The following is a 288,358-nucleotide window of genomic DNA, read 5'->3' as shown; positions in this document are numbered from 1 at the left end:
TCATGGCTGTACTAGCTCAAAAGGGTGCTTCTACTCAATACTGAGCAAAGGGTCTGAATACTTATGACTATTAGTGTTGAGCATTCCGATACTGTAATATCGGGTATCGGCCGATATTCGCGGTATCGGAATTCCGATACTTAATTCCGATACTTTTACAATATCGGATACCGGAATCGGAAGTTCCCATAATGCCTGCGCTCTGCAGTGTCTGTGAAGGATGACAAGTTGGATGGCAGCGCGATCCAGCCTGTCATCAGAATGCCATCCCAGCGGGGGAGAATTCTCCTGATTGTTTAAAAGCCGGCGGGCGGTATAAAGCCGCCGGCTTTTAAACAATCACACAGCCCCATACTGCTTCCCCGCAGCCTCCCACCCCGATCCTCCGCTCCCCTCGCCACCTCCCATCCCGATCGTAAGTTAGGACCGGGCGGGGAGCGCAGCTCCAAGGAGCGGGGAGTGAAGGACCCGGGCGGGGAAGCCGGCAGTGAAAAGACTTCACCGCCGGCTTTCCCGTTCTGTGCTGCGCTTTCCCGCCGGTTATTTCAAATGAACAGCTGAGGTATCAGCTGATGCCGATCAGCTGTTCATTTGAATTAGCCGCGGTGCCCTCAGAGGGTTCATGTGAGTTCATGCTTGACTGCATGAACTCACATGAACTTTCCCACGGCCGCACAGGTCAGCCTCACCTCCCAGACGATCAGACCGTCATGATTAGTGTGTGTGCGGGGTGTGTGCGCGATGTTTGTGCGGGTGTGCGCGGTGTCTGTGCGATGTGTGCGGGTGTGTGCGGTGTCTGTGCGATGTGTGCGGGTGTGTGCGGTGTGTGTGCGGGTGTGTGCGTGCAGGCAGACATAGGCCGATGTGACACTACTACTCCCATCGGCCTATGTCTGTCCCCCGTCCACTCCTGCCAGCAGGATCAGCTCGATGGGAGCAGTAGTTCCCATCAGACTGATCCTGCTATTTAAATTGCCCTACTGTGTCCCCAATAAATGTTAAATACATGTCATTGGTGGCCAGTGGTTACCTAAAAGAAATTAGTTCATACATTACCTGTCCCCGCCGATCGCCACCTAAAATAAAGTAAAAAATAAAAAACTACACCTATACTCACCTAGACACCTAATTCCCCGAAGCCATCGATCTCCTGTAATAAAATATAAAATAATAAACCACAACCTTATCCTTACCCCTCCGTAGCAGTCCACGAGTGTCCCACGAAGATCTCCAGTTCAGAGCAGCCACATAGAATGTGACCGCTCTGAACCGCTGCCGCCGCTAGAATGACGGGGCCGTAAGGGTTCACCGGAGTTCAGGCAGCGCTGCTCCGGTTAGCTCCTTTACGGCCCTGCTGTATCGTGAGAAATTCCCACGGTACAGCAGTGCCGTAAAGCAGGTCTCCGGAGCTGCGCTGCCTGAATGCACTCCGGTGACCTCAGTCAGTGGCTCCCGCTGCCGGGAGCGGACGTGTTCCCGGCAGCGTGAGCTTACAGCAGCCATGCACAGCTGTCACCATCTCCAGATGTGACAGCTGTGCATGGGAGATCAGCGCAGGAACGTGGACAGGTAACTATTATTTTTAGTAAACTAAGAATTAAATAAAATTGTGTGTTTTATTTCAAATAAATTATTTTTTTCTGGGTGTAGTGTGTTTTTTCTTTTTAACACTTTGTAGGTTAGTAATGGGGGTGTCTTATAGACGCCCATCATTACTAACCTGGGCTTCATGGCAGCTGGGACCCCACGTTATTTTTTTGGGGGGGTTCCCCCATTTTAATAGCTAGTAAAGGCTAGGTATTCAGCTGGGGGCTGATATTAGTAGCCTGGGAATCTCCGTGGGTTTTACCCCCTTCCCAGGCTTCAAACATCTGCCCCAGCCGTCTGCTTAACCTCCGCTAGAGACTAAAATTATGGGGGATCCCACGCCATTTTTTTTTTAAATAAATCCATTATTTTAACACTAAATGACATTTGAGGAGTTAATAAAGATGCAGTCTCTAAATTATTATTTATTTTTTAATTAATTTTTCCCAAAACTTTTGACGTGGGCTTCGCCATATTTTTGTATGCCAGCCAGGTACAGCATCCAGCTTCTATGAACGCGCCATTTTCCGGGGCGGCTGCGGACTGCAATTTTCAGCGGGGGGCAGAAAGCTTGGGCCTCCCTGCGCTGCAGATTCCATCCCCCAGCTGCCTAGTTGTACCTGGCTGGACACAAAAATAGGGAGAAGCTCCACGTTTTTTTTTTTTTAATTATTTCATGAAATTCATGGAATAATTAAGAAAAAAAGGGCTTCCCTATATTGTTGTGTCCAACCAGGTACAAATAGGCAGCTGGTGGTTGGGGGCAGCCCGTTCCTGCCTGCTGTACCTGGCTGGACCCAAATATAGTGCAAAGCCCCACGTCAATTTTTTTTAAATTATTTCAGGAAATTCATGAAATAATTAAAAAAAAATTATGTGGGGCTTCGCCCTATATTTGTGTCCAGTCAGGTACAGCAGGCAGGAACGGGCTGCCCCAACCACCAGCTGCCTATTTGTACCTAGCCGGACACAACAATATAGGGAAGCCCTTTTTTTCTTAATTATTCCATGAATTTCATGAAATAATTAAAAAAAAAAATACGTGGGGCTTCGCCCTATTTTTGTGTCCAGCCAGGTACAACAAGGCAGCTGGGGGCTGGAATCCGCAGCGCAGGGAGGCCCAAGCTTTCTGGGCCCCACCCGCTGCAAATTGCAGTCCGCAGCCGCCCCGGAAAATGGCGCGTTCATAGAAGCGCCATCTTCTGGCGCTGTACCCAACTCATCCAGGGCCCTGGTGCGGTGGCTCACTGGGTAATAAAGGGGTTAAGGCCAGCTTGGCATTATCAGCTGGCCCTAAGCCCGAAATTCATGGGGTCACGCCAATATTAGACATGACCACCATGAATTTCTAGTAAAGTATTTAAAAAAAACACAAACACCCAGAAAAAAGTCCTTTAATTGAAATAAAGACACAATTCTTTATTGTTCTAAATTAAACCATACTTACAGTCACGCCCATTCCAGCTGAAGCCAACGATCTCCTGCAATAAAAGTAAAATAATAAAGCAACCTCATCCTTACCTTTCCATGGTTCCCAGGACAGCTTCAGCTCTGCTACATCGAGATGACAGGCTGGACCGCAGCAGAACGCTTCAAACATTTGCCCCAGCTGTCTGCGTAACCTCCGCTAGAGCCTAAAATTAAGGGGAACCCCACGCCAATTTTTTTTTAAATAAATCCTTTATTTTAACACTAAATGACAAGTACAGTAATCAACACTGTCACTGTACTTCATATATATGTGACTGACATGTTTCTATCTATCTAATCTATGTGTGATTCTCTATTCTTTCTATTCTAAATTGTCGGGTACCGCTGCTGAATTGCCGGCCGGCTTTCTTAAAGAGACGGTGCATGAAAACACTATTATTTTTTTAAATAAATCCTTTACACTAAATGACAAGTACAGTAAGCAACACTGTCACTGTACTTCTTATATATGTGGCTGACATGTTTCTATCTATCTAATCTATGTGTGAAGCTCTATTCTGTCTGTTATAAATTGTCGGGTACCGCTGCTGAATTGCCGGCTGGCTTTTTTAAAGAGACGGTGCACGAAAACACTAATATTTTTTTTAATAAATCCTTTACACTAAATGACAAGTACAGTAAGCAACACTGTCACTGTACTTCATATATATGTGACTGACATGTTTCTATCTATCTAATCTATGTGTGAAGCTCTATTCTTTCTGTTGTAAATTGTCGGGTACCGGTGTATGCCGCTGATGAATTGCCGGCTTTTCATGTCATTCTACATTATTCTTAGTAGTTTTCCTTCATGTAGAATTAACCTACAAGGAAAGAAAGGGTTTATTTTCATTCCGATATTTGTGTCCCATTGACTTGCATTGGTTTCCGGTATCGGAATCGGCGATATCCGATACTTTTTGGGTATCGGCCCGATCCAATCCGATACGATATTTCCTGATATCGGAAGGTATCGCTCAACACTACTTATGACCATGTGATATTTCAGTTTTTCTTTTTTAATAAATTTGCAAAAATGTCTACATTTCTGTTTTTTTTCAGTCAAGATGGGGTGCAGAGTGTACTTTAATGAGAAAAAAATGAACTTTTTAGAATTTACCAAATGGCTGCAATGAAACAAGGAGTGAAAAATGTAAAGGGGTCTGAATACTTTATGTACCCACTGTAAGTACTTGATAGCATCATAATGAATTTGGGGGTGAGAGAATACATTACCAGGTAATTAACATCCTCCACCTCCTCTCAATTCATTACAAGTCCCTGATAGTGTCTTCTCCCATCTTTCATTATAAAGTGTCCAATGCACCTTACTCCCTCCTCTTCCACTCCCCAATAAATTTTGAGTCCCTGATAATGTCATAATGAATTGTGAGATGGGGGCGGTCGCTATCAGCGACTTAGCACCCTCTCCACCACCCAATTAATTTTACATCCATATCTAACGGATACCCATACAGTGCTGAGATTACAGTGCCAAACAGTGGATAATACCCATACAATGTTGAAATTACAGTGCTGAGATTACAGTGCATGATACTCACACAGTGCTGAGAGTACTGTGCTATACAGTGCATAATACCCATACCATGCTGAAATTACAGTCATACAGTTCATAATACCCATTGCATGCTGAAATTAGTGTCATGATACCCACACAGTGCTGAAAGTTCGATGCCATATAGTGCATCTGTGGCACCCCAGGGGTCTGGTTGCCACAGTAATAGAAATATTATGTCTGAGAGCAAGTGGGAGGTTTCTCTGGTCAGGAGCCCTAAGCATGCAACACTGCCAGCCCAGACCTGGGAGGGGAGGAATCTGCCCTTATAAACTGGGTCTGGGGCGGGATTAGGTGAGTCAGAGCTTGGAGAGGGAAAGATACAGCAGGAGCTCTGTAGTAACAGTAGCTGAAGACCAGGGGCTGGAGCTGAGCAGAGCTAGCCCTGGCTGAGGACACTACAACCGGACACGGAGTCCGAGGCTGTGGGGACTGATATACACCCAGCAGCAGAAACCAGTCGGCAGGGGATTCCAGGTCCTCTGGCCATAGAAGCCCGGAGGCTCAGTCACAAGAAAGGGACCAGCGCCGCCATCCAGGAGCGGAGGCTAACAGAAGGCCCCAAGTCACCAGCCATACGGGTGAGCACCACACGGTATACTCAGGGACGTGGGCTACTTGTAACCGCTTACAGCAAGGTAGCCAGGAAAGAGTGCAGATAGACGGGGAGGCCTACAACTCCGCCTGGCCAGGGGAGATCCTGCTTGCTCACAGACTGACCAGGCCTCTACTGCTAACCACTACTCCCGGGAGGGTCTGCTTTATACCATCAGTAAAGACCCTGAACTGCACCACACGTCTCTGTGTTTCATCGCTGCACCAGCACCATTAGTACTGGGACGCTCACACCATCACTCCCATCATCCACACTAGCTGCCCTGAGGCAATACTTCTCCCGTGGGGAGTTATCCCATACTTGGCTGCGCTTACAACATCAGCCTCAGCGGTCTGCAGCGCAGCGGCGGTCCCCACTGACCGCAATCCATGGGTGGCGTAGTCGGACATTTGTTATTACACTAAGACCGCCACTGGTTTGACCACCCTGAGCCACGAACCGGGTCGCCTCCACACTGAGACTACCACCCCCAGCATCCCACCAGAGGCCCGGTTCCGGGTTCCCCACGCGGCCCAGGGGGCGAGTCAACTTTGGCGTAGTCAGGATTTCGTGCCCGTAACCACCGGGTACTGCGTGAAAAAGACTTTTGTACTTACCTGTGGCGAAGTTTCCCGCCGTCCGGAGTCGTTTCCCGCCATCGGACGCCATCTTGGGTCGTTTCCCGCCATCTTCTGCCGTCTTCCCGCCATCCGCAGCCGCTTCCCGCCATCGGACGCCATCTTCGGGACGCCGCACGGGAAGAAGAGGGGCGTAGACGCCGAAAGCGCGCGAGATCCGAAGCTTCGCCCCACGCACTGACGCTGCGCAAGGTCCTGGAAGGGAGGAAGAGCGACACTGACGTCATCGGAGCGCGATGCCAGGTCCTCTACCCCGACGATTGACTGCGGAGCCGTGGCCTACGGAAGAAGAGCATCGCAAGGTAGGCCACGGTCCACTAGGGGGGTAGAAGGATGTCAGATACCGAGGGGAGCTCCACCGCCACACCGGCCGCCAGTGCAACCGCTGCTGCGGTCATGCCATTCACCATGCCCTATATCCCAGGGGCAACCTGGCTACCCCAGTACTCAGGGGAGTCACATACCCTAAGTGACTTTAGGGAAAGATTTGATAGCCTCTTCCAGGTATACCCCCTCACGGAAGAGCAAAAAGTAAGCATCCTGGTGGCCCAGTTAATCGGGGGCAGCCCAAAGGGAGGTAAAGTCCTGGTCACCTGGGAAGAAGAGGACTGTCAGAGAAATACTAGCCCGGCTGAAAGACACATTTGATACCCGAACCTCAGCCGAAATAAAGCTCAGATTTTAAGGGTGCAAACAACGGGCACATGAAAGTATAAGAGACTATGCTCTAAACCTACAAGAGGCCCTAAGAGCCATTAAGCAGGCAGACCCTGACAGCGTGGGAAATGAAGACAAGCTGTTGACCGAACAATTTATTGAGGGTCTACTGTGCAATGCCCACCGAACCCAGTTGCGGGCCATGGCCTTACAGGACCCTGACCTGGACTTTGCACAGTTCAAGGACAGAGCCATCCGGGTGCTCCGAGAACCGGCACCAGGTGGCGCTGTGACCCACAGGCGCCCTGCTATCACTTATCACCAGGACGCGGCGCCCTTGTCTGCAGGGCCTGTGGGAGCTGATGCGCAGGCTTTGAACAATAACCCGGCTACAGACCTGCACCATCAGGTCCAAGAGCTGACTAAGAGCGTTGCCGCGCTAACCAGAACTGTGCAGTCTTTACAGGTCTCTTCTCCAGGAAAGATCCAGCTGGCATCCGGACCGGAGGACGTCCCGTGGCGCCGACTGAGGAGGACCCCACCGGCCAGAGGGAGACCCAGCGACAAGTACAACGAGGACGGATGACCCATCTGCCGCCGCTGCAATCAACCCGGACATATGGCAAGGTACTGTCATTTAAACGGGCACAACCTGGGGTAGAGGGCCAACCCCCAGGCATAAGATCATCAGGCCCATCGAACTGGCGTGACAAGTACGTAGGGGGACGTCCGGTCTTGCCTGTGGTACTGGACGGCATTCCTATGAGTGCCCTACTGGACACCGGGTCACAGGTCACCACCATCCCGTACGTGCTCTTCAAGCGGTACTGGAATGACTCAGACATAACCCGCTACCCAGATGACGACCTGAGCATTATCGCCAGCAATGGTCAGCCCATGCCACAGATAGGATTTAAAGAAGTGACCATCAAGGTCGGTAAAGTTGAACTGCCGGCACAAGGACTGATCATTGTGGACATTGACCGTCGCGAGAGTCACCCAAAAATAACCCTAGGTACTAACGTAATTGAAAACTGTCTTGCAGAGGTGATTCTTATTTTGCAACAGGTTGCCAAGAACGCCAGTTCCAGCCAGCAGCGTGTCCTCCAAAAAGAGATCCGGGCACTGATGAAGCGGCAACAAGTGGAACTATCTGGTGGTTAGATAGGTAGCGTGAGAATGTGTGACCCGTTCCCTATTGCCATGCCCCCAAAAAGTGAGATGATGATTTGTTGCCGGGCAGCTATTGGTCTAAGTGGTAGAGACTACCAAGCAATGGTAGAACCCGTCTACTCAGACAGTAGGCCCACCATTTTGACAGCACGGGGGGTGGTCGATGTACATCATGGGAGGGTGCCCGTCCGCATCATAAATATCGGGGAGAGAGAAGTATACCTGCCCCGGTATGCCACGCTAGCCAAGTTGTTCACCATAAACCAGAACTCTGTACAGGCCGTGGAACCCTTGCCTCCATCTCAACCAGAGGAAGGTAACGGCTCTAAGAAACCAATGGAGGACTGGTGTCAGCAACTGCATTTGGGTACTGACTCCACTCCCTCACACCAAAAACAGGGAGTCTATCGGGTGGTTCAAGAGTACGAGAGAGTGTTTAGTAAACACCCGCTGGACTTCGGGCGAGTAAAGGGGGTAGAACATCACATCCCCACGGGAGACCATCCTCCCATAAAGGAGAGATACCGACCCGTACCCCCTGCACACTATCAACACGCCAAGGGGATGCTAAAAGACATGAAGGAGGCAGGGGTAATTAGGGACAGCTGTAGCCCCTGGGCAGCTCCACTAGTCTTAGTGAAAAAGAAAGACAACACCATGAGAATGTGTGTAGACTACAGGAAGGTCAACCGTATCACACACAAAGATGCGTACCCGTTACCAAGGATAGAAGAGTCCTTAGCTGCATTAAAATCTGCTAACTTCTTCTCTACTTTGGACCTCACTAGCGGGTACTGGCAGGTTCCTGTAGCAGAGGCGGACCGGGAGAAGACCGCATTCACCACCCCGATGGGTCTCAGCGAATTTAACTGTATGCCGTTCGGGCTCTGCAACGCACCAGGAACCTTCCAACGGTTGATGGAATGCTGTCTGGGACACCGGAATTTCGAGACGGTCCTGTTATACCTGGACGATGTCATCGTTTATTCCAAGACTTACGAGGACCACCTGAAACACCTGGCAGAAGTGTTTGATGCCCTGGCAAGCTACGGCCTAAAGGTGAAACCCTCCAAGTGTCACCTCCTGAAACCAAAGGTGCAATACCTGGGACACGTGGTGAGTGCTGACGGAGTGGCTCCCGACCCCGATAAGATCACCGTGATTAAAGACTGGCCAAGACCCTCCAGCATAAAGGAAGTGCGGCAGTTCCTCGGGTTGGTAGGCTACTACCGAAGATTCATTCCCGGTTTCACCAAAATGGCAGCCCCTATGCAGGACCTCCTGATAGGTCAATCTCGGAAAGCTAAAAACCAGAAGCCGCCCTTCAGGTGGGAAAAGCTGGAAGAGGAGTCCTTCTGCCAGTTGAAGATGGCCCTCACGGGGGATGAAATCCTGGCGTACCCTGATTACAGCCAGCCCTTTATCCTCCACACGAACGCAAGCAACATCGGGCTAGGAGCCGTACTGTCCCAGATCCAGCAGGGGAAATAATGGGTAATCGCTTACGCCAGCCGAAAGCTACGGCCCACGGAGAGGAACCCTGAGAATTATAGCTCATTCAAGCTGGAGTTCCTGGCAGTGGTGTGGGCAGTGACCGAACGTTTCAAGCATTACCTTGCCTCTTCCAAGTTCACCGTGTACATGGATAACAACCAGTTGACACACCTGGACACTGCAAGGCTCGGTGCCCTGGAGCAGAGATGGATGGCCCGCCTGTCCAACTATGAATTTACCATCAAATACCGGGCGGGACGCTCAAATGCCAACACGGATGCCCTGCCTAGAATGCCAAACTTACCGGACGTAGGGGAAGATCCAGAAGATCTGGAAGAAGTCGAGCTCCCTGCGTTCCACCATCATGGGATTACCCTGTATTCCCACCGTGTGAAGGACAGGCGCTCTGTGACGTTCAATCCCTTGCCCCACTACAGCTGGGCGGAAACGCAAGACAGTGATCCCGCAGTCCGTCTGGTGAAGGAAATGCTGACACAGGCCGATGCCCGTCTTGACCCAGACGCTCCGGAGGAGACCAAGCAATTGTGGAAGGAGAAAAGTAAGCTGTTCCTCTACAGGGAGAAGCTGTGCCGGAGAATGGTTAACTCTCGAACACATGAGTTGACCTGGCAGGTAGTGGTCCCAAGACGAGACGCGGCTATGGTTCTGGAGGCATACCACAATGGAGCAGGACATTTTGGATGGAAGAAGCTGGAGTACTTGTTGCGTGAACGGTTCTACTGGGTAGGCATGAGAGGAGCCATCGAGAGGTGATGCAGAGACTGTGGCCCATGCAACCTAAGAAGAAAGGACCGTGCCAGCCAGAAGACTCCCCTGCAGCCCATCATCACCAGACAGCCACTGGAACTGGTAGCCCTGGACCATGTGAAACTGGCTCCGAGCAGATCTGGGTATGTCTATGCCCTCACAATCGTAGATCACTACTCCCGGTTCCTGGTGGTGGTTCCCGTCAAGGACTTAACGGCTCAACAGCAGCTAGAGCCTTCCAGCAGCGCTTCTGCCATCCACACGGGTACCCAGAGCAAGTGTTGACAGACCAAGGACCAGCCTTCGAAGCAGAGGTCTTCCAGGAGTTCTGCAACCTGTATGGCTGCAAGAAGATAAGTACAAAGCCCTATCACCCACAGACCAACGGACTCTGCGAAAAGATGAACCAGGTGGTGATAGATCTGCTAAAAACATTGCCCCTGGAAGAACGCAGCCTGTGGCCTGAGAAACTGCCCGATCTGGTGGACCTGTACAACCACATCCCAGTAGGTTCCACCAACTGTACCCCGGCTTACCTAATGAGAGCAAGACCTGGTAAGCTGCCTGTTGACCTGGATATGGGAGTCCTGACACCCGAGGACACCTCGCCAGAGGCAGACTGGGATACAGAACGGCAGTAGCAGTACTGGAAAGTACAGGAGAGCGTCGAGCGAAGTCTCTGTCAATCAAGAGAAAGGCAGGTGAGGACTTATAACCAACATGCTCCCGCTGTTCCCCTGGTACCTGGAGAGCAGGTCTTGAAAAGAAAAAGGCGGCTCCATAAGTTGGACGACCAGTGGGAAAAGGACCCGTACACCGTACTGCCCTCAAGCCACAATAATCCAAAGGTGTACGTCATCAGCAAGGATGGAGGAGAGACCACAGCCACTGTCTCCAGAGACCACCTGAAAAAGTACCCCGAGAAGTTGCAAAGCACGGATGAAGATCAGGAAGACCCTCAACCCGTAGAGGAAAAGGAGGAAATGATCAGCACCGTACTCGGAGACTTTCCCCGGTCCTGGACACAAGTAAACAACGCTATCGTGGTGCCCGTCCTCACATTTCTCCAGACAGCCCCTCAAGTGCCTACAGAAGATCAGGTAGAGCTGGAAGAGCAGCCGGCCCAGGAGGCAGAAGAGTCTACACCAGCAGCGCAGTAGGATCAACCCTCTGCTAGTAGTGAGCCTGTCGTCCCCCTAGTGAGCCAAAGAGTGCGCAGACAGCTGCCCAGCTTACCCATAACACCTCCTACACCCTGTAGTGCAGAACCAGTTTGTGAGCTCCGTAGGTCCACTAGAGTCACTAGAGGTCAGATGCCCGCTCGCTGGAAAATATAAAGTAATGCACTGTAAATTTACCTGTTTATTGAGAAATGTTGATGGTTTTTGTTGTTGCCTGTTATTAATTATGTTTCTCATTTACCCTGCAGATTTATTTGGACTAACAGGTTATGGACGCTGGATAACCGGAACAATCTTGTAGATAGTTGCACATTGTGCCTCTTGTGAAGATGGCCGCAGAAGAGAAAACCTGTCTGGCGTGGCCTCCTTGCGTCCCAAAATAGCTAGCTTCAGCCTTGCAGCCACGCCCAAGGCCAACGCAAGGGGTTTGCTTTGGACAGGTCCCCTACTTCGCTTAAAGCTTCACCTTGGGTGACATGGACACCCTCTTGTTTCACAAACTTCACCCGGTTGCGGACACGCCGTGACCTTTAAAGAACTAAAGCTTCTTGTAAATATGTTATTGTATTATCGTTCATACCCTTGTATTTATGTTTCTTTAAAAATGTGTTTAGTCCCGGAGTACTAAAATTTACTAGGGGGGAATGTGGCACCCCAGGGGTCTGGTTGCCACAGTAATAGAAATATTATATCTGAGAGCAAGTGGGAGGTTTCTCTGGTCAGGAGCCCTAAGCATGCAACACTGCCCGCCCAGACCTGGGAGGGGAGGAATCTGCCCTTATAAACTGGGTCTGGGGCGGGATTAGGTGAGTCAGAGCTTGGAGAGGGAAAGATACAGCAGGAGCTCTGTAGGAACAGTAGCTGAAGACCAGGGGCTGGAGCTGAGCAGAGCTCGCCCTGGCTGAGGACACTACAACCGGACACGGAGTCCGAGGCTGTGGGGACTGATATACACCCAGCAGCAGAAACCAGTCGGCAGGGGATTCCAGGTCCTCTGGCCATAGAAGCCCGGAGGCTCAGTCACAAGAAAGGGACCAGCGCCGCCATCCAGGAGCGGAGGCTAACAGAAGGCCCCAAGTCACCAGCCATACAGGTGAGCACCACACGGTATACTCGGGGACGTGGGCTACTTGTAACCGCTTACAGCAAGGTAGCCAGGAAAGAGTGCAGATAGACGGGGAGGCCTACAACTCCGCCTGGCCAGGGGAGATCCTGCTTGCTCACAGACTGACCAGGCCTCTACTGCTAACCACTACTCCCGGGAGGGTCTGCTTTATACCATCAGTAAAGACCCTGAACTGCACCACACGTCTCTGTGTTTCATCGCCGCACCAGCACCATTAGTACTGGGACGCTCACACCATCACTCCCATCATCCACACTAGCTGCCCTGAGGCAATACTTCTCCCGTGGGGAGTTATCCCATACTTGGCTGCGCTTACAATATCAGCCTCAGCGGTCTGCAGCGCAGCGGCGGTCCCCACTGACCGCAATCCACGGGTGGCGTAGTCGGACATTTGTTATTACACTAAGACTGCCACTGGTTTGACCACCCTGAGCCACGGACCGGGTCGCCGCCACACTGAGACTACCACCCCCAGCATCCCACCAGAGGCCCGGTTCCGGGTTCCCCACGCGGCCCAGGGGGCAAGTCACATCATGCCCATACAGTTCTGAAATTACAGTGTCATTCAGTGCATAATACCCATACAGTGCTGAGAGTACTGTGCCTCACACAGTCTACAGTGATATGCTTAATACCCATAGTGTTCAAATCTTCACAGCTGAGGTGGAGGCTTCCTAAAAAGTTTTCCTGACATGAGAAATGGTGTGAGGCTATGTGCCCACGTTGCATTTATGAAGCAGAAAATTTCTGCTGCATAAATGCAAGTCCTCTCCCGGAAAAACTCATGCGGAATTCCGCACGCGTTTATCGCGCATTTTTCGCGCGTTTATCACGCGTTTTCCACATGCGGAATTGCCTTGCGTTTTTTATGCATTGGACAAAGGCAATTCCGCTTGCGGAAACGCAAAATTAAATGACATGCTGCGGATTTTTGAACGCGGCATAAACGCTGCGGAAAAATCCGCAGCATGTGCATAGAACTTGCGGAATCCCATTGGGGACCATGGGGTGCGGATATACATGCGTTTTTCAAGCGTTTACGCTGCGGAAATTCCGCAGCATATACGCTTGAAAAATGCTACGTGGGCACACAGCCTGAATGAATGATCACTGCACCATGGATTTTGTTTACAAGGCAGACTTCAACATAGCTCAATACTTGCCAACTGTACATTGTATCATCATATAACACAATTTATGCAAACACATTGCAGAAAATACTGTACATCATATACATATACTGTACATATACGGAACTGTGCAAAAGTTTTAGGCAGATGTGGAAAAAATGCTGCAAAGTAAGAATGTTTTCAAAAATAGAAATGTTGTTAACAGTTTATTTCTATCCATTAACAGAATGCAAAGTCAATGATCAAAAGAGAAATCTAAATTAAATCACTATTTGATGTGGCGACACTTTGTCTTCAAAACAGCATCAAAGCATCAATTCTTCTAGATACACTTGTACACAGTTTTTGAAAGAACTCAGCAGAGAGGGTGTTCCAAACATCTTGGAAATGCCAATAATAAAGTGCAGGACAGGAAATAATCAAAATAAATACGTTTTATTGCAAAAAAACGTTTACGGCTATGTGCCCACGAGGCAGAAATGCTCCGGATTTTTTCCTGAGCGTTTCTACATCTCCCTGGCAGAAAAAACACATGCGGATTGTACATGCGGGTTGTACATGCGTTTTTCCTGCCAGGGACAAGCGGATGTGAAGCGTTCTTCACATGCATTTCTGCATGCGGGTTGTCAAGCGCTTTCCAAGCGATTTTAGCATCACTTGGAAAGTGCTTGACAACTTGGTCACACTGTATAAATCCATGCAACCGGCATGGATTTATATAGTGTGACCGAAAGAATGTTAAAAAAATAAAAATAAATATATACTTACCTTCTGATGGCCCCCGGTGTCTTTATTCGATGCGTCTCGGCTTGCCGGCTGCTCGCGGTACACTAAAGGACCTGCCGACATCAGCGGTCGTGTGACCCATCACATGACTAAATGACGTCATGGCAGGTTCCTGAGTCCACCGCGATCTGCCGGCAAGCTAAGACAAAGACACCGGGGGCCATCAGAAGGTAAGTATAATGTTTATTTTTTATTTTATTCTTTTTTTTACAGGTTCTATGGTACCCGGGTCCGGAGGAGAGTCTCCTCTTCTCCAGACCTGGGTACCATCCGCACATTGAAACGCATGGAATGCGCATGTACAGATGCAGTGATGCGGATTTCATGCGTTCCAATGCAAGTCAATGGCGGCGAAAACGCAGCGATTCCGCAAAATAATTGGTAGTGCTGCGGATTTTTCCGCAATGATAATTCGCAGCGGAAATTTCCGCAGCATGTGCACAGCACATGCGGATTATCATTGGGGAACATGGCAGGCCTTCTACCAAGCGTTTTTTAAGCGTTTCTGCAGCGGAATTTCCACTGCGGAAACGCTTAAAAAACACATCGTGGGCACACAGCCTAAAAAACGAAAAAGTTCATAATAATTGTCCCAACACAGAGGACACAGTTGACATGTGTTGGTGGGTGAACCAAAGGGAAAGAAAAAAGTTAAAACGTAATAGACTCATAAAGACTCATGCACTATGGAAGTAATAATGGCCTGCCAAGTGGAAATGGTTTTGAAGTAAAAATCAATCAAGGTAAGGATATAATCGTATACATCTGGCAGCCAAGATGAAATGGGCTAACCCACCAAACACACCCAATTGTATTCAATGGGTGTGCGCACATGTCAGGTTTTTCACACGGACCGTGTGTCCATGTGAAAAACCCACAGACACTTCAGTTTTTTTTGCGCAGCATGCACGAAATGCATGCTGCACATGTGCACACTGATGACACGCAGATGATATCCGGGCAGTTCACTGCGAACTGGGATGATGAACTGCGGTGAACTCAAGAACTCAATGAGATCACCAATACAGTACAAGGCTGACATGAACCTCAACTATAATACAATACAAGGCTGCCAATACCAAGGCTGACATGAACCCCAGCTCTATTACCAAACTTGCCACCGCACTAGGGTAAGTGGGATGAGCCGAGGCTAAGTGCCATATTTGGCACATCTTAGTGATGCGCCATTTCTGGAGCTGCTGAGGGCTGATGTTATTAGCCTCAAAGGGGGCCGGGATCCATGGCCCCTTCCCTGGCTATTAATATCAGCCCGCAGTTGTTTATTTAGACTTTGCCGGCTAGATTTTATAGGGGGACCCTACGTCAGTTTTTTTCTGGGGTCCAACTGTAATCTAGCCAGTAAACGCTAATCAAATAGTTGTGAGCTGTTATTAATAGCCAGGGAACATGTTAGCCTGGCTAGTAATATCAGCCCCCAGCGGTCGGCTTTCCCTCCGCTGGTTATGAAAATGACGTGGGAGTCCATGCCATTTTTTTTATTTAATTTGTTTTACACTGGATGTACTCAGCATGGGCTGAATACAACTCCCAGCATTGACTCCTGCTCCTGCTGCTGTTAGCAGGAGCAGAGGACAATGATGAGAGCTGCCTTCAGCAGCCGGAGCTTGGGATCAGCAGGAACTGTAATGCTTTTCCGGTACATGTCACACGGACGGCATACGAATGTGACACACAGATGTCACAAGTATGCACACGGATGTTACATACGGATGGCATATGGACACAGACCACAGTTCTCATCAGTACTGTTTTTTCTTGTACAGGAATCACAATAACGTGTGAAGGAGGCCTTATGGTGGAGTCATGAACACTGACCTTAACTGAGGCAAGTGAGGCATGAAGTTCTTAGGATGTTGTTGTGGGGTCTTTTGTGACCTCTTGGATAAGTCATTACTGCGCTCTTGGGGTAATTTTGGGCAGCCGGCCACTCCTGAGAAGGTTCATCACTGTTCCATGTTTTCGCAATTTGTGGATAATGGCTCTCACTGTGGTTCGCTGGTGTCCCAGATCTTTAGAAATGGCTTTATAACCTTTTGCAGACTGATAGATCTCAATTACTTTGTTTATTATTATTATTATTATTATTTATTATTATAGCGCCATTTATTCCATGGCGCTTTACATGTGATAGGGATATACATAACAAAAGCATTTACATAATCTTAACAAAACGAGTCAGCGACTGGTACAGGAGGAGCGAGGACCCTGCCCGCGAGGGCTCACAGTCTACAAGGGATGGGTGAGGATACAGTAGGTGAGGGTAGAGCTGGTCGTGCAGTGGTGTTTACTGCAGGTTGTAGGCTTGTCGGAAGAGGTGGGTCTTCAGGTTCCTTTTGAAGGTTTCCACGGTCGGCGAGAGTCTGATATGTTGGGGTAGAGAGTTCCAGAGTAGGGGGGAAGCACGGGAGAAATCTTGTATACGATTGTGGGAGGAGGAGATAAGAGGGGAGTAGAGCAGGAGATCTTGTGAGGATCGGAGGTTGCGTGCAGGTAAGTACCGGGAGACTAGGTCACAGATGTATGGGGGAGACAGGTTGTGGATGGCTTTGTATGCCATGGTTAGAGTTTTGAACTGAATTCTCTGGGCAATGGGGAGCCAGTGAAGGGATTGACAGAGAGGAGAGGCCGGGGAATAGCGGGGGGACAGGTGGATTAGTCAAGCAGCAGAGTTTAGGATAGATTGGAGAGGTGCAAGAGTGTTGGAAGGGATGCCACGGAGCAGGAGGTTGCAGTAGTCGAGGCGGGATATGATGAGGGCATGTACTAGTGTTTTTGCAGAGTCTTTGCTGAGGAATGCACGGATCCGGGAGATGTTTTTGAGTTGGAGTCGACAGGAGGTGGAAAGGGCTTGAATATGTGGCTTGAAGGAGAGATCAGAGTCCAGGGTTACTCCAAGGCAGCGAGCTTGTGGGACTGGGGAGAGTGAACAGCCATTGACGTTGATGGATAGGTCGGATGGGGGATGTGAATGAGAGGGTGGAAAGATGATGAACTCTGTTTTATCCATGTTGAGTTTTAGAAACCTGTCGGAGAAGAAGGATGAGATGGCGGACAGACATTGTGGGATTCTGGTTAGTAGGGAGGAGATATCGGGTCCAGAGAGGTAGATCTGTGTGTCATCAGCATAGAGGTGATACTGAAAGCCGTGAGACTCTATGAGCTGTCCCAGGCCGAAGGTGTAGATGGAGAAGAGCAGAGGTCCTAGAACTGAACCTTGGGGGACACCGACAGATAGGGGGCGAGATGAGGAGGTGGTGCGTGAGTGGGAGACGCTGAATGTCCTGTCTGTTAAGTATGAGGAGATCCAAGATAGAGCCAAGTCCGTGATGCCAAGAGATGAGAGAATCTGGAGTAAGAGGGAATGGTCCACTGTGTCAAAGGCAGATGACAGGTCCAGAAGGAGGAGGATGGAGTAGTGTCGCTTGGATTTGGCATTTAGTAGGTCGTTGGTGACTTTGGTCAGGGCAGTTTCAGTCGAGTGATGCGGTCGGAAGCCAGATTGTAGACGGTCGAAGAGGGAGCAGGAGGAGAGGTGGGAGGACAGTTCAAGGTGGACATGTTGTTCTAGAAGTTTTGAGGCCAAGTGGAGGAGTGATATGGGGTGGTAGCTGGTCAGAGAGGAAGGGTCAAGGGAGGGCTTTTTGAGGATGGGTGTGATTGCGGCATGTTTGAAACATGAGGGGAAGACTCCAGTTGTTAGTGATAGATTGAAGAGGTGGGTTAGGGTTGGGATGAAGACTGAGGTGAGGTTAGTGATGAGGTGGGATGGGATTGGGTCAAGTTCGCAGGTGGTGAGGTGTGATTTGGAGAGTAAAGAGGAGACTTGACCTTCTGTAATGGTGGAGAAGTGGGGTTTGGAGGAGGAGGGTTGAGTAGATATGAGGAGGGGTTGTGTGGACTTTAGGCCAAAGTTTTGTCTGATAGTGTCAATCTTCTGTTTGAAGAATGAGGCAAAGTCGTCAGCTGAGATGAGAGAAGAGGGAGGAGGTGCTGGGGGACGAAGGAGAGAGTTGAAAGTGTTAAATAGCTGTTTAGGGTTGTGAGATAGGGAGGATATGAGAGATGAGAAGTAGGTTTGTTTTGCTGTAGTGAGTGCGGACTTGAAATTAGTGAGGGATTGCTTGAATGCGATGAAGTGCTCGATGGAGTGAGACCTTTTCCATCTCCGCTCCGCAACCCTGGAGGCCCGGCGCAGTTCTTTGGTAAGTTTAGTGTGCCAGGGTTGCCTGTTGAATGTGCGAGGTGTGATGTGTGTGAGAGGGGCGATCGAGTCTAGAGCTGCAGCTATTGTGGTGTTATATGAAGCAGCAGCAACGTCTGCATCGTGCAAGGAATTTATGTCTGTGAGAGGAAGGAGGGATTCAGAGAGAGAGTGTAGGTCAAGGTGTTTGAGATTTCTGCGAGGGTGTGTGAGTTTGTGGAGTGGGGATTGTGCACCCAGAGAGGAGAGGGTAGAGAATGTGAGGAGGTTATGGTCAGAGAGAGGGAGTGGTGAGTTAGAGAGGTTAGATAGGGAACAGAGGCGGGTGAAGATGAGGTCCAGTGTGTGGCCATCTTTGTGGGTGGGTGTGGAAGACCATTGAGTGAGTCCAAAGGAGGAAGTGAGGGATAGGAGCTTAGAGACAGACGAGTGGAGTGTCAATGGGGATGTTGAGGTCACCCATTATGATAGTGGGGATGTCAGTGGAAAGGAAGTGAAGCAACCAGGTAGTGAAATGGTCTAAGAAGGTGGTGGCTTGCCCTGGGGGTCGGTAAACGACCGGCCAGTTGGAGGTTGGAGGGGGAATAGATGCGCACACAGTGCACCTCAAAAGAGGGGAGTGTAACGGAGGGTGGCAGTGGGATTTTGGTGAAAGCGCAGAGTTCTGATAGGAGGAAACCTACGCCTCCACCATGTTTGCCATTGGGGCGGGGGGTGTGGGAAAGGTGGAATCCGCCATATGAAAGGGCAGCTGGGGAGGCTGTGTCAGAGGGGGTGAGCCAGGTTTCGGTGATGGCGAGGAAGGAGAGTTTGTTTGTAATGAAAAGATCGTGGATGAAGGAAAGTTTGTTGCAGACAGAGCGAGCGTTCCATAGAGCTCCTGTTAGTATAGCTGAGGAGGTGGGTATTAGTTGGATGGGTATGAGGTTAGAAGGGTTGCGACAGTTTGAGGAAGGTCGTGGATAGGAGGTAGAAGTAACTGTGGGGATATGGCGAGGAGGACCAGGATTTGGAGAGATATCTCCAGCAGTGAGGAGGAGCAGAGAAAGTGTTAGCAGGTGGGAGCAAGAGAGAGCATGAGGTGGCTGTCTGTGTTTGGAGATCCAGGATTGAATGTTGAGGAATAATTTGGAGGAGGAGGTGAGATGAATGGGGAGGATAGAGGGAGAGATGATGAGTTTCTTACTTGGTGTAGGGATTTGAGGGGTTATTAGAAAGTGGAGGACTATAGAGGAAAAGGTGAGAGCTAACAGAAACATAGTTAAAAGAGAGTAAGTGGTCAAAGTGTTGGCTACCTGACTCCTGCCCTGACTAACTGCCTCTGAAATAACTGCCACTTCTCTCCGAAGCCACTTTGCACAAGAAGACGCGTGCACACCCCAGCACGCGTGCACCCCTTACAGAGAGTCTAAATATATAGGCCACATTAAACTATATCAGGTGTAGGGCATTGTGGGAACGGCTTGTGGATAAATTAACAGCTGGTCATTTCAACAGGAGATGGCTGGGTGATCAAAGACAGAGCCAGGACGCAAGTCTCTGCAGTTTAGCACCTCTAAAAATCAGATAAGGTATATAGTGGGGAAAGAACAAACATATGTGAATATTGATTGGAGTGGGACAGATGAAGCAGGGGAATTATGCAGAGCATGTACCAGAGAGATGGGTCAGCAGAGCATTAGAAGACAGCATACATAGGAGCAGGGGAATTATGCAGAGCATGTACCAGAGAGATGGGTCAGCAGAGCATTAGAAGACAGCATACATAGGAGCAGGGGAATTATGCAGAGCATGTACCAGAGAGATGGGTTAGCAGAGCATTAGAAGACAGCATACATAGGAGCAGGGGAATTATGCAGAGCATGTACCAGAGAGATGGGTCAGCAGAGCATTAGAAGACAGCATACATAGGAGCAGGGGAATTATGCAGAGCATGTACCAGAGAGATGGGTCAGCAGAGCATTAGAAGACAGCATACATAGGAGCAGGGGAATTATGCAGAGCATGTACCAGAGAGATGGGTCAGCAGAGCATTAGAAGACAGCATACATAGGAGCAGGGGAATTATGCAGAGCATGTACCAGAGAGATGGGTCAGCAGAGCATTAGAAGACAGCATACATAGGAGCAGGGGAATTATGCAGAGCATGTACCAGAGAGATGGGTCAGCAGAGCATTAGAATACAGCATACATAGGAGCAGGGGAATTATGCAGAGCATGTACCTGTGGAAAGAGAAGAAGAAGACGAATGTTAGTCCATGGCCTCTGAAATAACTGCCACTTCTCTCCGAAGCCACTTTGCACAAGAAGACGCGTGCACACCCTCATTTGTTCCTGAATTTCATTGGATCGTAGCATGATGTCTAGCTTTTGAGGATCTTTTGGTCTACTTCACTTTGTCAGGCAGGTCCTATTAAATTGATTTGTTGATTGAGAACAGGTGTGGCAGTAATAAGGCCTGTGCATGGCTAGGGAAATTGAACCCAGCTTCCCAAAGATGTGATAAACCACAGTTATTTTATGTTTTAAGGAGGGGGGGAGTGGCAATCACTTTTTCACACAGGGCCCTGTAGGTTTGGATTTCTCTTTCCCATAATAATAAATACCTTCATTTAAAAACTGCATTTTGTGTTTACTTGTGTTATTTGTGTCTAATATTTAAATTTGTTTTGTAATCTGAAACATTTAAGTGTGACAAACATGCAAAAGAATAAGAAATCAGGAAGGGGGCAAACACTTTTTCACACCACTGTATATGTGGACACATAATATTAATATATACATAGGGACTATTGTTTTATCTGTAATGTTGTCAGGTTTGTTTATTACCTAAGGAACAGATGGAACTAGGTTGGAAAGAAAGCAAGTTGCTGGAAACGGTGTAGGCTGGCAGTGCACTGATGGCAAACTTAGGGTCCTGGCATTTACATAACATCTATGAAAACATAATACGTCCTGCTACCCTAAAAACATTGTTCAGGAATGCTTGACGAATATGACAAGTGTTCAAGGTGCAATGTCTTGGGCAAACAATTCTGACATACGGAAGTCTCATCTCACAATTTACAGAAAAGTGCAACTGTCATTTCAAACATAACCAATAAGCAGAAGGGGTCAGCAAGGTGCTGTGCCCCTTTTGTTTTGGTCCAGACTTTCCTTGAGCCCATACATTGCAGTCTATGAGCCATGAAAGCAAAGGGGCACAGTGCTCAGCGGAACGCTTCGTCCCCTTCATTTTGGTTATTGCTAGGAGTCTCAACAATTTGTGCCAAATAACACAGGACGCCCTTAGAGGTCTTGAGGAGTCAATGCCTCAATCGGTGAAAGCTGTTCTGGCAGCATGAAGGAATAATAACGATTTCTTGAAATCTCATCCACAATGCTGCCACTGTAATCTTGGAATATCCAGACAGAAAATCTGTTGCCTGTATGCCTCATGGGAACATAACCTTACATTTGTTTAACCCCCTCCTATTTATCCTGGTTTGTGCTTCGGCAGCACAAAATAACCATTTGGGCCTCTCTGCATATGTAGAGGAAGAAACATGTAGCACAGAAGGAGCCAAATATCAGAAACTGTCACCTAGCTGCTTCCTTACAGTTCCACATGTGATGATGAATCACACAATATAAAAGCTAAATATAAGTGTTTTTTACATGGTGTGGTGCACAAGGAAAGCAGAGCTGTATAGCAATTACATTTCCGTCAAGGAAAAAGTGTAGAAAAAAAGGTAAAAGCGTAATTTGTTAGTGGTTTAGGGAAAGAGAGTTTATTACCATCTGATATAGGGCAGAAAAGGGTTTAGGTAGCCAATAATCTGGTGGTCTATGTTAGCGAAATGATGTTACCACCTGCTTTCCTGGTGATATAGAGTAGAGAAGTTGTTAGTGGCTGTTTCATCGGTGTTCTAGGAAATTGGAGGAGTAATACAACCCCTGGCAAAAATTATGGAATCACCGGGCTCGGTGGATGTTCATTCAGTTGTTTAATGTTGTTGAAAAAAAGCAGATCACAAACATGGCACAAAACTAAAGTCATTTCAAATGGCAACTTTAGGGCTTTAAGAAACACTAAAAGAAATCAAGATTAAAAATGTGGTACTCAGTAAGGGTAATTTTTTTCAGACCAAGCAGGGGGAAAAAATTATGGAATGACTCAATTCTGAGGAAAAAATTATGGAATCATGAAAAACAAACACACAAAAGAACACTCCAATACATCACTAGTATTTTGTTGCACCACCTCGGGCTTTAATAACAGCTTGCAGTCTCTGAGGCATGGACTTAATGAGTGACAAACAGTACTCTTCATCAATCTGGCTCCAACTTTCTCTGATTGCTGTTGCCAGATCAGCTTTGCAGGTTGGAGCCTTGTCATGGACCATTTTCTTCAACTTCCACCTAAGATTTTCAATTGGATTAAGATCCGGACTATTTGCAGGCCATGACATTGACCTTATGTGTCTTCTTTCAAGGAATGTTTTCACAGTTTTTGCTCTATGGCAGGATGCATTATCATCTTGAAAAATGATGTCATCATCCCCAAACATCCTTTCAATTGATGGGATAAGAAAGCTGTCCAAAATATCAATGTAAACTTGGGAATTTATTGAAGATGTAATGACAGCAATCTCCCCAGTGCCTTTACCTGACATGCAGCCCCATATCATCAATGACTGTGGAAATTTGCATGTTCTCTTCATGCAGTCATCTTTATAAATCTCATTGGAACAGCACCAAACAAAAGTTCCAGCATCATCACCTTGCCCAATGCAGATTCGCGATTCATCACTGAATATGACTTTCATCCAGTCATCCACAGTCCACGATTGCTTTTCCTTAGCCCATTGTAACATTGCTTTTTTCTGTTTAGGTGTTAATGATGGCTTATGTTTAGCTTTTCTGTATGTAAATCCCATTTCCTTTAGGCAGTTTCTTACAGTTCGGTCACAGACATTGACTCCAGTTTCCTCCTATTCATTCCTCATTTGTTTTGTTGTGCATTTCCTGTTTTGGAGACATTGCTTTAAGTTTCCGGTCTTGACGCTTTGATGTCTTCCTTGGTCTACCAGTATGTTTGCCTTTAACAACCTTCCTGTGTTGTTTGTATTTGGTCCAGATTTTAGACACAGCTGACTGTGAACAACCAACATCTGTTGCAACATTGCGTAATGATTTACCTTCTTTTAAGAGTTTGATAATCCTCTCCTTTGTTTCAATTGACATCTCTTGTGTTGGAACCATGATTCATGTCAGTCCACTTGGTGCAACAGCTCTCCAAGGTGTGATCACTCCTTTTTAGATGCAGACTAACGAGCAGATCTAATTTGATGCTGGTGTTAGATTCGGAAATGAAAATTTACAAGGTGATTCCGTAAATTTTTCCTCAGAATTGAGTGATTTCATTATTTTTTCCCTCTGCTTGTACTGAAAAAAATTACCCTTACTGAGTACCACATTTTTAACCTTGATTTATTTTAGTGTTTCTTAAAGCCCTAAAGTTGCCATTTGAAATGACTTTAGTTTTGTGCCATGTCTGTGATCTGCTTTTTTCAACAACATTAAACAACTGAATGAACATCCTCCAAGCCTGATGATTCCATAATTTTTGCCAGGGGTTGTAGCTAAATTCCTTGCAATGTAGAGTGGTGAAAAGGTTAAAGGTGTTTTCCACTGCTTTCAAAGTTATTGTTAATGGGCTTATGGTTGGATAATGAAAAAAAAATCATATTCTGACCTCCCACACTGACACCGCTCCTCTGCACTCGATACTGTATAACCCACTGTCTCAGGCATCAACATCCAAAAGGAACATCACATGATCATTGTTGCTAATAAACGGCTGCTGATTGGCTGCAGCCTTCACATTCCATATGGGTGGAAGAAGTCGGATTTGACAGAATGTGTGTAGCATCGGCGTCCCTGCCCTCTGCTAGGCAGGGACGCCGTCCCTCTCACCTCCGCGCTCCTCACGTGGGTCCCTCCAGCGCTCCTGTCTCTGTCGGCGCAGCGGCGTCTCTGCCCCATGTCAGACAGGGACACCGTCTCTCTCGCCCCCGGCTCCTGGCGCGGCTTCTCCCTGCGCTCCGTTCCCTGCTGTGGCCGGCGCGCGTTCCTCCTCCAGCAGAGTGGTTAGGGCGCGCGCACTCCCCCCCTCTTAAAGGGACGGCGCGCGTCTTCCTAAAAAGTCCTCGGCCAATGGCCAGAGGACTTCCCACATTTAAGGCACCTCCTCCAAAATGGAGGTGCCCGAGTAACAGTTGTCGCACTGTGTCTTCACCTCTGCTTCAGCCCTCAGGTCCCTCTGCTAGCCTGACTAGTTCAGCCTGATTCCTGCCTGTCACCTGTCTGCTACCTGGAAGCACCTGCCAGCACACGCTGAGTCTATCTTCCTGCTTACCTGGAAGCACCTGCCAGCTCCCGCTGAGTTTATCTACCTACTTATCCGGAAGCGCCCACCAGCACCTGCCGCGGCTATCTACCTGCTTATCCGGAAGCGCCCGCCAGCACCTGCCGCGGCTATCCACCTGCTCACCCGGAAGCCCCTGCCAGTACCAGCCGTGTCTATCTGCCCGCTGGGTTGAAGGTACCTGCCGTCTACCCAGAGACTGTCTGTAACATACCTGGCGGCGTCCTTGCATAGTGGTCCATCTCCCACTGTGCAAGAGCGCGCACTTGATCTCCAGTCCAGTCGGCTAGCCTGGCTACCCTCCATGCTGTCTGCTTGCCTCTGTTTCTGCTGCTTAAGGGCGGCGCCCGATCACTTCCTGCTTCTTGTAGCTGCTGCAGGCACACCCCATGTGCGTCCTCAGCCTATTGCTGTCTGTCACCTGGTATTTAACCCAGCTCCTCCCTAGAATCCATGCCTGAGCATTGTGTTCTGTCAGTTGGCTTCCAGTCACTGATGTGCCAGGTCCTGTCTATGTTTCCTGCCTTGCGGTATCAGTTCCTGTGTCTGAACTGTGTCCTGTCTGAACTCGCTCCTAGCCTGTTCTTTCCGCCTTCTAGGGGCCGCATACCTAGACCCGTTCCTGTATCTTGCCTGTTCCTGTCTGAACACGCTCCTAGCCTTTTCGTTCCGCCTTCTAGGGGCCGCATACCTAGACCAGCTCTTGTATCTTGCTGCTGTGTCTGTTCTTGTCTGAATACTCTCCTAGCCTGTTACCTGTTTTACTCTATGTCCGTACCTTCCCTTTTCCTGCAGACTCTGATCCCGTACCTAACTCCTACTCGTTGTCCCTGTACTCCCATTTGTGAGTTTAGAGTCCACTCGCTACTTCATTGCAAGTATCCTGTGTGTACCTGGTTCTGCCTTTTCCTTCCAGTCTGTTCCGTGTGAACAGAGCCCTGTCCCCTCTGCTCTACCTTGCTCACTGCTCCGGCAGTCTCGCTCTGCTCTGACCCTTTGCTCGCTGCTCCGGCAGTCTCGCTCTGCTCTGACCCTTTGCTCGCTGCTCCGGCAGTCTCGCTCTGCTCTGACCCTTTGCTCGCTGCTCCGGCAGTCTCGCTCTGCTCTGACCCTTTGCTCGCTGCTCCGGCAGTCTCGTCCTGCTCCTCTCTCGCTCACCGCTCCAGGCGGCCTTGTCCTGCTCTTCTCTCGCTCACCGCTCCAGGTGGTCTCGTCTTGTTCTGCTCTTGCTCGCCACTCTGGGCGGCCTCACTCTGCTGTTTGTCCACCGCATCTGCGGTTCTGTTCCTGAGTCCCAGTCTGTACTGGGTCCTATCCACTCGGTGCTCCAACCTGTCGTACCTGCCAGTACCTCCCTGCCTGCATACCAGTCGTGCTTACCAGCATCCGCCAGTCTGCATACCAGCCGTGTCTGCCTATACCCAGCAGTCTGTGTGCCAGCCTAACCTGCCTGTTCCTGTATTCCCTTGTGTGGGTCAACAGCCGTTTCCGGGGTCTGTCCTGGAGTAGCACCTGGTCCCTCTGCTCAGTTCCTCCTTGGTGCACTGGCGTTGTATGCCGTCGTGCGACCCTGGTCGGATCGGGTGGATACTTAGTTACGCCCCTCCAGGCATTCACTCTCCGGCACGGTCCAGGGGAATCACTACATATACACGCACACGCCACTCAGCCCGGGCGTGTGCATTACAGCATGCTCAGGCCATGGTTCCCGTTGAGCCCCACGGCCTTCGCTCTCTGAGACCTTTTCCAGCGAATACGTGCATCTAGAAGAAATTTTTTTTTTTTTTTTTTGCTACTAGCTGAGTTCCAGGCGAATTTCGCACCCGTCCAGATGGAGCTTTCTGCACCCGTTCCTGCGGATCCGCCACGGTACTATGGGGATCCAAGACAGAGTCGTGCATTTGTGGAGCAATGCATGCTACACTTCAAGTTCTACCCTCTTTGTTTTCCCACCGATCGAGCTAAGGTGGGATTCATGATGTCTTACCTAGCGGGTGATGCCTTGAAATGGATCACCCCCCTATGGGACGCACAGGATCCTATCGTCCTGGACATAATGGCCTTCCTGGTGGCCTTTCTAATGGTCTTCGATGACCCTAATCCGGAGGCTCCTGCTGAAGCTTCACTTCCCAATAACCCGAAGCAGCCCCGTTGGGTAATGTGTGTGGGTAGCGCACTAGTCCTCCTGCCCGAAGAGACTACTGCCCACCCAGAATCCACACCGGATGACTACGCTCTCCGGAATACTTCTCACAACCTCAAGAGGCAGTCCAGACGTGCTAGGCGTAGAGGCAAGCCATCACGCCAGGGTCTGTCCTCCCAAAGACCTCCTGACCCCAACCTTGAAGTCCCTGCTGAAGCTTCGCTTCCCTGTATCCCGGAGCAGCCCCGACGGGTAATGTGCGTGGGTAGCGCACCAGTTCTCCTGCCCGAAGAGACTTCTGCCCACCTAGAATCCACACAGGAGGTGTGATGAACCCGTAGCTGCCATCTTGGTAATGATAAATCATATCCAGGGATGGCCACACTTCAGCAGCCCCCACCCTTGGGACCTTCTGTTAAAACGTCAACTAGATAGTTTCCCCCATCCAGGCTCCTGTGAGATAAGAAGCCCCAGGGCCTACTTAACACTTGAATGCTAGGAGCTTCAAAGACTTCGAGAGGAAACACAGCCAGCAGGGGGGGGTGCTTCGTCCATCTGTAACTGACCATTTGTCCCATAGGACTAGTTTCTTTGTCTGTCACAAGCATGGAGGCATAAGATATAGAAACATGAATAGTACACGCATGTTGCGTGGGATGGGCCAATAAAAAAATATCACGGCGTCCCGGAGCCATTGCGCACACAAGCCTCCGCGGTAGACGTTTGTACGTGCTCTGGAAGCCAAGATATAGCGCTGAGCCATTCCTGAGGACCGTATGGTATCATAATTGATATCAAAAGGTCGGCTACGGCGGCCCGAATCCATGGGAACCCCTGGGGGTATCATGAGACAATCCCAGAAGAAGTTATTGGATTCCGTAGAATTTGGGCTTCTGATCGAAGTTAGACCTGAGGGTGGAGACTGAGCCAGCTGACCTCACCAGCAGTGGGCGGGACGGGGCAGGTAAGATAGCAGGACAGACAAGAGACAAGTCAGTCTTGACCCAAGAGTGGTGTGCTGAACATCTGAGCACCAGCTGAGGCCACCAAGGGGAGGAGCAGTTTGACCATGCGGTGGTAGGCCTCAGCCTGTAACAAAGAACCGTGCCTGCGACCGCAGAATCCTCTCCCTGCGTCACAAGAGAATCTAGAAACCGGTAACTGATATGCTGTGGTGATTCTGTGTGTTGTATTCCATTGTTGTATAGTTTAGCCTGACCTTATACCTGTGTATATTTAGTTGTATATCGTGTATCTAGTGTATTATTATAATCAATTACCTCAAGTAATTGTGGGCCTGCCTTTTATTCTGCATAACGAACGCACGTCCGTGTGAGCTCGGCTCAAGCCAAAAACGCTACCCAGGGTTGGTTCCTGACCCGATATAGGCCCATTCATGGACTGGGCGTATATCTAAAATAGGGACTGGTGGCAGCATACCAACTGGGGATTGGGGAAGGCTGATAGTGACGGTCGGAGGTTCAGATATATATATTCCTGGCGCGGCCAAGGAAGATATATATACCGCCCTCACTACAGAGGGCCCCGATACCCAGTAGGTTACAGGACAGTCTCTCTGGCGACCGCTTATCCTAGGTGCAGTTCCTTGACTGACCTGAGGCTAAGAGGGCGCTAGCGAGTTGTGCTGTGTAGTGACGTTACAGTTTAGTGACGTTGAAGGGATAACACTCTACCGTGTTCCCTGCGCTGGTTGCAGCTACCTGGCACTACTTTCTCTAGGTGCAGTACCTTGACTGACCTGAGAGGTAAGGGGGCGCCAGAGAGCTGCACCCACCGGCCGGCTTTCATCACATTGGTGGCAGAGCGGTGGGATTGCAGAATAATAGTGTTGTGGGACCCCTACTCCCAGGCACTAAAGACTGCCAGTGGTAACTTCCACTGCTGGAGTCTTAAGGTCAGCCCAACGTTAGACAGTCAGGCTAAAAGTATAACAAGGTGTGTGCAAACTCAGGGTTGCAGCGGTGTCGGTTACCAAGATGGCAGACGGCACCAGGAGCAAGACCCTGCAGGAGGCTAATGCTACGGTCCGTGTGGCAGGAGGGGAGGACATTGTTACTCATGGCGAGGAGGAGTCCAGCCCGGGCACCTCAGGGAGCCAGTCCCCAGTATACGGTCCCGCAGTGGGCTGCCCACCACCTACCCAGCCCAGCCTGTCCAGATCACAAGCCCTTTTACAATCGGCTATGGCAAGTCTCCAGTCTCATGGCGATGCCGTCTACAAAACCCTCCTGGCAGCATCAGAGAAGGCAGCGGAGGAGGAGCGTGCAGAGCGGGCTGGGGAGCGGGCTGCGGAGCGGGCTGCGGAGCGTGAAGCTGCAGAGCGCCGGGAGGCTGCGGAGCGTGAAGCTGCAGAGCGCCGGGAGGCTGCGGAGCGTGAAGCTGCAGAGCGCCGGGAGGCTGCGGAGCGTGCAGAGCGAGCTGCGGAGCGCCAGCACCAACTGGACCTGGCCCAGCGGGGGCTTCCGCTAGAGCAACCAACCCATCAGGAGACCAAGTCGTCCAAAGTCCGAGCTGAGGACTTCCCTCTACTGTAGAAGGATGGGGACCTGGACTCCTTTCTGGTGGCATTTGAACGGACCTGTCTTCAGCACCATCTGGCCCGGGATCAGTGGGCCAGATACCTGACCCCCCGTTTGAGGGGTAAGTCCCTGGATGCCTTGGGGGACTTACCTGCCGGGGAGGTACAGAACTACGACTGCATCAAGCGGGCCCTGATCCGGCAGTACAACCTCACTCCCGAGTCGTACCGCCAGAAGTTCCGGAGCCTGCTGCGTGGCCCCAAGGACACCTGGACCGATCATATGCGGGCGCTGTTGAGAGCCGCAGAGCACTGGACCTCGGGTCTAGCGCTTACTACCCGCCAGGAGGTCCAGGAACTGTTCGTCACGGAGCAGTTCTTGTGGAACTGCCCAGAGGACCTCCGACAGTTCCTCCGTGACCGAAAACCAACAGGGGCTTCTGCTACAGCAGCCCTGGCAGACGAGTATGCCAATAACAGGGCGCCTGAGCTGAAGAAGTCTGCCAGCAGCACCTGGAGAGGGGGTAAGCCCAGTCATGCCCCTGTTTCCCCGGCCCCTAGAACACAAGGGGTGTATCCCCCTGTTGCCCTCTCCAGGCAAGGACCAGACGTAAGACGTTGTCATCTATGCAACAAACCAGGACACTTTAGGGCTGAGTGTCCCCAGCGCCAAAAGACCCCATCCCAGTCCCAGAGAGCGCCCAATGTTTTGTGTGTGGGAGGGGGTGGTGGTAGGTCCCTGGACAACATCCAACCCGTCACCATAGGCCGTTCTGCGGTCATGGGACTGCGGGACACTGGCGCTGAACGAACACTGGTACGGCCTGAGGTGGTGTCCCCCCAGGACTTGGTACCAGGAAAGACTCTTTCCGTCTCCGGGGTTGGAGGCGTGGAGCCGGCACTTCCCGTTGCCATGGTGTATTTGGACTGGGGTGCCGGGAGGGGGATGCGGGAGGTGGGAGTAACGCCAAATATTCCCGCAAATGTTTTATTAGGGACCGACTTGGGGCGTCTAGTATCGCAGTATGTACCCTCTGAACCCCCAAGTTCGGCCCCCCAAGAGTGTATTGATTTGTCTGCTGCTAATGCCAACCATGTTGTATGTAGTGTGCGTCCTGCTGAGGAGGAGGGAGTGAAACCTGAGGGTAACACCTGCACAGACACAACACAAACAGGGTTAGTGAGAGCAGGTGGGGAGTGTGGGGATGCCCGCAGAGGTGCTCAGCCGGCGTGCCGTGACCTCTTGTCCTCCGGTGAGGGAGGGGGCGGGCAGGATTCTGTAGAGGGAAGCTCAGGGATGGAGAGGGGGGCAGCTACCGGCAGTGTAGGGCTCCCAGGGGTATCCAGGCTGCTGAGTATAGGCCCACTGCAGGGGGAGGAACAGGCCATGGGGGGTGGGGGTGTCCCAAGAGAGGAGCCGCCAGGTAAGACCCCAGGGCAGGAGTTCCCCACATCCGAGATGTCCAAAGGCCTAGGAAGCCTGCCTGATCGGGCGGCTTGGTCAGAAACAGGGGGGAAGCGGGCACTACCCACGGTCACAGCGGTCATAGCCGCTGTCACCAGGAGTGGGAGCGCCGGAGCCCAAGGAGCCTTGCAGAGGTCCGACGGCTTCCCCACTTCTGACCAAGTGTCTGCCGGGTCAGACAGCGGCCAGGTGACATGCCCGGAGGGGCTGACGGAGGATGTGGCAGTTTCGTCGATTCTGGCCACATCAAGTCAGGAGTTTCAGGCTGCATTGGAAGCAGACGACAGCCTGAAAGCTCTCAAGGAACAGGCGGCACAGCCTCCCATGGAGTCAGACTGCGAGCGTGTGGTCTGGGACCAGGGACGGCTGTACCAGGTAACGGTCCAGCAGGGTTCACCGGAGGCGTGGCCCAGGGACCGACAGTTAGTGGTACCCTATCCGTTCAGGGCGGAATTGTTGCGGATCGCACACGAGATTCCGATGGCCGGACACCTAGGGATCGCTAAAACCAAGGCCAGGATAGCTCAGCATTTCTACTGGCCTGGGATGGGAGCCGCGGTGGGTGCCTACTGCCGTTCGTGTGACACCTGTCAGAGGGTGGGGAAGGCGGGGCCGCTCCCCAAAGCCCCACTGGTAACTCTGCCAATCATCGAAGAGCCTTTCTCGAGGGTCGCTGTGGATCTTATTGGACCTCTGTCCACTCCCAGCCACTCCGGGAAATGCTTCATACTCACGGTAGTGGACTATGCCACCCGGTACCCGGAAGCGGTAGCTTTGTCGTCCATTCGGGCCGACAAGGTGGCTACCGCCTTACTGGAGATCTTCTCCAGAGTGGGTTTCCCCCAGGAAATGCTCATCGACCGAGGGACCCAGTTCATGTCGCGGCTGATGGAGTCCCTCTGTAAGCAAATGCAGGTGCAACATCTGGTGGCCAGCCCGTATCACCCACAGACTAATGGCCTGTGTGAGCGGTTCAATGGCACCTTAAAGCAGATGCTTAAGATGTTGGTCGACTCCCACGGGAGAGACTGGGAGCGTTACCTCCCACACCTCCTATTTGCTTACCGGGAGGTTCCGCAGGCCTCAACGGGGTTCTCCCCATTTGAGCTCCTGTACGGGCGACGGGTACGGGGCCCCCTGGCTCTGGTGAAGGAAGCATGGGAAGGGGATTTGGCCACCCCCGAGGTGTCGGTCATCGAGTATGTCGTGCGCCACCGGGACAGGATGATGGCCTTGGCAAAGCTGGTGCAGGACAATATGGCCCAGGCCCAGGCCGACCAGAAGCGGTGGTACGACCAGAATGCTTGTGAGAGGACCTACCAGGTGGGTCAAAAGGTGTGGGTACTGGTCCCCGTACCACAGAACAAGCTTCAGGCAGCCTGGGAAGGTCCCTACTTCGTGCACCAGAAACTCAACGCCGTCACCTATCTGGTCACCCTGGATCACGCCCGTGGAAGGAGGAAGGCCTTCCACGTGAACATGATGAAGGCTCATCATGAGCGGGAAGCGACTGCCCACCCAGTGTGCAACCTTCCCGAGGAAGGAGAGGTAGAAACCCTCCTGGATCTGCTCACCCAAGCCAATGCGGGTGGGTCCATCGAGGATGTGGGGGTTGGCCACCAGCTCACGGAGGACCAACGGTCCCAGCTCGGGACCACCCTGCACCCCTTCCGGGGGCTGTTCAGCAGCCTGCCCGGAAGGACTGAGATGGCTGTCCACGACGTGGACACTGGCGATCACCCGCCGATCCGGCGTTCAGCATATCGGGTCTCTTTCGAGGTGCAGGGAAACATGCGCCAAGAGATAGACGAGATGCTGAAGCTGGGGGTGATCCAGGCATCCAGCAGCGCGTGGGCCTCGCCTGTAGTCCTCGTTCCAAAGAAGGACCGAACTACACGGTTCTGCGTGGACTACCGGGGGCTCAACGCTGTAACGGCCACCGATGCGTTCCCCATACCACGCATCGATGACCTGCTCGATCGGATGGCCGGGGCTAAGTACCTGACCATCATGGATCTGAGCCGGGGGTACTGGCAGATTCCTCTGACCCCCGCGGCAAGGGAACGCTCTGCCTTTATCACCCCTTTTGGACTGTACGAGTCCACAGTGATGCCATTCGGCATGAAGAATGCCCCTGCCACTTTTCAGCGGATGGTCAATACGCTGCTTGAGGGACTTGAAGGGTACGCGGCTGCGTACTTGGACGATATTGCAGTCTTCAGTCCCACTTGGGAGGATCACCTAGAGCACCTGCGGCAGGTGCTCGGTCAGATCCACCGGGCAGGCTTGACCATCAAGCCGGAAAAGTGCCAGCTGGGCATGAGTGAGGTCCTCTACCTGGGTCACCGGGTAGGCGGGGGGGTTCTGAAGCCAGAACCTGGGAAAGTGGATGCCATCGCATCCTGGCCCACTCCTAGGACCAAAAAGCAGGTGATGTCCTTCTTGGGGACCGCCGGGTACTATAGGAGATTCGTCCCACACGATAGCACCCTGGCCAAGCCCCTGACGGACCTCACCAAGAAGAAGCTGCCCGTCGCAGTCGACTGGACAGTCGCCTGCGAGACAGCTTTCGGGGCACTCAAGGCCGCCCTAAGTAGCTCCCCTGTACTGCAAGCTGCCGACTTCGACCGGGCGTTTGTGGTACAGACCGACGCCAGTGACTTTGGCCTCGGTGCTGTGCTAAGTCAGGTCAACACGACAGGCCAGGAACATCCTGTCTTGTACCTGAGCAGGAAGCTACTGCCCCGGGAGGTGGCTTACTCCACGGTGGAAAAAGAATGCCTGGCAATTGTATGGGCCCTGCAGCGTCTGCAGTCCTACTTGTACGGGAGCCATTTCACCGTGGAGACGGACCACAACCCCCTCAGCTGGTTACACACGGTCTCTGGGTCGAATGGCAGGTTGCTACGCTGGAGCCTCGCTCTCCAGCAGTACCACTTCTCCATTCGCCACAGAAGAGGCCGTGACCACGGTAACGCTGACGGGTTATCCCGGCAAGGGGAGGGTGCAGAAGGACGCACGGGGGAACACAGGAATGTGCTACCCCCTCGCGCCCTCGTATAGGGGGAGGTGTGATGAACCCGTAGCCGCCATCTTGGTAATGATAAATCATATCCAGGGATGGCCACACTTCAGCAGCCCCCACCCTTGGGACCTTCTGTTAAAACGTCAACTAGATAGTTTCCCCCATCCAGGCTCCTGTGAGATAAGAAGCCCCAGGGCCTACTTAACACTTGAATGCTAGGAGCTTCAAAGACTTCGAGAGGAAACACAGCCAGCAGGGGGGGAGTGCTTCGTCCATCTGTAACTGACCATTTGTCCCATAGGACTAGTTTCTTTGTCTGTCACAAGCATGGAGGCATAAGATATAGAAACATGAATAGTACACGCATGTTGCGTGGGATGGGCCAATAAAAAAATATCACGGCGTCCCGGAGCCATTGCGCACACAAACCTCCGCGGTAGACGTTTGTACGTGCTCTGGAAGCCAAGATATAGCGCTGAGCCATTCCTGAGGACCGTATGGTATCATAATTGATATCAAAAGGTCGGTTACGGCGGCCCGAATCCATGGGAACCCCTGGGGGTATCATGAGACCATCCCAGAAGAAGTTATTGGGTTCCGTAGAATTTGGGCTTCTGATCGAAGTTAGACCTGAGGGTGGAGACTGAGCCAGCTGACCTCACCAGCAGTGGGCGGGACGGGGCAGGTAAGATAGCAGGACAGACAAGAGACAAGTCAGTCTTGACCCAAGAGTGGTGTGCTGAACATCTGAGCACCAGCTGAGGCCACCAAGGGGAGGAGCAGTTTGACCATGCGGTGGTAGGCCTCAGCCTGTAACAAAGAACCGTGCCTGCGACCGCAGAATCCTCTCCCTGCGTCACAAGAGAATCAAGAAACCGGTAACTGATATGCTGTGGTGATTCTGTGTGTTGTATTCCATTGTTGTATAGTTTAGCCTGACCTTATACCTGTGTATATTTAGTTGTATATCGTGTATCTAGTGTATTATTATAATCAATTACCTCAAGTAATTGTGGGCCTGCCTTTTATTCTGCATAACGAACGCACGTCCGTGTGAGCTCGGCTCAAGCCAAAAACGCTACCCAGGGTTGGTTCCTGACCCGATATAGGCCCATTCACGGACTGGGCGTATATCTAAAATAGGGACTGGTGGCAGCATACCAACTGGGGATTGGGGAAGGCTGGTAGTGACGGTCGGAGGTTCAGATATATATATTCCTGGCGCGGCCAAGGAAGATATATATACCGCCCTCACTACAGAGGGCCCCGATACCCAGTAGGTTACAGGACAGTCTCTCTGGCGACCGCTTATCCTAGGTGCAGTTCCTTGACTGACCTGAGGCTAAGAGGGCGCTAGCGAGTTGTGCTGTGTAGTGACGTTACGGTTTAGTGACGTTGAAGGGATAACACTCTACCGTGTTCCCTGCGCTGGTTGCAGCTACCTGGCACTACTTTCTCTAGGTGCAGTACCTTGACTGACCTGAGAGGTAAGGGGGCGCCAGAGAGCTGCACCCACCGGCCGGCTTTCATCACAGGAGGACTTCCTGCACCCGGTATCTGATGCTTCACCCACTTTAACCGGTGAGCCTGTCCAAGGGTACTCCGAAGCAGTGATTACCTCCGAGTCTGTGCATCTCTACTACCTGGCGGAGGACCCCCTGTTGCCTCCTGAATCCTCTGGGATACCACTTGATGACAAATGGAGAGAGACTTCCCTACACCCGGTACCCGATACTTCATCCGTTCCGTCCTGTGAGCCTGACAATGGGTACCTCAAAGCGGTAGTTAACCCCGAGTCTCTACACCCCTCCGACCAGGCGGATCACCTCCAGTTGTCTCCAGAACCCTTCGAGGTGCTACCTGGTAACGAATGGACAGAGTCTTCCCTATACTCTGTACCTGATACCTCGCCCGCTTCGTCCAGTGAGTCCGACCTAGTGTACTCCGAAGCAGAGGTTATCCCCGAGTCTCTACACCCCTCCGACCAGGCGGAGGACCTCCAGTTGTCTCCTGAACCCTTCAGGGTGTTACCTGATAGCGAATGGACAGGGACTCTCCTATACTCGGTACCTGATACCTCGCCCGCTTCTTCCAGCGAGTCCGACCTAGTGTACTCCGAAGCAGAGGTTACCCCCGAGTCTCTGCACTCTTCCGACCCGGCGGAGGACCCCCTGTTGTTTCCTGAATCCTCCGGGGTACCACCAGATAACAAAGAGACAGTGACTTTTCTACACCTTGTACCTGATACCTCGCCCATTTCATCCTGTGAGCTTGACTAGATGTACCCCGAAGCAGAGGTTACCCCCGAGTCTCTGCACCCCTCCAACCTGGCGGAGGACTTCCAGTTGTCTCCTGAACCCTCTGGGGTGCTACCTGATAATAAGTGGAGAGAGACTTCCTTGTGTGCTGTTCCTGGTACTCCACCCGTTTCGTCTGTTGCTGAGGATGGCTGGATAGGAGGTAGCATCCTAGCTACTCAGATGAGACCAGTTTTTCCTGTGGACAGTGGAAGTGATCTCCTTGAAGTGAAGGATTGGCCCTCGAATTCCCTGCGGAACATTCTGGCAGGCCTGAAGAAGAGGGGGCGTAAGGGGGGGGGTACTGTAACATATCTGGCGGCGTCCTTGCATAGTGGTCCATCTCCCACTGTGCAAGAGCGCGCACTTGATCTCCAGTCCAGTCTGCTAGTCTGGCTTCCCTCCATGCTGTCTGCTTGCCTCTGTTTCTGCTGCTTAAGGGCGGCGCCCGATCACTTCCTGCTTCTTGTAGCTGCTGCAGGCACACCCCTTGTGCGTCCTCAGCCTATTGCTGTCTGTCACCTGGTATTTAACCCAGCTCCTCCCTGGAATCCATGCCTGAGCATTGTGTTCTGTCAGTTGGCTTCCAGTCACTGATGTGCCAGGTCCTGTCTATGTTTCCTGCCTTTGCGGTATCAGTTCCCGTGTCTGAACTGTGTCCTGTCTGAACTCGCTCCTAGCCTGTTCTTTCCGCCTTCTAGGGGCCGCATACCTAGACCCGTTCCTGTATCTTGCCTGTTCCTGTCTGAACACGCTCCTAGCCTTTTCGTTCTGCCTTCTAGGGGCCGCATACCTAGACCCGCTCCTGTATCTTGCTGCTGTGTCTGTTCTTGTCTGAATACTCTCCTAGCCTGTTACCTGTTTTTCTCTATGTCCGTACCTTCCCTTTTCCAGCAGAATCTGATCCCGTACCTAACTCCTACTCGTTGTCCCTGTACTCCCGTTTGTGAGTTTAGAGTCCACTCGCTACTTCATTGCAAGTATCCTGTGTGTACCTGGTTCTGCCTTTTCCTTCCAGTCTGTTCCGTGTGAACAGATCCCTGTCCCCTCTGCTCTACCTTGCTCACTGCTCCAGCAGTCTCGCTCTGCTCTGACCCTTTGCTCGCTGCTCCGGCAGTCTCGCTCTGCTCTGACCCTTTGCTCACTGCTCCGGCAGTCTCGCTCTGCTCTGACCCTTTGCTCGCTGCTCCGGCAGTCTCACTCTGCTCTGACCCTTTGCTCGCTGCTCCGGCAGTCTCGCTCTGCTCTGACCCTTTGCTCGCTGCTCCGGCAGTCTCGCTCTGCTCTGACCCTTTGCTCGCTGCTCCGGCAGTCTCGCTCTGCTCTGACCCTTTGCTCGCTGCTCCGGCAGTCTCGCTCTTCTCTGACCCTTTGCTCGCTGCTCCGGAAGTCTCGCTCTGCTCTGACCCTTTGCTCGCTGCTCCGGCAGTCTCGCTCTGCTCTGACCCTTTGCTCGCTGCTCCGGCAGTCTCGCTCTGCTCTGACCCTTTGCTCGCTGCTCCGGCAGTCTCGTCCTGCTCCTCTCTCGCTTACCGCTCCAGGCGGCCTTGTCCTGCTCTTCTTTCGCTCACCGCTCCAGGCGGTTTCGTCTTGTTCTGCTCTTGCTCGCCGCTCTGGGCGGCCTCACTCTGCTGTGTGTTCACCGCATCTGCGGTTCTGTTCCTGAGTCCCAGTCTGTACTGGGTCCTATCCACTCGGTGCTCCAACCTGTCGTACCTGCCAGTACCTCCCTGCCTGCATACCAGTCGTGCTTACCAGCATCCGCCAGTCTGCATACCAGCCGTGTCTGCCTATACCCAGCAGTCTGTGTGCCAGCCTAACCTGCCTGTTCCTGTATTCCCCTGTGTGGGTCAACAGCCGTGTCCGGGGTCTGTCCTGGAGTAGCACCTGTTCCCTCTGCTCAGTTCCTCCTTGGTGCACTGGCGTCGTATGCCGTCGTGCGACCTTGGTCGGATCGGGTGGATACTTAGTTACGCCCCTCCAGGCATTCACTCTCCGGCACGGTCCAGTGGAATCACTACATATACACGCACACGCCACTCAGCCCGGACGTGTGCATTACACTGTCCCCGTCACTTGCCGTGACCACCTGCCTGGCTACCCAGAGACTGTCCCCGTCACTTGCCGTGACCACCTGTCTGCTTACCCAGAGACTGTCCCCGTCACTTGCCGTGACCGCCTGCCTGCTTACCCAGAGCCTGTCCCCGTCACTTGCCGTGACCACCTGCCTGTCAACCCAGAGACTGTCCCCGTCACTTGCCGTGACCACCTGCCTGCTTACCCAGAGACTGTCCCCGTCACTTGCTGTGACTACCTGCTTGCCTTCCCTGGGAGTCACCCGCTTCCTTACAAGGACTTCCCCTTTGTATTGCAGCTCAGAGGTTCCACCTTCCGGACCCGTTACAATGTGAAGGCTACAGCCGATCAACGGTCACATAACAACCCCTCCAGATGTGGATGCTCCAAGACCTTCTAGGGACAAAGTATTGAGTGTAAAGGAGCAGTGTCAAATCGGTAGGTGAGTATGGAATTTTTTGCATTACCCCACCCTAGGCCCATTAACAATAACTTATAATGTAGTAGGTAACCCATGCAATGTTGATTATAATATAATTATTTGAGGTTACTAACAGAAATGGTATTATAACATATTGTCTATATGACATGAATAGAACTTTAGTAAAATTTAGTACTCATATCTTCATTGTTAAATATATATTTTATATACAAGGTGGTCCAAAAGTAGGTGGCCAGAAAATAATAATATTTATTTTGATTTATATATAAAATTATATTTACTAACACAAGCATAACATTGACAATTAAATTTTATTCTGAACAATAATACAAAAGCCCTTACATTTTATCAACGCAGGTGCTCACAAAGTTTTCCATTACAATTTGCACAGCTTTGAAGTCGCCTCTTACGCTTCGACAAACTTTTTTGCACAAGTCTCTTTGGGTATTAATTTCTTGAAATGCATCTCTTATGTAATTTTTCAAATCACTGACACTTTTTGGTTTTCGACTATAAACTTTGTCCTTGAGTACTCCCCAAAAGAAAAAATCCATTGGGGTCAAGTCTGGTGAACGTTCCGGCCAATCAAGTGGGCCTCTTCAGCCAATCCATTTATTAGGAAATGTTTCATCAAGATACTCGCGGACCACTCTTGAATAATGAGGAGGGGCCCCATCTTGTTGGAAATAAAGGTCATTTGAATTAGGCTGTTGCTGTAACTGGGGAACAACTTGATTCATTAGAATTTCGAGATACTTATCTCCTGTGACTATTCCATCAAAAAATATTGGTCCTAAAACACCAAAACTTGAAATACCACCCCAAACATTGACACCAGGCTCATTTAGTTGTTGCTCTAATGTTAAATGCATGTTCTCATTATACCAGTAAATACAATTATGTCTGTTAATATGGCCGGATAATTTGAAAGAAGCTTCATCACTCCACATAATGTTATCTAAAATTACTGGATTTTGTTTGATAAATCTCTCCCTTCATAACCTTATTACACTTTCTGTCCACCTAATTTTGGACCACCCTGTATATATATATATATATATATATATATATATATATATATATATATATATATATCTACTGCCCAAAAAAATAAAGGGAACACCCAAATAACACATCCTAGATCTGAATGAATGAAATATTCTCATTGAATACTTTGTTCTGTACAAAGTTGAATGTGCTGACAACAAAATCACACAAACATCATCAATGGAAATCAAATTTATTAACCAATGGAGGCCTGGATTTGGAGTCACCCCCAAAATTAAAGTGGAAAAACACACTACAGGCTGATCCAACTTTGATGTAATGTCCTTAAAACAAGTCAAAATGAGGCTCAGTATTGTGTGTGGCCTCCACGTGCCTGTATGACCTCCCTACAACGCCTGGGCATGCTCCTGATGAGGTTGTGGATGGTCTCCTGTGGGATCTCCTCCCAGACCTGGACTAAAGCATCTGCCAACTCCTGGACAGTCTGTGGTGCAACGTCACGTTGGTGGATGGAGTGAGACATGATGTACCAGATGTGCTCAATCAGATTCAGGTCTGGGGAACGGGCGGGCCAGTCCATAGCTTAAATGCCTTCATCTTGCAGGAACTGCTGACATACTCCAGCCACATGAGGTCTGCCATTGTCCTGCATTAGAGGGAACCCAGGGCCAACAGCACCAGCATATGGTCTCACAAGGGGTCTGAGGATCTCATCTCGGTACCTAATGGCAGTCAGGCTACCTCTGGCGAGCACATGGAGGGCTGTGCGGCCCTCCAAAGAAATGCCACCCCACACCATTACTGACCCACTGCCAAACCGGTCATGCTGAAGGATGTTGCAGGCAGCAGATCGCTCTCCACTGCGTCTCCAGACTCTGTCACGTCTGTCACATGTGCTCAGTGTGAACCTGCTTTAATCTGTGAAGAGCACAGGGCGCCAGTGGCGACTTTGCCAATCTTGGTGTTCTGTGGCAAATGCCAAGCATCCTGCACGGTGTTGGGCTGTGAGCACAACCCCCATCTGTGGACGTCGGGCCCACATACCACCCTCATGGAGTCGGTTTCTAACCGTTTGTGCAGACACATGCACATTTGTGGCCTGCAGGAGGTCATTTTGCAGGGCTCTGGCAGTGCTCCTCCTGTTCCTCCTTGCACAAAGGAGGAGGTAACGGTCCTGCTGCTGGGTTGTTGCCCTCCTATGGCCCCCTCCACGTCTCCTGGTGTACTGGCCTGTCTCCTGGTAGCGCCTCAAGCTTCTGGACACTACGCTGACAGACACAGCAAACCTTCTTGCCATAACTCGCATTGATGTGCCATCCTGGATGAGCGGCACTACCTGAGCAACTTCTGTGGGTTGTAGAGTCCGTCTCATGCTACCACAAGTGTGAAAGCACAACCAACATTCAAAAGTGACCAAACATCAGCCAGAAAGCATTGCTACTGAGATGTGGTCTGTGGTCCCCACCTGCAGAACCACTCCTTTATTGAGGGTGTCTTGATAATTGCCAATAATTTCCATTTATTGTCTATTCCATATGCACAACAGCATGTGAAATTGATTGTCAATCAGTGTTGCTTCCTAAGTGGACAGTTTGATTTCACAGAAGTTTGATTTACTTGGAGTTATATTCTGTTGTTTAAGTGTTCCCTTTATTTTTTTGAGCAGTGTATACACATAGATATATGTGTGTATATATATACAGTATAATACATTTTACAATAATGTTATAAGTACTAAATTTTACTAAAACTCCTATTCACGTTAGATACTGTATATGCACTGAAGGAAAAGTTCTGGAATTATGGAAATCACATGATCAATGTTTCAAAACATCTTGATTTATTCAGTATCGAGTATCAGTGCCACATCCAGAAATGCATACACTTACACTCCTTTGTATGTTATCAATAGGGTTATTAATGATTGTGTGAGGAATGTTCTGGGGCACTGAATGCACTTGGACATGCAATTATCAAGATCCGCTGCTGGCTGCAACCTTTACAGGTGCCAACCCATGACGTCTCAGAAGTGCTCGATGGGAGACAAGTCTGGAGATGCTGAAGGCTTAGGACACGCAGAAGGCTCACAGTAGCACGAGCAACATGCGGATTGGTGTTGAAAAACTTCTCCTGGGACACCCTAGTGAAATTGCCTATACTACTGTTTTTTTCTTACCAAAACAATGGAATGCCAAACTGCTAGTTTAGCTGTAATCAAGACTAGAGGGGTCTGGCTGCTGTACCGTATACTACCTCACACCATTATCTCAGGAGTATGACTGGTGTGATGTTCCTCCGTGAAGGCGTATGGCATTGCACACTTGATCTCCAGACAAATCTCCTGCTATCATTGTGACCTAGACAAAAACGGGATTTATCACTGAAGAGGATAAACTCCCACTCCAACTTCCATTGCTTTATTCCAGCGTCTCATCTCCATCTGGAGATAACATGGGCAATGTCATGAAAATGAGGGGACGTCACATTGTTCCTATTTCCAAGACTATGATAAGTGAGGTATGCATATATGATATGCGGTTGCATACTTTATGGTATCCAAACTCCTTTTGTATTCATTCCAGGTACATTAACAGCCCAGCATCACATTGATTTGGTCATAGACCCAATCGTACGGCTATTTTTCTAAATTGTCCCAGAAGCCGTTTGTCAATACATCAGGCTGCATGTTGCTCATGCTATTGTGCTGTGAGCAGCATGCGTGGTCTTAACATGCTACCAAACCCCTGCAGTGTCTCCAGACTTGTCTCCCATTGAGCACATCTGGGACGACGTTGGGAGCAACCATCAGTGAACCTTGATGATTTATGTGAAGAGCTGGCTACAGACTTTTTCCAGCATGGGTACGTTGATCTTATTGTTGTGTTTATTAGAGATTTGCTTGCTCGTCAGTTTAAGGTGCACAAATCTTTCCTGGAACGTGTTCAGCTTCAGGTATCAATGTTTCCATTCAGTGACAGTAAGCAGAGGAAGACGTGCTGGATGGATGTTATGTCTATGTAAGGTCAGACAGGAGATTGCTAAAGGTAAATGTAAAGCAATCATTCCATTAATCTCGTTAGTGTCTCAGGGGCCTCAAGCCATTGTTCTCCTAGCCACTAGTCCCATTGTGTGGATGGGGATAGCAGACCCAGAACAGCCGTCACCACAGGGGGTCTCACATGCAGTCCCAGGTGATGGGTTTCCACCTGACAAAAATATCTCCACAAATTCACAGTTAGCTTTGGGGGAAGGGTGTGCACGCTTTCAGGGGGCTGATCCCAGGGAGGGGGGAAAATAAGCCACATTTATAGTGAGCAGTGTGGAATGACATCGAAGGGAGAGGATCTAGGCTGAGGTCTTGGAGTCCATGGATGGATAGCCTTTGGTGTGAAGATCAGTTGCTCACTGGGCTGGATAAACGTGCTATGGTTGTGGGATCTGTCCTCTGGATCTAATGAACTTTCTTAAAGACTGTTGCTGCTGGATACCTGTGCTTCTATCGTTTTTTCTGTCGTCCGGAGGAGCGTGGACTGGGACTACAGACTATACTGGCGGGAGATACGAAATCTGTGAGCCAAGCAAAAGTTGGGAGACAGAGAGTATCGCCTGGTACAAAGGCAGTGAATCTACTGCCCTACGGGAGGGGATCTTGGGGACTGGGGGCAATGTATTTTGGCCATCTACCCGGAGTTGTTGTAAAACCATGGATGTAAGGAATAAAAAATAATTGCATCGTTAACCTGCCTAGGTAATTATTACAACCCACAACCTCAGATCTTCACAATTTATATTCCGAAGTACTTTCAGCATGGCAGAACATTCCTCAGACAACTATTTATAACCTCCTTGATAGCATGCCAGGGCGTGTATGTGCGTGTATTTCTGCATGTTTTAAAAATGTTCTATTTTTTCATCATTTGCATATCATTAACAATTAACATGGCCATGAGTTTCAATGTTGAGGAGTGTATGATCACTGTATTCAGTCTCAGTGTGTTAGTAATTTTTCTTACAGCATAGTGATAATTTTGATATTTTTTTTTTAAAGGAGCTGCTCTGTAGCAGCCTATGCAGGGTAATACAGAACAGCTAATATTCTCTTGATCTTGAATAGGAGCTGTTCTGCAGTACTTTACAGCGGTTGATATACATTGAATGTAGTAGCGCCCTGCAGCTTGATTAAATGATTTCACACCGACTGCCAGTGGGTGGAGCATATAAAATCTGATCAATGGAAGTGCTGGGTGTCTGATCCCCACCAATCTAAGACTGATGACCTATCCTGTGCATTAAAGTTAACATTCTAATTTCCTTCTCAACCAAGCGGGCATTACCAGAAATTAATCAAGGCATCAAGCAGGTGGAATAAATTAACAGGCCCGCCCCCAAGAAGGTCAGACCTGGCTTACTCTGTGTAATACTGAAAGGCATGCAATGGCACACAGACGTTATCTTCTCACTGATCTTAATTCCAGCATCTACCATGATTACTAGCTTGGGAGGGGAATAGAGCAAAGCTGTGTGTCATTACAGCAGCAATTATCTCATAGCACTGTTAATGAGTGTGGGAGTGTGTGTCATTACAAACACCTCTTGCAGCTCTCCTTTCATAGCAGTCAGTGAGTCTGCTCTACTACTTTCCCCCCACATTGACGTCACAGTGAGAGTTGTTTGTAATGAAACTCAACTCTGCCCCAATTTCTTCACCTTCTTGTAATCATAGCAGAAGCTGGTAGTGAAATCAGTGAGGAGAGCAGGAATGTGTAATATTACTTATCTCTCAGGAGAAAGCCTGTTTTAAGCTTCTCTGTGGGTGTGTTCATAGACCATAGAAAGGGGGTCATCTGGTCCAACCCCCTGCTCAATGCATGATTCACTAAATCATCTCAGACAGATGTCTGTCCAGCCTATGTTTGAAGACTTCCATTGAAGGAGAACTCACCACCTCTCGCTGCAGCCTGTTCTACTCGTTATTCATCCTCACTGTCAAAAAGTTTTTTCTAATATCTAATCTGTATCTCCTCCCATTCAGTTTCATTCCATTGCTTTCTAGTCTTTCTTATGTTTTTTTTCCCTGCATGGCACTTCCTGCTTATGATTGGACAGTGTCATGCAGAGGAAACAACCCTCAGAGACGAATACCTGCAAATGTCCTCTTGCCTGAAGGTTAAATTAATATCTAAACTTCATGGGCTAATATCTCCACAACAGAGATGAGAAATTTAAAAGATAAAAAAAGATGTTTTGTTCACATTTGCAGCTATTATTCCATTGTGTGGGCAGTTTTACATGCTAAAACTGGTGAAAGGTCCTTAAATTATAGGCAGCATATGGGCACTGTAGCCTTCCAATGATGGGGTCCTGGGTTCAAATAACACCAATATCAGCAAGGACTTTGTATGTTCTCGCCAATAGTTTTATCCAGGTACTCTGGTTTCCTCCCACAATGCAAACACATACGGATACGTTTTTAGGTTGTAAGCCCCAATGATGATGTCTGTAAAGCATTGTGGAAATTAATGCCACTATATAAGTGAGTAAAATAAATAAATAAGAACAATTCACTAAAAAGGACTTAAAATGAAAAAAAAAAATCACAGAAAAAAGACAGCCGTATTTACCAGCACCAAGTCACAGTACTATTGTTACTGTTAGTGATAAAACAACCACACAGACACCTACGATACATGGAGGGGGTGGTTGCCAATGTCTGAATTACAGCATATTAGTCGCGCCCATCCTATTAGATCAGGCGGGAGGCTCAGCACTATGTAAGTGCCTCCTACATGGACAGGCACCCCAATTTGCTCCTGCCAACACCAAAGGGCCCAGCTTGATCCTGCAAAAGAAGAAAAAAATGTAACAAATACAGAGGTACTGGTAGAAATTTTGGCCAAAATACACAAGCTCACAACCCACGTCAAGGGTCCTCATTGTTTTACGAGTCCCTACAATAAAATTATCACAAAAGAAAAGGCAGCCATAATTACTAACACCAGGCCACAATACTAATGTACTGCAGGATGAAGCAGGCTCCCATGTGATGTTTTTTAATTATTGGCTGGGGGAACTTGGGGTGCTTGTCCCTATGAGGGGAACTTACATGGTAACATGGGTGTGAGCAATAGGCTGTAAGCCAGATACTGTAAATTAAATGTATGTGTGCGATTGGCGCCCTATACAAACCTTAGCCAAGTGCATTAATAATACTAGGCAACCACTCACTCAATAAATTCTAGGTGTGTGAGTGGTTGTTCCATCGGTATTTTGCACCTGTGTTGCCTCTGCCTTAATGATGGGGCCTGCTGTATCCTGTAGGGCATTAGTATTGTGATCTAATGCAGGGTGCAGCCAGGCCCTTTAGTGTTGGCTGAGGAAAGTTGGGGTGCCTGTCCCTGTGGATTGCACTTACATAGTGTTTGGCAGCCCAACTGATGTAATAGTATGGGTGTGACCAATAGGCTGGAAGCCAGACACTGTGCACTACATGTATCTGTGTGACTGGCGACATATACAAGCCAGTGTATTTATAACAGTAGGTAACCACCCCACCGTGAATGGTAGGTATTTGAGTGATAGTTTCATCAGTATTTTGCCCCTGTGCTACCTAATAATAATAATAATAATAAGTTTTTATTTATATAGCGCCAACATATTCCGCAGCACTTTACAATTAAGCGGGGACATGTACAGACAATAAATTCAATACAAGGTTAGACAGTTTAAACAGTTACATCAGGAGTGAGGTCCCTGAACGCAAGAATACAATCTACAAGGAAATGGCGAGACACAATAGGTGGACACAATAGGTGAAAAGTGCTTGTTATTTCAGGTCTGGCAATTATAATAAATAAGGATTTTCATATAAAGCTGTATGATCCGGTCATCAGCCAGTATGTTTAAGTGCAATACTCAAGTACCGAGTGCAGTTATCTTGTGCATGGAGGGTGTGGAGACAGATGAAGAGTAGGGAGTAGATTCTGAATAATATTTAGAAGGAGGGAACAGGGGAAAGTTAATTTACGGAGTAGTTAAGGTGGTAGGCTTGTTTAAAGAGATGGGTTTTTAAAGCGCGCTTGAAGACATGAGGGCTAGGCATCAGTCGGATTGCCTGTGGTAGTGCATTCCAGAGAACTGGCGCAGCATGAGAGAAGTCTTGGAGACCGAGGTGCGAGGTTCGGATTATGGGGGATGTTAGTCTTAGGTCATTTGTAGAATGGAGGGCACGTGTAGGGCGATAGGCAGAGATGAGAGAGGAGATATAAGGCGGTGCAGAACTATGGAGAGCTTTGTGGATGATAGCGATGAGTTTATATTGGACCCTGTAGCGGATGGGCAACCAGTGTAAAGACTGGCACAAGATGGAGGCATCGGTGAAGCGGCTGGACAGAAATATGACCCTGGCTGCCGCATTCAGGATGGATTGGAGAGGAGAAAGTTTTGTAAGAGGGAGACTGATCAGAAGAGAGTTGCAGTAGTCCAGACGAGAGTGAATAAGAGCGACAGTCAGAGTTTCAAAGGTGAGAAAAGGTCAGATTCTGGAGATGTTTTTAAGATGCAGGTGACAAGAGCGAGTGAGTGATCGGATATGGGGAGTAAAGGAAAGGTTAGCGTTGAATATGAATATGACCCCAAGGCAGCGGGCGTGCTGCTTGTGAGTTATGGTTGAACCCCCCCCAAAGTAATTTCGATGTTAAGTAGAGTTGGGTTAGTAGAGGGGAGAAACACAAGAAGTTCAGTTTTAGAGAGATTCAGTTTAAGATAGAGGGAGGACAATCCCCTGCTCAATGCTTGTGTTTATTGCTTATTATATGACATGGTTTTCCCCTGCGTTCCATTGTAGTTCACACAGCCTTGTGTTGTGCGTTCCAGCGTAGCACACAGAGTTTCCTGCCCTCTTTACATAAGGGCTTGCGGTGCCCCGGGTATACCTGTGTCACTTCCGATGATGCAGCTTACCGTGACACGCATGCATTTACGTAATTTCCGTCAGTGCGGCCCACCGTGACATGCACTCCGCTGATGCACCATTGCATTTGGGATTTCCCTGATCTTGGCATTGTGTCTACGCCTCTCTTTTGGGTAATTATTGTCTAATGATATACATTTGGGATACTTCCTATTTATATCAACTCTGCACAATGCACCAGCACTTTACTCCTGAATAAGCCACTGCTGTGAAGTAACGCGCGGGGTCCATGACTCTCTCCTTCCCCCAATTCCAAATTGTGGGTTGCACATCTGGTGGCTTGTATGGATGTCTTATTCTTTGACTGAGTCATTTATGTTTTAATCTGTTTCCTAACATTCCACTCTTTGTACATATGTTTACATAGGCACTTTGGTGTATATTGCCTGTACTATGTTACTACGGATGTTGTGGCATAATATTCGACTTATAAGAACTGGTCATCAGTGCTGTGGGCAACCCTTATTCATTATCACATTATTGCATATATTTATTGCTATTGTGGGAGTCAGTCTTTTTTTTCTAGCCTTGTTTAGTAAGACATGGCAAATGTGCCCTGCTGCAAAAGGATACTTCTCTACTTCTTGCTTGTTTTAATTGCTTTTATATGTATATTTGTGTATGTTCTTGGTTTCAGTAAAGTATCTTTTTTCACTTTTGATACAGTTTAGCATTTATTGTATTATTTTTGGATATTTGGTACCTGCTATACACCCTTTTCTCCTTTTCATATAGTATATATGCCGTTTCCAGCTGTCATCACATGACCACTCATTTGTGATTTTCATACTTACGGTCATATGCCAACTCGCTTCCTACTTCTCTCAATGAAGCAGGGGCTGTAGTTTTTCACCGAACATTGAGAGAATTAGAAACAGCAGCTGGTCGGCACGTGACTAAGTTTACAAATCACATATAAGCGGTCACATGACTACTCTAACCACTTAAGCTATGTGTAGAAGGGGGTGTCAAACTGTATTCTTGCCCCAGAAAACCTAGATCCGCCTCTGGAAACTGACAGACTCCATAGATGAAAGGCTTATGACTGTTATAGAAAAGAAGGGAGACTATATTGGTCACTGATATATTTTTTCAAATGTCAAAATGTATTTTTGTACATTTTGGGTTATTTGGTTATTATTTTCATATTAACAGGTGAAAATAAACAATTGAGATGGGAAATGTATGTTTTTCATTTAGTTGCAGAATAATTCTGCACGTCAATAGTTGCCCAATAATACAAACATAGATATTCTTCTAAGGAAGACAAAACCTCAGTTTTACTTTCTTAAATTTTCAGGTTTATTAACCTTTTGGATTGACCGACAGCACTGTAGTTATTCAATAATAAAATGAATCATCAAAAATCCAAATTGCCTAATAATTGTGCACACAGTGTAGCATCGTGACCCGGTAATAATAAATAACAACACTGAAAAGTGGTGACTGACGTCCTGTATTAGTATATGATATAGGTGCCTTTATTTACTAAGATAGTAATTTATAGGCTGATTATTTTGTCTAATGCACATGCATTCATTTAGTCACATATTGGTCCATCCATTTACAAATGACTATTTTCTAAATATAACCACTAGATGGCGATATAACACTTCTACAATGTAGTGTGTAGTAGGAATAACGTTTGAGCAACTAACAAAGAAAAAAATATTTATAAAAAAAAATATATACAGGTGCATCTCACTAAATTAGAATATCATCAAAAAGTTAATTTATTTCAGTTCTACTATGCAAAAAGTGAAACTCATATATTATATAGAGTCATTACAGACAGAGTGATCTATTTCAAGTGTTTATTTCTATTTATGTTGATGATTATGGCTTACAGCTAGTGTTGAGCATTCCGATACTGAAATATCGGGTATCGGCCGATATTCGCGGTATCGGAATTCCGATACTTAATTCCGATACTTTTACAATATCGAATACCAGAATCAGAAGTTCCCATAATGTCTGCGCTCTGCAGGGTCTCTGAAGGATGACAAGCTGGATGGCAGCGCTCAGCTGCGATCCAGCCTGTCATCAGAATGCCATCCCAGCGTGAGAGAATTCTCCTGATTGTTTAAAAGCCGGCGCGTGGTAAAAAGCCGCCGGCTTTTAAACAATCACACAGCCCCATACTGCTTCCCCGCAGCCTCCCACCCCGATCCGCCGCTCCCCTCGCCACCTCCCATCCCGATCGTAAGTTAGGACCGGGCGGGGAGCGCAGCACCAAGGAGCGGGGAGCGAAGGACCCGGGCGGGGAAGCCAGCAGTGAAAAGACTTCACCGCTGGCTTTCCCGTTCTGTGCTGCGCTTTCCCGCCGGTTATTTCAAATGAACAGCTGAGGTATCAGGTGATGCTGATCAGCTGTTCATTTGAAGTAGCCGCAGTGCCCTCGGAGGGTTCATGTGAGTTCATGCTTGACTGCATTGCATGAACTCATATGAACTTTCCCACAGCCGCACAGGTCAGCCACACCTCGCAGACCATCAGCCCGTCATGATTGGTGTGTGTGGGTGTCTGTGCGATGTGTGCGGGTGTGCACGGTGTCTGTGCGATGTCTGCGGCTGTGTGCGGTGACTGTGCGGGTGTGCGCGGTGTCTGTGCGATGTCTGCAGGTGTGTGCGCGGTGTCTGTGCGGGTGTGCGCGGTGTCTGTGCGATGTCTGCGGGTGTGTGCATGCAGGCAAACATAGGCCGATGTGACACTACTACTCCCATCGGCCTATGTCTGTCCCTCGTCCACTCGTGCCAGCAGGATCAGCTCGATGGGAGCAGTAGTTCCCATCAGCCTGATCCTGCTATTTAAATTGCCCTACTGTGTCCCCAATAAATTTTAAATACATGTCATTGGTGGCCAGTGGTTAAATACAATAAATTAGTTTACACATTACCTGTCCCCGCCGATCGCCACCTAAAATAAAGTAAAAAATAAAAAACTACACCTATACTCACCTAGACACCTAATTCCCCGAAGCCATCAATCTCCTGTAATAAAATATAAAATAATAAACCACAACCTTATCCTTACCCCTCCGTAGTAGTCCACGAGTGTCCCACGATGATCTCCAGTTTAGAGCAGCCTCATAGAATGTGACCGCTCTGAACCGCTGCCGCCGCTAGAATGATGGGGCCGTAAAGCAGCCCCGTCATTGCATAAGCGGGATCGCCGGAGTTCAGGCAGCGCTGCTCCGGTTAGCTGCTTTACGGCCCCGCTGTACCGTGAGAAATTCTCACGGTACAGCAGTGCCGTAAAGGAGGTCTCCGGAGCTGCGCTGACTGAATGCACTCCGGTGACCTCAGTCAGGGGCTCCCGCTGCCGGGAGCGGACGTGTTCCCGGCAGTGTGAGCTTACAGCAGCCATGCACAGCTGTCACCATCTCCAGATGTGACAGCTGTGCATGGGAGATCAGCGCAGGAACGTGGACAGGTAACTATTTTTTTTTTAGTAAACTAAGAATTAAATAAAATGGTGTGTTTTATTTCAAATAAATTATTTTTTTCTGGGTGTAGTGTGTTTTTTATTTTTAACACTTTGTAGGTTAGTAATGGGGGTGTCTTATAGACGCCCATCATTACTAACCTGGGCTTCATGGCAGCTGGCGCTGACATGAACCCCAACACTATTACCCCCTGCCACCGCACCAGGGCAGCGTGGAAGAGCGAGGCTAAGTGCCAGAATTGGCGCATCCTATGGATGCGCCATTTCTGGGGCGGCTGACGGCTGGTGTTTCTAGCCTGGGAGGGGGCCAATATTCATGGCACCCTTCCTGGGCTATTAATATCAGCCCCCAGCTGTCTGCCTAGCCTTTGCTAGCTATTAAAATAGGGGGGACCCCACGTCATTTTTTTGGGGGGTCTCCCATTTTAATAGCTAGTAAAGGTTAGGTATTCAGCTGGGGGCTGATATTAGTAGCCTGGGAAGCTCAGTGGGTATTACCCCCTTCCCAGGCTTCAAACATCTGCCCCAGCTGTCTGCTTAACCTCCGCTAGAGACTAAAATTATGGGGGATCCCACGCCAATTTTATTTTTAATAAATTCTTTATTTTAACACTAAATGACACTTGAGGAGTTAATAAAGATGCAGTCCCTAAATTATTATTTATTTTTTAATTAATTTTTCCCAAAAATTTTGACGTGGGCTTTGCCATATTTTTGTATGCCAGCCAGGTACAGCAGACAGGAACGGGCTGCCCCCAACTCCCAGCTGCCTAATTGTACCTGGCCGGACACAACAATATAGGGAACCCCTTTTTTTTTTATTATTTCATGAAATAATAAAAAAAAAAATTGAAGTGCCTATATTTGTGTCCAGCCAGGTACAGCAGGCAGGAACGGGCTGCCCCCAACCACTAGCTGCCTATTTGTACCTGGCCGGACACAACAATATAGGGAAGCCCTTTTTTTTTTTTAATTATTTCATGAAATAATTAAAAAAAAATTGACGTGGGGCTTCGCCCTATTTTTGTGTCCAGCCAGGTACAACTAGGCAGCTGGGGGCTGGAATCCGCAGCGCTGGGAGGCCCAAGCTTTCTGGGCCCCCCCCCCGCTGCAAATTGCGGTCTGCAGCCACCCCGGAAAATGGCGCGTTCATAGAAGCGCCATCTTCTGGCGCTGTACCCAACTCATCCAGGGCCCTGGTGCGGTGGCTCACTGGGTAATAAAGGGGTTAGGGCCAGCTTGGCATTATCAGCTGGCCCTAAGCCCGAAATTCATGGGGTCACGCCAATATTAGACATGACCACCATGAATTTCTAGTAAAGTATTTAAAAAAAACACAAACACCCAGAATAAAGTCCTTTAATTGAAATAAACACACAATTCTTTATTGTTCTAAATTAAACCATACTTACCATCACGCCCATTCCAGCTGAAGCCAACGATCTCCTGCAATAAAAGAAAAATAATAAAGCAACATCATCCTTACCTTTCCATGGTTTCCACGACAGCTTCAGCTCTGCTACATCGAGATGACAGGCTGGACCGCAGCAGAACGCTGCCATCCAGCCTGTCATCCCGCAGAAACTGAGAAGCGCAGGCATGCTTGCGCTCCTCAGTGTCTGGCTGTGACGGCATAAAGATGAGCCGAGGTCATGTCCAATGAACTCCGCTCACCTCATGCACGTCACTGACAGCGTGGGAAAATTCTCCTGCACTCAGCGCTTCAGCGTGAGAATTCTCCCACGCTGTCAGTGACGTGCATGAGGTGAGCTGAGTTCATTGTCGGCTCATCTGGATGCCGTCACAGAGAGACACTGAGGAGCGCAAGCATGCCTGCGCTTCTCAGTGTCTGCGGGATGACAGGCTGGATGGCAGCATTCTGCTGCGGTCCAGCCTGTCATCTCGATGTAGCAGAGCTGAAGCTGTCGTGGGAACCATGGAAAGGTAAGGATGGTGTTGCTTTATTATTTTTCTTTTATTGCAGGAGATCGTTGGCTTCAGCTGGAATGGGTGTGATGGTAAGTATGGTTTAATTTAGAACAATAAAGAATTGTGTGTTTATTTTAATTAAAGGACTTTATTCTGGGTGTTTGTGTTTTTTTTAACTTTGACTATGGGGTTAGTAATGGGGGTGTCTTATAGACGCCTCTCCATTACTAACCTGGGCTTGATGTCAGCTGGCATTATAAGCTGACATCAACCCCAGCCCTATTACCCCACTGCCACCGCTACAGGGCAGTGGGAAGAGCGAGGCTAAGTGCCAGAATTGGCGCATCCTATGGATGCGCCATTTCTGGGGCGGCTGACGGCTGGTGTTTCTAGCCTGGGAGGGGGCCAATATTCATGGCACCCTTCCTGGGCTATTAATGTCAGCCCCCAGCTGTCTGCCTAGCCTTTGCTAGCTATTAAATTAGGGGGGACCCCACGTCATTTTTTGGGGGGGTCCCCCATTTTAATAGCTAGTAAAGGCTAGGTATTCAGCTGGGGGCTGATATTAGTAGCCTGGGAAGCTCCGTGGGTATTACCCCCTTCCCAGGCTTCAAACATCTGCCCCAGCCGTCTGCTTAACCTCCGCTAGAGACTAAAATTAAGGGGAACCCTACGCCAATTTTTTTTTTAATAAATCCTTTATTTTAACACTAAATGACAAGTACAGTAATCAACACTGTCTTGTACTTCATATATATGTGACTGACATGTTTCTATCTATCTAATCTATGTGTGATACTCTATTCTTTCTGTTGTAAATTGTCGGGTACCGCTGCTGAATTGCCGGCCGGCTTTTTTAAAGAGACGGTGCATGAAAACACTATTATTTTTTTTAATAAATCCTTTACACTAAATGACAAGTACAGTAATCAACACTGTCACTGTACTTCATATATATGTGACTGACATGTTTCTATCCATCTAATCTATGTGTGAAGCTCTATTCTTTCTGTTCTAAATTGTCAGGTACCGGTGTATGCCACTTATGAATTGCCGGCTTTTCGTGTAATACATTCTACATTATTCTTAGTTGTTTTACTTCATCTAGAATTAACCTACAAGGAAAGAAAGGGTTTATTTTCATTCCGATATTTGTGTCCCATTGATTTGCATTGGTTTCCGGTATCGGAATCGGCGATATCCGATACTTTTTGGGTATCGGTCCGATCCAATCCGATACGATATTTCCTGATATCGGAAGGTATCGCTCAACACTACTTACAGCCAATGAAAACACAAAAGTCATTATCTCAGTAAATTAGAATACTTTATAACAACAGATTGAAAAATTATTTTAAAATCCGAAATGTTGGCCTACTGAAATGTATGTTCAGTAAATGCACTCAATACTTGGTCGGGGCTCCTTTTGCATCAATTGCTGCATCAATGCGGCATGGCATGGAGGCGATCAGACTGTGGCACTGCTGAGGTGTTATGGATGCCCTGGTTGCTTTGATAGCAGCCTTCAGCTCGTCTGCATTGTTAGGTCTGGTGTCTCTCATCTTCCTCTTGACAATACCCCATAGATTTTCTATGGGGTTAAGGTGAGGCGAGTTTGCTGGCCAATCAAGCACAGTGATACTGTTGTTTTTAAACCAGGTATTGGTACTTTGGGCAGTGTGGACAGGTGCCAAGTCCTGCTGGAGAATGAAATTTCCATCTCCAAAAAGCTTGTCGGCAGAGGGAAGCATGAAGTGCTCTAAAATTTCCTGGTAGACAGCTGCGCTGACTTTGGTCTTGATTAAACATAGTGGACCTACACCAACAAGATGACATGGCTCCCCAAACCATCACTGATTGTGGAAACTTCACACTAGACCTCAAGCAGCTTGGATTGTGTGCCTCTCTACTCTTCCTCCAGACTCTGGGACCTTGATTTCCAAATGAAACTTGGAACTCTGGGACCTTGTGGAGTGTGTCAATGACTGCCTTCTGGACATCTGTCAAGTCAGCAGTCTTCCTCATGATTGTGGAGCCTACTGAAACAGATTAAGGGACCTTTTTAAACGCTTAGGAAGCCTTTGCAGGTGTTTTTTGTTAATTATTTTAATTTACTGAGATAATGACTTTTGTGTTTTCATTGGCTGTAAGCCATAATCATCAACATTAACAGAAACAAACACTTGAAATAGATCACTCTGTTTGTAATGACTCTATATAATATATGAGTTTCACTTTTTGGATTGAAGAACTGAAATAAATTAACTTTTTGATGATATTCTAATTTTGTGAGATGCACCTGTAAATACAGTAAAACCGAGTAAAAATAAATCACTACTTCTTAAGCTATTCAGTACTACGAGTGGTCATTTTTTCTCTATGCACCCATGCTTGTTAGAGAATAAGGCTAGGGCTACAAGACGACATGTATGTCACCATATTGAGATCGCTGTATCGTTTTGTGCAATGGCACCCAATGACTCACAAATGTTTCTAAACTTTGTTCATTTTTCTGTCGCTGCTTGCAAGGTGCACGCTACTCACTTTCTATAGACTTCATTGGAAGTCACATTACTATAATTGTGGTTGCGACTTGTTTTTGATTTGATATTTTCTTTTTTACACTCAATCCATTACTTTAAAATAGTTTTGATATGTAAAGATTTCCTTTAGTATGTGAGAAGAAAAAAGGCAGAGTTTTTAAAACCACTATAAGAGAAGCTGCAACCAGGTACAAGAAGAAATAAATATTTATTAGGTATATGAGAGAGTGTTGATGTACGTTTTACATCAAGGGTTTATTCAGTCCCATCACAAGTACATTATGATTCAAATATTGATAATATATTAAGTAAATTTCAAATTAGCATAATTTTGCACCCATGATGTGAATGCAAATCCTGGGCCTGACTGTGGATCTCATATAATCTGAACTAACAGCATTCTAATGATTTTCCCTAAAAGTAATGCCACCAGATTTTTGCTATCTAATCTGACAGTAGCAAAGACCCCGATTCCAGTGATGTATCACTTACTAGGCTGTCACTGTTTTATCTGCTGCAGATCTTCCGAACAGCTGATTGAACTCTGGATCTGGTTGCTGGTGTGACTGCTCTAGAAGTGACCCAGATCTTCGTGGGACACTCTGGATTATGTCAACTTGTCAGACAGGTGAGGGATATGGTTGTTTTTTATAGGTGACAATGGCTTCAGCGGATTAGGCGTTAGGTGAATATTTTTTGTTTTTTTTACAGGGGACAATAGCTTCAGTGGATTAGGTGTTAGGTGAGTATACTGTGTTTTTTATTTTTAAATAAATGATTAAAACTGCGTGGACTTATTTCAAATAAAGGATTTTTTGTTCAGGCCGTGTGTTTATTTCAAAACTTTACTATGGGGTTAGTAATGGGGGTTACTTATAGACGCCCTCCATTACTAACCTGGGCTTCATGTCACTTGCCAATACAAGGCTTACATGAACCCCAACCCTATTACCCCACTTGTCACCGCATCAGGGCAAGTGGAAGAGTGAGGCAAAGAGCCAGATTTGGCGCATCTTATGGATGCACCATTTCTTGGGCCGCTGAGGGCTAATATTATTATAGCCTCAGAGGGAGTCAGTATCCATGACCCCTTCCCTGGCTATTAATATCAGCTCACAGCTGTCTGTTTAGTCACTGACTCCCCGACGCCTGCGCAATAGAACCCTGCGGCGCAGTGCACAGGCAGATGGGGCTGGGAGGGATCAAAGCGTGCTCTATGTGAGCGGCGCTTTGCGAATGCCCGGGAAGTGAGGGAGACCAGTGTACGTCACAGGGCCCTGTGACGTGTAGGGGGGGGGGGGAATATAACTAAGCACATAGGCGGGGATTAATAAACAGGCAGGGATTTCTTGACGTTGCCCGGATGCCAAGCCTGTGCAAAAAGGAGTTGATAAGAACAGATTTCTCTGCAAACTTCTACTATGGGCCATACAGGTATGTATATATTTACTTTTCTATAACCTGTATGCCCATTGTATGCCCAAACATAACATTCCAGCACGCCGCAAATACTCGGCGAGCACCCGAGCATGATCGCCGAAAGGGTTAACAGAACATGCTCGCTCATCATTAGTAAAGACCTATACTCTCTTCTTGGATTTATTTCTGTAGATCAATGGCTGCCCAATTCACATTCCTCTAGAGTTACTTGCATATGGATGGGGCAATTCTTTAGTGGGATCACTGCATTTAAAACTGTCAAATTATTTTTTACTGTTTAACACTCCACACGTATGAGGCTACAACGTATTTATAGTGGACATAAATGCTACAAAACCTAAGATAAAAACAAAATGAGCAAATACCCTGCAGTAAGTAAATAAATAGCAATAGTGCATGAAAATAATATAGGGTACTTAGATAACATTATTTTGATCAATAAAGCGCAAAACCCAGCCCACTACGTCACGTTGACCATAGTCGGGACAGTCCTAACCTCTAGTATTAAAACCTTACCATATGTCAAAATGATGTAAATGTGAATAAGAGCCCAACTAATAGACACCCAACAATGGGGAGTATTATAAACGTAATGTCTGGCTCAAAGAAAAAGGGAGGCCAAGCCCTTACCTGCACTGAGTGCAAAAACCATTAATGAACATCGATGCTGAAAGACTTATGATCTGCAGACATGGTATCTTCACCACAGCCTTTACAAGACTTTTCACACAATTACAACACATTTTAGCAACTTTAGTACATCAGGTGTATTAATATCAGGTGGATGTGCCTGACCAAGAGGTGAGACAACAGTATGCATTCCTCTCGATCCTATTGTTCTCATTTCACAACCCAATATTGTTCAGATTTGAAAATGCCATGTCTAATATATACTATACTGTTTTGATCATGCCACTGTAATATAAAGAACCATACATTCTTTCCAAAACAAGTTCAGAATAACCAAGAACATGTCCCATACTGCTATGAAAAGAATGGTGTTTTTATAAAGTAATATGGGTCTCAATGTAAGGAGCAGCCACAGTCTGATCGCTTAAAGGGGTTGTCCAGGTTTGGGATGTAGGTCTGCATTCTATGTAACTGCACACTTGTGAACCCTTGGTTTGTGCACTGCATGCTGCCAGGATTCTCTGGTCTCGATGGCAAGAACGGGCGATTTGCATACTTCCAGCCACATTATAAATAGACGTCTGTGTCTTCCCTGAATGTAAGTGAATTGAGTTGTCTAGTTAGCAATTACTGTGTATATGCACATCACATACTTGCAGTCATGTGTCTGCCCGCACCGGAGAATCCTGAAAGTGCGCGGTACAGGCGCTGTGAGAATTCAAGTCTTCAGTCACTTTACGTCCAAACCTGGACAACCCCTTTAAACATCTCCACTATTCACGTGTATAAATGGTTTCTTACATTAGGTGAGCTTGCCTGGCTTTAATATTACTCCAACACTCATCTTTATTAGCCTGATGTAATTTTGCGTTTCTGAATGGCTGCATTGTAGAGATATCTTGTGCAGTTTATTATTTTTTAGCATTCTTCTAGAATGCTCATTATGATTCAGTATGTCTTCGTACTCCATTTCTCCTTCTCTTCTGTGTCAGAAGGTGATAGCGCCAGGGGTGTATAGTTCTTTTCTGTACGAGTATTGTAATGCAATATTGTGATGGCTCTTTCGGCATAGACTGTGCACAAAACCAAGGATGTTGGTATAGCAACAACTACTCGCCTTGCTTTTTATTACCATGCTGATTGCATTGCGGGAACATAATGTACATATAAATCCTAATCAGAATCATTCAGAGCGGAAGCCTACTGCTTCCATTATTACCCCTGGAGTGCTGTTAATAATGCAGGGAGCTCAGTGAGCAGTTACACATAACAGCCATGAACAACTAAGCGTGCAGGTGCTGAAGATCACACAGACAATACCAGCTGCAACTTTATGAGCTTGGCATCTCACGTACTGATGTCCAGGCTTTGTTTTCATTATTGCTCCATGTCTCCATAATATACTAATTTCATACATATGTTATTCATAACCCCGGCCTCCGTATTGTGATACAGTGAACGGATTCATCAGAATGGAGAATCAAAAGTCATTTACCGCTCACACTTAAAGTGTAACCTTCATTTTAATTTTTACATCATAAATCATTGGTACACGTTAAAATATGCAACTTTGTACTATTCTAGATAAAATCTGCTTCTTTCCCTTACTGGATTGATCTTCTTTAACTGTCAATTCATAAGTAAAATCTGCTAAATCTGTATTCAGTGAAGACAGATTTTCCCATTACTGAAAGAGATGACAGTTGGTGCTTCAGGAGCAGCTAGAGGTAGACACAGACATTCTGCTGCAAGTTCTCCTGAAAGAACAGTTATACTTCTCCATAGAACTGTATGAGCACCAACTGCCATTTATCTCAGTAATAGGATAATCTTTTTTCATTGAAGACATATTTTACACATGAATTAAAGAGGTTGTCCGGGACTTTTATAATCGATGGCCTAGCCTTAGAATATGTCATCAGTATTTGACCGTGAGGGTGCGACACATGACACCCCACCGATCAGCTGTTCCAAGTACCAACAGCGGCCATATGAGCTCAGTTACAGAGCTGCACAGCTCCTTCAACAGGGTGTGGATGTGTAGTACCCGGCCACGGCCATTATACAGATGGCGGAGCTGTGCTGTGTAGTTCTCCAACTGACCACATCCAACAGCTGATCGGCGGGGGTTGTGGCTGTCAAACCCCCACCGATCAGACACTGATGACTTCTTCCAAGAATAGGTCAACAATGTTAAGGTCCCAGACAGCCCTTTTAAGAATTATGAAAATGAATGACCAGTCCAGGAGGAGAAAGAAATTAAAACTATGGTTACTCATGGTTATGGTTTTACATATTGAACAATGTTGTAGAAGTTTTACAGATTTACATTATTTAAATTATTGACCCACACTGTCCATACGGCTATACATACAGTCTATGTTCACACCAGTGTGTTTATATTCAGGAGACCTAGTGCCAGCAAAATCAAAAGGACAATGACTGATCTCTTTAAAAAAATAATATATACAGCATCCATGTACCAAGCTGGTCTTTGGAGAAAAGTGCATTGCTAATGGCCCATTTAGTCGATTGGCGCTTGTTTACTGGCCTGTTTACACAGGCTTTCAAAAATCGATGGGAACAGAATCATCATTCTGTCCATATGAAACATCATGTTATCTGCAGCACCTCCATAGTTTACACCGGGCAATGTTCTACCTAACATACCTGGAGCGTTTTTTGGTCTGTAGTCAAGAACGGATCAAACTTAATCCATGTGGTATTTCATATGAGCGTTTTTACACACAGATTGATAGCTTATTAGATAAATATCCTAGCAGGAGCTGGTCTCATCTTTGTTAAATATCAATGGGAACGCAAAAAAATGTGCTATACAGACACTGTCAGTATGGCATCTGCTTTTAATGAATCAATTGCAAAGATTACATAGGAGATTATATTGGGCCCTTTATTATTGTTTTGTTTTTTTATTGTGGATGTAAAAAAAATGGACATACAGACGACACATGAACTATATAGATAGTATGGACGAAATATGGGCAGGTTTTCATACATTCGGCTAAACTTGGCATAAAAGGATATGTGGCAAGACACATGCAGTCCTTTAACCATTAGAGTGCTAGTCCTGGGAATCGCAACTGAATGACTTTTAAATGAGATAAATGGAACGTTTAAGAATAATGAACAAGAAAGATACACCTGCACGGGTTGGATATGCTGCAGATTTTCTACAGCAGAAAATACAGAGTGGCAAAATTTGCATCCAATTTTTGCCAATTTCATTGCACAAAGGCTACAGTTGGTCGGAAATGACCACAGCGTCATTCAATCTACGCTACATTGTGACATTTTCTAGAATCCACCAAGCTTGTAATGTAATACACAGCAGAACTTCTTTCCTGGGCTGCTGATGGAAAAGTCAGTGAGTATGGACATATATTAAAGCTTCAGCAAATGACCCGTTAAATCAGCTTTCGTAAATTTTGACACCTTCATAAAAAACAGCAGTGAAGAACGGTTCCAGGAGGTAAATCACTCAAAATGAACAGCAAACATTCACATTTAAAGCTTTTATTTTGAAAAATAAAATACAAAAAAGGTCAATAAAATTGTAAATGTACATTTTCTTCTCAAACCCTATTCCCCAACCCAACTTCTTTGGAAGTTTTTTTTCAATAAGTGTAAAGAAATCTGAACCTATGCATACACAGTAGGCTCTTGTGGCTGAGCTGGGTACGTTTTGGTGTTTGGAGCAACCACTTCAGATATATCCCCACACAATACATTATGGTCTTGAGTTCAGGTTGTAAACTGTAGAAACAATTGCATGAAATACACTTTTAGGACGGATGCTCCCATCATTGCTAGAGAATACTGCACAGCAGTGGCAGGAATGTTTTGGATCTTTCTCCATGAGTGAATTTAAAATAAGGTTTTGCCCCTAATTTTAAATAATTGTATTTTTTTCCTTTTTTTTCAAGTGATGCAAGCGGCTAATCTCTGACATACTCAGCAAACAAGATGACGACTACCGATAAGAAACCAGTCCATGCTGAATACAATCCCATTGTCAATCAGATCCAAGCAATTACAAGTTGGTCATTGCCAGGCACCATTAACCATTTAAATTATTCCAAACAGTTAGGATTTTCCATACAAAAATAATTTGTCTCCCGAGACATAATTGCTTGATTTGCCCCTCGTGAACTTGTCGTGACCCATAATAAAGTACATACTATGTAACTAACATTTATCTCTAATGACTTTGGGACAATCATTCTAGACGACAAACTTAGATCAATATCGTTAATCATTGTAAAAGCATTCAGATCCATAAGGATAATATTTGTTAGCCTTGTTAAAGGAGTTTTCTGTGAATAAAGCTTCATTGTATAGTGAAAGATTCTGCAACCCTCTGTTTATTCTCATGTGACAATTTTTTTGGAGAGGGGTTCTTACATAAATCACTCTGTTTTTTGTAATTACACCAATTTTTGCTGTTATAGCATGTGCACACGATGCCTCTATCAGTGCCAGAGCCGTTGAGTTTTTTGGGTAATCACCAGTCTTTTTCTTTTTAAACCGCTTGACAGTTTCTGAACCTTGAACCAGTTAAAAGAAGCGACAAAAGACTGAACATTTGAGGAGCGATGTCGTTTTTACATTGCTGTGCACCATGTTTATTTTTTATGGCAGTATTGTGGCACTTTTTCCTGGCAGATTGCAGGTGGAATCCACCTGAAAAAGATGTCATGTGTGCGTACCCAAATAGTATCAGAAAAAAAAAAGAACAGCCACAAAACCACTGCATGTGAGTACAATCTAACACGGTGTGTTTCCATACCCTCCAGCTGTAGTACATTGGTTTGCAGTCAGTAAATACAAAAATTCATTTTATATCATTCAAGACTGAAAACCTACCCCGATACACTCCACTTTCTGCAGGTAATCCACTACAGCTGCTAACAACAGAGTATAGGAGATCTCGCTGAGGCCAGGTTCGGATGAGGGTATGAAAAATTGTCCCATTTTCATCCAGAAAACGTAGTCGATTCTCATCCATACTGTTATCCGTGTGTCCGTTTTTTTATATTCATGTAACATCCGCGTGGTGTCCGTATTATAGATCAACAATTTATAATGTACATGATCAAAATCAGTTTCCTGTTAATAATGGCAATGTATCACAAAAAATTGGATGAAATACGGATGAACCATATGGGATCCAATTTGATTTGCACTCCCATAGGCTTGACTAGGTGAGTAATACGGAAATACGAAAGAACAGAGCATGTGGACTGAGTGTTCATGTGAAAAAAATTATCGTCTGAACATCCCGATTGAATATTGGTCAGTGTGCTAGGATTCTAACTCTGACAGCACAGATTTGTATAATACGCTCGTCTAAACTAGCCCTTAGGCTACGTTCACTACTTGCAGCCACACCGCATACATTCTTGTCGCATTTTTGTATTACGCAGCGAAATATTCCGTTCTTGCAGCATTAGATGCAAAAAAAAAAAACTGAAAAATGGACAGGTTTTCAACTTGGGGTAAAATAATGAGATTAAATCAATATATGCACTAAGTCTTTTACAATTATAAAAACATAATTTCCTAGTAAATATAATGAAACTTCCAAATATAAAAAGTGAATAGTTTCCTATGGATGCATTAAACATTAATTTTCCTTCGTCTTATTGAAAGACTACTTGCCAGTTGGTTTATATAAATGGGGATTTATTCTGTTTATCCGAATCCCATATACCAAAATACCAAAGATGAAAAAAATAACATTATACATATTTGTGTGTTTTTTGTATTTTAATACCATTCTACAGTGATCGGATTCACTAAATTTCCAGTTTGATAGTACAATACTATTAAATTTGTCATGCTTGCAGTGAAATGTATCCCATAAAAAACCCACCAGGCTTAGAACATAGAGCTTTGATTCTTGTAATCGAACATGTATACAATACACATAATTACACTGCTGGTGACAAACAACTGCATGTGTCCAAGCATCAGAGTATATACATCGAATATATACTTTCAAACAATGTGTCGAACCCTATGTTACATAAAAAAAAATAAAACTCACGGCATTGCAATGTTGATAGGCCACACAGTGATAAGAGTAATCAGGTTGTGATTTTGAAGGTTTTTCTTTTTTTAATTTTTCTTACTTAAAAACTTAATACAGCTGGTAAATACAGTACTACACCACTGCCAGAGTGAGGATCCAGCTATAAGAAAGTGCCATTAATGGTAAAAGATGAATCTGTGCCATTGTGGAGACACACACGGAGACTGGGAATGGCGCAGCCAACATACAGATATCAGAATTTGCTTGAAGTGAGATGATCATTGGTCCGTCGGTTTGTCAGATGACAGCGCCTGTGTGGACATTACACAAAATATAACAATTTAGACCAGGGGTCTCAAACTCGGCTGGGTATATGGGCCGCACATGGAAAAAATTTGAATTTGGGGGGCCGCATTCTTTGTTCAATGTGACATTTTTAGTGATACCATTTTTTTTTGTATACACCTTTTGAACATTTTTGCCGTGTTTATTTTTTATGGCTTGGGTCGTTATGGATGTGGCGATAATAAACGTGCACTTTTTTGTGTTTACTTTAGTTTACATATAAAACAGCATTTTTAGTGCCCAATATTTTTTCATGCTTTATTTTATTTTTTATTTTTTTTACAATTTTATTTCCCCCAATTGGCCACATACAGTAATATTATCTTACAATTAGCATCATATAGTAATAATGGAAAACATCTTGTAGTAATGTTCCCCATCCAAGTCCCCCTCTTGTACTAATGTGCCCCATCCAGGTCCCCATCCTGTGGCTATGTGCCCCATCCAGGTCCCCATCCTGTGGCTATGTGCCCCATCCAGGTCCCCATCCTGTGGCTATGTACCCCATCCAGGTCCCCATCCTGTGGCTATGTGTCCCATCCAGGTCCCCATCTTGTGGCTATGTGCCCCATCCAGGTCCCCTCTTGTGGCTATGTGCCCCATCCAGGTCCCCATCCTGTGGCTATGTGCCCCATCCAGGTCCCCATCCTGTGGCTATGTGTCCCATCCAGGTCCCCATCCTGTGGCTATGTGTCCCATCCAGGTCCCCATCTTGTGGCTATGTGCCCCATCCAGGTCCCCTCTTGTGGCTATGTGCCCCATCCAGGTCCCCTCTTGTGGCTATGTGCCCCATCCAGGTCCCCTCTTGTGGCTATGTGCCCCATCCAGGTCCCCTCTTGTGGCTATGTGCCCCATCCAGGTCCCCTCTTGTGGCTATGTGCCCCATCCAGGTCCCCATCCTGTGGCTATGTGTCCCATCCAGGTCCCCATCTTGTGGCTATGTGCCCCATCCAGGTCCCCATCTTGTGGCTATGTGCCCCATCCAGGTCCCCATCTTGTGGCTATGTGCCCCATCCAGGTCCCCATCTTGTGGCTATGTGCCCCATCCAGGTCCCCATCTTGTGGCTATGTGCCCCATCCAGGTCCCCTCTTGTGGCTATGTGCCCCATCCAGGTCCCCTCTTGTGGCTATGTGCCCCATCCAGGTCCCCTCTTGTGGCTATGTGCCCCATCCAGGTCCCCTCTTGTGGCTATGTGCCCCATCCAGGTCCCCTCTTGTGGCTATGTGCCCCATCCAGGTCCCCTCTTGTGGCTATGTGCCCCATCCAGGTCCCCTCTTGTGGCTATGTGCCCCATCCAGGTCCCCTCTTGTGGCTATGTGCCCCATCCAGGTCCCCTCTTGTGGCTATGTGCCCCATCCAGGTCCCCTCTTGTGGCTATGTGCCCCATCCAGGTCCCCTCTTGTGGCTATGTGCCCCATCCAGGTCCCCTCTTGTGGATATGTGCCCCATCCAGGTCCCCATCCTGTGGCTATGTGCCCCATCCAGGTCCCCTCTTGTGGCTATGTGCCCCATCCAGGTCCCCGTCCTGTGGCTATGTGCCCCATCCAGGTCCCCATCCTGTGGCTATGTGCCCCATCCAGGTCCCCATCCTGTGGCTATGTGCCCCATTCAGGTCCCCATCCTGTGGCTATGTGCCCCATCCAGGTCCCCATCCTGTGGCTATGTGCCCCATCCAGGTCCCCATCCTGTGGCTATGTGCCCAATCCAGGTCCCCATCCTGTGGCTATGTGCCCCATCCAGGTCCCCATCCTGTGGCTATGTGCCCCATCCAGGTCCCCTCTTGTGGTTATGTGCCCCATCCAGGTGCCAATCTTGTGGCTATGTGCCCCATCCAGGTCCCCATCCTGTGGCTATGTGCCCAATCCAGGTCCCCATCCTGTGGCTATGTGCCCCATCCAGGTCCCCATCCTGTGGCTATGTGCCCCATCCAGGTCCCCATCTTGTGGCTATGTGCCCCATCCAGGTCCCCTCTTGTGGCTATGTGCCCCATCCAGGTCCCCATCTTGTGGCTATGTGCCCCATCCAGGTCCCCTCTTGTGGCTATGTGCCCCCTGTGCTGTTCTTCACACACATAAAATAGAAGAAAAAGATGATTCTCACCTGTCCTCCGTTCCCTCGGCGGCCTTCCTGCAGATGTGGCCCGCAGGCACCACAGAGTCCGACCCCTTGACGATCCCGACCTGGTCCAGGAGGAGCCGCCGACAGCAGCGCTGCATTGCCGCACAGAGACTGTCTCCCAGCACAGCATTTTCAATGTCAGCCGCCGGCCAATCAGAGGCCAGCAGCTGACATCTGCATATGGCAATGACGTCATACTCGCTGCGCCGACACGCAGATATCAGCTGCTGGCCTCTGATTGGCCGGCGGCTGACATTGGAAATGCAGTGCTGGGAGACAGTCTCTGTGCGGCAATGCAGCGCTGCTGTCGGCGGCTCCTCCTGGACCAGGTCGGGATCGTCAAGGGGTCTGTGCCTGCGGGCCGCGTGTTTTAGACCCCTGATTTAGACTATACCGCATTTTGGTTCTGCCTGTGCTCTTAGCAATACTATCAATCATAGCTATTCTTTTCTAATGTTCCCAGCTGACTCAGCAGAAGGAAAAAAAACTGTATTTTATTAGGAGATGGTAGAAGCCACAGGAATGGTAATAAATAGTTTTCTGTTACAGAGTGGAAGGGAAAGAAAGTCCCAAGTAAGTCAGAAAACATTTCTTCCTGTTAGCAGAATCTTCCCATTGATGTGTAAAACTTCTTTCCCTTATACATAAATTATATTCGTCTTTTGCTCTCAGACCTATATATTAGAGATGTCCAAAAAGATTCAAACTATCCTGATCCAGTATCAAATTCGATCTTCTGTGGCATGCGGATCCCACGGTAGTGTTTTCACTTCTGCATCAGAAATCCTCTAGCTGGTATACTGGGTGCATATGCCGCTTATTATTCTATGTGATGATGATGATGATATGCATCATGCAGCAACATGACATCATGTGATGCCTAGTAGGTAGGAACACCTATGCTTCCGGGGAGAGGATTGCCGGCACAGAAGTGAACAGAATCCTGGTCTGGTTGCTAATGAAAAAGTTATCTTTAGTAATTGATGCTCTTAAAATGAAAAAAAATTGACCATACTCACCTTCCAGAAGCCCCTTACATCCAGCGCAGGCCACTCCAAGGATCTGCCCCGGCTTAGGAACTGATGTCTACTCTATTCGAAAGTCGCCTGGCCGCTGAAGCCTGTGACTGGCTGCAGTAGTCAAGTGACTAGGAAAGCGTGTCAGCAGACATAAATGGCTGCAGTGGTCAGGTGACTAGAAGATTGCATCCCGACCAGGGTAGTTTAATTCTTTTTGCTCATTCCTAATATATAATTTATTTATTTATATATTTTATGCAGCTATTCTATATATACACATAATATAGAAATACTTAGTGGGGTTGAAAATCTGGAATTCTTCAACTAAGGGTCTACAAGTGTTATGAAGTTAGAACTTAATTACGGATAGAGCATTGGAGAAGCTTTATGCTGCAGCAAGCTGCCACCTAGCTGGCAACATTCAGCTGATCACTGGCAGAAAAAGCTAAACCATTAAAGCACATTATGATCACTTTCTACATGGCCAGGTTTTTTGGAGGTAGGAGATCATCTTTTCTCCAAACGATGTATCTAAACAAATTTTTGCTTAATAGACAGTCTAAAGTGAGTATGTGATAAACCTCTTTTTGGCATTTGTCTTTTCTAGGCCTTTATCAGTCTGTAATAAGAAGTACACTATAGTAATGTCCTGGTAATGCCCTAACTGTAAGAATAAGTCTCCCCTGATGCTAAACCATGCACACTACAGTTATTGATCCCAGTCTGCAAGGACTGTGTTTTATGGGACTACTCATCAAAGCAAAGGGTTTTTTTAGCAGAGCTCTTACCTTGACAGAGTAAGGCTCAGCTACTTTACGGCTTCAGTCTGTAAAACATAAAGGGAATCGTGTTTACACACATGTTTCTGGTGAGCATTTGAGATTAGTTAACATTAAAAAAAAAGCATGCACAGTGAAGCATTAGCAGCCCCAAGCCGATAGTAAACACATTACTGCTGCTGTAGCACAGGACTATTGGATATTCTTCTGTTCTTTTTGTAATAAACCAGTAACAATCACACAAATAAAGACTCCTCTGGTATTGCGCTATCCTAGGGATCCAGATATTGAGGGGTAAGAGTAATAGTATTAACACCAAAAATGTTCCCCATGGGAAGGAGAAAATAGTTAAATATTGTCATTACATTAATTGTACACTGCACAGGATATTATATATGATAAACATGAGTTGAAGGTGAGTTGTAAAATGTTAAAGGGATTGTCCACTACTTAAATACTGATGACCTATGCTTAGGATCAGTCAGATCAGTGTGGCTCTTACACTCAGCATCAGTTCTTTGCAGCTTTCATGTCAGCCATAGTACACAGTGTATGGGCCGCAGCAGCACACCTCCATGTACTGTTCTCTGGTTCTGCTGCTCAGCTCCTGGTCACTTCAAATAGCTAATCAATGGGGTCGGACATGTGGCACCTCCACCAATCTGATATTTATGACCCATTCAAAGGTCATCAATATTTAAGTCCAGCACAACCTCTTTTCTGGTCTTAAATTTATGTTTGTGTGTACATGAGACCAGATAGTGAAATAAAAGCTAAAGAATCATATCTTCTGCTTTTCTAATTACAGAAATTTTCAATATCGTACAAGTGTTCAATAAAATAACAGTATGCCAACAAATATGTATGAAAAGCAGAAAAGTTTGAGAACATTTCTGGCCAGCCAAGAACTTTACAACCATTCAGAATTTAGGACCCTTTACTGGAAGGGTTTTATTGCATCGTTTACATAGAATGGCCGTGATCAACTACAAAATGTCTATTAATAATTAATGTAAATCTTCTTTAGTGCCCTGTCTGCTTCAGGACAGTGGCTAGTCATAAGCATCACAATGATAAACCAATATAGTTTTACAGGGTGCAAACCAGAACACAGGATTATTTTACCCGCTCTGTCAGATAAAGTTATGTCTGAAAGTGTTGGCACCTGTAACATACCTGGCGGCGTCCTTGCATGGTGGTCCATCTCCCACTGTGCAAGAGCGCGCACTTGATCTCCAGTCCAGAATGTCTCTCTGGCTTCCCTCCATGCTGTCTGTTTGTGTCTGTTTCTGCTGCTTAAGGGCGGCGCCCGATCACTTCCTGCTTTTTGTACCTGCTGTGGGTCACACCCCTTGTGCGTCCTCAGCCTATTGCTGTCTGTCACCTGGTATATAGCTCAGCTGCTCCCATCTATTCCTGCCTGAGCATAGTGTTTCATTCAGTGTGTGCTTTCACTCTGAAGGTGCCAGGTCCCGTTCTGTGTTCTCTTGTCTGCCTATCCTGGAGGCTGTATTTCCAGGCCTGTCTGAACACGCTCCTAGCCTGTTCCTCCTGCCTTCTAGGGGCCGATTACCTAGACCCGTTCCTGTATCTTGTCTGACCTGTCTGAACACGCTCCTAGCCTGTTCCTCCCGCCTTCTAGGGGCTGATTACCTAGACCCGCTCTTGTATCTTGTCTGTCCTGTCTGAACACGCTCCTTGCCTGTTCGTCCTGCCTCTCTGGGGGCCGTATTCCCAGACCCACTCCTGTATTCTGCTGCAGTGTCGGTCTCCTCCGTACACTCAGTTCCAGTCTGAACTCTCTCCTATCCTTTACCTGTTTTGCCTCTATGTCCGTTCCCTTCCTTTTTCTGCAGAGTCTGAACTCGTACCTAACTCCTGCTTGTTGTCTCTGTACTCCCGTTTGTGAGTTTGTGGTCCACTCGCTACTTCTCTGCTAGTACCCTGTGGGTGTCTGGCTCTGCCTTTCCCTTCCTGTCTGTTCCGTGTGAACAGAGCCCTGTCCCCCCCCTACTCAGCCTAGCCTGCTCTGACTCCTTTGCTCACCGCTCCGGCGGTTCTAGCCTGCTCTGACTCCTTTTGCTCACCGCTCCGGCGGTTCTAGCCTGCTCTGACTCCTTTGCTCACCGCTCCGGCGGTTCTAGTCTGCTCTGACTCCTTTGCTTACCGCTCCGGCGGTTCTAGCCTGCTCTGACTCCTTGCTCACTGCTCCGCAGCCTTGCTCCGCTCTGACCCTTTTGCTCACTGCTCCGGCAGCCTTGCTCCGCTCTGACCCTTTTGCCCACTGCTCCGGCAGTCCTGTCCTGCCCTGCTTCTGCCCGCTGCTCCGGCAGTCCTGTCCTGCCCTGCTTCTGCCCGCTGCTCCGGCAGTCCTGTCCTGCCCTGCTTCTGCCCGCTGCTCCGGCAGTCCTGTCCTGCCCTGCTTCTGCCCGCTGCTCCGGCAGTCCTGTCCTGCCCTGCTTCTGCCCGCTGCTCCGGCAGTCCTGTCCTGCCCTGCTTCTGCCCGCTGCTCCGGCAGTCCTGTCCTGCCCTGCTTCTGCCCGCTGCTCCGGCAGTCCTGTCCTGCCCTGCTTCTGCCCGCTGCTCCGGCAGTCCTGTCCTGCCCTGCTTGTGCTCGCTGCTCCTGCAGCCCCGTACTGCTCTGTTCTTGCCCACCGCTTCGGGCGTTCCCTCTCTGCTGTGGTTGTCTACCGCATCTGCGGTTCTGTGACCGAGTCTGTACTGGGTCTTAACCTTTCTGTGCTCCAGCCCGTCCTTTCGGCCAGTACCTCCCTGCCTGCATACTCGCCTGTATCCACCCATCTGCATACCTGCCGTGTTTGCTTACATCCACCAGTCTGTGCCAGCCTAACCTGCCTGTTCCTGAGTCCCAGTGTGTACTGGGTCCTATCCCGCCTGTGTTCCTACCTGCTAATGCCTCCCTGTCTGCACTCTAGCTGTGCTTGCCTGTACCCCTCTGCCTGTATTGTTCCTGAGTCCCAGTGTGTACTGGGTCCTATCCCGCCTGTGTTCCTACCTGCTAGTGCCTCCCTGTCTGCACTCTAGCTGCGCTTGCCTTTACCCGCCTGCCTGCATACCAGTCGTGCCTGCCTATACCCTCCAGTCTGTGCGCCAGCCTAACCAGCCTGTTCCAGTAATCCCTGTGTGGGTCAACCCCCGTGTCCGGAGTTTGACCTGGAGTAGCACCTGGTCCCTCTGCCCGGTTTCTCCCTGGTGCACTGGCGTCGTATGCCGTCGTGCCATCTTGGTCGGATCGGCCAGATACTTAGTCACGCCCCTCCAGGCACTCTCCGGTTCATGGTCCAGTGGAACCACAACACCCGCACACGCCAGTCAGTCCGGGCGTGTGCATAACAGCACCCTTGTATTTCTCCCAGAAAATTATTGCAATTACATGTGTTTTGTTATACACGTTTATTTCCTTTGTGTGTAATTGGGGTAGAAGGTTGTCTTTATTTAATCTAAATTACTATGTTGCTATGCATAGGAACAGCACAAAATAACAAATAAAAAAAATAGGCAAATTGGACATAATTTCACACAAACCTCCAAAACGAGCCAGACAAAATTGTTGGCACCTTTCCAAAATTGTGGGTAAACAACTTTGATTCAAGCATGTGATGTTAGTTCAAACTCCCCTGTGGCAAGTAACCGTTGTGGGCAAATGTAAATCACACCTGAAACCAGATGAAAAGGGGAGAAGTTGATTCAATCTTTACATTTTGTGTCTGTGTATGCCACACTAAGCATGGAGAACAGAAAAAGGAGAAGAGAACTGTGAGGACTTGTAATCTTGAGATTGTTGATATTTTTCAACAATTTTGCAGGCTGCCAAAATGTACGTAAGCCAAAATCCTTCTGGGAAAGTGTCTTGTGGACAGATGAGACCAAGATAGAGCTCTTTAGTAAAGCAAATCATCCTACTGTTTACCAAAAACGGAATGAGGCCTACAAAGAAAAACAGCACCTACAGTCAAATATGGTGGAGGTTCAAAGATGTTTTGGGGTTGTTTTGCAGCCTCTGACACTGGGGGCCTTGCCTGTGTGCAAGGCATCATGAAATCTGAAAATTACAAAAGGATTTTGTGTAGTCCCCAATGTCAGAAAGCTGGGTTTGCATTCTAGGTCATGGGTCTTTCAGAAGGACAATGACCCCAAACATACAGCAAGAAACACCCAAAAATGGAAGAAAACAAAGTGCTGTAGAGTACTGAAGTGGCCAGCAATGAGTCCGGATCTAAATCCCATTGAACACCTTTGGAGAGATCTTAAAATTGCTGTTGGGAGAAGGAACCCTTCAAATATAAGAAACCTGGAGAAGTTTGCAAAAGAAGTGTGGTCTAAAATTCCACTTGAGAGGTGTAAGAAACTTGTTGATGGTTATGGGAAGTGATTGATTGAGGTTATTTATTCCAAAGGGTGTGCACCCAAATATTAAGTTCAAGGTGGCAACATTTTGTCTGACACATTTTTGGGGTTTTGTGTGAAATTACCGTATTTTTCAGACTATAAGATACGCTTCCATCACCCCCCTAAATTTGGGAGGAAAATGGGGGGGGGGGATGTCTTATAGTCCGAATGTAGCTAACCAGGGAGGGGTGGTTTCAGCGGTGGAATAGGGGTCACAGGAGGCAGGGTGGCTGCTGCAGGAAGCCGGTGGCGGCAGGAGTGGGGCAATAATGCGGGCCACGGGCTGAGAGGAGGAGTTGTCCTGGTGGTGTGAGGCTATGGGCCCTGGGCAAGATGTTGGCGGTGAGGCAGGAGCGGTGTCCCCGCTCTTCCCATTGATTTGCCGGTGGTGGGCTTCAGGAAAACCGCCGCCGGAGGCAGCACATGTGCAGATTGAGATCTCGGCTCGTGAAGCCCAGAGCATGAAGCCTCGCACCGCCAGGACAACCTCTCCTCCCAGCCGGGGCCTGGAGCATCGCCCCACTCCTGCAGTCGCCGACTTCCTGCTGCAGCGACCCTGCCTCCTGTGACCCCGCTCCACCGCAGTCGCCCCCGCTCCCACCCTGTAAGCTACCGTAAATTCAGACTATAAGACGGAACTCCATTTTATTAAAAAATTATTTTTCCTATTTTCGTCGCCAGAATTTGGGGTGCGTCTTATGGTCCAGTCTGCAAAATATGGCATGTCCAAATCGCCTTGTTATCCTCTGTTTTTTTGTATTGTTCCAATACACACAAAGGAAATAAACATATGTATAACAAAACATGTGTAATTGCAATAATTATGGGGGAGAAATACTTAATTTTCTGAAACAATTTCAAGGGGGCCAACACTTTCAACCACGACTGTAGTCATTATTACATACCAGTATTTATAGATTGATGACCAGACATACTGGTCTAGGTTTTACAGTCAAAACCCCCAAAATTAAATGTTTTGCAGGAAATATTCAGACAGTGTTAGTGTTCTAAGCTGCTAGATCTGAAGAATAGCCAATGTGTCAGAGCCATGAATAGTGAGCAAGAGCAAAACCAAATTAAACAGCCGACCATTTTCATGGCCTTTAGTATTTTTCAAATCTCAAATGACACACAGTGATGCAGAACAGAGAAAATAGAAGTAGCACAAAGCATAAATTGGTGCTTCTCAAACCTTGAGGCCCGCTTCTTGGTGAGGCAGAGGGGCTAGTTTTGACAGAAGTGACCATGTGCAGTGCAGGCCTTACTCGGGCTACGCCAACCTCTGGTTTAGTAACATAACTGCCCCTTTTGGGCCAGTTAGAATACTATACTAGGTTCAGGGGACAAATTAATAATATAAAATAAAATAATTTCTCTGCGGTGGCGCTAGTAGGTTAAGGCAATAGATCTGCAGCGAATTAAGACAATAACCACACAGTGTCAATAGACGTATAAATTAGAAGATAATGAGAGAGAGAGATAGAGATTATAGAGAGATAGAGATAGAGATTAGAGAGATAGAGAGATAGAGAGAGAGTTGGGTATTAGAAAATACAATAAAAAATAATAAAATTAGCACTGATGTAATTGAAGCGATAGAGAGTGGAGTAGTAAGGCATATACGCATGTAGACATTTTTAATTGTATCTTTTATCTAAAAATAAAACTTTATTATTTTACTAATCCACTCTCTATGCTCTTCAGTTACATCAGTGCAAATTTTATTATTTTTTATTGTATTTTCTAATACCCCGCTCTCCATATGTATATATAAAAAAAAATATATATATATATATATTTTTTTTTTTTAATTATATCAGCGCAAATTTATTATGTTCTACTATATTTTTAATTGTTGGCATGATTTGTGAGGAACAGGTGTCAAAACGTTCTGTTTAATGCAATCTGCATATAAAAAGTTTGAGAAGCCCTGACAGATAATTTTCTATTTGGACAAACGGGATGTGTTTTTTCCCTATCTAATCAATTTATTGAATTAAAAAAGGAAGGTGGGTGGAATAATGACATGCAGAAATTGCCGCCTTGTAGGCCAAAATAGGAGTACAACATGAGCTGCCCAGAAGTAAGAGTGCTACAGCCCAAAAGTGAGTGAAATGCAATAGTCCAAGAAAATATGATCTTGCCTCAAGAATTTCCTTCCCGAGTCTTCTTTGGCTAAAAACACAAAAAAACCACATAGTTTCTTTCTACAATCCCAATTCAAAATAAATTGGGAAGCAGTGAATAAGGTAATGAAAACAAGAATGCAATGATTTGCAAATCTCTTATAGCCATATTTTAGTCATAACACAACATAGAACACATATCAGAAGTTGAAAGTTAGATATTTTTCTATTTTATTTGAAAAATATTAATTCATTTAGAAATTGATGGCAGCAACACATCTCAAAATAGTTGGGATAGGGCCATGTCCACTATTGTGTGGCATCCCTCTTCTTTTAAGAATAGTCTGTAAACGTCTAGGAAGTGAGGAGACCAACTGATGGATATTGGAAGAGGAATGTTGTTCCATTCTTGATAGATGTAGGATTCTAGCTGCTCAATAGTTCTGGGTCTTCTTTGTCATTTAGATTTTTTGTGATTGAAGTAGTATGTGATTTAGAATCATCATGCTGAAAAATGCAAGAACTTCCCTGAAATAGACGTTGTCTGGGTGAGAGCATATGTTGTTCTATTACCTCTATGTAATATTCAGCATTAACCCCTTTACCCCCGAGGGTGGTTTGCACGTTAATGACCAGGCCAATTTTTAAAATTCTGACCACTGTCACTTTATGAGGTAATTACTCTGGAACGCTTCAACGGATCCCCCTGATTCTGAGACTGTTTTTTCGTGACATATTGTACTTCATGGTAGTGGCAAAATTTCTTCGATATCACTTGCGTTTATTTGTGAAAAAAATGGAAATTTGGCGAAAATTTTGAAAATTTTGCAATTTTCAAAATTTGAATTTTTATGCCCTTAAATCCGAGAGATATGTCACACAAAAGAGTTAATAAATAACATTTCCCACATGTCTACTTTACATCAGCACAATTTTGGAACCAAAATTTTTTTTTGTTAGGGAGCTATAAGGGTTAAAAGTTGACCAGCGATTTCTCATTTTTCCAACAAAATTTACAAAACCATTTTTTTAGGGACCACATCACATTTGAAGTCACTTTGAGAGGTCTTTATGACAGAAAATACCCAAAAGTGACACCATTCTAAAAACTTCACCCCTCAAGGTGCTCAAAACCACATTCAACAACTTTATTAACCCTTCAGGTGCTTCACAGGAATTTTTGGAATGTGGAAGAAAAAAATGAACATTTAATTTTTTCACAAAAATGTTACTTTAGACTCAATTTTTTTTATTTTCACAGGGGTAACAAGAAAAAATGGACCCCAAAATGTATTGTACAATTTCCCCTGGGCACGCAGATACCCCATATGTGGGGAAAAAACACTGTTTGGGTGCACGGCAGGGCTCGTAAGGGAAGGAGCGCCATTTGACTTTTTGATTGTAAAATTTGCTTGAATAATTAGCGGACGCCATGTTGCGTTTGGAGAGCCCCTGTGTGCCCAAACATTAGAGCTCCCCCACAAGTGACCCCATTTTGGAAACTAGACCCCCCAAGGCACCTATCTAGATGCATAGTGAGCACTTGGAACCCCCAGGTGCTTCACAAATTGATTCATAAAAATGAAAAAGTGTTTTTTTTTTTACTTTTTCATTTTTACGAATCAATTTGTGAAGCACCTAGTGGTTCCAAGTGCTCACTATGCATCTAGATAGGTGCCTTGGGGGGTCTAGCTTCCAAAATGGGGTCACTTGTGGGGGAGCTCCAATGTTTGGGCACACAGGGACTCTCCAAATGCAACATGGTATCCGCTAACAAATTGAATGGAAAATCGGGTCAAATTGTTAGAGGACATAATGTTGCGTTTGGAGAGCCCCTGTGTGCCCAAACATTGGAGCTCCCCCACAATTGACCCCATTTTGGAAACTAGACCCCCCAAGGCACCTATCTAGATGCATAGTGAGCACTTGGAGCCCCCAGGTGCTTCACAAATTGATTCATAAAAATGAAAAAGTGGGTTTTTTTTTTCACTTTTTCGAATCAATTTGTGAAGCACCTGGGGGTTCCAAGTGCTCACTATGCATCTAGATATGTGCCTTGGGGGGTCTAGTTTTCAAAATGGGGTCACTTGTGGGGGAGCTCCAATGTTTAGGCACGCAGGGGCTCTCCAAACGCAACATGGCGTCCGCTAACAATTTGAGCCGATTTTCCATTCAATTTGTTAGCGGATACCATGTTGCATTTGGAGAGTCCCTGTGTGCCCAAACATTGGAGCTCCCCCACAAGTGACCCCATTTTGGAAACTATACCCCTCAAGGATTTTATTAAGGTGTATAGTTAACATTTTGAACCCAGAGGTACGACACAGAATTTGATAACATTAGGTCATCATATTGAATAAGTTGTCATTAGTCTTGAGCGCAAGTGCTCGCTACTTGAGTTTGCATCGGGTACTCAGGTATGCACCATGTACAGCGTGTGCTCGAGTGACATGCTCGAGTCCCTGCTCCGCATGTTTCACGGTTATTAGACACCCAAAAAAAAAACATGCGGGGATCGCTCGTGCATGGCAGGCAATCCCCGCAAAGTTATTTTGGCCGCAAAGCATATGGGGCGGAGACTCGAGCATGTCACTCAAATACCCACGATACTCAATGCATACCAGAGCACCCAATGCAAACTCGAGTAGCGAGCCCTTGCGCTCAACACTAGTCGCCATATCGTCATCTTTTTTCTTACTTTTGAAAAAAATCCCAACCCCATCCCAACCCTAACCCCAAACCCAGCCCTAACCCTAGCCCAACCCTAACCTGAGAGTTTATTTTTTACGCCGTTCCTCATGCGGTATAAGTGATTAGATGACTTTATTCTTCGGGTCAGTGTGATTATAGCAATACCAGAATCATATGGGGTTTTTATGACTGACAGCTGTCACACACTAAAAGACGCATTTTTTGTAAAATCTAGTTTTTGCATCGCCATATTTTGAGAGCTATAATTTTTCCAGATTTTGGCACAGTCATTTGATGGCTCGTTTTTTGCGGGATGAGTTGACATTGTTATTGGTGCCATTTTCAGGCACGTGACACTTTTTGATCGCTTTCTATTCCGATTTTTGGGAGGCAGAATAAACAAAAACCAACAATTCAGGAATTGTTTTTTTTTATTCTGTTCCGCGTGTGGTAAAATTGATAAGGGAGCTTTATTCTTTGGGTCAGTACGTTTACAGCGGTACCACATTTATATTGTTTTTCTATGTTTTGCACTTTTACATAATAAAAGCAATTTTATAGAAAAAAATATTTTTTAGCATAGCTTTATTCTGAGAGCTATAAGTTTTTTATTTTTCGGCTGATGGAGCAGTATGGCGGCTTGTTTTTTGCGGGACGAGATGACGTTTTCAGCGGTAACATTTTTATTTATATTTGTCTTTTTGATCGCGTGTTATTCCATTTTTTGTTTGGCGGTATGGTGATAAAGCATTGTTTTTTGCTTCGTTTTTTTTTTTTTTTTTTTTTACAGTGTTCACTGAAGGGGTTAACTAGTGGGACAGTTTTATAGGTCAGGTTGTTCCGGACGCGGCGATACCAAATATGTGTACTTTTATTGTTTGTTTTTTTTTTGTCATTTTTTTTATAATAATATTTATTGATGGGTACGTTACATTTTTATTTTTGGTGGATTATATATATTTTTTTTTTTTTATATTTTTGCATTTTTTTTTTTATTTTTTTTTTCACTTTCTGATAGTTTTTATACTTTATTACTTTGTCCCACTATGGGACTTTCACTTTTTTTTCTCTGATCACCTGCATGGCACAGGAATGCAACACCATCCCTGTGCCATGCAGGCTGTCAGCGCTGGACAGGGAGAAGATAGTTTGGAGATGCACTGCGCATGTCCAAAAAATCTTCCTGCTGTCTGGTGACCCGGATGTTGTCGACATCGGGTCATCATGGCAACATCCTGGAAGCCGCGGCAGACATCGCTGGAGGCCGGAAGAGGAGGTATCGGCGATCACCTCCCCTTGCCACAGCAATGCTGCGATCGACTTCGATCGCAGCATTGCGGGGGTTAATGTGCTGGGAGCGGTGCGGGACCGCTCCCTGCACATAGCCCTGGGTGTCAGCTGTGACAATCAGCTGACACCTGGCGGCGATCGCGCCCGCACAGCCTGTGTGCGGGCGAAATCGCCAGGGCGTACTAATACGTATCAGGTCCATAAGGCCCAGGGCACAGATACGTACTAATACGCCCTTGGTCGTAAAGGGGTTAATAGTGCCTTTCAACATATGTAGCATGCCTATGTCATACGCACTAGAGCGCACACCCATACCATCAGAGATGTCGGCTTTTGAACTTTGTGATGATCAGAAGTGTTATGGTCCTCCTACTCTCAAGTCTGGAATATACAGTGTCTGTGGTTTCCATAAAGAATTTTCAATTTTGATTCATCTGACCACAGAACAGTTTTCCGTTTTGCCTCAGTCCATTTTAAATGAGCTTTGGCCCAGAGAAGACGGCATTGTTCCTGGATTATGTGGATATAGGTTCTATCTTTGCATGATAAATCTTTCACTTGCATTTGTGAATTGTATAGTGAACTGTGTTCTTAGACAATGATTTCTGGAAGTATTCCTTAGCCTATGCAGTGACTGGCAAGCCGGAGTAATGCCTTTTTTTAAAAAAAAAGCAGTGCCACCTGAGCGCTCATAGATCACAAGCATCCAATATTGACTGTTGGCCTTGTGCATATGGATTTCTCCAGAATCTATGAATCTTTTGATGAGATTATGTATGTTATGTACTGTAGATGGTGGGATATGCAAAGATTTTCAGATGAAGTAGTTCAAAGGTTGAAGAATCTCTGACCATCTTTGCTTCTGAGAGACTCTGCCTCTCTAAAATGCTTTTTTACCTACCGTCATATTGAAAACTGACCCTGCAATTATTTTTCACTCATACCGCTTACTTTTCCAGCCTTTTGTTATTCCTGTCCCAACTTTTTTGAGATTTGCTGCTGCCATTAATTTCTAAATGAGGTATTTTGTTTCAAATAAAATTGAAAAATCTAACTTTCAACTTCTGATATGCATTCTATGTTCTGTTGTCAATAAAAATATGGCTATATGAGATTTCCAAATAATTACATTTTACACAGTGTCCCAATGTTTTTGGGGAGGAAATTGGGGTTGTATTTTATTCAGTGAAAAGTTCCAATAAGAGACAAATACCCTAAAAATGTTTTCTTCTAGAATAGAAATGTATTGGAGGATATACCATAATATAACAAATCTGTATAGCTGCTGCACCGCACTCTGCTCCATAGTTATCAGGAACGGCATACCTTATGAATTTTTACATGAACCCTGCACTTGTATTAAATGACTTCCTCTTATGAATACAATATTTTTATCTTCTTCTGGCAGAAGTAGAACATTGTATTGCCAAGATACAATAAATTATCACACACAGTGTAATTTATTTAAATACTGGAACCTTTTGTGTGAAAGATTGGTAATGAAAGGACAATGTACCATCATTCTTGCTACGAACCCTTACAGTGAAATTCACTTCAGCCCTTAAAACTTGCAACTAAAGATAAAGAACAAAACATATTTTCTTTTTTTTCTTTTTTTTTTTTTAAAAAAGCACAAAAATTAAATGTAAAAAAAAGTGGTGTATAAGGACTAAAAAACCTAAAATCATAAATAAGGTGTTTTAATTGCTTTTTATTGCATTTTTGATAAACTGGACTTTTAAAGATGTGGCGATTTTTTTTTAATACATTTTTTATCAACCTTTTGATCCTTTTTTTTTTTTTTTAAGTTTACTTTTTAATCTTGCACGTGGGATTGCTTGAACTCTTATACTATATGTAGCGTCGGCGTCCCTGCCTCCTGCTAGGCAGGGACGCTGTTCCCCTCACCTCTCCACTCCGTGCCCGGCGTCCTCCTCCCGCTCTGCTGGCAGCGCGCACTGCTTCCCGGCCACTGTGCTTAGGGCGCGCGCGCTCCCCCCCTCTCTTAAAGGGGCCGCGCGCGCCGTCCTAAGGAGTCCCCGGCCAATGGCCGGAGGACCTCACCATATATAAGGCACCTCCTCCAAAATAGAGGTGCCCGAGCAATGTTGTTGCAAAGCCTTCACTCTGCTTCAGCCCTCAGGTCCCGTTACCAGTTACCTGCCAGTCACCTGTCAGATTCCTGCTTGATACCTGCCTGATATCCGTTTACCTGCTTGCAAGCCTGCGGTCCGACGGTCTGCCTTCCGACACCTGTCAGTCTGTCTATGGACCAGCCTGCCCGCTCACCTGGGAGCGCTCATCTGCTACCTGCCTGCTAGCCTACCTGGAGGCTCCGCCGTCACTTGCCGTGACCACCTGCCTGTCCAGAGACTCTCGCCTGCTGACCTGGGAGCACTCACCTGCTACCTGCCTGCTAGCCTACCTGGAGGCTCTGCCGTCACTTGCCGTGACCACCTGCCCGTCCAGAGACTCTCGCCCGCTCACCTGGGAGCGCTCACCAGCCACCTGCCTGCTGTCCTTCTACCCAGAGACTGTCCCTGTCACTTGCCGTGAGTACCCGTCCTTCTACCCAGAGACTGTCCCTGTCACTTGCCGTGACTACCTGCCCTTCTACCCAGAGACTGTCCCTGTCACTTGCCGCGACTACCTGCCCTTCTACCCAGAGACTGTCCCTGTCACTTGCCGTGACTACCTGCCCGTCTCCCCTGGGAGCCACCCGCTTCCTTACAAGGACTGCCCCCTTGTATAGTTGCTCAGAGGTTCCGCCTCCCAGACCCGTTACACTATACACTGTAATACAGCAGTATTGCAGTGTAGAGTTAAAATCATGGTCTCTTATGTCTTATGCGAAGACTCAGGCTAAGGTCACACAAGTGTAGATTCTCTCTTCTGAGAAAATCAGATCGATTATATTAATGACACTTTGATCTAACTCTTATCAGAGTTTGAGCAGAGTATCAGCTTAGATTTCTCCATCTTCTTCATTGTGCGAGTCCGCGAAAATCGGATGTCATCCGAATGCAGTTCAATGTTTTCCACACACCGATACACTTGAACGAGTGAGAGGCATCCAATTTGTGCTGCAATTTGCAGCACGCTGAGATTTTTTTTATCATGAAAAAATAAAAAAAACACTGATCAGCACTGCCCCATTGAATAACATTGGTCCGATAAAACATTGCATAGCACTCATCCAATGTATACGTTCGTGTGAGTGATCCCCGAGGGGGAGCTTCAATAGGAGTGCCCCGATGGCAGCAACAGGGGCCTTCAGCAGGCCGGCTGGCATGTTAACGCATCAGAGCTCTGTGATCGCATTGCAGAAGGAGGAGCGTGAGCACTAGCAATTACACCATTTAAAGGCCGCTGTCAGTGATTGGCAGAGACAACTAAATGGTTAACAGTAGTGATCAGAGCTCAGTTCTGACAGCTGCTGTTAGACACAGAAGCCTGCGATATAGTCATCATCTACTGCGTGTGGAGCTCAGCTCCTGAGCCCTCGCCTCACACGGGCACCCTGCAATTACATACACATACAAGACTTTGCAATAAGGGGATAATGGTGATTTCACACATACTGGGTTCTGTTTTGGATTTGTCACATTTATGCTATGATATTTTCAAAACTGGTAAAAAATAAAGCAAGAAAGCTGTTTTTATATGTGTGACTGCATGTTATATAATTCCTGGTAGCTCTATAGTGACTACATCTTAGTACTTTTTAAAGAACTGCTCCATGATTCTGTTAAAACCTTAGTTAAACTTTTCTTATGATTAGAAAACTGATCTGTCCTATATCCTGTAGTAGAAGCCATGACTGGTTGGATTTGGAATAAAGACTGTTCCAGTTGCATGTAAAACTATTTTTAGCCTTTACTAATTTAACAAAATTCACATTCCATTATTCCCAGTGCTAAGACAGTGGGGTTTTGGACTTTGTTTAGTTTGTCTTTTGGAATTTGAAGAAAATACTGCTGCCAAAATTAAAAGTGATTCATTACTGTAACTTTAAATAGGAACAAGGGCCAGCTCATGGTTTACAGAAAGTGCTCAGTGAGGTTTAAGGCAGAAGTTATTTGTTTCCATCTGTACGGAGGATGTGAGCAATCTAGATTAGACGTCTGTATGGTAAAAACATAGCAGAAGGTTATGCCCCTAGGTTGCAGTAATCGTATTGCTACATATTCATTATATAGAAATATACTAGGGACTACTGAACAGAAGGACTTGGACATACTGGATACAAGTAAGCTAAGAATCAGTACTCAATGTCAGGAAGCAGCTGCAAAAGCAAACAAGATTTTAGGGTGTCTAAAATGAGAAATAAAATCCTGTGATTCTAATGTACTGTTACTAGTGTTGAGCGAGTATGTTCTGTTCCAAGTATGCTCGGGCCGAGCTCAGAGTATTTACAGCTGCTCGGTGATATGTTTGAATCGCTCCCGTGTGCATGATTTGCAACTGTTTGACAGCTTTATTATATGTGAGGAATGTGTAAGAAATAGACATTCCTCACATGTAATAAAACTGTAAAACAGTCGCAAATCATGCACAAGGGAGCAATTCAACCATATCACCGAGCAGCTGTAAATACTCGGAGCTCGGCCCGAGCATACTCGGCGAAAGGGTTAATAGAACATACTCGCTCAACACTAACTGTTACCCCTTTATAAATTGCTTGTAAAGCCACATGGGATTGGGATATGGGATCCAATTTTGGATCCACATTTTAAAAAGGATATTTAGAAGTACACACATGGTCAAAATTGTTGGTACCCCTAGTTTAATGAAAGAAAAACCCACAATGGTCACAGCAATAACTTGAATCTGACAAAAGTAATAATAAATTAAAAATCTATGGAAATGAACAAATGAAAGTCAGACATTGCTTTTCAACCCTGCTTCCACAGAATTAAAAAAAAAAAAATGTAACTCATGAAATACATAGGCTTGGACAGAACTGATGGTACTCTTAACTTAATATTTTGTTGAACAACCTTTTGAGGCAATCACTGCAATCAAACGATTCCTGGAACTGTCAATGAGACTTCTGCATCTCTCGACAGGTATTTTGGCCCACTCCTCATGAGCAAACTGCTCCAGTTGTCTCGTGTTTGAAGGTTGCTTTTTCCAGATGGCATGTTTCAGATCTTACCAAAGATGATCAATAGGATTTAGGTCAGGGCTCATAGAAGGTCACTTCAGAATAGTCCAATGTTTTCCTCTTAGCCATTCTTGGGTGTTTTTTGCTGTGTGTTTTGGGTTATTATACTGTTGCAAGACCCATGACCTGCGACTGAGACCAAACTTTCTGACACTGGGCAGCACATTGCTCTGTAGAATCCCTTGATAGTCTTGAGATTTCGTTGTACCCTGCACAGATTCAAGACACCCTCTGCCAGATGCAGCAAAGCAGCCCCAGAACATAACAGAGCCTCCTCCATGTTTCACAGTAGGGACAGTGTTCTTTTCTTGATATGCTTCATTTTTCCGTCTGTGAACATAGAGCTGATGTGCCTTGCCAAAACTTCCATTTTTGTCACATCTGTCCATAGGACATTCTCCCAGAAGCTTTGTGGCTTGTCAACATGTAGTTTGGCAAATTCCAGTCTGGCTTTTTTATGATTTTTTTTCAACAATGGTGTTCTCCTTGGTCATCTCCCATGAAGTCCACTTTGGATCAAACAACGATGGATGGTGCGATCTGACATTGATGTTCCTTGAGCTTGAGGTTCATCTTTAATCTATTTAGAAGTTATCCTGGGCTCTTTTGTTACCATTCGTATTATCTGTCTCTTTGATTTGTCATCAATTTTCCTCCTGCGGCCACAGTCCCATGGATTTTACATTTCTGAATAATATCTGCAACTGTAGTCACAGGAACATCAAGCTGCTTGGAGATGGTCTTATAACCTTTACCTTTAACATACTTGTCAATAATTTTCTTTCTAATCTCCTGAGACAACTCTTTCTTTGCTTCCTCTGGTCCATGTTGAGTGTGGTACACACCATGCCACCAAACAGCACAGTGAGTATCTGTAGCCCTATACACAGGCCCACTGACTGATTACAAGATTGTAGACACCTGTGATGATAATTAGTGGACACAACTTGATTTAACATGTCCCTTTTGTCACATTATTTTCAGGGGTACCATAATTTCTGTCCAGGCCTATTTCATGAGTTTTACCCCTTTCTGACGTATGACCTAATAGTACGTCTTGGTGACCTGAGCCGATTGGACCAATGACGTACTATTAGGTCATATGGCAATCGCGCCCGCACACCGGCGGTGCGGGGTGATCGCCGCCGGGTGTCAGCTGATTGTCACAGCTGACACCTGGTACTATGTGCCGGGAGCGGTCCCGCACCGCTCCCGGCACATTAACACCCTCAATGCTGCGATCGAAGTCGATCGCAGCATTGCGGTGGCAAGGGGAGGTGATCGCACTACTCACCTCCTCTTCCGGCCTCCAGCGCTGTCTGCCGCGGCTTCCTGGATGTTGCCATGACGACCCGATGTCGTCATGACAACATCCAGGTCACCAGACAGCAGGAAGATTCTTTGGTCATGCGCAGTGCATGACCAAAGAATCTTCTCCCTGTGCAGCACTGACAGCCTGTATAGCACAGGGATGGTGCTGCATTCCTGTGCTATACAGGCTATCAGAATAAAAAAAGTGAAAGTCCCAGAGTGGGACACAAAATAAAAGTCCAAAATGTGTTAAAAAATGAAAAAAAATAAATAAATAAATAATCCACCAAAAATAAAAATATACTGTACCCATCAATAAATATTATTATGAAAAAAAAAAAAAACAATTAAAGTACACATATTTGGTATCGCCACGTCCGGAACGACCTGACCTATAAAACTGTCCCACTAGTTAACCCCTTTAGTGAACACGGTAAAAAAATAAAATAAAAAATGAAGCCAAAAAACAATGCTTTATCATCATACCGCCAAACAAAAAATGAAATAACACGCGATCAAAAAGACTAATATAAATAAAAATGGGACCGCTGAAAACGTCATCTTGTCCCGCAAAAAACAAGCCGCCATACAGCTCCATCAGCCGAAAAATAAAAAAGTTATAGCTCTCAGAATAAAGCGATGCAAAAAAATATTTTTTTCTATAAAATAGCTTTTATTGTGTAAAAGCGCCAAAACATAGAAAAACTATATAAATGTGGTACCATTGTAAATGTACTGACCCGAAGAATAACCGTGCCTTATCAATTTTACCACATGCGGAACAGCATAGAAAAAAAGAAAGAAAATTCTGGAATTGCTGGTTTTTGTTTATTCGGCCTCCCAAAAATCGGAATACAAAGCAATCAAAAAATGTCAAGTGCCTGAAAATGGCACCAATAAAAACGTCAAGTCATCCCGCAAAAACACAAGCCATCATATGACTCTGTCGGTCAAAATATGGAAAAATTATAGCTCTCAAAATATGGTGATGCAAAAACTAGATTTGCAAACTAGATTTTGCAAAAAAAATGTGTCTTTTAGTGTGTGACAGTGTGTATCAATCATAAAAACCCGACATGATTCTGGTATCGCTGTAATCGCACCGACCCGAAGAATAAAGTCATCTAATCACTTATACCGCACCAGGAACAGAGTAAAAAATAAACTCTAGGTTTAGGGTTGTGCTAGGGTTAGGGTTGTGTTAGGGTTAGGGTTGTGTTAGGGTTAGGGTAGGGCTAGGGATTTTTTTTCAAAAGTAAAAAAAAAAAAAGATGACGATATGGCGACTAGTGTTGCGCGCAAGTGCTCGCTACTTGAGTTTGCATCGGGTGCTCAGGAATGCACGGAGCATCGTGGGTGCTCGAGTGACATGCTCGAGTCTCTGCCCCATATGCTTCGTGGCCAAAAAAACCTCGCGGGGATTGCCTGCCATGCACGAGACATCCCTGCATGTTTTTTTTGGGTGTCTAATAACCATGAAACATGCGAGCGGGGACTCGAGCACACGCGATACATGCTGCATACCAGAGTACCCGATGCAAACTGAAGTAGTGAGCACTTGCGCTCAAGACTAATGACAACTTATTCAATATGATGACCTAATGTTATCAAATTCTGTGTCGTACCTCTGGATTCAAAATGTTCACTATACCCCTTGATAAAATCCTTGACAGGTGTAGTTTCCAAAATGGGGTCACTTGTGGGGGGGGGGGGGGTGTTCCACTGTTTAGGCACATCAGGGGCTCTCCAAACGCGACATGGCGTCTGCTCTCAATTCCAGACAATTTTGCGCTCAAAAAGTCACGCAATGCTCCTTCCCTTCTGAACTCTGCTGTGCGCCCAAACATTGTATTTTCCCCACATATGGGGTATTGGCGTACTCAAGAGAAATTGCCCAACAGTTTTTGGGGTCCATTTTCTCCTACTACCCTTGTGAAAATAAAAAAATTGGGGCTAAAACATTATTTTTGTGGAAAAAGTTTGATTTTTTAATTTTCACGGGCTCCATGTTATAAACTTCTGCAAAGCTCTTGGGGGTTCAGGGTGCTCACCACACATCTAGATAAGTTCCCTGAGGGTCTAGTTTCCAAAATGGTGTCACTTGTGGGGTTTTTCCACTGTTTAGGCAGATCAGGGGCACATCCGCTAAGTATTCAAGTAAATTTTACATTCAATAAGTCAAATGGCGCTCCTTCCCTTCCGAACCCTGCCGTGCGCACAAACAGTGGTTTTCCCCAACATATGGGGTATCTGCTTGCTCAGGAGAAATTGCACAACAAACTGCATGGTGCAATTTCTCCTGTTACCCTCATGAAAATGCAAAATTGGAGGCTGAAAAAACATTTTTGTTGCAAAAATGTGAAAATTTTATTTTTACGGCTCAATGTTCTAAACTTCTGTGAAGCACCTGGGGGTTCAAGGTGCTCACCACACATCTAGATAAGTTCCCTGAGGGGTCTAGTTTCCAAAATGGTGTCACTTGTGGGGGGTTTCCACTCTTTAGGCACATCACGAGCTCTCCAAACGCAACATGGCGTCCGCTAATTATTCAAGCAAATTTTACAAGTCAAATGGCGCTCCTTCTTTTCCGAGCTCTTCCGTGCGCCCTAACCGTGTTTTTTCCCCACGTATGGGGTATCTGCGTGCTTAGGGGAAATTGCACAACAAATTTTGGGGTCCATTTTTCCCTGTTACCCCTGCGAAAATAAAAAAAATTGGGTCTAAAGTAACATTTTTGTGAAATGTGACAACCTCTTGAAGCTCATCAAGAGAATGCCAAGAGTGTGCAAAGCAGTCATCAAAGCAAAAGGTGGCTACTTTGAAGAACCTAGAATATAAGACATATTTTCAGTTGTTTCACACTTTTTTGTTAAGTATATAATTCCACATTTGTTAATTCATAGTTTTGATGCCTTCAGTGTGAATGTACAATTTTCATAGTCATGAAAATACAGAAAAATCTTTAAATGAGAAGGTGTGTCCAAACTTTTGGTCCGTACTGTATCTCTCTGATTTAAGGGCATAATAATTTAAATTTTGAAAATTGCTACCAAATTTTCAAAATTGTTACCAAATTTCCGTTTTTTTCACAAATAAACGCAAGTGATATCGAAGAAATTTTACCACTATCATGAAGTACAATATGTCACGAAAAAACAATCTCAGAATCAGGGGGACAAGCTGAAGCAATCCAGAGTAATTACCTCATAAAGTGACAGTGGTCAGAATTGTAAAAATTGGCCCGGTTATTAACGTGCAAACCACCCTCGGGGGTAAAAGGGTTAATTTTTAAAAAAATTCTGTGGAAGCAGGGTTGAAAAGCAATGTCTGACTTTCATTTGTTCATTCCCATAGACTTTTAATTTACTATTACTTTTGTCAGATTCAAGTTATTTCTGTGACCATTGTGGGCTTTTCTTTCATTAAACTAGGGGTAGCAACAATTTTGACCACGTGTGTATATGTATAAATACATGTGTGGTCAGTACAAAGGACTAGCACATGACTTATTGCTTCCAAAGACCTTACAAAGGACCTGGGAGGTGCTTATTACGTGTGGAGTAAAAGCAATTCTGGAAGCTAGATAGGAAGGGGTTCTTTACAGTTAGACTGTGATATTCCCTTCTGCAATAGGTGTCAATGGCAGACACTATAACAGCATTTAAAAAAAGAGATGGATGCCTTTCTTGCACCAAATGGCATTATGGGTTCTAAAGAATCTAGCAATAAAGAATGCATAACGGCTAAAGAAAGGTTGAAGTTAATGGACCCCTGTCTTTTTTTTTCCAACCTATGTAACTACATAACTGTATACAGGTGCATCTCACTAAATTAGAATATCATCAAAAAGTAAATTTATTTCAGTTCTTCAATACAAAAAGTGAAACTCATATTATATAGAGCCATTACAAACAGAGTGATCTATTTCAAGTGTTTATTTCTGATAATGTTGATGATTATGGCTTACAGCCAATGAAAACACAAAAGTCATTATCTCAGTAAATTAAAATAATTAACAAAAAACACCTGCAAAGGCTTCCTAAGCATTTAAAAAGGTCCCTTAGTCTGTTTCAGTAGGCTCCACAATCATGGGGAAGACTGTTGACTTGACAGATTTCCAGAAGGCAGTCATTGACACACTCCACAAGGTCCCAGAGTTCCAATTTTCATTTGGAAATCAAGGTCCCAGAGTCTGGAGGAAGAGTGGAGAGGCCACAATCCAAGCTGCTTGAGGTCTAGTGTGAAGTTTCCACAATCAGTGATGGTTTGGGGAGCCATGTCATCTGCTGGTGTAGGTCCACTGCATTTATCAAGACCAAAGTCAGCGCAGCCATCTACCAGGAAATTTTAGAGCACTTATTTTTTAAGGTTGAAGGAAGACTAAGTTCATCTAATTCAACCCATAGCCTAACATGTTGATCCAGAGGAAGGCAAAAAACCACGTGGCAAACAGTAAGCTCCACATTAGGGAAAAAAATTCCTTCCTGACTCCATACGACAATCAGTCTGGTTCCCTGGATCAATGCCCTATCAAGGAATCTAGTATATATAACCTGTAATATTATACTTTTCAAGAAAGGCATCCAGGCCCTTCTTACATTTTAGTAGTGAATCACTCATTACAACATCATGCGGCAGAGAGTTCCATAGTCTCACTGCTCTTACAGTAAAGAATCCGCGTCTGTGAATATGATTAAATCTTCTTTCCTCCAGACGTAGAAGATGCCCCCTTGTCCCCGTCTCAGGCCTAAAGTAAAAAGATCAGTAGAAAGGTCTTTGCACTGTCCCCTCATATACTTGTACATAGTAATAAGATCACCCCTAAGCCTTTGTTTTTCCAAACTAAATAACCCCAAGTGTAATAACTTGTCTTAGTATTGCAGACCCCCCAGTCCTCTAATAACCTTAGTCGCTCTTCTCTGCACCCGCTCTAGTTCAGCTATGTCTTTCTTATGCTTCCCTCTGCCGACAAGCTTTTTGGAGATAGAAATTTCATTCTCCAGCAGGACTTGGCACCTGTCCACACTGCCAAAAGTACCAATACCTGGTTTATAAACAACAGTATCACTGTGCTTGATTGACCAGCAAACGCGCCTGACCTTAACCCCATAGAGAATCTATGGGGTATTGTCAAGAGGAAGATGAGCGACACCAGACCCAACAATGCAGACGAGCTGAAGGCTGCTATCAAAGCAACCTGGGCTTCCATAACACCTCAGCAGTGCCACAGGCTGATCGCCTCCATGCCACGCCGCATTGATGCAGTAATTGATGCAAAAGGAGCCCCGACCAAGTATTGAGTGCATTTACTGAACATACATTTCAGTAGGCCAACATTTCGGATTTTAAAAACATTTTTCAAGCTGTTGTTATAAAGTATTCTAATTTACTGAGATAATGACCTTTGTGTTTTCATTGGCTGTAAGCCATAATCATCAACATTAACAGAAATAAACACTTGAAATACATCACTCTGTTTGTAATGACTCTATATAATATATGAGTTTCACTTTTTGTATTGAAGAACTGAAATAAATTAACTCTTTGATGATATTCTATTTCAGTGAGACGCACCTGTACGTTTCCAGATTTTTTAAATATACAGCATTCAATTTACAAATTAAAGGGAACAAGTCAACTGGATTATGGACTAAAAAAACATCACATTACAGGCCTGTTTACTAGATCTACAAGCAGCATTCTTTTAGTTAGGGCTTGTGCAGACAGCCATAGATTCTCTCATCCTAGAGAATTGGGCCGATTATGCAAATGACACTCTGATCAGAGTTTGATCAGTGTCAGCATAGTGCATCCAATGCTCTTGGATGAGAGAACCAGAGCATACTGTGAGGAGAAGATGGAGAACAAAATTTCCAGTCTTCTCCACTGTGTCAGTGCGCAGAACTCGGACTGCACTCCGATATCATCCGAGTGCAGTCTGATGATTTCCACGCACTCATTGACTTGCATGGCCAAATGTGATCCGAAGTACTCGGACCGATAATATGGCTGTCTGCACCTGCCCTTATGCTATCTAATAATGAATAGTGCATAAAATTGACTTTTAAGGGATCGTTTACCGCAGATAATCTTTTCAAAGATGAATGATGTGTTCATAACTCATGACTAGGAAACAATGTCAGACAAATGTTTATATAGAACAAGAATGGTGAATGAAATGGTTGAATAGCGATCGCTACATCGTAACATCAAATATCGTGCTCTGTGTTCACACGGACAGTAACCTTATTTAGGACTTGAATTTCCACTCTTCCTTTTTGTTGGTCAAATGGCTGAAAAAACAAATGAACAATCTCCATTTACATAACACAATTTTTGAAAGTTGAACGAGAATTTTTGTCACTGGCCTAAACGATTTCATGCGCGATGAACAAGTATTTTTATATACATCGTTAAGTCGCTCAACCCGTTCACATTACACAAATATTGTGAACGATCAGATGGTATTGTCAGAATCTGTTGTTAGAGTCTGACGGATTATCGGCCAGCGTGAATGCACCTTAAGTCAGCCAAAACTCCCAATTTCATCTGGACCAGTTGGCTATGTTATGTGTATTACTACTGCCTTCTGACTCTTCTCCAACAGATCAGGTTGGGTGAAATTTAACATACTCAATCCTTGGGAATATACCCAAACACTTACTAAGGCGTTACAAACGGTCACAGCACAATTAAAGGGGATGGCTAGTACTGTTTTATTGAGGGCTTATCTTTAGCATAGGTCATCAATTTCTGATTGGTGGGTGTGCGACACTCGGCACCCCCACCGATCAGCTGTTACCGGCACCCCCGCCGATCAGCTGTTACCGGCACCAGCCAAAAGTTCTCACATGCTGCCGGAACACAGCAGCTCCGTCATTTGAAGAGCAATAAAGTCTGAGATCATATCTAGTGGATGAATCTGGGTTTCTAAGACGCCAGGCCAAAATTTTCTGATAAAATGTTAATAGCCAAATGAAAGCTTCTTAAAGGAGAAATTACAACCTGGAGGTGTACAGTCAATGGAGTTGTAATGTTTTGTAAAAGCAAATTCGATTTATATGAAACTCAAATAGTGTAAAATACTATTACAGCTGCAGTATGGAGAACAGTCTGAAAATGTGGCCGCAAGATCGAAAACATGGCTCACTTTTGTGCTATAATAAGTAAAAGTGAAACTATTTATAGAATTCATAATTAATTTTATTCCAGATTTTCCTGCATAATCTCTACCAGAGACAAGAATTGCCGTGACGTGGTGGGATGGCTTTTACATTATTTTGATCAAAATTATGTTAACTAAATACCCTTTATTATTTATCATTATTTTTAAGCACTGTGTGATTTATGCATTTACTTCCAGTTATTTGGGTATTTTGCTTGTTTTTGGTTTTTCTCTGTCTAGTGGCCTTATGTGAACATGCACATGTTATGCAAATACATGCACATCAATTTACGTTTCAGTTCAGACTCCCAGTTTTTTTCATTGCAGTTTTGTGAGCTTTAGTGCATTTAAGGGTGTGGCCGCCCTTTGTATGCTTCTACTAGGGGTTCAGTCTCTCTGCCCTTATCCATATGTATGTCACTTGACAAATGGTAAGGTTTTAATATTAGAGTAAGGACTGTCCCATAAGGGTGGCTGTGACGTGGTGGGATGGCTTTTACATTATTTTGATCAAAATTATGTTAACTAAATACCCTTTATTATTTATCATTTTTTTGCACTGTGCGATTTATCCATTTACTTCCAGTTATTTGGGTATTTTGCTTGTCTTTGGTTTTTCTCTGTCTAGTGGCCTTATGTGAACATGCATTTACATTTTGCATGCACATCAATTTAAGTTTCAGTTCAGACTCCCAGGTTTTTTCATAATCTCTACCAGATATTAGGAAAAAATGTCCAGTTCATAGGATCGGGAGATGTGAGATCACAACCTGTCTTTCCCGCACTGAATTGTATCCACATACTTTGCTCCATTTCTTTGAATGTGATGCAGCTATTGATGTTCAGGACCAGTTACCTCGCTAACACAAAGCTTTCATACAACTAACCATGCAGCCGAAGACAGAAGGTGTAAAAGTAAATGGTACCTGGGGCATCTCTTTAAGGAAGTCTGGAAGTTGGAATTCACCTTTGTAGACCTTAAAGACAAAGCAAATTATGACCATATGTATCACCATTAAATAAACTTCATTCAAGTTTCAGGCCACATTGCAAAAATAACTGCATTCCACGTTTTCTGTGGGTATCTGCACTAAAATTGACAGTACTCATGTGCACTATTTATTGATTTTTTGGATTCAGTTTCCAGGGTTTTTTTTAAGTGTTTTTTGGTGCATTGCATTTTTTAAAGCCGAAATGCCGCAATTACACACTTAAAAATGCAACTGAGATTTTACATGCACTTTTAGGGCTCCCCAACAAAGTTTATGGGGGAAAAGCTAAAAAAAAACCTGAATTCCAGTGTCTTAACACACAGAGGGCATGAGCATTCAGGATTTCACATGCGCTTTGCTTCAACTGTAGGAAGTCAAGAGGGCAATGAAAAACAAAAAAAGGGCTTTCGGTAAACTTAAACAAGAAGGCAGAGAGGAAGCGCTAATATCTTATAGGGAAAAAAACAAAATCTGTAAGAAACAAATAAGAATAGCAAAAGAGGAGACAGAGAGACTAATTGCCAAGGAAAGTAAATCGAATCCCAAACTGTTCTTTAACTATATAAATAGTAAAAGGATTAAAACTGATGGAGTTGGCCGATTGAAAAATAACCTGGGTAAAATCATAGAGGGCGATGAGGGTAAAGCAAACCTACTCAATAGCTTCTTCTCCACTGTTTTCACAAAAGAAAACAATTTATCGGAGGAAATGCAGAGTGATAAAGTAAACCCTCCGCTAAATATCACCCACCTAACCCAGGAGGAAGTTCAGAAACGCCTAAATAATATCAAAATAGACAAGTCACCCGGCCCAGATGACATACACCCCCGGGTACTAAAAGAATTAAGTAATGTGATAGACAGACCGCTGTATCTTATATTCAAGCACTCTTTATGGACAGGGACTGTCCCACTAGACTGGCACCAAGCAAATGTGGTACCAATATTCAAAAAGGGGTCTAAAAGTGACCCTGGGAACTATAGACCAGTCAGCTTAACGTCTGTTGTGGGTAAATTGTTTGAAGGATTTCTTAGAGATGCTATTGTAGAATATCTTAATGATAATAACTGTCTAACTCCATATCAACATGGATTCATGAGGGATCGCTCCTGCCAAACAAACCTGATCGCCTTCTACGAGGAGGTGAGCTCACAGCTGGACCGGGGAGAGTCAGTGGATGTTGTATACCTTGACTTCTCCAAAGCGTTTGATACCGTGCCACACAAAAGGTTGGTATATAAAATGAGAATGCTTGGTCTGGGGGATAATGTGTGCAAGTGGGTAAATAGCTGGCTGAGTGATAGAAAGCAGAGGGTGGTTATCAATGGAGTAAGCTCAGGGGGTGTCAGGGTTACTAGCGGGGTGCCTCAAGGGTCTGTCTTGGGCCCTATATTATTTAATATATTTATTAATGATCTAGTGGAAGGGTTGCATAGTAAAATAGCAATATTTGCAGATGATACTAAACTTTGTAAAGTAGTTAATACAGATGAGGATAGGGCACAGCTACAGGAGAATTTAGATAAATTGGGGAGTTGGGCCAAAAAATGGCAAATGGGGTTCAATGCCGATAAATGTAAGGTCATGCACATGGGAAAGAAAAACAGCAGTCACCCATACATATTAAATGGGAAACCGTTGGGGAAATCTGACATGGAGAAGGACCTGGGCGTCTTGGTTAACAGCAAATTAAATTGGAGTGCCCAGTGTCAGGCAGCAGCTGCAAAGGCAAATAGAGTCATGGCATGCATCAGAAGAGGAATAGGGGCATATGATGAGAACATTGTTCTTCATCTGTATAAAGCGCTGGTAAGGCCGCACTTAGAATATTGTGCACAGTTCTGGGCTCCGATGCTCAGGAAAGACATATTGGAGCTAGAGATGGTACAAAGGAGGGAGACTAAGGTAATAAAGGGAATGGAGGGACTAGAATACCCAGAGAGGTTGTCAAAATTAGGCCTATTTACGCTGGAAAAGAGAAGGCTTAGGGGAGACCTCATAAACATGTATAAATACATCAGGGGGCAGTACAGAGATCTCTCCCATGACCTGTTTATACCAAGGATGGTGACAAAGACGAGGGGGCACACTATGCGTCTGGAGGAAAGGAGGTTCCTGCACCAGCATAGAAGGGGATTCCTTACGGTCAGAGCCGTGAGACTCTGGAACTCTCTGGGAGAGGAAGTGGTGATGTCCAACTCACTTAATGAGTTCAAGAGAGGCTTGGACGCCTTTCTTGAGAACAATAAAATTACATCTTATGCTTAGTGATAGTTAATTAATCCAGGGATTTAATCTGACGGCCAGATTGGAGTCGGGAACTGAATTTTTCCTCAATGATGTAAATTGGCCTATACCGCATGGTTTTTTTTTGCCTTCCCCTGTATCAACGCTGCGGAATAGCTGCAGTGCACAAGAAATAGGCTGAACTGGATGGACGCTTGTCTTTTTTCGGCCTTATAAACTATGTAACTATGTAAAACGAGATAATTTGAAGCGGCCGTGGTATGCTTTAAATAGTACAAAAAGTGACCAAAATGTAAATAGTGAAACACAGTAAGAAGCCGTTGGCTTTTAGTATACATAGTAATCCCTGTGCAAACATCCGTCACCAGAACCTGAGTAGGTGCCCTCAACATGGAGAACGCTGCTCCATCTGTATTCCATCACAAACGGTGTGAGATGCCATCAGAGAGAAAACATCTGTATATACAATAGGTGCAGTGATCACGCAGATGGTACCGGATAGGAATATCCGCAGAAGGAACACAACATTTACTGCTCAACCGCCTTATAAATTTTAATCAGCTGACTAATATCTTCTGACAATTGAAATGTGAGCTTTAGATGAGCAAACATGACATTGCCCAGTCACAGGTTGGCACTACCCTCTAGAGTTTGCTCAGTCACCTATTATTTGCACTTTTAAGCAGGCCTTTAAACAAACATTTACCAATGCAAATGAGCTTTGAAAAGCTAGCTAAATTTAAACAGCCTGTAACCCAGGGAAAAAAGCAAATATACAGAATATCAGGAAGGTTTAGTCACAACTGAATGCATTTACTAATGGCAGCTCAGAGTGTGTTGTATTCCTGGTGGAAAACCTTATCAAAGGGGTTTTGAACCTCTTCCTCAGACAAAGACATAAGGAAAAAACATTGCTGTTATTTGTATTTGAGGGGTAACCTTACTCCTTGTAGAAATTGACATGTTAGACCTGGGATGCCAGTGTGAGGAGACTTATAAGCCATGCAATGCTCCTCTCGGAAATTAATTATGCAAATTTCCTCTTCAGAGAGGAAGAGGACAAGAATCTTAGCTCCACCTATTGGAAGTGGCAATCCTAAAAGTCAATATTGATCCTTCAATAAGCCTTGCCATATGACTTAGGATAAAAGCCAAACCAGAATCTCAATTTGCAGATATGGTGTTTTGGGGTGTTGCCCCTCGTAAGTATGAGATCTGATTTGGCTGTAGGAGAGGCAATGCTCCAAAAAACCGTGTCTGCAAATCCGATACACCGTGTCTGCAAATCCGAAACACCGTGTCTGCATGCAAATCCGAAACACCGTGTCTGCATGCAAATCCGAAACACCGTGTCTGCATGCAAATCCGAAACACCGTGTCTGCATGCAAATCCGAAACACCGTGTCTGCATGCAAATCCGAAACACCGTGTCTGCATGCAAATCCGAAACACCGTGTCTGCATGCAAATCCGAAACACCGTGTCTGCATGCAAATCCGAAACACCGTGTCTGCAAATTGAGATTCTGGTCTTGGCTTTTATCCTCTCATATGGCAAGGCTCGTTGAAGGGTCGATATTGACTTTTAGAATTGCTAATTCCAATAGGTGGCACTAGAGTTCTAATCCTCTTCCTCTCTGAAGAGGCAATTTGTATATTTAATTTCCCAGAGGAGCATAGCATGGCTTATAAGTCTCCTCACACTGGTATGCCACAAGGAGAAACGTTACCCATTAGACCTGTCATACAGCTAAATCAGATCTCATACTTTGCACTGACGAAGGGCCGTACCCCGAAACACCATGACTGCAAACTGAGATTCTGGTTTGGCTTCTATACTAAGTCTTATGGCAAGGCTCGATGGAGAGTCGATATTGACTTTTGTGATTGCTACTTCCTATAGGTGGCACTAGAGTTCTAGTTCTCTTCCTCTCTGAAGAGACAATTTGCTCGTTAGTTGTATGGATTATCTGATGCGGTCACGTGTGCAGGTACATTTCGTACTAACATTCTGTTTTATAACATTTCACAAGGATTCATCATTTCCACATATATCGTTGTAGTGATCAAAATTTTATAAACATGTTTTGATGGCTTTCTGCATTTTTTTTACATGGATCCTGATGTTACAGACAGAAAATGTTCACAAATGTTATCCTGTGGGGCTGGCAGGTGGCTTACTTTGGGAACGGAAAGCAAACAGAACACTGGCATGGAGGAGCAAATATGGATCATGACACAGGTAAATCACAATTATAGAATGATCACCAAAGACAAGTGGCCAGGAGAACAGCAGTAAGGCTATGTGCCCACGATGCAGAAATGCTCCGGATTTTTCCTGAGCGTTTCTGCATCTCCCTGGCAGAAAAAACGCATGCGGATTGTACATGTGTTTTTCCTGCCAGGGACATGCGGATGTGAAGCGTTCTTCACATGCATTTCTGCATGCGGGTTATCAAGCGCTTTCCAAGAGATTTTAGCATCAGTTGGAAAGTGCTTGACAACTTGGTCACACTATATAAATCCATGCAACCGGCAAGGATTTATATAGTGTGACCTTAAAGAATGGTAAAAAATAAATATATACTTACCTTCTGATGGCCCCCGGTGTCCTGGTCTCTGCTTGCCGTCAGCTCGCGGTAGATTTAAGGACCTGCCGACATCAGCGATCGCGTGACCCGTCACATGACTAAATGACGTCATGGCAGGTCCTTTAGTCCAACGCGAGCTGCCGGCAAGCCAAGACAATGACGCCGGGGGCCATCAGAAGGCAAGTATAATATTTATTTTTTATTTTATTCTTTTTTTTTCAGGTTCTATGGTACCCAGGTCTGGAGGAGAGTCTCCTCTTCTCCAGACCCGGGTACCATCCGCACATTGAAACGCATGGATTCCGCATGTACAGATCCAGTGATGCGGATTCCATGCGTTCTAATGCAAGTCAATGGCGGTGAAAACGCAGCGCTTCCACAAAATAATTGGTAGTGCTGCGTATTTTTCCGCAATGATAATCCGCAGCGTAAATTTCCGCAGCATGTGCACAGCGGATTATCATTGGGGAACATGGCAGGCCTTCTACCAAGCATTTTTTAAGCGTTTCTGCAGCAGAATTGCCGCTGCGGAAACGCTTAAAAAACGCATAGTGGGCACACAGCCTAAATCAATTTGCGCTATTGGTGTACATACATGACAGCACTAGTAAAAACGGCATACCCTAAGCAGTACCTGCTTTACAGAAGACAGAAGAGAAGTCCTACTGCATGTAGAAAACTAGAGGGTCTTAGGAATTTTGCGGCATCCCATTGGTAAAGCACATTTGCAGACATATGAGGAAAACTAAGTCATAAAAAATCTGCAGATGGCACAAAATGATACCCTGATAATAAACCAGTTATCCATCAGTGACACTAGTGCAGTCAAAGAAAATGTACCATATTAATGTTACGTCTATTAATTCTAGAAGACTTTTAGATAGGTCAGATCTAGCGTACACTGTAGAAGGAATGAAATGGCACTCGCTGTCATTGTAAGAGGCGACATTTCACTTCTGTGACAGGTAAGTACATGAGGTGTAACAACTCTGACAGGTAGAAAATGTTTAGGAGACATTCACACCTCTCATAATAATTGGAAAATGTATTTTAACGCTTTCGATCTTGCTGCTGGCCTTTACTGCAGTGCTTTATGTAAGTTTATTCCTAAATACAGCCAAAAAGTGTCAAATAAAGATATCTGTGTATATGAAGAGCATTATAAAATCTGTACCATATTCGCAGATTAAAGACAGTCGGTGAATAACACTTTTCCTAAGGCCTTGTGCTGTATTGCATGTCACATGCAGCTTTAAGGGAGTCTGTCACCAGGTTTTTGTCACCTAATTGACAGCAGCATTATGTAGAAACAGAGAGCCTGATTCCAGCGATATGACTCTTACTGGGCTGCTTCATGTAGTTTTGATAAAGTAACTATTTTATCAGCAGGAGAATTATCACTAGATGACTAGTAACCCTGCTGCCAGATAGTCCTCTATATTCATGAGCTCTGTATAATCCCACCACTGATTGTCAGATTTCTATGTACTCTGCATAGTACTCTGCATAGGCAGAAAGCGGCCAATCAATTGTGTGGGCGGGGTTATACAGAGAACTGAGAGATCTGCTGCAGATAAATCAGGGATTTTATCAAAACTGCAGCAAACAGACCAGTAAGTGATACATCACTGGAATCAAGGTCTCTGCCCCTATATCATGCTGCTCTCATATGAGGTAGCAAAAAACTGGTGCACAGCCTTTAATGACAACCATAATGAAGTTACAAGCCTAAAGCGATATACACATCTCTTTAATGTACTTATACAGTATACCACCCTCTGTTGGAAGGATAGTTCTGGGCGCTGTGACCTCACTTATAGCGCACACACCACACGCTCTGCTTGTGACTGGGCCAGCAATACATTGGCAAAGTCTTTACAAACAGATGAAAAATAACTAATTAAACTACCCTAAAACACTATTAAACTCCCTAATTAAAAATAACAGCTTTATTATACAATCTTACACCCCATATTGCCTCAGCAAATAAATCAAATAATTGAAATTTACATACAGAGAGATGGCGACCAACCATGCGGTATAAAGCTTATCAAAAATATGCCGTGATCACAGGAGAAAATCTCAGCAGGCATCAAATGCATGTTATGTATTGCTATATACATCCTTGTATATCAATCAGTGGGTCATAAAAGAATAGGGCCCAAAGAATAGCAGGTTCAAATAGTAACAAGCTGTAGGTTTCCAGGAATAACTACAAATGCTGCCCCTATCAGGCTGCAGATGTTGGCATTTGAGAATACAGAATGGTGCCCTCACTTCTCATCAACTAAACCCAAGACATCTCTAAAGTAAAATAATATCTCTGACACCCTATATCAAGTCCCACAATCTAGTTATTGTACATCTACTACTCACTGTGCTGATAAAAAAAGAACAGCCACAGAATACTTCTACTGAGTCCTTATGAGCCATGTCTGGAGTGCCTGTATCAATGAATCAATGGGGCTGCACCTACTGCTCCAGGCATGAACGTGCAAGACTTCAAAGACAATGCAAGTGATGTAGTGTTGGTCCAGAGCATCAATCTGAAACATTGCTCTGCTTTTGTATTATACTCTTTTTCTACAGAATCTTCCTCGGGGTGATCTCAAACATTGGTGAAAGAAACCCCTTTAATCTTCTTAACTAGTGAGGGGAATATCTGGACATTTCTCCAAATCAAATTATACATGATATCTATATAAAGTATATTCTTGTGACACCCCACACATGTATGGAAATGGCTCTAGCATCCATGTATGCTCCAGTAATGACACCACTAGATGTTCCATTAACCCAATATAAAACACCAACACTAGCATCTTTGACCTCTCTGTTCTTTCTGCTCTTAAAGCAAACATGCCTAATCGTCAAACACGATTAAACCATTATTAGGTTATAGAAACTTATTTCTGTACTAAAATTATGTGCTTCTTGTACCACACAAATGCACCTATTTGCAAATCAACTTCTATACCACCGCAGACAATATGCAAGTTTATCCGGACTAGTCCTTTGGGACATTTACTCCTCCTGGACTAATCTTCTCACAGTAGCTTTAATCACACCTAAATAACGTTCTGCTCATGTCTTTTATCAGCCCCTGAACTATTATGCGTGCATGTAAAAACGTATCTGCCAGGGCAAATGCAGGGAAGCCGAGCATACAGTCCATAGCTTCATCAGCGCACTGCACACGATTCAGTGTTCATGCTCTCCTGCCCAGTCCACCACCACAGAGGAGCTTCACATGGTGCCCAGAGTAGGTATGGGCCCTAAAGCAGCCCTAGCTCTATTATGCACACCGTTTTAATAAATCTGCCCCTCTTAGCCACCTTTCCTTTCTATGTATACATTTTACAAAGTGGATGACATTTTATCAGATCTCTCTACTGGAAAAAACACGTAACTAGACCAGCAGTCTAGCATTTAAATCTGAATTTAGATTGAAGAACTTACACTTTGCTGTGCAACGCCCCATGCATAACTTGATTTGCTTCTCTATGTTCATCTGAAAGGTTTTATGAAATACATTTCATTGACCTATAGGCAAATAATCTTCAATCTGAGATGATCTGATCCTCAAAACCCCTGCCAATCTACAGAATGAATGGGCTGTACCTAACTTTGGGTCACGAAGGCCCCTTTATTGTAAATACTCTTCATTCTCTTGTTCTACTGTAGTCTCGAAGGTGGGCTATTCACAGATTAAATACTTACGGCACATCCTAACACCACCCATCAGTTACCTATTGTACTGAATCCCTGTGCCATCTCTCGTCACAGATATAAATGCATTTCCCATAGAGAATAATGGCTGATTGTGTAACAAGGATAATTTATTGCAAGCAATGCTGACAAAATTTCCACAGAAGAATACCTATAGTATACCAGCGATTCATGGATTAGTTAGCAGAGAAGAAAGATAATCTAATTTAAGGATTGGTTGAGTAATCTGTATAGTAGTAACCTCCAAATATATTTAAAGGAAACCTGTCACGTCCTATTTACTATGTAAACTGCCCCCATAGTGCTGTTAGTGATGAAATGTGAGTCACTAACAAGCTTTTTTCATTAAAATCGGTGGTATTTTAATGATTCTGTAACATTATATACACTTTGTCCTACCTGCTGTATTCAGTCATAGGGGTGTGATTCTCTCATTCAGTCACTGCTGGCGCTTCCCATGTATTTGAGTACTGCTCCTGGCAAGCGCTGATATTTATGGGGCACATGCGCAGTTTTACATGTCCTGCGTGCGCAGTGAGGCTATGTACGTTGCAGCTTCACTGCACATGCGCTATGAACTGTGACTCCCCGCGCGTGTGAACTACACAGCCTCACCGGCACGCACGAGGACCTGAAGCTGGACATGTAAAACTGCGCATGCGCCCCACAAATATCAGCGCTCGCCAGGAGCAAATTTCAAATACATGGGCGGCACCAACAGTGACTGAATGCGGCGCCCGCCCCTGACTGAATATGACGATCACACCGCTATGACTGAAATGGAGCAGGTAGGATAAAATGTTATAGAATCATTATAATGATCTAGGAATCAAGAAAAAAAGCTTGTTAGTGACGCACACTGCATCACTAACAACACTATGGGGGCAGTGTAGATAGTAGATAGGTTAAGTGGTAACAAACAGCAGCCATTGTGACCATTCCTGACACCATACAGCTGGCGCCATCTATCTGACCCAGACGGTTGGTATCAGCTTCCAAGAACTGCTGAGTGACTGGGTACATGCATTTGATGATGTCGCCCTAAACATGTCTACTTGGCCCACTTTGATAGGTATTGCACGTCGGGAATATTCCACAAGCTCTCTCGCTTTGGAATCGCTCTGATCTAGCCATCACAATTTGGTGCTTCACAAGGTCATTCTAATCCTTGCCCATTACGCTTGCCCATTTTTCACGCTTTCAACACATCAATTTCAAGAACTGACTGTTCACTTTCTGCATTGTATAACCCACCCCATGACAGGTGCTCAGATATACCGTGTCCATTTTAGGACAAGATCAGATATCATTCTGATGTTTGATTTTGATGTCAGTTTGAGGCTAAATACCCTGTCTGAGAACTGATTCTGACGAGTGACTTTTACAACTGTAATAATAATAAAAATAATAATAAAAAAAAAGTAACTGTTCGTTGATGGGACTTGAACCAAAAATTCTGTGTCCCAAAGCCAGTGCACTAACCACTAAGCTATTAACTTAGTTATGAAAACATTGGAGATCTATTTGGTTATATGATTTTCACACATCAGAATCAAACATCATTTGAATTTGGCTTGCTTGCAGTCTGTACATAAGTCCCAATGAGGTTTAGACAAGTTTGCACTGAAAATCATATAACCAAACTTGTCTAAAACTCATTGGAACTTATGTACAGACTGCAAGCAAGCCAAATTCAAATGATGTTTGATTCTGATGTGTGAAAATCATATAACCAAATAGATCTCCAATGTTTTCACAACTAAGTTAATAGCTTAGTGGTTAGTGCACTGGCTTTGGGACACAGAATTTTGGGTTCAAGTCCCATCAGCGAACAGTTACTTTTTTTTTATTATTATTTTTATTATTATTACAGTTGTAAAAGTCACTCGTCAGAATCAGTTCTCAGACAGGGTATTTAGCCTCAAACTGACATCATTCTGATGTTTGATTTTGATATCTGATCATGTCCTAAAATGGACACTGTACAGATAGTGTTCTTCACTTTTCAGTGGTTTTCTGAAGATTCAGTTTCTGTAGTGTCACTGACTAAGCCTGTTTGCTGACTGTTAGTGACCTCAGTTTGCCCTGAGGAGGGTCTGCTACCTGCTGTGCCATGCTTCTACTATAGTAATCTGAACTATACTGAGAAGTTCAACAAGAAGATTCCTTCAGTCAAAGACCATACAGCCTTGTGGTGTGCGTGTGGGAATAAGTGGTAGCCAAACCTATGCTACCTTAGTATTAGGCTATGTTCACACGTGTTTTTTCTGCTGCAAATTGGCTGTTAACTGTTCTCTGGCAGGAAAACAGCTGAGTAAAAAACTTGCGTATTTGCTGCGTATTTGTTGCGTTTTTTTGACCATCCATTACTTCCTATGGGTGAAAAAACAGCAAAAACGCAGGTGCATTTTCTGCTGCAGAACCGCTGAAAGAAGTGACATTGCTCTATTTTCCAAATACGCAAGCAAGGCAGAAAATATGCGGCAAACAAAAAGCAACATGTGGGAACAGAGAATTCTGGTTTCTCATAGACTTTGCTGGTACTGCAAAACGCACCTGAAAATTTGCATAAAAATCTGCTGCAAAACACAACATGTGTGAACATAGCCTTCGGCAACGTTCAGTATTTGGTCAGTATTTCACATCAGTATTTGTAAGTGAAAATCAGGAGTGGACCAATCAGAGGAAAAGTATAATAGAAACACGTCACCACTTCTGTATTTATCACCCACTCCTGGTTTTGGCTTACAAATACTGATGTAAAATACTGAAGAAATACTGAACGTGTGAATGTGGCCTTACACTGGATCTCAGCTTCAGTAGTTTTTACTTTTCAGAAGAAACCCTGAAGCTAGATACAAAGACCAAGCTAGTAGAAATCTGACAGCGCTTTAATAATATATGATTTGATATAAAGGCTCACCACATCCATAGTACATGTAGAGGTACCAGGCTTAGTGTGCGATAATGCTTCAGCAGACCGTCCGCTTCACAAATATAGAGAAAAAGAGCGTCAAATCCAAGGAATAAAATAATGGAATCTTCTTTATTGCCTAACAAAAGTGGATTAAAAAAAAAACCTTTGCAATGTAATACATTCACGATAGCCATGAAAGGCTGACATGTTTCCAGTGTAACAGTAACCCCTTTACTCATAGAAAAGATTTACATGGTAGCCTTGAAAGACTGGCAAATTCTGATGTAATTTTAAGTAAGCGCATTATTGATACACCGGAAAAGTGGCTATCAGTTGAACCTAATCTATTGCAACGGTTTTTATCCATTTTTGTTATGCAATAAAGAAGATCCCATTATTGTATTCCTTGGATCTGTCGCTCTTTTTCTCTATATTAATAATACATGCCTTTACACAGCGCAGTCATCGGATGTGCACCTGTAAAAGTAATCTCGATAATCTGCTCCTGCCGCAAAGCTGGAGAGGTCAGAGTAAAGAAGTTTATATTGTAATGTTACTGCATGTTCACAGCAATTAATTAACTTTATGATGAATGATGGAAGTGGAATCCGTGCTATTGACCTTCTACTTATTACATATCTCATGGTGACCGATAATCAGAAGGCAAAGGCCATCAGGAGGGCAAGCAGTGGTTATATGTCTAGACAAGAATGTTACTGAGCATGTGGCCAGAAAGTCTATAGATAGCAGTCCTCTTCCTGCAAAAAAAATAATTCACAAGGGTAGTGATACCAGAAAAAGCCCTTATGAATATGTATTTTCATCCACATGTATAATAACCAAGCAGGAAGAAATATTTTCATTAAAGTTCTTTCCTACATGCAAAAAAATAAATAAATAAAAATCACTGGTTTAAGAATTTTGGATTAAAACAAAAAAAAAAAAGAATGCTACATAGTTACAGAGTTGATAAGTATGAAACGGACCATTAAAGGGGTTGTCCGATAAACACAATAAAACTTGTGGATCGGTGGTGTCTCACCGCTGTGATCCGCACTGATAGACAGAAGGAGGAACTTTTATCCCCGTTAGAATGGGGCATACGTGACCGCTGCTCCATTCATTCCCTAAGGGGCTTCCGGCTTTATCCGGCAGCCCAATATACATGCAATTGTATACATTTTTTCTTTTATTTTGTTATAGAGCAAAATAATATACGGTAGTTAGAAGATCCCATAGTAAAGGTCAAACTTTACTCAGATCCATTACTTTCTGCAGCCGGCCACTTATAACGAGTGAGTCCAACCTGTGCAGCCCTCTTACAAGATTTACATGAGGAAAAGAGAAACTATTAGGGCAAACTAAACATTCACTACTATGTCAGGATTTAATTCAGTAATAGGATGTTTTCTTATGAAGAATCCTCTAAAGAGCTTCATGCATTTTAAACATTAGTAATGTGGTTTCTGTGAGAGCTCAGAGCTGTAATATGACCTTTTCAGAATGAAAGGTACAGCAACAATGGCCTTCTTGTTAGGCCAGGCTTGTCTTTGTCTTCCCACACTATACAGTCTGCAATGAGGTCTGCAGCCAAGGGGAGGTGTACACTACACTACTTCTCTTTCATCCCCATAATAATGGTCACATTGAACATTAACCGCTACAGAAGGTATAAAAAACACCCAACTGAATTATGTGAGATGAGAAAAAAAAAGACAGGCCAAAAGATCCAGCAGCAAGTAGCCATTTACAGATGGAGCAGAGCTGGCCATAGATAAAAAAACAACTACATCTTGTATTTGGTGTGATCACCATGATTTTTAAGGACAGCACCAAGTCTTCTAGGCACGGAATGAACATGTTGGCAACATCTATCTTTTTCCATTCTTCAAGAACAAGTTCTTTTAGAACCTGGATGCTGGATGGAGAGTGATGCTCAACTTGTCTCTTCAAAATTCCCCATAGGTTTTCGGTTGGGTCCAGATCAGGAGACATACTTGGCCACTGAATCACTTTCACCCAGTTCTTCTTCAGAAATGCAAAAGATGTAAGTTTCGGATCATTGTCATTTTGGAAAACTGCACGTCTACCAAGGGCACAGAATGATGGTAGCCTCTTCTCTTTTAATATAGAGCAGTACATCTGTGAATTCATGTTATCATCAATAAAATGTAGCTCCCCCACACCAGCAGCACTCATGCACCCCCACATAATGACACTGCCACCACCATGTTTCACTATAGGCACCATGAATTTTTCAAAATTATTTTTTCTAAATGCATGGTGCCTACAGTGAGATATCTGTTGCATTTCTGAAGAACAAGGTGAAAGTGATCCAGTGGCCAAGAATGTCTCATGATCTGAACCCAATCCTACATCTATAGAGAATTCTGAAGAGACAAATTGAGCACTCTTCATCCAGCATCCAGTCTGTAAAAGAGGTCATTCTTGTAGAATGGAAAAAGATATATGTTGCAATATGTCACCAACTTGTTTATTCCATGCCTAGAAGATTTAGTGCTGTCCTTAAAAATCATGAAAGTCTTACAAAATACTAGATGTACTTATTAAATCAATATACAGGTGCAAGTTGTGCAGTGACTGTGCTAACAAACAAATGCAGCATCACACTACATGAGATAAGCCATATGTCAACGTTGAATACAGTATATGAATTTTGAATTGCATCACTGCTATGTAGATTACCGTATATTCATTGAATTTACATCGAGAGCACACAAGTGCTAAGTACCTCAGTCCTACCTGCCCTTCAGATTTGTAGACTTGGCCAAGGAGAGGCAAGTTTAAGTCTGAGAGTGTAGGTTCCCAACAACGGAATTCGCCTGGCCGTAGCTGATGAACACATGTCAGTTGACCAATATGTGCGACAAGTTCTTCAATTCTATATTAGGCTGTGTGCCCACTATGCGTTTTTTAAGCGTTTCTGCAGAGGCAATTCCGCCGCAGAAACGCTTACAAACGCTTGTTAGTAGGTCTGCTATGTTCCCCAATGATAATCCGCATGTGCTGTGCACATGCTGCGGAAATTTCAGCTGCGGATTATCATTGCGGAAAAAAACGCAGCGCTACCAATTATTTTGCAGAATCTTGTCGTTTTTGCTGCCATTCACTTGCATTGAATCGCTTAATATCCGCATGTGCACATGTAGTCATGCGGATATTAAGCGATTCAATGCAAGTGAATGTGCGGATGGTACCCGGGTCTGGAGAAGAGGAGACTCATCCAGCCCCGGGTACCATAGTACCTGTAAAAAAAAGAATTTAAAATAAAAAAAACACATTATACTCACCTTCTGATGGCCCCTGGTCTTCTATCCAGTAAGTCTTGGCTCCCCGGTGGCTCGCGATGGAGTAAAAGGACCTTCCATGACGTCATTCATTCATGTGACAGGTCACGTGACCGTGTGACCTGTCACATGACTAAATGACGTCATGGAAGGTCCTTTTACACCACCGCAAGACACTGGGGAGACTGGAAGCATCGGAGGAGACCGGGGGCCATCGGGAGGTGAGTATAATGTTTTGGGTTTTTTTTACCATCTTTATTCTTTTTTTTTTAACTAACTTGGTCACACTATATAAAAACCATGCCGGTTGCATGGATTTATATAGTGTGACCAAGTTGTCAAGCACTTTCCAAGTGATGCTAAAATCACTTTGAAAGCGCTTGACAACCCGCATGCGAAATCGCATGTGTAAAACGCGTGACAAACGCTGGTCCCTGGCAGAAAAAAAGCATGTAAAATCCGCATGTACAATCCGCATGCGTTTTTTTCTGCCAGGGAGATGCACAAACGCTCAGGAAAAATCCGGAGCATTTCTGCATCGTGGGGACATAGCCTTACAGTATGTAGCAGTAATGCAGTTCAAAATATATATTCAACATTCACACATACCTTATTGCACTCAGTACTGCTGAATTTGTTTGTCTACATGTACATATTATACATAATATATAAGCATACATACAGTTTCTCACACAGACATTTAAAGGGAGTTTGTCACCCCCAAAATTAACCCTAGAATGCATGACCATAAAAATCTACACTTTCACATACCTGGGGCCTTTTAGGCCCGTATGCAAATAACATGGAATAACTCAAACAAAAATGACAAACAACTATATACCCGAGGAATACCTAGAGTTTCAAAATTCTAACTAAAGTAATCTTGCAGAAAATAGAAAACAATTAACAGGGCGGGCCTGCGAGGCCCCAGGTATGCGTTCTAGGGTTATTAAACCACTTAAATACAGCTGTGTAGAGGACTTAGCTGCAATAAAGATTTTAGCAGTTTAGTTGGTAAAATATGATTTCTTTCATTTGCAAATGAGATGGCTTTGGAGCACCTTTGGTGTGGCCAAGAGCACAGTACACAGTTATGTTCCCTCAATTTACATACTGAGCACTTTGTCATATCTGAATTGCCAGAGCTCAAGCGAGTGTTGCCTGAACTCAATCGGTGGCTCTTCACATATGCACAGAGACTGCAGGACCCCAGGTGCACCATACAGCACCTGTCCTAGGCCGCTGCACCATACAGCACCTGTCCTAGGCCGCTGCACCATACAGCACCTGTCCTAGGCCGCTCCACCATACAGCACCTGTCCTAGGCCGCTCCACCATACAGCACCTGTCCTAGGCCGCTCCACCATACAGCACCTGTCCTAGGCCGCTCCACCATACAGCACCTGTCCTAGGCCGCTCCACCATACAGCACCTGTCCTAGGCCGCTCCACCATACAGCACCTGTCCTAGGCCGCTCCACCATACAGCACCTGTCCTAGGCCGCTCCACCATACAGCACCTGTCCTAGGCCGCTCCACCATACAGCACCTGTCCTAGGCCGCTCCACCATACAGCACCTGTCCTAGGCCGCTGCACCATACAGCACCTGTCCTAGGCCGCTGCACCATACAGCACCTGTCCTAGGCCGCTGCACCATACAGCACCTGTCCTAGGCCGCTGCACCATACAGCACCTGTCCTAAACCGCTGCACCATACAGCACTCAATCAAGATATGACAAAATGCCCAGCATACAAAGTGAGAGGGAGTAACGATGCACTGAGCCCTTAGCCGTGCCAAGGGTGCACTGAAGACCCCTCATTTGCATGTAAAATAAACAGTTTTTTTCTGTCAACTAAACCACTAAAATCTATACTACAGGTATTATTTTTAGAAGGGCGAAGTCCCCTACATACCTGTATGAGTGATTTAATTAGAATTTTGGAGGTGACAGGCTCTCTTTAAGAGGTAGTGATTCTTTATCAGTTTCAGAATACATTCTCACACATTTGTTAGAAAGGTTTTTCTGCAAATTTGTGGATCTTTTCAATAACAATGCAGTGGATTTAAAATCCAGAATACATGTTTATTTACAGGCACATTGTTTTGATACAGTGTGTGAAGGAGATTTCTTAAGGGGGTTGTCCAATCCAAATCAATGAGTATGCAGTCACTCTGTGTGACTGCAAACTTATGAATCCCCCCCAACGCATGCACTGTGCGCTTCGGGGATTCGGCGGTTTCTGAGCTGGGACCGGAGGGTGAGTATGAGTTATACATACTCCCAGCCACGGCCCGCCCAGTGGGCGCGGCCTCGCTCCATACACTTGTATAGAGAGCGAGGCCACGCTCACTGGCCGGGAGTATGTATAACTCATACATATCCTCTTGGTCCGGGTCAGAAACTGGCTTCATAAGTCTGCAGTCACACAGAGTGAATGCAGGCTTATCGATTTGGACTGGACAACCCCTTTAAAATCTCATCCACTTTGCTGCTGCTGTAATATGCTGCAGATTTTCCGCCTACAAATCCTGACTAAAAGAAGCAGCACTTTCACTACATATGGACATACAAATGTATCAAATAGCATGCATTTCCAACAAGGGAGTAGATTTAAAAGAATAGTGTACTCCAAAATGATCCTACTAAAACACAACGTTAAATTTTATGCTATTTATGTGCCTTATTATCATGAACACTTTCTATCCCTTCTCTGTTAAGTGTTACAGGTCGCACAGACAGATGCTTTTAATTGAAACTCCCAATTCTTGATACAATACCAAGCTACTGAATCCGCTCCTTGGGGAGGGGAGATGAAGTAACCAGGCATATTTCCCGGCACTTCAAACGCACAAGTCACAAGGTTCGTTATAATTAGCTTGATAGACGCGCGAGCGCCTCACTTCAGAGCCTGAGAGGTACTGGATAATAACGTGTACAATAAATATACAGGAGAGGAAACTTCAATCGCTCTGGAGACAAAGCAGGGAAGACAACTCCACCCTACAGAGAGTCAATGATAGTGATGTCCAAAGAAGACGTAGCACAATTGTGGAGAGTGGACGTTGCTCAAGTGTTTGCAACAATATCAAGCATTTCAGCTAATTAGTATATATTTTGGCCATGGTAACAGTGTAAGACAATTAGGATGCAGGGAAAGAAAAAGAAAAGGATTTTTCACATATATAACTGGATTGCTCATACAGAGCAGTGCCCCCTCCTTGCATTTAAAGGGGATCCTATAATTACAGCCTTACTATATGACCAAATCATGTGGACATCACCTCTTTATATGCTCGATGAGGATCTCATGGCAAAACCAGGGCCAATAATTCAGAGTAATCTTCCTTTGCCGCTGGGGCAACCTCTTCTCATCTGGGCAGGCTTTCCACTAAATTGGGAACACAGGGTTGGGCACTCCTTTTGGGAAATGTGGTATTCCTGCTAATCAGGGTTTCATATAAAACTGAAACAGCCGACAATGTATTTTTTCGAATAGAAATATGTTTATCCAATAAAGTGCAACAAATGCAATCCAGTAAGGATATATACAGAAAATACTTCACTTCTGATACATACTGTTACCTTAAACAGATATTGTGGTTGATCCACAGGAGAAACTCCCATATGCTGAGACACTGCAAGGAGGAACAGGACACCTACACACCTATGCGATGCTTTGGGGTTTCATTTATTATAAGGTATTTAATGGTTCTTAGCCAGGACACCTAGTAGGCGAGTCAAACTTTTTCACACCATTCAAGAAATCAATTTCGGGGGACACCAGTTTGTCTACACGTAATTTCATGATGAAGAGAGGTCCTAGGTTTTGCCATACAGCTGGAAGCAAGGAACACTGTACATTATCACTGCATACTGGAGAAGTAATACTACCCTACACTGTATTGAAGCATCATAGCAAAAACCATCTGTCTCAAGCATTAGATACCAACTATTATTACTCCCAGACCACTTTTCACCAGGGCTGTGGAGTCGGAGTCATGGACTCTGAGTTGGTGTCCATTTTGGTGGAGTCGAAGTTGGAATCGACTCCAACTACTAAAATATATAATAAATTGGGTACAGTAGTTTGTTGGGAATATTTTTTTCATAAGAATTTGGGAAAGTTATGAAATGTCCGTTCTATTCCTGATCTAGAATTTTAGCTGAGAAAAATGTGTCCTACCTTAAATTTATCACTTAAACATGAGCCATGTATGAGGGAGTAGGAGTTGGAGTCGGTGTCATGGAAATTGAGAAGTCGGAGTTTTGGCTTACCGACTCCACCGCCCTGCTTTTCACAGTGCTCTCTTGTGGCAAGAAAATTACCCATACAAGTGTTTTGTACTACATCACCCTAAAGAACCCATTACAATAGGTTTCACCGGCAATTAATAACAAGCTAGACCAAATATATATAGTCCCTCACTGCTACCTCACACCTGGCAGGTTATATAAAATGGGTAGATCCACCACTGCAGATCGCCATAGGTGTGGGAAGAGGCGGCAGATTTTATACATCTGATGTGTTATTGCCCTCCTATTGCGACTTTTGGAAGGAGGTCATAGCTGTTCTCATCGAGATCATACAAGGCCCTGTACCACTCTGCCCTAAGGTGTGTTTATTAGGAATCCTTGATGAGGAGACCTGGCCTCACTACCCTCGCACTCTTCTCTAGGAAACATTATTTTTGGATAGCAAGGCTATCTCCATGAGATGGATGGATATAGAAGACCCCCGCGGAGACGGTGGCATATAAAAATAGACATTGTCCTCAAAAAGTTGGTAAGGTATGGAAGCCTTGGTTTGATTCCCCCTTGACTCATATTAGTCCCCAGGCGATGAGGAGTACTCTCTCATAATAAAGTATGTGATATTTGGTGCCTGACATGGGTGTCTTGTGCTTTTGGTTAAGATATTAGACCTATGGTATGTTAAGGGCAAAGTTAACTTTGCCAGACAGTATGAGAAATTTCCGCTGCGGATTATCATTGCGGAAAAATCCGCAGCACAACCAATTTGGGCGCGATTTCGCCACGAAATCGCGCCCATTGACTTGCATTGAACCGCATAACATCTGCATGTATACACATATGCACTGCTCAAAAAAATAAAGGGAACACTTAAACAACAGAATATAACTCCAAGTGAATCAAACTTCTGTGAAATCAAACTGTCCACTTAGGAAGCAACACTGATTGACAATCAATTTCACATGCTGTTGTGCAAATGGAATAGACAATAGATGGAAATTATTGGCAATTATCAAGACACCCTCAATAAAGGAGTGGTTCTGAAGGTGGGGACCACAGACCTCATCTCAGTACCAATGCTTTCTGGCTGATGTTTTGGTCACTTTTGAATGTTGGTTGTGCTTTCACACTCATGGTAGCATGAGATGGACTCTACAACCCACAGAAGTTGCTCAGGTAGTGCAGCTCATCCAGGATGGCACATCAATGCGAGCTGTGGCAAGAAGGTTTGCTGTGTCTGTCAGCATATTGTCCAGAGGCTGGAGGCGCTACCAGAAGACAGGCCAGTACACCAGGAGACGTGGAGGGGGCCATAGGAGGGCAACAACCCAGCAGCAGGACCGCTACCTCCGCCTTTGTGCAAGGAAGAACAGGAGGAGCACTGCCAGAGCCCTGCAAAATGACCTACAGCAGGCCACAAATGTGCATGTGTCTGCACAAACGGTTAGAAACCGACTCCATAAGGCTGGTATCAAGGCCCGCCGTCCACAGATGGGGGTTCTGCTCACAGCCCAACACCGTGCAGGACGCTTGGCATTTGCCACAGAGCACCAGGATTGGCAAAGTCGCCACTGGCACCCTGTGCTCTTCACAGATGAAAGAAAGTTCACACTGAGCACATGTGACAGACGTGACAAGAGTCTGGAGATGCCGTGGAGAGCGATCTGCTGCCAGCAACATCCTTTAGCATGACTGGTTTGGCAGTGGGTCAGTAATGGTGTGGGGTGGCATTTCTTTGGAGGGCTGCACAGCCCTCCATGTGCTCGCCAGAGGTAGCCTGACTGCCATTAGGTACTGAGATGAGATCCTAAGACCCCTTGTGAGACCATATGCTGGTGCGGTTGGCCCTGGGTTCCTCCTAATGCAGGACAATGCCAGACCTCACGTGGCTGGAGTGTGTCAACAGTTCCTGCAAGATGAAGGCATTGAAGCTATGGACTTGCCCGCCCTTTCCCCAGACCTGAATCCGATTGAGCACATCTGGGACATCATGTCTCGCTCCATCCACCAACGTCACGTTGCACCACAGACTGTCCAGGAGTTGGCGGATGCTTTAGTCCAGGTCTGGGAGGAGATCCCACAGGGGACCATCCGCAACCTCATCAGGAGCATGCCCAGGCATTGTAGGGAGGTCATACAGGCACGTGGAGGCCGCACACAATACTGAGCCTCATTTTGACTTGTTTTAAGAACATTACATCAAATTTGGATCAGCGTGTAGTGAGTTTTTCCACTTTAATTTTGGGGGTGACTCCAAATCCAGGCCTCCATTGGTTAATAAATTTGATTTCCATTGATGATTTCTGTGCGATTTTGTTGTCAGCATATTCAACTTTGTACAGAACAAAGTATTCAATGAGAATATTTCATGCATTCAGATCTAGGATGTGTTATTTGAGTGTTCCCTTTATTTTTTTGAGCAGTGTACATGCGGATATTATGCGGTTCAATGAGCGGATGGTACCCGGGTCGGGAGAAGAGGAGACTCTCCTCCAACCCGGGTACCATCATACCTGCAAGTTAAAAAGGAATTATAAAGTAAAATGAAAAAAAAACCTTCTTCTCACCTCTCTGGCGGCCCCCGGTCTCCTCCCGGCGGTGATCCGCTCTCCTCGGCGGCCCACGGTGTACTGGCAGGACCTGTGGTGACATCATTTAGTCAGCTGATGGTCACGCGGCCATCACCTGACCGCTGACGTCAGCGGTCGTGTGACCATCAGCTGACTTAATGACGTCACTGCAGGTCCTGCCAGTACACCGCGGGCCGCTTAGGAGAGAGGACGCCCCCGGGAGGAGACCGGGGGGTCGCCGGGGAGGTGAGAAAGTTTTTTTTTTTTTTTTTTTTTTTTTTTTATTTACACTAGATGTACCATTTGAAGCAGAAATCTGCTCATCAGTTGGTCACACAATATAAATTCATGCCAGTTGCATGGATTTATATTGTGTGACCAACTTGTCAAGCCCTTTTCCAAGTGATGCTCAAAATCGCTTGGAAAACCGTTTGAAAAAAACACATGCATAAACGCATGTAAAAACTCTGAAAAAACGCATGTAAAATCCGCATGCGTTTTTTTCTGCCAAGGCGATGCATAAATGCTCAGGAAATTTCTGCTTCAAATCTGCATCATGTGCACATACCCTTATTGTCTTGAAGGAGATTGACATAAGACTGAAAAATGCAATATTAACAGAATTTAAGCTATTTGATCACTTACTCGTCTTGTATTATCAATAACCTTCTGGTCTGGCTTTCCATAACTGGGAGGGTTGGCATACGGATCATAGCCTAGTTTGGCTAACATTGGTGCAATCACTGGCATCTCTCTTAAAACATCTGGCGGTATTTTACCGACCCATTTTGACAATGCATCCACATTCACTGGCTTGATGACTTGATCAGTGGATCGCTCAACCCTGAAAGCACACAAGAAAGAATTAATTAGGCAAGGCCATATTTTAAAGCAATTTCACAAAGCGCAGTCACATGTAAATGGTTGCAATTTGATAAATAAGGTGATATACAGCCCGCTGACTCTTTTCACAACAATATCAGCCTATTACTAGGAGTCCCAGGACAAGGCTTTCAGATTAAAGGGAATATCCAGAGATTAGACAACCCCTTTAAGTCATTATTGCTCCATATGGTATACGAGGTAAGAAAGGTTCCTTAACCAATGCTCCTGCCTATATTTCTAATTTCTAATGGAAATTGTCTCTTCAGAAAGAAAGAGGACTAGAACTCTAGTGCCACCTTATAGGAAGTAGCAATCCTAAAAGTCAATATCGACTCTCTAACGAGCCTTGTCACATGACTTAGGATCAAAGCCAAAACCAAAATCTCAATTTGCAGACCCCTCGTCAGTGCAAAGTGTGAGGTCTGGTTTGGCTGGGTGACAGCCGTCTGACCGAGGTCCAAGGGGTAACGTTTCTCCTTGCGGAGTGTGAGATGTCAAGCCTGACATGCCGAGGTGAGGAGACTTTTAAGCCGCAGTGCTCCCCTGGGAAATATAGAAATTGCCTCTTTAGAGAGGAAGAGGACGACGTACTAAAACATAGCAGGTTAGCCTGACTATAGATGTAAGCTGTGAAATCTCAGATCTATAAATTAATGTAAAAAGTTAGATGTTAGCTGCTCCAGTCACTCTTGATGTCATGTAGATGTATAGCTCATCAGATGGATTACAATACAATCTAGAATCATTTCATCACAAAAGTAAGGTTGTGCTCAATATTGTAACATTTAATATCTTGGTTGGTGTGTGGCTCCTTTTGAAATGTTTGGGAACACTCACATTCATTCTTTGCCTATATTCCCACATGCTAGTTTCAAATTCCAGAGTCATTTAATTATGCTGTGGATTGTCTCCACTGTGAGTCACATAGATTTTGTAAAATCTCATCCATGAAGCTGCTAATGTAATAGGTAGTGGATTTTACATTAGGAAATTCCAGAGGGAAAATTGGCTGCGTATATACCCCGTGAGTACATATCCTCTTCCAAATAAACACACATTTTTTTCTTTTAGATTCTGAAATAATTCTAATCCCTAAATTAATAAACACATCCAATTATTCATGCAAGTTGATATACACTGCATGCACAATTATTAGGCAAGTGAGTATTTTGACCATATCATTTTCTATGCATATTTTCCAACTCTAAGTTAGAATTTTTTTTCCCAGTAATCAAAAAACTGGATCTTTTGGTCACAATCATTCCTCGAAAGAACATTCCAAGAACGATCGGAGTCACTGAAAATATTGTTTTATCCAGGTTTAATTACTAGGACTGTTTCAGACAAGATGGACTAAAATGTGTTAGTTATGGTATGTTCATGGTATGTAATATTTAATTTTGTGTAATGTGAGAGTCCATTCACACTGGCTGACTAGGAGTAAGATAATAACGCTGATCAGTAAACTTTTACTTATCGGCGGTTGCTTAAATGCTTGTTTACCCAGGAAAACCAAAGTAAACGACGTGCACTGAGCCATCTATGCTAGATAACTTAGTGTGCACAGATTGTCTTAAGGCCCTGTCACACATAACGAGATCGCTAGCGAGATCGTTATTGCGTCACGGTTTTGGGATCGCTGGGGAGATGTCAAACATGCAGAACTTTCCAACGATCTCGGCCGCCCCAGCGATCTAACCAACGATCTCGGCGTTCGTTGGGACGCTTTCACACAGCAGCTATTTCAACGATCCACACCGTGATAGGGACTGTACTGTGTCAGAAAGGCGTGCATAAAATTACTTTTCCGCGCCCCCCTCATCTCCAATTGGTGGACGCCACTGCGTGCTGATTGGGTGGCCTTGGTTTAACACTGCGTCTCCGGTCAGATGGGATCTCCACTGGGTCTCCATTAAAAATGGAAACTCATTTGAGACCCCAAACAATACCTATCTCGCTAAAGATGCCTGATTTCTTTAAAGTGGAGTCACAGCCGGAGAACGCTGGTGGGATCTGAAAAAACAAGGACGCAGTAGTGACCACCAATCGGGGACGAGGAGCGCAGAAAAGTCCAATTTATGCACGCCTACATCAGTTCTGAATCGCTAACAAGGTCGTTGATAAGGTGTCAAAGACAGCGATGCACACTGCCCAGCGGGAGCGCAACGACCCAGGAATGGTCTAGGAAGCTTTGTAACGATCAGCGATCTCACAGCAGGGGCCTGATCGTTGATACCTGTCAGACATAACGAGATCTCTAGCGAGATCGCTATTGCGTCACCAAAACAGTGACTCATTAGCGATCTCGCTAGCGATCTCGTTATGTGTGACGGGGCCTTTAGGTCTTGGCGTCCTGTTTACACAGGAGGATGCACCGCCGAGAACAACAATCTTTTATGCTGCACACAAGATAATTTCACCCAATGAACAAGTGTTTTGCTCATTCATCGAGTGGTCGGCAGCCTGTTTACACGACATGATAATCGTGAAACAAGCGTTTTCAACAATGCTCATACAAGATTATCTTGCAGAGTAAATGCCCCTTAAAAGGAGTATTCCCATCTTCAAGATCCTATCCCAATATGTAGTACGTGTAATAAGAATAGCAAATGCCGCCATTGAGAAATGTAGTGTAGTTCTTTTGATTTGCTATGTCCTCACCCCATGTGCAGGGCATTGCAGAAGCTTAGGCATCCATGATTACGACCACTGACTAAAAGTCATTATATGAGTGGTCGTAGCCATGGATACCTAAGTTACTGCAATGCCCTGCACATGAGGTAAGCGACATAGCGAATCACAAGAACTATACTACATTTCTAATTGGAGGTATTTGCTAATATTGTTATTACACCTACTACATATTGGGATAGGATCTTGGAGATGGGCATACCCCTTTAAGGATAAGGGATGATTCATATAAATTGTGCCATAGCCCACTTTCACATGACGAGGTAAAGGTAGTGATCATATATCATTGTGATAACATCTGCTTTCTAAGTAAAAAAATTAGAACAGGTCCATGTCACTACTAGTTCACTAAAAAAGATGCAACTAGAATGGAGAAGAACCTTTGTCCTGGAGTATGGATCTCAAATACCATAAAACTGTTGACTGACTGCTTTACAAGGCCTTACGAGATACAATCCAATAATGATACATCCAAATGTACAATACACAAAAAGCTTAGAAAAACCTACTGAAAAAACTGGCATGTCAATAACCAGTACAAATCCATCAAATTACATCTATGGACAAATTGTATTAGTAAAAAAGAAACCCATATATATTTTTTAATTGTTACATTGCAAAACTAGAGAATTGGAAAAATCTCAGATTTAATCAATTTCGATGGGACATCAAGCTAATAAATGACATTGCCTTTTTTCTGTTAAAGATATGCATTCAAAGGGGCTTTGTTCAGAATTACTTCCCCAACCCATCCTTCATTTACAGTACTAATGGCAGTACTCACAAAGTATGATGCAGTAGGGGTTTTGCATCCACATATGTAAATGTGAATATTTAAAAAAAAAAAAAAAAAAAAAAAAAAAAAGCACCCTGCCCCACAATGTAGACAATACGGTGGTTCAGTGTTTAACATTGCTATCTTGCAGAATAGGGGTCCTTGGTTCGAATTCAACAAAGCACAGTATTTGCACAAACTTTGTATGGTTTCCCAATGTTGTCATGTGTACTCAGTGTTCCCCCCACACTTCAGAACTGAAAGTGTCACATAATACCAATTAACCTGTCGCTAGGGTGTGCAGGGACTGTGGAATATAGAGGGGATACATAAGAAAAATGAAGAAATACGATTTCCATGAGCTCTTTGAAGAATGATCATGGATTTGTCTAAAAATTAAAAACACCATGAAACGATTTCTACTACATTACTATACAGTAAGTATGATATAAAATAAAATTAGATAACATACTTCTGTTTTGTAAGCCAGAACATTGTTAATGGTGAATTCAATTAGCTGTATTTTGACATAAAGATCCTGGAAGAACCAGATATATATTCATTTATTGAGCAGCTGAAACATAAAAAGACCAAATCAAAATGTCAGCCACTTAGCAAGTAATACTGGAGAAGTACTGCTACCGGAAAGGTCAATGGTGTTGCGGCTAATGAAGCAGAGCATTAAACTAAGATGAAACCAGGTTTTTAATAGATTCACGATAGACTTCATATAATGCGAATAAGCTGAGAACTTCAGGCAGGTTGATGTAAAACACAGCCATAAATTGAAGTCTCTAATCTCAGCATTTACAGCCCTCTTTATCAGCATAACAGTATACCCAGGAGAGTAAGTAATGCAGTCATGTCTGTTGCCAAACACCCACCTTACATGGTTGTCTTTTCCATTATAGACATTATAGACTTAACCACTTCGCACCAGAGCCTGTTTTTGCCTTCGTGACCGGGCCAGTTTTTTCAATTCTGACCACTGTCACTTTATGAAGTAATTACCGTATTTTTCGGACCATAAGACGCACTTTTTTACTCCAAAATTTTGGAGGAAAATGGGGGGTGCGTCTTATAATCCGAATGTTGTGGGGGGGGGGGGGGTGTATAATATATATATATATATATATATATATATATATATATACACACACATATACATACATACACACACACATACATATATATGGGGTGTGGGGGGAGCGGCAGCGGTGGAGGAGCGGGGCACAGGAGGCAGCAGCTATCAGCTGCAGCCTACACTGTCCCCGCTGCTAAAGAAAATGAATATTCACTGCTCCCCATGCCCATTGGGCGTGGGGAGCACTGAATATTCATGCTCCTTAATAGCGGCATACAGCGGAGCGCAGCGCGGCTCCTGCTGCTGCCGGCTATCTCCTGTGCCCGCTGTTAAAGAGCATGAATATTCAACCTCTTTCCACGCCCATGGGAGTGGAGAGGGGTAAATATTCATGCTGTTTAATGAGCGGGCACAGGAGATAGCCGGCAGCAGCAGCCGCAGCGCGGCTCCGCTGTGTGCCGGCTATGAAGGAGAGTGAAGTCACTGCTCCCAGCGCACACAGACCCGGCGTGGGGAACAGTGACTTCCGGCAGCTGATCTCATGTGAGCCGCGCATGGCAGTGACGTCATGCGCGGCTCACATGGAGAGATCAGTGCAGGCGGACAGGACGCAGCGCTGGAGGAGAGAAGAAACGTGAGTAGGAGTGTTTATTTTTTTTTGCATGTGCAGTTTGATGGGGATTAGGGGGACCATGCATACCAGGACAGGGATTAGGGGTGCCATGCATAACAGGATAAATATGAGGGGGCCATGCAGACCAGGACAGGGATGAGGGGTGCCATGCATACCAGGACAGGGATGAGGGGTGCCATGCATACCAGGATAGCGATGAGGGGTGCCATGCATACCAGGATAGGGATGAGGGGTGCCATGCATACCAGGATAGGGATGAGGGGTGCCATGCATATCAGGATTGGGGATGAGGGGTGCCATGCATACCAGGATAGGGATGAGGGGTGCCATGCATACCAGGATAGGGATGAGGGGTGCCATGCATACCAGGATTGGGGATGAGGGGTGCCATGCATACCAGGATTGGGGATGAGGGGTGTCATGCATACCAGGACAGGGATGAGGGGTGCCATGCATACCAGGATAAGGAGGAGGAGTGCCATGCATACCAGGATTTGGGATGAGGGGTGCCATGCATACCAGGATAAGGAGGAGGGAGACATGCATACCAGGATTGGGGATGAGGGGTGCCATGCATACCAGGATGGAGGGGTCCCAGGCATACCAGGATGGGGACCACGTATGAAAGGAAGGTGGGGGGGGGCATATATACCAGGATGGGGGATATTGTCAGAATTGGGGGACAATACCCCTATACCAGTGTCAGCAGAAGACCCCCTCCCCCTTAAAAGTGCATCATGACCACATTTTTTGCTTACATTTTTTTCTTTTTTATTTTCCTCCTCTAAAACCTAGGTGCGTCTTATGGTCCGGTGCGTCTTATAGTCCGAAAAATACGGTACTATGGAACGCTTCAACAGATTCCTCTGATTCTGAGATAGTTTTTTCGTGACATATTGTAGTTCATGATAGTGGTAAAATTTCTTCGATATCACTTGTGTTTATTTGTGAAAAAATCGGAAATTTGGCGAAAATTTCGAAACTTTTGCAATTTTCAAACTTTGAATTTTCATGCCCTTAAATCAGAGAGATTTGTCACACAAAATAGTTAATAAATAATATTTCCCACATGTCTACTTTACATCAGCACAATTTTGGAACCAAAATTTTTTTTTGTTAGGAAGCTATAAGGCTTAAAAGTTGACCAGCGATTTCTCATTTTTCCAACAAAATTTACAAAAACATTTTTTTTGGGACCAAATCTTATTTGAAGTGACTTTGAGGGGCCTTTATGACAGAAAATACCCAAAAGTGACACCATTCTTAAAAACTGCACCCCTCAAGGTGCTCAAAACCACATTCAAGAAGTTTATTAACCCTTCCGGTGTTTCACGGGAATTTTTGGAATGTGGAAGAAAACAATGAACATTTAACTTTTTTTTCACAAAAATGTTACTTTAGACCCAATTTTTTTATTTTCACAAGATAACAGGAAAAAATGGACTACACAATTTGTAGTGAAATTTCTCATGAGTGCGCTGATACCCCATATGTGAGGGAAAACCACTGTTTTGGCGCACTGCAGGGTTCAGAAGGGAAGGAGCGCCATTAGTCTTTTTGAATGTAAAATTTGTTTGAATAATTAGCGGACGCCATGTTGCGCTTGGAGAGCTCCTGATGTGCCTAAACAGTGGAAACCCCCCACAAGTGACACCATTTTGGAAACTAGACCCCTTAGGGAACTTATCTAGATGTGTGGTGAGCACCTTGCACCCCCAGCTGCTTCACAGAAGTTTATAATATTGAGCTGTAAAAATAAAATGTTCACATTTTTCCCACAAAAAATGTTTTTCATCCCCTAATTTTGCATTATCATAAGGATAACAGGAGAAATTGCACCATGAAATTTGTTGTGCAATTTCTCCTGAGTACGCCGATACCCCATATTTGGGGGAAAACCACTGCTTTGGTGTACGGCAGGGTTCGGAAGAGAAAGGAGCGCTATGTTGGCTGGGATAAGTTGCAGACACCATGTCACATTTGAAGAGTCACTGACATGCCGAAACAGCAAAAACCCCCACAAGTGACCCCATTTTGTAAACTACACCTCTCAAGGAATTCATCTAGGGAAGTAGTGAGCATTTTTTAATTTTTAAATTTATACCATTGGGCAGTGAAGAAAACATAATTATATTTTTACCACAAAAAATGTTTTACCCTCAGATTTTACATTTTCACACAGGGCAATGGGTAAAAATGGTGGCGAAATGTGTCACACAATTTCTTCTAAAAGTGGCAATACCCCATATGTGGCTATATCGTACCGCTTAGTTATACGGTGAGATCTGGGAGGGACGGAGCGCTATTTGACAATTGGAGAACAAATTATTGTAGAATAGGCATTTGGATTTGGGAGCACAAAATTTTCTGAATTTCTTTTGTGGGGCAAGGGCCATTTCGCTTTTCCAGAGCCTTTCTGCTACCAGTAACTTGGAAGTCCTTTATATTTTTAACAGATAACGGACCTGAGTGGGGACTAGCTTTTTTTGAGGACTGAGTTGAAGCTTTTATTGGGAACATTTTATGTAACATTTATCCGGCGCTCTAGGCTGAGCACTTACATCGGGGTTTCCATCTAAATTTCCAAGTGATGTAATTCAGATGAAACCCCTGTGGGATCCATTCACTATAATGAGGCAGCAGAGTTACTCTGGACTCCGTCTGGCCTCTGTTTAGCGGTGTCCTTTTTTTCAGAAGTGCACAAAACTGTGGCCAACCGCATTTTTATGCACGCCTAAGAAAACTGACACTGTGGGATCACAGGCCAGACGGCATCCACAGTGGCCTATATCTGCCTCATTACAGGGAATCTTCCGTCATGGGTTCCGTCTGAATCAAGTATTTCAGAGATTTACACGGAAACTCTGGTGTAAGTGCTTAGCGCAGAGCGCAGGATAAATGTGAGCAGAGCCTTACTGCGATCTTTGGGAGACATAATAAACAAATCAGTAGCAGGTGAAGAATTGGTTTTATTTATTTTTAAGCCGTTCCTCGTGCGGTATAAGTGATGAGATTACTTTATTCTTCGGGTCGGTGCGATTACAGAGATACCAAATTTATATCAGGTTTTTATGATTGACAGCTGTCACACACTAAAAGACGCTTTTTTTGCAAAATCTAGTTTTTGCATCGCCATATTTTGAGAGCTATAATTTTTCCATATTTCGGCCGACAGTCATGTGACGGCTTGCTTTTTGCGGGACGAGTTGACATTTTTATTGGTACCATTTTTGGATACGTGACATTTTTTGATCGCTTTCTATTCCGTTTTTTGGGAGGTAAAATTAACAAAAACCAACAATTCAGGAATTGTTTTTTAAGGTTTTTTTTTATGCCATTCTGCGTGTGGTAAAAGTGATCAGGCAGCGTTATTCTTCGGGTCAGTACGTTTACAGCGATACTACACTTACTGTATATTTTTTTATGTTTTGGCGCTTTTACATAATAAAACAATTTTATAGAAAAAAATATTTTTTTTGCATCGCTTTATTCTGAGAGCTATAACTTTTTTATTTTTCGGCTGATGGAGCTGTATGGTGGCTTTTTTTTTGCGGAACAAGATGACGTTTTCAGCGGTACCATTTTTATTTCCATTTTGCTTTTTGATCGCATTTTTTTCCACTTTTTGTTTGGCAATATGATGAAAAAGCATAGTTTTTTGCTCCGTTTTTTATTTTTATTACGGTGTGCACAGAAGGAGTTAATTAGTGTGACAGTTTTATAGATCGGGTTGTTTCGGATGCAGCGATACCAAATATGTGTACTTTTTTTGTTTTTGCATAAATATACGGATTTATTGGTTTAATATTTTATTTATTTCTATTTATTTTGTAATTTTTTTTAACAGTTTGAAAACATTTTTTTTTACTTTTTTTTACATTTTTACTTAGTCCCTGTATGGGACATTAATTTTTATTTTTCGAAATCACTGTTCTCATGCAATGCAATATACATGTATTGCATTGCATGAGAGCTTTGCTGACAGTTTCGCACTGTCTGTGTCTCCTGCTAGACTTCAGCTGCAGGCTGAAGTCTAGCAGGACACTGTACATGGCAGACCCGGAGGCGGTCATGTGACCTCCGGCTGCCATGACAACGGCAGGTCCTGTCAGACATCAGGGGGCCGTCGGAGAGGTAAGTGGACGACCCCCTCTCCTCTCAATATCATCTAAATGCCGCGATCACTATGGATCGCGGCATATAGAAGATAACAATCAGGTCCCGATGATGTCCCGTCAGAGATGTCGCTCTGCACCGCACCCGCAGCACTTGCAGGACCCTGGGGGTCCTGAGGGCTGCGGGACCACCGACAGTTTATAAACGTCGGCGCTGCACAGATCCCAGCAAGCGCCGACGTTTAGGTACAGTGGGCGGTCGGGAAGCGGTTAAAATTACAAATCATTTGCTCAAACTTAAACAATACAAGATAATACATGCACCTATGTTATGTGTAGGCCAAAGTTCAAGAACAAAATGTGTTTCCTTCAGTTTATATGCAGTGAATGACACGTCACATTTATTGACAAGACATTATGTGACACAGATAGATGGCAAAAGTTGATGCACAGTGGCATGTAAAAGTTTGGGCATCTCTGGTCAAAATGACTTATTGTGAACAGATCAGCAAGTAGAAGATGACATGATCTATAAAAAGGCTAGAGTTAAAAATGACACATTTATTTAGTATTTTAGGCCAAAATTAAAAAATATATTGTCATTTTTTTATATTTTAAAATTAATAAAAACACCACGGTTACTTACCGGTAGCCGGTTTTTCCTGAGCCCATGACAGCACACCTGGAGAGAGGGATCCGCCCCACCAAGGACAGGAAACCGTCTGAAACAAAAGGGAGGTACCTCTCCCTCGCTTCAGTTGTTTACAGAGCATTGAGAGGACCTCCCAAAGAGGTTAGGCATATAACCAACACCTACAATATATATACATATATACAACACCCAAAACAGTGCACACCAGGGTGTGAGAAACAGAAAAAATAGGGAGGGAAAACTACGGGTGCTGTCATGGGCTCAGGAAAAACCGGCTACCGGTAAGTAACCGTGGTGTTTTCCCCTCCCCCATGACAGCACACCTGGAGAGAATTTTGGAGAATTATGAGCACCCTAGGGAGGGACCACCGCCTGAAGTACCCTTCTCCCAAAGGTAAGGTCAGAGGAGGACAGATCCAACCGATAGTGTTTAAAGAAGGTGGATGGTGTAGACCAAGTAGCAGCTCTACATATCTGATCGATTGAGACGTCTGCCCTTTCCGCCCAGGAGGTTGCGACGGCTCTGGTGGAATGAGCCCTGACATTGTCCGGGGCCGGAACTCCTGTGGACGTATATGCTAGACAAATGGCCTCCCTAAGCCACCTAGAAATAGTACCCTTGGACACCCCGTGACCTTTCCTATTTCCCTGAAAGGCCATACACTAGACATGTTAATGTACTGTAGTAGTGATCTTCTAACATCTAGGTTATGGAATCTAACTTCTCCTGGGTTTTTAGGATTGCTGCAAAATGAGGGAAGCACAATCTCCTGGTTACAGTGAAATCTAGATACCACTTTGGGAAGGTATGCTGGACACAAGGTTACTATCATCATAAATTTGTGTGTAGGGAGGATTAACCGAAAGGGCCTGCAGGTCACCCACCCTACGAGCAGACGTTAAGGCCGCTATGAGGATGGTTTTAAGGGTGAGGACCTTAGGAGAGACATCCTGTAGGGGTTCAAATGGGTCACTGGTAAGTGCAGTCAAGACCAAAATCAGGTCCCAGGAAGGAACTCTTAGGGACCGAAGCGGTCTGGCTCTGGCACAGGACTTGATAAACCTAGAGACCCATCTGTTCCCCGCCAAGTTACAATTATAGAGCGCCCCCAATGCCGACACCTGAACGCTAAGAGTCCCCGTGGCTAGACCTAAGTCGCGCCCCTTTTGCAGAAAAATTCCCCTGATTGGAGGCTTGTCTGATAATGGGGTATCTATAAATTCTAGGAATTTACTCCAGACTCTGTTATAAATTTTTGTCGTTATTGGTTTCCTACTACCCAGCAAGGTAGAGACTAACCCTGGTGAAAACCCCTTGCTACTTAGTAGTGACCTCTCAAATTCCATGCCGCAAGATGGAAACCTCTGGCTTGGGTGTGGAATACTGGTCCCTAAATGAGAAGGTCCAGCCTCTCTGGTAGAACCCAGAGATCTGAAACCGACATTAGTCGGAGCAGGGAGAACCAAGGCCTCTTGGGCCAAAAAAGAAGCTATAAGAATTACCTTTGTGCCTTCCTCCCGAATCTTCCTCACCACTACTGGAACCATTACTAACGGGGGAAAGGCATAGGCCTTCCTGAACTTCCAAGGGATCTGTAGGGCATCCACGGCATGGGGACTTTCTGCTGGATTTAAGGAACAGAATCTGTCTACCTTCCTGTTTGCTCTTGTGGCGAACAGGTCTATGTCTGGCTGCCCTCATAACTAGACAATCTGTTGGAAGATCTCCGGGTTCAAGCTCCATTCCCCCTGTCTTAGGGTGTGGCGGCTGAGAAAATCTGCTTTTACGTTTTCTACCCCCTTTATGTGAAGGGCACTGAAGGATGGGAGGTGTCGCTCAGCCAGATGAAGGATTCTGTCTGCCACAGTCATCAGAGAGCGTGATCTTGTTCCCCCCTGATGATTCACATAGGCTACTGATGTTCGGTTGTCAGACCTGACCTGGACGTGGTGACCCTGAATGTGAGGAAGGAAGCCTATGAGGGATCTCTCTACTGCCCAAAGCTCCTTTATGTTTGAGGATGCCCCCATCTTGTGGTATGTCCAGTGACCCTGTATTGAGAGCTCTGCCAGATGACCCCCCATCCGGAACTGCTCGCATCGGTCGTGATCACCCGATCAACTGGTCTGGACCACTGTACGCCTGAGGTCAGATTTCCCCTGTCTGTCCACCACAAAAGGGAATCTACAGCTTCTGGGGAGAAAGAAAACTTGCTTTCTAAATGCCCATTGAAGGACCTCTGCGCTGACAGGACCTCCCACTGAAGAAGTCTCATATGCCCCTGAGCCCATTTGACTGCTGGGAGACAGGCCGTCATAGAGCCCAGGAGGGACATTGCCTCTCTTAGGGACATTACTGGAGATCGCATGGCTTTCAAGACTAAAACGATCAATTTGCAGACCTTGTCTTCTGGGAGGAAGCAGGCTTGGAGATGAGAGTCTAGGATTAGACCTAGGAAGGTCTGAGTCCTTGAGGGGGTTACTTTTGACTTTTGGGAATTTACCAACCACCCTAGCTGATGCAACACTGTCGTGACTTCTAGAAGTTGACTGGAGCAGTGGGCTTCTGATTTCCCTACTATTAAGAAAAAGTCTAAATAGGGCACGATTACTACGTTCTTGATTCGTAGAAAGGCTGTTACTTCCGCTATTAGTTTTGTAAATATTCTTGGGGCTATGGAGAGGCCGAAGGGTAGGGCAGCAAACTGAAAATGCCTCAGCTATTTCTGAATGAACAGGGCTACTCTCAGATACTTCTGGTAGTCTGGATGAATTGGGACGTGATAATATGCGTCCTTCAAGTCTATTACTGCCATAAAGCAATTGTGGTGTAAGAGCTTCACTGCCGAGCTCACCGACTCCATCTTGAAGGTCTGATTTTCTATTAACTGGTTCAGACTCCTGAGGTTGATGATGGTCCTTAGCGACCCGTTGTTTTTTTTTTATTTTTTTTATCATGAACAGAGGGGAATAGAATCCCTTCCCTCTTTGTGGTATCGGCACTTCGAGAAGGACTCGTTTCCTTACTAGCTCTAATATCTCTGCTTCCAGTGTTATCTGTTCTTCCTCCACCACTTCCTCCGAAAACCAAACCTTTTTGAGTCCCCTGAAAATCCTGGGAACCCTTTATTTTTATCGCCCGCCTTTGCTAAAAGGTCTTCCAACTTTTGGCCAGACAGGAGTCTACCATCACACGGGGGAGGGAACACAATTTATGCTTCAACTGTAGGTCGCCTGGGCAACCTTTGAGCCACAAGGCCCGTCTGGCAGCATTAGATAGACCTGCAGCTCTAGCCGAAAGCCTGACAGAGTCTGCTGAAGAGTCCGCCAGGAAGGCCGATGCTGCCTGCATTAGGGGTAGATTTGAAAGGATTCTATCCCTAGAGACCTTTTTATCCTTAAGCTGGTCCTCCAACTTTTGGAGCCACACCATTAGGGATCTTGCCACACAGATGCCCCCTACAGCTGGCTTCAGGCCTCCTGCTGCAGCTTCCCAAGTATGACGGAGAAAGGAGTCAGCCTTTTTATCAAGGGCATCTTTTAGGATGCCTGAGTCCCCCAAGGGCCCTGGCTACAGTCCCGTCAACTTTGGGGATCTTATCCCAAGGCTCAGAGTCCTTCTCTTCGAAGGAGTACCTTCTTTTAGAGAAGGAGGGTAAGGTCCCTGATCTTTCTGGTCTCTTCCACTCGGTCAATGAGGCCCTGAATTTTAGTGTTTACCGGAAAGGAGCGCCTCTTTCTTTCTCCAAGGCCCGCAAACCTAATGTCTTCCCGGGATTTGGATGCTTTCTCCTCCCCCAGCCCATGGTTGATCTGACTGCTCTAACCAGTCTGTCCGTACTCTCAATGGGAAAACAGGGTCTACCGTTATCTGATGAGGAAGAGGATGATGGATCACTCAGCCACAGATCCTCGGACTGGGAGGAATCAGAGTTGGAGGAGACATCTCTATGGGATCTTTTCTTCCCTCTAAGCAACCCCTTCAGGGACCCCTAAACCTCTGCGTGGACTATAGACATTAAATTAGATGCGAAATCCAGGGAATTTACCGGTATAGTTTTAGCAACGCAGTTCGGGCAAAGCGGCTTTTGCCAATCTATGGGGAGGGAAGTTTGGCATAGGGCACACATTCTGTGCTTTTGCTTGGCGCTACTCTTCTTAGGCTCCTATAAAAAGGTAGCACATAAGAGACTTCCCATTACTAAAAGGTGACATTCACGAAGATCACTCACCCCTGGAAGTCACAAACGGGTACCGGATTCGGAGGCTGTAGCGGAACCGATGATTCCTTTCTGGATGGACCAGAGGCGCTTGACACCTTGCTCCTGCGGCTGCCACTGCGATTGCTCGAGCGGCTGTCGGTGTGAGAGGCATCCCTCTGCTTCTTCCGTTGCTGGGGGGGGTTAGCTGCTGCTCTTGGCTATCCTGGTCAGCCATGCTTCAGAAACGTACCACGCTTTCAGGATAACCCCCTCCTCCTAAAATAGGGCCACCCAGCACCTCCTCCGGTTCATGGGGCCCTCCCCCCTTCCCAGGCCAGAGCTCCATCGAAAAAAAACGGCCTGGAATGCTTCACAGGGCGCCACCATCTTGGATCGGGCGCCGCCTCCTAACGTCATCTGGCACGCCTCTCCCAGAGTGCCCCGCGCCGTGACGTCAGACGCGTCATACCCGGAAGTCACTGTGCGGCCGGCAGAAGCGGCAGGGGGAGGGCGGCGCAGTGGTCTACGGGAGGACGGAGCCTGCCTCACCGCGTGCGCCCGCTCGGCGCAGAAACCCCAGGGGAAGCTGCAGACGGCGCTTCTGGGATACTGAACCCGGTGCTCAGGCCAGTGCCCTCTCTTCCACACCGGAACAGCCCCAGGTAAGTCTTCTTTCTTCCAGACAGGTTCCCCATCAAGGACAGGAAACCAACTGAAGCGAGGGAGAGGTACCGCCCTTTTATTTCAGACGGTTTCCTGTCCTTGGTGGGGCGGATCCCTCTCTCCAGGTGTGCTGTCATGGGGGAAGGGAAAAAAAGAAAATGGGCAGATGCAAAAGTTTGGACAAACTTGGAGATTTGTGTGCTCAGATAACTTTGACCAAGGATTCACACCTTAATTAGCCTGTTAGGGTTATGGCTTGTTCACTATATTCACTATCATCGTTAGGAAAGACCAGGTGATGCAAATTTCCCAGTTTTATAAAAATCCAGCCTCCTCTAACCTTGTGCCAAAAATCTGCGGCCATGGGTTCTTCTAAGTAGCTGCCTAGCACTCTGAAAATGGTGGAGGGCCACATAGCAAGAGAAGGCTATAAGAAGATAGTAATGCGTTTTCAAGTTGCCCTTTCCTCTGTAAAATATAATTAAGAAATGGCAGTTAACAGGAACAGTGGCGGTCAAGATAAGGTCTGGAAAATCAAGCAAGATTTCAGTGAGAACTGCTCATAGGATTGCTAGAAAGGCAAATAAGATCCGCCACTTGACTGCAAAAGCCCTTCAGAAAGTTTTAACAGACTCTTGAGTTGTGGTACATTGTGCTACTGTTTAGAGACACCTGCACAAATATGGCCTTCTTTGGAAGAGACATCAGAAGAAAACCTCTTCTGCGTCCTCACCATAAAATTCAGCATCGACAGTATGCAAAAGAACATCTAAACAATCCTGATGCATTTTGGAAACGAGTCCTGTGGACCGATGAGGTTAAAATAGAACTCTTTGGCCACAATGATCAAAAGGTATGTGTGGAGAAAAAAGGGCACAGAATTTCAGGAAAAGAACATCTCGCCAGCCCTTAAGAATTGGGGTGGATCAATCATCCTTTGGGGTTGTGTTGCAGCCAATGGCACGAGGAACATTTCACAGGTAGAGGGAAGAATGGATTCTGTGAAGAATGTGAACTCTGTTGCCGACTCGTTACTGCTGATCTGAGCGGGCAACGCAGGCGCGCTGTCATTGTGCACATCACACAGTGACAGAGCAGGGACTAGTCCAGCCCGTGAAAGAAGTGTTACTGAGGACGCTTTGTTTCAGGGTGGGGGCAGAGGGCTTTGGCAGTGGCCGCAGTCTCTGACCCTTGATGATGCTTCGTTTGAGTAAGTGTTGCAGATAGTGTAATTAGGGAAGGATAGGAAAATTTTTAATGCAAGTATATTAGAAAATAGCTTAGAATGGCACTAAATAGATAGGCATTTAGAATGAAAATGACTTGGTCTTCGGTCCACCCCTTTAAGCAATTAAAATATTTTGAAAAAATGATAACATATTTGGTATTGTGTGCGTAAAAGTCCAATATATCCAAAATTATTTAAACCATATGTTAAATGCCAAAAAGAAAAGAAAAATAGAGGTGAAACACCAGAACTGAGGCCGATCAGCTGTTTCTGGTCGGCATTGGATGTTGCAAAGCCAACAAGTCAGATATTAAAGACCTCTCCTCAGGATGGACCGTCAATATATAAAACTTGGAAAATCCCTTTAGTAGTCTCAGGAAATGGCGACACAAACAAAAATAGTTATAGTTGCAAGGTTCTGAAATTCTTTTTAACCACTAAAATATATAAAAAAAAACGAAGTTACTTACCGGTAACGGGATTTCTCAGAGCCCATGACGGCACCACGGAGAGAAGGGATCCGCCCTTCAAGGACAGGAAACCTACAGATAAAAAGGGCGGTACCTCTCTCCCGCATCAGTTGTTTACATTGCACGAGAGGACCTCCAGGTTAATAACACAATATACGACATTATTATGATGCTTAATAGGAACACCGTGTGACTACGTATAGAACAAAAAAGTAAGTGTGCACACCAACACGTGAAAGGGAGGGAATGTACGGGTGCCGTCATGGGCTCTGAGAAATCCCGTTACCGGTAAGTAACTTTGTTTTCCTCCTTCCCCCATGACGGCACTACGGAGAAAATTGCAGAGAAGTGCATTTTTAGGGAGGGACCACTGCCTCCAAGACCCTTCTTCCGAAAGTAAGGTCAGAGGAATAGGCTAGGTCTGTTATGTTCTGCAACTTAGAACTAAGGAATAGGAGGGAAAAGCTATCCCTGCATTGAGACTCAGCTTAACCCTATGCTGGGGTGGGTGCCCTATTCCTTATGAATAGCCCCACCGAAACTCCTGCACTTAACTCAAACAAAGACCTGTAGGAAAGGGAAAGGGGTCTCTAAAAGATCTAAGGACTCGGAGCAAAAGCAGGAGACCTGCTAACAGAAAAGTTAGTTGCAGAAACATAAATTAAAGGAAACAAAACTGGTGGAACAAGAAGTCCCAGGATAACAATAGTCCAAGGCAAGAAGAACTAAACCAGGCTACTTAGCCAGAGCACGAGCGTTACAACACTGATGTCCAGCAGGGAATGGGGCCCAGGTGCTGGGTAATAAAGAGTGCAGAGATCACGTGACCAAGAAACCCAGCACCAGAGGAAAAGATTAGAAGCCAGCAAACAAAATGGCCGATAGTAAAACAACATAGATTCTAACAAGGTCTAGCTGATAGTGGTTAAAGAATGTAGAGGGGGAAGACCATGTGGCGGGCTCTACATATGTGTTCTATCGATGCGCCAGCTCTTTCTGCTGCTACTGCTCTTGTCGAGTGAGCCGTCAGATTCTTTGGGATAGTTTCCCCACTTGTGGAGTATGACAGGATGATGGCGTCTCTTATCCACCTTGCCAACATACTCTTAGAGGCTTTCTGCCCCTTCTGCGACCCCTGAAAGCGCACAAAGAGAGCCCTAACCTTCCTATGCTCCTGTGTGGCTGCTAGATACTGTATCAGGCACCTCCTAACGTCTAGTGTGTGCAGGTCCCTTTCGCTTTTAGTCTTGGGATTTGGGCAGAAGGATGGAAGGGAAATCTCCTGGGTTCTATGAAAGTGTGATGCTACTTTTGGAAGGTAACCTGGGTCCATCTGAAGTATAACCCTATCATACAGGATTTGTGTAAAGGGGGGCCCCGCTGACAAAGCCTGAATATTGCTAACCCTCTGTGCCGAAATAAGGGCTACCAAGAGTGAGGTTTTCAGGGAAAGGATTCTCAAGGGTGCCTCTGCCAGGGGCTCAAAAGGCGGTTTGGTTAGGGCCTTAAGAACTAAGTTTAAATCCCAGGGAGGAAGATTCCGAGAGGGGATGGGCCTAGCTCTAGCCGCCGCCTTGATGAATCCGGCTATTCACCTATTCTTGGCCAAATCACAACTGTATAAAGCCCCTAACTCTGCAACTTGGACCTTCAAAGTACTTGTGGCTAGGCCCTGTTCCAACCCTTTCTGAAGAAATTCTAGAATAGCTGACAGCGGAACTTTACCATCCAATCTAGAGCCAGAAAATGAGAGGAATTTCCTCCAGGTTCTCCCATAAAGCTTGGTAGTTACGGGCTTCCTACTTAGTAGTAATGTGGAAATTAAGTTTGGAGAGAACCCTCTATCCCTCAGGAGGTTCCTCTCAAATTCCATGCTGTCAAATGTAAATTCTTTACCTGAGGATGAAGGACCGGCCCCTGAGACAGAAAGGAGCTATCAGGATTACTCTAGCTTCGTCCTCCCTGATTTTCCTCAGAACTGCTGGAATTAGAGCAATCGGAGGAAAAGCAGAGGCCAGAGTGTGAGTCCACGGGATCATGAAAGCGTCTACTGCTAGGGAGTTCCCCCTGGGGTCTACAGAGCAAAACTCGGCTACCTTTTTGTTCCGGCTGTTGGCAAACAGATCTACGGTAGGACGCCCCCATGCCTCTATTATCTGATCGAAAACCTCCTGATTTAGCTCCCCCTCGCCCTACTTCAGCTGAGTCCAGCTTAATAAATCTGCTCTGTGATTTTATATTCCCTTTATATGGAGTGCCGACAGGGACCCCAAATTGCTTTCGGCCCAAAGGAAAATACCTTCTGTCACCTGCATCAGACGACTGGACCGGGTACCTTCCTGGTGATTGAGATATGCCACCACTACTCGGTTGTCCGAGAGCACCCTTACATGGTGACCTCGCAGAGAGTCCAGAAATTCTGAGAGGGCAAACTTCACCGGCAAGAGCTCCTTCATATTCGAGGATACGGATTTTAGGGACCCTGTCCAGCGACCCTGAGCTAGCTGGTCGTTTAAGTGGGTGCCCCAACCCCTGGGGTTCGCATCTGTGGTCAGTATCTGAGTGACTGGAGTTACCCATGGGACACCCCGGCTTAGATTGTGTGACTCCACCCACCATTTTAAGGAAAGTATGGTTTTTAATGATAAGGTTAGCCGACTTTCTAAGAGCCCTCCTAGAGAGTTTCCAGCCTCTAATATTTCCCACTGCAATTCTCTTGAATGTATCTGGGTCCACTGGACGGCTGAGAAACAAGCAGTCATTGAACCCAGGAGGGACATGGTTTTCCGCAGGGTCATGCTTGGGTGATCCTCTATCCGAGACACCTGGCTTATAAGTTGCTGGACTTTCCCTGCTGGGAGGCAGCACTCTTGATTTATTGAATCCAATATAATGCCTAGATATTCCTGCACCTGACCTGGTTCGGATCTGGACTTTTCCAGATTCAAAAGCAAACCTAAGCTCCTTAAGGAATCCATGACTTTCTCTAGTTGGGTCCTGCAATGCCAGAATAAGCTGCCTATTATCAAAAAATCGTCCAGATATGGGACTACCAGGATGTTCTGCTCTCTCAGGTGCACCTCCGCGATTATTTTGGTGAACACCCTCGGGGCAATGGCCAGGCCGAATGGGAGGGCCGAGCATTGATAATGCTTGACCACCCCCCCTATTGGGACCGCCACCCTCAGGAACCTCTGGAAATCTTTGTGGATGGGACATGATAATAGGCATCCCTCAGGTCCAGCACCATCATGAAGCAATACTAAAACAGCATTTTCACTGATGACTTTATTGTCTCCATCTTGAAGGTCTGAACCTTCAACAGTTTGTTTATTTTTTTCAGATTGATAATAGTCCTGAAAGTCCCGTCCGGTTTCTTCCTCAGAAACAGAGGAGAATAGAAACCCTCCCCCTGCTCCCTGGTAGGCACCTCCTGTAGGACTGCTTTTCCTATCAGAGTCCGAACTTCTTGCTCTAGTGCTAACTGTTCTTCGCATGAGGACCTTTTGGGAGTTATCATGAAGTTTGGATGAGGGACTGAAAGGAATTGGAATTTTAGGCCTGATTTTATTAGGTCCAGGATCCATGGGCTGTCTGATATATTTTCCCAGGCTGGGAGAAACCCAGACAACCTTCCCCCACCCGGGGCGAACCCTCATTGGGAGGGTTTTTTATTGTCTTTGGGGGGTCTATTGAACAAGAAGCCTTTGGTTCTCCTCCTACTGTCTTCATGTCTATCTTTGTCCCTGGGGAGTTTCCTACGGATAAAATTCCTGCTCTGAAAGGACTTCCTATGGGTGGTGTTAGAGACGACAGGAAAGAGCTTTTTGTTACCTCCCGCCTTATCTAGGATGTCATCAAGGGTAGGCCCAAACAAAAACAGAAACATTGATTTCGTTTGAAGGTACCCTGGCCAACACTTAAGCTAGAGGGCCCGCAGGGCCGCATTAGAGGAGCTCGCTGCCCTACCCGCCAACTTGACAGAGTCAGCCGAAGTGTTTGCTAGGAAGGCGGCAGCCCCCTTCATCAAAGGTATGGAATGTAAAACTGCTTCCCTAGGTGCTTCCTCTTTGAGCTGAGTCTCTAAATGATCCAGCCAGACCATTACCGATCTGGCGGTACAGGTGGCAGCTACCACAGGTTTAAGACCCCCTCCCGCGGCCTCCCATGAACTTTTAAGAAAAGAGTCTGCCTTTTTGTCCATGGAATCTTTTAGTAAGAGAATTTTTTGGATGCCTTAGCGATTGCTACATCCACTTTTGGTGCCTTCTCCCAGAAGGAGCAAGCCGGGTCATCAAAGGGGTATTTCCTTTTCGGGGATAAAAGGCCTTTCCTCTCTGGTCTTTTCCATTCTTTTTTAATTAAAGAATGAACCTTGTCATTAAGAGGAAAAGACCTTTTCTTTCTCTGCTCTAGACCCCCAAACATAAATATCCTGAACAGACCTTTTGGGCCGAGGATCTACCAGCCCCATGGTGGACCTAACGGGTTTGATAAGGCTATCCGTTTCTTCCAAGGGAAAACAACTACGTCCCCTTTTCTCCCAGCATGAGGATGAGCCTGACGAATCAGAGTCCGTACCGACCTCATCTGGGCTACTAGAATCAGACTCCGGGGACAAGTTTTTAGATTTCCTGTTTCTTTCCATGAAGGGATCTAACGGTGTCCTCCACCTGGGTTTTTATTATGGATCTCAGTTCTGCGGCAAATTTAGGGGTTTCCTCGCAGATTGGTTTCTCTATACAAGAACCGCAGAGTTTTTTCACCCAAGTAGGGGGTAAATTCTCTGCGCAAACAGCACAGATTCTGGGCTTGGTCTTGCCTGTACTTCTTCCCTAAGAGAGAAGAGAAAGAGAGGGGACCCCAATTATTAGCCAAACTTTCACAAAGATCACTTACCCAGTTGAATGAAGAAGGGGTACCGGGTTGTCAGGAGGAACCTTATCCATAGTTGGGTTCCCTCTCAAGGTGGATGCTACGCTGGAACCTTTACTGCGCTGGGATGTTTTGCCCGAAAGACTGCTTCCGCTGTTCCCATGCTGACGTGAAGTGCCTTCCTTCTGTCTTGCTTGACGCTGCTGCGGCGGTAGCGGAGACTCAGGCAAGAGAAGTTGCGACTCTCCCAGCTCCTGCTCGCTCCTGATGCCAGCTGGTATGGGTAGCATCTCCTGATGCTAATCGCCCCTTTATAATGCATCCATTTCCCTCTTCCTGTTGTTCCCTCCTCCCCCCATACCCGGCCGCTCGCGCCTGTGCACTCCAGTAAAGCACTGTGGCGTAAAGTCATAAGGCCGCCCCGGCGCGCGTGCGCACGCGCAAACCGGAAGTCCCGCCTATGCCACGAGGAGACGCTTCCTGCGCCGGGAAGACAGAGGGAGGGAGCTGATTCCGCCGGCTCCTGATCAGGCTGAATCGCCCCACTCACCCTAGAGGCCCACTAACCCCAGCGGTGGTGCTCCAGGACGCTGCACTAGCCGAGGCAGGGAACCCCCGCTGCTTGAGTCGGACTGGTCGGGCCTGGGACATCCGGATCTTCTTTCTTCAGGTACTAACTTTAAGTACCACGGAGACTGTAGGTCCCCAGTCAAGGACAGGAAACCAACTGATGCGGGAGAGAGGTACCGCCCATTTTATCTGTAGGTTTCCTGTGCTTGAAGGGCGGATCCCGTCTCTCTGTGTTGCCGTCATGGGGAAAGGAGAAAATATTTTTTTTTTTTTTTATTTGTACTGAGCTAGAGGATCATAATGTCATGTCATTTTTACTGCACAATAATCGCTATAATAACATATCCCAAGCGCTATTCTGCATATATGCTATCCACTATTTTCACTGATCTACGATATGTGCCATTTCAGATGTCCTTTCTTTTTTTTCTTCTTTTTTTTTTATGGACAATTGGTTTTTTTTTTTTTTTTTTTTTTTTTAGAAACCAATAAGAGAGATATGTCCTACTTTGAGCGATGTTTTGAATCAATTGGGCCAAAGGTCCCGAGGAAAAAGGAAAAAAATCTGTGTTAAGTGTGAAACTGGCCTAACTGAAAGGACTGATGGATCTGCAATCTCCAATAAAAATAAATGGTTACTGTATTGGTTGGGCGCCCAATAAACAGGTATTCTGGATTCCCCGATGCCGACCTTAAATCTTTAGTATGCAACGTAGCATAATGTTTGTTCAATTCACATGTTTTAATGACTTGTACTTGAATATATGTTGATATACAGGTAATTCTCCGCGGTCTGACTCACGTTAATTTCACTCTTTTCAAATACATTTTGAACAAGCAATGAAGGATAAAAAGAAAGACAAAAGGATACCGTGATGGAAAAATAAGAATTACCAGCTAATACTTAACGCGAAGTGACAGCTCTAATGTACTTCAGATAGGCGCATTATTTTCGGATGGTATAACAACCGCTTCCAAGTATAAAGAGATGAAGTGTCTACAAAGTTAATGAGACCTCTGAAGGCCAGAGATGTACTATGTGGATCAGTAAACACATGCACAACAGATAACAGGCAAGTAAGAGTGAATATGGCAAACTATGCACTGCTCAGTAACAAATGGCAGTGCCCGATTAATTACTACTTACATTGATTTTTGCCATTAAGACTAATGGAAATGGATATGTATTGGACGAATGTGCTGGAAACCATTAATGGTTGTCTGATCAACGTCAGGTCATGTGTGCAGAAACGTGCACTAGTATGATGATCGAATATGAGCCCATAACTTTTCACTATGATCCTGGATATATGGTACTTCTTTCCTGGTAGACACCATTCAAAAACAAATTGTATCTATATTATATCTATTTTTTCTACCATTATTTCTAACACAGGAATGTGGAAAATACGTCATTCAATAAATACATTTAATTGTTCAGCAATTTACTGAAAAGGAAAAGAACTCAAAAAACATCACTGTGGGGGCAGCATAGGTGCAAAATACTGATGAACAAGCACTCACACACATCATCCATCTGAAAAAGGCTTTCTTGTACAATATGATCTAGGACTGGGTCAAACAAGGGGTTAATTAGTGGTAGTAACCTTAGATAGTTGGGCAAAAGTAGGCACAACTCTAGAGGAATATGTGGCTAAGATAATTGCACATCCCAGCGAGTGCTGGCTGCTGCTCAAAGGGCTATGATCCCCCACCGCTCGCTGTCGTTGGGTTCCGGAGGCATCTGATCAATCAGGAAAGTTGGAGCCATAGTATAAAATAAAAAGGATTTATTTGTATATTAAAAAAACACATTTCAGGGTAAGTCTTTGTACCTTTACCAGTGTAGTTATGTTTTTACTCTGTAAAACCCATTTTAGTTTATACCATGACTCCATGCCATTCTCTCCCAGGCAGGACCGGGAATTGGGCTGTTCGCTAGCGGCTCTATTCACACCCATCATACACGAAGGAGATGGTTGTTTAGTATTATGGATGCAAACGGATAAGACTTGTATAAGATCCCAGTCATATAGATACATGTAATGCACCATGCCGGTTTACAGCATATTGGTCATGCCCATATTATTCAATTAGGACGACTGCCCAGCACTCTATAGGTGCACCCTACAAGGGCAGCCACCCTACTCTTCCTATACATGAGGAATCACTTTATATTTGGGGGAAAAATAAGCAGGCTCACAACCAGTGTCAATGGTTCTCATGGTCTTGCAAAATTAAAAAAGCATCACATATCTGTGTGACTGGCATCTTATACAAGCCTAATCTATGGTTGTCCATCAGTATTTTGCACCTATGCTACCCCGCCTGTTATGCCTGTCTGCATCATGCAGTATATTGGTCCTGTGACCAGTTATTGCTAAGTAGGCCTTTATTCTCCGTGTTTCATTTAAGTGTTCCTTTATGGAAAAGTTCTGGCGTCTCCGCTGCAGTTGTAGCAATAACACCCAAGAATGTTAAGTGATCCTAATTTGCAGATTCACACAGACGTGTAAGACCTCGTCAAATGACTAATTACCAATTCCTTTGATAGGATATGACTTTGCCAACTAGGTGCCAAGTCGCAGCACAGCCTGGAGCTGAATGCATTTTCTACAACTAGCAGCTCTCCGTGGTACAATAAAGTGATCATCTATGGCAGCCCTTTTTTCCACTACCACAATCACTCCACATACCAGCCCCCCATAACCTTACTTTACCTCATCTAAACCGCCTGACTCGCATCCTAAATTTCTCCTTGAAGGGCCCCCGGCATCCCATCCACAGCTATGCAGTCATCAGATGAATTCAGCATTCAATATTCAATTGAGAATAGTGGCTGTGACATTACAACCAGTGCCGTAATCATAACTAATAACTAAAGTATAAATGACCACTTCATAATAAATAAAGCACACGCAGCTTTGAGGATAAAAATACAAGGCGAGCTATGACAGACCTGAATATTCCCCTTACTGTAACTAACGTTTTAGAATGTCTTTCAGGAACTACATGGTTAACTGGCTGTCAAGTTCAATTTTTCGCAAACCCCAGGAGATTTAATCTATAGGAGGGTAGGAAAAGCCTCCAGGGTAATGGATGACTAGTTCTTACTGCAGTCTAGCTTTCATGCTCTAATTTACTTTTTGAGACTCTCTCACTTCCTTACGGATTGTAAGCTCTTGTGGGCGAGGTCCGCGCTCCTCTTGGTTGATTTAATGAAATGTATTACTCTGTAATGCCTGATAATGTTTGTACATGTATCCTATCGATGGTAAAGTGCTATGGAATATATTGGTGCTATATTAATACAATTATAATCATTAATAATTGTAATCAGTTACACTTTACCAGTATTTTTAAAAGGGGTTGTCCTATAATGTCCATTAAATCTATCTATAAGCTCTAACCACTTCTGTAATTTGCTTTATTTTAAAATATCTTACTCTTCCCCCTATGCAGCTAATCCCTATATGTGCCATTTTAACTTCACTACCGGCGACGTTCAATGTGAGGAGAGTCTCAAACAAGACATTATGAGGAGAATGGCCACGCAGTCATTACTCACTTTTATCATCACGCCTCCAACAGGATGTCATCGGGAGGGCAGCGCTGCAGTCACTTACCACAGCTTCTTTCAATGCCAGGCTCTAAAATTTGGCACACCATAATTGCAATCAGTGCATGTGGAATGTAAACACATGGGTCACATGCTAGACACCAAAGTATAAGTGTATAGCATGCGACGTTTCGCTATGCGGTCTTAGAGCTTTATCAAGAGCCCAGCCTCTTCATAAAGCTCTAAGGCTGCATAGCGAAACGTACGTTGAGGCATTTTTACCACCATCCCTCTTACTACTAATATCTGCAGTGCTCCAGGACCCTCTCTTTCTTTGGCCTGACTTTGGTAAGTCTAAAGGGGCATATGGTTTGACTCCCTATTCCACTTGGATGTATTCTTATACTTTGGTGTCTAGCATGTGACCCCTGTGTTTACATTCCATATGCATTGATTGCCATTATGGTGTACAAAATTTCGGGTCTATGTGTCCTATAGCCCTGCAGAGCCTGGTCTTTTTACTTCCTTTGTCTGTATTTATGATGTTATTTAAAGATTTGTGAATGTTATTCTAATTATTACCAAAATTGTTTTCACACACCAGTTATACTCTTTGTTCTCTCTTTTTCTCATGTCTTTTGAGTTGGCGTTTCTATGTGTAGGTGCCCGGCCTACTTAGGACTGAGCATTTGGCACCTTCGAGTGTTATTATGTATTGGGCTGTTACTTTTTCATTTTTCAGATATAGGGATTAGCAGGATACAGAGAATGGTAGGAAATTTTAAATTCAAGCAAATTATTTGAGTGGTCAGGGGGTGAAGGACTGATCTCTATAAAGGGTATTATACGTATCGGACTACACAGTATGGCGTTACTATTTATATTTGTGTTATTTATACAACACTAACATATTCCATACTCTACGGACAATTTCACTGGCAGCCAACTCTTTTCTGGCACGAGCTCTATAGGGGTACTATCATTACAGGCATCACATGGCCACCATAAAATATCACCTGTTGCTTTTAAGGTTCAAGACTCGAGGAGGCCTTTACTGAAACATATGAACTCACTCAGCAGGGGGAAATTCAGGTTCCCATTCAAATAAAATGGTAGCCATATAGTACATAATCTGGGCAATTCTGCTCTTACTTAACAGGAAGCAAACCAACTCTTGCATAAAAAGAAAGGTCACACACCTCTATGAGGGCCATTGGTTCTAATAGGGTATACGGACAGAAGTGGTCTTCAGGAGGCAATTCCTTTAAAAAGGGTCCAGACTTGGAACAAATGTCTGAATTCACTTTATGTGACTGCAGCAGGAAAGAGATTATCCAGCACAAAATCCAGGGAAATAATTCAAAACTAGAAATTTATTTAAATGTGATTAAAAAGAGTACATGTTAAAAAGATGCTCTAAACAGCACGCTATCGGACGGGTTTCAAACTGTGTGTTCTTATTCATAGTATAACATGTGTTAGCACAGTAGATCAAATAAATTTGTGCATAGTATAACATGTGCTAACATGTTATACTATGAATAAGAACACCGTTCGAAACCCGTCAGATAGCATGCTGTTTAGAGCATCTTTTTAACATGTACTCTTTTTAATCACATTTAAATAAATTTCTAGTTTTTAATTATTTCCCTGGATTTTGTGCTGGATAATCTCTCTTTCCTGCCGTTGATCCACCCTGCAGCCAACATAGGCCTACAATCCCTGCACGTCCTGAGGAATTCTACTACGTATGGTGAGCTGGATGAACTTTTTCATTTTTATGTATGTGACTGCAGACTGACGAATCAGGACAGCACACAGTGCACATGTCACAATTCCCACGGTCAATTGCTGCATGTGAGATTTGCATACTTGCGGTCATGTGCTGACTAGTCTTATCTGGCTTCTCTTAATAGAGAGAATTAAAAAAAAAGCACAGGAGTCTAGTCGGCACATGACCGCAAGTTTGCAAATCACATACATGTGGTCATGTGATTGCCCAACCACATAGAATGACTGCAGACCTTTGTCCCAAGCCCAGACAATCCCTTTAAAGGGTTGTTCTCATACCAGAATCATTAATTTTCACTGGCACAGTGGATCATTCGCACTGGCTACCCTTCATCGCCATTACAAAAAGACTCACATACTGTAAGAGAAGATAAAATCAAAGGGATTGTCTGAGACTTTGTATTCATAGCTCAACATTAGGATAGGACATCAATATCAGATTGGCTAGGGTGCAACAACTCACATCCCCACCGATCAGCCATTCTCAGTGCAGTCTGCAGCTGAATGTGCTCAGCTGTGAGGCTAGACAGCTCTGTCAACTGTGTAGTTGCCGCGGTGGGGCACTGCAGATCCACCCCTATTCAAATGAATAAAGCGTAGATGTGCAAAACCCAGCCACACGGCCAATGATCAGTTCATTAAGCTGTGTAGTTCTGCTCTGCAGCCAATCCGGCCGCTGCCAGCACTGAGTGTCTTATCGGCAGGGGTCCTGGGTATTGCACCCCCACCAAACTGATATTGTAGACCAATCATAAGGATAGGCCATCAATATAAACTACTGGACACCCTCTTTAAGTAAAGTCACTACTTTACACAGTTTGACATATAATATCTTAGGACTCCCTGTTTGTTTTTTTCATTCATTCATTCATTCATTCATTGGTGTGGAGCACTCTCTATTCAGCAATAGCCACTGTATAACAGCAAAATACTGAAGATAGCCCTCATACAGCAGAATAAATGACATTTAGTTTAATTAACTGAATGCTGGGATTTTCATCAGTGTATATTGCTATTTTTTCCAAGAAATATTTTAGTATAGTGTGAAGCCTCTGACATTTTAGCCATGTTTTAAAGGTTACACTGACATTCTTAGCCGCCTGGTTCTGTACAAGATGTGATGTAATACTTCATGGGCTGCATATTGAATAAGTAGTTTGAATGCCTGTGTGTCTGATGAATGCCAGCCTCTTTCCCAATACTAATCTGGGAGGTAATCTCCCGGCGGCTTAGTATGCAGGTCTTATTTCAGATCCGACTCCATAGGCCTTGGTGAATTTTTATTTACTTAGAGCTTAGATTTGTAGAATGAAAATATTGTAAAAGGAAGCATGGAGAACACAATGACTGGGAGGACACCCAAATAAAGGGTATAGGAACGGAAATGGTATGGACAACTGTGAACTAGTTAGGTCCAGAAATATTTGGACAGTGACTGACGCTTCGCGATTTAGTCCCCGCATGCCACCATTTTTTTTATTTAAAATGAAACATCTGAGATGCAACTGAAGTGCAGACTTTGAGGTTTCATTAAAGGGGTTGGACAAAAATATAATTTAGGAATTGCAACCATTTTTCTACAAAGCCTCCTTATTTCACTGGCTCAAAAGTAATTGGACAAATTAATTTTATCATAAATAAAATGTTCATCTTTAACCGCTTCCCGACCGCCCACTGTAGATAAAAGTCCGCGCTGCCTGGGCTCTGTGCAGCGCGGACGTTTAAAAACGGTGGGTGGTCCCGCAGCGCTCAGGACCCCCAGGGTCCTGCAAGCGGTGCAGAGCGACAGCTCTGACAGGGAACATCATCGGGACCTGATTGGATCAGGTCCCAGTGATGTTAACCCTTTGCTGTCTTCTATATGCCGCGATCTATAGTGATCGCGGCATATAGAAAACAGCAGGAGGAGAGGGGGTCGTCCACTTACCTCTCCGACGGCCCCCTTATACCTTCCAGGACCTGACGTTGCTATGGCAGCTGGAGGTCACATGACCGCCTCCAGCTCTGCCATATATGGTGTCCAGCCTGGCTCAGCCTGCAGCTGAAGCCTGGCAGGAGACACTGAATGTGAAAGTCAGTGAAGATCTCATGTAATGTAATATATGTCTATTACATTACATGAGATCAGGGATCAGAAAAATAAAAATTAATGTCCCATACAGGGACTAAGTAAAAAAAAAATGTTTTGAAACTGTTAAAAAAAAAAATACAAAATAAATTAAAATAAATAAATAAAATATTAAACCGATAAATAAGTATATTTATGCAAAAATAAAAAAAAGTACACATATTTGGTATTGCCGCGTCCGAAACAACCCGAGCTATAAAACTGTCCCACTAATTAACTCTTTCTGTGCACACCGTAATAAAAATAAATAAAAAACGGAGCAAAAAACTATGCTTTTTCCTCATATCGCCAAACAAAAAGTGGAAAAAAATGCGATCAAAAAGCAAAATGGAAATAAAAATGGTACCGCTGAAAACCTCATCTTGTTCCGCAAAAAAAAAGCCATACAGCTCCATCAGCCGAAAAATAAAAAAGTTATAGCGCTCAGAATAAAGCAATGCAAAAAAAATATTTTTTCTATAAAATTGTTTTATTGTGTAAAAGCGCCAAAACATAAAAAAAATATACAGTAAGTGTAGTATCGCTGTAAACGTACTGACCCGAAGAATAACGCTGCCTGATCACTTTTACCACACGCAGAACGGCATAAAAAAAAAAACCTCAAAAAACAATTCCTGAATTGTTGGTTTTTGTTAATTTTACCTCCCAAAAAACGGAATAGAAAGCGATCAAAAAATGTCCCGTACCTAAAAATGGTACTAATAAAAATGTCAACTCGTCCCGCAAAAAACAAGCCGTCACATGACTCTGTCGGCCGAAATATGGAAAAATTATAGCTCTCAAAATATGGCGATGCAAAAACTAGATTTTGCAAAAAAAAAGCGTCTCTTAGTGTGTGACAGCTGTCAATCATAAAAACCCGATATAAATCTGGTATCTCTGTAATCGCACCGACCCGAAGAATAAAGTAATCTAATCCGTTATATCACACTAGGAACGGCGTAAAAAAATAAATAAAACCAATTCTTCACCTGCTACTGATTTGTTTATTATGTCTCCCAAAGATCGCAGTATGGCTCGGCACACATTTATCCTGCGCTCTGCGCTGAGCACTTACGCCAGAGTTTCCGTGTAAATCTCTGAAATATGTGATTCAGCCGGAACCCATGACGGAAGATTATAGGCCACTGTGGATGCCGTCTGGCCTGTGATCCCACGGTGTCATTTGTTTTAGGCGTGCATAAAAGTGCGGTTGGCCACAGTTTTGTGCACTTCTGAAAAAAAGGACACCACTAAACAGAGGCCAGACGGAGTCCAGAGTAACTCTGCTGCCTGATTACAGTGAATGGATCCCGCAGGGGTTTCATCTGAATTACATCACTTGGAAATTTAGATGGAAACCCCGATGTAAGTGCTCAGCATAGAGCGCCGGATAAATGTTACGTAAAATGTTCCCAATAAAAGCTTCAACTCAGTCCTCAAAAAAAGCTAGTCCCCACTCAGGTCCGTCATCTGTTAAAAATATAAGGGACTTCCAAGTTACTGGTAGCAGAAAGACTCTGCAAAAGCAAAATGGCCCTTGCCCCCCAAAAGAAATTCAGAAAATTTTGTGCTCCCAAATCCAAATGCCTATTCTACAATAATTTGTTCTCCAATTGTCAAATAGCGCTCCGTCCCCCCCAGATCTCGCCGTATGGCTGAGTGGTACGATACAGCCACATATGGGGTATTGCCACTTTTAGAAGAAATTGTGTGACACATTTCGGCACCATTTTTACCCATTGCCCTGTGTGAAAATGTAAAATCTGAGGGTAAAACATTTTTTTGTGGTAAAAATATAAATTATGCTTTTTTCACTGCCCAATGGTATAAATTTAAAAATTAAAAAATACTCACTACTTCCCTAGATGAATTCCTTGAGAGGTGTAGTTTACAAAATGGGGTCACTTGTGGGGGTTTCTGCTGTTTCGGCATGTCAGCGACTCTTCAAATGTGACATGGTGTCTGCTGCCTATCCCAGCCAACATAGCGCTCCTTTCTCTTCCGAACCCTGCCGTACACCAAAGCAGTGGTTTTCCCCCACATATGGGGTATCAGCGTACTCAGGAGAAATTGTACAACAAATTTCATGGTGCAATTTATCCTGTTACCCTTATGATAATGCAAAATTAGGGAATGAAAAACATTTTTTGTGGGAAAACTGTGAAAATTTTATTTTTACAGCTCAATTATTATAAACTTCTGTGAAGCACCTTGGGGTTCAATGTGCTCACCACACATCTAGATAAGCTCCCTAAGGGGTCTAGTTTCCAAAATGGTGTCACTTGTGGGGGGTTTCCACTGTTTAGGCACATCAGGGGCTCCCCAAATGCAACATGGTGTCCGCTAATTATTCAAACAAATTTTACATTCAAAAAGTCAAATGGCGCTCCTTCCCTTCCAAACCCTGCCGTGCGCCCAAACAGTGGTTTTCCCTCACATATGGGGTATCAGCACGCTCAAGAGAAATTGCACAAAAAATTTTGGGGTCCATTTTTTCCTGTTACCCCTGTGAAAATAAAAAAAAATTGGGTCTAAAATTAACATTTTTGTGAAAAAAGTTAAGTTATTTTTTTTCTTCCACATTCCAAAAATTCCTGTGAAGCACCTGAAGGGTTAATAAAGTTCTTGAATGTGGTTTTGAACACCTTGAGGGGTGCAGTTTTTAGAAAGGTGTCACTTTTGGGTATTTTCTGTCATAAAGACCCCTCAAAGTGACTTCAAATATGATATGGTCCCTAAAAAAATGTTTTTGTAAATTTTGTTGGAAAAATGAGAAATCGCTGGTCAACTTTTAACCCTTATAGCTCCCTAACAAAAAAAAATTTTGGCTCCAAAATTGTGCTGATGTAAAGTAGACATGTGGGAAATGTTATTTATTAACTATTTTGTGTGACAAATCTCTCTGATTTAAGGGCATGAAAATTCAAAGTTTGAAAATTGCAAAATTTTCAAAATTTTCGCCAAATTTCCGATTTTTTCACAAATAAACGCAAGTGATATCAAAGAAATGTTACCACTATCATGAAGTACAATATGTCACGAAAAAACAATCTCAGAATCAGGGGAATCCGTTGAAGCGTTCCAGAGTAATTACTTCATAAAGTGACAGTGGTCAGAATTGAAAAAATTGGCCCGATCACGAGGGCAAAAACAGGCTCTGGTGCGAAGTGGTTAATACTTTGTAGAGAATCCTTTGCCGGCAATGATAGCCTGAAGTCTTGAAGCCATGGACATCACCAAACTCTGACTTCAGTTTGTTTGTGGATTTTCTGCCATAAGTTTTGTCTTAAAGAGTACCTGTCAGCAGGATTTTGCTATGTAAACTACACACAGTGTGATATTAGTGCTGTAACACTGATTAAAATGATACCTGCGGTTAAGAAATTCGCTTTGTGCATAATGTTTTGTGCATACACAATAAAGTACTGTGCAGGCATGATATTTTAAATAGATGGCAGGTCACTGACATATTACTTACCTGTCAATCAAGCGGGAGGCAGACGGAGGGGCCAGAACAACAAGAAAAGACTGCCCATAGCCCGCCCCGATGCATGCAGACATTATTACAGATAAACTTTAAATACTAATTACACAAGAATCACAAAACGGATTTCTTCACAGCAGGTATCATTTTAATCAGTATTACAGCACTAATAAGGCCCTGTCGGAAGTTTACATAGAAAAATCCTACTGACAGGTTCTGTAAATAAGTGAAATACATGGTTGATGGGGTTGAGATCTCGAGATTGACTTTGCAGAATATTCCACTGAAAGCAGACCCCAATGCAGAGCCAGTGTCAGTCAGTGCCGGGGGGCAGTGACAGCCGCAGCTCTGTATACTCAGAGCAGTGACTGAACCAGCGCTGGCGCCACCCCCATGATTGATACTGGGACGTTGTAGGGAGGATTAATGTTAATTTTCTCCCCGCAGCATTTGGATAAGTGCAGGCACCAGGCCAGATAATAAAACTATTAACCTGCAGATTAACAGCGTTTTTTTTTTTCTGGTGACAGGTTCCCTTTAAGAAAAAACAACAATGCAGTCCGTCTCCCTATCACACCATCTACTTCCTCATTTTCAGGGAAAAATTTGCTTATTTTTATAATAGGTCTATTGACTTTGGATTTCCGGGCAGCAAAATACTGTGTTGGAGAACCATAAATTGGTCCATATCATACTCCTATGATGACCCTTTGGAAAAACTTAATGTAAAAAGTGTTTTCACAAAAACAGTAAGTGTTAAGATAACCTCATACTGGACATACTTAGCGTTGCAGTGTGCTACTTTGTTTTTTAGTTGTATATGGAGAAGGCTGCTCCTAGTAAGCACCTGTACACACCTATTTCTTGTTTAGGATGTGTCAGTTTTTTCTGTTTCTATGTATAAGCTTTGACTGAGCACTCCGCCTCTAGGCCACAGGCGGTTTTAATTGCAGCAGGTTCTTGCCTTCCCATACACAAGCAGGCTTATGTCTCTTAGGCTGTGTGCCCACGTAGCGTTTTTCAAGCGTATATGCTGCGGAATTTCCGCAACGTAAACGCTTGAAAAACGCATGTATATCCGCACCCCATGGTCCCCAATGGCATTCCGCAATGTCAATGCCCATGCTGCGGATTTTTCCGCAGCGTATATGCTGCGGTCAAAAAAACGCAGCATGTTCATTAATTTTGCGGAAGCGCAGCGGAATCAATGTGCGGATGGTACCCAAGTCTGGAGGAGAGGAGACTCTCCTCCAGACCTGGGTACCAAAGAACCTGTAAAAAAAAGAAAAAAATAAAGTTTATACTTATCTTCTGATGTTTTCCCTCCGTCGCGCTGTTGTCTGAAGGACCTGCCACGTCATTGAGTCATGTGACCCACCACATGACTCAATGACGTCACCGCAGGTCCTGCACACAACAGCGTGAGCCGCTGAAGCCTCCGGACGGGGCAGAGAATGCATCAGAAGGTGAGTATAAAGTTTATTTTTTTATTTTTTACCATTCTGAACAAGTTGTCAAGCACTTTTCCAAGTGATGCTTGGAGAAGTGCTTGATAACCCGCATGCGGAAATGCATGCAAAGACGCCTCACAAACGCTTCTACCTGGCGGGAAAACCGCATGTAATATCCGCATGCGATTTTCCCGCCAGGGAGAAGCGTAAAAAATATGCTTCAGGTCCGCAACGTGGGCACATAGCCTTAGAGAGGAGTTCAGACAGGCAGGTTCCTGGTATTTTGAGAAACGTCTTATTGCAGCTAACAGGTACACATGAAATGGCCAATTTATGCGCTAAGATTTCTCATTTATTTCTATTTTCTATAGCAGTAATGCTATTCATATTTCATCATATATTTCATGTTCGCATACTTAGCCTTGCAGTGTGCTACTTTGTTTTTTATTTATTTACTCATACTGGACAAGTCACAGGACATTTTGTTGGACCTATGTATTGCATTTATTCTGAGCTGGCACCAATGCTCAGCTCAGCCTACTCTAGTTGTCCCAGTTTAGATACGTTTTATACCATTGACTTTAAAGAGCACCTGTCAGCAGGATTGTGCTCAGTAAACTACATACAGTGTCAGGAGGGGACATTACACTGATTAAATCCGTCCTGTGGTTCTTATGTAATCTTTACTTTCAGTTTGGAGATAATGATATGCTCATGCTCCAGGGCGGCCTGTGGGGGGCGCTCTATCTGGTGCTCTGCTTACATATTCATCTGTATGCTCTTATAACAGATCACTGATCGTTCACTGACCAGCCTCCTATTTTACATAATGCATCTAGTAGTGCGGGGCTAGGTAAAATAGGAGGCAGGTCAGTGAATGATCAGTGACCTGTCATAAGAGCATGCAGATGAATAAGTAATGTAATGCGGTGGTGTTCACACTGTCCGGTAATGAGGTAGTGACCCAAGTAAAGTTCAACTTAAACGTCTTTATTTTTCCAAAACTCACAAATTAAAGGCAAACGGTATCCTCCGGTTCGCAGCCAGGTCGTCAAACAACAGTCCGTTTCCAAACCTGTTGCCGTGGGCGACCACGCCGCCGTGTCGCTCTGAGGTGTGTCAGAAGCTTTGCCTTGTTCAGGTCACACAGTCCAATATTGCAGAGCCTCCGGCTCTCCAGCTTGCAAGCACAAAACACTGACACCCAAATCTTTGCTGCAGGTTTTTAAATCAAAACTGTGGACATGAGCCACATGCAAGACCCGGGCTGGAGGGAGTGGACCGCCCCACTGCCATCCTGTAGTCCACTCCAAGAACAAAAGCCCCTTGCCGGGTTTTACTAAATTTGACTGGGTTAAATAGCTTGCCCAAGTTCAAATTTACTTTTATTCTGCATTGCAACCACAGCTATGTCTGTGATTGTAATGCACTCCAGCGGATTGAATATGCTGCTATGCGCATTCTGGGGGATACATACCGTCCCTCGCATAAAATTTCCCTCACTGCCTGACAATAGGCAGAGCACCAGATAGAGCGCCCCCCCACAAGCCGCCCTGGAGAACGAGCATATCATTATCTCCAAACTGAAAGTAAATATTACACAAGAACCACAGGACGGATTTCATCAACCAAGGTATCATTTTAATCAGTGTAATGTCGATCACCTGACAATGTATGAGCCTTACTGGGCACAATCCTGCTGACAGGTGTGCTTTAATGGACAAAAAAAAAAGGACTAAGAAAAAAAATAGCACACACATGTTTTTTCACTTTTTTTTCATAAAACAACTTTAAAAGTGATTTCATGATTTTCAAAGAATAAACTTTTCCTTCTTCATCAACAGATCCACTGCAGCAGTCACGTGCTTTGTGATCGTGATGTCATTCCTGCAACCTGTCAATAAAGCAGCAGCAGAGAGGCAGCACTGGACCTGAAAAGGGTGAATAACACCTTAGTTAAAGAGGTTGTTCACTACTCAAACAACCCAATCTCAATCCCTAGAGGTTTCCCCCTTGCTGCTGCTTTCTCACTTCCTGCGGGTGTATGATTCATCTGAAGGTAGGAAGAGTGAAACCATTGCTAATTAGCCACAGGGATTGCATGAATTGAAATTGATCCCCCGGAGAGCCAGTGCCGACACCGGAGGCAAGTATAGGTGTTATTATTTTAACACACAGGGGGAAACACAGGGATTGAGAAGGGGTTGTCAGAGTAGTGGACAACCGCTTTAAATATTTTAACCTAGTGGAAACCTATTGGGAGGAAGGAAACCTCTTACAGGGAGTAATTAGTATAATTATTTGTGAAAGGGTGGTCTATGGCATATTTTATAGTGTCACGGCGGTAACTCGCATGCCTCTTCTGCCCCGCCCTACTCACCATAGTCACCGCACAGAGTCTCCTTGTGTCAGGCCGTCATTTTGAGTTGCCTTTTGCAGCACTCCTCTGCACTGCTGCATCAGCATGTAGCTGCCATTTGGCCTTAAAAGGAACCTGTCACGTCCTAGTTACTATCATCACTACCCCCACTGGGTTGTTAGTGCATCACTAACAAGCGGTTTTCATGAAAATCGGTGGTATTATAATGCTTTTTTAACATTTTATATACTTTGTCCTACCTGCTCGTATTCAGTCATAGGGGTGTGATTCTCAGATTCAGTCAGGGGCGGGCGCAGCATTCAGTTAGTGCTGGCGCTGCCCATGACATTTGAATACTGCTCCCGGCAAGAACGATGTTGGTGGGCATTTGCACAAGTCGGGCCGCTGATCCAGTGCGTGCACACTGAGGCTGTGTGATTGCCAGCTTCAGTGTGCACGCGCTGTGACCTGTGGCTCCCGGCTAGTGCGCAGTCAATCCATCTTGTGGTCACTGCATGCGCAGTGACACTGCAGCGGTGGCCGAAAGATACATTGACCGCGCATGCGCCTACAGGTCACAGCGCGTGCGCACTGAAGCTGGCAATCACACAGCCTCAGTGTGCACACACCGAGAGTCACAGGACACAGCGTGTGCGCACTGAAGCTGGTAATCACACAGCCTCAGTGAGCACGCGCCGGACCATCAGTCCAACGTGTGCAAATGCACATGCGCCCCTCAAACCTAGCGCCACCCAGGAGCAGTATTCAAATGTCATGGGCGGCGCCAGCACTGACTGAGTGCTGCGCCCGCCCCTGACTGAATTTGAGACTCATACCCCTATGACTGAATACGAGCAGGTAGGACAAAGTATATAAAACGTTATAAAATTATACTACCTCCGATTTTCATGAAAACAGCTTGTTAGTGATGCACATTGCATCACTAACAAACCAATGGGGGCAGTGATGATAGTAACTAGGATGTGAAAGGTTCCCTTTAAGGGTTGTAGCCGGTCTCAGCAGTAATTTAACCCTGCCATGTCCTTCATATCCAATGACAGCAGGGTCTATGTTGGACACCTCCTCCTACCACTCTTTTCCCGAACATTGGTTTCTAATTTTTTTGTCTCAGCTTTTTACTCTGATCCTGTGCTGCCCTGGAGTAGTACCTGGTGTCTACTGGCAACCCAGCTCATCCTCACCATCTGAGGCTCAAGTGAAGACCCAGTATTCACTTAGTCATGCCCCTACAGAATAAGCCCAGCAAGTGGCACAGTGGGTTCACACCCACCAACGTTGCAGATAGCCAGAAAAGAAACTGAATGCACACTTACCACTTACAGCAACTGACTGCTGACTGCAAAAGGCGCTGCATTTAGAAATGGCATAAAATCAAAGTAATACAAAAATTACAACACGTAGAAGGTATACACAGGATCAATGGATATTAATCAGTTACGGCTAAGGTCTATAAAGATTAATACTTACTTGGAAAGGGATACCCCTCCGGCTTTGCCAATCATCTCTTCATGGTGTAGCACAGCATCATTCCAAGGTATCGTGAGGAATTTCAGTAATGTCTTCATCCACCTTTCTGGATGTAAAACCAACTGTTCGTAATGCACCATCATACACCTGTCGTAGCCCACCTCAATGCATTGATTGTACATGGTTTCTATAGCACGGTTCCACTTTGTTAAGCAATCTCTATAGCTATTCAAGTCAAAGCCAGCAATTGTAACTTTCCTAGAAATCATCGAGTGCACAGAAGCACGTCCATCTCTTACCATCAAAACAAATTTGGCATTGGGAAATATTTTGGCTAAATAAGACAGTGACTTTAAAGCAAATGGGTCTTTGTTACACAAGTACGGTGCAGGTTCTCCATGTTTAACTATTATTTCCAGTAAAAAAGCCTGCATGGCTGCATCTAGTACTTCATCTGTAACACCAGCCTCATCTAGGCGGATTTTCTCTTTGCTAGATCGTGCCCACATCTGTTTGACAGCTAAGATTCGTGGAATAACTCTAGTCTCTTCTCCACATCGAATCTCAGGATGGGCATCCAGCATGGCACGCATTAGTGTAGTTCCACTGCGAGGTACTCCTCCGATAAATATTAATGGCATGTCTTTGTTATATGCAAAGCTAGAGTTTGCTCTTTGCTCAGTTCTTAGTGTTGCTTTAGGGCTTTCCATTTTGACAGGCTGACTGCGCTCCTCTATTCGGTGGTGGCACTCCATTGCGTGTTGACCCAAGTAGAACACAGTCACTGAGCTTATTACAAGGCAGGCCAGCAGCAAGTTTTGCTTTAGTTTCCCAATCATTTTGATAACCATGCCTCCTCGATTGAGACAGATGCAATCGTTGCTGTTTTATTTACAGGGTCATGCCAGATAGATTTTACTCCAAAAAGGTGAGCGCCATCTGCTTTGTCTGCAAAACAAAAAGTAAACTTATATTAATCACTACAGACGAAACAGACAGAATATCTGGCTAGATGACAATCCATGGGATGCAGCCAAACGTCAATTAAAGAATGCAATAAAAATAAAACTACCATTTGGGAATAGAGTCCACAAAACAGACTAAAGCAATTGTAACAAAACAAAATCCAATCCGTGAGATATATTCTTTATCAGTAATGAAATAAGCAGGAAAGGAAAAGACACATTGTTATTGAGTTAGTAATACTTGATCTTAGCAGCCTATTAAATAGCACACACTCGGAAACTGAAGCGTAAAATATAGAACTTATAGTCACTATTATTCATGTAAGACACGTCAATGATACCTATTATAAAAGCCTCATTGGGGGCTTGACATTCAGAGTTTTTCTTAATTCCTACTTAGTTAAATAAGTGTCACGGTGGTAACTCGCATGCGTTCCCACCGCCTTGCTACTCAATGCGTTCTCCGCTCTGCTTGTCCTCATGTCTGGCCGCAGCACTGAGTCAATGCAGAACTTCCAACTCTGCTACATATCCCTGATGTCTCCACATGGCTAAAGGGGGGGGGGGCGCGGCCAGATCCTGCAGGAATTTAACCCTGCTGTGTCCTGCAGGGTTTGGACTCCACAGCCAATCACCAACCAGCAGGTGTTATATTAGGCAGCACCACCCTCCACACCTTTGCCTGAGTTTAGGTTCCAGTTTGCTGTTAGCATCTAGTTCCCAGTCAAGGCGTTTAATTGTTTATCCCTCACGTTACTGATCCGGCTTGTCTTCTAGTCCTCGTCCTGTCTGTTTTCTCTGCTCGTGACCTCGGCTACATATCCTGAACCTGTGCTGCCTGCCCTGCCCCCGGACTGTCTTACTACGCTTCTGTCTCACCACTCTTGTACCTCGTATACCTGCTCTGACCCGTTGGTCAGCTGATGCAGGTCCGGACACTGCCCTGGAGTTGCACCTGGTGGCTATCCTGTGGCCCAAGCCTCTCCTCACCATCAGAGGCGCTAATGAAGACCAGGTAGCCACGTCCCTTCAGGGTAATAATAATAAATAATAATCTTTTTATTTATATAGCACCAATATATTCCGCAGCGCTTTACAATTCAGACAATTTTCAGACATTATTGGCACTGTCCCCATTGGGGCTCACAATCTCCATTCCCTATCACTATGTCTTTGGAGTGTGGGAGGAAACCCACACAAACACGGGGAGAACATACAAACTCCTTGCAGATGTTGTCCTTGCTGGGATTTGAACCCAGGACCCCAGCGCTGCAAGGCTGCAGTGCTAACCACTGAGCTGCCCATGGCACAGTCGGTCCAAACCTACCAGAATTACAATAAGTAGAGATGACCATGCGTGGGCTGTCACCTCGCCATGAAATGCAGTACTAAAAAAGCTTTATTTTTTTTACATATGTAGAGGTCCTAAAGTTAGTTCAAAACTATTTAAAGGGTATTGTAACATACCTGGCGGCGTCCTTGCATAGTGGTCCATCTCCCACTGTGCAAGAGCGCGCACTTGATCTCCAGTCCAGTTTGCTAGCCTGGCTTCCCTCCATGCTGTCTGTTTGCCTCTGTGTCTGCTGCTTAAGGGCGGCGCCCGATCACTTCCTGCTTTTTGTACCTGCTGCAGACACACCCCTTGTGCGTCCTCAGCCTATTGTTGTCTGCCATCTGGTATTTAACCCAGCTGCTCCAATGAATCCCTGCCTGAGCATTGTGTTCTGTCAGTTGGCCTTTAGTCACTGATATGCCAGGTCCCGTTTATGTTTCCTGCCTTCGGTATCAGTTCCTGTGTCTGAACTGTGTCCTGTCTGTATTCTCTCCTAGCCTGTTTTGTTTTTCTCTATGTCCATACTTTCCCTTTTTATGCAGAGTCTGAACTCGTACCTAACTCCTGCTCGTTGTCACTGTACTTCCGTTTGTGAGTTTGTGGTCCACTCGCTACTTCTCTGCAAGTACCCTGTGGTTATCTGGTTCTGCCTTTCCCTTCTAGTCTATTCCGTGTGAACAGAGCCCTGTCTCTACCGCGTCTTTCGCTCTGCTCAGCTCTGTCCACCGCGCCTGCGGTTTTCGCTCTGCTCAGCTCTGTCCACCGCGCCTGCGGTTTTCGCTCTGCTCAGCTCTGTCCACCGCGCCTGCGGTTTTCGCTCTGCTCAGCTCTGTCCACCGCGCCTGCGGTTTTCGCTCTGCTCAGCTCTGTCCACCGCGCCTGCGGTTTTCGCTCTGCTCAGCTCTGTCCACCGCGCCTGCGGTTTTCGCTCTGCTCAGGTCTGTCCACCGCGCCTGCGGTTTTCGCTCTGCTCAGGTCTGTCCACCGCGCCTGCGGTTTTCGCTTTGCTCTGCCCTGCCCACCGCGTCTGCGGTTTCGAATTTGTCTCCCAGTCTGTACTGGACCCTACCCAGCCTGCGCTCTAGTCTGCCTGTTCCTGTATTCCCTGGTGTGGGTCAACAGCCGTGTCCGGAGTCTGACCTGGAGTAGACCCTGGTTCCTCTGCTCAGTTCCTCCCTGGTGCACTGGCGTCGTATGCCGTCGTGCGACCTTGGTCGGATCGGGCAGATACTTAGTTACGCCCCTCCAGGCACTCTCCGGTTCATGGCACAGTGGAATCACTACATAAACACGCACACGCCAGTCAGTCCGGGCGTGTGCATTACAGGTATCTATTAGCAGAAAATGACCTATTGTTTAAATTTAGGTTTTTATGATACTTTTTAATTTTTAATATCACTACGTAAAGAAAAATCTTGCCTTTTTCACACCGGTCACTTTGTCTTAAATTGGGTTCATACTACTTGCTCTTTTCAGCAGTCACATGGACACAGGCAGCAATAGAGTCTGGCTTATTCACTTGTACAGAATCTGCGGCATGCTCCGATCTGGGCAAAATCATTGTGAAAGTTGTATGAGAAGTTGAGCTTGGACCATCACCTACTGTGAATGGTGGATCCTGTGTTATCTACTGTAAATAGAGGTGTTACTTTTTATTGTAATCCTGTCTGTGATGATAATGAAACTGTTGAAATGTCATCTGTACAGAACAGGAAGTATGTGACTAATATTAGTCCTAATATACTGTATTTGTAGAAAATTGCAGGATATTTGTGTTTTTTTTGTTTCTTTAAATATAGTGATATAGAAAATCAAAACACAAGAAATATAGTAACATAAAACCTAATTTAAACAATAGGTCATTTTCTGATGACTCTTTAAACTTTTTTATTGTCTGCAAATACAAATGTGCACAACATAAATTCAGATACATCTACATAAAAATTGTGATAGAACAAAAGACAAAAAAATAGACCATAACTAATAAAACTGTAATAAATATAATATCTTACCTAAAATTCATATATTCAGTTCTACATTCTTTTATAAAAATCAGTTCAGTTCTACAGACATGGCATCCAAGACTGTGCAAAGATCTCAGCAGATGAGGAAAGAGGACATACCCGAATCTGACAGGCAGAGTGAACAGTGAGTCAGCTCCGCAATGCATTGCCTCATCAGCTCAAGAGTTTACGTATTAATATCACAAAGCCGAGGCAGGAACCATTGCTCCAGAGCACAATTCTATTATCATGGAGTGACGCACATTGCCAGTATTTATAGATCCTTCCACTCTGTGGAGAAGGTCAGCATGAAATGACTAGGACCAATCATGGCTTATAAGTTGCCTCTTTCTGGGTATTAAGAAAGCCACAATTGATTTTTAGATAGACTGAAATTAGACGGAATCGCTGTGTTTACTATACTAACAATATTAGATGGACTACTTTTAAGTCCTTTGTACATACAAGTCATCCTTTTTCCAGAGTGACAGGGACACCCGTCCCTCCTTACCTGTTCTATGATACAAATTATGGCAAGTTAAATGTAGGATTTGGTAAGCGCAGCAGGCGAGCATCATAACTTACCGCTACAGCAGTTACGCCAACAGAATAGGCTATTACTGGAGGCTTATAACTGTTTGGACTCTGGGCAGTGGAGATCTTAGAGGACATTTCTTGTTAAACAGCTGCATATTCTATATACAGATATAAACAAAATATTGTTCAAAAATAAACTCTGTCCTACTGCTGTCATATGGAAAGATAATGTTGCAGACCTAATAAGTACTCAATGAGACTTCTGGTACATGTAACATAGCATTGATCAGCATGGTTCAGTAATTTATCAGAAGACTGCATATAGAATATAGAAATAGTTGGATTTGCTACATTCATCCCAATAATCAAACCGCTAGACAATACTGCCCTTATATTAGCATCCTTCTAATGTAGTCACAGCTGCTCTACTTGACTCCTCAACCTTTTCTCTCATTCTCTGAATTGTATTCAATTTACCACTGCCAACATTTTCTCTACAATTTCTACTCTCCATGCATGATCTCCATTCTGCCAAGGATCTGCTCTCTTGTAATGGTCATCTAGCTTTCTCATACATAGGGCATCTACTATTGCTCCACTTTTTCTGGAAGGCTCTTCCCCATGACATCTGCTACTCCCAAGGCAACAATAACAAACAAAAAAACACCTCTTCCAATGTATCTAGTTTACACAGCTTAAGGCTATGTGCCCACGTTGCATTTATGAAGCAGAAAATTTCTGCTTCATTTCTGCAAGTCCTCTCCCGGAAAAACGCATGCGGAATTCCGCACGCGTTTATCGCGCATTTTTCGCGCGTTTATCACGCGTTTTCCACATGCGGAATTGCCTTGCGTTTTTTATGCATTGAACAAAGGCAATTCTGCTTGCGGAAACGCAAAATTAAATGACGTGCTGCGGATTTTTGAACGTAGCATAAACGCTGCGGAAAAATCCGCAGCATGTGCATAGAACTTGCGGAATCCCATTGAGGACCATGGGGTGCGTGTTACCAAGCGTTTTACAAGCGTTTCCGCTGCGGAAATTCCGCATCAAAAACGCTTGAAAAATGCTACGTGGGCACACAGCCTCAAAGTTGTCATTTTAAACAAAAGCACATTGCGTAGTTATGTGCTTGCTATCATTTATCACCTGTAAATGTCCACAATATATTACATGGTGCTCACTAACCTTACATTTGCACAAAATGCGTTTCAAATTTTCAGTACAAGCGTCTCTTACTTAATAGTATCTATTAACTTGAATAGGATCACATAATGGGTATGGACACCAAGACTTTACAGTTGTAGGGACTACGGGAGTAAGTGCAAATAACTGAAGTGCAAAGCAGAACTGCTTAAAGAATTCCACCTCCACTTTGCACCCCCCTCTCCCAAAAAAAAAGTGGCCAATTATAGAAAATTAATGTAGAGTTATACCTTGTGTTGTTTGAGCACTTTCTGATTGATTTGCAGTCTAGATCCCTTCTTCCCTTCCAATGTAATGCAGTTTCATGTTGCATTATCTCAGTGTATCCTATGTGATGTATATACAGCAGTCTCCGTGTATACTATGTGATGTATATACAGCAGTCTCAGTGTATCCTATGTGATGTACAAACCAGAGTCTGTGTATTCTATAGTGATGAATACAGCAGAGTCTCAGTTTATCCTTTGTGCTGTATACATCACACAGGATACATTGAGACTTCAACAGGTGCATCTCACTAAATTAGAATATCATCAAAAAGTTAATTTATTTCAGTTCCTCTATCCAAAAAGTGAAACTCATATTATACAAACAGAGTGATCTATTTCAAATGTTTATTTCTGTAAATGTTGATGATAATGACTTTGTGTTTTCATTATTTGTAAGCCATAATCTCAGTAAATTAAAATAATTAACAAAAAATACCTGCAAAGGCTTCCTAAGCATTTAAAAAAGTCCCCTTAGTCTGTTTCAGTAGGCTCCACAATCATGGGGATGACTGCTGACTTGACAGATGTCCAGAAGGCAGTCATTGACACACTCCACAAGGTCCCAGAGTTCCAATTTTCATTTGGAAATCAAGATCCCAGAGTCTGGAGGAAGAGTGGAGAGGCACGCAATCCAAGCTGCTTGAGGTCTAGTATGAAGTTTCCACAATTAGTGATGGTTTGGGGAGCCATGTCATCTGCTGGTGTAGGTCCACTGTGTTTTATCAAGACCAAAGTCAGCGCAGAGGTCTACCAGGACATTTTAGAGCACTTCATGCTTCCCTCTGCCGACAAGCTTTTTGGAGATGGAAATTTCATTCTCCAGCAGGACTTAGCACCTGTCCACACTGCCAAAAGTACCAATACCTGGTTTATAAACAACAGTATCTCTGTGCTTGATTGACCAGCAAACTCAACTCACCTTAACCCCATAGAGAATCTATGGGGTATTGTCAAGAGGAAGATGAGAGACACCAGACCCAACAATGCAGACGAGCTGAAGGCTGCCATCAAAGCAACCTGGGCTTCCATAACACCTCAGCAGTGCCACAGGCTGATCGCCTCCATGCCACGCCGCATTAATGCAGTAATTGATGCAAAAGGAGTCCCGACCAAGTATTGAGTGCATTTACTGAACATACATTTCAGTAGGCCAACATTTTGGATTTTAAAAACATTTTTCAAGCTGTTGTTATAAAGTATTCTAATTTACTGATATAAATGACTTTTGCGTTTTCATGGGCTGTAAGTCATAATCATCAACATTAACAGAAATAAAACACTTGAAATAGATCACTCTGTTTGTAATGACTATATAATATATGAGTTTCACTTTTTGTATTGAAGAACTGAAAGAAATTATCTTTTTGGTGATATTCTAATTTTGTGAGATGCACTTGTATATTCATCAGTCTCTGTGAATTTTATGTTATGTATGCAGCAGGGTGTCAGTGTCTCCTATGTGTTGTACACAGCAGAGTCTGTCTCCCATGTGATGTATGCAGCAGTCTCAGTGTATCTTATTTGATGTAAATACAGCAGAGTCCCAGTGTATTTTGTGTGATGCAAGTGGTTAGCTTTGTGAAGCTGCATTTGGACATTCTACTGTAGATATTGACAGGCAGTCTAAGCTAACCATTGTATGGACAGACCCACTTCTAAACTGCTCCCTTATGTAAAACAGGATTGATATCTTCATCAGCATGGGAGGACATGCAGAGACAAAGAAAGTGGAGCTGGGTGTCTGAGAGCTACCAAGAGGGATCTGATAGATGGTTATGTGATCCTACTCTGAGGCTACCCCCAGTCCACACATAACATGTACTGGATTGAGAAAGTCAGACATGATCACACCCAACTGTCCATAATGAAAGGTGGAAAATACATAGATGTAATTGAATAAGGACAAATCATATTGAGCTTCTGGAATAGTGGAATACATGTGCAAAAAACTTCTGGGAGTGAGAAAATGCTCTAGTTGACTGCTTCCAAAGTTTATTCAGGAATGATACAAAATTAGAAATAATAGTTCACAGTAGCCAGTAATTATAAAAGGTGTACATGGTGGAGAACTATAGACGGTACAGAAGAAATAGCACCAAGGATGATAAAAGGACTCAATGCTGTAATTAGAATGTACCGTAACTAGAATACTGGCTGCAAGACAAATTACAGGGTTTGAGTCTAGACGTGGGTATTACTGTTTATACCAATATCTGGCAAGTGCAGCCGGATAAATGTGTCCAGGAAATGAACAGGGTTTCATCTAAAATGAGGAGATTACGGTAATTTAAAATCAGCATCTGGAATAGGCTCCCGGATACATGAAAGTAAGTGCATCGGAGTTGAGAAAAATACATAACTAGTATCTACTATTACTACTTGGCAGGTAGGAAGCTGGGTGGCAGAGCTCCTGAAAAAAGAAGTTTAGACAATCCCTTTCACCTGAAATTGAGCACAGCTGGAGAAAGTGTTGTCTACATTATCATTGGCACCATTAATAATTATATATTCCCGTGTATTATCAGCTACATAAAATATGAGTTGTAAATAAATCTATCGGGCCCCAAACATATAAACTATCCGAATAACAGAAAGATAAAAGAAATAGGGTCACTGTGGGGTACCCGATATTAATCAATGTGAGGAGTCTACTTTTTGGGGGGAAAATAAAGTTAGGCTATTTTCCCACATGTTGTGGTTTTTTTCAGTCAGAAATCTGCAGCAAAACTGATCTCTGGCAGGAAATCAGCTGCGTCAAATCTGCAGGTTTTTCTGCGTTTTTTGATGTGTTTTTTCACTGTCCTTCTGTCTCTATTTATGTATGTACATAACGTTCTGTGAAAAAAAAGAACCTAATTCTATTTTGCCATCAAAAACGCTGAAAAAAATTTACCTGGGTTTTTTCAGCATTTTTTTTCACCACCCATTACTTCCTATGGGTGAAAAAAACATGAAAGAAGTGGCATGCTCTATTTTCAAAAAAAACAACCAAGGCACAAAATACGCAGCAAAAAAAAAAAAAAAAAGATGTTTGAACAGAGAATTCTGTTTTTTCAGACTTTGCAAAATGCAGCTGAAAATTTTCATAAAAATCTGCAGCAAAATACACTGAAAAACACAATGTGTGGGAACATAGCCTTAGGGAAACCCATTTTAATGTAAAAAAATATGTTCTCTTGCAGCATTTAATTTCCAACATACAGTCATGTGAATGAAATCTCAAGCTGTATGAATGGTGCACGAGAGCTGTATGCTTCCAGCAAAGTGCAGCCTTAGGATGCATTCACACTTCGCATTTGCTATCCATGTTTCCACATATTTACATTTCCATATTTTCCTAAACGGGAACAGATGTCAGAAAAAAAGAAAATAAGGGAAAAGTTCTCTCTGCGGAGATCCATAGGAGTTTTGGCAGGTATATCCATCTACAATGCAGACACAAATATTGACACGTGTAATGACATTTTTCCATTGCGCATCTTGCAGCAAATACACAGCAAAGTCTGTGACACATCCAAGGTAAAACATGAAAATGCATATGCAGATTTTGTTGCAAATATGTGCATAGGGTGAAAAAAAGCCGCAGAAATTGACATTTTCTGTAGCATGTGGCTGAGATTTGATAGAATCGTATCCACTTTGTTGTTAATAAAAAAAAAAAAAGCTGGGAAGAAACAGAAAAATCCACAGAATATCAGATGAACATATAGTTAGGATTTAAACTTTATGGTGAAAGTCAAAGTGCCACTTTATCTACATTTTGGCCAATTAGTAGAAAATAAATACTTTTTATTACAAATAAATTAGGGGAATAGATTTGAAGGTTCAATTCTTTAAATGCATAAAAAACAACTCGGTAATATAGAGCCTGTTCATTTGAAGTAATTTTATAGCTACAATTCACTCCTATGGGAAGCGGCTGCATGTTGGTGGTCATCATGATGGACAAGATCAGAGGCTTGCGCTTCTCTCAGGATCAGGGCTTATTGGCCGAATATTGTGAATGCTCCCAACATATGCACATCCATAGTGGTCCATTACTCATACTAATACTGCACTATTTCATAACCTATTCCAGAGGTTTTGCAATAGTCTGTTAAATGATCTACATGTTAAATAGATGCCATTATTTCAGGTGCCACCATTAGCCAGAAGTCACAGCTTCCCTTTAACCTACATCAGCAGCTTTCCCCGCTTTATACTATATACTACTGTACTCTTCGTTGGAGTTGATAAATGTGAATACTTTACATTTGCTTTTTTTTATACATTTCCACTGAAAGTCATATTATAGTACCATCCCACCATCTACAATGTCATGCTAAATTAGGCATGGAGTAAGACCCATTGGCATACCCTTCACATCATGATACAATGCAGAGAGGGAACAGACTGGAGAACGCCCTCACCACTTCAGATGTTTCCTCACTTGTTCCCATCCTTATTCAGCACAGAGCTGGGAAACACATTAGCAGCTTGTAAAGAAAACGTGAAGTATTTTACATCTCCTTTATAAACTACATTAGGCCACAAAACCGAATATTGATCTGTTTGCCTGAAATCAAAGGCTAGTGTCTGTCTCCTCCTCCTCTATTCATCCAGCAACATATGTGCGAACATCTGATCGCTAAACAGCCCAATAAACTCATTAGTTGGTCTCAGCTGGGAAAAGTACACAGGAAGCCATCTTACTGGATATCCACAAATGCTCACTGGAGTCTATTCACAGCTGTATATACACTGACTTTGTACTATTTTACACATTAAGGGCTCATTCAGACATCAGTTTTTATAGTAGGAGTGCTATCTGTATTTATCACTCATACCTACGTCTATGGGGTTGTTCACGTCAGATTTTTTCCTCAGATTGAGTGATCCACACACAAGCTCAGAGAATTGTCGGATACTCGCCAATGCAAGTCTATGGGTCCGTGAAAACAAGTGAAATCAGAAGTCATCCGTCTGTTTTACATGAACTGTTTGAGGGGAGACTCGTGAGACCTCTCCATTAGGTCTCTTTTTTCATCTAAGTAAAACAAACTCTGACTAAGGCCCCCTCACATGTCCGTGTTTCAGGTATGTGTGGCAGGCATTTTTTTTCACTAATACCACACGTACCCATTATAATCTATGGTGCTGCGCACATGTCTGTGTGTTTGCCCAGTCCGTCTGTCTGTACAAACCCCATGTATATAGGTTTGTTTTTTCCCAGCAGCACGGATGACAAGGCCCCATCAATACAAGTCTATGGGTCCGTGAAATACACGTACAACACACGGATGGCATCAGTGTGTTATCGGTGTGCTGTACATGTTTAACATTGCAAGGTATAGGAGAAGCTTTGGAATTGATTCTTCTTAAGCCATACTGGAAAAAAATGGATGGTACATTGATCCAAAGCACTGAGACTGGTACTGTTTTTTTCCAGTACCGGTATTATACAGACATGTGAAATAATAAAAACTGACACACTGACCAAACTTGGACTGGTTTTTACGGACGAGAATAATCTCTGACGTCTGAATAAGCCTTAAACAGGAAACCTTTAGGTTTTCTTTAGGATCCACTCATGAATATCACTGCGTCAAACTGCCTGGGGCAGACAGGAATACTTGCGGTAACGCAAGGTAATTTTACATGCTAGATTGTGCAGAATGCATTTTGGGATAGAACTTCACTATTGATCCCCCCACCAAGGTACAATATTTGCCTCTAGCAGGTTTTAGGATAAGCAAACATTATAATAATAATAATAATAATAATAGTTTATTTTTATAGCGCCAACATATTCCGCAGCACTTTACAAATTTTAGGGGGGACTTATACAGACAATACAGAATAAGCATATCTCATATCGAACGGAGTGAGGGCCCTGCTCGCGAGCTTACAGTCTATGAGGAAATGGGGGAGACACAAAAGGTAAAAAGTACATATATTGTATAATGCAGCCTTGATATACTGAATAGGATAAATAATAATACATGGACTGGTCGCCAGCCAGTATGTGTGCAGTCCTGACAGAGGCTTTTATGTGCATGGTTGGTTTGAACCCGAAGTTGAAGAAGATTTTAATATGGGGGAAAGCTGGGATGGACAGAGTGTGTTTAGGTGATACGCCAGTCTAAAGAAATGTGTTTTTAGGGTTCGCTTGAAACTGTGGGTATTGGGAATTAATCGAACTGTCCTGGGTAGTGCATTCCAGAGAATTGGCGCAGCACGCGAGAAATCTTGGAGACGGGAGTGGGAAGTTCGGATTATGGAGGATTTTAGTTTCAAGTCATTTGCAGAACGGAGGGCACGTGTAGGGTGGTAGACTGAGACAAGGGAGGAGATGTAGGGGGGTACTGAAGCATGGAGCGCTTTGTGGGTAAGCGTGATAAGTTTAAAACGAACTCTATATTGGATGGGCAACCAATGCAATGACTGGCACAGGGAAGAGGCATCTGAGTAGCGGTTGGCGAGGAATATGATCCTGGCTGCTGCGTTCAGGACGGATTGGAGAGGGGAGAGTTTAGTAAGAGGGAGACCGATTAGTAGAGCGTTGCAATAGTCAAGACGAGAATGAATAAGAGCGACAGTAAGAGTTTTTGCCGAGTCAAAGGTGAGAAAAGTCCTGATTCTTGAGATGTTTTTGAGGTGTAGATGACATGAACGAGCGAGTGATTTGATGTGAGGAGTGAAAGAAAGATCTGAATCAAAAATGACCCCAAGACAGCGGGCTTGTAGCTGGGGAGTAATGGTTGAGCCACAAACGGAGATGGCAATATCGGGCACAGGTAGATTAATGGAGGGAGGAAAGACGAGTAGTTCAGTTTTTGACAGATTCAGTTTTAGGTAGAGGGAGGACATAATGTTAGACACAGCAGAAAGACAATCACTGGTCTTTTGTAGTAATGCAGGGGTGATGTCCGGAGCAGAGGTGTATAATTGGGTGTCATCAGCATAGAGATGGTACTGAAAACCGAATCTACTGATTGTTTGTCCAATAGGAGCGGTGTATAAGGAGAAAAGAAGGGGGCCTAGGACTGATCCTTGAGGAACCCCGACAGTAAGAGGAAGTAGGGAGGAGGAGGAGCCGGCAAAAGACACAGAGAAGGAGCGGTCAGAGAGATAAGAGGAGAACCAGGAGAGAACCGTGTCCTTGAGGCCAATAGTGCGGAGCATAGTGAGGAGGAGCTGGTGATCCACAGTGTCAAATGCTGCAGAGAGATCCAGGAGAATCAGCAGGGAGTAGTGACCATTAGATTTAGCTGTTAGTAGATCATTAGAGACTTTAGTGAGGGCAGTTTCAGTAGAATGTAAAAAGCGGAAACCAGATTGAAACATTAAAGTTACAGGTTACAACAACCAGTGACAATGCTCTCAGCAATACAAACAGATACTGGAGTGTAACATGATGCCAGGAAGATAACCAATTCCTAGGGTGCCTCTAGGCTAACAGTATAGCGGCATCAAATGATGGCCGATTGGCTACATAGAAATCAACTGGCCGTTGTGTAATAACCTCTTTGGACAGGCTGACTGCGTCTTCTATGCGCACAAGACAATCGCTCTATGCATATAGACTTAATAAGTGCCAACGAATAAGTGTTTTGCTTGTTCCTAGGAACCCTCGTTCCCGATAATCAGGAACCTATTAGCTGATTCATACTGCCCGAACCGGTGTCGGCCAGAAGTACTTGCTTGCAGACTTGGCCATCTATGTGTAGTGGCTGCCACAGGGTACTGCACATCCGCCTCCTACTCAAATCAATAGGTGGTGGATGTGTAGTACCCTGCGGCAACCACTACAAGTAGACGGAGCAGCTCAGCAAGTAAGTACTTCTGCATGGTGGATCGAAATGGATTGAAAAACCAACATAGACAGTTGCATCATCTTTTTCTTATTGAACTACCTGCCTGTAAAATCCTAACACCATAGCAAAAAAAAGAAAATCCCGGATAATCCCTTTAAATCTAGGAGCGTTTACCTTCCTGAGAGTCACAGGACAGAATGTAAATCATCCTGCAGTTGACATTGTTAGTCACCAAAAAAAAGAAAACATTTGAAAATTCCTATATATGGGTGGTGGGAAGGGATAATAGGAATGGCATTCCATTTGCCCATTTTCTTCAAAGCAATTATTCCTGTTAACTGGCATCATGGCACTGCTAAATTTCCCCAGATCTAAAACTGGTTAGAAAAATGTGCAACTGTATAAAATGTTTCACCGTCCAACTATGAACTGCAGACAAGTAATAAAAGTAAAAGGTATATGTAATAAATAATGGTACATGTCTGGCATACTCCGAGACGTACACTGGATTAAGGTCGCTAGTAACGGAAAAAAAAATTCTATTCCGTTTGAATGGGATTTTTCTAAGCTACTTTCAGTTTCCTCTGAGGTTCCAAAATAAAAAGCAATAAAGCAACTTACTGGTAAATAGCTTCTATTTGTCTAAAGGCCATCATATGTGATGTGGACGAACCAGACGATTTTGGCGGGACTGGCCGACCATCTGATGTGTATGGAGGCTGTTGGGGGAAGAGAAGCATTGGACCGTTGTATGTATGTATGCCCATGTATAACGCCAGCTTAAGATAAAGTATACAGTAATTGTGAGCCCCATTGGGGTCAGGTACTGAATGGTGATAATCTATGTGCTGCAGAATATGCTGGAGAAAAAAGAAGCACTGGGAAATAAATATTTACCTTCACGAAAACAGTCTAACTGCAGACATGTCACCTGTGAATTGCAAACAGTAGATAACCTACATTGAGTCAGTCATATGTGACCAAAAATCCAACAGAGTTGGAATTTTTGTAAAGACAGAAACCGCATTGACCTGATAAGATGCCATGTCAAAATGTAACACTGTCACGACACATGCCACTGCATATCCCTAGCCTAATATGTATCCTATAATTCCAATTTTTATTTCATAAATAAACAATTGAAGTGAAAATAAGACTTTGTGCTGTATCTTATTAGAGAAAAATGCCTCTTTCCCCTTAGACTTCTCTCCTCCACCATCTTCTGACTCGCTCACTCACTCTGAGTTCACTGCTCAAATCAGTCCTGAGTTATCAGCTTATTGAAGGATAAGCTCCGGCCTATTGAGGTCTATATGTGAAGGAGGGGCAGAAGCGGAGACAGACAGTGTTGTAACTTAAAGAAGTTGTCCACTTTTACATTGATGCCTTATCCGTAGGATAGGGCATCAATGTATGATCGGCCGGGGTCTCGCACGCGGCACCCCTAACTATCAGCTGTCATCGGTGCCGGCCGGAAGTGCTCGCCTGCAGGGCTCCACCGTCAAGTGGTACTGGCTGCCGCGGTGTACTGCACATTCGCCTCCTATTCAATTGAATGGGAGGTGGATCTGCAGTACACCGCAACGGCCACTACCACTTGACGACGGAGCCCTGCAGGCGAGCACTTCCGGCCGCCGGCACCGATAACAGCTAATCGGCGGGGGTGCAGTGTGCGGGACCCCGGCCGATCATTCATTGATGCCCTATCGTATGGATAGGGCATCAATGTAAAAGTAGTGGACAACCCCTTTAACAGTAAGTGTTTTATCTCACCATAATGCTGGATTCATAGCTGCAGTGCTGTATATTATCCTCCATGCTGCTGCCCTTGAACATGTGATACATACAGTCAGGAGAGCAGGACTCCCTCATGTCTTTGTGTCTTATGTATGGAAGACATCATAGCAGCTAGTCTCCATCCACTAGATCACAGAAAACCAAAAATGAAAGAAAATCTGTTAGGTTTTGCTATGTAATCTAAGAACATCATGATGTAAGGATAGAGACCCTGATTCCAGGAATGTGTCACTTACTAATCTGCTTTCTACAGTTTCAATAAAATCTGTTTTATCAGCAGGAGATTAGCTAGAGGACTAGTTGTCTGGTGACATGTAGTCCTCCTGCTCTGTATAACCCCCAACACTGATTGGCATCTTTCTGCCAATTTATAGTGTACACAGAAAGCTCAGTATTCAGAGAACTGCTACATTTTCAGCAGATAAAACAGGGATTTTATCAAAACTGCAGCAAGCAGCCCACTTATGAACACACACACAACAGTCAGATCTAAAAAGTCCCCTGAAGACAGTTACAGTAACTATTCCGATTTCTAAAATTACCTAGATATAGGTTAATCCTTTATTTATACATCTGTGCCTAATCATAGTGAAGACTACTGTACAAGAAGACATGCTACATTCGAGTCCACGCATCCGCATCAGTTACCAGAAAACCTCTCTTTTGGACAGCAACGCTGGTACTTTTCAGACAGAGAGGTAACTTACTCAGTTTTTCCATTAACACAAGCAAATGCACATCCACATTAATCCTTCTGGAAGTGGAGCAGACAAAAAAAACAAGACGACTGCGTGGCAGAGATGTAGAATATTCTGCATGGACTGTCCTCCTAACAATAATATCATTTTGTTTAGAAATTCTTCCCAACCCAAAACAGATTAGATCAAACCCAGCTGTCCCCAATGGCAAGGAAAACTGTCTGTTTATCACATATCCCAATGTTCAAAAAAGTATTGTCTAAGAAGCATGCAAGAGACCACAGAACTTTGTACAATCTACTAGCAGTTGGCCCATTAGACATAGTAGCCAGAAACTCTTTGCTTAGGTCCACACCGGAAAGAAAAGCTACTCCTTTAGATTTCCGAACGTAAAACCCACAACAGAATAAATCTAGATATGAACACGTCTTGTACATGCTGAAAAATGTTCCTGAAAAGGATCTAACCTGAGGATAAAAAAAAAAAATTGCATGTGGATTTCTGTTGCAGATTTTCACTGAGGACTTCACCTCTTGTTTTTTTAGCATGCAAATTTTAATGTGGATTTGCACTGAAATCCGGCAGGGGACTGTGTATGTGTAAAATGGACATACTGCCCACGTTCCCCCTTGAAGGCCAAGTGTAATGTTATATTGTGTAATGTGAATTATGACTTGTGCTAATGATGTTAATGCTATATGCTGCCTGACAGTAGGGAAAGCGAAAGTTAATGTTTTAGGACTAGCCCAGAGTGGGAGGGGATAAGCTGAAAGGACAAAGACATTTTCCTGTCAGGAAGTCAGTGTCAACTGAAGAGGCGACTCCGGGATGCTAGCCTTCAGGGCAAAGAAAAAGCCATATCTGAGACTGGCTAATAAAAGGAAAAGATTAATATGGGCAAAAGAACACAGACATTGGACAAAGGAAGATTGGAAAAATGTTTTATGGACAGACAAATCAAAGTTTGAGGTGTTTGGATCACACAGAAGAACATTTGTGAGACGCAGAACAACTGAAAAGATGCTGGAAGAATGCCTGACGCCATCTGTCAAGCATGGTGGAGGTAATGTGATGGTCTGGGGTTGCTTTGGTGCTGGTAAAGTGGGAGATTTGTACAAGGTAAATGGGATTTTGAATAAGGAAGGCTATCACTCCATTTTGCAACGCCATGCCATATCATATGGACAGGGCTTGATTGGATCCAATTTCATCCTACAACAGGACAATGACACAAAGCACACCTCCAAATTATGCATGAACTATTTAGGGAAGAAGCAGGCAGCTGGTATTCTATCTGTAATGGAGTGGCCAGCGCAGTCACTAGATCTCAACCCCATTGAGCTGTTGTGGGAGCAGCTTGACCGTATGGTACGCAAAAAGTGCCCATCAAGCCAATCCAACTTGTGTGAGGGGCTTCAGGAAGCATGGGGGGAAATTTCTCAAGATTACCTCAGCAAATTAACAGCTAGAATGCCAAAGGTCTGCAATGCTGGAATTGCTGCAAAGGGAGCATTCTTTGACGAAAGCAAAGTTTGAAGGAGAAAATTATTTTTTATAATAAAAATCATTATTTCTAACCTTGTCAATGTCTGGACTATATTGTCTATTCATTTTGCAACTCATTTGATAAATAAAAGTATGAGTTTTCATGGAAAACACAAAATTGTCTGGGTGACCCCAAACTTTTGAACGGTAGTGTAATTCTAAAAGTATATATTTTATTACCAAACAAAAAAATAAAATATTTTAAGCATGCGATTATTACCTGGCTGATTTATTGGATATTTTCCGCCAGTTTTCTGGTGTTAAAAAGTCACAATATTTATGCTTGACATGTAGCTGTGCAACTACTGTGCAACTTTTGGTTTTTAACACAGCCAAAGTTTCTGAAAAGTGACGCACGCCTCTTAAGTTTTGCGCATCTTATGCCAGAAAACTCTGGATAAAGGCTGGCGCACAGAAGAATTTTCTTCCTAAGTGTACCTTCATTGCTCTATTACCCTTACATATGCCGAAATATTTTGCTTTTGACCTCCATCAGGTTGGTGCACAGCAAAAAAAAGTATGGAATACTGTATTAGGCTGTGTGCCCACTATGCGTATTTTAAGCGTTTTCGCAGCGGCAATTCTGCTGCAGAAACGCTTAAAAAACACTTGGTAGAAGGTCTGCCATGTTCCCCAATGATAATCCGCATGTGCTGCGCACATGCTGCGGAAATTTCCGCTGCGGATTATCATTGCGGAAAAATCCGCAGCACTACCAATTATTTTGCGCAATCGCGGCGTTTTCGCCGCCATTGACTTGCATTGAATAGCTTAATATCGGCATGACTACATGTGCACATGTGGATATTAATCGATTCAATGTGCGGATGGTACCCGGGTTTGGAGAAGAGGAGACTCTCATCCAGACCCGGGTACCATAGTACCTGTAAAAAAAAAAGAAGTGAAATAAAAAATAACCTTATACTCACCTTCTAATGGCCCGCGATCTCCATAGTGATGCGTCCTGGCTCCCCGGCAGCTCGTGATGGTCTAAAAGGACCTGCCATGACGTCATTTATTCATGTGACGGGTCATGCGACCGCCGACGTCACATGACTAAATGACGTCATGGCAGGTCCTTTTATACAACCGCGAGACACCGGGAAGACCAGACGCATCGGAGACCGGGGGCCATTGGAAGGGGAGTATATGTTTTTTGTTTTTACCATTCTTATTCTTTTTTTTAAACTAACTTGGCCACACTATATAAAATCCATGCCGGTTGCATGGATTTATATAGTGTGACCAAGTTGTCAAGCACTTTCCAAGTGATGCTAAAATCGTTTGGAAAGCGCTTGACAACCCGCATGCGAAATCGCATGTGAAAAACGCTTCACTTGCGCTGCTCACTGGCAGGAAAAACGCATGTACAATCCACATGCGTTTGTTCTTACCACACAAAATTTTTTTACCAGGATATATTATGATTACCCAGTAAAACATGAAGTACCAAAAATAATTTAAAAATAAATATTTTATTTAGACATGTTAAAATCCAAAATAGAACCATAAAAGAGAAAGGTACCAAACATGAGGAGGCAGGAGAAACAACACTGAAATCTTTGGGAAAACTTGAGTAGTCTTATGATAATTAGATTATGCTGTGGATGAAGCACTCATCACAAATAAAAGGAATATAGTGGTGTTATATATAGCAGCGTGGAGTGTCAGAAAGAGTTAATTCATAATGCCACACATTGGATCGAATCCACAGGGCAGCAGCGCTGTAGCATACTAGTGCTCTCGTGCACATAAGTGCATAGACCAGCACTATTCATTCATAGCATGACCAGCACCTGCGGCCGAAGTGATCGAACCAGTGCATATAAATAAACAAAGATCTCCCGCTGTCACTAACACCTAACACTAAATGGGTACGTTCAATACACAGGCATATCAAAACAATAAGGTATAAGGTACTTGTTCCATACCAATGTAGATGCTCCTGCTTCCTGCCCCAACGCGCACGTTTCGCATTAGCTTCTTCGGGAGGCGTGTCACACTGAAGGGTGTGCTCGTTTTTTATATGGCAACCAGCCAATGAGGGGATAGTGGGCGGAGATAAAGTCAATGCTGCTCACAGCGTGGATCCAATGGCGCGTGCGAAGACTGAGGCGGCATCCAGGAAAAGAGTCCCGTGACCGGCGGTCACGTGCTGGATGACACTCACGCCCCCACCAACCAGTGAAAGCGAGGCGTGATCCGCATTAAAAGACCACGGTATCCAGGACTCGGGGCCGCAACAGTCCGCGCATGCGCACTCACCACAAGGAGAGCAGATCATGGATTAGAACGATGAGGAATGATTTGAATGAACGAAATAAGAGCAAGTAAAGGAAAAATAATAATAAGTAGATGAAAGAGGGATAACATAAGGCTGAATGGATGTATGCGTTTGTTCTGCCTAGGAGACGCAGAAACACTCAAGAAAAACACGGAGCATTTCTGCATCGTGGGCACATAGCCTTAGACCAAGTCATTCCATACAAAGGTATGCAGTAAAAGAAACTAATACTGCACACTATACTTTTTTTATACAACGGGGCCCAATGACCCTTACACCTTGTTTTATCCCTATACAGTGGGATGTCACTTCTTTCTATCGAATTATTGGGAGCTTTTCCCAATGTATTTGTCAGGACCATACACAGGCAGAGAAGTGAATAGTACGTGGGGAGGGCTGTAAAAAACAAAAATAACTAAACTACACATGATAGACATTAAACATTTGCCATTAGTGCTCATCACATATGGCAATATAGCATGTACTAGATAACTCAGAAACAGCTTAAAGCACCACTCCAACGTTTTTTTTTTATTGTACTCCTGGAGTGGTGCTTTAAATGTAATTCCCTTGCCCCATGTCTCATACTCCCTTTCCAAAGTTTTCATCCGTTTTCTCAGTCGCTCCGGATGGTCTCCGGCGAAAAGCGACCTGCTCACAGCTCCAGTGTTTCATGGAGTGTCGCGGAGGTCACTTTTCAATACAAGTCTATGATAGTCTATGAGACCCAGAAAGAGGCTTTCATTGAGCTCTTGTGACGTAGCTTCTGACTTCCGGCCAGTCAGAAGCTGCGCTCACACGATGGCGCCACAGGACCAGAGTGGTGGCGAAAAAAAGGTGAAGAAGCCTGAGGGTGAGTATATGACCAGGACAGGAGCAGGGGGCTTACATTTAAAGCGCCACTCCAGAGCTGAAAAAAAAAAGTGGTGCTTTAAGTAAAATATTTAAGGGGTTATCCACAACCCCAGCTTAATTAATTAAGGACCCAATCTAAAATGAAAACAACATGTACTTACCTCCTGCAGCGGCATCGTTCCAGTAATGTCGGCAACCTGTTCCTAGAGGTGATGTGACATTGTTGTGTCACAGGTCAGGTGCAGCCAATGAGTGGCCAATTGTCAGCTGCAGCCTTTACCATTTCATCAGAGTGGACGTCAGCCATTGATGAGCTGCAGCCAAAGTGCTGTACTAGCCACGCAACAACAATGTCACATCACCGCCAGGAACAGCGGCGCCGACATTGCTGGGACAGCACTGCTGCAGGAAGGGAGAATACACTGTTTTTATTTTAATTCGGGCCTGAATTGATTAAGTTGGGGCTTTTCTAGTAGTGGACAATCCCTTTAAAGGACATTATACAAGAGAACTTAGGGAATTCTATTTCTAGGAATTTTTGCCACTTAAGAGGAAAGGCTCTTTAAACAGCTCTGGAAATAAAAACTATTTCCATATTTCCTGGCGTCTGCACATTCAGATTATAATAACCAGTCACAAAATCCCTGAGCTTGCTGGCGGGTAATACTTTATATATTCTCAAACACAGGCTTCTAAGAGCAAGTACATTTTCAGAGCATAAAAAATGACTCCTGTTACTCACAGGAGTAATGGAAATTTCAAGGGACAAAGTGTAGTGTTGGCCATTCTTCAGTATAGAGACACACTGAAAACTATAACAGTCTGGCGTTTCCAAGAAATAAAGAATATGCAGCACAAAAACCTACAGGTCCATTTACACTGCAGGATCATCATAAACGAGCGTTCCTAGGAATGCTCACAACACGATAATCATGCAGTCTAAACAGGCTGAATGTCAATCGAAAGATTATCATTCTTGGCAGCACATTATCATGTGTAAGCAGAACCTGTGCTGCCGAGAACAATGACAGCCTTATTGCACTGAACGGTCTATTAAACATTTTGTAGGCATGTGAAGAGCGGCGTGCCTTCTAAACAGTTGGTAGGACATTGTTTACTTTCACACATCGGTCGGCCACTGAGTTGGTCAGGCATTATCTGCTGTAACACATATCAGTCATTTAAACTGAACCGTACTAATAATAACTGGCATGCTCATATGAGGACACCAAGACACTATTGTTTAAACTTGGGAAAAATCAAAAAAATACATGGGTTTCACATCATGGTGAACCTGGGTTTTTTATTCCCTGAACACTGCAAAAACTCATGGCAGCGTTTTTGCTGATTTTTTGCACTTACTCATTGCTTTCTATGGGTGAAAAAAAAAGCTACAAAAACACTGAACGAATTGACATGCTGCAGTTTTCAAAAAAGCAGCAGTTTTCCAATTTAGTCAGGAAATAAAAAACAAGCAAACAAGCATGTGCATGAGATTTCTGAAATCTCATAGCTTTTGCTGGTACTGTAGAAAGTAGCTTTTAATTTGCATTAAACCTTTTAATTTGCATTAAAAAAAATGCAAAAGTGCAACGTGTGAACATAGCCCAAGGCAGATCCAACAGTGGTAAATGGGCAGCATTTATACTAAATGTGCTTTTATTCCTTTACTTTTCCTATCATACCAATACCATGCTGACTGTGCCTTGACCTCCATTTTCATCTTTGTACCAGGCTTCATTCTTATTCTCTTCTCACTATTCCACTCTTTTTGCAACAATTAATGCCATGCTTAGTGAGGGAGGACCTGTTCTACAGAAGTAGATGGAACAGTCTTTATCCATGAGAAGCAATAGGCAGTTGTCCTGATGAAAGTTGTAGCAGTGACTTCATAGGAAAACCATGCAGCCTGCAGTTGTCACATAGCAACCTCTGTTGTGACAAAAGAAACTTCGGAGAGAGGCAGAAAGAAGACTGCTCAGTTTTTAAGTGTCAGCACTGAGGGATTTACCTTCTGAATCAGACAACACATCAATGAGACATATTTACACAGGGAGATACCATAGCTGAGAAATATTTATCTCATCATACATGTGGATGGAAATTTTACATTGACAAGTGTGTAAATAATATTTCCAGAAAGATCACATTCTGATGTAAGAACTTATACACAGATGATTGACGCTACATAGACACTACTTATCTCTTCCCACAGTAGCAGTCTGTCACAGAAGACTTGAGCAGGAAGTTCCTGACTTGCACACTGCTGCCTCTCTGTAAACAAAGAAGTTCTTCAGCAGCTGCAGTGTATAATAAACATTTCTGTATCCCTGCCAGACAGTTGCATACAGGTTCATAACGGCCAACCTATAACCCTAATGTGTTGATACTGAGGAAAGCAAAATCTCTCAAAGCCAATTACCTCATGTTAAAAAAAGTCCTACTTGGCTCCAAATATTGCTATCAAAATAGTGGTCAGAGTGGTAATAAATGGTTGCACATCCAATTGGAAGAGTGTTTCAAGTGGGGTACCACACGCCTCTGCCATGGCCCCAGTGTTGGTCAACATTTTTAGAAATTATCTAAATAAGGGAACTGAAGGTAAACTAATCAAATTTGCAGATGATGCAAAGCTAGGAGGAATAGCTAATACTAGAGAAGACAGAGAAAGAATCCAGAAGATACAGATTAGATATTAGAAATTACTTTTTGACAGTTAGGGTGATCAATGAGTGGAACAGGTTGCCACAAGAGGTGGTGAGTTCTCCTTCAATGGAAGTCTTCAAACAGAGGCTGGACAGACATCAGTCTGAGATGGTTTAGTGAATCCTGCATTGAGCAGGGGGTTGGACACGAGGACCCAGGAGGTCCCTTCCAACTTTTATATTCTATGACTCTGTGAAAATGGATCCCTGGATTAACACCCAATCTCCAGGAATCTCATACATATAACCTGTAATATTATATTTTTCAAGAATAGCATGCTTGTTCCTTTCTCATTGATCGTACAGTTAAGGAGTGATGATTAAACCTTCTTTACTCTAGATGTAGAAGTTGCTCCCTTGCCATAATTACAGGCCTAAGTGTAAAAAAAGAATTAATAAGATCTCTGTCCATCCATATGTTTTGAAACTATAATTAGATCACCCTCAACCCTACTTTTCCAGCAAACTGAATAATACCAAGCGTGATAACTGGTCTTGGTACTGCTATCACCCTCTCTTCCTTGACATGACTGCAGCAGCTATATAAAGGTAAATGGCACAAACAACAGTGTTGAATCCAGTGCTTGGCTGTGCCGGCTATAGACAGGACATTACCAAAACTACATAATCAAAGACCAGTAGGGAGCAGCAGAGAAGTGGGGTTGGGGCAGCAGTGAGTAAGTAATTTTGATTTTATTTTCATACAAATGAAGCCTTAGGTTGATTTAAGTTTAAACCAGAACGCCCCTTCAATATGAAGAAAGCCCAATACTGACCCCTGTTGTTGCCCACTGGTACTTGTGACCCAATCAAAGTGTTCCATCAATAACCACTCTCTGTTTTCTATCACTTAGCTATTTATTAATCCATTTACACATATTTTCCACTAGACCCAACAATCTTATTTGTTGTAGTAACCTTTCATGTTGCATCTTATCAATCGCCTTCAAAGGTCAAGTTACACTGGATGAAAAATTATCCCTTGTTAGGCTACAGTACATGGGACATTATGCCATGATTAACTGTCAAAAAACTGTTGAACCCTCAAGCCAAATGTTTGGGCTGCACTGAATATGGCTACAAAATGTTGAAACTGCATACTTTAGGCTATGTTCAAGTCACACCTGTGATGTCTGTTTAGTGTTTATGCCCTGAAAGCTCAAGATGTACATGCTAAGCATATTCCAAAAGTTCTACACAAGCAGAAAGTAAATAAATACATACGGATATGACACTACAGGTTTGACTACATCTGGCTAATAGACCAGCCACATATTTCTGATTTTATTTTGCTTCCTAATTGACTGTGTAATGCTGTAAACCTTGTCCGTGGAGAATTGATGTCTGGCTAATTTTCTCTCCATTTGTAAAGCGGCCTGTTATGCCAGAACTTCACAATATACTGCATGTCTTCTTGAAAAAAAATAAAGTCACATCACAGTGCTGGAACCCAATGTTACAGATGCTTGTACACTGGGGCTTTGCCAAAGCTTCCGCAATGATTGGCATGCTGTAAACGACCCAACAGCAGCTGAAACCATCAATGAAAACCACACTGTAATCTTGCCAAAACAGCACGTGCCAGTGTGGTAATTTACTACCGTGCACTCCATCATTATGTTGTCAAGGAGTTCCTCCATAAACTGGGTTGTCACTAATTTGATCTATAATTAGAGAGACACAATTTTTTACAACAAAGAAAGAGCACTTAAGAGACAGTTGGGATCTATGTGCACAGACGTGCCAACGGCACAATATGACCGCCGGTTGGTAAACTTTTACCGATCGATAATCGTTTGAAAGCCTGTTTACGCAGGCAGAAAATTGCAAATGATGCGCACTGAGCGATCTACACTAGATCACTCAGTGCACATAGGCTGCTGCCATTGTTCGCCCCATTTACACAGTATGATGCACCACCGAGAATGATGATCTTTTATGCTAAACGTGAAACGAGCATTTTTAAACAATGCTTGTTTACGATGATCTTCCAATGTAATGCTCCTGTTGGCTGAGTGTCCACTATGTTTGTGCACTTTGTTGAATATATACATTGGGAGCTGTTCCCGATATATTCTTTAACCTTGCCATAGGCCACCATTCACCAAAAATGTGTTCCTCTGGCCGGTATGCATCTGCTCACTGTTTAGTTAGCCAAATATGGAACTCTTTCCTATACAAAGGGCAATGTGCACCTAACCTTAGACCTATTGTAGCAGAGTTAACCAATAAGATCCAATGTCTCACTTTAGTTAATTTCGCACCAATGTTTTTAACCATGCATTCGATATTAAATATCCAAGGGGTAACGTTTCTCCTTGCGGAGAGTAACATGATAATCAAGGAGAAACGTTACCCTTTGGATACCGGTCTGACTCCACTCATCTAGCCAAACCAGATCTCACTCTTTGAACTGACGAGGGGCAGTACCCCGAAACATAGGGTCTTCAAATTGAGTTTCTGGTTCTGGCTTTTATCCTAAGTCATGTGACAAAGCTCGTTAAAGGGTCAATATAGGATTGCTACTTCCTATAGGTGGCACTAGAGTTCTAGTTCTCTTCCTCTCTGAAGAAGAGACAATCTTCGATATTAAAAACATACCTCAATATCTCTATGCATTCTAGATGTTTCATTTGCTATATTAACCATTCAATATATAGAACTGTAACCAGTAAAGTTGCAAGAAAACCTACAAAAGGCATGGGAACACAAACATGTGTTCACAGTGTGCTTTAAGCAACCAAAATGCACTGAGCTATGTTCACATATACAAAAAAAACAGACAGCACAATAAATTCAGACCGGCATATGTAACGTTACAGAGAGGTCAGGCCAAGTTCTCCTTCAGAAAACCAAAGTGTGACATCCATACCACATGTACAATAACAACTTCCTATCCAATGTACACACAGTCAGGTCAAGAGGTTACACCATGACATATCATGTCTCTGAAGATCTAAAGCTTGGCGGAATTTGTTTTACTTACAAACAGTATAGAAATTAGACAGAAGATTCCTTCTCATCAGCAAACACTCACACCAAGGCGGACTTTTCCCAAGACTATGGATGTAATTACCAGGGTAGCAGAATACCAGCTACTATGGGACCAAACAATTAAGAGGCATATTCCTCACTCATACAGTGGATGTAAAAAGTTTACACACCCCTGTTAATATGCCAGGTTTTCGTGATGTTAAAAAAAAAACAACCCTATCAAGAAGAATCATTGCAGAACTTTTTCCACCTTTAATGCCATAACATGTACAAAGTCATTGACAAATAAACTGATGTCATTTTTGAAGGGGAAAATAAAAATAACAAAATTAAAATAATGCGGTGGCATAAGTGTGAACACCGTCTTATAATTGGGGATGTGGTTGTGTTCAAAATTGGCCAATCACATGTAAACACGTGTTAAATAGTAGTCAGTACACAGCTGCCATCATATACAGTGATTCTGATTAACCCCACTATCTGCTATGCATATAGCACAGCTGGGATCCCGTTGTATGTTGGATTGGGCCTTACTTTTTTCATTATACTGTACTGTGACATCACTACTTGTATACTACTAATATACTACTGTTAATTGCTGTGCTTTAAGCATCTGACAATGATTATGCCTGTGCTGTGATATTACTGTGTGCATTATCCCTGTACTACAATGTCACAGTGCTAATTATCCCACTAATGTGATATTACTGTGTGAATTCACCCAGTACTGGGACATAACTGGCTTCAGCTAATTTACTGATGTACTGATATTTTAAAAAAGGTACTGATAAACTACTTTTGTAAACAGTTGAAACCAGAAGTTTGTATAATGTATGTAAACTTTTCACTTCGCTGTAAGTAATAAAAATGCCTTAAAACATTCTCTCTCTCTCATTATTCTGGCATTTGGCAAATATTAAAAATGATGGTAATCCTAATTGACCGGAAACGGGAAAGGTTTATTCTCATTTCATGTCAGATATTGAGAAAAACATGCAAGCGTGTCTTTTTATATAGTGTATGTAAACATACACTGGTTTCAACTGTATGTCTGATTTGCAAGGACGGTTAGACTCCGAGAAATCCTGGGTACCAGATCTCTGCGTCTGGTGGAGAAGTAGTTGTGCAAGGATGAACTAGAATTGTGATAGTTTGTGATGTTCTTTATTACAAGGATTCAGGTGTGCCTTGATAGAACACCACAATAGGTCTTAGAAAGCAACAAGGTCAACTTGCAAGCTATGTACCCTCTCTGTGTGGGGGAGGGTAACCTTTTAAATGCATTCAGTCTGGCTCGTATTATCTCATCAAAGAAATATTCATACGTTTCCTTAGAATATGCTTAATGCATTCAACTCTTCCAAAGAGGCGGAAGTTTCTTATTCCTAAAGTAACTGGCATTTATGATCTTATTTTTCATTGGATTGCCTACAGCTTGTGTAATAACAGATCAGTGATAAGAAGCATTTACTTTTCAGATCTCTTCATTTGTGATTTACAAAAAATCCTTAGTATTTTCATAGTGTCTTATGAGTCAGATGCTCACGACAGGTTAACATCCAAGTAGAGTTTCCATACACAACAAACAGCAAATGTCCCCACCTTTCTTGTATGCGCAGCTTAGGGAAGGCAAGTAGCATCAGTAATCTCTTATTAGTGAACATGTCAAAGTCCAAGGTTCAGAAAAAGCAAAAAGGTACATACAGAAACATTAGTAACTTTAACTACCATAAAAAAACAAAACACGATAAATGTATTTATCACATTTCATGTAGTGTCGCAAAAATAAAACCCCTATCCACTGTACAGCATGATGTGAGAACATTCAGGGCTATAATTTGGAGTAAAACAGCAACAGCTAAAGACAGGAATCTTCAAGATGTGTTTAAGGACAAGAAATCACCAAGATAGGAATTCCCATCTACGATGTTTATGACAAGTCCTAAATGTAGGACTCGGTCTTGTGCCTTTGTGTATGCAGAGGTGGCTGAGTATGCATTGACCACTTTTTCATTCACAGTAGCAGGAGATGGAGCCTCATTCTTGAGACAAGGGCTGGTCCCAAAGGACGGATGGTATTTTTGGACTATCTGTGGATATGTCAGAAAAGTTTCAGATAGAAATAGCCCTTTAAATCTTAGAAGTACATTGCAGAGATCGAAATAATAATACAATTTTCTTTAGAATGTTTTAGGTAACATTCCTCAACATGCAGGGTAGGGGAGTTCACAACCAAACTGCTGACTTCTCTAGGTTTCCTCACTTCACCTCTTCATAAATAGCTCATGTCTAATAAACAGTAAAAATCTAATTTGTTACAGTAAATCGGAGGCTTTGATTAATAAACGTGTTCCAAACTAACCACAGATGATCTGTGGATGTAGGCTTGTGCAAATCCTTCTGTCTCTTCAAGTAATTCCAGACAGACTCAATGTTGAGATCAAGGCTCTGTGGGGGCCATATCATCACTTCCAGGATTCCTTGTTGTTTTCGAGTAAGAACATTCGTAATGACATTGGTTGTATGTTTGGGGTCATTGTCCTGCTGCAGAATAAATTTGAATAGACTCAAGATGCCTGTGTAATGGTATTACATGGTGGATAAGTAGCTGCCTGTATTTCTCAACATTGAAAACACCAGTTTATCCTAACCAAATCCCCAGCTACATTTGCTTAAATGCAGCCCCAAAATAACAAGGAGCCTCCACCAATGCTTCACTGTTGCCTGCAGACACTCATTATTGTACTGATCTCCAGCGAACAAGCTGCCTCCTGTTACGCCAAATATTTCACATTTTCATTCCTGCTACCATTTTTCTGCACATCAATTCCTATATTTCCTATAGTCAAGTCACTTGGTCCTGTTTCAATGTCAAAGGTATGGCTTTGTGCCTCAATTTTTCCATAGACCACTTCTGGCCAAACTTCTCTAAACAGTACATGGGTGTAGCTGGTTCCCACTGGTTGCTGCCAACTCTGAGCTGGTGACACTCCTGAACATTTTCCAATTTTAAAGGGAAGGGCAGGTGCACACAACAGTTTATCCCATCAGTATGATTATGCTGATTACACTCTCATATCACACTTTCTGATCAGACTTCATTCAGTCTGTCCGTGAAAGTCTGTCTGAGTGCAGTCCCATGCTTTCCACGGACAAGAATTGGCAAGTGCCATCCGATTATCAGAGGCAAATCGTGCATTATGTGATTTTGTCCTCAGACAGACTCAGTCTGAGGAAAAAAAAAATTGGACGTGGGCACAGCTCCATAGAATAACATTACAAAGAGTGCTATCCGTCAAAACGACAGATAGCACTCATGCGAGTTATACGCAGTGAGCATAATGTGTAACTCATCTGCTGAACTAAGATTTCTTGGCCATCTACTCATTATACAGTCCTCAACTTTGCCTTCAATGCTGAGAAATACAGGCAGATACTTATACATTATGCAATACCATCAGGGAGGCGTCTGATTGGCTACAAAGTTATTCTGCAGCAGGACAAGGACCTCAAACATAGAGCCAAAGTCATTATGAACTGTCTTCAGTGTAAAGAACAATGAGTCCTAGAAGTGATAATATGGCCCCTAAAGAGCCATGATCTCATCATTATAGAGTCTGTCTGGGATTACATGAACAAACAAAAAGATTTGAACAAGTCTACAAACACAGGAGACCTGTGGTTAGTTCTCCAAGATGTTTAAAACAACCTCCCTGAGTTTCTTCCAAAATTGCATTCAAGTGTACATAGAAGTATTGATGCTCTTTTGAAGACAAAGAGTGATCCTCACCAAATATTGATGCGATTTCGATTTCTCTTATGTTCATTCACTTTGTTTTTGTTAATTGATAAAGATAAAACTATTAACGTTTAGATTTTTGAAAGCTTCTTACTGCACAGCATTTCTTTCACACCTGCATAAAACTTTTTTCACAATACTGTATACTATTTCCTTTTATTTGGAAGTCGATACATTTCTACTCCACATGCGTCCAACATATGTAGACACTAGAGATGCGGCTTTCTCCATAACTGTCTAAAAACCACATAATAAACTAGCACAATATGGAAATGTGAGTTAATTAATACCCATTCATTAGTGCGGCACAGCTGGAATATTACTGCGCTAATGGGCAGCATCCAATATCCTGCCATAGAAACTGCATTGATTTTAAAGAACAAGATGAGCGATAACACCGATTTATAGTTCTATATGGAAATGTCAAACAGATCACGGATGAGAGTAAGAATTGTTAATTCTATTTTACCAAACTGATGGTGCACACAATAATATGTTAAAGATAACTCGGTAGGCATACAGGCTTTCATGGTATCTTCATATATGGAAACAGAGGTCCTAGGTTATGTAATGCCCAATCATAATTTCTTTTTTTTGGCCCATAATACAGAAAGATATTGTAGGCCACAAAGTTCGATGTAAGGTGCAGTACAAAGGGGGAAAACAGATATTCTCATGAACGAGGCAATCAGATATGTTTGCAAAAAAAGCTGGAGCCAAGAGCAAGATCAGATTCCATCCCATGCCATCAGGAAAACCTTTCATAAAGAATAAGATGTATGTGCCGCTAAAATACCTTATTAATAAACATGTCTTATTATGTCACAATTTTGGGTGCCCTTTTCAAGAAATGCAGAGAAGTGTGACAATAATTTGATCCCTAACCCAAATTAAGGCAACATTTTTTCTTTTTTTTTTAAATTAGATAGTAAGAAGTCCCTTAGACACCAATAAAAACAGAAAACTGACTTGTCCAATCCTGTTTTTAGTCTTCACTACAAATAGCACACTATTGTGGAGATTTAGCAAGCTATGCTCCAAATAGCTATCATAAAATAAGTGTTTTAGCCACTTTTTGAGCCTTATCCGGCAAGGGGCCCTCTATGATAATCTGACGTATCAGAAGACTGTCTAGTCTTAAAGGGACTCTGTAAGTAGAATTAACCCTCCTAAGTCGTCTATATTTGGCGCGTTCAATGATTTGACCAACAAAAAGGAGGAGTGGAAATCAAAGTTCTAAAATAGGGTTAACATTGTTCCAAGGCAATAGCTCAGTAGCAACTGGAACATTGAAAAGAATAGATTAATGTGAACAGCTCCATATGTTATAATGAGTAAGTGTTTGATCCATGAAAACCACAGATAGAACAGCATGCGGGATTCACAGGTGTCTGAAAGAGGACATATAGAGGTGTAAAGTTAGATGTTGCACCCAGGCCTTACTGCCAGGGGAGCGCCAATTATAGTATCACAAATAGTAGATGGAGGCTTCTAATACAAATTTTGCTTTGGGTCCCATATGCTTTATGATTCACCTGTTGAAACAATATTTGCAAGAAAAAGCATAAAAAACTTGCTGATAATCACACTAGATGGGGGAAATTAGAAAAAAAAAAATCAGATCCCCCTCCAGATGTCAAGTAAACACTCTAAGACCCCTGAGAAAGACTTCCCAACACTATATACATTTGCCATGCATATTTGAGGGCACCAATTGTGGTAGATAATTAATGGAACATGCTATTCATTTATTTATCAATTCTGCCCACCAGACATGACTTTTTCAGTTTTGCAGTGAAGTTCTGTGCCATGTGCAGAACAAGAAGTCGTCTATGGGCAGATACTAAGAGTTCATCAAGTATCAAGTTTTTGCCATGGTGCCAGCTGCCTCATACAAGGGTATTATACTATACTCAGGACAGAGTATGACACAGCCCAGGAGAAAAATCCCAGATACTGGGTAAGGAGTAGCCCATGTGCACATGGTGCCAGCCTGAGTGCCCACGGCCAGATGTTAGTAAAGTAGCCCATGGTGCCAGCCTGAGTGCCCGTTGCCAGATGTTAGTAAAGTAGCCCATGTGCACATGGAGCGAGCCTGAGTGCCCGCTGCCAGATGTTAGTAAAGTAGCCCATGTGCACATGGAGCAAGCCTGAGTGCCCGCTGCCAGATGTTAGTAAAGTAGCCCATGTGCACATGGAGCGAGCCTGAGTGCCCGCTGCCAGATGTTAGTAAAGTAGCCCATGTGCACATGGAGTGAGCCTGAGTGTCCGCTGCCAGATGTTAGTAAAGTAGCCCATGTGCACATGGAGCGAGCCTGAGTGCCCGCTGCCAGATGTAAGTCTATAGACTAGATACCTGATATAGATAGGTAAAGTGGCCCATGTGCCAGGTTTAATAGGATGAGATGCAAACACCAGGCATAATACACATCCATAGCGTGGGGCAGTTGAGCAGAGGAGCAGGGTAGGCAGCCATGAGAGCGCTACCTGGAGCTGAGCGATGACCCAGCTGGCATGGGCACACATCAGCCTATACCCTGCATTGGAATGCAGCTCACCCATCTAATAGCCTTGCCAGTGTGCACAATCCTGTCCCAGGGGGCATTACCAGTCCCGCTGCGCCATTCCACACTGCCAGCCGCTACTCCATAATCTGCGGACAGCAGTAGCTAGAGGAGCTCCCGGACCTCAGCAGAGGCGGCCATATCATCTAGTGAGTGTCTGGGAGTGTTCGGAGATGTCACTCACCTGTATCCGGTCCCGGGCAGGCAGCCCCTGTCAGCTCCGGTCCCCCCCACCCCCCGACATTATTTCCTATCTTCGCCGTTCTCTGACTGTGTACGAGCAGCGCGTACACAGTCCGGAGCTGCCAAGCACGGGAGCGAGAGATGTCAGCGGCGCGCTCATTGGCCAGTGGATAGAGGGGCTGCAGTGAGATCAAACCTGTGATTGGCAGAGTGTCGGGTGGGCGGGGCACAGGAGCAGTGAGTGGTGAGCAGTGCTGGGGGTCTCTTCATTGAGAAGGTGACGTGCAGCATCCTCATCTGAGGCGTCATTGTGTGATGTCTGCCCCCGTGTGCCAGCTGCTGCCCATCCAGTCAGGGGGGTGCAGCCTGTGAGCAGGGCACAGTGCTCCGGTTATAATATGCCTCGTATAATGTTCCATCAAATTGTCTAAGTCATCAGGACATAGATGGAAAATAACCAAGTGTTCTGTACTGTTCACACCTACTGTACGTTAGCTGTGGTGTAGTCATACAGGAAAAGCACATGGAGTAGCACATGCTAATGATAACATACCCTAATGTCAGCACATGACCTAAGGCTAGCACAAGAGAATGAGATCATACACTAAGGCTAGCACATGAGAATGAGATCATACTCTAAGGCTAGCACATGAGAATAAGATCATACACTAAGGCTAGCACATGAGAATGAGATCATATACTAAGGCTAGCACATGACAATGAGACCATACACTAAGGCTAGCACATGAGAATGAGACCATACACTAAGGTCAGCACATGAGAATGAGATCATACACTAAGGTCAGCACATGAGAATGAGATCATACACTAAGGCTAGGACGTGAGAATGAGAACATACTCTAAGGCTAGCACATGAGAATAAGATCATACACTAAGGCTAGCACATGAGAATGAGATCATATACTAAGGCTAGCACATGACAATGAGACCATACACTAAGGCTAGCACATGAGAATGAGACCATACACTAAGGTCAGCACATGAGAATGAGATCATACACTAAGGTCAGCACATGAGAATGAGATCATACACTAAGGCTAGGACGTGAGAATGAGATCATACTCTAAGGCTAGCACATGAGAATAAGATCATACACTAAGGCTAGCACATGAGAATGAGATCATACACTAAGGCTAGCACATGAGAATGAGATCATACACTAAGGCTAGCACATGAGAATGAGATCATACACTAAGGCTGGCACATGAGAATGAGATCGTACACTAAGGTCGGCACATGAGAGTGAGATCATACACTAAGGTCAGCACATGAGAATGAGATCATACACTAAGGCTAGCACATGAGAATGAGACCATACACTAAGACTAGCACATGAGAATGAGATCATACACTAAGGCTAACACATGAGAATGAGATCATACTCTAAGGCTAGCACATGAGAATAAGATCATACACTAAGGCTAGCACATGAGAATGAGATCATACACTAAGGCTAGCACATGAGAATGAGATCATACACTAAGGCTAGCACATGAGAATAAGATCATAAACTAAGGCTAGCACATGAGAATGAGATTATACACTAAGGCCGGCACATGAGAATGAGATCATACACTAAGGTCAGCACATGAGAATGAGATCATACACTAAGGCTAGCACATGAGAATGAGATCGTACACTAAGGTCAGCACATGAGAATGAGATCATACACTAAGGCTAGCACATGAGAATGAGACCATACACTAAAGCTAGCACATGAGAATGAGATCATACACTAAGGCTAGCACATGAGAATGAGACCATACACTAAGGCTAGCACATGAGAATAAGATCATACACTAAGGCTAGCACATGAGAATGAGATCATACACTAAGGCTAGCACATGAGAACGAGACCATACACTAAGGCTAGCACATGAGAATGAGATCATACTCTAAGGCTAGCACATGAGAATAAGATCATACACTAAGGCTAGCACATGAGAATGAGATCATACACTAAGGCTAGCACATGAGAATGAGATCATACACTAAGGCTAGCACATGAGATTGAGATCATAAACTAAGGCTAGCACATGAGAATGAGATCATACACTAAGGCTGGCACATGAGAATGAGATCGTACACTAAGGTCAGCACATGAGAATGAGATCATACACTAAGGTCAGCACATGAGAATGAGATCATACACTAAGGCTAGCACGTGAGAATGAGATCATACTCTAAGGCTAGCACATGAGAATAAGATCATACACTAAGGCTAGCACATGAGAATGAGATCATACACTAAGGCTAGCACATGAGAATGAGATCATACACTAAGGCTAGCACATGAGAATAAGATCATAAACTAAGGCTAGCACATGAGAATGAGATCATACACTAAGGCTGGCACATGAGAATGAGATCGTACACTAAGGTCGGCACATGAGAATGAGATCATACACTAAGGTCAGCACATGAGAATGAGATCATACACTAAGGCTAGCACATGAGAATGAGACCATACACTAAGGCTAACACATGAGAATGAGATCATACTCTAAGGCTAGCACATGAGAATAAGATCATACACTAAGGCTAGCACATGAGAATGAGATCATACACTAAGGCTAGCACATGAGAATGAGATCATACACTAAGGCTAGCACATGAGAATAAGATCATAAACTAAGGCTAGCACATGAGAATGAGATTATACACTAAGGCCGGCACATGAGAATGAGATCGTACACTAAGGCCAGCACATGAGAATGAGATCGTACACTAAGGCCGGCACATGAGAATGAGATCATACACTAGGGCTAGCACATGAGAATGAGATCGTACACTAAGGTCAGCACATGAGAATGAGATCATACACTAGGGCTAGCACATGAGAATGAGATCGTACACTAAGGTCAGCACATGAGAATGAGATCATACACTAAGGTCAGCACATGAGAATGAGATCATACACTAAGGCTAGCACATGAGAATGAGATCATACTCTAAGGCTAGCACATGAGAATAAGATCATACACTAAGGCTAGCACATGAGAGTGAGATCATACACTAAGGCTAGCACATGAGAATGAGATCATACACTAAGGCTAGCACATGAGAATGAGATCATAAACTAAGGCTAGCACATGAGAATGAGATCATACACTAAGGCTGGCACATGAGAATGAGATCGTACACTAAGGTCAGCACATGAGAATGAGATCATACACTAAGGTCAGCACATGAGAATGAGATCATACACTAAGGCTAGCACATGAGAATGAGACCATACACTAAGACTAGCACATGAGAATGAGATCATACACTAAGGCTAACACATGAGAATGAGATCATACTCTAAGGCTAGCACATGAGAATAAGATCATACACTAAGGCTAGCACATGAGAATGAGATCATACACTAAGGCTAGCACATGAGAATGAGATCATACACTAAGGCTAGCACATGAGAATAAGATCATAAACTAAGGCCGGCACATGAGAATGAGATCATACACTAAGGCCGGCACATGAGAATGAGATCGTACACTAAGGCCGGCACATGAGAATGAGATCGTACACTAAGGTCAGCACATGACAATGAGACCATACACTAAGACTAGCACATGAGAATGAGATCATACTCTAAGGCTAGCACATGAGAATAAGATCATACACTAAGGCTAGCACATGAGAATGAGATCATACACTAAGGCTAGCACATGAGAATGAGATCATACACTAAGGCTGGCACATGAGAATGAGATCATACACTAAGGCTAGCACATGAGAATAAGATCATACACTAAGGCTAGCACATGAGAATAAGATCATACACTAAGGCTAGCACATGAGAATGAGATCATACACTAAGGCTAGCACATGAGAATGAGATCATACTCTAAGGCTAGCACATGAGAATATGATCATACACTAAGGCTAGCACATGAGAATGAGATCATACACTAAGGCTAGCACATGAGAATGAGATCATACTCTAAGGCTAGCACATGAGAATAAGATCATACACTAAGGCTAGCACATGAGAATGAGATCATACACTAAGGCTGGCACATGAGAATGAGATCATACTCTAAGGCTAGCACATGAGAATAAGATCATACACTAAGGCTAGCACATGAGAATGAGATCATACACTAAGGCTAGCACATGAGAATGAGATCATACACTAAGGCTAGCACATGAGAATGAGATCATACACTAAGGCTAGCACATGAGAATAAGATCATAAACTAAGGCTAGCACATGAGAATGAGATCATACACTAAGGCTGGCACATGAGAATGAGATCGTACACTAAGGTCAGCACATGAGAATGAGATCATACACTAAGGTCAGCACATGAGAATGAGATCATACACTAAGGCTAGCACATGAGAATGAGATCATACTCTAAGGCTAGCACATGAGAATAAGATCATACACTAAGGCTAGCACATGAGAATGAGATCATACACTAAGGCTAGCACATGAGAATGAGATCATACACTAAGGCTAGCACATGAGAATAAGATCATAAACTAAGGCTAGCACATGAGAATGAGATCATACACTAAGGCTAGCACATGAGAATGAGATCATACACTAAGGCTAGCACATGAGAATGAGATCATACACTAAGGCTAGCACATGAGAATAAGATCATACACTAAGGCTAGCACATGAGAATAAGATCATACACTAAGGCTATCACATGAGAATGAGATCATACTCTAAGGCTAGCACATGAGAATAAGATCATACACTAAGGCTAGCACATGAGAATAAGATCATACACTAAGGCTAGCACATGAGAATAAGATCATACACTAAGGCTAGCACATGAGAATAAGATCATACACTAAGGCTATAACATGAGAATGAGATCATACTCTAAGGCTAGCACATGAGAATAAGATCATACACTAAGGCTAGCACATGAGAATGAGATCATACACTAAGGCTAGCACATGAGAATGAGATCATACTCTAAGGCTAGCACATGAGAATGAGATCATACACTAAGGCTAGCACATGAGAATGAGATCATACACTAAGGCTAGCACATGAGAATAAGATCATACACTAAGGCTAGCACATGAGAATAAGATCATACACTAAGGCTAGCACATGAGAATGAGATCATACACTAAGGCTAGCACATGAGAATGAGATCATACACTAAGGCTAGCTCATGAGAATAAGATCATACACTAAGGCTAGCACATGAGAATAAGATCATACACTAAGGCTATCACATGAGAATGAGATCATACTCTAAGGCTAGCACATGAGAATAAGATCATACACTAAGGCTAGCACATGAGAATGAGATCATACACTAAGGCTAGCACATGAGAATGAGATCATACTCTAAGGCTAGCACATGAGAATGAGATCATACACTAAGGCTAGCACATGAGAATGAGATCATACACTAAGGCTGGCACATGAGAATGAGATCATACTCTAAGGCTAGCACATGAGAATAAGATCATACACTAAGGCTAGCACATGAGAATGAGATCATACTCTAAGGCTAGCACATGAGAATAAGATCATACACTAAGGCTAGCACATGAGAATGAGATCATACTCTAAGGCTAGCACATGAGAATGAGATCATACACTAAGGCTGGCACATGAGAATGAGATCATACTCTAAGGCTAGCACATGAGAATAAGATCATACACTAAGGCTAGCACATGAGAATGAGATCATACACTAAGGCTAGCACATGAGAATAAGATCATAAACTAAGGCTAGCACATGAGAATGAGATCATACACTAAGGCTGGCACATGAGAATGAGATCGTACACTAAGGTCAGCACATGAGAATGAGATCATACACTAAGGTCAGCACATGAGAATGAGATCATACACTAAGGCTAGCACATGAGAATGAGATCATACTCTAAGGCTAGCACATGAGAATAAGATCATATACTAAGGCTAGCACATGAGAATGAGATCATACACTAAGGCTAGCACATGAGAATGAGATCATACACTAAGGCTAGCACATGAGAATAAGATCATAAACTAAGGCTAGCACATGAGAATGAGATCATACACTAAGGCTAGCACATGAGAATAAGATCATAAACTAAGGCTAGCACATGAGAATGAGATCATACACTAAGGCTAGCACATGAGAATGAGATCATACACTAAGGCTAGCTCATGAGAATAAGATCATACACTAAGGCTAGCACATGAGAATAAGATCATACACTAAGGCTATCACATGAGAATGAGATCATACTCTAAGGCTAGCACATGAGAATAAGATCATACACTAAGGCTAGCACATGAGAATGAGATCATACACTAAGGCTAGCACATGAGAATGAGATCATACTCTAAGGCTAGCACATGAGAATGAGATCATACACTAAGGCTAGCACATGAGAATGAGATCATACACTAAGGCTAGCACATGAGAATGAGATCATACACTAAGGCTGGCACATGAGAATGAGATCATACTCTAAGGCTAGCACATGAGAATAAGATCATACACTAAGGCTAGCACATGAGAATAAGATCATACACTAAGGCTAGCACATGAGAATGAGATCATACACTAAGGCTAGCACATGAGAATGAGATCATACTCTAAGGCTAGCACATGAGAATAAGATCATACACTAAGGCTAGCACATGAGAATGAGATCATACACTAAGGCTAGCACATGAGAATGAGATCATACTCTAAGGCTAGCACATGAGAATAAGATCATACACTAAGGCTAGCACATGAGAATGAGATCATACACTAAGGCTAGCACATGAGAATGAGATCATACACTAAGGCTGGCACATGAGAATGAGATCATACTCTAAGGCTAGCACATGAGAATAAGATCATACACTAAGGCTAGCACATGAGAATGAGATCATACACTAAGGCTAGCACATGAGAATGAGATCATACACTAAGGCTAGCACATGAGAATAAGATCATAAACTAAGGCTAGCACATGAGAATGAGATCATACACTAAGGCTGGCACAAGAGAATGAGATCGTACACTAAGGTCAGCACATGAGAATGAGATCATACACTAAGGTCAGCACATGAGAATGAGATCATACACTAAGGCTAGCACATGAGAATGAGACCATACACTAAGGCTAGCACATGAGAATCAGATCATACACTAAGGCTAACACATGAGAATGAGATCATACTCTAAGGCTAGCACATGAGAATAAGATCATACACTAAGGCTAGCACATGAGAATGAGATCATACACTAAGGCTAGCACATGAGAATGAGATCATACACTAAGGCTAGCACATGAGAATAAGATCATAAACTAAGGCTAGCACATGAGAATGAGATCATACACTAAGGCTGGTACATGAGAATGAGATCGTACACTAAGGTCAGCACATGAGAATGAGATCATACACTAAGGTCAGCACATGAGAATGAGATCATACACTAAGGCTAGCACATGAGAATGAGATCGTACACTAAGGTCAGCACATGAGAATGAGATCATACACTAAGGCTAGCACATGAGAATGAGACCATACACTAAAGCTAGCACATGAGAATGAGATCATACACTAAGGCTAGCACATGAGAATGAGACCATACACTAAGGCTAGCACATGAGAATGAGACCATACACTAAGGCTAGCACATGAGAACGAGACCATACACTAAGGCTAGCACATGAGAATGAGATCATACTCTAAGGCTAGCACATGAGAATAAGATCATACACTAAGGCTAGCACATGAGAATGAGATCATACACTAAGGCTAGCACATGAGAATGAGATCATACACTAAGGCTAGCACATGAGATTGAGATCATAAACTAAGGCTAGCACATGAGAATGAGATCATGCACTAAGGCTGGCACATGAGAATGAGATCGTACACTATGGTCAGCACATGAGAATGAGATCATACACTAAGGTCAGCACATGAGAATGAGATCATACACTAAGGCTAGCACATGAGAATGAGATCATACTCTAAGGCTAGCACATGAGAATAAGATCATACACTAAGGCTAGCACATGAGAATGAGATCATACACTAAGGCTAGCACATGAGAATGAGATCATACACTAAGGCTAGCACATGAGAATAAGATCATAAACTAAGGCTAGCACATGAGAATGAGATCATACACTAAGGCTGGCACATGAGAATGAGATCGTACACTAAGGTCGGCACATGAGAATGAGATCATACACTAAGGTCAGCACATGAGAATGAGATCATACACTAAGGCTAATGTAGCACCCTGAGGATTCGGCTGCTACAGGGGTATTGCACCTCAACCCAGAGGTGTGATATTCCACTCCCGGGTAAGGATGGAGTGTGGAACTGAGCTCAGTTAGCTGCATGCACTACACACATCCCATTTCCGGGGAACAGACCGATGGTACTCCCACTAGAGAAATGTGCAGGTACGACAGTGTCTGTTCCTGGCTGGAGTGGGAGGGGGGTGGAACATCCCAGTAGTGTAGGGGCAGATAGGGGGAGCAGTCTGGGTAGTGCTAGGAGCTCATTGGGTGCTGGTCACCTGAGCTCACACATAGAGGGAGTATATAAGGTGGGAACCATCTTAGATCAGGGTCAGTCAGTCTGTCAGTCTTTTGTCAGAGCAGAGCAGAGGAAGAGAGCAGAGGAGAAGAGCAGCTCCAAGTTCCAGAGAGAGAGAGGAGAAAGAAAGACCCAGAGGGGGAGAAAGAAGGAACTCCAAGAGCCCAAATTAGACCAGAGGGTGAAGAGTTGGCAACAGGGTACCGGATCCCAAGCTGGCAGAGGCTACAGCACACCTTAGCCAGGAACCGGAGGTCGTGGGCAGGATCTGCCACGATCACCCACTAAATCCACCCGGAAGGCAGACCAGGAATAGGGTCAGGGAACCCAGAGACAAGGGTTTACCACTAAGAGGCCCGAGGGAGCCGGACATAGGTGGATCCCTGGTGGGGAAGGCCAGAGAAGAGGACAGGACAGAAAGGGAGCTCAGGACCACGCTCCAGAATCACCTGGGGGTTGGCCGAGTCCAGGACCTGGTGGACGCAGCACGGCTCGGGTGGTCACTCAAGGCCGGAGTGACCAGAACAACTGCAGTAAGTAAACAAACCCTGAACTGCACAGCCCGACTCTGAGTCTCATTTCCATCCCCGCTGCACCACCACAACCCCCATCCTCTGCAACTGACCCCCTGAGGCTATACCCCTCCCGTTGGGGGTTATACTACCTGAGCTGCACATACATCACCAGCCTCAGCGGACCCTGCTGCAGCGGCGGCCGTACTGACCGCAATTCAACGGGTGGCGTAGTCGACACAAAAGAACATCTAGAAACATCATAAGGACTGCCACACACTGAGCTTGACACCCTGGGCACGGACCGGGTCACAGCCACTCGGAGACTACAACCCCCATCTGATCCGGCTCCGGGTATCCCCTAACAGCACTGGCCCAGGGGGCGCGTCAACTTTGGCGTAGTCGGCAGGATCACGTGCCCGCAACAACCGGGTACTGCGTGCCTGAAGAAAAGTTCATCGTTACCTTAAAAAGAAGTCTCCTGCCGGTTCCGGAGGGTCCCCGCCATCGGGCCCCATCACAGGTCGTTTCCCGCCGGTTGTCCGCCATTTGCAGCTTTTTCCCGCCATCCATGGAGTTTCCCGCCACTGGGAGACGATTCCCGCCATTTCCAAAGATTTCCCGCCTTGGAAGAGCGGACGCCATTATGGGCGTGCCAGAGGGTGGCAAGAGGCCACCTCCCATCGTGGGCCAGGTCGAAGAATGGCGCCAAAAGCGGAAACCGCGCCCACCAACAGAGACTGTGATGCTGGAAGTGTCCATCAGCGTAAGAGAACTGCCCCTGGAACAGACAATCACTAAGTTGCCCCGGGACCACCCTCGATGTGGGCGGAGACAGAAGAGGAGAACAAAGATGGGTGTCGCCTGGAGCAGTCTGGAGAGAGCGCACCCGGAGACAAGACGTCTGGAGGGAGAGTCAGGCAGCACCGACCCAGTGGTCAGGAGCCTGTTGCAGGTCGCCACTCCAGAAGGCCTGCTGGAGATCCTAACACAGCTCCCCCGAGACCGGGAGTGTGCACAGACCGCGCTGGAGGGCCTCGCACGGAGGATGGCCCGGGTACAGCGAGAGACGTTGGCGGAGTGGAGCCGAGAGATGGCCCAGCAGACCGAAATCCGTCAGCGGAGCACGCCGCCCGAGACGAGGAGACAGACCGCCTCTGAGGATGGCGCAGGAGGACTGAAGGCCGGAGACGGCGCCGAGAAGGGAGCCGAACGAATGGAGGCAGGTAAAGGGGACGTCACTACCCCGAACCGGGAAACCGCGTGCCTGCCCCAGCTCCCCGTCGCAGAGCCCGAAGTACCCCCTGCCGTGCCCGTCGCTGCAACGTCACCGCCGCAGACTAGGCCTCAAACGGAAGCCGCGACCCCTGTGACGTCACACGCCTCGACCCCGAGCGTGGCCAAGCAGGAAGTACCATCGGCCTGGTCGCAAGGCCTAGTACCCCCGGGCGACGCAATACCAACAGCGCCCCCTACCTCCGCGGAGCCCCCGGCCTGGTCGCAGGGCCAAGTAACACAGGGCGCCGCCGTTCTTACGGTGCCCTTTACTTTCAAGGTGCCCCAGGCCTGGTCGCAAGGCCTGGTTAACCCGGGCGCCGCTACCACCACTGCGCCCATAAAAACAAGAGTGCCGCACCTGGGTGAAGACCTGTTCGCCCAACATACGTGCCCGGATGGGCAGCCCTTCGTATGGCCCCAGGAATACATCCAGCTGGAGCTGCAAAAAGCAAGGGCCATGTGCGAACCCCTGATCCCGGCTCCAAAGCCCATAAAGAGGATCTCGCCCCCGCTAGAAGAGACCCAGTTTGAGTGGGATCCCACCGGAGAAGACCTCATGGGGTTCACTCAGGAGACTCGGGCAGCCGCAGCGGAGCGTGCAGAGTGCTGCCGCCAGCAGCTCGAGGTCTTTGAGAGGGAGCGGAGAGAGAGGCGGGTCCGGGAACAACAAGCCCAAATAAGGAGCGCGGAGCAGAAGAGCCGGACCAGGAGAAACCCCCGTGCAGCGCATGGTCCCCGTACCATCGGGACTGTGATAAAGTTCAATCTGCAGCATGGGTGGGGTTTCATCAGGGATCACCGCACCCCAGGCGACGTCTTCGTGACCAGGAGAGACGTTGAGTCCCACCTACCGAAGGGACACAGAGGTCGTGACCTGTATTTAGGGGACGAGGTCACCTTCACCCGGCACAAGTGTGCCAAAGGACCCTACGCCCTCCATGTGCATCGCCTGACGGAGGAGGAGCTGCGGTGTGAGGAGGAGCAAGAGGACCCGGACGGGTCTGAAACTGAAACTGTCCACAAAGAAAGAGCAGGAGGACGCCGTCGTTGAGTACGGTAGTGAAGAGACTGTATATAGTTACCCGTAAGGGTACCAAAAACTGCTGCTGCTATTATAGTCCCCGTTGGGACCAGCGAAGTGAACTGTTAACCCCGTGTGTCCCTATTCCCACTGGCCGAGGACTGAGAGCGGCCATATCCCCTTGTATATAGTTGCGCTTCCTAAAGCGCCCCCTACCGGTTTTATAGGAAACTGTTTTTCTTCCAAGAGAGACTGTCGCACTTTACCCGGTCACAAGTTGCACCGTGACCGGAGGAACCAGAAACAAGAATGTTTATATGAACAGTTTATTGCTGCCGATGATGTTTTATATGTTTTATATGTTTATGTTTTATGAAAAAAATGTATGTTTGTGGATGTTTATATCTTACAGCCCGAGGGCGTGCTGTGATTTACCAGGGGGGAATGTAGCACCCTGAGGATTCGGCTGCTACAGGGGTATTGCACCTCAACCCAGAGGTGTGATATTCCACTCCCGGGTAAGGATGGAGTGTGGAACTGAGCTCAGTTAGCTGCATGCACTACACACATCCCATTTCCGGGGAACAGACCGATGGTACTCCCACTAGAGAAATGTGCAGGTACGACAGTGTCTGTTCCTGGCTGGAGTGGGAGGGGGGTGGAACATCCCAGTAGTGTAGGGGCAGAGAGGGGGAGCAGTCTGGGTAGTGCTATGAGCTCATTGGGTGCTGGTCACCTGAGCTCACACATAGGGGGAGTATATAAGGTGGGAACCATCTTAGATCAGGGTCAGTCAGTCTGTCACTCTTTTGTCAGAGCAGAGCAGAGGAAGAGAGCAGAGGAGAAGAGCAGCTCCAAGGCCCAGAGAGAGAGAGGAGAAAGAAAGACCCAGAGGGGGAGAAAGAAGGAACTCCAAGAGCCCAAATTAGACCAGAGGGTGAAGAGTTGGCAACAGGGTACCGGATCCCAAGCTGGCAGAGGCTACAGCACACCTTAGCCAGGAACCGGAGGTCGTGGGCAGGATCTGCCACGATCACCCACTAAATCCACCCGGAAGGCAGACCAGGAATAGGGTCAGGGAACCCAGAGACAAGGGTTTACCACTAAGAGGCCCGAGGGAGCCGGACATAGGTGGATCCCTGGTGGGGAAGGCCAGAGAAGAGGACAGGACAGAAAGGGAGCTCAGGACCACGCTCCAGAATCACCTGGGGGTTGGCCGAGTCCAGGACCTGGTGGACGCAGCACGGCTCGGGTGGTCACTCAAGGCCGGAGTGACCAGAACAACTGCAGTAAGTAAACAAACCCTGAACTGCACAGCCCGACTCTGAGTCTCATTTCCATCCCCGCTGCACCACCACAACCCCCATCCTCTGCAACTGACCCCCTGAGGCTATACCCCTCCCGTTGGGGGTTATACTACCTGAGCTGCACATACATCACCAGCCTCAGCGGACCCTGCTGCAGCGGCGGCCGTACTGACCGCAATTCAACGGGTGGCGTAGTCGACACAAAAGAACATCTAGAAACATCATAAGGACTGCCACACACTGAGCTTGACACCCTGGGCACGGAACGGGTCACAGCCACTCGGAGACTACAACCCCCATCTGATCCGGCTCCGGGTATCCCCTAACAGCACTGGCCAAGGGGGCGCGTCACTAGCACATGAGAATGAGACCACACACTAAGACTAGCACATGAGAATGAGATCATACACTAAGGCTAACACATGAGAATGAGATCATACTCTAAGGCTAGCACATGAGAATAAGATCATACACTAAGGCTAGCACATGAGAATGAGATCATACACTAAGGCTAGCACATGAGAATGAGATCATACACTAAGGCTAGCACATGAGAATAAGATCATAAACTAAGGCTAGCACATGAGAATGAGATTATACACTAAGGCCGGCACATGAGAATGAGATCGTACACTAAGGTCAGCACATGAGAATGAGATCGTACACTAAGGCCGGCACATGAGAATGAGATCATACACTAGGGCTAGCACATGAGAATGAGATCGTACACTAAGGTCAGCACATTAGAATGAGATCATACACTAAGGCTAGCACATGAGAATGAGATCATACACTAAGGCTAGCACATGAGAATGAGATCATACACTAAGGCTAGCACATGAGAATAAGATCATAAACTAAGGCTAGCACATGAGAATGAGATCATACACTAAGGCTGGCACATGAGAATGAGATCGTACACTAAGGTCAGCACATGAGAATGAGATCGTACACTAAGGTCAGCACATGAGAATGAGACCATACACTAAGACTAGCACATGAGAATGAGATCATACACTAAGGCTAGCACATGAGAATGAGACCATACACTAAGACTAGCACATGAGAATGAGATCATACACTAAGGCTAACACATGAGAATGAGATCATACTCTAAGGCTAGCACATGAGAATAAGATCATACACTAAGGCTAGCACATGAGAATGAGATCATACACTAAGGCTAGCACATGAGAATGAGATCATACACTAAGGCTAGCACATGAGAATAAGATCATAAACTAAGGCCAGCACATGAGAATGAGATCATACACTAAGGCCGGCACATGAGAATGAGATCGTACACTAAGGTCGGCACATGAGAATGAGATCGTTCACTAAGGCCGGCACATGAGAATGAGATCATACACTAGGGCTAGCACATGAGAATGAGATCGTACACTAAGGTCAGCACATGACAATGAGATCATACACTAGGGCTAGCACATGAGAATGAGACCATACACTAAAGCTAGCACATGAGAATGAGATCATACACTAAGGCTAGCACATAAGAATGAGACCATACACTAAAGCTAGCACATGAGAATGAGATGATACACTAAGGCTATCACATGAGAATGAGATCATACACTAAGGCTAGCACATGAGAATAAGATCATACACTAAGGCTAGCACATGAGAATAAGATCATACACTAAGGCTATCACATGAGAATGAGATCATACTCTAAGGCTAGCACATGAGAATAAGATCATACATTAAGGCTAGCACATGAGAATGAGATCATACACTAAGGCTAGCACATGAGAATGAGATCATACTCTAAGGCTAGCACATGAGAATAAGATCATACACTAAGGCTAGCACATGAGAATGAGATCATACACTAAGGCTAGCACATGAGAATGAGATCATACACTAAGGCTGGCACATGAGAATGAGATCATACTCTAAGGCTAGCACATGAGAATAAGATCATACACTAAGGCTAGCACATGAGAATAAGATCATACACTAAGGCTAGCACATGAGAATGAGATCATACACTAAGGCTAGCACATGAGAATGAGATCATACTCTAAGGCTAGCACATGAGAATATGATCATACACTAAGGCTAGCACATGAGAATGAGATCATACACTAAGGCTAGCACATGAGAATGAGATCATACTCTAAGGCTAGCACATGAGAATAAGATCATACACTAAGGCTAGCACATGAGAATGAGATCATACACTAAGGCTAGCACATGAGAATGAGATCATACACTAAGGCTGGCACATGAGAATGAGATCATACTCTAAGGCTAGCACATGAGAATAAGATCATACACTAAGGCTTGCACATGAGAATGAGATCATACACTAAGGCTAGCACATGAGAATGAGATCATAAACTAAATGTAGCACATGAGAATGAGATCATACACTAAGGCTAGCACATGAGAATAAGATCATAAACTAAGGCTAGCACATGAGAATGAGATTATACACTAAGGCCGGCACATGAGAATGAGATCGTACACTAAGGTCAGCACATGAGAATGAGATCGTACACTAAGGCCGGCACATGAGAATGAGATCATACACTAGGGCTAGCACATGAGAATGAGATCGTACACTAAGGTCAGCACATGAGAATGAGATCATACACTAAGGTCAGCACATGAGAATGAGATCATACACTAAGGCTAGCACATGAGAATGAGATCATACACTAAGGTCAGCACATGAGAATGAGATCATACTCTAAGGCTAGCACATGAGAATAAGATCATACACTAAGGTCAGCACATGAGAATGAGATCATACACTAAGGCTAGCACATGAGAATGAGATCGTACACTAAGGTCAGCACATGAGAATGAGATCATACACTAAGGTCAGCACATGATAATGAGATCATACTCTAAGGCTAGCACATGAGAATAAGATCATACACTAAGGCTAGCACATGAGAATGAGATCATACACTAAGGCTAGCACATGAGAATGAGATCATACACTAAGGCTAGCACATGAGAATAAGATCATAAACTAAGGCTAGCACATGAGAATGAGATCATACACTAAGGCTGGCACATGAGAATGAGATCGTACACTAAGGTCAGCACATGAGAATGAGATCGTACACTAAGGCCGGCACATGAGAATGAGATCATACACTAGGGCTAGCACATGAGAATGAGATCGTACACTAAGGTCAGCACATGACAATGAGATCATACACTAGGGCTAGCACATGAGAATGAGACCATACACTAAAGCTAGCACATGAGAATGAGATCATACACTAAGGCTAGCACATGAGAATGAGATCATACACTAAGGCTAGCACATGAGAATAAGATCATACACTAAGGCTAGCACATGAGAATAAGATCATACACTAAGGCTATCACATGAGAATGAGATCATATTCTAAGGCTAGCACATGAGAATAAGATCATACACTAAGGCTAGCACATGAGAATGAGATCATACACTAAGGCTAGCACATGAGAATGAGATCATACTCTAAGGCTAGCACATGAGAATAAGATCATACACTAAGGCTAGCACATGAGAATGAGATCATACACTAAGGCTAGCACATGAGAATGAGATCATACACTAAGGCTGGCACATGAGAATGAGATCATACTCTAAGGCTAGCACATGAGAATAAGATCATACACTAAGGCTAGCACATGAGAATAAGATCATACACTAAGGCTAGCACATGAGAATGAGATCATACACTAAGGCTAGCACATGAGAATGAGATCATACTCTAAGGCTAGCACATGAGAATAAGATCATACACTAAGGCTAGCACATGAGAATGAGATCATACACTAAGGCTAGCACATGAGAATGAGATCATACTCTAAGGCTAGCACATGAGAATAAGATCATACACTAAGGCTAGCACATGAGAATGAGATCATACACTAAGGCTAGCACATGAGAATGAGATCATACACTAAGGCTAGCACATGAGAATAAGATCATAAACTAAGGCTAGCACATGAGAATGAGATCATACACTAAGGCTAGCACATGAGAATAAGATCATAAACTAAAGCTAGCACATGAGAATGAGATCATACACTAAGGCTAGCACATGAGAATGAGATCATACACTTAGGCTAGCACATGAGAATAAGATCATACACTAAGGCTAGCACATGAGAATAAGATCATACACTAAGGCTATCACATGAGAATGAGATCATACTCTAAGGCTAGCACATGAGAATAAGATCATACACTAAGGCTAGCACATGAGAATGAGATCATACACTAAGGCTAGCACATGAGAATGAGATCATACTCTAAGGCTAGCACATGAGAATAAGATCATACACTAAGGCTAGCACATGAGAATGAGATCATACACTAAGGCTAGCACATGAGAATGAGATCATACACTAAGGTTGGCACATGAGAATGAGATCATACTCTAAGGCTAGCACATGAGAATAAGATCACACACTAAGGCTAGCACATGAGAATAAGATCATACACTAAGGCTAGCACATGAGAATGAGATGATTACCCTAAGGCTAGCTCATGAGAATGAGATCATACACTTAGGCTAGCACACAAGAATGAGATCGTACACTAAGGCTAGCACATGAGAATAAGACCATACACTAAGGCTAGCACATGAGAATAAGATCATACACTAAGGCTAGCACATGAGAATGAGATCATACTCTAAGGCTAGCACATGAGAATGAGATCATACTCTAAGGCTAGCACATGAGAATGAGATCATACACTAAGGCTAGCACATGAGAATGAGATCATACTCTAAGGCTAGCACATGAGAATGAGATCATACACTAAGGCTAGCACATGAGAATAAGACCATACACTAAGGCTAGCACATGAGAATGAGAACGTACACTAAGGCTAGGACATGAGAATGAGATCATACACTAAGGCTAGCACATAAGAATAATATCATACACTAAGGCTAGCACATGACAATAAGACCATACACTAAGGCTAACACATGAGAATGAGATCATACACAAAGGCTAGCACATGAGAATGACATCATACACTAAGGCTAGCACATGAGATTGAGATCATACACAAAGGTTAGCACATGACAATGAGATCATACACTAAGGCTAGCACATGAGAATGAGATCATACTCTAAGGCTATCATAGGAGAATGAGATCATACACTACGGCTAGCACATGAGAATAAGACCATACACTAAGGCTAGCACATGAGAATGAGATCGTACACTAAGGCTAGGACATGAGAATGAGATCATACACTAAGGCTAGCACATGATAATGAGATGATTACACTAAGGCTAGCTCATGAGAATGAGATCATACACTAAGGCTAGCACACAAGAATGAGATCGTACACAAAGGCTAGCACATGAGAATAAGACCATACACTAAGGCTAGCACATGAGAATAAGATCATACACTAAGGCTAGCACATGAGAATGAGATCATACTCTAAGGCTAGCACATGAGAATGAGATCATACTCTAAGGCTAGCACATGAGAATGAGATCATACACTAAGGCTAGCACATGAGAATAAGATCATACACTAAGGCTAGCACATGAGAATGAGATCATACACTAAGGCTAGCACATGAGAATGAGATCATACTCTAAGGCTAGCACATGAGAATAAGATCATACACTAAGGCTAGCACATGAGAATGGGATCATACACTAAGGCTAGCACATGAGAATGAGATCATACTCTAAGGCTAGCACATGAGAATAAGATCATACACTAAGGCTAGCACATGAGAATGAGATCATACACTAAGGCTAGCACATGAGAATGAGATCATACACTAAGGCTAGCACATGAGAATAAGATCATAAACTAAGGCTAGCACATGAGAATGAGATCATACACTAAGGCTAGCACATGAGAATAAGATCATAAACTAAGGCTAGCACATGAGAATGAGATCATACACTAAGGCTAGCACATGAGAATGAGATCATACACTTAGGCTAGCACATGAGAATAAGATCATACACTAAGGCTAGCACATGAGAATAAGATCATACACTAAGGCTATCACATGAGAATGAGATCATACTCTAAGGCTAGCACATGAGAATAAGATCATACACTAAGGCTAGCACATGAGAATGAGATCATACACTAAGGCTAGCACATGAGAATGAGATCATACTCTAAGGCTAGCACATGAGAATAAGATCATACACTAAGGCTAGCACATGAGAATGAGATCATACACTAAGGCTAGCACATGAGAATGAGATCATACACTAAGGTTGGCACATGAGAATGAGATCATACTCTAAGGCTAGCACATGAGAATAAGATCACACACTAAGGCTAGCACATGATAATGAGATGATTACACTAAGGCTAGCTCATGAGAATGAGATCATACACTAAGGCTAGCACACAAGAATGAGATCATACACTAAGGCTAGCACATGAGAATAAGACCATACACTAAGGCTAGCACATGAGAATAAGATCATACACTAAGGCTAGCACATGAGAATGAGATCATACTCTAAGGCTAGCACATGAGAATGAGATCATACTCTAAGGCTAGCACATGAGAATGAGATCATACACTAAGGCTAGCACATGAGAATGAGATCATACTCTAAGGCTAGCACATGAGAATGAGATCATACACTAAGGCTAGCACATGAGAATAAGACCATACACTAAGGCTAGCACATGAGAATGAGATCGTACACTAAGGCTAGGACATGAGAATGAGATCATACACTAAGGCTAGCACATGAGAATAATATCATACACTAAGGCTAGCACATGACAATAAGACCATACACTAAGGCTAACACATGAGAATGAGATCATACACAAAGGCTAGCACATGAGAATGACATCATACACTAAGGCTAGCACATGACAATGAGATCATACACAAAGGCTATCACATGAGAATCAGATCATACACTAAGGCTAGCACATGAGAATGAGATCATACTCTAAGGCTAGCACATGAGAATAAGACCGTACACTAAGGCTATCACATGAGAATGAGATCATACACTAAGGCTAGCACATGAGAATAAGACCATATGTAACGGGTCTGGGAGGCGGAACCTCTGAGCTACTATACAAGGGGGCAGTCCTTGTAAGGGAGCGGGTGGCGACCAGGGAAGACGGGCAGGAGGTCACAGCAGGTGACCGGGACAGTCTCTGAGTGAACGGGCTGGAGGTCACGGCAAGTGACCGGGGCAGTCTCTGAATGTATGGGCAGATGGTCCCGGCAAGTGACCGGGGCAGTCTCTGGATGAACGGGCAGATGGTCACGGCAAGTGACCGGGGCAGTCTCTGGATGAACGGGCAGATGGTCACGGCAAGTGACCGGGGCAGTCTCTGGATGAACGGGCAGATGGTCACGGCAAGTGACCGGGGCAGTCCCTAGGTAAAGGGTTGGTACGACCTGTGGCGGCTGATGGTAGACGTGAGCTCCCAGGTGAGCAGGCGAGAGTCTCTGGATGAACGGGTGGTCACAGCTTGTGACGGCGGAGCCTCCAGGAAGACCAACAGACAGGCGGCAGATGAGCGCTCCCAGGTGAGCGGGCAGAAGTCTCTGGACAGGAGGGTGGTCACAGCACGTGACGGCAGAGCCTCCAGGTAGGCTAGCAGACTGGCAACAGATGAGCGCTCCCAGGTGAGCGAGCAGGAGTCACTGGACAGGCAGGTGGTCACAGCACGTGACGGCGGAGCCTCCAGGTAGACTAGCAGGCAGGTAGCTGGTGTGTGCTCCCAGGTGAGCGGGCAAGCTGGTCCATAGACAGACTGACAGGAGATGGAAGGCAGACCGTCGGACCTCAGGCAAGCAGGCAGGTGGCTGATGTGCGCTCCCAGGTGAGCGGGCAGGCTGGTCCTTAGACAGACTGACAGGAGTAGTAAGGCAGACCGTCGGACCTCAGACTAGCAGGCAGGTAGCAGATAATCAGGCAGGAATCTGGCAGGTAACTGGCAGGTAACTGGCAGGTAACTGGCAACGGGACCTGAGGGCTGAAGCAGAGTAGTGAACAGTGCAACAACATTGCTCGGGCACCTCCATTTTGGAGGAGGTGCCTTAAATATGGTGAAGTCCTCCGGCCATTGGCTGGGGACTCCTTAGGACGGCGCGCAGCCCCTTTAAGAGGGAGGGAGAGCGCGCGCGCCCTAAGCACAGTGGACGGGAAGGAGCGCGCGCTGCCAGCAGAGCGGGAGGAGGACGCCGGGCATGGAGCAGGGAGGTGAGGGGAACAGCGTCCCTGCCTAGCAGAGGGCAGGGACGCCGGCGCTACAGTACCCCCCCCTTTAGGCCCCCACTTTTTTAGGCCAGACAGAAATTTAGCTAGGATAAGAGGGGCATGGATGTTCTCCCGGGGCTCCCACGTTCTCTCCTCAGGACCAAACCCCCTCCAATCTACTAGAAAAAAGGTCTTTCCTCTTACCCTTTTGGTGGCAAGAATGTTCTCTACCTCAAACTCGTCCTCAGCAGAAACCGGAGCAGGAGGCGTACCTGTAGACTTGGAAAAAGAGTTAAGTACCACAGGTTTGAGGAGAGATACATGGAAGGAGTTAGGGATCCGTAAGTTGGCCGGGAGTTTTAATTTATAGGCCACCGGGTTGATCTGACTGATGACCTCCAGAGGACCGATGAACCGAGGCCCTAACTTGTAAGAAGGTATCTTGAGTCGGACATATTTAGACGAGAGCCAGACTTTATATCCAGGACGAAATTGTGGAGGATCCAGGCGTTTTTTGTCAGCGTGTCTTTTCATCCGTTCGGACGACTGGAGGAGTGCGGATCGGGTACTCTCCCAAATGGAGGAAAATTTGCTAACGAGAGATTCCGCAGCCGGGTTGTCCACAGAGGTGGAGACAGGAAAAGGAATCCGAGGATGCTGACCGAAGACTACAAAAAACGGGGATTTGGAAGAGGCTTCGCTCTCGTGATTGTTATAGGAGAACTCGGCCCATGGTAGGAGATCCACCCAGTCAGAATGATGGGCATTAACGAAGTGCCGGAGGTAACTGGTCAGGTTCTGATTGATCCGCTCCACTTGACCATTAGACTGTGGGTGGTAAGCGGAAGAGAAGTCCAGGGTGACGTCTAGCAGTTTACAAGTGGCTCTCCAGAAACGTGAGGTGAACTGTACCCCACGATCCGACACGATGTGGAGGGGCAGGCCATGAAGACGGAAGATGTGGCGGATAAAGTCTTTAGCCAGCTCGGGTGCAGACGGGAGACCAGGCAGGGGAATAAAGTGAGCCATCTTGGAAAAGCGGTCAGCGACCACCCAAATGACCGTACAACCGGTAGAGACGGGGAGATCAGTTATGAAGTCCATAGCAATATGCTGCCAGGGGGCAGCAGGCACAGGAAGCGGAAGAAGGCGACCGGCTGGCAGGTGTCTCGGGACTTTGTTGCGGGCGCAGGACACACAGGCAGAAACAAAGTCTATTACGTCCTTGTGCAGGGTAGGCCACCAGTAGTGCCGGGCAATAAGCTGGAGGGTCTTTTTCTGACCGGCGTGGCCAGCTAGTTTAGACGAGTGACCCCAGTGTAGGATCTTCTCCCGATCAGGTACTGATACGAACGTCTTACCGGGAGGGAGACGATTTAGGCTCACGGGAGCCACCTGCATTACTCTGGCGGGATCGATGATATGTTTAGGTTCTTCCTCGACATCGGACACCAGAAAGGATCGGGACAAGGCATCTGCTTTGACGTTTTTGTCAGCCGGGCGAAAATGAAGAACAAAATCAAAGCGAGCAAAAAACAAGGACCACCGGGCTTGGCGCGGGTTAAGTCTCTGGGCATGCTGGAGGTAAGCCAAGTTCTTGTGGTCAGTGTAAATTATTACCGGGTGAAGAGCCCCCTCGAGTAGGTAACGCCACTCCTCCAATGCCAGTTTGATGGCCAATAACTCTCGGTCTCCTATGGAGTAGTTGCGCTCAGAAGAGGAGAAGAGTTTGGAGAAGAAGCCACAAGTTACCATTCTCCCGGAAGATGATTTTTGAGTAAGTACCGCTCCGGCTCCAGAGGAGGAGGCGTCAACTTCCAGGAAGAACTGCTTGTTGCCGTCCGGGCGATGCAGCACCGGGGCGGAAGAGAAGGCCTGTTTTAGGGAAAGAAAGGCCTCCTCTGCTTCGGGCGGCCACTCTTTGGGATTAGTGCCCTTATGGGTGAGCGCGGAAATTGGGGCAGTCCGGGAAGAGAAGTGTGGTAAGAAGAGGCGGTAGTAGTTGGCAAAGCCCAGGAATCGCTGAATGGCCTTCAACCCCTCCGGTCGAGGCCATTTCTCGATGGCAGACAGTTTCTCTGGATCCATTCGTAGGCCGGTCTGAGAAATAATGTAGCCCAAAAACGGAAGCGAGGTCTGCTCAAAGAGGCATTTCTCGTATTTAGCGAAGAGGTGATTCTGCCTGAGCCTGAGCAGAACCTGACGAACGTCCCTCCGGTGAGTCTGGAGATCCGGAGAGAAGACCAAGATGTCGTCCAGGTACACCACTATGCAGGAGTAGAGAAGGTCCCGGAAGATGTCATTGACCAACTCTTGAAAGACGGCAGGAGCGTTACAGAGACCAAAGGGCATTACCAGATATTCATAGTGGCCGTCCTGGGTGTTGAATGCCGTCTTCCATTCATCCCCCTGACGGATACGAACCAGGTTGTACGCCCCACGGAGGTCCAGTTTGGTGAAGATTCTAGCCCCCCTCAGACGATCAAATAACTCCGGAATGAGCGGAAAGGGGTACTTATTCTTCACCGTGATCTGGTTAAGGCCTCTATAGTCTATACAGGGACGGAGAGAGCCGTCCTTCTTTTTGACGAAAAAGAAGCCTGCTCCCGCCGGGGAGGTAGATTTCCGGATGAATCCCCTGGCCAGATTCTCCTCAATATATTCGGACATCGACCGGGTCTCAGCAGTGGATAAAGGATAAATACGCCCACGGGGAGGAGTAGTACCAGGTAACAGGTCGATAGGGCAGTCGTATGGTCTATGAGGAGGTAGTGTCTCTGCTTCCTTTTTATTAAAGACATCAGCATAAGACCAATAAGGAATCGGAAGTCCAGGTAGATTAGCTGGGGTAGGAGAAGGACGGACGGGATGGACGGGAACCAGACAGGTATTATGGCAGTCCTGTCCCCAGCGAAGGACTTCTCCGGTCTGCCAGTCAAGCACGGGTGCATGTCTCTGGAGCCAAGGTAGGCCTAGCAAGAGGGCGTGAGAGAGTCCAGGCAGAACATGAAAGGAGATACACTCAGAATGCAGCATTCCCACCTGCAGAGTAATGGATTCGGTGATGAGTTGGATGGGGCGTGGTAAGAGACCCCCATCCACGGCAGCAACAGACAAGGGCACAGCCAGAGGTTTGGTGGGGATGCGGTATTTCTCTACCAGGGACTGTGAAATAAGATTCCCGGCTGCTCCAGAGTCAAGTTGGGCTCGTTCGAAATAACGGTTCTCCCCGCAGACGATTGAGACTGACAGCAGCAGAGATGGAGAGGATTTATTCTTGTCTAGGTTGACCTCTCTGAGCGAACCTAGACACAGGCGTTTCCCGACCTCTCCGGGCAGGCACGGATCCGGTGCTCCCTACTGCCACAGTAGAAGCAGCTCCCTTCGGCACGGCGTAAGTCCTGACGGGTTTTGACCATCTTGGTCTGGTCAACCTGCATAGACTCAGGAGAGTGTACCTGGGTAGAGACGGAGGGAGTGACGGGTTTCTGAAAAGTAGGAGCTAGACGTGGAAACCTCCTCTCACGGGTGACCTCTTTGGCACGCTCCTGGAACCGTAGGTCAATCCGGGTGGCAAGAGTTATTAGGTCATCGAGAGTGGTTGGAATGTCCCGACCGGCAAGTTCATCTTTAATACGGCCGGACAGACCCTCCCAGAAGACGGATACCAGAGCGTCGTTATCCCAGGCCAGCTCCGAGGCAAGGGTTCGGAACCGTATGGCATATTGGCCCACGGTGAGACTTCCCTGACGGAGGCGTAGCAGTGATGATGCGGATGAGGTCTTCCGTCCGGGTTCGTCGAAGACTTTCCGGAAAGCCGTGAGAAAAGCAGGCAAGTTGGACACCAGGGGGTCTCCTCTCTCCCATAGAGGATTTAGCCAGGCCAGGGCCTCCCCGGTGAGATGGGACATGATGAATGCAATTTTGGCCCGGTCGGAGTTAAACTGGTGGGACAATAGTTCAAAGTGCAGGGTGCACTGATTTATGAAGCCCCGAGCCTGGGCGGAGTCGCCTCCGAAGCGAGGAGGTGCAGAAAGCCGGGGTCAGGGGTAGGATACCATGGTATTAGTGGGCAGCGGAGCTGCCGGATTGCGAGACATGGCACTGGCGGAGGTTGCTGGTGGAGCAGTCAGAGTGTCCAGGCGAGTATTGACATTCCGCAGGTGACCCAGGATGGACTCCTGTTGGGACCTTTGACGGGACAGTTCATGACACAGGTCCGAGAGCGAGGGAGCTTGGGTGCCACCGGGTTCCATGGCCCGAGCAAACTGTAACGGGTCTGGGAGGCGGAACCTCTGAGCTACTATACAAGGGGGCAGTCCTTGTAAGGGAGCGGGTGGCGACCAGGGAAGACGGGCAGGAGGTCACAGCAGGTGACCGGGACAGTCTCTGAGTGAACGGGCTGGAGGTCACGGCAAGTGACCGGGGCAGTCTCTGGATGAACGGGCAGATGGTCACGGCAAGTGACCGGGGCAGTCTCTGGATGAACGGGCAGATGGTCACGGCAAGTGACCGGGGCAGTCTCTGGATGAACGGGCAGATGGTCACGGCAAGTGACCGGGGCAGTCCCTAGGTAAAGGGTTGGTACGACCTGTGGCGGCTGATGGTAGACGTGAGCTCCCAGGTGAGCAGGCGAGAGTCTCTGGATGAACGGGTGGTCACAGCTTGTGACGGCGGAGCCTCCAGGAAGACCAACAGACAGGCGGCAGATGAGCGCTCCCAGGTGAGCGGGCAGAAGTCTCTGGACAGGAGGGTGGTCACAGCACGTGACGGCAGAGCCTCCAGGTAGGCTAGCAGACTGGCAACAGATGAGCGCTCCCAGGTGAGCGAGCAGGAGTCACTGGACAGGCAGGTGGTCACAGCACGTGACGGCGGAGCCTCCAGGTAGACTAGCAGGCAGGTAGCTGGTGTGTGCTCCCAGGTGAGCGGGCAAGCTGGTCCATAGACAGACTGACAGGAGATGGAAGGCAGACCGTCGGACCTCAGGCAAGCAGGCAGGTGGCTGATGTGCGCTCCCAGGTGAGCGGGCAGGCTGGTCCTTAGACAGACTGACAGGAGTAGTAAGGCAGACCGTCGGACCTCAGACTAGCAGGCAGGTAGCAGATAATCAGGCAGGAATCTGGCAGGTAACTGGCAACGGGACCTGAGGGCTGAAGCAGAGTAGTGAACAGTGCAACAACATTGCTCGGGCACCTCCATTTTGGAGGAGGTGCCTTAAATATGGTGAAGTCCTCCGGCCATTGGCTGGGGACTCCTTAGGACGGCGCGCAGCCCCTTTAAGAGGGAGGGAGAGCGCGCGCGCCCTAAGCACAGTGGACGGGAAGGAGCGCGCGCTGCCAGCAGAGCGGGAGGAGGACGCCGGGCATGGAGCAGGGAGGTGAGGGGAACAGCGTCCCTGCCTAGCAGAGGGCAGGGACGCCGGCGCTACAGTACCCCCCCCTTTAGGCCCCCACTTTTTTAGGCCAGACAGAAATTTAGCTAGGATAAGAGGGGCATGGATGTTCTCCCGGGGCTCCCACGTTCTCTCCTCAGGACCAAACCCCCTCCAATCTACTAGAAAAAAGGTCTTTCCTCTTACCCTTTTGGTGGCAAGAATGTTCTCTACCTCAAACTCGTCCTCAGCAGAAACCGGAGCAGGAGGCGTACCTGTAGACTTGGAAAAAGAGTTAAGTACCACAGGTTTGAGGAGAGATACATGGAAGGAGTTAGGGATCCGTAAGTTGGCCGGGAGTTTTAATTTATAGGCCACCGGGTTGATCTGACTGATGACCTCCAGAGGACCGATGAACCGAGGCCCTAACTTGTAAGAAGGTATCTTGAGTCGGACATATTTAGACGAGAGCCAGACTTTATCTCCAGGACGAAATTGTGGAGGATCCAGGCGTTTTTTGTCAGCGTGTCTTTTCATCCGTTCGGACGACTGGAGGAGTGCGGATCGGGTACTCTCCCAAATGGAGGAAAATTTGCTAACGAGAGATTCCGCAGCCGGGTTGTCCACAGAGGTGGAGACAGGAAAAGGAATCCGAGGATGCTGACCGAAGACTACAAAAAACGGGGATTTGGAAGAGGCTTCGCTCTCGTGATTGTTATAGGAGAACTCGGCCCATGGTAGGAGATCCACCCAGTCAGAATGATGGGCATTAACGAAGTGCCGGAGGTAACTGGTCAGGTTCTGATTGATCCGCTCCACTTGACCATTAGACTGTGGGTGGTAAGCGGAAGAGAAGTCCAGGGTGACGTCTAGCAGTTTACAAGTGGCTCTCCAGAAACGTGAGGTGAACTGTACCCCACGATCCGACACGATGTGGAGGGGCAGGCCATGAAGACGGAAGATGTGGCGGATAAAGTCTTTAGCCAGCTCGGGTGCAGACGGGAGACCAGGCAGGGGAATAAAGTGAGCCATCTTGGAAAAGCGGTCAGCGACCACCCAAATGACCGTACAACCGGCAGAGACGGGGAGATCAGTTATGAAGTCCATAGCAATATGCTGCCAGGGGGCAGCAGGCACAGGAAGCGGAAGAAGGCGACCGGCTGGCAGGTGTCTCGGGACTTTGTTGCGGGCGCAGGACACACAGGCAGAAACAAAGTCTATTACGTCCTTGTGCAGGGTAGGCCACCAGTAGTGCCGGGCAATAAGCTGGAGGGTCTTTTTCTGACCGGCGTGGCCAGCTAGTTTAGACGAGTGACCCCAGTGTAGGATCTTCTCCCGATCAGGTACTGATACGAACGTCTTACCGGGAGGGAGACGATTTAGGCTCACGGGAGCCACCTGCATTACTCTGGCGGGATCGATGATATGTCCTTAGACAGACTGACAGGAGTAGTAAGGCAGACCGTCGGACCTCAGACTAGCAGGCAGGTAGCAGATAATCAGGCAGGAATCTGGCAGGTAACTGGCAACGGGACCTGAGGGCTGAAGCAGAGTAGTGAACAGTGCAACAACATTGCTCGGGCACCTCCATTTTGGAGGAGGTGCCTTAAATATGGTGAAGTCCTCCGGCCATTGGCCGGGGACTCCTTAGGACGGCGCGCGCGGCCCCTTTAAGAGGGAGGGAGAGCGCGCGCCCTAAGCACAGTGGACGGGAAGGAGCGCGCGCTGCCAGCAGAGCGGGAGGAGGACGCCGGGCACGGAGCAGGGAGGTGAGGGGAACAGCGTCCCTGCCTAGCAGAGGGCAGGGACGCCGGCGCTACACCATACACTAAGGCTAGCACACAAGAATGAGATACTACACTAAGGCTAGCACATGAGAATGAGATCATACACTAAGGCTAGCACATAAGAATAAGATCATACACTAAGGCTATCACATGAGAATGAGATCATACACTAAGGCTAGCACATGAGAAAAAGACCACACACTAAGGCTAGCACACAAGAATGAGATCATACACTAAGGCTAGCACATGAGAATGAGATCATACACTAAGGCTAGCACATGAGAATAAGATCATACACTAAGGCTAACACATGAGAATGAGATCATACACAAAGGCTAGCACATGAGAATGAGAGCATACACTAAGGCTAGCACATGAGAATGAGATCATACACTACGACTAGCACATGACAATGCGACCATACACTAAGGCTAGCACATGAGAATGAGATCATACACTAAGGCTAGCACATGAAAATGAGATCATACACTAAGGCTAGCACATGAGAATGAGATCATAGGCTAAGGCTAGCACATGAGAATGAGACCATACACTAAGGCTAGCACATAAGAATGAGATCATACACTAAGGCTAGCACATGAGATTGAGATCATACACTAAGACTAGCACATGAGAATGAGACTATACACTAAGGCTAACACATGAGAATGAGATCATACACTAAGGTCAGCACATTTGAATGAGATCATACACTAAGGTCAGCACATGATAATGAGACCATACACTAAGGCTAGCAAATGAGAATGAGATCATTCACTAAGGTTTGCACATGAGAATGAGTCCATACACTAAGGCTAGCACATGAGAATGAGTCCATACACTAAGGCTAGAACATGAGAATGAGATCATACACTAAGGCTAGCACATGAGAATGAGATCATACACTAAGGCTAGCACATGAGAATGAGATCATACACTAAGACTAGCACATGAGAATGAGACCATACACTAAGGCTAGCACATGAGAATGAGATCATACACTACGGTCAGCACATGAGAATGAGATCATACACTAAGCCTAGCACATGAGAATGAGACCACACCCTAAGGCTAGCACATGAGAATGAGATTATACACTACGGTCAGCACATGACAATGAGATCATACACTCTGGCTAGCACATGAGAATGATCTCATACACTAAGGCTAGCACATGAGAATGAGACCATACCCTAAGGCTATCACATGAGAATGAGATCATACACTAAGGCTAGCACATGAGAATGAGATCATACACTAAGGCTAGCACATGAGAATGAGATCATACACTAAGGCTAGCACATGAGAATGACACCATACACTAAGGTCAGCACATGAGGATGAGATCATACACTAAGACTAGCACATGAGAACGAGATCATACTCTAAGGTCAGCACATGAGGATGAGATCATACACTAAGGCTAGCACGCGAGAAAGAGATCATACACTAAGGCTAGCAGATGAGAATGATAGCATACACTAAGGTCAGCACATGAGAATGAGATCATACACTGAGGCTAGCACATGAGAATGAGATCATACTCTAAAGCTAGCACATGATAATGAGATCATACACTAAGGCTAGCACATGAGAATGAGATCATACATTAAGGCTAGCACATGAGAAAGAGATCATCAACTAAGGTCAGCACATGAGAATGAGATCATACAATAAGGCTAGCACATGAGAATGAGATCATACACTAAGGTCAGCACATGAGAATGAGATCATACAATAAGGCTAGCACATCAGAATGAGATCATACACTAACGCTAACACATGAGAATGAGATCATACACTGAGGTGAGCACATGAGAGTGAGATCATACACTAAGGCTAACACATGAGAATGAGACCATACCCTAAGGCTAGCACATGAGAATGAGATCATACACTAAGGCTAGCACATGAGAATGAGATCATACACTAAGGCTAGCACATGAAAATGAGATCATACTCTAATGCTAGCACATGAGAATGAGATCATACACTAAGGCTAGCACATGAGAATGAGATCATACACTAAGGCTAGCACATGAGAATGAGATCATACACTAAGGCTAGCACATGAGAATGAGACCATACACTAAGGCTAGCACATGAGAATGAGATCATACACTACGGTCAGCACATGAGAATGAGATCATACACTAAGCCTAGCACATGAGAATAAGACCATACCCTAAGGCTAGCACATGAGAATGAGATCATACACTACGGTCAGCACATGAGAATGAGATCATACACTATGGCTAGCACATGAGAATGAGATCATACACTAAGGCTAGCACTTGAGAATGAGACCATACCCTAAGGTTATCACATGAGAATGAGATCATACACTAAGGCTAGCACATGAGAATGAGATCATACACTAAGGCTAGCACATGAGAAAGAGATCATACACTAAGGCTAGCACATGAGAATGAGATCATACACTAAGGTCAGCACATGAGAATGAGGTCATACACTAAGGCTAGCACATGAGAATGAGATCATACACTAAGGCTAGAACATGAGAATGAGATCATACACTAAGGCTAGCACATGAGAAAGAGATCATACACTAAGGCTAGCACATGAAAATGAGACCATACACTAAGGCTAGCACATGAGAATGAGATCATACACTACGGTCAGCACATGAGAATGAGATCATACACTAAGCCTAGCACATGAGAATGACACCATACCCTAAGGCTAGCACATGAGAATGAGATCATACATACGGTCAGCACATGAGACTGAGATCATACACTATGGCTAGCACATGAGAATGAGATCATACACTAAGGCTAGCACTTGAGAATGAGACCATACCCCAAGGCTATCACATGAGAATGAGATCATACACTAAGGCTAGCACATGAGAATGAGATCATACACTAAGGCTAGCACATGAGAAAGAGATCATACACTAAGGCTAGCACATGAGAATGACACCATACACTAAGGTCAGCACATGAGAATGAGATCATACACTAAGGCTAGCACATGAGAATGAGATCATACACTAAGGTCAGCAGATGAGGATGAGATCATACACTAAGGCTAGCACGCGAGAATGAGATCATACACTAAGGCTAGCACATGAGAATGATAGCATACACTAAGGTCAGCACATGAAAATGAGATCATACACTGAGGCTAGCACATGAGAATGAGATCATACACTAAGGCTAGCACATGAGAATAAGACCATACACTAAGGCTAGCACACAAGAATGAGATACTACACTAAGGCTAGCACATGAGAATGAGATCATACACTAAGGCTAGCACATAAGAATAAGATCATACACTAAGGCTATCACATGAGAATGAGATCATACACTAAGGCTAGCACATGAGAAAAAGACCACACACTAAGGCTAACACATGAGAATGAGATCATACACAAAGGCTAGCACATGAGAATGAGAGCATACACTAAGGCTAGCACATGAGAATGAGATCATACACTACGACTAGCACATGAGAATAAGATCATACACTAAGGCTAACACATGAGAATGAGATCATACACAAAGGCTAGCACATGAGAATGAGAGCATACACTAAGGCTAGCACATGAGAATGAGATCATACACTACGACTAGCACATGACAATGCGACCATACACTAAGGCTAGCACATGAGAATGAGATCATACACTAAAGCTAGCACATGAGAATGAGATCATACACTAAGGCTAGCACATGAGAATGAGATCATAGGCTAAGGCTATCACATGAGAATGAGACCATACACTAAGGCTAGCACATAAGAATGAGATCATACACTAAGGCTAGCACATGAGATTGAGATCATTCACTAAGACTAGCACATGGGAATGAGACTATACACTAAGGCTAGCACATGAGAATGAGATCATACACTAAGGTCAGCACATTTGAATGAGATCATACACTAAGGTCAGCACATGAGAATGAGACCATACACTAAGGCTAGCAAATGAGAATGAGATCATTCACTAAGGTTTGCACATGAGAATGAGTCCATACACTAAGGCTAGCTCATGAGAATGAGACCATACACTAAGGCTAGCACATGAGAATGAGACCATACACTAAGGCTATCACATGAGAATGAGATCATACACTAAGGCTAGCACATGAGAATGAGATCATACACTAAGGCTAGCACATGAGAATGAGATCATACACTAAGGCTAGCACATGAGAATGAGACCATACACTAAGGCTAGCACATGAGAATGAGATCATACACTAAGGTTTGCACATGAGAATGAGTCCATACACTAAGGCTAGCACATGAGAATGAGACCATACACTAAGGCTAGCACATGAGAATGAGACCATACACTAAGGCTATCACATGAGAATGAGATCATACACTAAGGCTAGCACATGAGAATGAGATCATACACTAAGGCTAGCACATGAGAATGAGATCATACACTAAGGCTAGCACATGAGAATGAGACCATACACTAAGGCTAGCACATGAGAATGAGATCATACACTACGGTCAGCACATGAGAATGAGATCATACACTAAGCCTAGCACATGAGAATGAGACCATACCCTAAGGCTAGCACATGAGAATGAGATTATACACTACGGTCAGCACATGAGAATGAGATCATACACTATGGCTATCACATGAGAATGATCTCATACACTCAGGCTAGCACATGAGAATGAGACCATACCCTAAGTCTATCACATGAGAATGAGATCATACACTAAGGCTAGCACATGAGAATGAGATCATACACTAAGGCTAGCACATGAGAATGAGATCATACACTAAGGCTAGCACATGAGAATGATACCATACACTAAGGTCAGCACATGAGGATGAGATCATACACTAAGACTAGCACATGAGAACGAGATCATACACTAAGGCTAGCACATGAGAATGAGACCATACACTAAGGCTAGCACATGAGAATGAGATCATACACTAAGGCTAGCACATGAGAATGAGACCATACACTAAGGCTAGCACATGAGAATGAGATTATACACTAAGGCCAGCACATGAGAATGAGATCATACACTAAGGCTAGTACATGAGAATGAGATCATACACTAAGGCTAGCACATGAGAATGATAGCATACACTAAGGTCAGCACATGAAAATGAGATCATACACTGAGGCTAGCACATGAGAATGAGATCATACACTAAGGCTAGCACATGAGAATAAGACCATACACTAAGGCTAGCACACAAGAATGAGATACTACATTAAGGCTAGCACATGAGAATGAGATCATACACTAAGGCTAGCACATAAGAATAAGATCATACACTAAGGCTATCACATGAGAATGAGATCATACACTAAGGCTAGCACATGAGAAAAAGACCACACACTAAGGCTAACACATGAGAATGAGATCATACACAAAGGCTAGCACATGAGAATGAGAGCATACACTAAGGCTAGCACATGAGAATGAGATCATACACTACGACTAGCACATGAGAATAAGATCATACACTAAGGCTAACACATGAGAATGAGATCATACACAAAGGCTAGCACATGAGAATGAGAGCATACACTAAGGCTAGCACATGAGAATGAGATCATACACTACGACTAGCACATGACAATGCGACCATACACTAAGGCTAGCACATGAGAATGAGATCATACACTAAAGCTAGCACATGAGAATGAGATCATACACTAAGGCTAGCACATGAGAATGAGATCATAGGCTAAGGCTATCACATGAGAATGAGACCATACACTAAGGCTAGCACATAAGAATGAGATCATACACTAAGGCTAGCACATGAGATTGAGATCATTCACTAAGACTAGCACATGGGAATGAGACTATACACTAAGGCTAGCACATGAGAATGAGATCATACACTAAGGTCAGCACATTTGAATGAGATCATACACTAAGGTCAGCACATGAGAATGAGACCATACACTAAGGCTAGCAAATGAGAATGAGATCATTCACTAAGGTTTGCACATGAGAATGAGTCCATACACTAAGGCTAGCTCATGAGAATGAGACCATACACTAAGGCTAGCACATGAGAATGAGACCATACACTAAGGCTATCACATGAGAATGAGATCATACACTAAGGCTAGCACATGAGAATGAGATCATACACTAAGGCTAGCACATGAGAATGAGATCATACACTAAGGCTAGCACATGAGAATGAGACCATACACTAAGGCTAGCACATGAGAATGAGATCATACACTAAGGTTTGCACATGAGAATGAGTCCATACACTAAGGCTAGCACATGAGAATGAGACCATACACTAAGGCTAGCACATGAGAATGAGACCATACACTAAGGCAATCACATGAGAATGAGATCATACACTAAGGCTAGCACATGAGAATGAGATCATACACTAAGGCTAGCACATGAGAATGAGATCATACACTAAGGCTAGCACATGAGAATGAGACCATACACTAAGGCTAGCACATGAGAATGAGATCATACACTACGGTCAGCACATGAGAATGAGATCATACACTAAGCCTAGCACATGAGAATGAGACCATACCCTAAGGCTAGCACATGAGAATGAGATTATACACTACGGTCAGCACATGAGAATGAGATCATACACTATGGCTATCACATGAGAATGATCTCATACACTCAGGCTAGCACATGAGAATGAGACCATACCCTAAGTCTATCACATGAGAATGAGATCATACACTAAGGCTAGCACATGAGAATGAGATCATACACTAAGGCTAGCACATGAGAATGAGATCATACACTAAGGCTAGCACATGAGAATGATACCATACACTAAGGTCAGCACATGAGGATGAGATCATACACTAAGACTAGCACATGAGAACGAGATCATACACTAAGGCTAGCACATGAGAATGAGACCATACACTAAGGCTAGCACATGAGAATGAGATCATACACTAAGGCTAGCACATGAGAATGAGACCATACACTAAGGCTAGCACATGAGAATGAGATTATACACTAAGGCCAGCACATGAGAATGAGATCATACACTAAGGCTAGTACATGAGAATGAGATCATACACTAAGGCTAGCACATGAGAATGAGATCATACACTAAGGCTAGCACATGAGAATGAGATCATACACTAAGGCTAGCACATAAGATTGATATCATACACTAAGGTTAGCACATGAGAATGAGACCATAAACTAAGGCTAGCACATGAGAATGAGATCATACACTACGGTCTTCACATGAGAATAAGATCATACACTAAGCCTAGCACATGAGAATGAGACCATACCCTAAGGCTAGCACATGAGAATGAGATCATACACTACGGTCAGCACATGAGAATGAGATCATACACTATGGCTAGCACATGAGAATGAGATCATACACTAAGGCTAGCACTTGAGAATGAGACCATACCCTAAGGCTATAACATGAGAATGAGATCATACACTAAGGCTAGCACATGAGAATGAGATCATACACTAAGGCTAGCACATGAGAAAGAGATCATACACTAAGGCTAGCACATGAGAATGACACCATTCACTAAGGTCAGCACATGAGATTGAGATCATACACTAAGGTCAGCACATGAGGATGAGATCATACACTAAGGCTAGCACGCGAGAAAGAGATCATACACTAAGGCTAGCACATGAGAATGATAGCATACACTAAGGTCAGCACATGAGAATGAGATCATACACTGAGGCTAGCACATGATAATGAGATCATACACTAAGGCTATCACATGATAATGAGATCATACACTAAGGCTAGCACATGAGAATGAGATCATACACTAAGGCTAGCACATGAGAATTAGGTCATACATTAAGGTCACCACATTAGAATGAGATCATACAATAAGGCTAGCACATGAGAATGAGATCATCAACTAAGGTCAGCACATGAGAATGAGATCATACAATAAGGCTAGCACATGAGAATGAGATCATACACTAAGGTCAGCACATGAGAATGAGATCATCAACTAAGGTCAGCACATCAGAATGAGATCATACACTAAGGCAATCACATGAGAATGAGATCATACACTAATGTCAGCACATGAGAGTGAGATCATACACTAAGGCTAACACAGGAGAACGAGACCAAACCCTAAGGCTAGCACATGAGAATGAGATCATACACTAAGGCTAGCACATGAGAATGAGATCATACACTAAGGCTAGCACATGAAAATGAGATCATACTCTAAGGCCAGCACATGAGAATGAGATCATACACTAAGGCTAGCACATGAGAATGAGATTTTACACTAAGGCTAGCACATGAGAATGAGATCATACACTAAGGCTAGCACATGAGAATGAGACCATACACTAAGGCTAGCACATGAGAATGAGATTATACACTACGGTCAGCACATGGGAATGAGATCATACACTAAGCCTAGCACATGAGAATAAGACCATACCCTAAGGCTAGCACATGAGAATGAGATCATACACTACGGTCAGCACATGAGAATGAGATCATACACTATGGCTAGCACATGAGAATGAGATCATACACTAAGGCTAGCACATGAGAAAGAGATCATACACTAAGGCTAGCACATGAGAATGAGATCATACACTAAGGTCAGCACATGAGAATGAGATCATACACTAAGGCTAGCACATGAGAATGAGATCATACACTAAGGCTAGCACATGAGAATGAGATCATACACTAAAGCTAGCACATGAGAAAGAGATCATACACTAAGGCTAGCACATGAGAATGAGACCATACACTAAGGCTAGCACATGAGAATGAGATCATACACTACGGTCAGCACATGAGAATGAGATCATACACTAAGCCTAGCACATAAGAATGAGACCATACCCTAAGGCTAGCACATGAGAATGAGATCATACATACGGTCAGCACATGAGACTGAGATCATACACTATGGCTAGCACATGAGAATGAGATCATACACTAAGGCTAGCACTTCAGAATGAGACCATACCCTAAGGCTATCACATGAGAATGAGATCATACACTAAGGCTAGCACATGAGAATGAGATCATACACTAAGGCTAGCACATGAGAAAGAGATCATACACTAAGGCTAGCACATGAGAATGACACTATACACTAAGGTCAGCACATGAGAATGAGGTCATACACTAAGGCTAGCACATGAGAATGAGATCATACTCTAAAGCTAGCACATGAGAATAAGACCATACACTAAGGCTAGCACATGAGAATGAGATCATACACTAAGGCTAGCACATGAGAATGAGACCATACTCTAAAGCTAGCACATGAGAATAAGACCATACACTAAGGCTAGCACATGAGAATGAGAACATACACTAAGGCTAGCACATGAGAATTAGACCATACACTAAGGCTAGCACACAAGAATGAGATTGTACACTGAGGCTAGCACATGAGAATGAGATCATACACTAAGGCTAGCACATGAGAATAATATAATACACTAAGGCTAGCAAATGAGAATAAGGTCATACACTAAGGCTATCACATGAGAATGAGATCATACACTAAGGCTAGCACATGAGAAAAAGACCACACACTAAGGCTAGCACACAAGAATGAGATCATACACTAAGGCTAGCACACAAGAATGAGATCATACACTAAGGCTAGCACATGAGAGGGAGATCATACACTAAGGCTAGCACATGAGAATGAGATCATACACAAAGGCTATCACATGAGAATGAGATCATACACTAAGGCTAGCACATGAGAATGAGATCATACTCTAAGGCTAGCACATGAGAATAAGACCATACACTAAGGCTAGCACATGAGAATGAGAACATACACTAAGGCTAGCACATGAGAATAAGACCATACACTAAGGCTATCACACAAGAATGAGATCGTATACTAAGGCTAGCACATGAGAATGAGATCATACACTAAGGCTAGCCCATGAGAATAATATCATACACTAAGGCTAGCACATGAGAATAAGATCATACACTAAGGCTATCACATGAGAATGAGATCATACACTAAGGCTGGCACATGAGAATGAGATCATACTCTAAGGCTAGCACATGAGAATAAGATCATACACTAAGGCTAGCACACAAGAATGAGATCATACACTAAGGCTAGCACATGAGAAGGAGATCATACACTAAGGCTAGCACATGAGAATAAGATCATACACTAAGGCTAACACATGAGAATGAGATCATAAACAAAGGCTAGCACATGAGAATGAGAGCATACACTAAGGCTAGCACATGATAATGAGATCATACACTACGACTAGCACATGACAATGTGACCATACACTAAGGCTAGCATATGAGAATGAGATCATACACTATGGCTAGCACATGAGAATGAGATCATACACTAAGGCTAGCACATAAGAATGAGATCATACGCTAAGGCTAGCACATGGGAATGAGAACATACACTAAGGCTAGCACATGAGATTGTGATCATACACTAAGACTAGCACATGAGAATGAGACTATACACTAAGGCTAGCACATGAGAATGAGATCATACACTACGACTAGCACATGACAATGCGACCATACACTAAGGCTAGCTCATGAGAATTAGATCATACACTAAGGCTAGCACATGAGATTGAGATCATACACTAAGACTAGCACATGAGAATGAGACTATGCACTAAGGCTATCATATTAGAATGAGATCATACAATAAGGTCAGCACATTTGAATGAGATCATACACTAAGGTCAGCACATGAGAATGAGACCATACACTAAGGCTAGCAAATGAGAATGAGATCATTCACTAAGGCTTGCACATGAGAATGAGAAAATACACTAAGGCTAGCACATGAGAATGAGACCGTACACTAAGGCTAGCACATGAGAATGAGACCATACACTAAGGCTAGCACATGAGAATGAGACCATACACTAAGGCTATCACATGAGAATGAGATCATACACTAAGGCTAGCACATGAGAATGAGATCATACACTAAGGCTAGCACATGAGAATGAGATCATACACTAAGGCTAGCACATGAGAATGAGACCATACACTAAGGCTAGCACATGAGAATGAGATCATACACTAAGGTTTGCACATGAGAATGAGTCCATACACTAAGGCTAGCACATGAGAATGAGACCATACACTAAGGCTAGCACATGAGAATGAGACCATACACTAAGGCTATCACATGAGAATGAGATCATACACTAAGGCTAGCACATGAGAATGAGATCATACACTAAGGCTAGCACATGAGAATGAGATCATACACTAAGGCTAGCACATGAGAATGAGACCATACACTAAGGCTAGCACATGAGAATGAGATCATACACTACGGTCAGCACATGAGAATGAGATCATACACTAAGCCTAGCACATGAGAATGAGACCATACCCTAAGGCTAGCACATGAGAATGAGATTATACACTACGGTCAGCACATGAGAATGAGATCATACACTATGGCTATCACATGAGAATGATCTCATACACTCAGGCTAGCACATGAGAATGAGACCATACCCTAAGTCTATCACATGAGAATGAGATCATACACTAAGGCTAGCACATGAGAATGAGATCATACACTAAGGCTAGCACATGAGAATGAGATCATACACTAAGGCTAGCACATGAGAATGATACCATACACTAAGGTCAGCACATGAGGATGAGATCATACACTAAGACTAGCACATGAGAACGAGATCATACACTAAGGCTAGCACATGAGAATGAGACCATACACTAAGGCTAGCACATGAGAATGAGATCATACACTAAGGCTAGCACATGAGAATGAGACCATACACTAAGGCTAGCACATGAGAATGAGATTATACACTAAGGCCAGCACATGAGAATGAGATCATACACTAAGGCTAGTACATGAGAATGAGATCATACACTAAGGCTAGCACATGAGAATGATAGCATACACTAAGGTCAGCACATGAAAATGAGATCATACACTGAGGCTAGCACATGAGAATAAGACCATACACTAAGGCTAGCACACAAGAATGAGATACTACACTAAGGCTAGCACATGAGAATGAGATCATACACTAAGGCTAGCACATAAGAATAAGATCATACACTAAGGCTATCACATGAGAATGAGATCATACACTAAGGCTAGCACATGAGAAAAAGACCACACACTAAGGCTAACACATGAGAATGAGATCATACACAAAGGCTAGCACATGAGAATGAGAGCATACACTAAGGCTAGCACATGAGAATGAGATCATACACTACGACTAGCACATGAGAATAAGATCATACACTAAGGCTAACACATGAGAATGAGATCATACACAAAGGCTAGCACATGAGAATGAGATCATACACTACGACTAGCACATGACAATGCGACCATACACTAAGGCTAGCACATGAGAATGAGATCATACACTAAAGCTAGCACATGAGAATGAGATCATACACTAAGGCTAGCACATGAGAATGAGATCATAGGCTAAGGCTATCACATGAGAATGAGACCATACACTAAGGCTAGCACATGAGAATGAGATCATACACTACGACTAGCACATGACAATGCGACCATACACTAAGGCTAGCACATGAGAATGAGATCATACACTAAAGCTAGCACATGAGAATGAGATCATACACTAAGGCTAGCACATGAGAATGAGATCATAGGCTAAGGCTATCACATAAGAATGAGATCATACACTAAGGCTAGCACATGAGATTGAGATCATTCACTAAGACTAGCACATGGGAATGAGACTATACACTAAGGCTAGCACATGAGAATGAGATCATACACTAAGGTCAGCACATTTGAATGAGATCATACACTAAGGTCAGCACATGAGAATGAGACCATACACTAAGGCTAGCAAATGAGAATGAGATCATTCACTAAGGTTTGCACATGAGAATGAGTCCATACACTAAGGCTAGCTCATGAGAATGAGACCATACACTAAGGCTAGCACATGAGAATGAGACCATACACTAAGGCTATCACATGAGAATGAGATCATACACTAAGGCTAGCACATGAGAATGAGATCATACACTAAGGCTAGCACATGAGAATGAGATCATACACTAAGGCTAGCACATGAGAATGAGACCATACACTAAGGCTAGCACATGAGAATGAGATCATACACTAAGGTTTGCACATGAGAATCAGTCCATACACTAAGGCTAGCACATGAGAATGAGACCATACACTAAGGCTAGCACATGAGAATGAGACCATACACTAAGGCTATCACATGAGAATGAGATCATACACTAAGGCTAGCACATGAGAATGAGATCATACACTAAGGCTAGCACATGAGAATGAGATCATACACTAAGGCTAGCACATGAGAATGAGACCATACACTAAGGCTAGCACATGAGAATGAGATCATACACTACGGTCAGCACATGAGAATGAGATCATACACTAAGCCTAGCACATGAGAATGAGACCATACCCTAAGGCTAGCACATGAGAATGAGATTATACACTACGGTCAGCACATGAGAATGAGATCATACACTATGGCTATCACATGAGAATGATCTCATACACTCAGGCTAGCACATGAGAATGAGACCATACCCTAAGTCTATCACATGAGAATGAGATCATACACTAAGGCTAGCACATGAGAATGAGATCATACACTAAGGCTAGCACATGAGAATGAGATCATACACTAAGGCTAGCACATGAGAATGATACCATACACTAAGGTCAGCACATGAGGATGAGATCATACACTAAGACTAGCACATGAGAACGAGATCATACACTAAGGCTAGCACATGAGAATGAGACCATACACTAAGGCTAGCACATGAGAATGAGATCATACACTAAGGCTAGCACATGAGAATGAGACCATACACTAAGGCTAGCACATGAGAATGAGATTATACACTAAGGCCAGCACATGAGAATGAGATCATACACTAAGGCTAGTACATGAGAATGAGATCATACACTAAGGCTAGCACATGAGAATGAGATCATACACTAAGGCTAGCACATGAGAATGAGATCATACACTAAGGCTAGCACATAAGATTGATATCATACACTAAGGTTAGCACATGAGAATGAGACCATAAACTAAGGCTAGCACATGAGAATGAGATCATACACTACGGTCTTCACATGAGAATAAGATCATACACTAAGCCTAGCACATGAGAATGAGACCATACCCTAAGGCTAGCACATGAGAATGAGATCATACACTACGGTCAGCACATGAGAATGAGATCATACACTATGGCTAGCACATGAGAATGAGATCATACACTAAGGCTAGCACTTGAGAATGAGACCATACCCTAAGGCTATAACATGAGAATGAGATCATACACTAAGGCTAGCACATGAGAATGAGATCATACACTAAGGCTAGCACATGAGAAAGAGATCATACACTAAGGCTAGCACATGAGAATGACACCATTCACTAAGGTCAGCACATGAGATTGAGATCATACACTAAGGTCAGCACATGAGGATGAGATCATACACTAAGGCTAGCACGCGAGAAAGAGATCATACACTAAGGCTAGCACATGAGAATGATAGCATACACTAAGGTCAGCACATGAGAATGAGATCATACACTGAGGCTAGCACATGATAATGAGATCATACACTAAGGCTATCACATGATAATGAGATCATACACTAAGGCTAGCACATGAGAATGAGATCATACACTAAGGCTAGCACATGAGAATTAGGTCATACATTAAGGTCACCACATTAGAATGAGATCATACAATAAGGCTAGCACATGAGAATGAGATCATCAACTAAGGTCAGCACATGAGAATGAGATCATACAATAAGGCTAGCACATGAGATTGAGATCATACACTAAGGTCAGCACATGAGAATGAGATCATCAACTAAGGTCAGCACATCAGAATGAGATCATACACTAAGGCAATCACATGAGAATGAGATCATACACTAATGTCAGCACATGAGAGTGAGATCATACACTAAGGCTAACACAGGAGAACGAGACCAAACCCTAAGGCTAGCACATGAGAATGAGATCATACACTAAGGCTAGCACATGAGAATGAGATCATACACTAAGGCTAGCACATGAAAATGAGATCATACTCTAAGGCCAGCACATGAGAATGAGATCATACACTAAGGCTAGCACATGAGAATGAGATTTTACACTAAGGCTAGCACATGAGAATGAGATCATACACTAAGGCTAGCACATGAGAATGAGACCATACACTAAGGCTAGCACATGAGAATGAGATTATACACTACGGTCAGCACATGAGAATGAGATCATACACTAAGCCTAGCACATGAGAATAAGACCATACCCTAAGGCTAGCACATGAGAATGAGATCATACACTACGGTCAGCACATGAGAATGAGATCATACACTATGGCTAGCACATGAGAATGAGATCATACACTAAGGCTAGCACATGAGAAAGAGATCATACACTAAGGCTAGCACATGAGAATGAGATCATACACTAAGGTCAGCACATGAGAATGAGATCATACACTAAGGCTAGCACATGAGAATGAGATCATACACTAAGGCTAGCACATGAGAATGAGATCATACACTAAAGCTAGCACATGAGAAAGAGATCATACACTAAGGCTAGCACATGAGAATGAGACCATACACTAAGGCTAGCACATGAGAATGAGATCATACACTACGGTCAGCACATGAGAATGAGATCATACACTAAGCCTAGCACATAAGAATGAGACCATACCCTAAGGCTAGCACATGAGAATGAGATCATACATACGGTCAGCACATGAGACTGAGATCATACACTATGGCTAGCACATGAGAATGAGATCATACACTAAGGCTAGCACTTGAGAATGAGACCATACCCTAAGGCTATCACATGAGAATGAGATCATACACTAAGGCTAGCACATGAGAATGAGATCATACACTAAGGCTAGCACATGAGAAAGAGATCATACACTAAGGCTAGCACATGAGAATGAGACCATACACTAAGGCTAGCACATGAGAATGACACTATACACTAAGGTCAGCACATGAGAATGAGGTCATACACTAAGGCTAGCACATGAGAATGAGATCATACTCTAAAGCTAGCACATGAGAATAAGACCATACACTAAGGCTAGCACATGAGAATGAGATCATACACTAAGGCTAGCACATGAGAATGAGACCATACTCTAAAGCTAGCACATGAGAATAAGACCATACACTAAGGCTAGCACATGAGAATGAGAACATACACTAAGGCTAGCACATGAGAATTAGACCATACACTAAGGCTAGCACACAAGAATGAGATTGTACACTGAGGCTAGCACATGAGAATGAGATCATACACTAAGGCTAGCACATGAGAATAATATAATACACTAAGGCTAGCAAATGAGAATAAGGTCATACACTAAGGCTATCACATGAGAATGAGATCATACACTAAGGCTAGCACATGAGAAAAAGACCACACACTAAGGCTAGCACACAAGAATGAGATCATACACTAAGGCTAGCACACAAGAATGAGATCATACACTAAGGCTAGCACATGAGAGGGAGATCATACACTAAGGCTAGCACATGAGAATGAGATCATACACAAAGGCTATCACATGAGAATGAGATCATACACTAAGGCTAGCACATGAGAATGAGATCATACTCTAAGGCTAGCACATGAGAATAAGACCATACACTAAGGCTAGCACATGAGAATGAGAACATACACTAAGGCTAGCACATGAGAATAAGACCATACACTAAGGCTATCACACAAGAATGAGATCGTATACTAAGGCTAGCACATGAGAATGAGATCATACACTAAGGCTAGCCCATGAGAATAATATCATACACTAAGGCTAGCACATGAGAATAAGATCATACACTAAGGCTATCACATGAGAATGAGATCATACACTAAGGCTGGCACATGAGAATGAGATCATACTCTAAGGCTAGCACATGAGAATAAGATCATACACTAAGGCTAGCACACAAGAATGAGATCATACACTAAGGCTAGCACATGAGAAGGAGATCATACACTAAGGCTAGCACATGAGAATAAGATCATACACTAAGGCTAACACATGAGAATGAGATCATAAACAAAGGCTAGCACATGAGAATGAGAGCATACACTAAGGCTAGCACATGATAATGAGATCATACACTACGACTAGCACATGACAATGTGACCATACACTAAGGCTAGCATATGAGAATGAGATCATACACTATGGCTAGCACATGAGAATGAGATCATACACTAAGGCTAGCACATAAGAATGAGATCATACGCTAAGGCTAGCACATGAGAATGAGAACATACACTAAGGCTAGCACATGAGATTGTGATCATACACTAAGACTAGCACATGAGAATGAGACTATACACTAAGGCTAGCACATGAGAATGAGATCATACACTACGACTAGCACATGACAATGCGACCATACACTAAGGCTAGCTCATGAGAATTAGATCATACACTAAGGCTAGCACATGAGAATGAGATCATACACTAAGGCTAGCACATGAGAAAGAGATCATACGCTAAGGCTAGCACATGAGAACGAGACCATATACTAAGGCTAGCACATGAGATTGAGATCATACACTAAGACTAGCACATGAGAATGAGACTATGCACTAAGGCTATCATATTAGAATGAGATCATACAATAAGGTCAGCACATTTGAATGAGATCATACACTAAGGTCAGCACATGAGAATGAGACCATACACTAAGGCTAGCAAATGAGAATGAGATCATTCACTAAGGCTTGCACATGAGAATGAGAAAATACACTAAGGCTAGCACATGAGAATGAGACCGTACACTAAGGCTAGCACATGAGAATGAGACCATACACTAAGGCTAGCACATGAGAATGAGACCATACACAAAGGCTAGCACATGAGAATGAGATCATAGACTAAGGCTAGCACATGAAAATGAAACCATACACTAAGGCTAGCACATGAGAATGAGATCATACACTAAGGCTAGCACATGAGAATGAGATCATACGCTAAGGCTAGCACATGAGAATGAGATCATACACTAAGGCTAGCACATGAGAATGAGATCATACACTAAGGCAAGCACATGACAATGAGACCATACACTGAGGCTAGCACATGAGAAGGAGATCATACACTAAGGCTAGCACATGAGAATGAGATCATACACTAAGGCTAGCACATGAGAATGAGACCATACACTAAGGCTAGCACATGAGAATGAGATCATACACTAAGGCTAGCACATGAGAATGAGATCATACACTAAGGCTAGCACATGAGAATGAGATCATACACTAACGCTAGCACATGAGAATGAGACCATACACTAAGGCTAGCACATGAGAATGAGATCATACACTACTGTCAGCACATGAAAATGAGATCATACACTAAGCCTAGCACATGAGAATGAGACCATACCCTATGGCTAGCACATGAGAATGAGATCATACACTACGGTCAGCTCATGAGAATTTGATCATACACTATGGCTAGCACATGAGAATGAGATCATACACTAAGGCTAGCACATGAGAATGAGACCATACCCTAAGGCTATCACACGAGAATGAGATCATACACTAAGGCTAGCACATGAGAATGAGATCATACACTAAGGCTAGCACATGAGAAAGATCATACACTAAGGCTAGCACATGAGAATGAGATCATACACTAAGGCTAGCACATGAGGAAGATCATACACAATGGCTATCACATGAGAATGAGATCATACACTAAGGCTAGCACATGAGAATGAGATCATACTCTAAAGCTAGCACATGAGAATAAGACCATACACTAAGGCTAGCACATGAGAATGAGAACATACACTAAGGCTAGCACATGAGAATAAGACCATACACTAAGGCTAGCACACAAGAATGAGATCGTACACTGAGGCTAGCACATGAGAATGAGATCATACACTAAGGCTAGCACATGAGAATAATATCATACACTAAGGCTATCACATGAGAATAAGATCATACACTAAGGCTATCACATGAGAATGAGATCATACACTAAGTCTAGCACATGAGAAAAAGACCACACACTAAGGCTAGCACACAAGAATGAGATCATACACTAAGGCTAGCACATGAGAAGGAGATCATACACTAAGGCTAGCACATGAGAATGAGATCATACACAAAGGCTATCACATGAGAATGAGATCATACACTAAGGCTAGCACATGAGAATGAGATCATACACTAAGGCTAGCACATGAGAATAAGACCATACACTAAGGCTAGCACATGAGAATGAGAACATACACTAAGGCTAGCACATGAGAATAAGACCATACACTAAGGCTAGCACACAAGAATGAGATCGTACACTAAGGCTAGCACATGAGAATGAGATCATACACTAAGGCTAGCACATGAGAATAATATCATGCACTAAGGCTAGCACATGAGAATAAGATCATACACTAAGACTATCACATGAGAATGAGATCATACACTAAGGTTAGCACATGAGAAGGAGATCATACACTAAGGCTAACACATGAGAATGAGATCATACACAAAGGCTAGCACATGAAAATGAGAGCATACACTAAGTCTAGCACATGAGAATGAGATCATACACTACGACTAGCACATGACAATGCGACCATACACTAAGGCTAGCATATGAGAATGAGATCATACACTATGGCTAGCAAATGAGAATGAGAACATACACTAAGGCTAGCACATGAGAATGAGATCATACGCTAAGGCTAGCACATGAGAATGAGACCATACACTAAGGCTAGCACATGAGATTGAGATCATACACTAAGACTAGCACATGAGAATGAGACTATACACTAAGGCTAGCATATGAGAATGAGATCATACACAAAGGCTAGCACATGAAAATGAGAGCATACACTAAGTCTAGCACATGAGAATGAGATCATACACTACGACTAGCACATGACAATGCGACCATACACTAAGGCTAGCACATGAGAATGAGATCATACACTAAGGCTAGAACATGAGAAAGAGATCATACGCTAAGGCTAGCACATGAGAATGAGACCATACACTAAGGCTAGCACATGAGATTGAGATCATACACTAAGACTAGCACATGAGAATGAGACTATACACTAAGGCTAGCATATGAGAATGAGATCATACACTAAGGTCAGCACATTTGAATGAGATCATACACTAAGGTCAGCACATGAGAATGAGACCATACACTAAGGCTAGCAAATGAGAATGAGATCATTCACTAAGGCTTGCACATGAGAATGAGACCATACACTAAGGCTAGCACATGAGAATGAGACCATACACTAAGGCTAGCACATGAGAATGAGACCATACACAAAGGCTAGCACATGAAAATGAGATCATAGACTAAGGCTAGCACATGAGAATGAAACCATACACTAAGGCTAGCACATGAGAATGAAACCATACACTAAGGCTAGCACATGAGAATGAGATCATACGCTAAGGCTAGCACATGAGAATGAGATCATTCACTAAGGCTATCACATGAGAATGAGATCATACACTAAGGCTAGCACATGAGAAAAAGACCACACACTAAGGCTAGCACACAAGAATGAGATCATACACTAAGGCTAGCACACAAGAATGAGATTATACACTAAGGCTAGCACATGAGAGGGAGATCATACACTAAGGCTAGCACATGAGAATGAGATCATATACAAAGGCTATCACATGAGAATGAGATCATACACTAAGGCTAGCACATGAGAATGAGAACATACACTAAGGCTAGCACATGAGAATAAGACCATACACTAAGGCTAGCACACAAGAATGAGATCGTACACTAAGGCTAGCACATGAGAATGAGATCATACACTAAGGCTAGCACATGAGAATAAGATCATACACTAAGGCTATCACATGAGAATGAGATCATACACTAAGGCAAGCACATGAGAAAAAGACCACACACTAAGGCTAGCACACAAGAATGAGATCATACACTAAGGCTAGCACATGAGAAGGAAATCATACACTAAGGCTAGCACATGAGAATAAGATCATACACTAAGGCTAACACATGAGAATGAGATCATACACAAAGGCTAGCAGAAGAGAATGAGAGCATACACTAAGGCTAGCACATGAGAATGAGGTCATACACTACGACTAGCACATGACAATGCGACCATACACTAAGGCTAGCATATCAGAATGAGATCATACACTATGGCTAGCACATGAGAATGAGATCATACACTAAGGCTAGCACATGAGAATGAGATCATACACTAAGACTAGCACATGAGAATGAGACTATACACTAAGGCTAGCACATGAGAATGAGATCATACACTACGACTAGCACATGACAATGCGACCATACACTAAGGCTAGCTCATGAGAATGAGATTATACACTAAGCCTAGCACATGAGAATGAGATCATACACTAAGGCTAGCACATGAGAAAGAGATCATACGCTAAGGCTAGCACATGAGAATGAGACCATACACTAAGGCTAGCACATGAGATTGAGATCATACACTAAGACTAGCACATGAGAATGAGACTATACACTAAGGCTAGCACATGAGAATGAGATCATACACTACGACTAGCACATGACAATGCGACCATACACTAAGGCTAGCACATGAGAATGAGATCATACACTAAGGCTAGAACATGAGAAAGAGATCATACGCTAAGGCTAGCACATGAGAATGAGACCATACACTAAGGCTAGCACATGAGATTGAGATCATACACTAAGACTAGCACATGAGAATGAGACTATACACTAAGGCTAGCATATGAGAATGAGATCATACACTAAGGTCAGCACATTTGAATGAGATCATACACTAAGGTCAGCACATGAGAATGAGACCATACACTAAGGCTAGCAAATGAGAATGAGATCATTCACTAAGGCTTGCACATGAGAATGAGACCATACACTAAGGCTAGCACATGAGAATGAAACCATACACTAAGGCTAGCACATGAGAATGAGACCATACACAAAGGCTAGCACATGAAAATGAGATCATAGACTAAGGCTAGCACATGAGAATGAGATCATACGCTAAGGCTAGCACATGAGAATGAGATCATTCACTAAGGCTATCACATGAGAATGAGATCATACACTAAGGCTAGCACATGAGAAAAAGACCACACACTAAGGCTAGCACACAAGAATGAGATCATACACTAAGGCTAGCACACAAGAATGAGATTATACACTAAGGCTAGCACATGAGAGGGAGATCATACACTAAGGCTAGCACATGAGAATGAGATCATACACAAAGGCTATCACATGAGAATGAGATCATACACTAAGGCTAGCACATGAGAATGAGAACATACCCTAAGGCTAGCACATGAGAATAAGACCATACACTAAGGCTAGCACACAAGAATGAGATCGTACACTAAGGCTAGCACATGAGAATGAGATCATACACTAAGGCTAGCCCATGAGAATAATATCATACACTAAGGCTAGCACATGAGAATAAGATCATACACTAAGGCTATCACATGAGAATGAGATCATACACTAAGGCAAGCACATGAGAAAAAGACCACACACTAAGGCTAGCACACAAGAATGAGATCATACACTAAGGCTAGCACATGAGAAGGAAATCATACACTAAGGCTAGCACATGAGAATAAGATCATACACTAAGGCTAACACATGAGAATGAGATCATACACAAAGGCTAGCAGAAGAGAATGAGAGCATACACTAAGGCTAGCACATGAGAATGAGGTCATACACTACGACTAGCACATGACAATGCGACCATACACTAAGGCTAGCATATGAGAATGAGATCATACACTATGGCTAGCACATGAGAATGAGATCATACACTAAGGCTAGCACATGAGAATGAGATCATACGCTAAGGCTAGCACATGAGAATGAGACCATACACTAAGGCTAGCACATGAGATTGAGATCATACACTAAGACTAGCACATGAGAATGAGACTATACACTAAGGCTAGCACTTGAGAATGAGATCATACACTACGACTAGCACATGACAATGCGACCATACACTAAGGCTAGCACATGAGAATGAGATTATACACTAAGCCTAGCACATGAGAATGAGATCATACACTAAGGCTAGCACATGAGAAAGAGATCATACGCTAAGGCTAGCACATGAGAATGAGACCATACACTAAGGCTAGCACATGAGATTGAGGTCATACACTAAGACTAGCACATGAGAATGAGACTATTCACTAAGGCTAGCATATGAGAATGAGATCATACACTAAGGTCAGCACATTTGAATGAGATCATACACTAAGGTCAGCACATGAGAATGAGACCATACACTAAGGCTAGCAAATGAGAATGAGATCATTCACTAAGGCTTGAACATGAGAATGAGACCATACACTAAGGCTAGCACATGAGAATGAGACCATACACTAAGGCTAGCACATGAGAATGAGACCATACACTAAGGCTAGCACATGAGAATGAGACCATACACAAAGGCTAGCACATGAGAATGAGATCATAGACTAAGGCTAGCACATGAAAATGAAACCATACACTAAGGCTAGCACATGAGAATGAGATCATACTCTAAGGCTAGCACATGAGAATAAGACCATACACTAAGGCTAGCACACAAGAATGAGATCGTACACTAAGGCTTGCACATGAGAATGAGATCATACACTAAGGCTAGCACATGAGAATAATATCATACACTAAGGCTAACACATGAGAATAAGACCATACACTAAGGCTAGCACATGAGAATGAGATCGTACACAAAGGCTATCACAAGAGAATGAGATCATACACTAAGGCTAGCACATGAGAACGAGACCATATACTAAGGCTAGCACATGAGATTGAGATCATACACTAAGACTAGCACATGAGAATGAGACTATGCACTAAGGCTATCATATTAGAATGAGATCATACACTAAGGTCAGCACATTTGAATGAGATCATACACTAAGGTCAGCACATGAGAATGAGATCATACTCTAAAGCTAGCACATGAGAATAAGACCATACACTAAGGCTAGCACATGAGAATGAGAACATACACTAAGGCAAGCAAATGAGAATGAGATCATTCATTAAAGGCTTGCACATGAGAATGAGACCATACACTAAGGCTAGCACATGAGAATGAGACCATACACTAAGGCTAGCACATGAGAATGAGACCATACACTAAGGCTAGCACATGAGAATGAGACCATACACAAAGGCTAGCACATGAGAATGAGATCATAGACTAAGGCTAGCACATGAAAATGAAACCATACACTAAGGCTAGCACATGAGAATGAGATAATACTCTAAGGCTAGCACATGAGAATAAGACCATACACTAAGGCTAGCACACAAGAATGAGATCGTACACTAAGGCTTGCACATGAGAATGAGATCATACACTAAGGCTAGCACATGAGAATATTATCATACACTAAGGCTAACACATGAGAATAAGACCATACACTAAGGCTAGCACATGAGAATGAGATCGTACACAAAGGCTATCACAAGAGAATGAGATCATACACTAAGGCTAGCACATGAGAATGAGATCATACACTATGGCTAGCACATGAGAATGAGATCATACTCTAAAGCTAGCACATGAGAATAAGACCATACACTAAGGCTAGCACATGAGAATGAGATCGTACACAAAGGCTATCACAAGAGAATGAGATCATACACTAAGGCTAGCACATGAGAATGAGATCATACACTATGGCTAGCACATGAGAATGAGAACATACACTAAGGCTAGCACATGAGAATAAGACCATACACTAAGGCTAGCACATGAGAATAATATCATACACTAAGGCTATCACATGAGAATAAGATCATACATTAAGGTCACCACATTAGAATGAGATCATAAACTAAGGCTAGCACATGAGAATGAGATCATCAACTAAGGTCAGCACATGAGAATGAGATCATACAATAAGGCTCGCACATGAGAATGAGATCATACACTTAGGTCAGCACATGAGAATGAGATCATCAACTAAGGTCAGCACATCAGAATGAGATCATACACTAAGGCTAACACATGAGAATGAGATTATACACTAAGGTCAGCACATGAGAATAAGACCATACACTAAGGTTAGCACACAAGAATGAGATCGTACACTAAGGCTTGCACATGAGAATGAGATCATACACTAAGGCTAGCACATGAGAATAATATCATACACTAAGGCTAGCACATGAGAATAAGACCATACACTAAGGCTAGCACATGAGAGTGAGATCATACACAATGGCTATCACATGAGAATGAGATCATACACTAAGGCTAGCACATGAGAATGAGATCATACTCTAAAGCGAGCACATGAGAATAAGACCATACACTAAGGCTAGCACATGAGAATGAGATCATACACTAAGGCTAGCACACAAGAATGAGATCGTACACTGAGGCTAGCACATGAGAATGAGATCATACACTAAGGCTAGCACATGAGAATAATATCATACACTAAGGCTATCACATGAGAATAAGATCATACACTAAGGCTATCACATGAGAATGAGATCATACACTAAGGCTAGCACATGAGAATAATATCATACACTAAGGCTATCACATGAGAATAAGATCATACACTAAGGCTATCACATGAGAATGAGATCATACACTACGGCTAGCACATGAGAAAAAGACCACACACTAAGGCTAGCACACAAGAATGAGATCATACACTAAGGCTAGCACATGAGAAGGAGATCATACACTAAGGCTAGCACATGAGAATGAGAACATACACTAAGGCTAGCACATGAGAATAAGACCATACACTAAGGCTAGCACACAAGAATGAGATCGTACTCTAAGGCTAGCACATGAGAATGAGATCATACACTAAGGCTAGCACATGAGAATAATATCATACACTAAGGCTATCACATGAGAATAAGATCATACACTAAGACTATCACATGAGAATGAGATCATACACAAAGGCTAGCACATGAGAAAAAGACCACACACTAAGGCTAGTACACAAGAATGAGATCATACACTAAGGCTAACACATGAGAAGGAGATCATACACTAAGGCTAACACATGAGAATGAGATCATACACAAAGGCTAGCACATGAAAATGAGAGCATACACTAAGGCTAGCACATGAGAATGAGATCATACACTACGACTAACACATGACAATGCGACCATACACTAAGGCTAGCACATGAGAATGAGATCATACACTAAGGCTAGCACATGAGAATGAGATCATACACTAAGGCTAGCACATGAGAATGAGATCATACGCTAAGGCTATCACATGAGAATGAGACCATACACTAAGGCTAGCACATGAGATTGAGATCATACACTAAGACTAGCACATGAGAATGAGACTATTCACTAAGGCTAGCACATGAGAATGAGATCATACACTACGACTAGCACATGACAATGCGATCATACACTAAGGCTAGCACATGAGAATGAGAACATACACTAAGGCTAGCACATGAGAATAAGACCATACACTAAGGCTAGCACACAAGAATGAGATCGTACACTGAGGCTAGCACATGAGAAGGAGACCATACACTAAGGCAAGCACATGAGAATAATATAATACACTAAGGCTAGCACATGAGAATAAGGTCATACACTAAGGCTATCACATGAGAATGAGATCATACACTAAGGCTAGCACATGAGAAAAAGACCACACACTAAGGCTAGCACACAAGAATGAGATCATACACTAAGGCTAGCACACAAGAATGAGATCATACACTAAGGCTAGCACATGAGAGGGAGATCATACACTAAGGCTAGCACATGAGAATGAGATCATACACAAAGGCAATCACATGAGAATGAGATCATACACTAAGGCTAGCACATGAGAATGAGATCATACTCTAAGGGTAGCACATGAGAATAAGACCATACACTAAGGCTAGCACATGAGAATGAGAACATACACTAAGGCTAGCACATGAGAATAAGACCATACAATAAGGCTAGCACACAAGAATGAGATCGTACACTAAGGCTAGCACATGAGAATGAGATCATACACTAAGGCTAGCCCATGAGAATAATATCATACACTAAGGCTAGCACATGAGAATAAGATCATACACTAAGGCAAGCACATGAGAAAAAGACCACACACTAAGGCTAGCACACAAGAATGAGATCATACACTAAGGCTAGCACATGAGAAGGAGATCATACACTAAGGCTAGCACATGAGAATAAGATCATACACTAAGGCTAACACATGAGAATGAGATCATACACAAAGGCTAGCACATGAGAATGAGAGCATACACTAAGGCTAGCACATGAGAATGAGATCATACACTACGACTAGCACATGACAATGTGACCATACACTAAGGCTAGCATATGAGAATGAGATCATACACTATGTCTAGCACATGAGAATGAGATCATACACTAAGGCTAGCACATAAGAATGAGATCATACGCTAAGGCTAGCACATGAGAATGAGACCATACACTAAGGCTAGCACATGAGATTGAGATCATACACTAAGACTAGCACATGAGAATGAGACTATACACTAAGGCTAGCGCATGAGAATGAGATCATACACTACAACTAGCACATGACAATGCGACCATACACTAAGGCTAGCTCATGAGAATGAGATCATACACTAAGGCTAGCACATGAGAATGAGATCATGCACTAAGGCTAACACATGAGAAAGAGATCATACGCTAAGGCTAGCACATGAGAACGAGACCATATAATAAGGCTAGCACATGAGATTGAGATCATACACTAAGACTAGCACATGAGAATGAGACTATACACTAAGGCTAGCATATGAGAATGAGATCATACACTATGTCTAGCACATGAGAATGAGATCATACACTAAGGCTAGCACATAAGAATGAGATCATACGCTAAGGCTAGCACATGAGAATGAGACCATACACTAAGGCTAGCACATGAGATTGAGATCATACACTAAGGCTTGCACATGAGAATGAGACCATACACTAAGGCTAGCACATGAGAATGAGACCGTACACTAAGGCTAGCACATGAGAATGAGACCATACACTAAGGCTAGCACATGAGAATGAGACCATACACAAAGGCTAGCACATGAGAATGAGATCATAGACTAAGGCTAGCACATGAAAATGAAACCATACACTAAGGCTAGCACATGAGAATGAGATCATACGCTAAGGCTAGCACATGAGAATGAGATCATTCACTAAGGCTAGCACATGAGAATGAGATCATACACTAAGGCAAGCACATGACAATGAGACCATACACTGAGGCTAGCACATGAGAAGGAGATCATACACTAAGGCTAGCACATGAGAATGAGATCATACACTAAGGCTAGCACGTGAGAATGAGACCATACACTAAGGCTAGCACATGATAATGAGATCATACACTAAGGCTAGCACATGAGAATGAGATCATACACTAAGGCTAGCACATGAGAATGAGATCATACACTAACGCTAGCACATGAGAATGAGACCATACACTAAGGCTAGCACATGAGAATGAGATCATACACTACTGTCAGCACATGAGAATGAGATCATACACTAAGGCTAGCACGTGAGAATGAGACCATACACTAAGGCTAGCACATGAGAATGAGACCATACCCTATGACTAGCACATGAGAATGAGATCATACACTACGGTCAGCTCATGAGAATTTGATCATACACTATGGCTAGCACATGAGAATGAGATCATACACTAAGGCTAGCACATGAGAATGAGACCATACCCTAAGGCTATCACACGAGAATGAGATCATACACTAAGGCTAGCACATGAGAATGAGATCATACACTAAGGCTAGCACATGAGAAAGATCATACACTAAGGCTAGCACATGAGAATGAGATCATACACTAAGGCTAGCACATGAGAATTAGGTCATACATTAAGGTCACCACATTAGAATGAGATCATAAACTAAGGCTAGCACATGAGAATGAGATCATCAACTAAGGTCAGCACATGAGAATGAGATCATACAATAAGGCTCGCACATGAGAATGAGATCATACACTTAGGTCAGCACATGAGAATGAGATCATCAACTAAGGTCAGCACATCAGAATGAGATCATACACTAAGGCTAACACATGAGAATGAGATTATACACTAAGGTCAGCACATGAGAATAAGACCATACACTAAGGTTAGCACACAAGAATGAGATCGTACACTAAGGCTTGCACATGAGAATGAGATCATACACTAAGGCTAGCACATGAGAATAATATCATACACTAAGGCTAGCACATGAGAATAAGACCATACACTAAGGCTAGCACATGAGAGTGAGATCATACACAATGGCTATCACATGAGAATGAGATCATACACTAAGGCTAGCACATGAGAATGAGATCATACTCTAAAGCGAGCACATGAGAATAAGACCATACACTAAGGATAGCACATGAGAATGAGAACATACACTAAGGCTAGCACATGAGAATGAGATCATACACTAAGGCTAGCACACAAGAATGAGATCGTACACTGAGGCTAGCACATGAGAATGAGATCATACACTAAGGCTAGCACATGAGAATAATATCATACACTAAGGCTATCACATGAGAATAAGATCATACACTAAGGCTATCACATGAGAATGAGATCATACACTAAGGCTAGCACATGAGAATAATATCATACACTAAGGCTATCACATGAGAATAAGATCATACACTAAGGCTATCACATGAGAATGAGATCATACACTACGGCTAGCACATGAGAAAAAGACCACACACTAAGGCTAGCACACAAGAATGAGATCATACACTAAGGCTAGCACATGAGAAGGAGATCATACACTAAGGCTAGCACATGAGAATGAGATCATACACAAATTCTATCACATGAGAATGAGATCATACACTAAGGCTAGCACATGAGAATGAGATCATACACTAAGGCTAGCACATGAGAATAAGACCATACACTAAGGCTAGCACATGAGAATGAGAACATACACTAAGGCTAGCACATGAGAATAAGACCATACACTAAGGCTAGCACACAAGAATGAGATCGTACTCTAAGGCTAGCACATGAGAATGAGATCATACACTAAGGCTAGCACATGAGAATAATATCATACACTAAGGCTAGCACATGAGAATAAGATCATACACTAAGACTATCACATGAGAATGAGATCATACACAAAGGCTAGCACATGAGAAAAAGACCACACACTAAGGCTAGTACACAAGAATGAGATCATACACTAAGGCTAACACATGAGAAGGAGATCATACACTAAGGCTAACACATGAGAATGAGATCATACACAAAGGCTAGCACATGAAAATGAGAGCATACACTAAGGCTAGCACATGAGAATGAGATCATACACTACGACTAACACATGACAATGCGACCATACACTAAGGCTAGCACATGAGAATGAGATCATACACTAAGGCTAGCACATGAGAATGAGATCATACACTAAGGCTAGCACATGAGAATGAGATCATACGCTAAGGCTATCACATGAGAATGAGACCATACACTAAGGCTAGCACATGAGATTGAGATCATACACTAAGACTAGCACATGAGAATGAGACTATTCACTAAGGCTAGCACATGAGAATGAGATCATACACTACGACTAGCACATGACAATGCGACCATACACTAAGGCTAGCACATGAGAATGAGTTCATACACTAAGGCTAGCACATGAGAATGAGATCATACACCAAGGCTAGCACATGAGAATGAGATCATACGCTAAGGCTAGCACATGAGAATGAGACCATACACTAAGGCTAGCACATGAGATTGAGATCATACACTATGACTAGCACATGAGAATGAGACTATACACTAAGGCTAGTATATGAGAATGAGATCATACACTAAGGTCAGCACATTTGAATGAGATCATACAGTAAGGTCAGCACATGAGAATGAGACCATACACTAAGGCTAGCAAATGAGAATGAGATCATTCACTAAGGCTTGCACATGAGAATGAGACCATACACTAAGGCTAGCACATGAGAATGAGACCATACACTAAGGCTAGCACATGAGAATGAGACCATACACTAAGGCTAGCACATGAGAATGAGACCATACACAAAGGCTAGCACATGAGAAAGAGATCATACACTAAGGCTAGCACATGAGAATGAGACCATACACTAAGGCTAGCTCATGAGAATGAGATCGTACACTTAGGCTAGCACATGAGAATTAGATCATACACTAAGGCTAGCACATGAGAATGAGATCATACACTAAGGCTAGCACATGATAATGAGATCATACCATAAGGCTAGCACATGAGAATGAGATCATACACTAAGGCTAGCACATGAGAAAGATCATAAACTAAGGCTAGAACTTGAGAATGAGATCATACACTAAGGCTAGCACGTGAGAATTAGGTCATACATTAAGGTCACCACATTAGAATGAGATCATACACTAAGGCTAGCACACAAGAATGAGATCATACACTAAGGCTAGCACATGAGAATGAGATCATTCACTAAGTCAAGCACATGAGAATTAGGTCATGTATTAAGGTCACCACATTGGAATGAGATCATACACTAAGGCTAGCACATGAGAATGAGATCATCAACTAAGGTCAGCACATGAGAATGAGATCATCAACTAAGGTCAGCACATGAGAATGAGATCATACACTAAGGCTAACACATGAGAATGAGATCATACACTAAGGTCAGCACATGAGAATGAGATCATATACTAAGGCTAGCACATGAGAATGAGATCATACACTAAGGCTAGCACATGAGAATGAGACCATACACTAAGTCTAGCACATGAGAATGAGATCATACACTACGGTCAGCACATGAGAATGAGATCATACACTAAGCCTAGCACATGAGAATGAGACCATACCCTAAGGCTAGCACATGACAATGAGATCATACACTACGGTCAGCACATGAGAATGAGATCATACACTATGGCTAGCACATGAAAATGAGATCATACACTAAGGCTAGCACATGAGAATGAGACCATACCCTAAGGCTATCACATGAGAATGAGATCATATACTAAGAATAGCACATGAGAATGAGATCATTCACTAAGGCTAGCACATGAGAAAGAGATCATACACTAAGGCTAGCACATGAGAATGACATCATACACTAAGGTCAGCACATGAGAATGAGATCATACACTAAGGCTAGCACATGAGAATGAGATCATACACTAAGGTCAGCACATGAGGATGAGATCATACACTAAGGCTAGCACGCGAGAATGAGATCATACACTAAGGCTAGCACATGAGAATGAGATCATACACTGAGGCTAGCACATGAGAATGAGATCATACACTAAGGCTAGCACATGAGAATGAGATCATACACTAAGGCTAGCACATGATAATGAGATCATACACTAAGGCTAGCACATGATAATGAGATCATACATTAAGGCTAGCACATGAGAATTATCATACACTAAGACAAGCACATGAGAATGAGATCATACACTAAGGCTAGCACATGATAATGAGATCATACACTAAGGCTAGCACATGATAATGAGATCATACATTAAGGCTAGCACATGAGAATTATCATACACTAAGACAAGCACATGAGAATGATCATACACTAAGGCTAGCACATGAGAATGAGATATTACACTAAGGCTAGCACATGAGAATTAGGTTATACATTAAGGTCACCACATTAGAATGAGATAGTACACTAAGGCTAGCACATGAGAATGAGATCATACACTAAGGCTAGCACATGAGAATGAGATCATACACTATGGCTAGCACATGAGAATGAGATCATACACTAAGGCTAGCACATGAGAATGAGACTATACCCTAAGGCTATCACATGAGAATGAGATCATACACTAAGGCTAGCACATGAGAATGAGATCATACACTAAGGCTAGCACATGAGAAAGAGATCATACACTAAGGCTAGCACATGAGAATGACACCATACACTAAGGTCAGCACATGAGAATGAGATCAAACACTAAGGCTAGCACATGAGAATGAGATCATACACTAAGGTCAGCACATGAGGATGAGATCATACACTAAGGCTAGCACGCGAGAATGAGTTCATACACTAAGGCTAGCACATGAGAATGATAGCATACACTAAGGTCAGCACATGAGAATGAGATCATACACTGAGGCTAGCACATGAGAATGAGATCATACACTAAGGCTAGCACATGAGAATGAGAACATACACGAAGGCTAGCACATGATAATGAGATCATACACTAAGGCTAGCACATGAGAATGAGATCATACACTAAGGCTAGCACATGAGAAAGATCATACACTTAGGCTAGCACATGAGATTGAGATCATACACTAAGGCTAGCGCATGAGAATTAGGTCATACATTAAGGTCACCACATTAGAATGAGATCATACACTAAGGCTAGCACACAAGAATAAGATCATACACTAAGGCTAGCACATGAGAATGAGATCATACACTAAGGCTAGCACATGAGAATTAGGTCATACATTAAGGCTAGCACATGAGGATGAGAGCATCAACTAAGGTCAGCACATGAGAATGAGATCATACAATAAGGCTAGCACATGAGAATGAGATCATACACTAAGGTCAGCACATGAGAATGAGATCATACACTATGGCTAGCACATGAGAATGAGATCATACACTAAGGCTAGCACATGAGAATGAGACCATACCCTAAGGCTATCACATGAGAATGAGATCATACACTAAGAATAGCACATGAGATTGAGATCATACACTATGGCTAGCACATGAGAATGAGATCATACACTAAGGCTAGCACATGAGAATGAGACCATACCCTAAGGCTATCACATGAGAATGAGATCATACACTAAGGCTAGCACATGAGAATTAGGTCATACATTAAGGTCACCACATTAGAATGAGATCATACACTAAGGCTAGCACATGAGAATGAGAGCATCAACTAAGGTCAGTGTTATGTTCTGCTACCAAAGCTAAGGAAAGAGAGGAGATCTGTCCCTACTATGAGACTCAGCTGAATCCCTACGATGTAACAGGGAACCTGATCCTGCGATCAGACCTGCTAAAGTCCTAATCTAGTCTGTACGAAGACCTATAGATGTGGGGAGGGAATCCCTACAAGTACTAAGGACTGGGAGGAATATGGGACACCTCCTAACAGAAATAGTAGCAGACAGACGAACAAACAAAATAGATAGAGCATAGAGGTCCGTAGACCAAGCAAACTAACAGAGTTAGATACAGAGCACAGGCTAGCTAGAAAGTAGATATACAATGAAGTCCAGCAAAGCCAGAAGGGCGGAGCAGGACTAAATAGGCCAACAAGGTCATGTGACCAGCAAAGGAAAAAAAACCTAACAGCAAGGTTCTAACAGTACCCCCCCTTCTAAGAGGATCCTCCGGATCCCCTAGGACCAGGCTTATCAGGAAATCTCCTGTGAAACGCTCTGATAAGTCTGGACGCGGAAACATCATCTGACCTCACCCAAGAGTTATCCTCGTGTCCGAAACCTTTCCAGGCCACAAGATACTGCAAACTACCTCTATACCGTCTAGAGTTAAGGATGCGAGAAATTTCATATTCCCCGTCCTGCACCACCGGAGGAACAGAGGCAGAGGCGTCACCATCCGACACAACAGCTTTTTTTAACAGAGAGACATGAAATACCGGATTAATTCTCCAGGAGGTAGGAACCTCCAACCTAACAGCAGATTGGTTGACAACCTGAAGCACCTTAAAGGGCCCTACAAACTTGGGACCCAATTTCTTAGAAGGAATCCTCAACCGCAGATTCCTAGAGGACAACCAAACCATGTCACCAACAGCGAACAAAACCTCCTGTCGTTTCCTATCAAAGTAGTCTTTAGATTTTCTGTTGGCCTACTGAAGATTACCACGCACATCCGTCCAAACTCTTTCCAAATCACCGGAAAAATTCTCCTCCTCAGGCACGGCAGATCCCAACTTGGAGAACGACCCAAACGACGGATGTCTCCCAGAACAACAAAAAAAAAGGCGAACAACCAGCAGAAGAAGATGTATGATTGTTCAGAGCAAATTCGGCAAGTGGCAGAAACTCAGACCACCCCTCTTGATTGTCTGCCACAAAACAACGCAAGAACTGCTCAACATCCTGGTTTTTCCTTTCTGTCTGGCCATTAGATTCAGGATGATATCCGGACGAAAACGACAAATGAATTCCCAACCTGTCACAAAAGGCACGCCAAAAACGAGCCACGAACTGAGGACCCCTATCAGAAACAATGTCAGTAGGAACGCCATGAAGTCTGACAATTTCCTTGACAAAGGCCTTAGCGAGAGTTTTAGCGCAGGGCAGTTTGACGAAGGGAACCAAGTGACACATCTTGCTAAAACGGTCCACGACCACCCAGATGACAGTAAAACCCTCAGAGGGGGGAAGGTCAGTTATAAAGTCCATAGCCAAATGTGTCCAAGGAGCACTGGGGACCTCCAAAGGACAAAGCAACCCCGCAGCAGGAGTATGTGAGGACTTAGATCTAGCACATATAGTACATTGGCGCACCCACTTAATGACTTCCTTCTGCCATCCAGGCCACCAAAAACTGCGACCCACCAGTCTCTTGGTCTCAGAGATTCCGGGATGACCTGCCAACCGAGATTCGTGACACTCAACAAACAAATCTCTCCTAAAGGTCTCAGGCACAAACAACCTCCCATGAGGAGTGTTAGATGGGGCATTCTCCTGAGCTTTAAGAATCTCATCTTCCAAAACGGAGTCTAAAGCAGCTATCACAACACCTTCTTGTAAAATGTTTTCCTCTTTCTCAGCACCGACTATGGGAGAAAAACTGCGAGACAAGGCATCCGCCTTAACATTCTTAGTACCAGGGATGTAAGTAACGGAGAAATTAAACCGCGAGAAAAACAGTGCCCACATAGCCTGACGGGCATTCAGGCGCTTGGCAGCATCAAGATATATCAGATTTTTATGATCCGTAAGAACCTGAACGGGAAATTCCGCACCTTCCAAGAAGTGGCGCCAGTGTTCAAATGCGAGTTTAATAGCCAATAATTCCCGATTACCAATATCGTAATTCAATTCAGTCTCCGAAAATTTTTTTGAAAAAAAGGCACAGGGATGTAATCCATCCCCGTTATCCTGAGACAATACTGCTCCAACCCCCACAGAGGAAGCATCAACCTCAACCAAAAACGGCCTAGTAACATCAGGCTGCATAAGGATGGGAGCAGAGGTGAACCTCTCCTTGAGATACACAAAAGCTTCAATGGCCTCAGAAGACCACTAAACCGCATCAGCACCTTTCCTGGTGAGATCAGTCAGAGGTTTGACAATACTAGAAAAATTTTTTATGAACTTTCTATAGTAATTGGCGAAACCCAAAAACCTCTGTATCGATTTCAAACCAATAGGCCTAGGCCATTCCTGCACAGCCTGAACCTTAACCGGATCCATCTCAAAACCTTTGCTGGAGATAATGTAGCCCAAAAAACTAATTCTCTGTACAGCGAACTCACATTTCTCCAGCTTAGCAAAAAGCGAATTGTCCATTAATAACTGTAATACCTCACGCACGCTCCGCCAATGAGACTCCAGATCTGGCGAATAAATCAAAATGTCATCCAAATACACAACCACATTTTTACCGATCAAAGGTCTAAGGATGTCATTAATCAGATTCTGAAAAAATGCAGGAGCATTAGTAAGACCAAAAGGCATAACCAGATTCTCAAAATGACCCACAGGAGTGTTAAAAGCAGTCTTCCATTCATCACCCTCCTTCATGCGCAACAGATTGTATGCCCCCTTAAGGTCAATTTTAGAGAACCACTTGGCCCCCAATAACTGGTTAAACAGATCAGGAATCAATGGCAGTGGGTAAGGATTGCGTACCGTAATTTTGTTAATCTCACGAAAATCCAGACAAGGACGTAAACCGCCGTCCTTTTTTTTTACAAAAAAAAATCCAACCGCCACAGGAGACTTAGAGGGCCTAATGTGACCGGCGGCCAAGCTTGTCTGTATGTATTCCTCCAAAGCCTTCCTCTCAGGAATAGTAAGGTTAAATAAACGACTCTTAGGAAGAGTCGCTCCAGGGACAAATTCAATAGAACAATCATAGTCTCTATGGGGAGGCAAAACCTGCGATTCCTTCTCAGAAAAAACTCTCCAAAAATCCTGAATAGGAACAGGCAATTCTCCCCTATCCAAAGCTGCAATACGCCCGTTACAACACTTGTCATAACATTTATGGCTCCAGGATTTAATTTCACTGGTAGACCAATCCAGTACAGGATTGTGAAATTTTAACCAGGGCAAACCCAATATTACTGGAGAAGGCAAGTTATTCAACACTACCAAATCCAATTTCTCATGGTGAACACCATTAATAGTAAGAGGAAATTCACTGACCTTGAGAGTAATATTCTTCAAAGGGGAGCCATCCACAGAAACCACAGCAATGGGGGATGACAAAGGTTCAGGTTTTAAATTGAGTTTTTCCACGAATCCCCCATCAATTACATTCAGTGTAGACCCGCAATCAACAAACACCCGAAATTCCATTAATTTTTCCTGAGCAATCGTGGAAGCAGCTAAAAATATACCCTTGGAATTTAAACAGGCAATACGGGCGTGACTGACCATTTTTTTTTTCTTTCTTCATACGAAGCTCACAGCCTTTAATCAAATGACCAGATTTTCCGCAATAGAAACACAAGCCTTGCGAAAAACGACGGTCTTTTTCTTGAGAGCGAGGTGCCACCGATCCAATCTCCATCGGTTCACCACTGTTAGTACACACATTATCATAACCAGAAACTGACATAGCAGAGGATTTGCTCTCATTAACCCTAGCACGCAGTCTTCTATCCACCCGTATAGCTAATTGCATAGCCTGTTGCAAATCTTCAGGTGTAGGATAAGCAATTAGCAGGTCTTTAACCCTTTCACTGAGCCCAGCAAGAAATAGACTTTTCAGAGCAGAATCGTTCCACCCTGTTTGAGTGGACCAACGACGAAAATGTGTACAATATTTTTCCACATTACCCGATCCTTGTTTTAGACGTCTCAACTCAGTCTCAGCTGATGCGACACGGTCAGGATCATCATATAATAGTCCTAAAGCTGAAAAAAAACTATTCACTGATCTGAAGCATGAATCACTAGGTTGCAAAGAAAAGGCCCACTCCTGAGGCTCTTTGTGCAAAAGTGACATTATGAACCCTACGCGCTGGGATTCATCCCCAGAGGACTTAGGTCTCAAACGAAAATACAATAAGCAAGCATTTTTAAATGAAAAAAATTCTCGGTGTTCACCAAAAAACAAATCCGGCAAACATACCTTAGGCTCCAAGAAATGTGCTCCAGGACAGTTACTCCAGAGAGAGTCCCTGCAGGCGATGAGCCAAATCCTGAACCGACACCATGATGGAACAGAAAAATCTTTCCTTAGAGAATTTGCTGGCTGGACTTACTGTTATGTTCTGCTACCAAAGCTAAGGAAAGAGAGGAGATCTGTCCCTACTATGAGACTCAGCTGAATCCCTACGATGTAACAGGGAACCTGATCCTGCGATCAGACCTGCTAAAGTCCTAATCTAGTCTGTACGAAGACCTATAGATGTGGGGAGGGAATCCCTACAAGTACTAAGGACTGGGAGGAATATGGGACACCTCCTAGCAGAAATAGTAGCAGACAGACGAACAAACAAAATAGATAGAACATAGAGGTCCGTAGACCAAGCAAACTAACAGAGTTAGATACAGAGCACAGGCTAGCTAGAAAGTAGATATACAATGAAGTCCAGCAAAGCCAGAAGGGCGGAGCAGGACTAAATAGGCCAACAAGGTCATGTGACCAGCAAAGGAAAAAAAACCTAACAGCAAGGTTCTAACAGTCAGCACATGAGAATGAGATCATACAATAAGGCTAGCACATGAGAATGAGATCATACACTAAGGTCAGCACATGAGAATGAGATCATACACTATGGCTAGCACATGAGAATGAGATCATACCCTAAGGCTAGCACATGAGAATGAGACCATACCCTAAGGCTATCACATGAGAATGAGATCATACACTAAGGCTAGCACATGAGAATGAGATTATACACTAAGGCTAGCACATGAGAAAGAGATCATACACTAAGGCTAGCACATGAGAATGACACCATACACTAAGGTCAACACATGAGAATGAGATCAAACACTAAGGCTAGCACATGAGGATGAGATCATACACTAAGGCTAGCACGCGAGATTGAGATCATACACTAAGGCTATCACATGAGAATGATAGCATACACTAAGGGTAGCACATGAGAAAGATCATACACTAAGGCTAGCACATGAGAATGAGATCATACACTAAGGCTAGGACATGAGAATTAGGTCATACATTAAGGTCACCACATTAGAATGAGATCATACACTAAGGCTAGCACACAAGAATGAGATCATACACTAAGGCTAGCACATGAGAATGAGATGATACACTAAGGCTAACACATGAGAATTAGGCCATACATTAAGGTCACCACATTAGAATGAGATCATACACTAAGGCTAGCACATGAGAATGAGATCATCAACTAAGGTCAGCACATGAGAATGATATCATACACTACGGCTAACACATGAGAATGAGATCATACACTAAGGTCAGCACATGAGAATGAGATCATACACTAAGGCTAACACATGAGAATGAGACCATACCCTAAGGCTAGCACATGAGAATGAGACCATACACTAAGGTCAGCACATGAGAATGAGATCATACACTAAGGCTAGCACATGAGAATGAGATCATACACTGAGGCTAGTGTGACACCCCAGGGGTCTGGTTGCCACAGTGATAGAGATATTACGTCTGAGAGCAGGTGGGAGGTCCTTTGGTCAGGGATCCTGTGCATGCCACACCTCCTGCCCAGTCTTGGGAGGGGAAGGACTTCCCCTATATAAACCCGGGGCTGAGGCAGGGTTAGTGAGAAAGAAGACAGAACAAGAGTAGAGAAGAGAAGCAGCATAGCAAGAAACATCAGGAGCTCTGTGGGGAGCAGTGTTACAACGAGTCAGGGGCTGGCAGCTGCAGAGCTCGCCCTGACTGAGAAGATTTCTAACCGGACCCGGAGTCCGAGGCTGTGGGGACTAACTCCTACCCAGCAGCAGAAACCGTCCGGCGGAGGATTTCAGGTCCTCTGGCCCAGAAGCCCGAAGGCACGGTCACACGCGTGGGACCAGCACCGCCATCGTGGAGCGGAAGCCATTAGAAGGCCCCGAGTCACCGGCCATACGGGTGAGCACCACACGGTACACTCAGGGACGTGGGCTACTTATTCCCGCCTCTAGCAAGGTAGCCAGAAGAGTACAGTTAGTTGGGAAGGCCTACAACTCCGCCTGGCCAGGGGAAATCCCATCTGCTCAAGGACTGACCAGGCCCCTATCACTAGCAAGTACTCCGGGAGGGTCTTTCTTTGTCACCAGTAAAGACCCTGAACTACACCGCACCGTCTCTGAGTGGTTCCTGCTAACCCCATCATCCACGTCGGCTGCCCTGAGGCCATACCCCTCCCGTTGGGGGTTATACCATCCACGCTGCACCATCCTTCCACCGGCCTCAGCGGTCTGCCCTGCAGCGGCAGCTCCATAGCTGCATTCAACGGGTGGCGTAGTCACCAACCATCTACTGCTAGTACATCGCCGCTCAGTTTGACTCCCTGGGCACGGACCGGGTCGCCGCCACGAGACTACAACCCTCAAGAGATCCGGCTCCGGGTAAGCTCCCGCGTGCGCAACGCAGCGCGACACAGGCCCAGGGGCGCGTCAACTTTGGCGTAGTCGGCAGGATCTCGTGCCCGCAACCACCGGGTACTGCGTGCCTGAAAAGCAAAGACTGTTCAAACTTACCAGTGGTGAAGATTCCCGCTATCCGTGGAGGTTTCCCGCCATCCGGCGCCATCTTCTACCTTCTTCCCGCCATCCGCGAAGTTTTCCCGCCATCCGGCGCCATCTTCGACCTTCTTCCCGCCATCCGTGGAGTTTTCCCGCCATTGGACGCCATCTTGAGGACGCCGCGCGGGAAGAAGAGGGGCGTGGACTCCGAAAGCGCGCGAGAACTGAAGCCCCGCCTCACGTCCGGACGTTGCGTAAGGTCCTGGAAGGAGCCCAGCAGACGCCGACGTCACCGGAGCGCGACGGAAGGTCCTCAACCCTGACGATCCACTGCGGAGCCGCGGCCTACGGAACAGGATCATCGCAAGGTAGGCCACGGTCCACTAGGGGGGAGGAAAATGTCGGATACGGAGGAGAGCTTCACTGCCTCAACCCCCGCCAGCGCCACCGCTGCTGCAGTTATGCCCTTCACCATGCCCTATATCCCGGGAGCAGCTTGGCTACCCCAGTACTCAGGGGAGTCACATACCCTGCATGACTTTAGAGAAAAGCTGGATAGCCTCTTCCAGGTGTACCCCCTCACAGAAGAGCAAAAAGTGAGCATCCTGGTGGCCCAACTAACTGGGGCAGCCAAAAGGGAAGTAAAATCCTGGCCACCTGGGAGGAAGACTGTCGCAGGGATACTAACCCGGCTGAAGGACACCTTTGATACCCGCACCTCAGCCGAGATTAAGCTTAGATTCTACGGGTGCAAGCAGCGAGCGCATGAGAGTATAAGGGACTATGCACTAAACCTACAAGAGGCCCTGAGGGCCATAAAGCAGACCGACCCTGATGGGGTGGGAAATGAGGACAGGCTGTTGACTGAACAATTTATAGAGGGTTTATATTGCAATGCCCACCGAACCCAGTTGCGGGCAATGGCCTTACAGGATCCCCATCTAGACTTTGCACAGTTCAAGGACAGAGCCATCCGGGTGCTCCGAGAACCGGCACCGGGTGGCGTTGTGACCCACAGGCGCCCAGCTATCACTTACCACCAGGAGGCGGCGCCCTTGTCGGCAGGGCCTGTGGGAGCTGATGCGCAGGCTTTGGACAATGACCCGGCTCCAGACCTACGCCATCAGGTCCAAGAGCTAGCTAAGAGCGTTGCTGCGCTAACCCGAACTGTGCAGTCTTTACAGGTTTCCACCCCAGGGAAGATCCAGCTGGCATCCGGACCGGAGGACATCCCGTGGCGTCGACCAAGGAGGACCCCACCGGCCAGAGGAAGACCCAGTGACCGATACAGCGAGGACGGACGACCCATCTGCCGCCGCTGCAATCAACCCGGACATATGGAAAGGTACTGTTCTTTAAACGGGCACAACCTGGGGTAGAGGGCCAACCCCCAGGAAAAAGATCACCAGGCCCATCGAACTGGCGCGACAGATATGTGGGAGGACGTCCAGTCTTGCCTGTGGTACTGGATGGCATTCCCATGAGTGCCCTACTGGACACCGGGTCACAGGTCACCACCATCCCGTACGTGCTCTTTAAGCAGTACTGGAATGACTCGGATATTACCCGCTACCCTGACGACGACTTGAGTATCATCGCCAGCAATGGCCAGCCCGTGCCACAGATCGGATTTAAAGAGGTGACCATCAAAATCGGTAGAGTCGAACTGGCAGCACAGGGACTGATCATTGTAGACATTGACAAACATGAGAGCCACCCAAAAATAACTCTAGGAACTAAAGTAATTGAAAATTGTCTTGCAGAGGTGATTTTCCTTCTACAGCAGGTTGCCAAGAACGCCAGCTCCGGCGAGCAGCGAGTGCTCCAGAAAGAGATCCGGGCACTGATGCGACGGCAACAGGTGGAACTCTCCGGCGGTGAGATTGGTAGCGTAAGAATGTGTGACCCTTTCCCTATTGCCATGCCCCCAAAAAGTGAAATGATGATTTGGTGCCGGGCAGCTATTGGTCTGAGAGGTAGAGGTTACCAGGCAATGGTAGAACCAGTTTACTCAGACAGTAGGCCCACCATTTTGACAGCACGGGGGGTGGTCAATGTACGCCATGGGAGGGTGCCCGTTCGCATAATCAATATCGGGGAGAGGGAAGTGTACCTGCCCCGGTATGCCACGCTAGCAAAATTATATACCATCAACCAAAACTCTATACAGTCTGTGGAACCCTTGCCTCCATCTCACCCGGAGGAAGGTAACGGCTCTAAGAAAGTAATGGAGGATTGGTGTCAGCAACTACACTTGGGAACTGACTCCACTCCCTCCCACCAGAAACAGGGAGTCTACCGGGTGGTTCAAGAGTATGAGAGAGTGTTTAGTAAACACCCGTTAGACTTCGGGCGAGTCAAGGGGGTAGAACACCGCATCCCCACGGGAGATCATCCTCCCATAAAAGAGAGGTATCGACCCGTACCCCCTGCACATTACCAACACGCCAAGGGGATGCTTAGAGACATGAAGGAGGCTGGGGTAATCCGGGATAGCTGTAGCCCCTGGGCAGCCCCGCTAGTTTTAGTCAAAAAGAAGGACAACACCATGAGGATGTGTGTAGATTACCGGAAAATCAACCGTATCACACACAAGGATGCGTACCCCTTACCAAGGATAGAGGAGTCATTGGCTGCTTTAAGGTCTGCTAACTTCTTCTCTACCTTGGATCTCACTAGCGGGTACTGGCAGGTTCCTGTAGCAGAGGCGGACCGGGAGAAGACCGCATTCACCACCCCGATGGGACTTAGCGAGTTCACCTGCATGCCGTTCGGACTCTGCAACGCCCCAGGAACCTTCCAACGATTAATGGAGTGCTGTCTGGGCCACAGAAACTTCGAGACGGTCCTGTTGTACCTGGACGATGTCATCGTATACTCCAAAACTTATGAGGACCACCTGAAACACCTGGCGGAGGTGTTCGAAGCTCTGGCGAGTTACGGCCTAAAGGTGAAACCCTCCAAGTGTCACCTCCTGAAACCAAAGGTGCAGTACCTGGGACACGTGGTGAGCGCTGACGGAGTGGCTCCCGACCCCGATAAGATCACCGCAATTAAGGGATGGCCAAGCCCCTCCAGCGTAAAAGAAGTGCGGCAGTTCCTCGGGTTGGTAGGCTACTACCGAAGGTTTATTCCCGGTTTCACCAAAAAGGCAGCGCCTATGCAGGACCTCCTGATAGGCCAGTCCCGGAAGGCCAAGAACCAGAAGCCGCCCTTCAAATGGGAAGAGCTAGAAGAAGAGTCCTTCCGCCAGCTGAAGATGGCCCTCACGGGGGATGAAATCTTGGCGTACCCGGATTATAGCCAGCCCTTCATCCTCTACACCGACGCCAGTAACATCGGGCTAGGAGCCGTACTGTCCCAGATCCAGCAGGGGAAAGAACGAGTAATCACCTACGCCAGCCGAAAACTGCGACCCACTGAAAGGAACCCCGAGAATTATAGCTCATTTAAGCTAGAGTTCCTGGCCGTGGTATGGGCAGTCACTGAGCGCTTTAAGCATTACCTTGCTTCTTCCCGGTTCACCGTGTACACGGATAACAACCCGTTGACACACCTGGACACGGCAAGACTCGGTGCCCTGGAGCAGAGGTGGATGGCTCGTCTGTCCAACTACGAGTTCATAATCAAATACCGGGCAGGGCGCTCCAATACTAACGCGGACGCCCTGTCCAGGATGCCCAACCTGCCGGACGAAGGAGAAGATCCGGAGGGACTGGAAGAGATTGAACTCCCTGCGTTCCACCGTCATGGGACTATCCAGTATTCCCACCGGGTAAGGAGTAAGCAGGCTGCTACGTTGAACCCCTTACCTCACTACAACTGGGCGGAAACGCAAGACAGCGACCCTGCCGTCCGACTGGTGAAGGAGATGCTGACTCGGCCGGAGGCTCGCCTTGAACCAGACGCTCCGGAGGAAGCCAAACAACTATGGGCAGAGAAGAGTCGACTGTTCCTTTACAAAGGGAAGTTGTGCCGCAGAATGGTTAACTCCCGGACGCATGAATTACTCTGGCAAGTAGTGGTGCCACGAAGAGACGCAGCCATGGTGATGGAGGCATACCACGACGGAGCTGGACACTTCGGGTGGAAGAAGCTGGAGTTCCTGCTGCGTGAGCAATTCCACTGGGTAGGCATGAGGGGAACCATTGAGAAGTGGTGCAGAGACTGTGGCCCGTGCAACCTGAGAAGGAAGGACCGCGCCAGCCAGAAGACTCCCCTGCAGTCCATCGTCACCCGGCAACCGTTGGAACTGGTAGCCTTGGATCATGTAAAACTGACCCCAAGCAGAAGTGGCTACGTCTACGCGTTAACCATCGTGGATCATTACTCCCGGTTTCTGGTTGTCGTCCCCGTCAAGGACTTAACGGCTCAAACAGCAGCTAGAGCCTTCCAGCAGCACTTTTGCCGTCCACACGGGTACCCGGACCAAGTGCTGACGGACCAGGGACCTGCCTTTGAAGCGGAGGTCTTCCAGGAATTCTGCAATCTGTATGGCTGCCGGAAGATAAGGACGACACCCTACCATCCGCAGACTAATGGACTTTGTGAAAAAATGAACCAGGTGGTAATGGATCTTCTAAAAACGTTGCCCCTGGAAGAACGCAGTCTGTGGCCTGAAAAGTTGCCCGATCTGGTGGACCTATACAACCACATCCCGGTAGGTTCCACCAACTGTACCCCGGCTTACCTAATGAGGGCAAGACCTGGTAAGTTACCTGTTGACCTGGAAATGGGAGTCCTGACACCCGAGGACACTTCACCAGAAACAGACTGGGACACAGAGAGGCAGCAGCAGTACCGGAGAGTACAGGAGAGCGTGGAGCGAAGTCTCTGTCAGGCTAGGGAAAGACAAGAGAAAACTTACAACCAGTATGCTCCCGCTGTTCCCCTGGTACCCGGAGAGCAGGTCTTGAAGAGGAAGAGACGGCTCCACAAGTTGGACGACCAGTGGGAGAAGGACCCGTACACCGTACTGCCCTCAAGCCACGAAAACCCGAAGGTCTGTACCATCAGTAAAGACGGAGGGGAAACCACAGCCATTGTATCCCGGGACCACCTGAAGAAGTGTCCCGAACAACTGAGGAACCCTGAAGAGGAACAAGAAGACCATCGACCCGTAGAGGAAAGGGAAGATATGGTTAGTACCGTGCTCGGGGACTTCCCTCGGTCTTGGACTCAAGTCAATGGTGCAGTTGTGGTACCCGTACTCACCTTCCTCCAACCATCATCCCAAGAACCTACGGAGCAACCGGTAGAGCTGGAAGAACAGCCGGTCCAGGAGGCAGAAGACTCTACACAAGCAGACCCGGAAAATCAACCCTCTGCTTATAGTGAGCCTGCCATACCCCTAGTGAGCCAGAGGGCCCATAGACAGCTGCCCAGTTTACCCTTGACAGCTCCTACACCCTGTAGTTCAGGGCCAGACAGTCAGCTCCGTAGGTCCACTAGGGCCACTAGAGGCCAGCTACCCGCACGTTGGAGGATCTAAATGTTTAAGCTATCTTATAATGTTTACTTGTTTATAGTTGCTTGTGTATAATTTTGTGTTTCTAGTTCTTTTTAGGAGTCCTTGGTGGATTTACCGGGAATCCTTGTACATAGTTGGAGCGTAACCCAGGATGGACTAAAGACTGTTAAGGACTCGGGGCAGGACAGGCCCCTACCTGGTTACGTCTCCCTGTTTTGGTGAAATGGACACCTTGCTTTTCAAAACTGCACCCGGTTGCGGACACGCCGTAACCATCTTATGTGTTTTTCTTATTGTAATGTTATTGTTATACCTTGTTATGTTTTTCTAAAAAAAAAAAAAAAATAATATGTTTAGTCCCGGAGTACTAAATTTCACTAGGGGGGAATGTGACACCCCAGGGGTCTGGTTGCCACAGTGATAGAGATATTACGTCTGAGAGCAGGTGGGAGGTCCTTTGGTCAGGGATCCTGTGCATGCCACACCTCCTGCCCAGTCTTGGGAGGGGAAGGACTTCCCCTATATAAACCCGGGGCTGAGGCAGGGTTAGTGAGAAAGAAGACAGAACAAGAGTAGAGAAGAGAAGCAGCATAGCAAGAAACATCAGGAGCTCTGTGGGGAGCAGTGTTACAACGAGTCAGGGGCTGGCAGCTGCAGAGCTCGCCCTGACTGAGAAGATTTCTAACCGGACCCGGAGTCCGAGGCTGTGGGGACTAACTCCTACCCAGCAGCAGAAACCGTCCGGCGGAGGATTTCAGGTCCTCTGGCCCAGAAGCCCGAAGGCACGGTCACACGCGTGGGACCAGCACCGCCATCGTGGAGCGGAAGCCATTAGAAGGCCCCGAGTCACCGGCCATACGGGTGAGCACCACACGGTACACTCAGGGACGTGGGCTACTTATTCCCGCCTCTAGCAAGGTAGCCAGAAGAGTACAGTTAGTTGGGAAGGCCTACAACTCCGCCTGGCCAGGGGAAATCCCATCTGCTCAAGGACTGACCAGGCCCCTATCACTAGCAAGTACTCCGGGAGGGTCTTTCTTTGTCACCAGTAAAGACCCTGAACTACACCGCACCGTCTCTGAGTGGTTCCTGCTACCCCCATCATCCACGTCGGCTGCCCTGAGGCCATACCCCTCCCGTTGGGGGTTATACCATCCACGCTGCACCATCCTTCCACCGGCCTCAGCGGTCTGCCCTGCAGCGGCAGCTCCATAGCTGCATTCAACGGGTGGCGTAGTCACCAACCATCTACTGCTAGTACATCGCCGCTCAGTTTGACTCCCTGGGCACGGACCGGGTCGCCGCCACGAGACTACAACCCTCAAGAGATCCGGCTCCGGGTAAGCTCCCGCGTGCGCAACGCAGCGCGACACAGGCCCAGGGGCGCGTCACTAGCACATGAGAATGAGATCATACACTAAGGCTAGCAGATGAAAATGAGATCATACACTAAGGCTAGCACATGATAATGAGATCATACACTAAGGCTAGCACATGATAATGAGATCATACAGTAAGGCTAGCACATGAGAATGATCATACACTAAGACTAGCACATGAGAATGAGATCATACACTAAGGCTAGCACATGAGAATGATCATACACTAAGGCTAGCACATGAGAATGAGATCTTACACTAAGGCTAGCACATGAGAATTAGGTCATACATTAAGGTCACCACATTAGAATGAGATAGTACACTAAGGCTAGCACATGAGAATGAGATCATACACTAAGGCTAGCACATGAGAATGAGATCATACACTATGGCTAGCACATGAGAATGAGATCATACACTAAGGCTAGCACATGAGAATGAGACTATACCCTAAGGCTATCACATGAGAATGAGATCATACACTAAGGCTAGCACATGAGAATGAGATCATACACTAAGGCTAGCACATGAGAAAGAGATCATACACTAAGGCTAGCACATGAGAATGACACCATACACTAAGGTCAGCACATGAGAATGAGATCAAACACTAAGGCTAGCACATGAGAATGAGATCATACACTAAGGTCAGCACATGAGGATGAGATCATACACTAAGGCTAGCACGCGAGAATGAGTTCATACACTAAGGCTAGCACATGAGAATGATAGCATACACTAAGGTCAGCACATGAGAATGAGATCATACACTGAGGCTAGCACATGAGAATGAGATCATACACTAAGGCTAGCACATGAGAATGAGAACATACACAAAGGCTAGCACATGATAATGAGATCATACACTAAGGCTAGCACATGAGAATGAGATCATACACTAAGGCTAGCACATGAGAAAGATCATACACTTAGGCTAGCACATGAGATTGAGATCATACACTAAGGCTAGCGCATGAGAATTAGGTCATACATTAAGGTCACCACATTAGAATGAGATCATACACTAAGGCTAGCACACAAGAATAAGATCATACACTAAGGCTAGCACATGAGAACGAGATCATACACTAAGGCTAGCACATGAGAATGACACCATACACTAAGGTCAACACATGAGAATGAGATCAAACACTAAGGCTAGCATATGAGAATGAGATCATACACTAAGGTCAGCACATGAGGATGAGATCATACACTAAGGCTAGCACGCGAGATTGAGATCATACACTAAGGCTATCACATGAGAATGATAGCATACACTAAGGGTAGCACATGAGAAAGATCATACACTAAGGCTAGCACATGAGAATGAGATCATACACTAAGGCTAGCACATGAGAATTAGGTCATACATTAAGGTCACCACATTAGAATGAGATCATACACTAAGGCTAGCACACAAGAATGAGATCATACACTAAGGCTAGCACATGAGAATGATATCATACACTAAGGCTAACACATGAGAATTAGGCCATACATTAAGGTCACCACATTAGAATGAGATCATACACTAAGGCTAGCACATGAGAATGAGATCATACACTAAGGCTATCACATGAGAATGAGATCATCAACTAAGGTCAGCACATGAGAATGATATCATACACTACGGCTAACACATGAGAATGAGATCATACATTAAGGTCACCACATTAGAATGAGATAGTACACTAAGGCTAGCACATGAGAATGAGATCATACACTATGGTTAGCACATGAGAATGAGATCATACACTAAGGCTAGCACATGAGAATGAGACTATACCCTAAGGCTATCACATGAGAATGAGATCATACACTAAGGCTAGCACATGAGAATGAGATCATACACTAAGGCTAGCACATGAGAAAGAGATCATACACTAAGGCTAGCACATGAAAATGACACCATACACTAAGGTCAGCACATGAGAATGAGATCAAACACTAAGGCTAGCACATGAGAATGAGATCATACACTAAGGTCAGCACATGAGGATGAGATCATACACTAAGGCTAGCACGCGAGAATGAGTTCATACACTAAGGCTAGCACATGAGAATGATAGCATACACTAAGGTCAGCACATGAGAATGAGATCATACACTGAGGCTAGCACATGAGAATGAGATCATACACTAAGGCTAGCACATGAGAATGAGAACATACACAAAGGCTAGCACATGATAATGAGATCATACACTAAGGCTAGCACATGAGAATGAGATCAAACACTAAGGCTAGCACATGAGAAAGATCATACACTTAGGCTAGCACATGAGATTGAGATCATACACTAAGGCTAGCGCATGAGAATTAGGTCATACATTAAGGTCACCACATTAGAATGAGATCATACACTAAGGCTAGCACACAAGAATAAGATCATACACTAAGGCTAGCACATGAGAATGAGATCATACACTAAGGCTAGCACATGAGAATTAGGTCATACATTAAGGTCACCACATTAGAATGAGATCATACACTAAGGCTAGCACATGAGAATGAGAGCATCAACTAAGGTCAGCACATGAGAATGAGATCATACAATAAGGCTAGCACATGAGAATGAGATCATACACTAAGGTCAGCACATGAGAATGAGATCATACACTATGGCTAGCACATGAGAATGAGATCATACACTAAGGCTAGCACATGAGAATGAGACCATACCCTAAGGCAATCACATGAGAATGAGATCATACACTAAGAATAGCACATGAGAATGAGATCATACACTAAGGCTAACACATGAGAATGAGATCATACACTAAGGCTAGCACATGAGAATGAGATCATACACTAAGGCTAGCACATGAGAATGAGACCATACCCTAAGGCTATCACATGAGAATGAGATCATACACTAAGGCTAGCACATGAGAATGAGATCAAACACTAAGGCTAGCACATGAGAAAGAGATCATACACTAAGGCTAGCACATGAGAATGACACCATACACTAAGGTCAACACATGAGAATGAGATCAAACACTAAGGCTAGCATATGAGAATGAGATCATACACTAAGGTCAGCACATGAGGATGAGATCATACACTAAGGCTAGCACGCGAGATTGAGATCATACACTAAGGCTATCACATGAGAATCATAGCATACACTAAGGGTAGCACATGAGAAAGATCATACACTAAGGCTAACACATGAGAATGAGATCATACACTAAGGCTAGCACATGAGAATTAGGTCATACATTAAGGTCACCACATTAGAATGAGATCATACACTAAGGCTAGCACACAAGAATGAGATCATACACTAAGGCTAGCACATGAGAATGAGATCATACACTAAGGCTAGCACATGAGAATGAGATCATACACTAAGGCTAGCACATGAGAAAGAGATCATACACTAAGGCTAGCACATGAGAATGACACCATACACTAAGGTCAACACATGAGAATGAGATCAAACACTAAGGCTAGCACATGAGAATGAGATCATACACTAAGGTCAGCACATGAGGATGAGATCATACACTAAGGCTAGCACGCGAGATTGAGATCATACACTAAGGCTATCACATGAGAATGATAGCATACACTAAGGGTAACACATGAGAAAGATCATACACTAAGGCTAGCACATGAGAATGAGATCATACACTAAGGCTAGCACATGAGAATTAGGTCATACATTAAGGTCACCACATTAGAATGAGATCATACACTAAGGCTAGCACACAAGAATGAGATCATACACTAAGGCTAGCACATGAGAATGAGATCATACACTAAGGCTAACACATGAGAATTAGGCCATACATTAAGGTCACCACATGAGAATGAGATCATACACTAAGGTCAGCACATGAGAATGAGATCATCAACTAAGGCTAGCACATGAGAATGAGATCATACACTAAGGCTATCACATGAGAATGAGATCATCAACTAAGGTCAGCACATGAGAATGATATCATACACTACGGCTAACACATGAGAATGATATCATACACTAAGGTCAGCACATGAGAATGAGATCATACACTAAGGTCAGCACATGAGAATGAGATCATACACTAAGGCTAACACATGAGAATGAGACCATACCCTAAGGCTAGCACATGAGAATGAGACCATACACTAAGGTCAGCACATGAGAATGAGATCATACACTAAGGCTAGCACATGAGAATGAAATCATACACTAAGGCTAGCACATGAGAATGAGATCATACACTAAGGCTAGCACATGAGAAAGAGATCATACACTAAGGCTAGCACATGAGAATGACACCATACACTAAGGTCAACACATGAGAATGAGATCAAACACTAAGGCTAGCATATGAGAATGAGATCATACACTAAGGTCAGCACATGAGGATGAGATCATACACTAAGGCTAGCACGCGAGATTGAGATCATACACTAAGGCTATCACATGAGAATCATAGCATACACTAAGGGTAGCACATGAGAAAGATCATACACTAAGGCTAGCACATGAGAATGAGATCATACACTAAGGCTAGCACATGAGAATTAGGTCATACATTAAGGTCACCACATTAGAATGAGATCATACACTAAGGCTAGCACACAAGAATGAGATCATACACTAAGGCTAGCACATGAGAATGAGATCATACACTAAGGCTAGCACATGAGAATGAGATCATACACTAAGGCTAGCACATGAGAAAGAGATCATACACTAAGGCTAGCACATGAGAATGACACCATACACTAAGGTCAACACATGAGAATGAGATCAAACACTAAGGCTAGCATATGAGAATGAGATCATACACTAAGGTCAGCACATGAGGATGAGATCATACACTAAGGTCAGCACATGAGAATGAGATCATACACTAAGGCTAGCACATGAGAATGAGATCATACTCTAAGGCTAGCACATGAGAATGAGACCATACCCTAAGGCTATCACATGAGAATGAGATCATACACTAAGGCTAGCACATGAGAATGAGATCATACACTAAGGCTAGCACATGAGAAAGAGATCATACACTAAGGCTAGCACATGAGAATGACACCATACACTAAGGTCAACACATGAGAATGAGATCAAACACTAAGGCTAGCATATGAGAATGAGATCATACACTAAGGTCAGCACATGAGGATGAGATCATACACTAAGGCTAGCACGCGAGATTGAGATCATACACTAAGGCTATCACATGAGAATCATAGCATACACTAAGGGTAGCACATGAGAAAGATCATACACTAAGGCTAGCACATGAGAATGAGATCATACACTAAGGCTAGCACATGAGAATTAGGTCATATATTAAGGTCACCACATTAGAATGAGATCATACACTAAGGCTAGCACACAAGAATGAGATCATACACTAAGGCTAGCACATGAGAATGAGATCATACACTAAGGCTAGCACATGAGAATGAGATCATACACTAAGGCTAGCACATGAGAAAGAGATCATACACTAAGGCTAGCACATGAGAATGACACCATACACTAAGGTCAACACATGAGAATGAGATCAAACACTAAGGCTAGCATATGAGAATGAGATCATACACTAAGGTCAGCACATGAGGATGAGATCATACACTAAGGCTAGCACGCGAGATTGAGATCATACACTAAGGCTATCACATGAGAATGATAGCATACACTAAGGGTAGCACATGAGAAAGATCATACACTAAGGCTAGCACATGAGAATGAGATCATACACTAAGGCTAGCACATGAGAATTAGGTCATACATTAAGGTCACCACATTAGAATGAGATCATACACTAAGGCTAGCACACAAGAATGAGATCATACACTAAGGCTAGCACATGAGAATGAGATCATACACTAAGGCTAACACATGAGAATTAGGCCATACATTAAGGTCACCACATGAGAATGAGATCATACACTAAGGTCAGCACATGAGAATGAGATCATCAACTAAGGCTAGCACATGAGAATGAGATCATACACTAAGGCTATCACATGAGAATGAGATCATCAACTAAGGTCAGCACATGAGAATGATATCATACACTACGGCTAACACATGAGAATGAGATCATACCCTAAGGCTAGCACATGAGAATGAGACCATACACTAAGGTCAGCACATGAGAATGAGATCATACACTAAGGCTAGCACATGAGAATGAGATCATACTCTAAGGCTAGCACATGAGAATGAGATCATACACTAAGGCTAGCACATGAGAATGAGATCATACACTAAGGCTAGCCTATGAGAATGAGATCATACACTAAGGCTAGCACATGAGAATGAGATCATACACTAAGGCTAGCACATGACAATGAGATCATACACTAAGGTCAGCACATGAGAATGAGATCATATACTAAGGCTAGCACATGAGAATGAGACCATACACTAAGGTCAGCACATGAGAATGAGATCATACACTAAGGTCAGCACATGAGCATGAGATCATACACTAAGGTCAGCACATGAGAATGAGATCATACACTAAGGACAGCACATGAAAATGAAAACATACTCTAAGCTAAACCCAAGAGAACATACACAAAAACTAACACATGAGAACATGCCCTAGGGCCTTTAGAAGATGAGATCATACCTTTAAGGCCACAACATAACATACCATAAGGCTGCATCCACATGTTGTTGTGGCTATATTGCAGTTTTTAGTCGGACTCAAGCTATGGTAGAACCACAACTTTTTGCCAAGATTTTGAATTATGTATTTTTGTCATGATTGCCGAAAAATATACGGTACATTGTAGCCGCAACATGTGACTGCATCCTAATGCCAGCTCATAAGAGCACATCCTATGTCCCGCGCATGAGGATGAGTAGACACATAAGAACATACAATTCTGTTTGATGTGTTTACCAATAAGTAGTGGATACTAAGAAATACTAAGATGTTTTTCCCGTTTCTTCCAAAACCTGGTATCTACTATATCAAACTGCCTTCCCCCGTTCAAGACTAGAGAATATATGGCTTACCAAAGTCTTAACCCACAAGATCTAAATTGCTCAAGCTATAAAACAATTTCATCATTTTTTTTTCTTTTTTCTTTTAGTGGACAAATCAAAATCAATCAGAATATGCAGAAGAATGCGAGGTAAAATAAATCCAGATTTTGTAGGATTCTTTCTTTTTATGTCTTCAGTGCATTTCAATCTATTTTTCAGATCTACAGATATTTTATCTGTAATTATTACTTATCTATTATGACTATAATTTATTTTCTGAAAAAAAGAGGATCCGTGCAGCATGTAGACAAAATTTACAGACTATTATAAATTAAAAAAATCTAATAAAAATCCAATAATTAGAGTTTTAGTGTATGGTCAGATGTGGCTGACTTTATGTGACTTTTGCATAGAAAATTGGCAGCAATTTACAATACATGGGTGGCAATTGTTGTGCAGAAAGAGTCAGATTTTCTTCTTGGATTTCATTTTTTGCTATGCTGATACATAGTGTCAATATCTGCATAAGTCATAAATATTATGTCAAAACTTCCTTAAGAAATTACCTATCACATTTGGCATCAGAGGCACACATATTTCATCTGCTGTACTCATACCATTAATTCTAGACATAGTCCATTAAATTCTGTTACAATTGAACAAGATTTACAGGATCATAATTCAGCGGCAATGTCAGTAGTCATGGTTGCCGGACTAGAACCATGTGAACATGCTCCTACCAACCAGCTTATCTAGGACCTCTGCTGAATAGTAGACACCGGCGATGCCGGCAAGTACGATGAGATTCGCAGGGCTCTGGTGCGATGGCCACAGACTACCAACATGGCTGCTCGACCAGGGTTCTTTAAATCTTTTACTCAACTCTTTATACTTTATTATACAGGTGTGCCCACCCAGAAGAACTGCTCATGGAATACAAACTTCCAGCTCTTATAATGGTTGTTGCCAGGCTTTCCATCTCACATGGTGTCCTCTGAAGGACATAGCACATCCATGCCTTACTTGAACATCCATTAGATGTCAATGAAAACTGTGTAATGCTTTATATTCTCTTGCTGCTGCCAGGTCCCCCACTGTTTATATTTGATTGATGGGGGTCTCTGCTGCCAATAGATTCTAGCAAAAAAGGATTGTTCAATGCAGCCAACCTCTTTAAAAGGCCTTTCTGTGATTCTGATACTGATCCATTGTCAGATCTGCAGGGAACTGACTCCAATCAATCCCACAAATCACTGAATGATGGAGTCATGACAATCCCATAACCTCTGCTTCATTGTTTAACAGGCAGACCACCCTACATTTGACAGCAGCTTTCTTCCCTCCAAATCCTTGTGTTTAAAGGGTTATTCCGGTTGGTTCTGGTGATTGGTGGGGAGCCCATATGTTGGAACCCTACAGGTTTTCCAGATATCACTTATACAACCAAAATATTAGCTAAATGGGCTATTTTGGAAACCACTTGGAAGAGCAGCTGTTTTGTGGGGTTTAATATATATACATACATATATAGTGGCTTCCATTTTTTTCGTTACAAGCCAAAATGATGCAATTGCCAGGTTTAACATTTGGTTTTGGGGAACTTATAGAATGAGAGATTTTCCTCTTGTATTCTATGGACTGTGAATCAGGCTTAATTATTCTCCTATCTCCGCCTTTAAGGAACTATTTCTGCTTTATGTTGTTATTCTTAGTATTTCCACATAGTATGTTTTAGCAGGTTAGAAGCTGAGCCAGCGCAGACACTATTATCTAAATAGACAGAAAACATTCGGCAGCGTCTGTTCATGGACATTTGGCCCATGATAGACTAGATAAATAGATGTTTTTGTGTGTGTGCAGCAAGAAAATTAAGAGAAATACTATGCATTCTTGGTCGTATAGGCTAATCTAGCCTCAGGGCATAGCACTTATTATGAAAGGAATCAGGCACGTATCTGCTTGCTGACCTCCTGCTCGGAACATGTACAAGTATGTCTCGCTTCCCACAACACAAATTGTCTCCGTAAAAGCATCAGATTGATTTCTGAATTCTATTCTTATTCTATTGAATGATACTAAGAAAATAACATAAAACAATGATAAATCGAAAGGGCAAAAACATAGACCTTCCAATACTCCTGAGATAATTACTGGATCAGAGGAGTTTTATGGAAAAAGGAAGACATGGGACAAAAGGAAGAAAGGGATAAAATAGGGAAGGAGCAGAGATGAAAAGACAATAATTGATCATTAGTACAAACCCTCCTCACACTGGGGGAGGGGAGGCAGCAAGCACGTTATAAGCAACATGTTCTAATGATTATTTTTCATGAAAATAGCACAGTAAGGAAATATACAATAGACAGCTACCAGGCGAACAATGGTTCAGCTCATTGTTGGCCAACTGCTATCTTTCCCGATACACAGGAGCGCTCTATTCTCTGTAATAGAGCTGATGCCAAAATCCTCTGGTTGTATTGTTTCTGAGAATAAAAAGATTGTCAGTCCTAAATCAAACATACCGGATCCTAAAGTCCCCCATACAAATAAGACTGACCTTGGCCAAACCCGCCTATATCTGATTTGTATCGAGACCCTGGACAGGTGATTGTCCAACGAGTTAAGGATCCAACATGTCCAATGTCAGACTGCTGATTCTTTTATTCTCCCTTAGATAAACTGTCACCAGATTTGTCTGGTAGTCTCCGGTAGAGAACACTGAAGTACTTGACCGATTGTGCTCTTGTGTATGGGAGAGATGGCTAACATAACTGCCGACTGGACAATCAGTTGAACCATCGTTCGGTCAACAGTTATCTAAGGTGACTGGAGGGCTATAGTGTAAGGAAGCCCCCATATACATTAGACCATCGGCCGAGGTGGCAGTTTCAGCTAACGTTAGTGTAATGTGCATAGGGGCCTTAACAGTACAACTTTTGTAACTGAAGTGTGAATATGAATAAGTAATTATGGGGCCCCTTAATACTACTTAAATAGGATGTGTATGGTATTGGAACTTAGTCACATTCACTACATAGAGCAGATCTGCAGTACCAGAGACGGCCCATTAACAAGTGTGCCTTTGATTTTTTAAAGAAGACAGTTATGAACAGCACCTTTAAGTAAGTACTGCTGCACAAGCATATTACTTTCACAAAGTTTTCATGTTAGGTTAATGTTAGGTTGTATGAAAAATTGTCCGCTTTTCATCCAGAAAAAAATCTTTCTACATCAGTATGTCTGTTTTTCACATCTGTATGACATCTGTATGGAATTTGTTTTATTCATCAACAATTTAAAATATAATAAATTGGGTTCTCGGTTCATCAGTCCCTTCAAGGTGTTGAAACCAATTAATCCGGTAGCCTACAAGCTCAAACTCCCGGCCTCCTTACGAATCCCAAACTCCTTTCACGTGTCTCTTCTTAAACCTGTTGTCCTCAGTTCTTTCTTCAAACACCCTGGTACCACTCCTGTTCCAGCTCTGAAGATGTTTTCGAAGTAGAGAACATTCTGGCCACAAGAGGGTAATAGGAAAAACCTTTTTCTTGTGGATTGGAAGGGGTACAGTCCTGAGGAGAGGTCCTGGGAGCCCAGGCAAAACATCCATGCCCCTCTCCCCCTGGATAGATTTCTTGAGGATTAGAAAAAGAGGAGGCGTAAAGGGGAGAATACTGTAACACCGGCATTTCTGCCTTCTGCTTCCCTCCCCCGACATAGACGCCAATTCTCTCACCGCCGCGGTCCTCGGCCGGAGTGTTCTGCTCCTCCTTCCTCTTCCTGTGCTCAGGCTGCCCGGGGTACGTGCACAGAGCGCAGATCCCTGGGCCCCGTGCTTAGGGTGCACGCGCCTTCCCGTATCTTAAAGGGGCCACGCACGCCAGCCCAAAGTGTTCCCAGCCAATTGCTGGAGGACATTTACTATTTCAGGCGCCTCCTCCAACATAGAGGTGCCTGGGGAATGTTGTAAGTTTATTCACACACTCTTGTTAGTTCCCAGGTCCCAGCGCTTGTATTTCTATGTACCTGCCTGTCTATCAGCCGTGCCAGCCTGCCTATCAGCCATGCCTGCCTGCCTGTCCATCAGCCATGCCTGCCTGTGCCTGCCAACTCTACCATCCCTGGCCGTGTCTGCTTCCGGTGCCTTGGGGGTCAGCTGCCATCCACTCGAGGTCAGTCCCAGAGTAGCACCTGGTCCCGCCTCCCTTGTCTCTCCTCGGGTCAAGGCGTCGTCAAGCCGCCGTACATCCGAGGTCAGACTTGGTCAGAAGATAACATTTAATTGGTCATTAATATATAAATCATCATCAGACTTTTTCAGTTCAACAATAGTGCTAACAAAATCATATTTTCATTCAGTTGTAAAGTACTACTAATAATGATGACAACCATATCAACTCACATCTTATGCACACAACTATTTTAGGAGTCAATTATTGTTTAGCCTTAAAAAGTAACTGGTGTTTTGATTTTTTTAAAATAAATCAATAGTATACATGGAAATAAACATTTTTGTAGTATATGTTATCAGAGAAATCTGTTTATTTTACCTCTTTGATTAATATTTAACTCACAATTCATGGGTAAAATCTGTCTTCAGTGAATGCAGATTTTACCATAGGAGATGACAATTGCTGCCCATGTAATTCAATGGAGACTGGAGGGGGAGAAGGAGGGAGGAGCTATATACAGACACAAACATTCTGCTGTAAGTTCCCCTGAAAGACAGTTACAATTCTCCATAGAACTTTATAAGCACCAACTGCCATCTCAGTAATGAATACAGATTTTGCCTGGAAATTGTGAATTTTGAGAATGAATGATAAATCTAGGAAAAGAAAAAGGCATATTTTTCTAATAAAATATATTGCAAAGTTTCTTATTTCCATGTGTACAATTGATTTACGGAAAAAAATAAAACAACAAAAAATTTTCCCAAATAATCGATTCTCAGCAAATTACAGTTAGTCCAATTATCTTGAAAAGATGTGTCTAATACTCTGTGGTCTCCTAGGAGTGTATGCAATTCATGTAAATGTGTCTAATGGAGAGGCTGCCTCAGGCACAGAAAGCGAAGCTTCTAATTTTCAGGATCGATCTAGGGCGTCCAGCAAGTGATGATTCCAATTTTCAGGTACTAACAGTCTCTCCAGTTACCTTTTGGGGTTCTTGTTTCTATAATCAGCGTTTATTTCTAGCTGAGTAATATTATTAATTTTTCCTGAATTTATTTATTCATCAACTTATTTTGAGTTAAGGTGACCCTTTTTTTCCATGTTTATTGTGGTTGACTTTTCATGAAATGTTCATCATTTGTAACTCATTATGTTTTGTATGCCACAAGGTGACTCTACATTGACCACTTTGTTTTGGGATGTTTTTATTGTTTTCTTCTGGTTTTGTGTTCTTATGATTAATAAAATTCTATTTATTTTTGGTAAAAATATGTTTTAATGGTTTTTGAATTTTTTTGACTTTGATAAGGTATTTATAGGTTCATGACATTAGAACAGGCCAGTACTAATAAAAGTCACATGCATGAATACGCGCTGAATCTGGAAATAAACATTGACAGAAATGTGATACTGAGTCAGAGCTGTGTTACATTTATTCTGTTGATCAGTGGGGGAACCTGGTGTCGAACCCTGACGAAGCACACACTAATGTCATCAATGTGTATTCTTAATAAATCTATTAGATAAACAATAATTTGTTTCATTTTCCACGTGTGAGTGTGTGTCCGATACTACAGACTGAGCCTATGTAGCAGAATGAGGATGAAGGATCAGGCGTCGGGGATTCTCGGAACAACAATGTAGAGGTTTCCAATCTTATCAAACATCTGATCCCTATTAAAATTGTATTCTTTGTGTGAAATATAATATTTTTCCTCTGCTCTGTTTTGTGAAAGTCTATCTAGTACAGTAATTTCTCTGTTCTAAATGTGATTCTAAGAAATTCTAGACATCTTTAGAGAATATTATGGATTCCTCTGCTGACCAGCTATTGATTAGGTAATGAATTCAGTCTCCTGATTTCATTACCAAATTGACCTTGGGTGTCCTTCGCTCCTGTAAGGAGATAGATTATTCAGGAGCATATGATCATGAATAATGGGACAAAATCTATTAAAAAAATTATCTTTGACCATAGGAAAAAAAGTTTTATACAATTTACAACAATCCACATTTAAAATATACATAAAACACAGTTTTCATGCTTTAAAGTGGATACCCTTGGATAAATATCATGATCTAATGGAGAAATAAAATAATAAATTGTGAGGGAATCTCTTTAACCCCTTAATGCCCGCCGCAACACATTTTTACGGCGGTCATTAAGGGTACTTATTCCACAGCGCCGTTAAAATGCGTTGCTGTGGAATAAGTAATTAGCGCCACTCGACAGCGGCGATTCCTGCGAATGTCAGCTGTATATGACAGCTGACACCCTGCAGTATCGACCCCAGCCGGTCTCGATCGGGGTCGATTAACCCCTTAAATACCGCTGTGAATCGCGACCCCCCTTAGTAACCATTGGACTCCCTTGATGAGAATCGCGGGTACCGTTGGTTATCATGGTACCCTGAGATCATGTGATAATCCCAGGGTACGGTGGCCTGTGAGATCCAGCAATAAGCTGAATCTCACAGGCAGTCAGTGAGTTCAGTGACTCACTGACAGGTCTTATACACTGCAGTACAGTATTGCAGTGTATGAGACCAGTGATCAAAGTGAAAATCACACATATCCCACAGTGAGACATAGTGAAAAAGTGAAAAAGAGTTAAATAAAATATGTAAAAAAGTAAAAAAAAACACACAAAAAGTGCACACAAATCACTAAAATCTGTTTCTCCACTCAAAACGCAGCGTTTGTTATAAAACAAAAATAAACAAAAAAAGTACACATAATTGGTATTGTCGCGTCCGGGACGACCCACTCTATAAAACTGGTACATTATTTAGTCCGTTTGGCAAATGCCGTAAAAAAAAAAAAAAAGAAAAAAACACGCCAAAAATTACACTTTTCATCATACTGACTCACAAAAAAGTGAATAAAAAGTGGTCAAAGCGGTATGTAAAAAAATTATATAAATAAAAAAAACAAACGGCAAAAGAATAAAAAAGTTACAGCTCTCAGAATGTGACGATGCAAAATCAAGTTCTTTTTTGTAAAATATTGTTTTCAGTCTGTAAAAATAGCAAAGCATAAAACAAAATATATAAATCTGGTATCGCTGTAATCGTACCCACCTGACGAACAAATCAGTCTTATCATTTTTACCGCTCGGCAAAGGGAGCAAAAAATGAAAAAAATAATTGAATTTCTTTTTTTTGTTCATTCTGTGTCTGAAAAATCTGAATAAAAAGCGATCAAAAATTACTATGTGCCCCAAAATGGTACCAAAAAAATCTGCGACTCGTCACGCAAAAAATAAGCCATCATACACCTCTGTTTGCCAAAAAATAAAAAGTTACAGCTCTCAGAATATGGCGACGAAAATAACTACTCTTTATAAATCTGGTATTGCTGTAATCGCACCAACCTGAAGAATAAATCCGCCTTATCACTTATACTGCATGGTGAACCATGAAAAAATAAAAATAAGAACTATTTTGGTACTGCTGTCTATTTCTTCATTCTGCCTCCAAAAAATCTGAATAAGGCTCGGCTCACGTTTATCCTACGCTCTCCGCTGAGCACTTACATTGGGGTTTCCGTATAAATTCACCAAAACCGTAAATCAGACAAAAAAATGAGATGGAGCCACTCACTTATGAGGCCGAAGGAGTCACTGTGGACTGGTCTCTGTTCCGGCAGCGTACCATCATTTTATGCTTTTTTGTAGCGCACAAGTGTGGACGACCACAGATCTGTGTGCGCCTAAAAAGATGGAGACCACCGAAGCAGACATCAAGCAAACTTCAAAGTGTCTCCATCTGCCTCTTTGTGGTGGGTGGTTCTGTTGGGGTTTCATCTTAATCGCATTTTTGTGGGATTTACACGGAAACCCCGTCATAAGTGCTTAGCGTAGACTGGTGATCCAGTCTTATTCTGGAAGCAATGGAAAATTATGTACCCCAAAACGTTACCAATAAAACTCCTAATTTCTTCCACACAAAACCAGCCCCCTCTCAGGTCTGTCATCTGTCACTGGGACTATATGGTGTCCCGCGTTACTGGTAGAACAAAGACTGTGGAAAAGCGACATGGCTCCCGCCCCCTCAAATAAAATCCAGTGAATTCTGCACTTTCAAATCCAAATGCCCCCTCCTTCTGAGCCCCACTGTGCCTAAACCGCAGTAAGTGGCCACATGTTTGGCATTATTGTAGCGGGGAGAGCACTTAATTTACGGGGTGTGTGTCACCAGTAGAAATGTATGTGGGCATTACACTTTATGGGGGCACAATGTATGGGCACTAAACTGGCATATTTGGAATTCTCCAGAATAAAGCCTGGCATGGATGTTACATAATAGTCACTGCAGCAGTAGGTTGGTTCATTGAGATGTGCAATTTCCACAATGGGGCCCTTTTGGGGGTTTCTCTGCTGTTCTGGCACCTTAGGGGCTCCGCAAATGTCGCCCACAAACTATTCTACCAAAATCGATGCTCCAAAAGCCAAATAGTATGCTCCTTCCTTCTCAGCCCAGACGTGTGGCCTAACAGTAATTTCTAATGACATATGGGGCATCATCGCGTTCGGTAGAAATAGCATAACAAATTATGGGGTCCGTTTTCTTCTATTATCCATTGCAAAAATTACAAATTTGGGGCTAAAACTACATTTTCATCAAAAAATGAAAATTTTCAGTATAACGACCTTATGCTATTAAATTCTGTATAGTATCTGTGGGTTCAAAATGCTCACTATAACCCTGGATAAAATTCTTGAGGGGTGTAGTTTCCAAAATGAGGTAATTTGTCAGGGTTTTCCACTGTTTAGGCACATCAGGAGCTCTCCAAACGCAACATGACACCTGCAGATCAGTCCATCAAAGTCTACGTTCCAAACGTCACTCCTTCCTTTCCAAGCCGTGCCGTGTGCCCAAACAATAGTATCGCCTACATATAGGGTATGTCCGTACTCAGGAGCAATTGCACAACAAATTTTGGGGTCCATTTTCTCCTGTTACCCTTGTGAAAATAAAAAAAATTGGGGCTAAAAGTACATTTTTGTAGAAAAAAAATGTGATTTCTTAATTTCACGGCTCTACGTTATAAACTTCTGTGAAGCACCTGGTGGTTCAGGGTGCTCATCACACATCTAGATAAGGGGTCTAGTTTCCAAAATGGGGTCACTTGTGGAGGGTTTCCACAGTTTAGGCACATCAGGGGCTCCCCAAACACGACATGGCGTCTGCTAATTATTCAAGCAAAAAGTCAAATGGCGCTCCTTCCCTTCCGAACCCTGCTGTGTGCCCAAACAGTGGTTTTTCCCCACATATGGGGCATCGGCTTACTCAGGAGGAATTGAAAAACAAATGGTAATGGGCAATGTCTCCTGTTACCCTTATGAAAATGCAAAATTGGAGGCTGAAAAACATTTTTGTGGGAAAAATGTACAAATTTCATTTTCACCGCTCAATTTTATAAACTTCTGTGAAGCACCCGGGGGTTCAAGGTGTTCACCACCCATCTAGATAAGTTCCCTGAGGGGTCTAGTATCCAAAATGGTGCCACTTGTTGGGGGTTTCTAGTGTTTAGGCGCATCAGGGGCTCCCTAAACATGACATGTGTCCACTAATTATTCAAGCAAATTTTACATTCAAAAAGTCAAATGGCACTCTTTCCCTTCCGAACCCTGCCGTGGCTTTCCCCCACATATTGGATATCGCCATGCTCAGGAGAAATTGCACATCAAATTTTGTGGTCCATTTTCTCTCGTTACCCTTGTGAAAATAAAAAAATTGGGTCTGAAGTAAACATTTTGTGAAAAAAAGTTAATATGCAAATTGCCTCTTCAGAGCAAAAGAGGACTTGAACTCTATAGCGCCACCTATTGGAAGCAGCAATCCTACAAGTCACAATCAACCCTTAACAAGTCGTGCAATATGACTTAGAATAAAAGCCAAATCAGAATCTCAATTTGCAGACACAGTGTTTCGGGCTGTTGGTCCTCGTCAGTGCAAAGTATGAAAACTGATTTGGCTAGGTGAGAGGCTCTGGACTGAGGTCTAAGGGGTAACGTTTCTCCTTGTGGAGAGTGACATACCGGTTCTGGCACTGTGTCTGCAAATTGAGATTCTGATTTGGCTTTTATCCTATGTCATATTGCACGACTCGTTAAAGGGTTGATTGTGACTTGTAGGAATGCTGCTTCCAATAGGTGGCGCTATAGAGTTCAAGTCCTCTTATTCTCTGAAAAGGTAATTTGCATATTAAATTATCCCAGAGGAGCATTGCACGGTGAATAAGATCACTTCAAATGTGATGTGGTCCCTAAAAAAAATGTTTTGTAAATTTTGTTGGAAAAATGAGAAATCGTTGGTCAACATTTAACCCCTATAACGTTTGAACAAAAAAAAGTTTGGTTCCAAAATTCTTCTGAGGTAAAGAAGAAATGTGGGAAATGTTATTTTTTAAATATTTTGCATGACATACAGTACAGACCAAAAGTTTGGACACACCTTCTCATTTAAAGATTTTTCTGTATTTTCTTGACTATGAAAATTGTACATTCACACTGAAGGCATCAAAACTATGAATTAACACATGTGGAATTATATACGTAACAAAAAAGTGTGAAACAACTGAAAATATGTCTTATATTCTAGGTTCTTCAAAGTAGCCACCTTTTGCTTTGATGACTGCTTTGCACACTCTTGGCATTCTCTTGGTGAGCTTCAAGAGGTAGTCACCGGAAATGGTTTTCACTTCACAGGTGTGCCCTGTCAGGTTTAATAAGTGGGATTTCTAGCCTTATAAATGGGGCTGGGACCATCAGTTGTTTTGTGCAGAAGTCACGTGGATACACAGCTGATAGTCCTACTGAATAGACTGTTAGAATTTGTATTATGGCAAGAAAAAATCAGCTAAGTAAAGAAAAACGAGTGACCATCATTACTTTAAGAAATGAAGGTCAGTCAGTCTGAAAAATTGGGCAAACTTTGAAAGTGTCCTCAAGTGCAGTTGCAAAAACCATCAAGTGCTATAAAGAAACTGGCTCACATGAGGACCGCCCCAGGAAAGGAAGATCAAGAGTCACCTCTGCTTCTGAGGATAAGTTTATCCGAGTCACCAGCCTCAGAAATTGCAGGTTAACAGCAGCTCAGATTAGAGACCAGGTCAATGCCACACAGAGTTCTAGCAGCAGACACATCTCTTCAACAACTGTTAAGAGGAGACTTTGTGCAGCAGGACTTCATGGTAAAATAGCTGCTATGAAACCACTGCTAATGACAGGCAAGAAGCAGAAGAGACTTGTTTGGGCTAAAGAACAAAAGGAATGGACATTAGACCAGTGGAAATCTGTGCTTTGGTCTGATGAGTACAAATTTGAGATCTTTGGTTCCAACCACCGTGTCTTTGTGCGACACAGAAAAGGGTGAACGGATGGACTCTACATGCCTGGTTCCCACCGTGAAGCATGGGGGAGGAGGTGTGATGGTGTGGGGGTGCTTTGCTGGTGACACTGTTGGGGATTTATTCAAAATTGAAGGCATACTGAACCAGCATGGCTACCACAGCATCTTGCAGCGGCATGCTATTCCATCCGGTTTGCGTTTAGTTGGACCATCATTTATTTTTCAACAGGACAATGACCCCAAACACATCTCCAGGCTATTTGACCAAGAAGGAGAGTGATGGCGTGCTACGCCAGATGACCTGGCCTCCACAGTCACCAGACCTGAACCCAATCGAGATGGTTTGCGGTGAGCTGGACTGCAGAGTGAAGGCAAAAGGGCCAACAAGTGCTAAGCATCTCTGGGAACTCCTTCAAGATTGTTGGAAGACCATTTCCGGTGACTACCTCTTGAAGCTCATCAAGAGAATGCCAAGAGTGTGCAAAACAGGCATCAAAGCAAAAGGTGGCAACTTTGAAGAACCTAGAATATAAGACATATTTTCAGTTGTTTCACACTTTTTTGTTAAGTATATAATTCCACGTGTTAATTCATAGTTTTGATGCCTTCAGTGTGAATGTACAATTTTCATAGTCATGAAAATACAGAAAAATCTTTAAATGACAAGATGTGTCCAAACTTTTGGTCTGTACTGTATCTCTCTGATTTAAGGCATGAAAATGCAAAGTTTGAAAATTGCTACATTTTCACCAAATTGTTTTTTTTCACAAGAAAACACAAGTCTTATCGAAGAAATTTTACCACTATCATGAAGTACAATATGTCACGAAAAAATAGTCTCAGAATCAGTGGGATCCGTTGAAGCGTTTCAGAGTTATTACCTCATAAAGTGACACCGGTCAGAATTGTAAAATTTGGCCTGGTCATTAAGGACATAATTAGCTCCGTCCTTAAGGGGTTAAGAAAGCCCCCAACTGTCCACTTTCTGCACTATTGATCCCTTAAACAGGTCAAAAAGTAGGTAGAGCTAAGGCAAATGTGCATGAAAGAACCAAACAAAAAATGAAGTCTTAATGGTTTGTACAAAGGTATAACAACTTTACTAGTACAAAATATACGCATCGAATCTACAAGTATAAAAATAGTGAATGATATGTGTAAGAGGATAGAGATAAAGAATAGCAGCAAGGGCACAAAGAGACCAAATCCCAAATGGCGATGATTAAAATAAATTGATGTTACAATGAGACAATAGGGGAAAAGCAAGGGAAATTATTGTCAGACAGTGCTGTTGAGCTCTGCAATGCCCCATAACCTAGTGATACAGCACAAAGATTAGGGCTACAAAACCACACTCTAGCCTTGTGCACAGTGGCTGTTCTGTGACCCAGAAAAAAAATCCCAATGCGTCCCCAGAAGAAATTTTAGTTGCCAAATGGTTTTCCCTCTGAAATGGAGTTGCGCCCGGACAGGTGGTGAGGAAGGCAAATGCCTCTTCCCTCCCAAGGGTTTAAAAGTGTCTTGTGAGTCAGAATGCAAATATTGAGCGTTTGCTTTAGGTAACCAAATTATCATCTTCTGCCAGTTTATCTTCTTCAGCTATTTCACCTTGTGAAAAAACATTCAGCAAAGGGGATATAAAAGAATAGAAAAGATGGGTGACAGTAGACTAAATGCTGCTTTATTTCAAGGTTTTGGGTTTCTTATGTTTGAGAGAAATCCCGTTGACTTTCTTATAGGAAGCAATAGCAATGCATGGTACTGTTGTGGAATTAGAACTAAGGAGTCTTAGGTCTTTCTATTCTTCCTATATTACAATCTATTATAATGAGAGATGTCTTAATGGGAATCAGTCAGTAGGATCAACCTTCCTAAGTTTATACACTGTGTTCAGAATTATTAGGCAAGTTGTATTTTAGAGGATTATTTTTATTATTGATCAACAACTATGTTCTCAATCAACCCAAAAGACTCATAAATATCCAAGCTTAATATTTTTGGAAGTTGGAGTGTTTTTTTTTTAAGATTTGGCTATCTGTTTGTGCAGGTAACTATTACTGTGCTGAATTATTAGGCAACTTAATAAAAAACAAATATAATCCCATCTCACTTGTTTATTTTCACCAGGTAAACCAATATCAGTGCACAAAATTTAGAAATAAACATTTCTGACATGCAAAAACAAAAAACAAAAAAATTAGTGATCAATATAGCCACCTTTCTTTATGATGAACCTCAACAGCCTTCCATCCATAGATTCTGTCAGTTGCTTGATCTGTTTTCGATCAACATTGCGTGCAGCAGCCACCACAGCCTCCCAGACACTGTTCCGAGAGGTGTACTGTTTTCCCTCCCTGTAGATCTCACATTTTATGATGGACCACAGGTTCTCTATGGGGTTCAGATCAGGTGAACAAGGGGGCCATGTCATTATTCTTTCTTCTTTTAGACCTTTACTGGCTAGCCACGCTGTGGAGTAGTTGGATGCATGTGATGGAGCATTGTCCTGCATGAAAATCATGTTTTTCTTGAGCGATACCGACTTCTTCCTGTACCACTGCTTGAAGAAGTTGTCTTCCAGAAACTGGCAGTAGGTCTGGAAGTTGAGCTTCACTCCATCCTCAACCCGAAAAGGTCCCACAAGTTAATCTTTGATGATACCAGCCCATACCAGTACCCCACCTCCACCTTGCTGGCGTCTGAGTCGGAGTGGAGCTCTCTGCCCTTTACTGATCCACCCCCTGGCCCATCCATCTGGCCCATCAAGAGTCACTCTCATTTCATCAGTCCATAAAATCTTTGAAAAATCAGTTTTAAGATATTTCTTGGCCCATTCTTGACGTTTTATCTTATGTTTCTTTTTCAAAGGAGGTCACTTTTCAGCCTTCCTTACCTTGGCCATGTCCCTGAGTATCGCACACCTTGTGCTTTTTGATACTCCAGTAATGTTGCAGCTCTGAAATATGGCAAAACTGGTGGTGAATGGCATCTTGGCAGCTTCACACTTGATTTTCCTCAATTCATGGGCAGTTATTTTGCGCCTTTTTTGGCCAACATGCTTCTTGCGACCCTGTTGGCTATTTGCCATGAAACGCTTGATTGTTCGGTGATCACGCTTCAAAAGTTTGGAAATTTCAAGACTGCTCCATCCCTCTGCAAGACATCTCACAATTTTGGACTTTTCAGAGCCCGTCAAATCTCTCTTCTGACCCATTTTGCCAAAGGAAAGGAAGTTGCCTAATAATTAAGCACACCTTTTATAGGGTGTTGATGTCATTAGTCAACACCCCTCCTCATTACAGAGATGCAAATCACCAGATTTACTTAATTGGTAGTTGGCTCTCAAGCCTATGCAGCTTGGAGTAGGACAATATGTATAAAAAGTATCATGTGATCAAAATACTCATTTGCCTAATAATTCGGCACACAGTGTATAGGCATGCAGGTCATAGAAAAATGAGTAAAATGATACCTTGATATCTGCAATTTGTTGTCTTATTCCTGAGAAATCCATTTAATTTAAAATAATCTCTGGAGACGGATACTCAGGGAGATCTATGTCCGGCCGATAGATCTCAACAGCTCATTTACACATTAAGAAAAATTGTGGATTACTCAGCAATAAGACATCTGATCCCAGGTATCACAGTATCATTTTGATTAAACATCCTATGACCTGTGTGCCCATATAGATAGCCTAGGAGGGTTGATCCTACTGACTACTTCCCTTTAAGAGTCTACAGTATGTTTCCATATGAAATCTTGGGAAATAGCATGAAAATACATTAAATGAAAAAACATTGCACAGGAACTGCCATTCTCATTATTTCACTGCCATAAAATGTTCTTGCAATGGAAAGTGCTAAGTAATTGAACACTCATTTAATTAAGATTCACACACTTCTGGAGTTCCATAATGAGCCTGCAAATTGAGATTACCCATTATTCTATTCTACACAGTACTAGAACACAAGTATAGTGATATCATCAGACTCGTACAGTATTTCATTAACCTTAAAGCTATAGTTTTGGCTTGGTTGGTCAAGTGATTGCATCCTAAGTAGTTTTATATCACTCATCCTGTGTAGCAATTACTCACCCCGTAACGTGAAGGTGACATGAAGTCTTTCATGTCATATACTAGAAACCTTATGGAGAGGGAAAACTGCAAATGAACAAAGCCTTGTGTGTGAGAATCATATGACTATTCCCACAATTTACTCTATTGACATATCATTCAAACACGCCTTAAGTCAAGTTGTCTGTGTATATAATGAAATAAGGGTGATAGAAACCTATGACTGCAGTGATTTTAAACCTAATCCACACTAGGCACTATTTTGACTTATGTGTCTCAACAATTCTAGACTTTAAATATATCTGCGTGTCATGTGTTATTCCCTTCCATTTGACCCCATGCATCTTCTTAACCTACCAACATTAAAAGAGCTTCATAAAAATAAAGAAAAAATAAGTCAGTTCACCTTGTAGCGGCTCCACGCTCGGAACAGGCAATGCCACCTGTTAATCACATAGACAAAAAATGAAGAGTATCCAGAGTAGTATTTCTTAGATTAAAAGAATGTCTTTATTCAATGCTGTTTAAAAACTTCAATCCCACATGATGGACATGAGGGGGGAGAGAGTATATATTAGTGTCGAAAACGCATTTCAGAAATTAAATCCTTATTGATTGCATATATCATCCCAACTCCATTTTGGCGTCTTATATAATTTCCTTTCACATCACCTGACCACAACCGCCTATCACATTACAAGTAAAAACCACATACAAAAAACATTAAAAAACAATAGATATTGAAAAATGAAAGACGATAATATCTTATTCATTATGGTACATAACGTCATATTTCATATTCATACCTTTTGGTGCTCTACTATCCAGTTCATAAATCCACCAGCTCATCTACCATCTAAACATCTACCTATACTATACCAAGATGAGAAGGTGAGGAAGGTTCTGAAAGAACCTATTAGGTTTTCAGCAAAAAAAGCACCGACATTGGGAGTTAGCTTATCCCCTAGTCTTTTTTTAGAGAGAACTGAAAAACCTGAACTGTGGTTAAGTACTAAAGGTTTTCACAAATGCGGCCACAAAATATGTAACTGCTGCAGACATGCAGAAAATAGTAAAACATTTACCTCCCTCACTACGAATAAAATGTACAATATAAAAAATGATATCAATTGTAATTCTACATATATAGTTTACATTATAGCATGTGTTAAATGTAATCTACAATATATAGGCTGCACTACCAACTCATTAAAAACAAGGATTAGACGACATTTGAATGATGCAGCAAATAAAAAGAAAATAGGTTGCTGCAGCCTGGAGACACTTTAGCACACTACATAATGGAGTCACTGAGGATTGTAAAATAGTCGGTATTGAGAAGGGAAATAGACCAATAAGGGGTGGAGACCACCGGAGAAAATTATTAAACTGTGAGAGCTGGTGGATTTATGATCTGGATAGTAGAGCACCAAAAGGTATGAATATGAAATATGACGTTATGTACCATAATGAATAAGATATTATCGTCTTTCATTTTTCAATATCTATTGTTTTTTAATGTTTTTTGTATGTGGTTTTTACTTGTAATGTGATAGGCGGTTGTGGTCAGGTGATGTGAAAGGAAATTACATAAGACGCCAAAATGGAGCTGGGATGATATATGCAATCAATAAGGATGTAATTTCTGAAACGCGTTTGTGACAATATATACTCCCCCCCCCCCCCCCGCCCGATGTCCATCATGTGGGATTGAAGTTTTTAAACAGCATGGAATAAAGACATTCTTTTAATCTAAGAAATACTATGCTGGATACTCTTCATTTTTTGTCAAAATTAAAAGAGGGGACGGATAGGACAAATCAAAATATGACATCAAGATCAAACTACACATCACTGTTGTTTGTAGTCTGTAACCACGGAAACACAAGAATCTACATAAGTTCTATGGATACGAAAGGTAAGAATATTTTTACAAAGTTGCTTCATCTTTTATCAATTCAATAGTTTACAAAAATGTGTGCAGATGTGGAAAATTTAGCAGGTAGTGCATTTATTTAAAGGAGTAAAGTGCATGTAAATGTTTGACTAAATTTGTATGTGTAAGTAATAAAGTAGGTATGTAATTTAGCAGTATCAAAACTTTTATCAAAATAAGGCATAGGTTCACTGCTATTAGAAATATGTTTGTTTTTTTCATAGAAAATGTTGCGTCCAACTTTTAATAAGCAGTTTCCTTTTTTTCTACAAATATAGAAACTGCTCAAGTCATGAGTGGGAATTTGGCCCTAGCATCCGGTGACTTCATTTCCTCCACACTCAGATATTGTGACAGAGCTGATTCATAGCAGATTTTTACTTTAGGGTCTTTGTTAATATTTCTTTTACAGCTAGGAGCTTTTTTTGCTTTTTCCTCTAGAACAATCTCTAAAATCTATTAG

General features: G+C 44.2%; 1 protein-coding gene across 9 annotated transcripts; it reads right to left on the bottom strand.

Annotated features, from left to right (window-relative positions):
• Positions 1-61,280: 61,280 nt before the first annotated feature.
• On the bottom strand, positions 61,281-286,105 carry TPST1 (tyrosylprotein sulfotransferase 1). Of its 9 annotated transcripts, XR_012282314.1 has the most exons (9): positions 187,464-187,619; positions 153,930-154,877; positions 115,489-115,687; positions 93,163-93,213; positions 91,317-91,364; positions 91,152-91,197; positions 74,631-74,661; positions 68,086-68,123; positions 61,281-64,125 (listed from the first exon to the last, which is right to left on the bottom strand). XR_012282314.1 is itself a non-coding variant. In XM_073664957.1 (8 exons), exons 2-6 carry the CDS (start codon positions 154,778-154,780, stop codon positions 74,632-74,634), a joined length of 1,179 nt encoding a protein of 392 aa, XP_073521058.1. In that variant the 5' UTR covers positions 154,781-154,877; positions 187,464-187,619; the 3' UTR covers positions 61,281-64,125; positions 68,086-68,123; position 74,631. The 9 variants fall into 9 exon arrangements, 8 of the variants coding, with proteins under 8 accessions (XP_073521058.1, XP_073521063.1, XP_073521067.1 ...); XM_073664957.1 differs by lacking the exon at positions 91,152-91,197; XM_073664962.1 differs by lacking the exons at positions 74,631-74,661; positions 91,152-91,197.
• Between the last annotated feature and the right edge of the window lie 2,253 nt (positions 286,106-288,358).

This window comes from Phyllobates terribilis, unplaced genomic scaffold (assembly GCF_046119375.1).
Source record: "Phyllobates terribilis strain yellow unplaced genomic scaffold, ASM4611937v1 Scaffold_2__4_contigs__length_985480577, whole genome shotgun sequence".
Taxonomy (NCBI): Eukaryota; Metazoa; Chordata; class Amphibia; order Anura; family Dendrobatidae; genus Phyllobates; species Phyllobates terribilis.
Note: the sequence above shows the minus strand (reverse complement) of the source record. Positions and strands in the feature narration are given on the sequence as shown.

Excerpts from the sequence above, each read along its gene's own strand:
- TPST1 (XM_073664951.1), bottom strand. The coding sequence starts at position 154,780 with ATGGTTATCAAAATGATTGGGAAACTAAAGCAAAACTTGCTGCTGGCC. Across the intron at positions 115,688-153,929 it reads GGAGGGGTATCCCTTTCCAA|GGTTGAGCGATCCACTGATC; the intron begins GTAAGTATTAAT and ends GTGTGCTTTCAG. Across the intron at positions 91,365-93,162 it reads TCCTTAAAGAGATGCCCCAG|CCATTTGACCAACAAAAAGG; the intron begins GTACCATTTACT and ends TTGTTTTTTCAG.